This window comes from Rattus norvegicus, chromosome X (genome assembly GCF_021556685.1).
Source record: "Rattus norvegicus strain SHRSP/BbbUtx chromosome X, alternate assembly SHRSP_T2T, whole genome shotgun sequence".
Taxonomy (NCBI): domain Eukaryota; kingdom Metazoa; phylum Chordata; class Mammalia; order Rodentia; family Muridae; genus Rattus; species Rattus norvegicus.
This window is the reverse complement of record NC_141554.1, coordinates 70757592-71045949: the sequence shown is the minus strand read 5'-3', so window position 1 is coordinate 71045949 and position 288358 is coordinate 70757592. Positions and strand designations below refer to the sequence as shown.

The 288358-nt window shown below is 37.6% G+C and overlaps 2 long non-coding RNA genes across 6 annotated transcripts; one reads left to right on the top strand and one right to left on the bottom strand.

The window, feature by feature from the left end:
• Positions 1-95135: 95135 nt before the first annotated feature.
• On the bottom strand, positions 95136-272717 carry LOC147998252 (uncharacterized). Of its 5 annotated transcripts, XR_015646570.1 has the most exons (6): positions 272514-272667; positions 228580-228950; positions 224952-225211; positions 222662-222736; positions 102164-102261; positions 99476-101587 (listed from the first exon to the last, which is right to left on the bottom strand). It is a non-coding gene; the product is annotated as an uncharacterized LOC147998252 (long non-coding RNA). The 5 variants fall into 5 exon arrangements; XR_015646569.1 differs by lacking the exons at positions 99476-101587; positions 222662-222736; positions 224952-225211 and adding exons at positions 95136-95356; positions 156595-156718; XR_015646568.1 differs by lacking the exons at positions 222662-222736; positions 224952-225211 and having other exon boundaries at positions 272514-272669.
• Positions 156364-277173, top strand: LOC147998251 (uncharacterized). The gene is made up of 5 exons (XR_015646572.1): positions 156364-156437; positions 156821-156956; positions 212136-212216; positions 212771-212879; positions 275546-277173. It is a non-coding gene; the product is annotated as an uncharacterized LOC147998251 (long non-coding RNA).
• The last annotated feature ends 11185 nt before the right edge of the window (positions 277174-288358 follow it).

Genomic DNA, 288358 nt, shown 5'->3' with positions numbered 1-288358 from the left:
CAGCAAAAAAGTACAAGTTTCTTGATGTATTTTGAAAACACTTGACATGTAATTTAGGTAAAGTTTCTATAGTAAATACAAAACTGAAGTGTGGCCTCAGTGCTCTAGACAAAGATGGGTAGAAAGAATAGCACAAAGAAATTAGCATGGGGAAATGCCTCAAAGCTCTTAGAACACGATTATTTTAAGAAGCAATTGAACATGTAGAAGAATGCAGATCGATCCATCCTTATCACCCTGTACAAAGCTTAAGTCCAAGTGGATCAAGGACCTCCACATCAAACCAGACACACTCAAACTAATAGAAGAAAAACTAGGGAAGCATCTGGAACACATGGGCACTGGAAAAAATTTCCTGAACAAAACACCAATGGCTTATGCTCTAAGATCAAGAATCGACAAATGGGATCTCATAAAACTGCAAAGCTTCTGTAAGGCAAAGGACACTGTGGTTAGGACAAAACGGCAACCAACAGATTGGGAAAAGATCTTTACCAATCCTACAACAGATAGAGGCCTTATTTCCAAAATATACAAAGAACTCAAGAAGTTAGACCGCAGGGAAACAAATAACCCTATTAAAAAATGGGGTTCAGAGCTAAACAAAGAATTCACAGCTGAGGAATGCCGAATGGCTGAGAAACACCTAAAGAAATGTTCAACATCTTTAGTCATAAGGGAAATGCAAATCAAAACAACCCTGAGATTTCACCTCACACCAGTGCGATTGGCTAAGATCAAAAACTCAGGTGACAGCAGATGCTGGCGAGGATGCGGAGAAAGAGGAACACTCCTCCATTGTTGGTGGGATTGCAGACTGGTAAAACCATTCTGGAAATCAGTCTGGAGGTTCCTCAGAAAATTGGACATTGAACTGCCTGATGATCCAGCTATACCTCTCTTGGGCATATACCCAAAAGATGCCTCAACATATAAAAGAGACACGTGCTCCACTATGTTCATCGCAGCCTTATTTATAATAGCCAGAAGCTGGAAAGAACCCAGATGCCCTTCAACAGAGGAATGGATACAGAAAATGTGGTACATCTACACAATGGAATATTACTCAGCTATCAAAAACAACGAGTTTATGAAATTCGTAGGCAAATGGTTGGAACTGGAAAATATCATCCTGAGTGAGCTAACCCAATCACAGAAAGACATACATGGTATGCACTCATTGATAAGTGGCTATTAGCCCAAATGCTTGAACTACCCTAGATCCCTAGAACAAACGAAACTCACGACGGATGATCAAAATGTGAATGCTTCACTCCTTCTTTAAATGAGGAAAAAGAATACCCTTGGCAGGGAAGGGAGAGGCAAAGATTAAAACAGAGACTGAAGGAACACCCATTCAGAGCCTGCCCCACATGTGGCCCATACATATACAGCCACCCAATTAGACAAGATGGATGAAGCAAAGAAGTGCAGACCGACAGGAGCCGGATGTAGATCGCTCCTGAGAGACACAGCCAGAATACAGCAAATATAGAGGCGAATGCCAGCAGCAAACCACTGAACTGAGAATAGGTCCCCTATTGAAGGAATCAGAGAAAGAACTGGAAGAGCTTGAAGGGGCTCGAGACCCCAAAAGTACAACAATGCCAAGCAACCAGAGCTTCCAGGGACTAAGCCACTACCTAAAGACTATACATGGACTGACCCTGGACTCTGACCCCATAGGTAGCAATGAATATCCTAGTAAGAGCACCAGTGGAAGGGGAAGCCCTGGGTCCTGCTAAGACTGAACCCACAGTGAACTAGTCTATGGGGGGAGGGCGGCAATGGGGGGAGGGTTGGGAGGGGAACACCCATAAGGAAGGGGAGGGGGGAGGGGGATGTTTGCCCGGAAACCGGGAAAGGGAATAACACTCGAAATGTATATAAGAAATACTCAAGTTAATAAAAAAAAAAAAAAAAAGCAAAAAAAAAAAATTAAACTCTTTTCTAAAACCAAAAAAAAAAAAGAAGCAATTGAAATAATAATAATTTCTAAACTAAAGATTACAATAATAAAACATTTTACAAATATTAGTATTTGAGATTAGTATGATTATTTATTTTCAGTCTGTCTTTTGGATTCCTGCAACATATTTCTTTGTAGACCAGGCAACACAATTTTGTCCAGTTTTGAAAGGGAGGATGGCTGAGAATTGTTGAAGTTTTCATATCCAAATAGTTTAAAAATTTAGGTTCTGATTTAATAGCACATAAAAACCATGCATGTTTAATCCTGTGGGAGAGAGAGCTGGACTCTCAGAAGTGCGGACAACCCTGAGAGCTCAGGGAAGACCACCATTTCTGCTCACAGTCCTGGTCTACAAGGAAACCACCTAGAGCACTCTGGACACAGGAACCTAGGAGAAGTCAGGGACAGTGTCCTTCCAGTCTATCTTGGTTTCTCCATCTATGTTAATTAAGAGTTTTGCTGGATACAGTAACCTGGGCTGGTATTTGTGTTCTCTTAAGGTCTGTATGACATCTGTCCAGGGTCTTCTGGCTTTCATAGTCTCTAGTGAGAAGTCTTGTATAATTCTGATAGTTTGGCCTTTATATGTTACTTGACCTTTTTCCTTTACTGCTTTTAATATTCTTTCTTTGTTCTGTGCATGTGGTGTTTTGACTACTATGTGATGGGAGGAGTTTCTTTTCTGGTCCAATCTATTTGGAGTTCTGTAGGTTTCTTGTATGTTTATGGGCATCTCTTTAGGTTAGGGAGGTTTTTTTTTCTATTATTTTGTTGAGAATATTTACTGACCCTTTAAGTTGTGAGTTTTCTCTCTCTTCTATACCTATTATCCTTAGGTTTGATCTTCTTATTTCGTCCTGGATTTCCTGGATATTTTGGGCTAGGAGCTTTTGCATTTTACATTTTCTTTGATGGTTGTGTCAATGTTTTCTATGGTATCTTCTGTCCCTTCTATCTCTTGTATTCTGTTGGTGATACTTGTGTCTATAACTCCTGATCTCTTTCCTAGGTTTTCTATCCCCTGGGTTGTCTCACTTTGTGATTTCTTTATTGTGTATATTTCCATTTTTTAGACCCTGGATGTTTTGTTCAATTTCTTCAACTGTTTTGTTGTGTTTTCCTGTAATTCTTTAAGGGATTTTTGTGTTTCCTCTTCAAGGACTTCTACTTGCTTACCTGTGTCCTGTGTTTCTTTACAGGAATTATTATGACCTTCTTAAAGTCCTCCTCAGTCATCATCATGAGATGTGATTTTAAATCCAAATCTTGCTTTTGTAGTGTGTTGGGATATCCACTATTTGCTTTGGTGGGACAACTGTGCTCTGAGGATGTCAAGTAATCTTGGTTTCTGATGCTTAGGTTCCAGTGCTTGCCTCTTGCCATCTGGTTGTCTCTGGTGTTAGTTGGTCTTGCTGTCTCTGACGGTGGCTTGTCCCTCCTGTAACCCTGTGTGTCACCACTCCTGGAGACCAGCTTTCTCCCAGCAGGGTCTGGGTATAGAGAGCTGTGTTATAGGGTCAGCTCCAGGACCCAGGCAAAAACTGGAAGGTTCCTGTCCCAGACTGCTCCTGTGTTCCTGTGCTCTTAGGGTTCCAGGTGGGTCCCTTAGAGCAGAGGTGGTGCTATTATCTCTGTTCTCAGGTGTGTCAGAGGTCCTGGAGACTGGCTTTCAGCTCTGGGCACAGGTAGAGACTGAAAGGATCCTGTCCCTGAAGGCTCCTAGGGTCCAGAGTACTCTAGGCAGATTCCTTTTGGACCAGGAATGTGAGCAAAAATGGTGGTCTCCCCTCAGGTCTCAGGATTGTCTGCACTTCTGAGAGTCATGCTCTTTCTCCCATGGGATTTGGGTACAGAGATCTGTGGGACCCGATCAGCTCTAGGCAAAGGTAGAAACCAGAAGGATCTTGTACAAGATTGCCCCTGGGTTCTTTTGTCCTTAGGGATTCAGGTTGGTCTCTTGCATATGTTCTCAGGTATGTCAGGGCTCCTGGAGACTGGCTTTCATGTCCATGACAAAACCAAATTTATACAATATCTTTCCACAAATCCAGACCTAAAAAGCATAATAGATGGAAAACTCCAACACAAAGAGGGAAACTACGCCCTAGAAAAAACAAGAAAGTAATCTTTTTGCAGCAAAACCAAAGAAAGAAAGCTATACAACATAATTCCACTTCTAACAACAAAAATAACAGGAAACAACAATCACTATTTCTTATAATCTCTTAACATCAACAGACTCAATTCTCCAATAAAAAGACATAGACTAACAGACTGGATACATAAAGAGTACACAGCATTTTGCTGCATACATGAAATACCCCTAAGTGAAAAATACAGACACTACTTCAAAGTAAAAGGCTAGAAAACAATGTTCCAAAGAAATGGTTCCAAGAAACAAGCTGGAGTAGCCATTCTGATATCAAATAAAATCAACTCTCAACCAAAAATTATCAAAATAGGAAGAACACTTTATAACATCAAAGGAAAAATCTATCAAGATGAACTCTCAATCCTGAATATTTATGCTCCAAATGCAAGGTAACCTACATTAATAAAAGAAACCTTACTAAAGCTCAAAGCACAAGTTGCAGCTCACACAATAATAGTGGGAGACTTCAACACCACACTGTCATCAATAGACAGATCATGGAAACAGAAATTAAGCAGACCTAAATAAACTAACAGAAATTACAAACCAAATGGATTTAACAGATATTTATAGAAATATTTCATCCTAAAACAAAAGAATATACATTCTTCTCAGCACCTTCTTCAAAATTGACCATATAATTGGTCACAAAACAGGCCTCAACAAATACAAGAAGATAGAAATAATCCCATGCATCCTATCAGATCACCATCAACTAAGGCTTCAAAAACAACAAAAACAACAGAAAGTCCACATACACATAGAAGATGAACAATGCTTTACTCAATGATAACTTGGTGAAGGAAGAAGTAAAGAAAGAAATTGAAGACTTTTTAGAATTTAATGAAAATGAAGGCACAACATACAAAAACTTTGGTACACAATGAAATCAGTGCTGAGAGGAAAACTCACAGCTCTGAGTGCCTCCAAAAAGAAACTAGAGAGCATTCACTAGCAGCTAGATTGCACAATTAAAAGTTCTAGAACAAAAAGAAACAAATACACCCAAGATGAGTAGGCAACAGGAAATAACCAAAGTCAGCCTTGAAGTCAATCAACAAAACCAGGAGATGGTTCTTTGAGAAAACCAACAAGATAGATAAACCCATAGCCATACTAACCAGAGTGCACACAGAGAGAATCCAAATTAAAAAAAATCAGAAATGAAAAGGGAGACATAACAAGGATTTTACTTTCTGAGGAAATTAAAAAAAAAATCAGATCCTACTACAAAAGCCTATATTGAACAAAACAGAAAATCTGGATGAAATGGACAAGTTTCTAGACAGATACCATGTACTACAGTAAAATCAGGATCAGATAAACCACCTAAAGAGTCCCCTAACTCCTAAATAAATAGAAGCAGTTATTAAAAGTCTCCCAACCAGAACAAGCCCAACACCAGATGGGTTTAGTGCAGAATTTGATTAGACCTCCATAGAAGACCTAATACCAATACTGTCCAAACTAATCCACAAAATAGAAACAGAAGGATCACTGCCCCATTACTTCTATGAAGCCACAATTACTCTTATACCTAAACCACACAAAGACCCAATAGAGAAAGAGAACCTCAGACCAATTTCCCTTATGAATATCGACACAAAAATACCCAATAAAATTTCCGCAAACCAAATCCAAGAACACATCAAAACAATCATCCATCATGATCAAGTAGGCTTCATCCCAGGGATGCAGGGCTAGTTAAATATAGAGAAATCCATCAACATAATCCAATATTGTAAACAAACTCAAAGAAAAAAAAACACACGATCATGTCATTAGATGCTGAGAAATCATTTGACAAAATTCAACACCCCTTCATGTTAAAAGTCTTGGGAAGATCAGGAATTCAAGGCCCATACCTAAACATAGTAAAAGTAATATACAGCAAAGCAGTAGCCAACATCAAACTAAATGGAGAGAAACTTGAAGTAATTCCACTAAAATCATAGATAAACAATGCTGCCCACTTTCTCCCTACTTATTCAATATAGTACTCGAAATCCTAGCCAGAGCTATCAGACAACAAAAGGTGGTCAAAGGGATACAAAGGAAAAAGTCAAAATATCACTATTTGCAGAGATAAGATACTAAACTTAAGTGATCCCAAAAGTTCCACCAGAGAACTACTAAGCCTGATACACAACTTCTGCAATGTAGCTGGATATAAAATTAACTCAAACAAATCAGTAGCCTCCCTCTACTCAAAGGATAAACAGGCTGACAAAGAAATTAGGGAAATGACACCCTTCACATAGTCACAAATAACATAAAGTACCTCAGTTTGATTCAAACCAAGCAAGTGAAAGATCTGTATGACAAGACTATCAAGAAGAAAGAAATTGAAGAAGATCTCAGAAGACAGAAAGATCTCCCATGATCATGAACTGGCAGGATAAATATAGTAAAAATGGCCATCTTGCCAAATGCAATCTACAGATTCAGTGCAATCCCTATCAAAATTTCAACTCAATTCTTCATAGAGTTAGAAAGAACCATTTGCGAATTCATTTGGTATAACAAAAATCCCAAGATAGCTAAAACTATACTCAATAATAAAAGAACTTCTGGGGGAATCACCATCCTTTACCTTAAGCTGCATTATAGATCAATAGAGATAAAAACTGTAAGGCATTGATACAGAGACAGGCAGGTAGATTCATGGAATAGAATTGAAGACCCAGAAATGAACCCACTCACCTATGGTCACTTGGTCTTTGACAAAGAAGCTAAAATTATACAGTGGATAAAAGATAGCATTTTCAACAAATGATGCTGGTTCAACTGGAGGTCAGCAAGTGGAAAATGCACATTGGTCCATTCTTATCACCCTGTACAAAGCTCAAGTCCAAGTAGATCAAAGACTTCCACATAAAACCAGATACACTCAAACTAATAGAAGAAACAGTGGGGAAGAGCCTCGAGCACATGGGCACTGGGGAAAATTTTCTATACAGAACACCAATTGCTTATGCTTTAAGATCAAGAATCAACAAATGGGACCTCATAAAATTCCAAAGCTTCTGTAGGGCAAAGGAGACTGTCACTAGGACAAAACAGCAAACAATAGTTTGGAAAAATCTTTACCAATCCTACATTCAATAGAGAGCTAATGTATGAAAAGAACTCAATAAGTTAGACTTCAGAGGATCCAATAAGCCTATCAAAAAATGGGATACAGAGCTAAACAAAGAATTCTCAGATGAGGATTATTGAATTGCTGAGAAGTATATAAAGAAATGTTCAAAATCCTTAGTCATCAGGCAAATGCAAATCAAAACAACACTGAGATTCCACCTCACACCAGTCAGAATGGCTAAGATAGAAAAACTCAGGTGACAACAGATGCTGTCGAGGATGTGGAGAAAGAGGAACACTCCTCCCTTGTTTGTGCAATTGCAAGCTGGTACAACCACTCTGGAAATCAGTCTGGAGGTTCCTCAGCAAATTGAAAATTGATCCACCTGTACCACTCATGGGCATCTACCCAAAACATGCTCTGACCTATAACAAGGTCACATGCTCCACTGTGTTCATAGCAGCCTTAACATAGACAGAAGGTGGAAAGAATCCAAATGTCCTTCAACAGAGGAATGCACATAGAAAATATGGTACATTTACACAATGTATTGTATTGCTATTCAGCTATTTAAAACAATGACTTCATTAAATTCATAGGCAAATGGATGGAACTAGAAAATATCATCCTCAGTGAGGTAACCTAATCACAAAAAAAAAAACCACACATGGTATGCACTCATCGATGAGTAGATATTACCTAAAACACACTCCACAGATGACATGAAGCTCCAGAAGAAGGATGACCAAAGTGTGGATGCTTCAGTTCATCTTAGAAGGGGGAACAAAAATATCCATAGAAAGACATATGGAAACAAGTTTGGAGCAGAGACTGAAGGAATGTTCATTCAGAATCTGCCCCACCTGGGGCTCCAGCCAATATACATATACTACCAACCTCAGACAATATGGCTGATACCAAGAAGTGCATGCTGACAGGAGCTTGGTATAGGTGTCTCCTGAGAGGCTCAGCCAGAGTGTGAGAAATACAGAGGTCGACGCTGGCAGTCAACCATTGAGCTCAGAATGGTGTCCCTATTGCAGGAGTTAGAGAAAGGATTGAAGGAGCTAAAGGGGCTTACAACCTCACAAGAACAACAATACCAAGCAACCAGATTTTCCAGGGACTAAACCATCATCCAAAGTGTACACATGGACAGACTCAGATCTCCAGCTGCATCTGTAGCAAAGGATGGCATTGTTGGGCATCAACAGGAGGAGAAGCCCTTGGTCCTGTCAAGGACAACACCCCCAGTGTAGTGGAATGTCAGTGCCTGTAGATGGGAAAGGGTGGGTGGTTATATGGAGGAACACCCTCATAGAAGTTCGGGGAAGGTATATGTGATATGGTGTTTATGGATGGAAACAGGCAAAGGGAATAACATTTGAAATGTAAATAAGACATATCTAATAAAAAAGAAATGTAAATAAAAAATACCCAGTAAAAAAAATCATGCATGTTAAGTACTTGTCCTCATACTGGTTTTTGTCCACTTTCTCTATCTGTGTGAACCCCTTCTTCTTTCCTCCCATTTTCCTTTATATTTTCATGGTAACTTACTAAGATTAAGATTTTTTTTGCATGAACAAATGTGAGTAGTTATTTACTGGGTTTGGGCAACTTACTATTTGCTATGATACTGAGAAAAGTGACTCAGTACATGATTTTAAATACAATTATTATATAGACTTGTTTATTCATTCGTAATACTTAATAGCCTTCATATAGCCTTCGATGCATCTTTTTTTGTTTAAAACTATTTTAGCATGTACTTATGGTATATAGTTATGGGATACCATGCTTATGCGATTCATGTACATTTTATGTAATTACCAATTGAGGGTAACTGGCATATATATATCAAACATTCATTGTTTTCTTATTGGTCTCCTGGACCTGGACTTACAGGCAGTTGTAATGCTGCCATGTGGGTGCTGAGGATTGAACCCAGGTCTTCTGGAAGGGCATTCAGTACTCGTGACCCTGTTCCATCTTTCCAAAACCCTACTTTTAAGTTTTGTGGACCTCTATAATATGATCTCCAAGTCATACTAATTTATATGCCCACATACAATATGCAAATGTTCCTTTCTTTAAACCTACCTGAATAGTTATCTTTTGACTCTTTGATAAGAATTAATCAACTGATATAATGAAATATCTCATTGTGGTCTATATTTGCAATCCCATGATGCATAGTAACGTTCAGTATATTCTCTTGTACCTGTTGTCTATTTGCCTTCTTCCAAAGAAAATTTTGAAAAATTTCACCCATTTTCAACTAGATGTTTATGCCACTGAGTTGATTTTGTTCCTCCTGTATTATTAGCATAGATATGACTTGCAACACTTTTTGCCCATCTCATTCCTCAACTCTACTATTTTTTGTTGTTTATAGAAGCGTTGAGTGGTTGATTATGTGATATAATTGCTAACTAATTTTCCAGCTATTTTAGCATATAAGCTACATTTAATGAAATATGTAATACCCCTGTGAGTAAGTCTTCTTCACTCTTACTGTCTATTTTCTCTCATTATTGCAAATCTGGAACCTTAAGTTTTGGATTTTGTGACTCATCATTGTGTGAGCACAGAATTCTTTAGATACCCCTTGCCCCTGCCTTTACTGCTCTTTCTTTGGCATTTATAGTATCTATTCTGTCTATTTTCCTTCAACTAAGTCCTTTGAATTTGAACTTTACCTAAGGAGCCAACCTTTAGGAAATCACTCATGCCCTTATACTTGGACAGGAGTGCTTAATCTATTGCTTATAAGTCTTGGAGTTCTCATCTCTAGCCTGTCATTAGTAGCTTTGTATTGAAATAATCTGTTCATGCCTCTCGCTTTGTAAATAGGCTACAAGGTCCTAAAGGGCAGATCTTAGGCCTCATCACACTTTGTACCCCAGTTTGTAGTACTGGCCTGGCACAGACTACTTTACTTTGCTCAGTAAATGCATGTTGAATTGAACTAGCCAATTCAAAACGTTTGGTAGCTTATCAAGGTTGCTTGGACTCCTTGAAATTCATTCGAGTTTCTAATGCTCAGGGCCAAGAGCTAATGTCAATATAAGACCATAAGACATGCCCAAAGAGCTTCTAAAAAAAGCAAATCGTTTTATTAGTGTAAACTGGTTCCAGTGAAAGTCAGGTTGGCAGGCTGACACAGCTAAAAGATAGGAGCTGAAGAAGCACCTTCTCACCCTTGTCCTTTGCCCTCTTATTCAATTACTTGGGTGACAGCCTGTCCAGGAGGCAGGCCGTGGAGTTAGATGGATATGTTCCCAGTCACAGACTTGGGCTGAGGTTGGAATTCCAAGCCAAGCTCAAGTTGTCTTCCTTTGTTTCAGCTCCATGCTCTCACACTGCTGCTGTAAAATGGGGCCTGCATTCTTGGCAGGGTGTAGTTATACCTGGTGTGGAATTAAAACCACAGATGCTTCAATTCCTTTTAAAGGGAGAAGGTGGGATCTTTTCAGAAGTCCAACATAAAAGAATTGATGTTTTTGTTTCGCCACACTCCTCTCGCTTGGGGATTATGGCTCCAGAATAGTGGACAGAAAATTGTATCAAAATAAGTTATCTATCCTACTGAAATGAATGTTAGTGCTTCTTCATTTGTTCTTTTAAAAATTCAGTTTCATAAGTTTCTGTGCATAGATAAAATTTAAAGCTAATCCCAGATAGGGCATTGTTGGCTATGTTTCTCTTAATGCCATGAAGTGCTTCCTTGCTAAGAATTATTTCAGAGCATTTTGTGGATATGTGGCCCAGGGGATATTGAAGGCTAGAGAGATACAGTAATAATAACCCGTATTCTGAAGTAGTTCAGGCATTCTATACTGGAACTGGGAAAAATCCCGCCAGATATCATGGCCTCTTTATTTGACCTTCCTTATTTTACTCTAAGAAGGCCATGGTCACTGCAGCCACCACAATAAGTCAACGATCATATTGTTTAATATTAGCAGGAGACAAGGAAGACTAGATGTTAAAATTCTATGATCGAACTACATCTAGTGTTTTCTCTAAACAACAAAGATTTCATCTTCAAAGTATTTTTTATAAATATTAACCAGTGAAGTCTTTGAGCTAATCACGTGGTTTGAAAGCAGCAATCATGCATTGATCTGGGGAGTAAGTAAGAGGCAGCATAGAGCCTGGCTAGGTTGTTAAATTTGACTAAAAGAGAATCAGGACTTTGTCATGTGAAGTCAAAGAAGATCACAAAAATAGAATTCTTGTAAAAAATTGAAAACAGTGAAGATAATTCCTGCCCCTTGGCAGTCATAATGCAGTAAGTCCTCTAGTAGGTTTTTCTTTTTTTAGCATCACTAGTTAAATTTTCTTTCCTTTTCTGCATCACTCTAAACATGTATCCATCAGAGCAGAAATTAAACTTGTTTTCACATCAAGGGGAAGTTTGAGTTTAAAAATAAGCAATGAGCAATGAATGGTCTCTGTTTAAATAAGGAGCATGCTCTTTATACAGTTAAACTGAGCACCACTGCTAGGACCTAATCTCTATTGCATGGTCTATGCTACTCACCAAAAATGTAATAATTTTAAATCAGGACTCCCACATTGTCATTTAAAGTGGACTCCGTGCAGCAAACACAACTATTACTAGAAGATTTATATTGTCTTCAACCATTCTCAATTTTGCTTATAAAAAAAAAACCATAAGACGTCAATTTTGAGACCATCTAGAATGGAAAACCACATGAGGACATTACAAATCAGAAACAATTCTCCCAGATAATGCAACTCAGAGAGAACAGGTGTGGGTCATTTAGGTTTAGGCACAATTTTGGGAGGCCATGGCAAGGATAGGAAGTTCTGTAAAAACAAAAACAAACTAACACAATGCCTTGTTTACCCTCTTGTCATTTGAACTACTCAGAGTTCATGTTGAGACAAGATGAGATAGCTAAAAGCCAAGTTCCTGGGCACCTCTAAGCCAGTGAAAAAGTCATATGACTCTCTCCTTTGTAATGGGATTGGTGGGAACATTTCTAGAAACTTGTCCTGGCAAATCTTTGGGGTGATACAAGAGGCAGAACCCAATCCAACTCACTCTTTTCACAGCTGTCTTGGCTCCTGACAGCTGCAAAAATTTGTTTTTATGAAGTATGCAGTTCTGATTTCAGCCAGGCTTTAGGAGAAACAGCCCTGGGAAGCCAATTGCATAGTATTTAGTTCCTGACCACAGGCCTCCTTGAGGGCTCATAGTTCTTCTTCAGACAACATTCATTCTAAACTTGACAATTAGACTCATGTTGCTTGGCCTTTTCTCCAAAGTAACAAAGGAGCAGCAGGCAAGGCATAATCAGCCATTGTTGGGGTTTGAAGGCATTATTTCCTTGGAGTGGGCTATACAGGCTTTAAAGGCTTTTTATTTGTGAAGGGGAGGAGCTTTAGACAGTGTTTTCACAGCTTTCTGTTTTTAATAGCTTTAATTTGCAGTTTTTGTATTTGTATAGTTACTACAGATAATTGAGCAGCTTTTCTGTCCATAGAGCTCTGGTACTTACTAGCTGTAGAAAATAATTACCTCAAGACAGCATAACCTGGTTAGAGAGGTGTTTGAATCTACATCAGTGCTTTTACTATTTGGCCTCCAAGTAACATATCCATCATAATAGGAGATCTTATTTATGTTTGAGATTCTGAGATAGTGTTTATGTAGGATATGATGAAGAGAGAGGCTTTATGAAAGAAAAGGAAGAAACAGAAGGTCAGAGATGTATCTGGCCTATGCTATTTAATAATCATATCATTATTTCTAGACCCTCATTTTTCTTTCTGCCAAGAGGAAATTATATCTCCTGCGGTATTGTTTGTTTCTGTTTCTGTTTTTGCCTTAACAGCTATTGATGAAATTGCATATGACCCTTAATTACTTTGATAACAATTTATACCCTTCACAACATGATACTAACTTAGAAATAAGTAGCTCAATGCTTAAAGGTTATAAGCAGGAAGAATCTAAGAGTCATAGAAAATAGCACTTTCCTTCATTGGAGGCGATTCTAGAAAGTTTATGGAGCATAATAGTATAACACAGAAGTGTAGTCAAAAATTAATATCATATATTCATTAAACAGAGTTGCAGATTTCATTATGACATTTTCATACATTCCCATAATGAACTGTCATCCTATTTAGAGCATTTATCTTTGTTGATTTCTCCTTTCCACACTAGTAATTATCTTCCATTTTCCCCTCCCCCAGATCATTATTAAGCAGGCTAACTGAATTTCAATCTTATTGTTGATGGTAAAATATAAATTATAGAAAAAATGAATTTCTATTTTTTCTCATTATAGGTATGACATATATTATATACATTTTTCTTTATTTTTGAAATTATAATAGAATCACATCATTTCTACCTTGTCCTTCTTTCCTTAAAATCTCAAACATACCCCTCATTGCGCTCTTTCGAATACATGCCCTCTTTTTACATTACTTGTTACTGCATGAATATGTGTATATGTTTATACATATATATTCCCAAATACATAAGTACAACCTGCTCAGCGTGTGTAATATTACTTATATGTATATTTTCAGGACTGATAATTTAACATTGGATAACCATTTGGTGTGCTCTTCTCCAGGGAAGACTAATTCTCTCACTTTAAGCATTAATTTTCTTTTGGGAATTACATACATGAATGATTTCATAGTAATTTCCACTCTTTTATATACAGACAATAGCCAGTTACAGTGAATAATCTGAAGTAAAGTCATTCTAGCCTGCTATACCTGGGAAGAGCAAGAAGGCACATTCCAAGAGCAATTCTGTGTTCTGAAGAAACAGAGCACAAGACTCTGCTTTTCTTATAAGCACTCAGAATACTCCTCACACAACTTTACAAGATTCCACTGTTAAAAAGTGTTCTAACACTTCATTAGAGGTATTGGTTATTTTCTCAACCTAATGAGCTGTAGTTCCAAAGATAATATCCAAATATACTCAAGCTAATATAGTTGAGATCTGTGAAAAATTAGGATAATGTAAATGAAGAAATCAGGTTATGATATTAATACATATGAAATAAAGCAAACATATAACTTTGTAGAAGTAAAGGATTTAGATTGGTTTGCACAATATTATTGAGGATATGTTCTTCTTAGGATTCAGAATATTTTCATTTATTTATTTATTTACTTTTAATTGGATTTTTAATTTACATATGAAATGTTATCCAATTTAAGCCACCCTCCCACCCACCCCTTCCCACCTCCCTGCCCTGATGTTCCCCTACAATGGGGGGAGGGGTTGTCCAGACTTGGCAGGACCAAGGGCTTGTCCTCCATTTGTTGTCCTACATGGCCATCCTCTGCTACATATGCAGCTGGAGCCATGGGTCTGTCCATGTGTATTCTTTGGATGGTGGTTTAGTCCCTGGGAGCTCTGGTTGGTAGGTATTTTTCTTGTTATGGGATTGCAAGCTCCTTCAGCTCCTTCAATCCTTTCTCTAAGTCTTCCAATGGGGACCCCATTCTCAGTTCAATGGTTAGCTGCAAGCACTCACCTCTGTATTTGTCATGCTCTGGCTGAACATCACAGGAGACAGCTATATCAGTCAGGATGCACTTCTTGGCATCAGCCATATTGTCTGGGTTTGGTGGCTGTATGTATATGGGCTGGATACCAAGGTGGGGTAGGCTACAACTGGCCATTCCTTCAGTCTATGCACCAAATTTTGACTCCATATATCCTTCTATGAGTATTATATATATATATATATATATATATATATATATATATATATATATATATGTGTGTGTGTGTGTGTGTGTGTGTACACATATATAATGTTTAGGATGAAATATTCTATAGATATCTGTTAAATCCATTTGGTTCATCACTTTTGTTAGTTTCTCTGTGTCTCTGTTTAGTTTCTCTTTCCATGATCTGGCCATTGCTGAGTGTGGGGTGTTGAAATCTCCCATTATTATTGTGAGGGGCACAATGTGTGGTTTGAGCTTTAGTTAAGTTTTCTTTTATGAATATAGGTGCCCTTGCATTTGCAGCACTGTTATTCTGGATTGAGAGTTCTTCTTGGTGGATTATTCCTTTGATGAATCTGAGTGTCCCTCCTTATCATTTTTGATAAGTTTTGGTTGAACGTTTTTCTGGATATAGTAGCCTGGGCTGGCATTTTTGTTCTCTTAGGGTCTGTATGACATCTGTCCAGGATCTTCTGGCTTTCATAGTCTCTGGTGAGAAGACTGGTATAATTCTGGTAGGTCTGCCTTTATATGTTACTTGACCTTTTTTCCTTACTGCTTTTAATATTCTTTCTTTATTTTGTGCATTTGGTGTTTTGACTATTATGTGACGGGAGGATTTTCTTTTCTAGTCCAATCTATTTGGAGTTCTATAGGCTTCTTATATGTTCATGAGCATCTCTTTTTTTAGGGTAGGGAAGTTTACTTCTATAATTTTTTGAAGATACTTACTGGCCATTTTAGTTCAGAATCTTCCCTCTCTTCTATACCTATTATCCTTAGGTGTAGTCTTCTCATTGTATTCTGGATTTCCTGGCTGTTTGGGGTTAGGAGCTTTTGATGATTTACATTTTCTTTGACTGTTGTGTTAATGTTTTCTAAGGTCTCTTCTGCCCCTGATATTCTCTCTTCTTCTCTTGTAGTCTGTTGGTAATTCTTGCCTCTATGACTCCTGAGCTCTTTCCTAGGTTTTCTATCTCCTGAGTTGTCTCCCTTTGTGATTTCTTTATTTTTTTCTATTTCCCTTTTTACATCCTGGATGGTTTTGTTCAATTCCTTCACCTGTTTGGTTGTGTTTTACTGTAATTCTTTAAAGGATTTTTGTGTTTCCACTTTAAGAGTTTCTACCTGTTTACCTGTGTTGTCCTGTATTTATTTAAGGGAGTTATTTATGTCTTTCTTAACGTCTAACATTATCATGAGATGTGATTTTAAATCCAAATCTTGCTTTTCTGGTGTGTTGGGGTGTCCAGAGCTTGTTGTGCTTGGGGAACTGGATTGTGATGATGCCAAGTAAGTAGCCTTGGTTTCTGTTGCTTAGGTTCCTGCACTTGCCTCTGGCCATCAGGTTGTCTCTGGTGTTAGCTTGTCTTGCTGTCCCTGACAGTGGCTTGACCCTCCTGTAGGCCTCTGTGTCAGCACTCCTGTAGACCAGTTTTCTTTCAGCCAGATCTGCATACTGAGAACTCTGTAACAGGGTAATCTCTAGGCACAGGCAGGAACAGGAAGGATCCTGTCCCATACTGCTCCTTGTTTTGGTGTCCTGAGGGCTTCAGGCAGGTCCCTTGAAGCAGATTGGTGGCCTAACTTTTGCTTTCATGTTTATTAGCACTTTTGTAGGCGGTCCTTCTCCTGTCAGAACCTGGGTACTGGGAGCTCTGTTCCAGGGTCAACTCTGAGTGCAGGTGGAAACCAGAAGTATCCTTTCCAGGTCTGTTCCTCAGTTCCTGTATCCAGAGCATACTAGGTGGGTTCCTCTTGGGCCAGGAATGTGAACAGAAGTGGTGGTCTCATCTGTGATCTCAAGATTGTTTGCACTTCTTTGAACCCAGCTCTTTATACATGGGATCCGGATACAGAGAGTTGTGTCCCAGGATCAGCTCCGGGCACCCAGTGTCTTTAAATGAATAATGGGGTTGGGTGTTCTCATTCATGCTTAAACTTCCAATCTTAGGCAGCTGAAGAAGGAAGATTATAAGTTATGGCTGTCCTGGGCTATATAACATGACTCAATCACAAACAAATAAAAATGTAATTAAGCTGTGAAACATCAATATCTTGAACTACTACTCAAAAAGAAAATATACACCCTTTCCCCATAACTATACATATACAGCTTAAGTGAATCACAAAGGGTTTGTACTGAGTGAAAAGTCTGATGTTAGGTGAAAAATCAAGTGTTCCAGTTGGGTAACATTTTTGGAATATCACAATTATAGTAGCAAGTGTGTTTTCTAAATTCCTGGATTGGAGAAGGGAGGTGACTGTGCTTGCAATGGACAACAAGAGGGACTCTGATGGATTTTTTTCTTTAAAACATGAGCACATTTAGTTTCTTTCCATGCTCTCAGTTTGTAACTTTGTAGGCAACTAATTCATACTCTATCCTATATCAGTTAAAATGTGGAAAGTATACATAAATTTGAGAAGTTCTATGATTTATTTAAGAAATTTGATAAAATTAAACTCATATTTTCAAAGAAGATGCTGTTATTTTTTAGGTAATGTTTCCTCAGTGTCTACATGTGACAAAACGCATCAAACACTACACATTTTAAAAACAAGCACATTTTGTTGGTTTTTTCCAAGATGGCACTACTTCCAGTGATTAAAAAAGAAAATTAGCCCTGCCCGCAGCAGCTCACTGCTCCCAAACCCCGTGGGAGAGAGACCTCACCACCTGGACAGGTGGGCACTCCTGAGACTGCAGAGCGGAAGAGACCACCAACACTGCCCACCCTTGCCCACATCCCTGGCCCAAGAGGAAACTGTATATGGCCTCTGGGTTCCCTTGGATAAGGGCAGAGCAGCAGCAGGTCCCCTGCATCTGAGACACCGCCGGAACCTGAAGGGACTGACCAGAAGAACAGTTCTCTGCACCCAAATCCTGTGAGAGGGAGAGCTAAACCTTCAGAGAGGCAGACACACCTGGGAAACCAGAAGAGACTGCACTCTGCCCACATTACTGATTCCAGAGGAAAACACCAAACGCCATCTAGAACCCTGGGACACAGAAACTCCCGGAAAGGGCGGCGCAGATCTTCTTGGTTGCTGCTGCCACTGAGAGCTCATAAGCAACACCCCATGAGCAAACTTGAGCATTGGGACCACAGGTAAGACAAACCTTCCTACTCCAAGCGACCTGCCTAGTGAACTCAGGACACAGGCCCACAGGAACAGCTGAAGACCTGTAGATAGGAAAAACTACACGCCCGAAAGCAGAACACTCTGTCCCCATAACTCGCTGAAAGAAAACAGGAAAACAGGTCTACAGCACCCCTGACACACAGGCTTATAGGACAGTGTAGCCACTGACAGAAGTAGAAGAACAAAGTAACACTAGAGATAATCTGATGGCAAGAGGCAAACGCAGGAATCCAAGCAACAGAAACCAAGACTACATGGCATCATCGGAGCCCAATTCTCACACCAAAGCAAACACTGAATATCCAAACACACCAGAAAAGCAAGATCTAGTTTCAAAATCATATTTGATCATGATGCTGGAGGACTTCAAGAAAGATGTGAAGAACTCCCTTAGAGAAACACAGGAAAACATAAATAAACAAGTAGAAGCATACAGAGAGGAATCACAAAAATCCCTGAAAGAATTCCAGGAAAACACAATCAAAAAGTTGAAGGAATTAAAAATGGAAATAGAGGCAATCAAGAAAGAACACATGGAAACAACCCTGAATATAGAAAACCAAAAGAAGAGACAAGGAGCTGTAGATACAAGCTTCACCAACAGAATACAAGAGATAAAAGAGAGAATCTCAGGAGCAGAAAATTCCATAGAAATCATCGACTCAACTGTCAAAGATAATGTAAAGTGGAAAAAGCTACTGGTCCAAAACATACAGGAAATCCAGGACTCAATGAGAAGATCAAACCTAAGGATAATAGGTATAGAAGAGTGTGAAGACTCCCAACTCAAAGGACCAGTAAATATCTTCAACAAAATCATAGAAGAAAACTTCCCTAACCTAAAGAAAGAGATACCCATAAGCATACAAGAAGCCTACAGAACTCCAAATAGATTGGACCAGAAAAGAAACTCCTTCTGTCACATAATAGTCAAGACACCAAATGCACAAAATAAAGAAAGAATATTAAAAGCAGTAAGGGAAAAAGGTCAAGTAACATATAAAGGCAGACCTATCAGAATCACACCAGACTTCTCACCAGAGACTATGAAAGCCAGAAGATCCTGGACAGATGTCATATAGACCCTAAGAGAACACAAATGCCAGCCCAAGTTACTGTATCCTGCAAAACTCTCAATTAACATAGATGGAGAAACCAAGATATTCCATGACAAAACCAAATTTACACAATATCTTTCTACAAATACAGCACTACAAAGGATAATAAATGGTAAAGCCCAACATAGGAGGCAAGCTATACCCTAGAAGAAGCAAGAAACTAATCGTCTTGGCAAAAAAACAAAGAGAAGAAAAGCACACAAACATAACCTCACATCCAAATATGAATATAACAGGAAGCAATAATCACTATTCCTTAATATCTCTCAATATCAATGGCCTCAACTCCCCAATAAAAAGACATAGATTAACAAACTGGATATGCAACGAGGACCCTACATTCTGCTGCCTACAGGAAACACAACTCAGAAAAAACGACAGACACTACCTCAGAGTGAAAGGCTGGAAAACAACTTTCCAAGCAAATGGTCTGAAGAAGCAAGCTGGAGTAGCCATTCTAATATCAAATAAAATCAATTTTCAACTAAAAGTCATCAAAAAAGATAAGGAAGGACACTTCATATTCATCAAAGGAAAAATCAACCAAGATGAACTCTCAATCCTAAATATCTATGCCCCAAATACAAGGGCACCTGCAAACATAAAAGAAACCTTACTAAAGCTCAAAACACACATTGCACCTCACACAATAATAGTAGGAGATTTCAACACCCCACTCGTATCAATGAATAGATCATGGAAACAGAAATTAAACAGAGACGTAGACACACTAAGAGAAGTCATGAACCAAATGGACTTAACAGATATTTATAGAAGATCTATCCTAAAGCAAAAGGATATACCTTCTTCTCAGCTCCTCATGGTACTTTCTCCAAAATTGACCATATAATTGTTCAAAAAACGGGCCTCAACAGTTACAGAAAGATAGAAATAATCCCATGCGTGCTATCAGACCACCATGCCCTAAAGCTGGTCTTCAATAACAATAAGGAAAGAACATCCACATATATGTGGAAGTTGAACAGTGCTCTACTCAATGATAACCTGGTCAAGGAAGAAATAAAGAAGGAAATTAAAGACTTTTTAGAATTTAATGAAAATGAAGGTACAACATACCGAAAGTTATGGGACACAATGAAAGCTGTGCTAAGGGTTAAACTCATAGCTCTGAGTGCCTGCAGAAAGAAACAGGAAAGAGCATATGTCACCAGCTTGACAGCACACCTAAAAGCTCTAGAACAAAAAGAAGCAAATACACCCAGGAGGAGTAGAAGACAGGAAATAATCAAACTCAGAGCTGAAATCAACCATGTAGAAACAAAAAGGACCATAGAAAGAATCAACAGAACCAAAAGTTGGTTCTTTGAGAAAATCAACAAGATAGATAAACCCTTAGCCAGACTAAGGAGAGGACACAGAGAGTGCGTCCAAATTAACAAAATCAGAAATGAAAAGGGAGACATAACTACAGTTTCAGAGGAAATTAAAAAAATCATCAGATCTTACTATAAAAGCCTATATTCAACAAAACTTGAAAATCTGCAGGAAATGGACAATTTCCTAGACAGATACCAGGTACCGAAGTTAAATTAGGAACAGATAAACCAGTTAAACAACCCCATAACTCCTAAGGAAATAGAAGCAGTCATTAAAGGTCTCCCAACCAAAAAGAGCCCAGGTCCAGACGGGTTTAGTGCAGAATTCAATCAGACCTTCATAGAAGACCTCATACCAATATTATCCAAACTATTCTACAAAATTGAAACAGATGGAGCACTACTGAATTCCTTCTATGAAGCCACAATTACTCTTATACCTAAAACACAGAAAGACCCAACAAAGAAGGAGAACTTCAGACCAATTTCCCTTATGAATATCGATGCAAAAATACTCAATAAAATTCTGACAAACCAAATCCAAGAGCATATCAAAACAATCATCCAGCATGATCAAGTAGGCTTCATCCCAGGCATGCAGGGATGGTTTAATATATGGAAAACCATCAATGTGATCCATTATATAAACAAACTGAAAGAACAAAACCACATGATCATTTCATTAGATGCTGAGAAAGCATTTGACAAAATTCAACACTCCTTCATGATAAAAGTCCTGGAAAGAATAGGAATTTAAGGCCCCTACCTAAACATAGTAAAAGCCATATACAGCAAACCAGTTGCTAACATTAAACTAAATGGAGAGAAACTTGAAGCAATCCCACTCAAATCAGGGACTAGACAAGGCTACCCACTCTCTCCCTACTTTTTCCATATAGTTATTGAAGTTCTAGCCAGAGGATTCAGACAACAAAAGGAGGTCAAGGTGATACAGATTGGAAAGGAAGAAGTCAAAATATCACTATTTGCAGATGATATGATAGTATATTTAAGTGATCCCATAAGTTCCACTAGAGAACTTCTAAAGCTGTTAAACAACTTCAGCAAAGTGGCTGGGTATAAAATTAACTCAAATAAATCAGTAGCCTTCCTCTACACAAAAGAGAATCAAGCCGAGAAAGAAATTAGGGAAATGACACCTTTCATAATAGACCCAAATAATATAAAGTACCTAGGTGTGACTTTCACCAAGCAAGTAAAAGATCTGTACAATAAGATCTTCCAGACTCTGAAGAAAGAAATTGAAGAAGACCTCAGAAGATGGAAAGATCTCCCATGCTCATGGATTGGCAGGATTAATATAGTAAAAATTGCCATTCTACCAAAAGCGATCTACAGATTCAATGCAATCCCCATCAAAATACCAATCCAATTCTTCAAAGAGTTAGACAGAACAATTTGCAAATTCATCTGGAATAACAAAAAACCCAGGATAGCTAAAACTATCCTCAACAATAAAAGGACTTCAGGGGGAATCACTATCCCTGAACTCAAGCAGTACTACAGAGAAATAGTGATAAAAACTGCATGGTATTGGTACAGAGACAGACAGATAGACCAATGGAATAGAATTGAAGACCCAGAAGTGAACCCATACACCTATGGGCACTTGATTTTTGACAAAGGATCCAAAACCATCCAATGGAAAAAAGATAGCATTTTCAGCAAATGGTGCTGGTTCAACTGGAGGGCAACATGTAGAAGAATGCAGATCGATCCATGCTTATCACCCTCTACAAAGCTTAAGTCCAAGTGGATCAAGGACCTCCACATCAAACCAGACACTCTCAAACTAATAGAAGAAAAACTAGGGAAGCATCTGGAACACATAGGCACTGGAAAAAATTTCCTGAACAAAACACCAATGGCTTATGCTCTAAGATCAAGAATCGACAAATGGGATCTCATAAAACTGCAAAGCTTCTGTAAGGCAAAGGACACTGTGGTTAGGACAAAACGGCAACCAACAGATTGGGAAAAGATCTTTACCAATCCTACAACAGATAGAGGCCTTATATCCAAAATATAGAAAGAACCCAAGAAGTTAGACCGCAGGGAAACAAATAACCCTATTAAAAAAATGGGGTTCAGAGCTAAACAAAGAATTCACAGCTGAGGAATGCCGAATGGCTGAAAAACACCTAAAGAAATGTTCAACATCTTTAGTCATAAGGGAAATGCAAATCAAAACAACCCTGAGATTTCACCTCACACCAGTGATAATGGCTAAGATAAAAAACTCAGGTGACAGCAAATGCTGGCGAGGATGTGGAGAAAGAAGAACACTTCTCCATTGTTGGTGGGATTGCAGACTGGTACAACCATTCTGGAAATCAGTCTGGAGGTTCCTCAGAAAATTGGACATTGAACTGCCTGAGGATCCAGCTATACCTCTCTTGGGCATATACCCAAAAGATGCCTCAACATATAAAAGAGACACGTGCTCCACTATGTTCATCGCAGCCTTATTTATAATAGCCAGAAAATGGAAAGAACCCAGATGCCCTTCAACAGAGGAATGGATACAGAAAATGTGGTACATCTACACAATGGAATATTACTCAGCTATCAAAAACAACGAGTTTATGAAATTCGTAGGCAAATGGTTGGAACTGGAAAATATCATCCTGAGTGAGCTAACCCAATCACAGAAAGACATACATGGTAGGCACTCATTGATAAGTGGCTATTAGCCCAAATGCTTGAATTACCCTAGATCCCTAGAACAAACGAAACTCAAGACGGATGATCAAAATGTGAATGCTTCACTCCTTTAAATGAGGAAAAAGAATAACCTTGGCAGGGAAGGGAGAGGCACAGATTAAATGAGAGACTGAAGGAACACCCATTCAGAGCCTGCCCCACATGTGGCCCATACATATACAGCCACCCAATTAGACAAGATGGATGAAGCAAAGAAGTGCAGACCGACAGGAGCCGGATGTAGATCGCTCCTGAGAGACACAGCCAGAATACAGCAAATACAGAGGCGAATGCCAGCAGCAAACCACTGAACTGAGAATAGGTCCCCTGTTGAAGGAATCAGAGAAAGGACTGGAAGAGCTTGAAGGGGCTCGAGACCCCAAAAGTACAACAATGCCAAGCAACCAGAGCTTCCAGGGACTAAGCCACTACCTAAAGACTATACATGGACTGACCCTGGACTCTGACCCCATAGGTAGCAATGAATATCCTAGTAAGAGCACCAGTGGAAGGGGAAGCCCTGGGTCCTGCTAAGACTGAACCCCCAGTGAACTAGTCTATGGGGGGAGGGCGGCAATGGGGGGATGGTTGGGAGGGGAACACCAATAAGGAAGGGGAGGGGGGAGGGGGATGTTTGCCCGGAAACCGGGAAAGGGAATAACACTCGAAATGTATATAAGAAATACTCAAGTTAATAAAAAAAATGGGGTTCAGAGCTAAACAAAGAATTCACAGCTGAGGAATGCCGAATGGCTGAAAAACACCTAAAGAAATGTTCAACATCTTTAGTCATAAGGGAAATGCAAATCAAAACAACCCTGAGATTTCACCTCACACCAGTGATAATGGCTAAGATAAAAAACTCAGGTGACAGCAAATGCTGGCGAGGATGTGGAGAAAGAAGAACACTTCTCCATTGTTGGTGGGATTGCAGACTGGTACAACCATTCTGGAAATCAGTCTGGAGGTTCCTCAGAAAATTGGACATTGAACTGCCTGAGGATCCAGCTATACCTCTCTTGGGCATATACCCAAAAGATGCCCCAACATATAAAAAAGACACGTGCTCCACTATGTTCATCGCAGCCTTATTTATAATAGCCAGAAGCTAGAAAGAACCCAGATGCCCTTCAACAGAGGAATGCATACAGAAAACGTGGTACATCTACACAATGGAATGTTACTCAGCTATCAAAAACAATGACTTTATGAAATTCGTAGGCAAATGGTTGGAACTGGAAAATATCATCCTGAGTGAGGTAACCCATTCACAGAAAAACACACATAGTATGCACTCCTTGATAAGTTCCTATTAATAGCCCAAATGCTTGAATTACCCTAGATGCCTAGAACACATGAAACTCAAGAAGGATGACCAAAATGTGAATGCTTCACTCCTTCTTTAAAAGGGGAACAAGAATACCCTTGGCAGGGAATAGAGAGGCAAAGATTAAAACAGAGACTGAAGGAACACCCATTCAGAGCCTGCCCCACATGTTGCCCATACATATACAGCCACCCAATTAGACAAGATGGATGAAGCAAAAAGTGCAGGCAGACAGGAGCCGGATGTAGCTCTCTCCTGAGAGACACACACAAAATACAGCAAATACATAGGTGAATGCCAGCAGCAAACCACTGAACTGAGAACAGGACCCCCGTTGAAGGAATCAGAGAAACAACTGGAAAGCTTGAAGGGGCTCGAGACCCCAAAAGTACAACAATGCCAAGCAACCAGAGCTTCCAGGGAGTAAGCCACTACCTAAAGACTATACATGGACTGACCCTGGACTCTGACCTCATAGGTAGCATTGAATATGCTAGTAAGATCACCAGTGTAAGGGGAAGCCCTGGGTCCTGCTAAGACTAAACCCCCAGTGAACGTGATTGTTGGGGGGAGGGCGGCAATGGGGTGAAGATTGGGAGGGGAACACCCATAAAGAAGGGGAGGGGGAGGTGTTAGGGGGATGTTTGCCCAGAAACCAGGAAAGGGAATAACACTCGAAATGTAAAGAAATACTCAAGTTAATACAAAAAAAAAAAAAGGAAAATTACAGGGTAAAGATATTTCAAAGGGCAGTTATAATATTTTAAATTTCCCTATAGAGGGTACATCATGCTTCTTGTTTTATTGAACACATCGGAGGCCTACCAATCCATAGCCTAACTCTGCCCCCCAAATTCCTAAGTTGTAAAGGTTTTGTGCTATCAGTGCCACATTTTTTGTTTGTTTGTTTGTTTTGGGCTTCTAAAACACTATTATTTTCCTTGTGGGAGGGTGCTATTGAGTTCTTTATTTATTTGGACAGGTTTTAATGTATCCAGGATGGCCTGGAACTTGTTTGGTTCTGCCGTTTCCACTTTCCAAATGTATTTCTGGGATCTATACATGCAACCAGGTTATGCAGTGCTGTGGTTCAAACCTAGGGTTGCATGCATGCTAGGCTATGTACATATGCAGCTGCTACTGATATGATTTATTACGGTGTTTGACCATTCTGAAAGTCTTAAATTGCTTAATATAGGGTAGGGTATAAGAAACACCACTAGGAGGTAGGTGTCCTAAAAGTGACCTGCTATTTGTTGGGATGATACCGATGACCCCATATCTTTCATTCTTTAGGCTCTACAGTCCATATCCTGAAGCAGTGATCCTGCCAGAACACACATAGAAACACTCAACACTGAGGGCTGAGAAAATGGCTTGGTGGGTAAGAGCATTTGCTCTACATACAAAAGGATCCCCAGCACCCACAAGCAGCATGCCAGTAATCTAGTATTGTGGATTGGGAACAGGCAAATCCCAGAGATTGCCTGGCTGAATTGACTGGGATCTATTCATGAACAGACATGAACACATGTACATGCATGTTCACATAAGTGCAACCTCCCCACCCAAGAAATGTCCAACCCTTTTCATCCTTGGCCTGTGAGATAAAGCATCCAGAGAAAGACTGGCTTCAGTGCTCCATGCTAGCTCAGTCTTAGTCCTCCACTGTCTCCTGGACATTGGACTTCCTTGTCTGGCTCCCAGCCCTGGAGGACCCAATACTTCCTGCTTCTTGTATATCCCTGTTTCTTCCTTTTCTCTTCCCACCCTCTCCTCCTTCCCCAGGCCCCTTTTCCCTCTTATTCCTCCCTTCCTAACTCCATGAGAGATTCTCAGGGACACATAGTTTTCATATCAGATTGATTTTATTTTCACCAGTGTCAAAGCACTGTGTTGTAACTGGTCTATCTACACAGTTTGATATTGTTCAGCTGCCAGACCTTTGAATGGATTTCTAGTCTTTGGTGGCTTGCTGAGTCTATTGGCTTTCATCATCACTACTTGACACAGTGGAGCTGTCCGCACTGCTCTGTTCTGGTCCCATTTCATTGCTAGGCATCACCTCATCCATTAGACGGTGGTAGTGTCCGAATAGTTCTTCACCTTTGGTTCGTTTTGTCTTCTTTGTAGGTGGCACGGTTTTCTCTGAAGTGTTATTTTCTGGAATTCTTGGCAGGGTTCTCTTGGCCTTCTTTGTCATCTTTTCCCCCTGGAAGTTCAACAGAGTAAAGGGCATATGAGTCTCTGAAAAACTCGAATACATGAAGAGAACTGTAGGAGAAGGGCTATGGCTGAGAAGGGGGTAAATGCCAGGCCAAGAAAGTGTTAGCAGTGCTGGGGGAGGGGAAACCACCAGAGAAAGGACTATGTTTAGCTTTGGCCTTCTTACCTTCCCACTACATTGGGAACCGGACTCACGACTCTTCTCTCCAGTTCTGGTTTGGGGTTGATGGTAAGTCTTAGTTTTCTTGGATTTCGCACTTGAAGTTGATGGCTCGGCATCTGGTGTATTATTCTGTGATTTTTTCGTTGCTTTTGTCATGTTGAAGGTATGGGTGTTCTGGTCCAGAGATCTCAGAGGCACAGTCTTTTGAACCCACCCTCAATAATGGTCACACCTCTGAGTCCTGATTGGTCAGCAAGTCCCTTCTCAGCTAATAGTGGTGGAGGAGCTGTTTGACATCCGAAAGCACCTTGCTGCTGGTGGGAGCAGGCGCTGGGGTGGAGATCACTCTTGTTTGGGGGGGGATTCTTTGAAGGAAATAGTGTCTGGACACAAGCTTGAGGCATTTCTTGAACATCTCCAAGAGACTCGTGCCACCCGATTTTTGTATTCCCATCTTTAGTTGTGATAGAACATGTGGCAGAGGGTTTGTCCCCTGTGAACTCTTCCTGAAATGCCCCCCACCACACATATATTCAGTGGTTCATTCTGTCATGCCCCCTCCTTAGTTATTAAGTTAGCTAGACTTTTGGCATATTATACCTTCCAAATTTATTGAAGTGTCACTGTGTATGTGAATCATCACATAAATGAAAACAAAAAATATATTTATGAATGAATATCTTCCTACCTGGTGAATTTGACATTCAAAACTGACATTTTTGGTTATATGGTGTGATGGCTAGTTTTAAAAATTATTTTATTTATTTACATCTCAACTCTTGTGCCTCTTCCATTCCTCCTGTTCCAGAGTCCCTGACCCAATTCACCCTCCCCTTCCCCTCTGAGAGGGTGCTCTCCTCCCCCTTGGCCCATATATATATGTGAGCCAAATGTGGGGCAGGCTCTTCTGAATGGCTGTTCCTTGAGTCACTGCTCTAAACTTTGCTTCCATATCCCCTCATTTGGATATTTTCCCCCTTTTAAGAAGGAGTGGGAGCATCCACATTTTGATCTCAGAGCACAAGTTTTGTTCAGGAAAGTTTCCCCAGTGCCTATGTGTTTGAGACTCTTCCCCACTTTACCTGTTTATGGAGTTTCTTATATTGAACCAATCTTGCATCTCTGGGATGAAGCCTACTTGGGCACGGTGAATGATGGTTTTGATATGTTCTTGGATTCAGTTTGCAAGAATTTTATTGAGTATTTTTGCATCTATATACCTAAGTGAGATTGTTTTGGAAGTTTTCTTTTTTCATTGGGTCCTTGTGTAGTTTAGGTATCAGAATAATTGTGACTTCATAGAATAAATTAGGTAGTGTTCCTTCTGTTCCTATTTTATGGAATAGTTGAGGTATTGGTGTCAGGTCTTCTTTGAGGTCTGGTATATTGCTGCACTAAATCCAACTGGCTGTTAGCTTTTTTTTGGTTGGAGGTTTTTAATGACTTCTTCTATTTCCTTATGGGATATGGGCCTGTTTAGATAGTTTACCTGCTTTTGATTTAACATTAGTTTGTAGTATCTGTCTAGAAAACCATTCATTTCATTCATATTTTCAGTTTTTTTGAGTATAGTCTTTTCTAATAGGATCCGATGATATTTTAAAAATTTCTTCCATTTCTGTTGTCATGTCTCCCTTTTCCTTTCTGATTTTTTTAATTTGGATACTGCCTTTGGGTTCTTAATTAATTTGGCTAAGGGTTTATCTATATTGATGATTCTTTCAAAGAACCAGCTTTTTGTTTTGTTGACTCCTTGTATTGCTCTCTTTTTTCCTATTTGGTTTGTTTCAGCCCTGAATTTGACTATTTCCTGCCTTCTACTCCTTTTGTTTTAGTTTGCTTCTTTTTGTTCTAGAGCTCTCAGGTATGCTGTTAAGTTGCTAGTTTAAGAACTTTCCAGTATTTTTTTCCTAACCAGGGCACTTAGTGCTATGAATTTTCCTCTTTACACTGCTTTCATTGTGGTGTCCCATAAATTTGGGTATGATGTGTCAATATTTTCATTAAATTTCAGGAAGTCTTTTTAATTTCTTTCTTTATTTCTTCCTTATCATCGTGTAGAGAGTTGTTCAGTTTCCACATTTATGTGTGCTTTTTGTTGTTTTTGCTGTTATTGAAGACAAGTCTTAGCCTATTGTGGTCTGATAGGGTGCATGGGATTATTTCAATCTTCTTTATCAGTTGAACATTGTTTTATGAACAATTATATGGTCGGTTTTGAGGAAATTTTCTTATTAGTATGTATTAACATTTTAAAATAATGTAATTTATTTGGAAATGGAAGTAGAACCTATTTTGCCATTTACCTAAACCAACATAATTTCATAATTTCTAACTGTGTTCCAAACATATATTTTGTAGATAACTTCAGCTATCACTGTCCTCACTCCCATTAAACACAGAAGACAGAGACTGTTACAGAGCCACAACTTTTCAAAATACAATGAATAAGTGTCCAGGATTCCCAGTCCTAACAAATACGACACAATCCTTATACATAACATTCAGGGAAATTGCCGAATATGGAACAAAAGGATTGTAAAAGGTAAAGGTCCAGGGTTCCTGCTGCTACACACTGTTCTCTAAACTTTACAAGGAAAATACATCCATGAAATTTCATTAATAGGTTATCCTGAACACTAATGGATATATATATATATACATATGTATATATATATATTTATATTTATACAATGCTAAATAGACTTATGTTGTATATACAAGTGGGCTTATATATATATCCATGCATATATATGCATAGACATAAATAGATTCCAAAATGGATAACATATCTCAATGTGGTGACACCTGAAACTGATAGACGAAATCATAGATAGTACTTTTCCAAATACAGATGTCAGAAATAATTTTCTGTATAAGACCATGTTTGCCTAAAAACTGTGTTCAACAATTGATGAATGGAGAAGTATTGAATGAAAATCTTCTGTAGAGCGAAGGAAACAAAGTAAAAATGATACTCATGGAGTCGGAGAAAATTGTTTCCAGTTATACATTTGATAGAATATTAATATCCAAAACTTTAAAGAGCTCAAAAAATGAGGCTTAATACAAATAAAAAACAAAACCAAAGAAATTTGGCTATGGATTTGAACAAAACAATCTCAAAATATGAAATAAAAACATAAGAAATAGATCAAAATGTAATTATGGAAGTGCAAATTAAAAGTATTTTCAAGATTTCACTTTGGACTAGTCAGAATGTATAAGATCAAGAAAGCAATTGATGTGTAGTGCTTGAGAAGATATGATGAAAAGGGAACACTTATTCATTCTGGTGGTACTGTAAACCTGCATGGCAAGAAAGCCTCAAAGGTATGTTTGTGGCACTTACATATTGGGGGCAAGTAACAACTATCTCATTGCAGTTTTGGCATGCTCAACAGAAAAGTTCATGCCTGATACTGTAAATCCTGCTAACATGGCAAGTGTACCCATGGAACCTAGAGGAGAACTTACTACTGCCAATTTTCTCAATCAACATAATTCCAAATTATATTTTAAATACACATTGTTATATTCACAAACACATGAGCACAGGGGAAAATTTCCTGAACAAAACACCAATGGCTTATGCTCTAAAATCATCAACCAACAAATGGGACCTCATAAAATGGCAAAGCTTCTATAAGCCAAAGTACAGTGTCAATGGGGCAAAATTGAAACCAATAGATTGGGAAAAGATCTTTACTACCCCTATATCTGAAAGAGGACTAATATCCAAAATATACAAAGAACTCAAGAAGTTAGACTGCAGGGAGCCAAAATAACCCTATTAAAATGGGGTACAGAGCTAAACTAAGAATTCTCAGCTGAGGAATATCAAATGGCTGAGAAGCACCTAAAGAAATGTTCAACATCCTTACCATCAGGGAAATGCCAATCAAAATAATTCTGAGATTCTACCTCACACCAATCAGAATGACTAAGATCAAAAACTCGGGTGACAGCAGATGCTGGCAAGGATGTGGAGAAAGAGGAACTTTCCTTCAATTGTTGGTGGAATTTAGAGCTAGTACAACCACTCTGGAAATCAGTCTGGCAGTTCCTCAGAAAATTGGACTACCTGCGGACCCAGCTATAGCACTCCTGGGCATATATTAAAAAGATACCCCAACATATAACAAGAACACATGCTCCACTATGTTCATGAAAGCCTTATTTATAATAGCTATAAGTTGGAAAGAACTCAGATGTCCTTCAGTAGAGGAATGGATACAAAAAATGTGGTATATTTGCACAATGGAACATTACTCAGCTATTAAAAACAATGAACTCATGAAATTCTTAGGCAAATGGATGGAACTAGAAAATATCATCCTGAGTGAGGTAATCCAGTCACACAAGAACACACATGGTATGCACTCACTGTTAAGTGGATATTAGCCAAAAAACTCATAATACCTGAAACAAAATTCACAGACCACATGAAGCTCAGGAAGAAGGAAGATAAAAGTGTGGATGCTTCAGTTCTTCTTAGAAGGGGGAACAAAATACTCATGGGAGGAAATATGCAAAGTGTGGAGCAAAGACTGAACTAAAGGCCATCCAGAGACTGCCACCTGGGATCCATTCCATATACAGACACCAAACCCAGACACTACTGAGGATGCCAAGAAATGCTTGCTGACAGGATCCTGATATAGCTGTCTCCTGGGAGGCTCTGCCAAAGCCTGATAAATACAGATGAGTATGCTTGCAGCTACCCATTGGACTGAACATCGGGTCCCCTGTGGAGGAGCTAGATAAAGGTCTGTGGAGGTGATGGGGTTTGCAACCCCATAGGAAGAACAACAATATCAGCCAACCAGACCTCTCTCCAGAGCTCCCAGGGACTAAACCACTAACCAACGAGTACATATGCACAGACCCATGGCTCCAGCCTCATGTAGCAGAGAATGATGGCCTCATTGTGAATCAGTGAGAGAGGCCCTTAGTCCTGTGAAGGATCGATGCCCCATTGTAGGGAAATACCAGGGTGAAGAGGCAGAAATGGGTAGGTGTGTGGGGGAGCATCCTCATAGAAGCAGGGGTATGGGGTTAGTATAGGGTGTTTCTGGATGGGAAACCGGGAAAGAGGATAATATTTTAAATGTACAATTTAAAATTATCCAATAAAAGAAAAAAAAGACTGAAAAAAATGTGTAACTCTCATTCCTCATCAAAGAAGCCTCTCTTTTCCACAAATGAAGACAATTATAGAAATCCACTACTGGTCAAAATGCAGAGAATAACTGACTTGGGGGCTCAGCCCCAACTGATACATCTACAGCACAACCGGTAAACCCATGGTTCAGGAAACTGTAGTTCGTTTTTGCTACTTTGTGGATTCTTCTGTTTCCTACCCTTTATAATCCCCTCCCCCTTTTTCACCCCAACTAGATATGAGAGAAAAAAATAGACAGGAAAGTGATCACTGAGTCTAATTTATTTCCTTTTGTTTCTTCTTTGACCACAGGTATTTAAAATACCCAACCACCCTAAATGACCCACAACAACCCACCATGCCTCTCAGTGTCGATATAATTATGTAACCTCTGAAAAGTTCCCAGAACACCTTCTCCTCTTCTGGCCTTAGCAAGGACAAGATATGTAAGTAGCACATACACATACATGGAAAAAATAAAAATTTAAAACAGTGAGTATTTCAAAAAGTCACACAATCACAGAGATTATCCGCAGCTGGAAAAAACCAAGCTTCTGCTAGAGCATCAGGCAAATCATAGTCAGCTGCTATGAAAATTCCATAAGAGCCCCATACTCCCATACCTTGGAATAAAATGAAAGCACATTCTTATAATATTCCCATGTTTTGTAAAAAAAAAATTCCAAAATTCTCAAAATGCCACTACAGGAAATAATCACAGAAGACAAGAAATAAAGATTGTAAGGTCCAGAAGTCTAGGATGACTTCTACATGATTGTCTTCTACGTAAAACAGGCAAGCTGTTTCTATGATATTTCAACAATATGATAATGCATGTGCTGGAGAGCTCGTGATTGAGAATACTGGTCACAAGGTCAGTTGATCAGGGTTTGAATCCAAGCACCCACAAGAAAATTCACTATCATCATAAGTGAATTTCATATCATTCACTATCATAAGTGAATTTCCAGTGGATTTGATACCCTCTTCTTGCCTCAGCAACGACCAGACATGCAAGTAGCACATAGACCTACACAGAAAAAATATAGAAATTTAAAAGAGACTGTTTCAAAAACAAAACCAAGGAAGGCCAGGAAAATGATAACACCAGTTGACATGCCAGTGTGCAGGGGAAAAACTCACAATGCCCCACCCTAGGTGAAGAAGAGAAGTAGATGATCAATAACTCTCGAGAAATAGACTCTGTCTCACCTTGGATCAACCACCTCATTTGTTATCGAATTCCAAGTGATACCAAAACTCTGATATATAGATATAGATATATAGATATCAATGTTTATATAAATATATATCTATCACTATATCACTAACATGATTCAACAAGACATATATATATATACATATATTAAAGGAAAATCGATAAAACAATAGCAATAACACATGAAAATAAAGGGAGGGCTTCAAGGTAGAGGGAGAAGTACAATGTGGAAGAAATCAGGATATGATAATAGGAGATTTAAGTTGACCAAAGTATATTGCATATGCATATATGTATGAAACATTATAATTACACCATTATTTTCTGTGGCAAATAAATGCTAATAAAATCAATGAAAATTCAGCTTGAGATGAAGAAATGAATATTGTTGTATTCCAATGAAACTCTGTACTAAGACAGGTTATATCTTCAGGTGACCAGATCTAGAAATAGTTGACAATAAATTCCTATAAATAGAATCCTTTGTGGTACTTTTCAATTTTTCTGAATTCTACGGATGCCTTTAAGTTTTAAATGCTTAAAAGGGTAAACTGGAAATGTAAGTTTCATACCTCAGTATAATAATGTTTAAGTGTAAAACGTGGGGCTGGAGAGGTGGCTCAGCCGTTAAAGGCTAGGCTCACAACCAAATATATAAGTGTAAAACGTTGTCTCCACATCCTACATGAGAGTATTTTCCTCTAATATCAGGAACAAGACATGCCTGCCCAATTTTATCATTCCCATTCAATATAGTGCTTGAAATCTTGGAGGAAGAAGGGAAAATAAAGAAAAAGAAGAGACAGAGATATGAAAAGAAGCCTAATTATTCCAATTCATAGTTGCTAAAATTCTATACTTGTCAGACCTTTGAAAGTCTATGTGAAGTATTGTTATATCTGATGAACAATTTAGCAAAGTTAAAAACTACAGGATAAATACACAATAAACTTACTAACTTTTGATTTACATTTATTTATTTGTGTTTGGGGTTGGGACATGTATGCACATATGGAGATCAAAGAACAAAGTTTAGAAGTCAATTCTCTTCTTTCAGGATATGGAGAGCCTGATCAACCTCAGGCTCTCCAGCTTTGTAACAAGTACTTTCATAAAATAAGCTATCTTACTGGCCCCGAGTATGTATGTATGTAATGTTATTTTGTTTATTTACATTTCAAATGTTATCCCTCTTCTCTGTTACCGCTCCAATCTCCCCCAATTCCACTCCTTAGTCAATTCACACACAAAAAATATAATTCACAATGAAAAATTACTAGGAATAAGTCCAGCTACAAAAATTAAACTCCTGTACAATGAAACCTATGAAATACTAAAGAAAGTTAGAAAAGCAAACAAGAAACCCAGTTATATATATATTTAGGTATATACCAAAAAGTGTCACAATTGGTATTTTCTGGTCAGACAACAATTTTAATGAACAAGAAAGGTATTTATTTATTTGTATTTATTTCTTGGATATTTTTATTTACATCTCAAATGTTATTCCATTTCCCAGTTTCCCAGACATAACCCCCTTATCCCATCCCTTTCCCTTCTTCTATGAGGGTGTTCTCCCTCATCAACCATCTCTCCTTCCCACTCCTCTGACATTCCCCTGGGGCTTCCAGCCTTGGCAGGACCAAGGGTTTCTCCTCCCAGTGGTGCCCAACAAGGCCATCAAGAAAGGCTTTAATTACTGTTGACTAAAACTGCTAAGTCTTCACATACATGTTGTTGTAAAGTATCATTTCCACATCTTTTTAGGCAGAAAAGTATCTGCAACATGGCACATGATTACAAATTAATGTTCTTTTTTATTTCATATGAAGTTATTATTATAATATCTATTACTTTTATAATTTTAATTTGTAATCTCTTTATCTGTGATTTGTGTTTAGGTAGTTGTGTACTGTGTTATCTCACACCCTGAATCATTAGCATTAATTGAGCATCTATAATATACCAGGTACTCTTAACAGAGATCTTATAGGTCCAACTACAAATCTACTGTCTTTGAAGACTTTCTAGGCACTTGAGCAATATTTGAGAACCCTGTGGAGGATCAGTGAAACTGTAAATAGTAAAGTCAGTCAGTTAAATACTTAGAAAACAAAGTTTGAGGTGGTTTTGAGAATAAAAATAATAGATTCTAATTATCCTTTCAGTGAGTTTTTTCGGTATGTGTTAGCTTGCCTGTCTAATGAACATGTATTGCTAGCTATCATTCTGGCCCATGTTGGGCCATGCAAGCTAAATTGATAAATCACAGACACATATTTTATAATCCAATTTTATTTACATAATTTAAGGCACTGATAATTTATTATGAAGGTGGGCTGGCATAATATATTACCTAAGAATATATCCTTTTGGGGACTGAGTTAAAACTTTTATCTAGCTCTATCAGATACTAACTATATGACCTTGGGCAAATAATTTATCCTCTCTGAACTTAGGCTTCTGCCTCTGAAAAACAAGAATAAAAATACTGCCTACTTTGCAGGATTAAGTTCTTAAAAGATCTGCTTGAGATATAACCTGTGCTATCCAAATGTTTGTCCCAATTATAACTATAGAGTGTGTTCTAGAAGAGAATCTTGGAGTATTAGAAGTGCATAACATTGAGCAGAGTAAAGGGAATGTTTGGGAATTCATAAAAAAGCTTTCTGAGGAAATGAAAGTTAAGCTAAGAATCCCAATCAGAGAAAATTTCCCATACGGTCAAGAAAATTACCATATCTAGAAGGATGCAAGGAGTTTGTGATGCCTAGTTCCTAAGAGATGATTGAAAGACAATTATCTTTGATATAATGAAAGTGGTTCTCATAGGAGTGGGGTAATTGAACTTGAAAAGGTTAATAACAATTGCCAGGGAGGATGCCTAGTGAAGGAAGGAATAAGGACACAAACCCACCCATAAAACTTTAGTCCCCCAAATTCTCCTGTCTACAAAAATGAAGGAACAAAGATGGGGCAGAAACTGAGGCTAATCAATAACAGTTCTAACGTGAGATCCATCCCATGTGCAAGAATAAATCCCTTGCAGACAGGAGCCTAACATAACTGTCCTCTGAGAGGTTCTACCAAGGAGCCAATGGAAAGTGATGCAGAGACCCACAGCTAAACATTGGATGGAGTCTTATTGGAAGAGTTGGGATAGGAACTCCACAGGAAGACCAACAGAGTCACTGAACCTGGACCACTAATGTCCCCCAGAGATTGAACTATCAACAAGATAGTGAGCATGGCTTGGACTAGGCTCCTTGTAGCTGATGTGCAGTCTACATGTGTGTGCCCCCAAAATTAGAGTGGGATCTGTTTCCAAATCTGTTGCATGTCTGTGGAATATGTTCTTCTATCTGGGTTGTCTTGTGTGACCTCAGTGGGAGAAGATGTGCCTAACCCTGGCAGAAACTTGATGCACAAGGGTTGGGGGTGAATACCTGAGGGTCTAAACCCTCTCAGAGAAGTGGAGGGGGTATAGGAGAAGAATTGTGGAAGGGGGAAATCAGGAGGAGAGGGCTTGATTGGGATATACAGAGAATAAATAAATAAATTAACCCCCCCCAAAAAAGAAAAGTGGTACATTATTGATAAGTTTAAAACATGTGAGCAAGATAGTAAATTTTGTATAGTAGAAAAATTACTGGCTGCATATGAAATAAAAATGTACAAGGGCATAAAAGTTAGAAATGATGATAGCAATTAGGAATCTAGTAGGATCCAAGTGAAAGATGTTGGTGACTGAAACCAAAAACAATTAGTAGACATGTTGTGTGTTTGTGCTTTTGAGTGATAAAAGGGGAAAGGATGAAGAGAGGTTGTTATTTCAGGCCTATTAAGTCACTGAGCTCATAGAGAGACAAAAATTTTAATGAAAGCAACTTACCATGAAAGGAAATAGAGTGTTAAATTTGCTCAGTTCTAAATAAATTCGAGATATCACACTACATACTTTATAAAAATTATTTTATTTATTTTACTCAGTAACCGTGTGAGAAGTACATCATAGTTTCATATTTTAAAAAACTGTCCAATATCACATAGGTAAGTGAATATTATACTGAGAATGCAAACTAGGGTTCTTCTGACCCTTAAGCCCATACTTACACCACATTTCTACATAGCTTTATAGAATTACTTGGATTAGCCTACTAACTCTTGGGTACTGAACACCTGAATTTTGTATTCCTCAATATCTACTTCAGTAGCCAAAATAAGACCTTAAACATAAATTACAATCAAATATTAAATAAATATGATTTTATAATGTAGTAAAGGTGGGAAATATAAGGATTCAACACGACTTTAGACGGAGAATCTAGTACATACAGTTTTCCTTTGGTCTGTTTCTTGATGATATTACTATTTCTTTTCTCTCCTACCTATCAATGATAGCTACGTTCAAAACGTTCAAGTGCCACATATATTCTGTCAAAGAGATTTTGTGCAATGTTCAGTTGTCAAAGGAAGTCTGGTGAATATATTTTGGGTGCCAGATTTTTAGAATTTCTAGGACATTTTGGTCATTTTGATAGTGTCTGGGGACACTGTGACTAAACATTTCAAATTAGGGCCATTCTCTAGCATTCTGGCCAGTTGCTTTTCCTTTTCATACACATAATTGGTTTTCATCCTAGACCTTAGAAAATATGAAGTAGGGCAAGGTCAGGGGCTCCTTAGACAGGTCATGTCAGTATTTTGTTAAAATATTCATCACTATTTTAAGTGCCAATTCTTACTTTGTTATAGGTCATTGAAGTTTTCTCCTGTGGCATCTATCTAAAAGAATTTAATAGCAAGAGAGACCTTGCCAAAGGCCTTACTGTTTCCATATTCTACTATTCCATGTGGGTGCCTTGTTAATCATGCAAATAAGCCCAAGCTAAGATGAGTTGTCATTGTGTGCTCAATGCATTTTATCTCCAAGTTTATACATTATGTTTTTCATACTCTCCATAATTTGTATCTCTTCTCACCCTATATCAAAAGGTTCACTTGTGGCTGATGAAATATATTTCAAAACTTTTAGATAAGCCTTACTATGTTTAACAGTATTTAGCTTTCCGACTTTCATGCCATCCCCCAGGACTACTTAATAGCTAGAGATTTGACCTTTATTCATAATTTCTTGTTAAGTGATTTTTCTGGTTTAGAAGCCTTGAACTCATTTAAGGCAATTATATCCTCTTTACAGTCTGTTCATGACACAAGTTGCAAATACGTCTAATCAATGTTCATTTCACAGTTTTTAGGCTGGGTGACAATTGTCATTGTCAGAATATTTAACACTGGTCATAAGAATTAATGTCTCTGATTAGCTAGTCACCTCCCAGAAAAGAGCATTTCCCTGGGTAGGGAGATATTATAGTAAGTGCTATGAGGATTTCTTTTTTTTGGTGGGGAGAATGGCTTATCACTTGGGCAGTTTATATAACACTTTTCTCTGTATTAACCAAGCCATCTTCACACTCCCAACACTTTTATTCCTGTGTACCATAAACAGGACTATCAATGCCAGTGTTTGAGTGGTTGGCACATAGTTGATGCCTTTATATGAATTAGAAAAATGTACATCTCATTTAGAGAGATGAAGATTAAATTCAGAGCACATGCATTGAAAGGAATGGGAAGTAGATTCCAGTTGTACTTGTGCCCTTTAAAAGATGCTTGTACAGTGGATAACCTGAAATTCTATACAAAGTGGGTCCTCTCTGTAAGGGCATTAATAAATACTAACAGATCCCAAGGCAAAGTCTCCATCAAATTATTTTCTACAGCACTGTTGCTGATGTTTATATCTGTGTACAGAATTCAGTTTACATTGTAGTTTCTTAGAACTACATTTGTGCTTGTGAAGAAGTTTCTCTATGAAGGCTCATGTTACAAGATTTTACAGAGCTATTAATTACAAGAAAAATGAATGGATAAATTTTTATTTCTAAACAACAATCCAGAAAATAATCCTGAAAAATATTCTTTAATAGGAGATTATTTACTAGGAACTAGAATGTCCTCTTTACTCAAGAAATCTCCATGTGATTTTGTTGGCAAATAATTAGCTGGAAGAAATTACTCTGCTGATTTTGTGGGTATGAAATCTGTCAGTTACTGTCATGTCCTAATTATGTAACCTTGAACAACTCCATTGATCTTTTTCTTTCAGTCTTCTCAAGAGTCTGGTAAGGATATTTTTTGCACCATCTTCAAATTTGTGGTGAATGAAATATTGTATATTTACTACAGTACCTGAGATCAAATTATCATGTTAAATGTATCAGTTATTATTGTTGTTAGGAAAGATATTTATTAGAAATATATACTGTCAACTCTTGGATTTAGTTCTTTTCTCAATATTTATGGTGAATGGAATTCCATATTCTCCAAATGTCTGGACAAGAATACAAAATTGTCTAGGAAACAGTCTTACAAAGAATTTGCTTACATCAATTAAGGGTGATAGTAGATCTAAATACTTTTACTCCTATTCCAGTCTGTCTGGAATTACATGCACATCTCGGAACTAGGAGTGACAATATTGAGAGCAGACAAGATTATTTGAAAACTATAGAACAAGAACTTCTTCTTTTCTAACTCTCTTCATGTGTTTTCTTTCATTTTGCCCATCTAATTAATTACATTTTTTCAGAAGGGAATAGCAATGAAAGCATGGGGTTTGATTATCTAATTTTTTAAAAATTATGACTCTTAGAACTGATAGCTTCCAACTTTGACTTCTAGTTCTGGAATTGTTTGGCAGTTTGTGCAGGAACTTTGTGTTGCCACTTGAACAGTATTGTGTCATTGAGACAAAAAGTTTATTTGGAGTCTTAATTTTCTTGCAAGATGTGGAAAACTGAATAGAATTATACATTTGTGTATATCAAAGTGCTAACTTTTGTTGTCATATTAATGCTATTTGTTTTACAATTTTGCCTAAGATATGCTAACTTCCCTTCATGAGAGATCTGGTTTGAATTAGCTTTTCTTATCACATAAACATCTTTTTTTCTCATCTTGGAAGAGCTGTGCTTAATTTCTTCACTGCTTCTTTGTCTTTGTGCCAAAAATTTGTTTTCTGAAGTTCAGAGATCAATTCTGTTGCAAATATGTAAATGAAGAAATAACCTAAACTTGAACATCCATGTCCCACATATAATCACTTGGGACTTTAGATTTTTTTTCAGGCTAATTTTAGTTCTAATGCATACTAATATGAATATGTTTATTAGGTTTTAAAAATCAGAATGTATTATAATATTTTGTCATTTCCTTTCTTTACTTAATGAATCATAAATCCATTTTCATTGTGGTGCACAAAAATTGGTCTCATTAGCTTACAGATAGCACAGAATTCATTTTCTTTGATAACTAGGATATTTCCTTCTTGAAAACAATACTAAATCTTTTTACTACTTGATATTATTCTTTATATATCTTCACTGTATGTATGTGTATTTTTGTATCTCTGAAAATATTCAGAGTCTTTGCTAACATTGAAGTATCATGGGAAATTACATATTGCCCAACTTGCAATTTCAAACATTGGTCTATGAGATTCTGTACTCTCTTGCCAACATTAGAGTACTGTGCAGTTCTTGTACTATATATCAATTTTGAAAAACGTAATTTATGGTTCAACTTGATATTAAATATAAAAACTGAACTTTTACTCATATGTTTAATAGTGTATTGGTCACATTTCTGATGGTTGTTGCCACCTAACTGACTAAACTTAAAGAAGGAATGTTTTGGTAGGAAATTCATGATATCAGGCATGTGAGACAGCTGTCCAAATTTCATTCACGTTTAGGATAGAAAGGTAGATGAATTTTTGAATTTAGCTTGCTTTTATCACTTTTGTTCACTATACTACCCCTGTCTATGAGTCAAATCATGTATACTTAGGTAGACCTTCCCTGCTCAGTTAAACCTTTCTTGAAATACACTCACAAATTGAGAGGCGTGTTTTCGATGGGATTCTCAATCCACTCGAGTTGAAAATGAAGATTCAGAAATGGCCATTTTATATATGTAGAATTCCTACTGCTGTATTTATTCTTTTTATTTAAGTACTATTTACTCGTGTTTTCAAAATGAATAAAGCTGTTGCACATAAAAATGCACAGCAGTTATGACAGCATGCACAATACGTACACAGGCTCAAGTGAGACAGAAATCCCAGCATAATAGTGCAACTAGTTAGTAAGTTCCATACTTAGATAAACAGCCATTGGTACACATAAGCTGCTTGAAAGGGGAAAGTTAAGTTTCTTTGAGGGTGTTGTCTTTGGTAGGTCTACTATACTCTAGTGGGTGGCCATACATCTAAGAGTCTATAGGAAGAACTAATGATACTTGATGTTTTATTATTATTTTGTGAGGATACAGACTTGCATGAGTGTGAAATAAGGGGTAGATCTGGAGAAAGGTAGGAGAGGAGAATAAATATGATAAAATATAATGTGTGTAATTTTCAAAGGCTTAATATCAATTTTAAGGCTTATAACCATGCCTACATTTTGACTGCAACCTGCAGAATAGGTTATTTTTCAAGTATCTCAAAGCAAATTGAGAGGTACTCTGGCTCGTATAATCTTTCCATTGCTTCTTATGAGCCTATGCTATAGATGTGTTGATCAGTGCTGAACATTTCGTGGTCATTTTGTTCTCTGCATTCAGACTGGTTGTATTCTGTGATGGTATTCTGCTCTAAAAAAATAAGCCTCTTTCATAGGGAGTAAATTTTACATTTATCTGGGGTATGCAGATAACTATTTAAAATTAGGTTCTAAGAAAATGATGGTAGTAGGTTCTCCTCTAAGATCCATGCACTCACTAGTCTTGGACAGTTGGCTACATTTTACAATATCAGAAATAATTTCCTTTCTGTTCAATATACCTTTACTACAACTAACAACTGCTGAATATCACCACAATTATTCATTTGTGAAATTATTAAAAGAAATAAAAAAAAGAATCAAAAGAAAATAAGCAACATACTGTGAAGGATCCAACATGTCCTTTGATGGCAGTTACTCCTAATCAGAACATTTATAAACAGTGTAAGTTTCTTTGGCTTTATTAAGAAAGGTGTTTTATTTTACTCATTAAAGATACATACTAAAGAGACTAGAGTGGTGGATGACACGAGAATTCTTCTTCAAGCTGGTAGTTAGTAATTTCACTTCAAAAAATTCATGATTAATTACAAATAATAAAATATTTAACAGTTATATGATTATTCATTTATGATTCATTTTTTGTGTGTGTGTGGCAAAACAAAGTGTCAAGTAATTTTTGAAGACCTAGAATGTGCAAGGCAGTATTCATGACTAGTGGTGAATAAATGTTTCCTATAAAGTACTTTAATGTGTTTATATTATATTTTGTGGGCTATAATTTTCAATGACATTTGAGTTAACAATTCCCTGAAAGATGGTTATGAGTTTTATTGGTAAAAGAAGGCATGGGAGAATTCTGGGTTGAGAAACAAGAAACACACACCTCTTGCAGAAGCCTCTTCCCCACCACAAGCTAAACCAGAACCTGAACCCAAGACAAGATGCCCTCCATACCTGCTCAGCATAATGCCTACCGCTTCTCTACTTGCCACCATATTCCTTCCCACCCCTAGTTTAGAAACCTCTTACTAAAGGCCAGGCTAGCTCCTTGAAAACGAGATAAGCCATTTCCACTCCCTGCCCTACACACATCCATGCAACATAACGCCAACCATGCTTCCTCTCCTCATTGCCATATTCTGACCCATACCTCTACCCGAATCCTGCCACTCCACCAGAGGCCAGGACAGCATCCTGAGCCCCAGAGACCAGGCTAGCTCCCTGAAAACCAGGCAGAAGCCTGCTACCCTAACAGGAGCCAAGCCAGCATCCTGAATTCCAGAGGAACCCCACCAGATCAAAGACCGTGTACATTGCCAGATCTCTAACCTCAGCCTTGAGATGGGCAACACCTGCTAGACCAGAGACCACCCATGCTATTAGTAGGCCAGGCCCCAACTAGTGCCAGACCATCTACTCATCCACAGGCCTCCCCAGCCAGAAGTCAGAGAAGAAATAGACATGAAGGAAGAAAACACCCACCTAACATAGACAAACCGAGAAGTCAGCACCTAGACCTATAATCAGTCCAAGCAAGATGCCTAAATGTCAGTATAAAAACAAAATCAATTAACAGCGAGGGTAATACATTACCACCGAAGCCCAACCACCCTACTACAGCAAGCCCCGAATATTCCACCACAGCTGAAATACAAGAAAATTGCTGTAAAACTAACTTCATGAAGACTATAGAGTTTCTTAAAGAAGAAGTTAATAAATTCTTTAAAGAAATTAAGGAAAAAACAATAAACAGGAGAAATTAATCCCTAGGAAAGTGTCAAGAAATCTGGAGTTGTGGGGGTGAAGTGGAGATGTTCAGTTGAAGAAAATGCATAAAGCTGTTCATGGCCTAAAAATGGAAATAGAAACAGTAAAGAAAATACAAACTGAGGGAATTCTAGAAATGGGATGTCTAGGAAAGGGAAAGGTAACTACAGATATATGCATCATCAAGAGAATACAAAAGATGGGAGAAAGTCAGGCACTGAAGATAGGATAGAAGAAATAGATATAATGGTTAAAGAAAATGTTAAATCTAGAAAATTCCTGACACAAAATGTCAATGAAATCTGGGACATTATGGGTGAAGAGATCAAACCTAGGAATAATGGGAATAAAAGAAGATTACCAGTTCCCATTCCAAGAAAATAGTTTTTAACAAAATCACAAAAGTTTCCCTAACCTAAAGACGGGTGTGCTTAGAAAGATACAAGAAACTTACAGAACACCAAATAGTTTGGACGGAAAAGAAAATCCCTTCACTATAAAATAATCAAAACACTAAACACACAGAACAAAAAAGGGTATTGAAAAACTGCAAGAGAAAAAGGAGAAGTAATATATAAAGGCAGACCTATTGGAATACACCTGACTTTTCAATGGAGAGTCTAAACCCAGATGGGCCTGGATAGATGTCCTTCAAACTGTAAGAAACCATTGATGACAGCCAGAAATACTATATTCGAGAAAATTTACAATCGCCAGAAATGGTGAACATAAGACATTCCATGAAAACATCAAAGTTAAACAATATTTATCGACAAATACAACTCTACAGGAAGAGGTACTAGAAGGAAAACTGCAAATCAAGCAGATTAACTATGCCCATGAAAATACAGGCAATAAATAATCTCACACAAGTAAAACACAGAAAAAGGGATACACACACACACACACACACACACACACTCCACAATACCATCACAAAAAATAACAGGAATTAATAATAAGTTTTCATTGACAACTTTCAATATCTATGGACTCAATTCTCCAGTAAAAATCCACAGACTAAATAAAAACAATATCCATCCTTCTGCTGTATACAGGAAACACACCTCAACATTAAAGATTGACATTACCTCAGAGTAAAAGTTTGAAAAAAGATTTTCCAAGCAAATGATTCCACCAATCAAGCTTGTGCAGCTATTCTAATATCTAATGAAAATACACTTCAAACCAAAATGAATCAAAAGAGATGGGAAAGGAAATTTCATACTTTTCAAAGTAAATATCTACCAAGATTTCAATTCTTAGTAATAATATGCCCTAAATGCAAGGACTCCTATAAGTGAAACATTACTAAAGTTCAAATCACATATTGAACCTCACCTGCTAGCAGTAGGATATTTCAATACTCCACTTGCACCAATGGACACATCATCTATATATAAACTAAATAGAAAACTAATGGAGATAACAGACACTATGAACCTAAAGGACATAATAGATATCTATGGAACATTTCATCCAAACACGAAAGAATACCTCTTCTTCTCAGAAGCTCATGGAATATTCCTTAAAATTGGCCACATACTCAGTTATAAAGCAAGTCTCAATGGATAAAAGAAAACTGAAATAACCCCCTTCACCCTATTAGACTACCAAGCATTAAAGGCAGGATTTCAACAACAAATGAAACTACAGAAAGCTTATAAACATAAGAAAATAGGACAATTCTATACTGAATGACCACTGGGTCAAGGCAGGAATAAAAAAAAAAAACCTTAAAGACTTTCTAGAATTCAGTAGAAATAAATGTACAGCATACCCAAACTTATGGAACACAATAAAAGCAGTGCTAAGAGGAAAGTTCATAACACTAAGTGACTACATAAAGAAATTGGAGAGATCTCATACTAGCAACATAGCAGCACACCTGAAAGCTCTAGAATGAAATGAAGCAAAACACCCAAAAGATGGCAGGAAATACAGTGACTGATGAAATCAATAAAATTAGGAACAATGCAAAGAATCAATGAAACAAAAACTTATCCAAACTGACTAAAACATACAAAGATAGTATCCAAACCAACAAATACAGAAATGAAAATGGGGACATAACATTACAATTTGTTTTGTATTGTATACAATACAAATACAAAGAACCATTAGAGTATACATAAAAAAGATGTACTATACCAAATTGGAAAATCTAAGAGAAACAAATAAGTTTCATGATAGGTAACACTTATCAATGTTAAATGAAGTTTAAACAGTTTAAATAGACTTATGATCCCAAAGGAAACATGCAGTCTCTAAAAGTCTCCCAAGCAAGAACAACAATAATAAGCTGTGAGATAAACAGTTTTATTGTGGAATACTTGTAGGCTTTCAAAGAACTTACACTAATACTCTTCAAAGTATTCCACAAAGTAAAAACAAAAGCAGCAATCACATTGATAGCCAAATCATACAAAGATTCAAGAAAATTACAGGCCAATGTCTTTCATGAGCACAGGTGCAAAAATGCTTGATGAAATACTTGCAAATAGAATCCAAGATCATCAAAAGGATCACAATAATTTTGGACTCATCCCAGAGATGCAGGGGTATTTCATCAAACAGAATCTGCCAATGTAATTATCCATATAAACAAACTGAAAGAAAACAAATGCGATCATCTCATTGGAATCAGAAAAAGCCTTTGACAAAATCCAACACCCTTTCATGATAAGAGTTTTCTAAAAATCAAAGATACAAGGGTCATACCTATGCAAAATAATGGCAACTTACAGTAAGCCAGTGGCTAGTAATCAAATTTAATGGCAAAAAACTCAAAGCAATTCTATTACAATTGGGAACGAGAAAAGAATATCCACTCTTGTCATATCTATTCAATTTAGTAATTGAAGTTGAAGCTGGAGCAATTAAACAACTGAAGGAGATCAAGGGGATAAACATTGGAAAAGAAGAGATCAAAGTATCTTAATCTGAAGATGATATGATAATATACAAAAGTGACCTCCAAAACTCTACTAGGGAACTTTAACAGCTGAAAATAACTTTAGTGAAGTGAATAGATACCAGACTAACTTAAAAAAATCAGTATTCCTCATATACACAAATGGAAAACAGGTTAAAAAAATCAGGGAAACAACACCCTTCACAATAGCCAAAAATAACATAAAATATCTTGGGGTAATTGTATCCAAGAAAGTGAAAGTTGTATGACAAAATATTTCAAGATTTTGAAGAAAGAAATTGAAAAAAGATGTAAGAAGATAGAAAGGTCTCCCATGCACATGGATTGGTAGGATTAACATAGTGAAAATGGCTGTCCTATTAAAAGCAATCTACATATTCAAGACAATCACCATCAGAGTTCCAAAACTCATTACACAACTTGGAAGTACAACTGTACTTTACATGAAAAAAGCAAAAACAAAACTCAATATAGATAAAACAATCCTATACAATAAAAGAATATTTGGATATATCACCGTCTATGATTTCAAGCTATACTACAGAGCTATGGTAATGAAAACTAATTGGTATTGGCTTAAAATAGACATGTTGATCAATGGAATCAAATTGAAGACACAGATGTAAATCTATACACCTATGGACATGGCTTTTGATAAAGAAGCTAGAAATGCACAGTTGAAAAAAAAAGCATCTCCAACAAATGGTCTAACTGGATATAAGGATGTAGAAGAATGCATATAGAACTATATCTATCAACCTGCACAAAATTCAAGTTCAAGTGGATCATAGAGTTCAACATAAAACCGGACACACTGAATTTGATAGAAAATCAACAGTCAATAAAGGGGACCTCATGAAACTTAAAAGCTTCTGTGAGGCAATAGACACTGTCAATAGAATAAAACATCAGCTTACAGAATGGGAAAATATTTTCAATTCACCTTTGACAGGCGGTTAATGTCCAGTATATATAAAAGTCTCAAGAAATTAGACATCAACAAACCATTGAATTCAATTTAAAACAGCTGTCCTTCAAGAGGCCCAAACAAGCAGCTGACTGAGACAGATGTAGATACTTACACCCAACCTTTGTTCCCAAGTTGGGGACCTCTGCCATTGAATTATGAAAAGGCTGGAAAAAGCTGGCTGAGGAGAAGGATGACACCATAGAAGGACCAGCGGTTTCAACTAACCTGGACCCCTGAAACACTGAGCCACCTACTAGGCAGCTTACATGAGCTGGTCTGAGTCCCCTGACACATATACAGCAGAGGACTGCCTGGTCTGGCCTCAGTGGTAGAAGACCTGCTTTAACCCTCATGGAGTGGGAAGGCTTGGCGGGGCAGGTGGGTGGGAAGCGTGCTCTTGAAGACAGAAGGGAGGAGGATTGGGATAAGGAACTGTGGAAGGGCAGACCAGGAGGGGGCAATGACTGGACTGTAAAAAAGTAAAAGTAATTAAAAATATATAAATAATCCACCTTAAGACCCAACAATACCACTCTTGGGAACATACCCGAATGATGCCCCACCATACCACAGGGCAAGGTATTCCACTATGTTCATAACAGCCTTATTTGTGAAAGCCAGAATCTGGAACCAACCCAGATGTCCCACAACAGAAGAATGGATACAGAAAATTTGGTTCACTTACACAATGGAATACTACTCAGCTATTAAGAATGAGGCCATCCTGAGTTTTGCTAGCAAATGGATGGAACTAGAAAATATCACTCTGAGTGAGGTAATTCAGGCCCGAAAGGAAATGCATATGTACCCACTAATAAGTGGATATTAGTCTCCCAAAAGTACAGAATATCCAAGACACAGTCCACAGAACTCAGAAAGGTCAACAAGCTCAAGGGCCCAAGTGAGGATACCTCAGTCTTACTTGGAAGGGAGAGGAAAGCAACCATAAGGGTGGTTGGAGGGAGGGACCTGGGAGGAAATGAGCATGGGGGGATAGGGGAGCATGATCTGATATTGGGTATGGGGAGAGGACTGAAGCTCTGAGGGACAGCAGATAGAATGGAAACATGCAACCTCGGGAGGAAGGAGGTTGGGAAAACCCTCTAGAATGTACCAGAGACCTGGGAATTGAGAGACTTTCAGGACTCAAAGTGGTGGACCTTAGATGAAAGGCCCTACAATGGGGAGAGGGAACTTGTAGAGCCCACCTCTAGCAGAAAGACAGGGCATCGAGTGAACGATGGGGTTGCCATCCCACAGTCCAAACTCTGAGCCATAATTATTCCTGTGTGAAAGAACTTCAGGGATGGAAACAGAGAAGAGCCTGAGGAAAAGAAGGTCCTGCAACAGGCCCAAAGTGTGGTCAGGCTCAAGAGGAGACCTCAAGGCCTGACACCATTACTGAGGCTATAGAGCACTCACAAAAAGGGATGGACCTATCATGGCTAACCTCTGACAGACCCAACCAGCAGCTGAAAGAGTCAGATGCAGATTTTTGCACCCAACCAATGAATAAAAGCTGCTGACCCCTGTGGTTGAAATAGGGAAAAGCTGTAGGAAGCTGAGGAGGGCGACCCTGTAGGAGGACCATCAGTCTCAATTAACCTGCAACCCTGAGATCTCTCAGACACTGTATCACCAACCAAGCAGCATACACCAGCTGAGATGAGGCCACCAACATGTATACAGCAGAGGACTCCAGGATCTGGGTTCAGTCAGAGAAGATGCACCTAACCCTCAAGAGACTAGAGGCCCTACGGAGTTTAGAGGTTTGGTGGTGTGGGTGGCGTGGGGACATCCTAGTGGAGACAGGGGCAGCAGAGAGGAGGTATGGGATATGAAACAGTCGGAGGGTGGACCTGGAAGGTAATAAAATCTGGAGTGCAAAAATAAATAAATAAATAAATAAATAAATAAATAAATAAATAAATAAATAAATAGTTTAAGATATTATCAAAAGTGTTCAAAATAATTACAAAAAACAGAGGGTACAGATCTAAACAGAATTCTCAATGGCAGAAACACGAATAGCCAAGAAACAATTAAGAGATGTCAACATCTTTAGCCAGCAGTGAAACTAGTGCAAATCAAAACTACTTTGATTTTCTATCTTATCCTGTCAGAATGGCTAAGATCAAAAATACAATGGCAGCTCATGCTAGTAAAGACGTGGAGCAAAGGAAACATTCCTCCTAAATTGCTCTGGAGAGTGAAAACCTATGCAGCCACCATGGAAATCAATATGGAATTTCCTCAGAAAACTTGGGATTAGTCTACCTCAAGACCCAGTTATACCACTCTTGGGCCTATACACAAAACATGCTCCATCCTACCACATGGATACATTCTCAACCATGTTCATTGTTAATATAGTCGTAATAGCCAGAAACTGGAAACAACCTAGATGTCCCTCAACTGAAGAATGGAAAAAGAAAATGTAGTACATCTCCACTATAGAAAGCTATTCAGCTATTAGAAACCAAGAAGTCATGAAATTGGCAGGGAAATGGATGGAACTAGAGAAGAATCATCCTGAGTGATGCAATCCAGACCCAGAACGACAAATATGGAGTGTACTCATAAGTGGACATTAGCTGTTAAGTAAAGGACAATCATGCTACAATCCACAGATCCAGGGAAGCTAAGTAAAAAGGAGGGCTCAGTTTGGGGCACATGGATATTCCTGGGAAGGAGTAATAGAGTAGATTTTGCTGGTATAGTAGGGGAAGGAGGGATGTGATGAGGATAGTTGAGGCAGGGAGAGGTCAAGGGATGGGAAGAAAGAAGCCTGGGAGAGAAGACTGTAATTGGGGACATTTCAGGGCAATATAGAAACCTAGTGTAGTACAAACTCCCTGGAATCTATGCCAGTGACCCTAGGGAAGTTTCCTAGTAGTGGCAGATACATAGCTGGAACTAGCCATCTAGTATTTGAGCAAGACTCCTATCAGTGAGAGTGGGACCTCAGCCCAGTCACAAAACCTTCAACCTACAATTTGTCCGATCTTCAAGATATACCCCAGAACTTGTGGGCATTGCCAATAACTGGTTCAACTTGAGGTCCATACAATGAGAGGGAGCCCATGCATAGGTGGCCAGGAACCAGAAGCTGGGTAGGCCAGAGGCGCAGAACAGAACCAAATTTGACTGGCAAAAGAAGTTGGTAAAATATTTCCTAATGATACTTTGCTATTCTCATAAATCAGTGCCTAGCCCAATTGTCATCAGAGCTCCCATCTTCCAGTAACTAATAGGAGCAGATGGGGAGATCACAGCCAAATACTAGGTGAAACCAGGGGAACTTCACAGAAGAGCAAGGGTGGGGAGCAAGGATTCTAGGAACCAGAGGGGACACCATGAAAACATGACCCATAGAATCAACTTCGCATTGCTCATATGGGCTCATAGAGACTAAAGCCAACAGTCAGTGAGCTTGTATGGATCTGAACTAGGTTCTCTGCATGCATGTTACGGTTGTACAACTTGATGTTCTTGTGAGACTCCAAGAGTAGAAGTGGGGGGTCTCTCTGAATCTCTTTTGTCAATGCTTAGGACCCCTTTCCTCCTATTGGGTTACTTTTCTAGCCTTGATATGAGGGCAAGGGCTTAGTCCTACTGTAAGTTGCTATGCTATGTTTGGGTGATATCCCTGAAAGGGTTTCTTTTTATTTTTCTTTGAAGCATAAAGGAGGAGGAGTGGATCTAGGGGAGAGTGGTGGAGTCGGGGTGGAGTGGGGGGGAAGGGAGGAGTGGAAGTAGGGGAAACTACAGGCAGGATATAATATATGTAATGAATAAAACAGAACAAATGAAACAAACAAAAGTATAGCATCATTGATCCAATCAAGCTATAGAAAATATATACCATCAAATAAATTTATCTTCTGCCCTATTTAATCCATGAATATTCTCCTTTCTGCCATCTCCTATCATACCATTACTTACTAATTATTATTACTACATACATGTGTGCTCACATATATTTAACTCACCAGGTCTATTTGTCTTTGGTCACGAGTATAAGTGTACTGGTTGGATTTGACAACCAATGTGGGAGTGAACCCATGGAGGAGACTGATTCTCCCTCTCTCAGCAGGCATTAACCACCTATAGATTTTCTTCTATGGGTGGATCCTTGTAAGATTTCCTTCATCTACATTGGAATGTCAATAGATGATTTCAACATGCTGATCTAGTTGCTGAGAGTTCACAGGTGTACTTTGCCTACCACATATAAAAGCTATGATCTCACAGTAGTTGTGTGGTCTTTTGACTTTCACAATCTTTACATAACGGAAGTAGCATTATACATTTTTCCAGGAATTCATATATGATCCATTTTTTCATTATTGCCCACAGTTAGCACTATTCTTCTTGTATTTGTTTTTTTCTTTGATTCGATTAATATGTATTTCATAATATAACATTATGGGTTTAATTCTTATTTCTTTGGTAGATAACGATGTTGAATTGTTTTGAATGTGATTGTTTTCCATATATATATATAATTGTTTGGTAAAGTTATTACTTCTGACTTGTCTTTGAGTCTAATGGAGTCATTTGGTTTTACTACAGAGTATCTAGAGTTCTTTGTGTAGACTATGTACACATTCATTCTTGGAAACTTAGTTTGTAAATATTTTCTTTTAAGCTATAGCTTGGTGATTTCAAGGGATAAAAATTTATAATTTTGATGAGGTACAATTTATCAGGTTGTCTTCTCATTAATCCTTTATAGGGATGAATCTACATTCTCTTTGTCCAATCTTAAATTCTCAAATATTTCCTCTTATATTCTTTTAGTTTTCTTATATTTTTAAAAAATTTTTACTATTTATTAAATTAAAATATGCTTAAATCATTTACCCCTTTACTTTTGTTCCACATTTCCCATATTCTACTTCCATTTCCTTTTAAATCCATGATCTTTTTTCTTAATTGTTAGTTACATATTCATAAAATTTTAGATATTTTGAGTCTGTTTAGTGATGATACACACACACACACACACACACACACACACACACACACATATATATATATATATATATATATATATATATATATATATGATTTCAGAGTTCACCACTTGGTATTGAATTTTCAATTAGGAGGCTCTTCCCTGGAAACCCTTCCTCTCTGGAGTCCTTAGTTGCAGGTAATTCATTGCTTAGGGATGGGACCCTGTGAGATTTCTTCTATAAAAGAGTGTCTGCTGGTGTTCTCCTTGTGCATGCCTTGTTTAAGCAGTCATATTATTGAGGTATCATGGTTAAAGCTTCCCTGTCATATCGAAGAGACATAATATCCCAGCAGATTTCCTGATTCTCTGGGTCTTAACATCTTCTGTCCTCCTTTCTACAATATTCTCTGAGCCTTAGGTGCAGAAGTTTTATTGTAGATGTATCCAATCACTGTTGTCTTACTGCCACCAGCATTTGAACCAGATGCAGTTTTCCATAAAGTCTCCATCTTCTGCAAAAAAAAAAAAGAAGCTTTTTTAATCAGGTGTGGGAGCCACATTTAATTGTGGCTATACAGATACGTACTTACAATTCAGTTAGAAATTAAGCTGGTTTAGTATAATGGTGGAACTATGTTCTCCTCTAAGATCCATGACCTCACTAGCCTGGAGAAGATAGCTAGATTATGAGTACCAGGACTGATTTTTCTCTTGCTGTGCAGTCTTTAAATCCAGTTCAATAGCTGTTACTTACTATTAATATATGAGTGCCATTATTGCACCTATAGGGATAACTTTTTATGCTGGTCATTGTGTTTTAATAAGCATCACTGCTGGTTTGTATGATTAGTTGCTTCCATCCCTTGGCTGCTTGCATAGCACTTTCTAGTTTATGAAAGCTACTACTCAGGGAGGAAGCTTTCAGCTCAGTTCTAGCTTGCATCCTCTAGGTCTTGTGGTCATAGGACAGAGTGTATTCAGAAATAGGTACTGACAACCAACCTCTGGGAGGTACCCAAAGGCAACAACAATAGCCTGTATGATTTTGGAAGTTTCTTTGGGATCCTCGGAACAACAACTCAAAAGGAGTTTTTTTAATGCCCAGTACTGGATTTTTTGTTAGGTAGTCTTTTGGTCTTTGGGAGAGCAAAAGCACCATAACTTTGTTTAAACAATTGTATGTATTATATTTAATTTTTAAAAATTGGGGTTTTCAGATATCCTTAGTTTTCATTCCCTTTCTTTTTTTGTGATGCCCTTCCTCTAGTCAATCCAAGCCTTCCATTTTCCCATTCTCCTTTCATATCACTTGTATCTTGCTACTGACTTTTATCATTGAATTTTGTCAATAGTTTTTTTTTTTTTGCATTTTGTTCAGATGAACATGTGGGGGATGTTTTATCATGAAGTCCATTGATACATTAAATTTGATAAATTATAAATGTTTAAATGCCTTTACATGCCTGGAATAAAACTGACTTGGTTTTGGTGGATTTTTTTTTGATATGTGTTTGGATACATCTTGGAATTTTTATTAATGATTTTTAATCTATTTTTATCAGTTTTATAGTTTGTTGTTGTGTATTTACCTGCTCTGGGTATTAGACTACAAATGGTTTGGTAGAAGGAATTTGGAAGAGTTTCTTCCATTTTCATTTTTTAAAATTAATTTAAGAAATATTAGTTTTATGTTTTCCTTGAAAATCTTGTAAAATTCTTCTGTGAATTTCTCTGGGTTTGAGCTTTTTTAGTTGGAAGACATTATATTACTGTTTCCATGTCATTGTTTGCTATGGTACTTGATCTGTTCATGGTTTAACTTTGGTGGTTTGGATGAATCTAAAAATCATCAATTACTTTTTTTTCAACTCAATAAATTGCAGGATTTTAAAGTATTCTCTTGAAATATTCTGTTTCTTTGGTGCCTGTTGCAAAGTTTCTTTGTTGATTTTTGGTTCTATCAATTTATTAACTTGGCTTAATTCTTGTTTTTCAGTTTTGGTTATTTGGGACAATTGTCTGTGGGTATTTTTTCAAAAAAAAAAACCCAGCTCTTAGGAGCATGAATTATTTGCATTGCTTTCTTTATTACTGTTTTGATTTTCATTCTTTCTTGTCTTCTACTGTGTTTGAATTTGGTTTGTTTTTGTTTAATTCTTGAGTTGCATCTTTAATTTATTTATTTGTGCTTTATATGATCTAGTAATAGAGGAGCCTAGAAATTCCCTCATAATACTGTTTATAATATTCCCCAGAGGAAGTAGCCTGCTGTTTTCTAACTGTTGATTTATTCAAATTTTTCTTTGTTTCTTCTTTGTTCAATTCATTACTCATTAATAAGTTGTTTAATCATCTCCATTACTTCCTATATAAACTAGAGATCTCTCTGTTGCCAATTTAAAATTTTATAGCATTGTGGTCAGATAGGACTCATAAAGTTATTTCGAATTTTCTGAATTTGTTAAGATGTATTTTGTGTCCCAGAATGTTGTTTATTTTGGAGAAATTTCCATGGACTGCTGAGAAGTCTGTATATTCTTTGGTCTTTGGGTGAAATATTCTGAAAATATGTGCTAGGTACACTTGTTGTAGGATGTCATTTAATTTTCATGTTTCTATGTCTATTTTTTTTGGTCCAGGAGACAGGTATATTAGACTGAGAAAGGAGTTAAAGTCATCTATTAGGTTGGTGTTGATATATAACTTTAATTCCGGTTGTATGCTTTCTACGAAATTGGGTTCACAAGAATTTGGTTCATATAGATTTACAATTGTAAATTATTCTTGGTTAGCTGTTATCATGAAGAAAAAGAAGTGACCTTCTTTATCTCTTTTGATTAGTTTTAGTTGAAGTCTATTCTGACATACATTAGGGTTCCAAAGTCTACTTAGTTTCTGGTCACATGTTCTTGGACTACTTTTGTTTCCATCACTTCACTTTAAGGTAGCGCCCGTACTTACAGCTGAGTTTCTTTCTTTTTGAAACTTTTATTTAATCATTTTTCTTTACTCCCCAGATTTTAATCCCCTCCTGGTCCACCCTCTGACTGTTCCACATCCCATACCTCCCCACTTGAGTCTCCACAAGGATGTCCGGACCTGCTTACCCTCCATTTCATCAGACCTCCCCATTCCCTGGGGCCTCTGGTCTCTTGAGGATTAGGTGCATGAATTCTGATTGAACCCAGACCCAGGAGTCCTCTGCTGTATATGTGTAGGGGGCATCATCTCAGCTGCCTGGTAGGTGGTCTAGTGTCTAAGAGATCTCGAAGGTCCAGGTTAACTGACATTGCTGATTCAGAGAACAGGGAGAAGAGAGACTCTCATGACTCAAAAGGAGAGACCTTAGATGAAATGCCCTATAGTAGGGAGAGGGAACTTGTAGAGTCCACCGCCAGCAGAAAGACAGAGGGCATCAAGTGAGTGATAGGGTTGCCATTCCACAGTCAAAAACTCTGACCCATTCTTCCTGTTTGAAAGAACTGCAGGCTCAAAATGGAGAAGAGCCTGAGAAAAAGGTGGTCCAGTGAGAGGCCCAAAGTGGGATTCTGCTAAAGTGGAGGCCCCAAGGCCTGCTACTATTACTGAGGCTATGGAGTGGTCGCAAAAAGGGACCTATCATGACTGCTCAGGAAGACCCAACAAGTAGTTGAAAGTGTCAGATGCAGATATGTGCACCCACCAACCAATTGATAGAAGCTGTTGACCCCTGTGGTTGAATTAGGGAAAAAGTGGAAGAAGCTGAGGTGGAAGGCGACTCTGTAGGAGGAGCTGCAGTCTTAATTTACCTGGACCCAGGAGATCTCTCAGACACTGTATCACCAACCAGGCAGCATACACCAGCTGAGATGAGGCCTCTAACACATATACAGCAGAGGACTACCTTTTCTGGGTTCAGTCAGGGAAGATGCACCTAACCCTCAAGAGACTGGAGGCCCCAGGGAGTAGAGATGTCTGGTGAGGTGGGGAATCGGAGGTGGGGACATCCTTGTGGAACAGGGGGTAGGGTGGGGGACGTATGGGATTTGGACCAGTCAGTCAACGGGGATATAATCTAGAGTGTAAAAAAAGGTTAAGTAAAACAAAACAAACAAAAAAAAGTAAAGAAATTTCCACACTGATTTCTATAATGGCTGCACCAATTTATACTTCTATATTAAATAAAAATTCGTCTTTCCTACACCCTTTTCAGCATTTGTTGTCATTTGTTTTCTAAATGAAAGATGTTCTTACTTAGCATGAGCCCATGAGACCAGGAGAAAATGATCGTTAAGGCAGAGTAGTGGGGGGATGTATTAGAAAGGGAGATTCCTGGGGTAAAAGGGTTTAAGTCAGTCATTCTCAACCTCCTTAATGCTGTGACCCTTTAAAACAGTTCCTTACGTTGTGGTGACCTTCAGATATAACATTATTGAAGTTGCCACTCTGTAATTGCTATTTTACTAAAGTTATGAATTATTATATAAATATCTGTGTTTTCTGAAGGTCTTAAACAACCCTTGTGAATGGGCCCTTCAACCTCCAAAGAGAGTTAGGACACACAGCTTGACAACTACTGGTTTAAATAGAGATGGAGGCCAGGGAGAATGAGCTAGGAAAGGACCAATCAAAACTAAACATGTATTGAAATTTCATAAGAAAATATGCGGTTTTAAAGATAATTAAATATTTAAAAATTAATTCTTTTACAACAGTCCCTCTCTAGCAAGCTCACTATCCAAACTTACTCACAAAGTTTCAAATTATTTCATTCCTTTAAGCCCATTTCCTGCTACTTCTTGTGATTAATGTCTTTCTGTTCCTGAAGTTATGCATTTATTCATTAAAATATGGAAATTCTGGAAAACAATTTCTTTTGTGCCCAATGCTTGATGTTAATTGTTTAAATCCACTCCTTTAATTTTTTTTAAAACTTGTTGAAAAAGTACTCATTGTCATTTGGGAAAGTCCCCTTTCCATTAGTTTATTTTCAGGTAACTCCTTGCTACTTGAACTCCAGGAGCTGGAGGGATGTTGGGGACCAGGACTGGACTGCCAGAGTGGGCAAAGCTAGAGCCCTGCCCTGAGCAGATTCCTGAGAAGGGCTTGACCTTTTCAAAGAAAGAACATGCCCCCGGAAGACTGCTGCTTCATTGTCTAAGGAGGATATCTTGCAGTTTAATGATTCACCTTATGTCCTTGGGCACTTCCCAGTACTCCCCCAGCCCTAAGCTTCAGTCCCTGCTTCAATTCCTGCTTCAGAGCTTTAAATGCTGTACACTCCTCTCAATAAACAGACCTTGACAAGGACACTGCTTGGTCTCACTCCTCTTTCTCGCCCGTTCTCCCGCAGGTATGGGTCCCCCTCTACCCCCACGAATAACTGGGTCCCTGCTGGTGGGGGCAGGGGGAACAAACAAGTAACACAATAGGAATGAAAACCCTATTCTGATCTTAGTAAATCTGCAAACTCATAGATTTAACACTTAGTAAGATTTAAGAGGAGCTTATGAACTAGGTAAGGCCGATTTTGAAGCCCTTAACAAAATGCTCTTGGTATATATCTGGCCGGATTATTTTAACAGTTTTTCAAATTACTTTTAGATACAGCTGTTTTCTAAATCCACAGTTTCCTAAAGTTTCCCACATCCTACAATTTAGCAATCATTCAATGATTTATTATAAGCATCCAAACATAATCCATTTGTTCATGTATTTATAGATTAGCAATATATTTTGCAGCTATTAGAGACATACTTGCTACTTTTCCTACTTATATTTTGAGTTATGAAAAGCAGAGATGAACACTCTGCATTCGTTCTTTTAATGTAGCACAAAAAGAGTAAAGCGTGAACTCAGTAATTTGCAAATAAAACTAGATTGTTTCAGAGATGGGACTTTCCATAATAAAATCACTTTATTGCATTATGAAAATGGTAGGACACATGCGAATAAAAACTGCACAACTTTTTGTGCAGTTTTAAATTTTTCAAAATTTTAAGATGACTTTAAATTGTATGTTTATTTGATTAATATAACCCTTTGCTTATTTGCGCAACTATATTAATGGCAATTGTGACAACTTTAATTGTATTTTCTAATTATTATGTGAGCAAACCAAATCTGTTGCTTCCTATACAATGATACCACTTTTTTAAACTATTCCCCATATTCTACTTATTTTTATTATTTTTACTTAATACTCATATATTCATATGTGTTTGGATAAAATCTGTCCTTTAACCTCCTGTAAGTCCTCCTATATCCGCCATCACTTTTTCCTACCACTCAATGTTCTTTCTCAGTCTCTGTATCTCTGTTTCTCTCTGTCTCTCTTTCCTTGCTTATACATAGTGAATTCATTTAGTAATGCCTGTATGTGAAATAGGTGTGAAACCATATAATAGAGCATGTGTGATCTCTTAGTGCCAGACTCACTGAGGAAAACCAAATCTACCACTCCCAGAAAACTATCAATTGTCTATAGCTCCTTAGACAGAAGTAAAGTTTTTTTAGACCATTCCTTTAACTGGATTTTGTGCAAGTCTTGTGCATGTGGTCTCAGACACTATGAGTTCTGAAATGTATTTGCACTCTTGTGTCCAACAGATATTATTTTGCTATAGTTTTATTTTGTCCTTCTGTCTCTTTAATCATTAACCACCTCTTCTGTGAAGGTGCCTAAATATTAGGTGGAGAAATTGTGAGAAAATGACATAATTTTGATGTTAGCATGTAGCAGTTTCATGTTCTATGCATGTTGAGTGGTTATGGGTCTCTGTATTAATTTCCATTTTCTACACTAAGAAGCTTATTTGATGAGAGTACAGATATACACTAATCTTTGAGTATGGAGATAGGATATTAGAGTATAGCTTATTGCTATATCCATTTATCAGAATAATAGTACTAAATGAGAACCTAGGGGCTATGACATACCAGCAGTGTGGTTTCAATGCAGTTAATATCAGATGTGAGATGTATCTTGTGAATCGGGCTTTAAATCCAATCAGAAAGTGATTGGTTACTCCATAAATGTTGTAGTATTGTTGAACCACACCAATAGGAATATCTTGCCAAGCTCCCAGTGTTCAAAATTGTGTAAGATCGTTGAATACTGTTCTAACTTGGTAGTGTGCATAGTCCCTTCCAGATCCATAAAAGATAGCCAGTAGGGATAAAAATTTCAGATTAGTACCAGCTTAGTAGCTCCATGTGCTATGACTCACTTATGTGATATTTTTATCAATACAATCTTATTATAAAGTTTCTGGAGGGTAATCAGTAGCAACGTCAAGAGTGTGTAATGTTTTAGAAGACCTATAGGACAGTGATTACCAAAACATCAATAAAGGTCACCCATACCAGGCACTGAACCTTTTATTTGATAGCCCATAGTCTCTAAGAGGAGAATTATACTCTCTTTATAGAGTAACTCCAACTAAACTCCATTCATATGTATTTGTCTAAATATTATAGGATTCTAAGGTTTAAGGATTTTATAAGGAATTTTCAAAGGTCTTCACTTTTATCTTTCTCCATACATCCTCTTCTACCCTAACCTCTGATCTTCTAAATCATCTATCTCCTCTTATTCCTATATTACCCTTTAATCATTCATATAACTTGTATGCTTTCTACCTTCCCTTGGGACCCTTATCTCATTGTCCCTTATTTCCTGACTTCTATGTGTATTCCAATTTAAAAAGCACATCCAGGGCTGGAGAGATGGCTCAGCTGTTAAAGGCTAGGCTCACAACCAAATATATAAAAAGCACATCCAAAGATTCAAATGTAATATCCTTATATAGGAAAGAACATGAAAAGTTCCTAATTGGAGCACAGGGTGATGTTTTAGCTACATCCATTTAACTTCCAAGTTTAAAAATCTTAGTTTTCTTTCCAGCCGAGTAATATTCCACTATGTATATGAACCATGTTTTCAGCAGTCTTTCACCCATTGAACGATATCTTATTTGTTTCTTTCCTCAGCTATTGTGAACATGGCAGCAATTAATGGGTATAATAAGCAAGTATCTCTGTAGTAGGACACAGAGTCCTTTGAAAATATGCTCAGGAATGATGTAGCTGGATCATATGGTAGATCTATTTCTAGCTTTAAAAATACTAAGCAATTTCTTCTCAAAATTAAAATTACATAATTTCATGTCTATTTCCTCTCTTTAAACCCTCCCGTCCCCTCCACGTCTCCCTTTCTCTTTCAAATTCATGAACATTTTTCTCTGTCGTTGCATATACATTCATATATAAAAATACATGTAAATTGCATATATATATCTGTGTGTGTGTAATCACATATTAGTTATATGTATAGTGTTTTATTTGGTATTGGATAGCTAAGGGATAGAAAGATTGTAAGAGCTAGAGAAACAGAATGTTGGCTGTGAGATTGTGTCTCCTGGAAATATCAGAAGCTACACTCATTAAATCTCACCAACATAACTACCTAAACATGACCTGCACGCAGACAACACTAACAGACATGCTAACATGGAAGGGAGAAACTCGTGAGGACCCAACCTTAGACAAAAACTTAAATAAGCTTAGGAATGCTGAGACTGGGAGAAACAGTGTTCTCCAGGGAATAGTTTGCTGAGGAAACTCCACGTTAATATTCAAATTGGTTTCACCACTTTGCATTCCCAGCAAGAGGAATTATTTGCCTTTCCTCAAATCCACACTAGCATTTGTCTTATTATTCTTAGCCATTCTTACTAGGATAATGTAAAATTTCAAACTAGCTTCAGGTTGCATTTCTCTGATGGCTAAATATATTAAACAATATTTTTCTTTAACAATTATTATTTATTTTTTCATTCAATATATTTTTATAAAAATGTAAATCAAAACAAACAAGCAAGCCAATTATATAAAACATACCAAAATAAAAAGCACACAAAAATCATAGAGTCCACTGTATGCTGGTCAAGTACTGTGGGGCATGGGCCTGCTTGGAGATTGATATACCCAGTGTCACTGCATTTGGAGAAAATAGATTTTTCTCTCTTCATTCTGTAGGCTGCTCAGCCTCTTGCTCCTCGACTTCTAGGCAGTGTCATGTGTGAGCTCCCTCTCATGTGCCTCAAATTAGACCAACTATTGGTTGCTCACATTCACAATTTACATGTGATTTTTACCCTAGCATATCTATGGACAGGACAAATTGTAGGTTGAAGGTTTTGTGGTTTCTGTCCATGGAATGGGTTTTAGTATCTGCATTTGACTCTTTCAGCTGCTTGTTGGGCCCCTCAGAGGGCAGCCATACTAGGCTCCTGACTGTAAGTCCAACATAGCATCAGTAATAATGTCAGGCCTTGGGGCCTCCCCTTGAACTTGACCTCAATTTAGGCCTGTCACTGGACCTCCTTTTTTTTCAGGCCTTTCTCCATTTTTGTCCCTGCAGTTCTTTTAGACAGGAACAATTCTGGGTCTGTGGGATGACAACTCCATCCCTCCATTTGATATCCTGTCTTTCTACTGGAGATGGACTCTACAAGTTCCCTCTCCCCATTGTAGGGTATTTCATTAAGGTCCCTCCCTTTGAGTCATGAGAGTCTCTCATCTCCCAGGTCTCTGGTACTTTGTAAAGAGTCCCACCAACTCCCAACTCCTGAAGATGCCTGTTTCTATTTTTTCTTGTGGCCCTCAGAGATTCATACTGGTTTCCCCACCCCAATACCTAATCATGTTCCCCTCTTCACACCCCCACACCCACAGTCCCCTTTCCCTCTCAGATCCCTCCCTTCTCTGACCCTTATGATTGCATTCTTCTCCTCACTTGGTCCCTTTAGCTTGTTTACCTACTTGAGTTCTGTGGATTGTATCCTGGGTATTCTGTAATTTTTTTGGTTAAAATCCACTATTAGTGAGTATATACCATGCATGTCTTTTTGGGTCTGAGTTTTCTCACTCAGGATGATATTTTTTAGTTTCATCCATTTGTCTGAAAAACTCAGGATGTCCTTGTTCTTAATAGCTGAGTAGTATTCTATTGAATAAATGAACATTTTCTGTATCCATTCTTCTGTTGTAGGACATCTGGGTTGTTTCCATCTTCTGGTTATCACAAATAAGACTACTATGACGATAGTGGAACATCTGGCCTTGTGGTCTGGTGGGGCAACTTTTGGGTATATTCCCAAGAGTGGTATAGTTGGATCTTCAGTAAACCAATTTCCAATTTTTTGAAGAACCTTCAGATTGAATTCCAGAGTGGATATACCTGTTTGCAATCCTGCCAGAAATGGAAGAGTGTTCTTTTTCTCTCCACATCCTCTCAACCTGTGCTGTCATGCCACCTGAGTTTTTGGTCTTAGCCATTCTGATTGCTGTAACATGTAATCTCAGGGTTGTTTTGAGTTCCATTTCCGTGATCACTAAAAACTTTGAACATTTATTTAGGTGAATTCTCTGTTTAGTTCTAGAACTCATTTTTTAATTGGGTTGTCTGTTTGTTTGTTTGTTTTGGTGGTTAGCTTCTTGAGTTCTTTGTATATTTTGAATATTAGCCCTCTATCAGATGTGGAGTTAGTGAAGAATGTTTTCCCAATCTGTAGGTTGCCAATTTGTCCTATTGACTAAGTTCTTTGCCTTACAGAAGCTTCCTAGATTCATGAAGTGCCATTTATCAATTTTTCATCTTAGAGCCTGAGCCATTGGAGATCTGTTTTAGGAAATTTCTCCCTGTGCCAATGTGTCTGAGGCTTTTTCCCACTCTCTCTTCTATTAGATTCAGTGTATCTGGTTTTATGTTGAGGTCCTTGATCTATGTGGACTTGAGCTTTGGGCCAAGTGACAAATATGGATCTATTTAATTTTCCTAAATATTGACTACAAGTTACACCAGCACCATTTATTAAAGATACTTTCTTTTTTCATCTTCTATCTTTGGCTTCTTTGTCAAAAGTCAAGTGTCCATAAATGGTTTTATTTCTGGGTCCTCAACTCTATTCTATTGCTCAACCTGTCTGCCTCTGTACCAATTCCATGCAGATTTTACCACTGTTGCTCTGTAGTATAGCTTGAGGTTGGGAATGGTGATTCCCCCAGAAGTTCTTCTACTGTTAAGGATTGTTTTTGCTACTATGTTTTTTTCCAGATGAATTTGAGAATTGCTTTTTTCCATGTCTTTGAAGAATTGTGTTGGAACTTTGATGGGTATTGCAGTGAATCTGTAGACTGCTTTCCATTAGATGGTCACTTTTACTATATTAATTCTACCAATCCATGAGCATGGGAGACTTCTCCATTTTCTGAAGTCTTCTTGGATTTCTTTCCTGAGAGACTTAAAGTTCTTGTCATACAGATATTTCACTTGTTTGCTTAGAATTACCTGAAGATATTTTGTGGTTACTGTCAATGATTTATGTCCCTAATTTCTTTCTCAGCCTGTTTATCATTTATATAATGGAAGGCTATTGATTTATTTGAGCTAATTTTATGTCCAACCACACTTCTGAAGGTTTTTTTTTTTCATCAGTGGTAGAAGTTCTCTGATAGAATTTTGGGAGTTGCCTGTGTATACTCTCATATTATCTGCAAATAGTGATATCTTGACTTCTTTGACAATTTTTATTGGATATTTTATTTATTTATATTTCAAATGTTATCCCCTTTCAGTTTCTGTTCCAGAAACCCCCTATCCCACCTTCCCACACCCTGGTTCTATGAGCATGGTCCCCCATCCACCCATCTACTCCTGCCTCCCTGCCTTGGCATTCCCCTAAACTGGGGCATCAAGTTCCTCCCATTGATGCCAAATAAGGCCATTCTGCTACATATGTGGCTAGAGCCATGGGTCACTCCATGTGCACTCTTTGGTTGGTGTTCAGTCCCTGGGAACTCTCAGGGGTCTGTTTGTTTGATATTGTTCTCCCAGTGGTGTTGCAAACCTCTTTGCCTCCTTCAGTCCTTTGTCTAACTTCTCCATTGGTGACCCCATGCTCAGTTCAATGGTTGGCTGTGAACATCCGCCTCTGTATTTGTCAGGCTCTGGCAGAGCCTCTCAGGAGACAGCAATAGCAGGTTCCTATCAACAAGCACTTCTTGCCATTCACAATAGTGTCTGGGCTTGGTGTCTTATGTGGGATGGATCTCCAGGTGAGGCAGTCTCTGGATGGCCTTTCCTTCGATTTCTGCTCCAATATTTGTCGCTGTATTTCCTCCTGTGAGTATTTTTGTTCCCCCTCCGAAGAAGGACTGAAGCATCCACACGGTTTTCCATCTTCTTGAGATTCATGTGGCCTGTGAATTTTATCTTGGGTATTCCATACTTTTGGGCTAATATCCACTTATCAGTGAGTGCATACCTTGTGTGTCCTTTTGTGATTGGGTTACCTCACTCAGGATGATATTTTTTAGTTCCATGCATTTACCTAAGAATTTCATATTTTTAATAGCTGAGTAGTATTCCATTGTGTAAATGTATCACATTTTCTGTGTCTATTCTTCTGTTGAAAGACTTCTGGGTTCTTTGCAGCTTCTGGATATTTTAAATACGACTTCTATGAACATAGAGGAGCATGTGTCCTTGTTATATGTTGGAGCATCTTTTGGGTATATGCCCAGGAGTGGAATCGAATTACCCATGATATAATCCACAGACCACATGAAGCTCAAGAAGAAGGATGACCAAAGTGTAAATGTTTCAGTCCTTCTTAAAAGGGGGAACCAAAATAATAGAAGAAATTACTAAGACAACGTTTAGAGCAGAGACTGAAGGAAAGGCCATCTAGAGACTGCCCCAACTGGAGATCCAGCCCATACACATATAGCCACAAAACCCAGACAATATTGCTGACACCAAGAAGTGCATGCTGACAGGAGCCTGATATAGCTGTCTCCTGAGAGGCTCAGTAAGAGCATGTCAAATACAGAGCCAACCATTAAACTGAGAACAGGCTCCCCATTAGAGGAGTTAGAGAAAGAACTGAAGGAGCTGAAGGGGTTTGCAACCCCACAAGAACAACAATACTAACCAACCAGAGCTCTCAGGAACTAAATCACTACCCAAGGAGTCCACATGGACAGACCAATAACTCCAGCTATATATGTAGCAGTGGATTGCCTTGTTGGTCACCAATGAGAGGAAAAGCCCTTGGTCTTGCCAAGCCTGGACCCCCTACCCACAGTGTAGGTGAATGTCAGGTCAGGGAGGCAGGAAGGGGAGGGTGCTTGGGGAGGGGAATACCCTCATAGAAAAAAGGGGAGGGGAATGTGATAGGGGACTTATGTACTGGAAACCCTGAAAGGGAATAACATTTGAAATGTAAATAAAAAATCCAATAAAAAGAAATACAAAAAGAAAAGGAAAAGTGTAACTCAGTACAATGACATATACCTGAAATTCTAGTACTTTGAAGGGTAGGAGGCAGAGAAGTTTAAGGGTAGCCTGGCCTGTATCCAGAGATACTCTCTTTGCAAAATAAAGGAAGGAAGGAAGTGAAACATCTAGGGAGGGAGCAAGGGAGGAAGGGATGGAGGAAGAGAAGGAGTGAGAGAAGTAGGGGCATAGAAGGAAAAGTTATTTAATAATTAAGCAAATGGTATTGGGAAAACTGAACATACGTGTTTGTGAAAAGAACACGGACATAAGTGTAACACTTTATAAAAATAGGTAAGTGGACATTGGCCTACATGCAAAACATAAACTAGAAGACTATGTTTTCTAGTCCTACCATGGACTCCATAACTACCACACATGGCAGAGATCCAGGAAATCATGTACCTCTTTCCCCTTCCTCTACTGTGGTATACATAGGGTACCCCTACCCTTGCCTCCACCAGTGTCATCTCCTGTTCCCAGCTTATTGCCACTTCTTTGAAATATACTGTAGACTCCAGATCCACTTCTTACAATGGAGCCCACAGCTACAACATGTGATGAAGAACCAGAGACCCCTACTTTTTATGGTTTTGCCAGTCTCTGTCCCTACTATCATCATAAATGCATTTCTTTGGCTTTGGTCACCATCCAGAGACTACTTCCCATCAGGGATCTCATAGCCATCATACCTGGCAAAGACCCAAATGGGCTCTACCTATGCTCTCCTTCCTCTTTATTCTCGTCTCTTTAAGGTACCCTTAGGTCTGTAGCCACCACACCACCTCAGCCATGCATCTCAGCTTATCTTTGAGGCATTTAGACTCACCAATGGCCCCAAACCCACTTCCTACCAGGGACTCATAGCCACCACCCATGTTAGGGACTTATATAGTATGTTCACACTTTTTCTCCTTTCCTTGTTTAGTGTAGACTGCAATGTCATATCTTATCTCAAGCCTTTAACTCCCATATCATGTGCCCAGATAAAAGTCAGTGAGTTTTCTGAATTCTAGTCAACATGTACCTCTTCCCAATTTCCCACAACTAGCACAAGTGTATTTCTCCTTTTCAGGTTCAATCTGATCAGCTTCAACTGCTCTATTTCCTCCCGTTGGGCTTGGCGCACAATACAGTTCTTGTCTCTGATCAGTCTGTTCAGTCTTCCTGACCCTAGACCTCATTGCCATCATATCCAACCTCCAGGCCAAGCTGTGGTAATACAGCCTGTACCTGAGTCTAGTCTGCTGTGCTCCTTATGCTCCCTAAACCTGAACCTTTTTGCACCTACCTCAATCTCCAAAACTACTCCTGTATTATAAATCCTGCACACAGATCCAGTTCCATCTCTTACATCCTATGCTAAATGCACCATAAAAAACCTCTCTGCCTAGCCCAGATTGCATACCTGTCCAAAGATACTGGTAAGTTTTGAAACCTCACCTAAAAGCACCATCCTCAACCCTCAGGCCTTGCTACACTAGCCTAACCTGCGGTGTCCTAAAATCATATTCAGAGCCAAAGAAAGAATTCCACATATCCAGGAATAATCATAAAAACACAAAACGTATGAAAGACCAGGATAGTATATCTCCCTGCAAATACACCAGCACTATGAAAACATTTTCCAGTGAAGATTACCTGGAATTATCCCAGCACAGAGAACTAAAAGAAATAACTATAAACTTCATTAAGGAATTCACTGAGTTTAAAGAAGACACAAACACTTAAGTATATACTTCAGAAGAATAATAAGAAATATGTGACTTATGCCCAATAAAACACAAATTTTCAGATGGCTGAAATTAAGATCTAAGATTTGAAAACTGAATTCATTAAAGAGTTAAAAATACTGAAGCGAATGCATGTTGACATGAAGCTGAAACTGAAAAGCTCAATAATCAAAAAAAAAATCCTCAGGAAAAATCTTGCAAAATGATCAGCTCAAAAGGAAGATAGATAACAGGGCATGGCAATAAACTATAGGAACTGTAGACAAGATCATAGAAGAAAACTTCTCCAAACTAAGGACAGACAAAACAATACTAAAATAAAAATTGTACAAAGACCAAGTAGACAGGACCAGAAAGGAACTCACCACTGCATATCATAGTTGAAACACTAACTGGAACAAAGAAAGGGTATTGAAATTGCTAAAGAAAAAACTCAAGCACAGTGGAAAAGCCATCATAATAACAACATTGTTCAACAGAAACTTTCAAGGGTCTAGAAACGACAAGAGTCTAGAACAACATACACTCTGTTCTAAAAGACCATGAAAAACAAGCTACCCCATCATAACCAACAAAACTATCTGCCATCATTGAAGGAAAGAAAACCATCCCATAATGTAAACACTCTAAAATATTTTCTGTTGACCATAACTGTAAAGGTATTAGAAGAAACAATACTTTGCAGTGAAGAAAGAAGTAGCATATTAAAAAAAACTGTAGGAAAAGTTAAACAATAATAAACTGAAAAAAAAAGTATGATTAAGAAAACTCCACTCTCAGACACCGTGGGAGAGAGACCCGACCGCCTGGTCAGGTGGGCACTCCTGAGGCTGCAGAGCGGAAGAGACCACCAACACTGCCCACCCCTGCCCACATCCCTGGCCCAAGAGGAAACTGTATAAGGCCTCTGGGCTCCCGTGGGGGAGGGCCCAGGAGCAGCAGGACCCCTGCCTGAGACACCGCCGGAACCTGAAGGAAACAGACCAGATAAACAGTTCTCTGCACCCAAATCCCGTGGGAGGGAGAGCTAAACCTTCAGAGAGGCAGACAAGCCTGGGAAACCAGAAGAGACTGCTCTCTGTACATACATCTCGGATGCCAGAGGAAAACACCAAAGGCCATCTAGAATCCTGGTACACTGAAGCTCCCGGAAGGGGCGGCACAGGTCTTCCTGGTTGCTGCCACCGCCGCAGAGAGCCCGTGGGCAGCACCCCGCGAGCAAACTTGAGCCTCGGGACCACAGGTAAGACCAACATGTCCGTTGCCAGAAGGCTGCCTGGTGAAATCGGGACACACAGAGGCAGAATTCCTCTAGGACCGGGCACGTCCTGTGTTTACCGGTAGTCCCACACCCGCGGATCCCGGCCCACAGCAGCTCTCTGCTCCCAGACCCCGTGGGAAAGAGACCTCACCGCCTGGTCAGGTGGGCACTCCTGAGGCTGCATAAGCTCCCGGAAGGGGCGGCACAGGTCTTCCTGGTTGCTGCTGCCGCAAAGAGCCCGTGGGCAGCACCCCGCGAGCGAACTTGAGCCTCGGGACCACAGGTAAGACCAACTTTTCTGCTGCAAGAAAGCTGCCTGGTGAACTCAAGACACAGGCCCACAGGAACAGCTGAAGACCTGTAGAGAGGAAAAACTACACGCCCGAAAGCAGAACACTCTATCCCCATAACTGACTGAAAGAGAGGAAAACAGGTCTACAGCACTCCTGACACACAGGCTTATAGGACAGTCTAGCCACTGTCAGAAATAGCAGAACAAAGTAACACTAGAGATAATCTGATGGCAAGAGGCAAGCGCAGGAACACAAGCAACAGAAACCAAGACTACATGGCATCATCGGAGCCCACTTCTCCCACCAAAACAAACATGGAATATCCAAACACACCAGAAAAGCAAGATCTAGTTTCAAAATCATATTTGATCATGATGCTGGAGGACTTCAAGAAAGACATGAAGAACTCCCTTAGGGAAACAAAGGAAAACATTAATAAACAAGTAGAAGCCTACAGAGAGGAATCGCAGAAATCCCTGAAAGAATTCCAGGAAAACACAATCAAACAGTTGAAGGAATTAAAAATGGAAATAGAAGCAATCAAGAAAGAACACATGGAAACAACCCTGGATAGAGAAAACCAAAAGAAGAGACAAGGAGCTGTAGGTACAAGCTTCACCAACAGAATACAAGAGATGGAAGAGAGAATCTCAGGAGCAGAAGATTCCATAGAAATCATTGACTCAACTGTCAAAGATAATGTAAAGCGGAAAAAGCTACTGGTCCAAAATATACAGGAAATCCAGGACTCAATGAGAAGATCAAACCTAAGGATAAAAGGTATAGAAGAGATTGAAGACTCCCAGCTCAAAGGACCAGTAAATATCTTCAACAAAATCATAGAAGAAAACTTCCCTAACCTAAAAAAAGAGATACCCATAGGCATACAAGAAGCCTACAGAACTCCAAATAGATTGGACAAGAAAAGAAACACCTCCCGTCACATAATTGTCAAAACACCAAACGCACAAAATAAAGAAAGAATATTAAAAGCAGTAAGGGAAAAAGGTCAAGTAACATATAAAGGCAGACCTATCAGAATCACACCAGACTTCTCGCCAGAAAATATGAAGGCAAGAAGATCCTGGACTGATGTCATACAGATACTAAGAGAACGCAAATGCCAGCCCAGGTTACTGTATCCTGCAAAACTCTCAATTAACATAGATGGAGAAACCAAGATATTCCATGACAAAACCAAATTTACACAATATCTTTCTACAAATCCAGGACTACAAAGGATAATAAATGGTAAAGCCCAACATAAGGAGGCAAGCTATACCCTAGAAGAAGCAAGAAACTAATCGTCTAGGCAACAAAACAAAGAGAGTGAAAGCACACAAACATAACCTCACATCCAAATATGAATATAACGGGAAGCAATAATCACTATTCCTTAATATCTCTCAACATCAATGGCCTCAACTCCCCAATAAAAAGAAATAGATTAACAAACTGGATACGCAACGAGGACCCTGCATTCTGCTGCCTACAGGAAACACAACTCAGAGACAAAGACAGACACTACCTCAAAGTGAAAGGCTGGAAAACAACTTTCCAAGCAAATGGTCAGAAGAAGCAAGCTGGAGTAGCCATTCTAATATCAAATAAAATCAATTTTCAACTAAAAGTCATCAAAAAAGATAAGGAAGGACACTTCATATTCATCAAAGGAAAAATCCACCAAGATGAACTCTCAATCCTAAATATCTATGCCCCAAATACAAGGGCACCTACATACGTAAAAGAAACCTTACTAAAGCTCAAAACACACATTGCACCTCACACAATAATAGTGGGAGATTTCAACACCCCACTCTCATCAATGGACAGATCATGGAAACAGAAATTAAACAGTGATGTCGACAGACTAAGAGAAGTCATGAGCCAAATGGACTTAACGGATATTTATAGAACATTCTATCCTAAAGCAAAAGGATATACCTTCTTCTCAGCTCCTCATGGTACTTTCTCCAAAATTGACCATATAATTGGTCAAAAAACGGGCCTCAACAGGTACAGAAAGATAGAAATAATCCCATGCGTGCTATCAGACCACCACGGCCTAAAACTGGTCTTCAATAACAATAAGGGAAGAATGCCCACATATACGTGGAAATTGAACAATGCTCTACTCAATGATAACCCAGTCAAGGAAGAAATAAAGAAAGAAATTAAAAACTTTTTAGAATTTAATGAAAATGAAGGTACAACATACCCAAACTTATGGGACACAATGAAAGCTGTGCTAAGAGGAAAACTCATAGCGCTGAGTGCCTGCAGAAAGAAACAGGAAAGAGCATATGTCAGCAGCTTGACAGCACACCTAAAAGCTCTAGAACAAAAAGAAGGAAATACACCCAGGAGGAGTAGAAGGCAGGAAATAATCAAACTCAGAGCTGAAATCAACCAAGTAGAAACAAAAAGGACCATAGAAAGTATCAACAGAACCAAAAGTTGGTTCTTTGAGAAAATCAACAAGACAGATAAACTCTTAGCCAGACTAACGAGAGGACACAGAGAGTGCGTCCAAATTAACAAAATCAGAAACGAAAAGGGAGACATAACTACAGATTCAGAGGAAATTCAAAAAATCATCAGATCTTACTATAAAAACCTATATTAAACAAAACTTGAAAATCTTCAGGAAATGGACAATTTCCTAGACAGATACCAGGTATCAAAGTTAAATCAGGAACAGATAAACCAGTTAAACAACCCCGTAACTCCTAAGGAAATAGAAGCAGTCATTAAAGGTCTCCCAACCAAAAAGAGCCCAGGTCCAGACGGGTTTAGTGCAGAATTCTATCAAACCTTCATAGAAGACCTCATACCAATATTATCCAAACTATTCCACAAAATTGAAACAGATGGATCACTACCGAATACCTTCTATGAAGCCACAATTACTCTTATACCTAAACCACACAAAGACACAACAAAGAAAGAGAACTTCAGACCAATTTCCCTTATGAATATCGACGCAAAAATACTCAATAAAATTCTGGCAAACCGAATTCAAGAGCACATCAAAACAATCATCCACCATGATCAAGTAGGCTTCATCCCAGGCATGCAGGGATGGTTTAATATACGGAAAACCATCAACGTGATCCATTATATAAACAAACTGAAAGAACAGAACCACATGATCATTTCATTAGATGCTGAGAAAGCATTTGACAAAATTCAACACCCCTTCATGATAAAAGTCCTGGAAAGAATAGGAATTCAAGGCCCATACCTAAACATAGTAAAAGCCATATACAGCAAACCAGTTGCTAACATTAAACTAAATGGAGAGAAACTTGAAGCAATCCCACTAAAATCAGGGACTAGACAAGGCTGCCCACTCTCTCCCTACTTATTCAATATAGTTCTTGAAGTTCTAGCCAGAGCAATCAGACAACAAAAGGAGATCAAGGGGATACAGATCGGAAAGGAAGAGGTCAAAATATCACTATTTGCAGATGACATGATAGTATATTTAAGTGATCCCAAAAGTTCCACCAGAGAACTACTAAAGCTGATAAACAACTTAAGCAAAGTGGCTGGGTATAAAATTAACTCAAATTAGACCCAAATAATATAAAGTACCTCGGTGTGACTTTAACCAAGCAAGTAAAAGATCTGTACAATAAGAACTCCAAGACACTGAGAAAAGAAATTGAAGAAGACCTCAGAAGATGGAAAGAACTCCCATGCTCATGGATTGGCAGGATTAATATAGTAAAAATGGCCATTTTACCAAAAGCAATCTACAGATTCAATGCAATCCCCATCAAAATACCAATCCATTTCTTCAAAGAGTTATACAGAACAATTTGCAAATTCATCTGGAATAACAAAAAACCCAGGATAGCTAAAGCTATCCTCAACAATAAAAGGACTTCAGGGGGAATCACTATCCCTGAACTCAAGCAGTATTACAGAGAAATAGTGATAAAAACTGCATGGTATTGGTACAGAGACAGACAGATAGACCAATGGAATAGAATTGAAGACCCAGAAATCAACCCACACACCTATGGTCACTTGATTTTTGACAAAGGAGCCAAAACCATCCAATGGAAAAAAGATAGCATTTTCAGCAAATGGTGCTGGTTCAACTGGAGGGCAACATGTAGAAGAATGCAGATCGATCCATGCTTATCACCCTGTACAAAGCTTAAGTCCAAGTGGATCAAGGACCTCCACATCAAACCAGATACACTCAAACTAATAGAAGAAAAACTAGGGAAGCATCTGGAACACATGGGCACTGGAAAAAATTTCCTGAACAAAACACCAATGGCTTACGCTCTAAGATCAAGAATCGACAAATGGGATCTCATAAAACTGCAAAGCTTCTGTAAGGCAAAGGACACTGTGGTTAGGACAAAACAGCAACCAACAGATTGGGAAAAGATCTTTACCAATCCTACAACAGATAGAGGCCTTATATCCAAAATATACAAAGAACTCAAGAAGTTAGACCGCAGGGAAACAAATAACCCTATTAAAAAATGGGGTTCAGAGCTAAACAAAGAATTCACAGCTGAGGAATGCTGAATGGCTGAGAAACACCTAAAGAAATGTTCAACATCTTTAGTCATAAGGGAAATGCAAATCAAAACAACCCTGAGATTTCACCTCACACCAGTGAGAATGGCTAAGATCAAAAAGTCAGGTGACAGCAGATGCTGGCGAGGATGTGGAGAAAGAGGAACACTCCTCCATTGTTGGTGGTTTTGCAGACTGGTACAACCATTCTGGAAATCAGTCTGGAGGTTCCTCAGAAAATTGGACATTGAACTGCCTGCGGATCCAGCTATACCTCTCTTGGGCATATACCCAAAAGATGCCTCAACATATAAAAGAGACACGTGCTCCACTATGTTCATTGCAGCCTTATTTATAATAGCCAGAAACTGGAAAGAACCCAGATGCCCTTCAACTGAGGAATGGATACAGAAAATGTGGTACATCTACACAATGGAATATTACTCAGCTATCAAAAACAACGAGTTTATGAAATTCGTAGGCAAATGGTTGGAACTGGAAAATATCATCCTGAGTGAGCTAACCCAATCACAGAAAGACATACATGGTATGCACTCATTGATAAGTGGCTATTAGTCCAGATGCTTGAATTACCCTAGATCCCTAGAACAAACGAAACTCAAGATGGATGATCAAAATGTGAATGCTTCACTCCTTCTTTAAATGAGGAAAAAGAATACCCTTGGCAGGGAAGGGAGAGGCAAAGATTAAAACAGAGACTGAAAGAACACCCATTCAGAGCCTGCCCCACATGTGGCCCATACATATACAGCCACCCAATTAGACAAGATGGATGAAGCAAAGAAGTGCAGACCGACAGGAGCCAGATGTAGATCGCTCCTGAGAGACACAGCCAGAATACAGCAAATACAGAGGCGAATGCCAGCAGCAAACCACTGAACTGAGAATAGGTCCCCCGTTGAAGGAATCAGAGAAAGAACTGGAAGAGCTTGAAGGGGCTCGAGACCCCATATGTACAACAATGTCAAGCAACCAGAGCTTCCAGGGACTAAGCCACTACCTAAAGACTATACATGGACTCACCCTGGACTCTGACCTCATAGGTAGCAATGAATATCCTAGTAAGAGCACCAGTGGAAGGGGAAGCCCTGGGTCCTGCTAAGACTGAACCCCCAGTGAACTAGACTATGGGGGGGGGAGGGCGGCAATGGGGGGAGGGTTGGGAGGGGAACACCCATAAGGAAGGGGAGGGGGGAGGGGGATGTTTGCCCCGAAACCGGGAAAGGGAATAACACTCGAAATGTATATAAGAAATACTCAAGTTAATAAAAAAAATAAGAAAGACCTTTAGTTCTTTGGTAAAAATGTAATGATTGGCTTCTAAGAATCCATAGGAGGAAAAGTGCACAGGCGATTAACTATTCCAGAGTCCGGGATCTTAACTGGAACTTTCTTTTCTTTTATCCAAGCTAGCTTGTTTATGCTAACACAGTCATTTGCAAGTGTATATTAATGCACTTCTGAATAAGCAGATTCTAGCTTGGGTGGAAACATTGTTGTTTGAGGAAGGGTATAGCAACACTGATTAATCTGTGGGCTCCATTTCATGACGTTTGTATTGGACATTGCAGTACATGGAAATAAAACCATCACACATTAAAAAAAAAAGAAAACTCCACTCTTAGGTCTCTGGTACATTATGGGGTGGTCCCTCTACCTCCTACCTCCCAAGGTTGCCTGTTTCCATTCTTTCTTCTGACGCTCAGGGCTTCAGTCTTTTTTCCTTACCCAATACCTGATCATGTTTCCCTTTCCCTGTCCCTGTCACATTTTCCACCTAGGTACCTCCCTCCCCTTTCTTGTGATTGCATTTTCTCCCTCCCAAGTGGGATTGAGACATCTTCACTTGGGTCCTTTGACTTATTAAACTTTTTAAGTTCTCTGTACTGTATCTTGGATATTTTGTACTTATGAGGAGGGGATAATATCCACTTATTAGTAAGTATATACCATGCATGTCCTTTAGGGTCTGAGTAACCTCACTCGTGATGATATTTTCTAGTTCCATCCATTTGCTGGCAAAACTCAGGATGGCCTTGTTCCTAATAGCTGAGTAGTACTCCATTGTGTAAATGAACCACATTTTCTGCATTCATTCTTCTGTTATGGGACACCTGGGTTGTTTCCATTTTCTGGCTATCACAACTAAGGCCACTGTGAACACAATGGGACATGTAGCCCTATGGTCTCGTGGGGAATCTTTTGGGTATATTCTCAAGGGTGGTATACCTGGGTCTTCAGGTAGATCAGTTTCCAATTTTCTGAGGAAACTTCAGATTGATTTCCAGAGTGGATGTACCAATTTGCATTCTCACCAGCAATGGAGGAGTGTTACTCTTTCTCCACATCCTCATCAACACGTGCTGTCACCTAAGTTTTTGATCTTAGCCATTCTGATTTCAGGGTCATTTTGATTTGCATTTCCATGATCACTAAAGACACTGAACATTTTTAAGTGCTTTTCAGCCATTAAAGATTCCTCTGTTGTGAATTCTCTGTTTAGTTTTATACCCCAATATTTGATTGGATTGTTTGGCTTTTTGGTGGTTAGCTTCTTGGGTTCGTTATATATTTTGGATATTAGTCGTCTATCATATGTGAGGTTAGTCATTACTATGTAATCTATTTATATCATTCAAAGGGTTCTGTATCTTAAGGCAAGTTTTCTTGCCTGTCCTTGTTTATAAAGGTTTAGGCACACTATCAAGGAATGTATTCAGTCTAGATATTCATCAACAAATGAATGAATTATAAAAACACACAACCAATGTTGTGCTTGCAGATAGGAGCCTAGCATGTCTGTCTTCTTACCAGCAACTTACTGAGACAGATGCAGATACTTAGAGCCAACCATAGGACTGAAGTCAGGGACCAATATGGAAGAATTAATGGAAGGGTTAAAGGAGCTGAAAGGGAATGGCAATCCCATAGGAAGACCAATATCAACAAACCCAGACCCCTGGGAGCTTTAAGTGACTAAGTCACCAACCAAAGAGTATATATGGGATGGTCTATGCCTCCATATATACCCAACATATATGTAGCAGAGGACTGTCTTGTCTGACTTCAGTGGTAGAAGATGTACCTAATCCTGTAGAAACATGATGCGCCAGAGAAGTGAGGGTGTCGGGGTGGTGTTGAGGTGGGGGTGAGGGGTGGTTTGGTGGGCACATGAGGGGTATCCTTAGGTGGTTACAGGAATATCTTCTCAGAGGCAAAGAGAGGGAGGATGTGGTAAAGAACTCTGGGAGGGATGACTGGGAAGTAGGGACAACATTGGGAATGTAAATAAATAAAACAAAATAGAAAATAACAGAGAAGACTCAAATTTGTAACATGCTTAATAAAATAAAATACCTTGATCTTGTTCTGGACACTAAAACAAATCTATAGTGAAACCATTTGGCCCTGGGCTTTTCGTGGTTGGTAGACCTTGTGGTTGGCATCTATTTCCTTAGGGGTTATATATCTATTTAAATTCTTTATTTGATATTGCTTTTGTTTGGTAAGTTGTATCTATGAAGAAATTTGTAATTTCTTTTAGATTTTCCCATTTTGTGGAGAATAGGTTCTTGAAGTATGTCCTGATGATTCCTATGATTCCCTCAGTGTCTATTGTTATGTCTCTGTTTATTTTTATTTCACCATTCTTTTTCTTTTTTATTTTATTTTATTAGAGTTTTTATTGACATTTCAAATGTTATCCCTTTTCCCAGTTTCCTGTCCATAAACCCCCTATCCTATCCCCCTCCCCCTACTTCTATGAAAGTGTTCCCCCACCCATCCAACAACCCCTTCCCTCCTCCCTGCCCTGATATTCCCCTACACTGGGGGATCCAGCCTTGTCAGGCCCAAAATTGTCTTCTCCCATTGGAGTCCAACAAGGCTATCCTCTGCTACATATACAACTGGAGCTATGGGTCTGTCCATGTGCAGTCTTTGGGTAGTGTTTTAGTTCCTGTGAGCTCTGGTTGGTTGTTTTTATGGAGTTGCAAGCCCCTTACAGATCCTTCAATTATTTCTCTAACTCCTCCAATGGGGAGTTTTCAGTTCAATGGTTGGCAGTGAGTATTCGGCTCTGTATTTTCCATGCTCTGGCACAAACTCTCGGGAGACAGCTATATCAGGCTCCTGTCAGCATGCACTTCTTGGCATCAGCAATATTGTCTGGGTTTGGTGGCTGTATATGTATATGGGCTGAATCTCCAGGTGGGAGAGTCTCTGAATGGTCATTCCTTCAGTTTCTGCTCCAAACATTTTTCTCCGTATCTCCTACTATGAGTATTTTTGTTCCCCCTTCTAAGAAGGACCGAAGCATCTGCCCTTTGGTCATCCTTCTTCTTAACTTCATGTGGTCTGTGGATTGTATCTTGGATAATTTGAGCTTTTGGGCTAATATCAACTTATCAGTGAATGCATATCATGTGTGTTTTTCTGTGATTGGTTTACCTCATTCAGGATGATAGTTTCTAGTTCTATTCATTTGCCTATGAATTTCATGAAGTCATTGTTTAATAGCTGAATAGTATTCCATTGTGTAATATACCACATTTTCTGTATCCATTCCTCTGTTGAAGGACATCTAGTTTCTTTCTAGCTTCTGGCTATTATAAATAAGGCTGCTATGAACATAGTGGAACATGTTTCTTCCTTATATGTTGGAGAATATTTTGGATATATGCCCAGGAGTGGTGTAGCTGGGTTCTAGGGTAGTATTATGTCCGATTTTCTGAGGAACATCCAGACTTATTTCCAGAATGATTGTACCAGCTTGCAATCCCCCCAATAACAAAGGAGTGTTTTTATTTCTCCACATCTTTGCACCATCTGTTGTCACCTAAGTTTTTTTTTATCTTAGCAATCCTGACTGTAGTGAGGTGGAATCTCTGGGTTGTTTTGATTTGCATTTCCCTGATGACTAAGGATGCTGAATATTTCTTTATGTACTTTTCAGCCATTACATATTCCTCAGTTGAGAATTCTTTGTTTAGCTCTATACCTGGTTTTTAAATGGGATTATTTGACTCTCTAGAGTCTAACTTCTTTAGTTCTTTGTATGTATTAGATATTAGCCCTCTATCAGATGTAGGAGTGGTAAAGATCTTTTCCCAATCTGTTGGTTGTCATTTTGTCCTAATGAGAGTGTTCTTTGTCTTACAGAAGCTTTGCAATTTTATGAAGTGCCATTTGTTGATTCTTGATCTTAGAGCATAAGCCATTGGTGTTCTGTTCTCGAAAATTTCCCCAGTGCCCATGTTTTTGAGGCTCTTCCCCACTTTTTCTTCTATTTGTTTGAGTGTATCTGATTTTATGTGGAGGTCCTTGATCTACTTGTACTTGAGCTTTGTACAGGGCAGTAAGAATGGATTGACTTGCATTCTTCTACATGCTGACCTCCAGTTGAATCAGAACCATTTGTTGAAAATGCTATCATTTTTCTACTGATTGATTTTAGCGCCTTTGTCAAAGGTCAAGTGACTGTAGGTGTGTGGGTTCATTTCGGGGTTCAATTACATTCCATTGATCTCCCTGCCTGTCTCTGTACCAATACCATACATTTTTTTATCATCATTGCTCTGTAATACAGCTTAAGGTTAGGGATCCCTGCAGGATCTGGGTACAGTGAGTTGTGGCACAGGATCAGCTCAGGGCACAGGCAGAAACTGGAAGGGAAAATAATTTTATGAGGTCAACATCACTCATGATATTACATGGAAAGAATGAGACCAGTCAATATTCTTAGTGAGCCCCCACATACAAATTTCAGAGATATACTAGCAAAATATCCACCAGTATTTTAAATCAAACAAATAAGAGTATGAATTTTTATTTATTCAAACATTAATTCAGGGAAGTTTTAACACACAAAAATCAATGTAATATAATGTATTTAAAGAATGAAGTAGAAAAAAAACACATGATCATTTAATTTGACAAATGTAAGTTGATTTTTATATTAAATACTCCTAATACATGAATAAAACAAAACATTCAACATAATAAAATCACATACAGAATATCTACATCTAGTATCCTAATAGCAAAATACTGGAATTTATTTTTTAGATCAGAAGCAAGGCAAACGTGACCCTCCTTTGTCCTGTTGTACTCAATATCTTATTGGAAAACCCAGGCAGAGAACACCAACCCACTCACAGAACTTTCTACTTAAAATTTGTCTTAACTAAAAGAAATACAGGGACAAAAAATGGAGCAGAGACTGAAGAAATGGTCAACCAATTACTGGACCAAATTGAAACCCATCCATGGGCAGGCAACAATCCCTGCTATTATTAATGATACTCTGTCATGCTTGTAAGCAGGAGTCCAGCATAACTGGGCTCTGAGGGGCTCTATGCAGCAGCTGACTGAAACACATGCAGATACCCACAGCCAAATATGGGAAGGAGGTTGGGGACTCTTATGGAATAGTTGGGGGAAAGATTAAAGGGGATAGGAATGCCACAAGAGGACCAACAATGCCAACTTATCTGGACCCCTGGTATCTCTCAGAGACTGAACCACCAACCAAAAGACATACAGGGTGGAAGGAGACCCTTGTAACCTATGTCTCAGCTATGCAACTCAGTCTCCATATGGGACCCCAAGAACTGGATTGGAGGTTTTCCTTAAAGCTGTAGCCTGACTGTGGAATAATTTTCCCAACAGGGCTACCTTGTCTGGCCTCAGTGGGAGAGGATGTGCCTAATATGGCACAGACTTGATTCACCAGGATGGAGGAGTTATACAGGGTGGGGACCTACCTCTAACAGGAGAAAAGGAGGGTGGATGGGATGAGGGTTTCTGCAAGGAGTGGGGAACCATGAGGGTAGGCAGCATTTGTGATGTAAATAAATATAAAAAATAAAAAGAAAGCAAAAGAAATAGAAAAAATTACATTAAAGGGAAGAAATATAATGATCACTTTTACAAATCAATGTGAATTTATATAAAGAAAACATGAAAGATACAGAAAAGTTTGCTACTTATGAATCAATTTGGGAAGATTTTGTTATACAAAATCAAAAAGAGAATTGTCGAGTATCTGTAAAGTAATGCAAAATAAAAACTTATTAATGTTGTTAGGAAAGTGCTACTCTATCAACATTAATCTGGAGATTAATAAAATTCTGATATCACATTTTACAGATTTAGAGTAATCCACAAATTTATATGCAAAGAAAAAAGACAACAAACAAGTCAAGACAATTTTTAAGAGTAGGAACAAAACACCCAAGTTCATAGAGCTATAATGACTAAAATAGCCTGGCTCTGGCATAAAAGATGACAGATACAAAAATAGAACTGAAAAGAGGACCTGAAGTAATCTGAAAAAAAATCTCAACCAACTAATTCTTGACAAAGGCGCTAAAAACATACAGTGGGGAAAAGCCTTTTGAACAAATGTTGCAGACAAAACTGGGTACCTAGCCATAGAAACATGAAACTGGATCTATATCTTTATCTGCTTCACAAAATCAGTTTGAAATGGATTGAAACCTTTATTACAAAGTTATGTCACTGAAACTTCTAAATGAAAACATAGGTAATACTCATTAACCAGTGGACTAGACTAGTATTTTCTGAACAAAATACCAATAGCCCAGAAATTAGCTGCAAATACCAAGAGATATAACTACATGATATTATCAGCAGAACACACAGAGGACCCTAGAAAGGGACAAATATCTTTACCAGTTAGTTATACTTCAGAAAAGGGATTAATTTTCAGAATTTGCAAAGAATTGTAGGAATTAAATACCAAGGAAATAAAACTGACGATTAATAGGCTAATGAAATAGTTTTTAAAACCACAAACATCAAATAACTATTATAAAAAGTTTTTAACATCCCTTGTCAAAGTAGAACCTCCATACAACCCAGCTATTTCACTTATTGGATTATACACAGAGATCTCCATATTCTACCCCAGAGCTATTTGAATCCCCCATGCTTATTTTGGCTGTATTCATTGTGCTAAGGAAATGCAGCCAATGTACATCTTTAATCCTAGCACTCAGGAGGCAAGTGGATCTCTGTGAGTTTGAAGTCATCGTAGTCTACATAGTGAGTTCCATGCCAGCCAGAGCTACACAGTGAAGCTACAAGAAAGTAAATTCCTGTTGACATTAAAAAGTAAAACAAATAGTTATCTAAAACATGCCTGAAGACTTGGCTTAGCTAGGAGCAACGGCAGCTCTTCCAGAGGTCCAGAGTTCAATTGCCAGCGACCACAAGGTGGTTCACAACCATTTTTCATGGGATCTGATGCCCTCTTTTGTCAAGCAGGCATACATGAAGTGAGATCTTAGGAACTTGTCTTAAAAAAAGATACTTTGTGCATTTTCAAAACAATATAATTTTTGCTCTGAGAACAAGATGAATTCACAAAATTTCAGGAAAATAAATTTATTTAGACACATAATGAGGTCACCCAATCACAGAAAGACAAAACCCTGCATGTTCACACACACAGAGATCCTAGCCTATAATATATATATATATGTATATATATATGCACATAAATAAATAAAAAGACTAATAAGATGATAGTATATGTACTAATGAGTTGAAATGTATAGTGTACTTCTTGAAAGTTCATTGAATACTCTCTCAAAGTATAGCACATATTCAATGGTAAATATCCTTAAATGGGTGTGTTCTCATGTAATTCCATAAAGGCTTATTATCTTACTTGGAGAGCTGATTTTTAAATTGTTTTTCATTGTTTGAATATTCTTATAGGATTTGGTTCTTTGTAAATACTACAAAAGTTATTGTATTTTATTCTTTACACATGAAGTTTAGCCAACAAACAATAGAGTATGTATATTGTTAAATGTTTAAATTAATGATAATTTTGAAATTTCTGAGTTTTCCTGGAAATGCTAATTTATTGTCTCTGAATCTGAAAGAGAAGAAACATGCCTGGAATTTGTAAACTCTAAGAAACTTGTTTCTTTTTTCACTGTCTATTATAATTCTAAAATGTGTCACTGTTGCCGAATAAAATTACATTTTAAAAATTAAAAGATAAAAACTTACAAACTCTAATTATAGTACTATTCCAAAGAATAAATCATTTACAGAAAACATTAAGAGACTATATCAAAAATAAGAGACTATACCTAAAACTATAAAACCATTCTGGAAAGATGAGGATCACATAATTAAATAGAGGCATTCTAATGTTCATGAATTGGGGGCAATAATGTCAGCATGGCAATGCTAACTAATTCAGTGAAATATTCACTACAAGTTCAAAAATATTCTAATATTTTTCCAAAAACATTAAAAATTAATTTTAGCTTGCTATTGATTCTTTGTGAATTTCATATCATGCACCCTATTCCTGCTCATCATCCTGTCACTTCAAATCTACTTTTGCCTTTGAGACATCCCCCAAATTAAAAAAAAAAGCACACACACAAACAAACAAATCCCAAAGCATAAAAACCATCTCATTGTGGAAGCTGTAGTATGTCACATTGTACTTCATAGTATATCCCTCTGTCCACACATCTTCATTTGTAAATGTTCATTGCAGTGAGTCATTGGCTTGGTTTGAGACCTCTGGCTTCTGTGACACCATCAATATGAGATCCTCATTGGGATTCCTCATGATTATCCTGTTGTTGCCCTGTGTCATGGATTTCCTGAAGCTTTGGGACAGCACGACTGGCTCTTTCATACATCCCAATGGTTTGCAGATGATGTAGATTTTGAAGCGATTCAACTCAGAGCCCTGGGTTTTGGTGGGCCTGGGTGGAAGTTGAACTACTCAGTTCACCAGATTTCCCTTGCATTTACCACCATGGTGAGCTCTCCAGAACTGCTCTCATTAGATCACACAATGTGGCCATCAGCAGATGCAGGTTATAAGTGATTTGATAAGAGTCAATGGAAAAAAGGGGGCAAGTGCTTTATAAAGGGGGAAGGTAAAGACAGAAGGAGAGAGGACAGTAAAATAACAATAAAAGTGTTTGATAAAACTAAAATTTAAATACTATTATTTACCTATAATATACATAATTATTTGTCTTGAAGAAGCTGAAGGGGTTTGCAACACCATAGGAAGAACAATAGTATCAACCAACCAGACCACACCAGAGCTCCCAGGGACTAAACCACCAACCAAAGAGTACACATGGAGAGATCCATGGCTCCAGCTGCATATGTAGCAGAGGATGGCATTGTCCGGCATCAATAGGAGGAAAAGCCCTTGGTCCTGTGAAGGCTCAATTCCCCAATATAGGAGAATGCCATGGAGTTGAGGAGGAGTGGGTGGGATTGGGAGCATCTTCATAGAAGCAGGGGGAATGAGGAAGGGATAAAATTTGAAGTGTAATTATATAACATATCCAAGAAAATTAAAATTATATACATACATACATACATACATACATACATACATACATACATACATAATTCTGTGTATAAGTATATGTATATAGTTTCAATGAACTTTTCTCTTCTGGTTTAACATGCTACCAAAACCTAAGACCACCCAACAAAAAAAAAACAGTATCAGACTTTGGAAGCTCTCTTTGAGTCTGAAGGCATACAGCCTATTGATACTGCCCTTAGTTGCCCCCTACCAGATGTAGAAAATAAGTCCTTATTGCTGAAGACAACCTGCCCTTCAGAAAGAGACCCAGAGACCCCTGAGCTAAAACTCACTTCATGCCTCTTCTGTAAGGAGTCACCAGAAAGTGCCATGTAAGCTTCCAAAGAAGGAAGGCAACCAACAATCCTATCCAGCTATGATGCCTATAGCACATCAACAATTAAAATGACACAATAAACCCAAGGGTGTAGTAGTGGCATGCATACCTTAATGGTAACCATCAGCTCTTAATTGGGCTTTAGACCCACCTAAAAAGAATGAAGCCATCTCTAGTACTAGAAACCTAGGTAGCCAGGTACTCAGTGCCAGTGAACTCATAGTTATTGCAGGAAAACCTAACATCACTATTAAACTAAACTAGCATATTCCATAACAACAATCTAAACATTTGTCCTTATCCATATGTAGATTTAGTTTAAACCTCAGTAACTAGGAGATTTCTCTTTGCAACAGAGATCGCTACAGAATGCCACAACTAATCATAATGCAGAGTTGTGGCATATACTCACAATGAATACATATGCAAAACTCTTTTGTACCCATTGTAGAAGAGAGAATGGAAAGAGTGTGAAAAGAGTCAGAAAATCAGGAAGTTTGTTGTGAAAATTTTCACAGAGGAATGTCGGAAGCTACTCCCACATTGCAGTCAGAACATGAACTGAGCAAGAAGGACACCACCAGACTTGATAAAGTGGACAGAGGAACATTCAAAAGGTCTCAACCATATAAAAAGAATGAGAGGTAATGAAGTGATACTGAACGTGGGAGAAATAGTCTTCCTCAGGGAAAAGCATCCAATAGGAAATGATCAACCATGAAAACATACACACAAAACAGAGTGAGCAAGATATATTTAAGAATATCTACATATGTACATGCATATATGCAATAAGAATTAATAAAAAAAGAGGACATGAGTTTGAAAGGGAACAAGGAAGAGTATATGAGAATATTTGGAGGGAGAATATTTGATGAGGAAGATGTAATTATATTATAATCTCCAAATAAAATAAAAGTAATAAAAACTTTCATACAATTCTGTTGAACTTTGTGTAGATGAATAGTCCTAAAAAATCAAACCCCTCATATTTATTGCTTTTTAAAACATACAAAAGTTATAATAATTTAAACATTGAGACTGAAATGTGTTATTATGGTTGGAACAGAAAGTATCCCTATGTGTGTAATCATTGCTCCTATTTTTTCTTTTAGTGGATATGTTCTTTATTTACATTTCAAATGTTGTCCCCTTTCCTGGTTTCCCCTCCAGAAACACCCCATCCCATCCTCCCACCTCCTGCCTCTATGAGGGTGCTCCCCCACCTACTCACTACTCCCTTCTGCTTCCTCGCTCTAGTATTCTCCTGTACTGGGCCATCGAGCCTTCACAGGACCACTTAGCTCATGATATTTTTTAGCAGGTGCTAGAAACTTTTATGAGTTGGTACCACATTAAAAGGCATTGATCAGTAGAGATATGCATTTAGTAGCTATTCTAAGTCACTAGTATCTTTCTATCTGCTTCCTGTCTGCTATTCCTTATATATGTTGCCAGCACCATGATGTTCTGTGTCACTACAGTTCCAGAACAAGAGAACCTAGCATTATTAACTGAAATCTCTGGAAGCCTGAGCTATTTAATATCACCATGTATCTGTTCCCTAATGTGTCTTATCATAAGATAATTAGTTAACGCAAATCTAATATTCTCATTTATAGGCAAAAGAATTTGGTAACTATTTATGAAAGTAATTTGAAAATCTTTAATCAATAAGAAAATTGTATCTAAACCATGATTCAGTGTTGAATCCAGTCAGAATGGATACTATCAACAAGGCAAATGGTAACGATTGCTGGCATTAGTATTAAGGAATTAGAATTGTTCTAGTATTTTGGAGGGCATGTAAATTGACTTGATAAAGTCATTGTGGAAAATAGTATCACAATGACAAAATGAATTAAAAAACAAAATGTTGTGGCTGGAAAGATGACTCTGTAAGTGAAGTGCTTGCTGTGAACATATGATGACATGAGTTTTAGTCTCCAAGCACACATGAAAACATTGCTAAGTGTCGCAATGTACACTTGTAACCTTGGAAATGGTCAGAGTTAGGGGTTGGCAGGAAGATCCTAGGAACTCACAAACCAGTGAGCCTGTCTGAAACCAAAAGCCCCAGCTTTGGTAAGAGAACACATCACTAAATGAGGTGGAAAGGAATCAAATAACAGCCAAAATCAAGTTCAGCCCCACCTAAAGTTCATGCCTAGGGGCACAAACACATTGATCGTTACACATATTCAGGCCAGTCAATCATTATTAAAACTTACAATGTACACAGTTGAGTGAGACTAATGATGATTTCTGGGCATGCTCTGGTAGCCTGCATAGCGCATTCCAGCACTATGAAAGCTAGTCAGAAGGAATGAAACTTTCAATCAGTACCACCTTAACTTCTCCATGTCCCTTGACTCAAGTATCTTGGGCAATAAGATCTTACTTTGATGTTCTGCAGGGTGACTAAGAACAAAAACAATAGCGTGTAATATATGGAAAGGATCATTTATCTAATAACCATAGAGGCTGAGCATCTTTTTATGATGATGATCATTTATCCCACTAGTTTTCATTGTGCATCTTATGATTATCTTCTTTTGAGAAATACCTATTTCAATGCTACTTACATTGTTCTTTTTTGTTCATAGCACTTCCTTTGACATACATGCTTCTTAACTAATCAAGTTTTCTATTTTAACAACTATTTCTTGTTTTATTGCTACTACATCCTCTTTGCTGATCACTGGAGTTGGCTATGTGACAATTTCAAGCATGTATACAATTCATTCTGTTTACTCTCACCTTTGCCTTCTCTTTTGCCTCTCCTATGTCTGTCAACTCCTACTCTTTCCTAGAGGCTATTTTCCTAGATTTGTGTCTTTATGTTTGATTTTGTAACCCACCAATCTTAACCAAGACAGTATCTATGATATTTAATTTAGAACTATCCACTGGAGCCTGGTGAGGCCAGCAGAGGTTATGAAACTTAAAATAATGACTAGCCAGAATCTATCGAAAGCAAATAATACAGCAGTAATGGTAAGTCCTCCTAAGCCCATCCATCATCTATGCCTAAGTGTTGACTAGTTTGATTTTGTGAAGGTCATTTCCTGGACGTAGCTTCTCTGGGCTCATCATTGTAGTGCCTATGCCTTTGAAGATGTCATTTTGCAACCCCTCTGTTCTCTGTCTCTTACCTTCTACCCATTATTCTATGGCATTCTATAACTTTTAAATTAGTGCTATAAATATGCTCTTCTGGGTCATGTATTTAAAATTCACTTATTCTCAGTGTATTTAGCAAGGATAAGTTTCTATATTAATCATCGCTGAATGGAAATTCTCTTCCTTTGAAGAAGATAACCTACATGAAATACAGTTCTAGTTATACCCTATTGTTGTGGTAGAGGAGAGGGCTTATTTCAGCTTATAGATTATATTCCACTATGAAGAAATGTCAGGACAGGAACCTGGAGGAAGGAAGTGGAGTGGAGACAATAAAAGAACATTGCTTATTGCCTTGATCCTCTTGGCTTGCCTAGCTTGTTTTCTTATGCCACATAATAACACATGACCAAGGGAATCAATCACCCCTATTGAGCAGGCCCTCTAGCAAGAATAATTAATATAGAAAATATCTCACAGACTTGCCTACAGGCCAGTCTGATAGAGGTGTTTTCTCAAGTAAGGTTTCTACTTCTCAAATGACTTTAGCTTTGTCAAGATGACACAATCTAACCAGCACAAACAGGTAGCACCTATGATTTAATTTTACACATGTACTCATTGGTTAAATGTTCTCCAACACAATTATATAGGCCAATTAAAATATGTACCTGTTTTCCAGAAGAAAATCAGATTGTGTAGAAAGAAATTGTCACATAAAAACAATAGAAAGAAAAAATAATGTTCCCTTTAAAATCTTTTGGGACATTCTCTTCTTATCACATTTTCTCATGAAATAAATTGGCACCTGTCATGTATCTTAGATTATAAATACTCATCATAGTGAGTGCACCTGGCCATCACAAGTTTTTGAAATAGGCATCACAGTTTGTTATGATTTTATTGATGAAAAATCAAGTTCAGAAAAAATTGATTTGCTTTGGATCTCAAAGCAAATAATGAAGAACTATGACCAGAATGCCAAGTTTCTAGTTACTGCTATCACCTACATGCTCATATTTGCTTCTTCCCTTCCTTGCTCCTTCCTTCCTTCATTTATTCCATTTCCTTACCTTCACTACATTTTTCTTTAGTTACAGTCTAACACATTTAATTTTTGTTACATGTTGTGCAACATTTTGGGTTTCTGTACATTTACACATACATGTATAATATAACTTGCAAATATTAGCCCAAACTCCTCTCTTTCTCAATCCCCATCTCCATCCCTATTCCCCTTCCCCTCTCCATCTTTATTTCCATCTGTCCCTCTTTCCTAACCCATTCCGCTGGTCTCCTTTCTCTTTACAAATATTCTTCCTTCTAACTAGATGACTGTCTGTCTGTCTGTCTGTCTGTCTGTCTGTCTCTCACACATATTCACATACACACACACATCTTCACATATGATAGAAAAATGTAATATTTTTAAGTCAAGCATGCCATGATTTACGTGGTAATTTCTGATTTCATCCATTTCTTGAAATGACATAATTTCTTCCAGTGAAAATGATATTTATGAAGTAGATACAGATGTGGAAGGGGGGGCAAATACCTAACACTAAGGATGTTTGGGAAAATCTATAGGAACCTAATTGTTTATGTTACACACACACACACACACACACACACACACACACACACACACACACAGAGAGAGAGAGAGAGAGAGAGAGAGAGAGAGAGAGAGAGAGAGCTATGTAGTGGATTTGTTTTAATGTGTGCATTATGGGTTCCCAAAGTGCATGAGATTCCCACATATGAGATATGAGATGCAGAGGGTCTCTGCCTTCAGCTGGTTGTGATTGGCAAATAAAGTTGCCAGCAGCTAATGGCTGGGAAGGTAGACAGAGGGAGACTTGAGATTTCTGGGGCAAGGGAAGCCAGAGAAGAGAACAGATTTAGAACCAGAATGCTGGGAAGCAAAAGGATTGCATTTGAGAGCTGGAGAATGGAGAACATACAACTACGTAAGAGCTGTGGAAGAGCAGACCCAAGGGGCCTCTCCATTTAGGTCTAGGGTAGCAAAGATGGACTATAGACTTTGGTAAGTAATAATTCTGAAGGGGAGGCATTAACAATGTGGAAGATTGGGAGTGACCTAGACATTGAGCTGTTTAAGGAATATTAAAATAGAAAGCTGACTGTGCAAGGAATGCATGCTGCTGCTGACAGGGCAATGTGATTAGGTCTAAGCAGTTAATGCAGCATAGATACACAGGGGTTGGGTGGGTGGTGGGTGGGTAGGACCAGAGCAAACTTGTCTTCTGGAAATGACAGGACCACTGCAGTAGTGTAGTCATAACAGCTGTAATTGCCTTCACAGTGTCTGTACAAGAGAGATAATATCCATAGGCAAACTTTTCCTAGCCCTGCTACTGAGATTGAGACTGAAACAGAAGCAGAGGTTGGATGAATTTTCACTGAAACTGTTTGGGTTGAAGATTGATACTGGAAGAAGATTAGAATTGTAGAAAGGGGAAAACGATGTTAGAAAGTTAATACGGCTTACTCCAGATCCTTGGATCTCAAGGGAGGTTTTTGCAGAGAACTTGCCCTTAGATATAATTAAATATGGGAGGAGATGGGGGAGAAGTACAGAGGGTCAGGAATTTGAAAGTAGGTAGTGAGGGAGGGGGAACTGGGAGTAGCCACTAGAAAGACCCAGAATCCAGGGACCCAAGAGGTTCCCAGGACACAACAGGGAAAACATTAGCTGAAATACCCAACAAAGGGGAGAAAGAACCTGTAAAGACCATATCCAGTGGATAGGCATGGCTGCTGGTGAGGGATGGGGTCACCTACCCTGTTCAAAAATATTAACCCAGAATTCCTCCTGTCAAAAGGAAATGCAGGGACAAAGAGTGGAGCAGAAACTGAAGAAAAGTCCATTCAGAGACTGCCACTGCTAGGGATCTATCCCATCTGCAGATACCAAACCAAGACACTATTGTTGATACCAAGAACTGCTTACCTACAGGAACCTGGTATAGCTGTCACCTGAGAGGCTTTGCCAGAGCCTGACAAATTAAGAGGCAGATGTTTGCAGCCAACCATTGAACTGAGAACTGGGTCCCCATTGGAGGAGTAAGAGAAAGGACTGAAGGAGTTCAAGGGATTTTCAACCCCATAAGAACAACAATATCAACCAACCAGAGCTCCCAGGGACTAAATCATCATCCAAAGAGTACACATGGACAGAACCATGACTCTAGCTGCATATGTAGCAGAGGATGGCCTTGTTGGGGATATCAATGGGAGGAAAGGCCCTTGTTCCTGTGGTGGTTTGAAGACCCAGGATAGGGGAATGCTAGGGTGCTGAGGTAGGAGTGGGTAAGCAGATGGGGGAGCACCCTCATGGAAACAGGGTTGTTATAGGGGACTTGTGGAGGGGAACCTAAGGAGGATAACAATTGAAACGTAAGTAAATAAAATAAACAATAAAAATTTTAAAAAACACACAAAAACCCATCTCTCTCTGTCCTTCTGTCATTTATCCTGATTTATCAAGCATTATGTACATTTTTCAAACTAGTGTTTTATTCATAGATCAGATATACTAACAAGATATATATTAATATCTCAGAATTGCACTTTAAAAGTAGAGTTTGAACTTACCATAAAGAAGTGATGAAAGTTATCCAGAGATTTATACCTAATATCCACTTATAAGAGAGTACTTACCATGCATGCCCATTTGGGTCTGGTTTACCTCAGTCAGGAGAATATTTTCTTTTCTTTTTTTTTTCTACTTTTGAACTTTATTACCTTGACTACAATAATCTACTACTTTTACATGGTTTCAACTTTCAGAAAATCAGGCAGTTAGAAGTCAGAAGTAATTAGCAGTTGATATATATATATATATATATATATATATATATATATATATATATATATATACACACACACACATATATGCACAGAGGGCTTTTGCCAGCATTAAAAAATCTTGTCATATTTGAGAAAATGTTCCAATATGGTACATATGCTCATTCATGTGTGTAAACCTATGGTTTTAGTGCCTTGCCAATACAAATATGGTTTGCATTATAAGCTGAAATGAGGGCAAGATTGCATGTTTATCCCTCAGAATCAAAGTGCCCACCTCTTTGTTTTTGTGCTTCCTTTGTTTCTTTTCTTACTCTTGCTGTTTCACTTCTTGGAGAAAATAGTGAGGGATGTAGGGATCATGTTAGTTTCGTCAGTGAATTCATTCTGGTTCTCTCCATACTTGTTCTTCCTTTCAAGTCTACTGACACCTCTCTTTTAATCTCCATCATGGCCAGAGTTTGGAGAAGAGGCCCTATGTCTCAGTAGAGTGGAATTATGATTTCTTTTTTTTTAAATTTAGAGAATACTTTATTAGTTTTTGTAATCAAACCCACGTAGATAAGACCTTACATATTTAATACAGTGTGTTACCCCTGTACAAATGGAAAAAACTTAAGTTCAACATTTCTAGACCAATATGGCTGTTAATTTCTGTACAGTGCCAACTCAACACAGTAAACGGGGATACTTTTTTCCAAAGTTCACAGCACAGCTAAAGTTTCAAAAAATTCAAATTATATATCTGTATATATATATTTATATTTATATAAAAAGACCAATAATAGCAGTGTGTTATGCATCAACAGCAGCAACAGCTTTTCCAGGTTCTGCAGTCATCTGAACAAAACTGTAGAGACATCCAGCACACTCCATTAAAAAAAAAAGTAAAAAAACAAAACCCAAGAAAACAGCACAGTTCTGTTACTCTTGTGGTACCTGGCACCATTTTTTTTAAATTAGCTTCTCAATCATCATCTGGAAAGAAAACATTCTGAGCAACATCATTAAAAATAGCTCTGATAAAGCACGGTCACTACTACGTATCATAAAGCAGGTACAAGCTATTTTACATCCACAGAGGTATGCTACAGTACTGTCCTACATCTATAATACTAGAGGATACAATTTAAAAGGCATTATTTAGGAGAATATTTTCTAGTTCTATCTATTTACCTGGAAAATTCATGATGTCTTTGTCTTTAATAGTGGAATAGCATTCCATTGTGTAGAGGTACCACATTTTCTTTATTCATTCTTTAATTGAGGGACATTTTTGTTCTTTCTAGTTTCTGGCCATTAAATAAGGCTGCTATGAACATAGTAGAGCATGTGTCCTTGTGGGATTGTGGAGCATCTTTTGAGTATATGCCCAGGAGTGATATAGCTGGGTCTTCAGGTAGAAATATTTCCAATTTTCTGAGGAATCACCAGATTGATTTCCAGAGTGATTGTACAAGTTTGCTATTCCCCTAACAATGGAGTAGTGTTCTGTTTTCTCCACATCCTTGTCAACATGTGCTGTCACATGAGTTTTTGACCTTAGCCATTCTGATTAGTGTAAGGTGGAATGACAGGGTAATTTTGATTTCCATTTCCCTGATAACTAAGGACATTGAACATTTCTTTAGGTGTGTCTCTGTTATTTGAGATTCCTTTGTTGAGAATTCTGTTTAGCTCTGAACTCCATTTTTTAATTGGGTTAATTGGGTTGTTGGTGTTGAACTCGTTGATTTTTTAATATATTTTGAATATTAGCCCTCTGGTGTAGAGTTTGTGAAGAAGTTTTCCAATTCTACAGGTTGTTATTTTGTCCTACTAAATGTCCTTTGCCTTACAGAAGCTTTTCAGTTTCATGAAGTTCCACTTGTTAATTGTTGATCGTAGTGTTTTAGCTATGGGTATTATGTTCATGAAGTTGTCTCCTCTATCAAAGTGTTCAAAGGCTTTTCCCCACTATCTTGTTTTTATGTTGAGGTCTTATATCCACATGGACTTTGAATTTTGGAGGACCCAAGGGAGGATGCTTGATTTTTACTCAGAAGGGGAAATAAAATAGACCTTGGAGGTTAAGGGAGGAGAGAATCAGGCAGGAGAGGGGATGGAGAGGGAATGCGGCAGGGGGATTATTTGTGGGGAAAGCTGGAGAGAAATAGAAAAGAAATCAGTCCAGCCAGGTTGGAGAACACATCTCCAAGATGTGCCAGAGACCTGGAACAAGAGGAAACCTCAGTGAGTCTATGAGTGTGACTCTAGCTGAAAGTGGGGAATTTGGAGTCCTTCAGCCAGGCAGGACTCCCAATGGAGGATAAGTACACTTATCCACCCACAAAAACTTCTGTTCAAAGTTTGTCCTGTCTACAAGATGTGCAGGGACAAAGATGAAGCAGAAACAGAAGAAATGGACAATCGATGAGTAGAGCAACTTGACAGCCATCCAAAGGGCAAGAATCAACCCCTGACAGTATTATGATACTCTGTTATGCATGCAGACAGGGGTTTAGCATAACTGTCCTCTGAGAGGCTCCACCTAGGAGACAATGAAAACATGTAAAGACCACTGCCAAAGATTAGATGGAACTCTGGGTGTCTTGTGGAAGACTTGGGGGAAGTATTGAGGGGCCTGGAAATGATAGGGACTCCACAGGAAGACCAACAGTATCAACTAACATGGACACTTGGGGGCTCCCAGAGACAGAATCGGTAACCATAGAGCATACAAGGGCTGGATCTGCCTCCCCCCAAATATGTATGTTTTGTGTGTGTGTGTGTGTGTGTGTGTGTGTGTGTGTTCTTCATGAGGCTAACCCTGCCTGTGTTGCCTGCTTGTGGATCTTGTTCCCCTAACTGCCTATCTTATCTGTCCTCAGTGGTAAAGGATGTGCCTGGTCTTGCAGTGACTTGATTTGCCAGGGTGTGATGATACCCAGGAGGGCTTCTCCCTTCTTAGAAGAGGAGATGGGGGTTGTGGGAGTAGCTGTGTGAGGGGGGACTGGGAGGAGGGGAGATGGCTGTGATTGGGAAGTAAAATGAATAAATAAATTAATGGAGAAAAGGAAGTGATAAATGTTCCAAGTGGTAGTTATGTAAATAACTGAGTTAACTATTATGTCATATGTGAATGAGTCAAAACATTATATAATACCTAATAAATTTGGACAATTATTAAGTGACAATCAAAAAAAGAGAATAATATGAAATGAAATATTTGAGAGTGTGATTAATATTACTTGAGAAAAAGAAATTCTTGGCCTTATGAAGACATTTTACACAGCAATTGCTCGGCAAATTCATGACCTTTCCCTCCATAGTTTTCCATGCCAGTTTAAATAGCACTTTTCTCCTTTAACATCTGTTTCTATTTTCCTTCAAATTCTTATTCAGAATTGGCAATTTGGCCTGGTGACTTGATAAGTAATAAGAAGAGTCTGATTCCTGTTCTCAGCTGGTTAAGATTCGCTACCCCATCAATAGTCTTCTGATATCTGACTGCTTTTCTTCTGTTTCCTAACTTATTACTCATTTGAAGGCCTTGAATTCTGGGGATACTTATCCTGCTATGGTTTTGAATTCAAAACTGTGGTTTTGAATGAAGAGAACAACACTTGTGACCTCAGTTAAAGCTTCTTACATAATGAATCATAGCCATATTTGTCTCAAATATATTTTTACTTTTCACAACTTTTTTGTTCAAAATTTCAGACTTTTTCCAGCATATTATTGTAGAGATTAGATTATATTGCAGTTAAAATATATTGCAGAGGAAATTAATTCATTAACATTAATCCTTCATACTATATCAGACAGAGTGCTGGTGCAGAGAACACAAAAATAAATAATTTATAGTTCCAGGCCGCAATGAGTTCACATTCTGGTTGAAGGAGAGAGAAGGGAAAATATAAACAATTAAAATATGTTGGATTAAGGGTTATCATAGGAGTAAGCATAAGATGCTTAACCTAGCCTAGTGTGGAGTGAACAGAGTCAAGGAAGCTTAAAAGTCCTAATATACTCATCCCTAGTACTCACAGTCTCCAATATTATGTAGCAAAGCTCATCTGGATAAACACATCATAAAAGAGACAAAAGACTTACAGTTAGTCAATAAAATTATATAGGGACAAGCGCTCAAAATAGCACTGCATTTGGAGTTTTATTCTTTGTAACCATTGCCTTAAATTTCCTCATAATTTAACTGTAAGGTTGTATTTTGTAAGTATAGTCCAGTGGGGTAACAGACATTGAAACCCATCTCCTGTTTTTGTTCTGACACTCTAGGATAGATTATTGGCCTCTTTCTATCCCCTTTCTTCCCTTCTAAGTACCTACTTGAACTCTTATTTCTCTTACTTTCTACTAGGAACTTTTTCAATTTTTGCATCTAGTAGTGGTCTAGAAACATAGGTGGGGTTTCCATGTGTGTGGAACATGGTATTTCAGTTGGAAAAGGTGCTGGCATCCAGCACCATGACAATTTCACAAATCAACTGGTTTAAGACTCCTTGGTCACATGCAATTCTTGTTTCTAATGTATACTTAAGACACTGTCACCTATGTGGTTGATCCCACCTAAGTTGAAGAGAATCTGCAGGAAAAGAAGACTTTTGGCTGAACTTTCCCAGTGTCCACAGTATACAGTTCCAGTGACTAGGGTGATAAGAAAGGTAATAGACAACATTCATGAGCTAGTGTGTGTATATATATGTATATTGAAGATTTGTACTCTGCAGTCGACCTACAAATATTTCCATTAATTATATCTCTCTTCAAGATCGCTTTGTAGACCAGTAGCTTTTCTTTCTCTTTTCAACTTCTCAAGCTTGGATTATTTGTGTCTTCTGGCCAGGGGAAAGCATCCTCAATAATAATTTCTGTAATTTTGTGATTATGTACATAATCACAAAAATCCTCCGATACTTAAATTTGTACTTTGACCTGCTATTATATTAAATAGCATAACAAAAGTTAGACTGAAATCCCATTAATAGCTTTTGTTTTAACCTTGGAACATAAAACAACAAATAAAAATATGAACAGAGGAGATATATTATGGAAGAATTGAAAATTATTTATATTTTAGTATATTAAAAGCTCAATTTCTCTATTGTTTAGGCATGCGGCTTTAGGCTTTTATTCCCAAAAATGCATGTTTATGGAGCCAACTATGGGAAGAAGTAATGGTACAAAAACTCCAAAATCATATAATAAAGGTTAATGTAGCTTAATAGTATTCTTTCTCAAATCACCTTCTCTATCAAAGATCAACTTCTCTAAATTTTCTGTCATAGGACAGAGCAGTATTTACAGAGAAGTTTATATGGTAAGGAATTATAATTACTTATTATTAAGGATTCAATGAACCCAAGTATTATAACAACCATCTAAGTGAGCTTTTAAGTACATATGCTAACTCCAGATCGTGGCACTCCAGACACATTCTTGACTACATTCTTATAGGACCTGAAACCAGAATTATAACTTTATATGAGATGACAGCTAATATTTTAAGCTTCTGTATTTGTTTGTACCATTAGGTAATTAACATAAAAACATATGGGATTGTTTGGGGACTGACAAGTTAGTTGACAAATAAATATCTCTATTGTCATGGAGTTTGGGGAAAGAGCAGATGTTGTGTAGATAATATCTGTGAAGGAGAAAATTTAGTAGTAGGCATTTGTGTAGTGATCTAAACAGAGCTGGAGATTTTTCTTTTTTAGAGCTGGGGATTTTTATGTTAAGAGCTGGAATGTTAGGCAAAACTAGATAAATGATCCTTTTAATTAAACTGATGAGCAAGATAAGGATATTGAAAAAAATAGGGGAAATGATTACATGGATGAAGCTAGACATGAGGTAGATGAAATAATTAGGGGTTTTTAAAAAGAAGGTTCATTACTGCTCAATTTATGTTGTCTAATTTTGAATGATATAAACCTCTATCATTTTCTTAATACATCAGTAAAGTGTGCTACATGTTGAAATTTGATTCACTCTTTTCTGGGTGTAGAGATAAAAAGGAAATTTTGTGCCTTACAAGAAGATTGAATAATATAATAAGATACCAGAAAACTTGCAATTGCTGATCACAGGTTCCAGAAACATTCAGATTTCCAATCACACCACCAAAATCTCAAGAAGCACACTGTATTTTCTATATATCACAGACAAGTGATTCGAATACTTTTCTTAGATTTTAAGAACTAGAAATAAAGACACAAGTTCCCTTTTCGTATAACCTAGATCCCTGCTTGCTGGTATTTTTTCGTTTGTGCAGGATGCAGAATAATACCATATGTATTTTGAAAACTAATAATGTTGCTGAATATTAAATATTATATGTGATACTATTTCCCCAATATCCATTTAACCTCCCTTTTCATATTTATTTCCCCTTTGAGTAGTCATTATTTTCCCTTTAGGTAGTTTTATTTATATTTAATGTCATATATTCAAACTTTCACAGTGAATAAAGTAGGTTACCTTCACATTTGACTTATCTTAGAGGAATTATAAAAGTTGATTCTTAGATACTCCCTTATACAAACTTATTCATTTTGATTCTATTATATTAAAAGTTATTTTTATTATATGAGGCCAATGAGGCAATGAATCAAGAAGGGACAATTGATGTCCATTATTATCAAACTTGTATTCTAACCCCAGCCACTGTTGAAGGAGGAAAATAGCACTTGCATATTGTCATCTGATCTTTACACTCATGCTATGGCACATATGTGCACACACATATACACATACACATAAATAAATAAATAAATATGTAAATGTGATAATATTTTTAAAAAGAAGACATAATTATGAGTTTGTATTATTTAAGCACAAAAAATTTAAGAACAATGAAGCATTCATTTTCAATGACAGATGTGTTTCAAATATCTCTGCTAATTAGATACATAGTTCCCATTCTGACAAAATAAAATAAAACTTATTTCGATCTTGTATGAGTACATTGAATTCCAGACGAAATGTGGAAGATGTGAATTAAAAGTGGTATTAAGAATGTTTAGGGGTTGACTAATTATAAGGTAGTAATTTCATGTGTGAAGTTACTCAAATGTAAAAAGTTAAAATCTAGTATGACATTGAACTGAATTAATAAATTTTGATGTGATTAGAGTTTGAAGGGGATAAAGGATCAACTGGAGTGTGTCAATGAGGAAGTATTAATTTGTAAAAGATGCTAGTGCCCAGGTTGCAAGTGAGGAATGGTTGGTAGAGATAGAACCAGCTAGCCAGAGCAAGGATAGTCAAGGAGACAATCTCTCTGTGTGTAGATACTTGAAGGACTACTATGCATGGTCAGGGGAATGTGGGATAGAATTTGCTAAGAAAGAATGACTCTCTAATTTCTTCCATTAATTTCAAAATGTCTCAAGAATGTGTAGGGCACACAAAAGAGAATAGTTGAAAATAAAATATAAAATTATATAGAGTTATGAAATTTTCAAACAAACAAAATAATTTCTTTTAGTGATACTCTGGAAGTCTTAAAATGGCATATAAAGATTATGTATTGTAATTGTAAGGATAGTGGAATCAATTGGTAGTTTTATATCTCAGGTATAACATAACATGATTGCATATGTAGCAATAACTACAAATAACACAAACAAAATCTGTGACCTGTCTTTGACGCCCTTATTTCAGCTTTTCAATTTTATGCATATATAATATATGTATTATATATTGTTCACTGCCCAGAATGCCAAAAATTGCATATTTTATTTTCTATTATGTATTTCACAATTATTATATTTTACTTGACACATGCTGAAGATTGTGTAGGATCTGTAAATAAGAGATATCTTCTTTATCACAGATATCTTCTTTTAATATTTATATTTTGTTTTCCTGAATATACTGTAGTTTTACAACTCATAGGGATTCCATGAAGGTTCATAATATGAATGTGACATGAATGATCATGCCTAGTTTTTTTTTTTTTTTGTTTTGTTTTGGGGTTTTTTTTGGAAGTTTGCTTTAACTGGCAACACTAGAGAATTAAGAACCTGGAACAGAGAAACCAATTAAGAGGATCAATGATAGAATGTATGAGAAAGCACTTTTCCACTATAATGCACTAAATAAATCTGAGTTATTATGATTATAATTCATGTCAGAGTTAATGAGGGGCTTGAGCTCATGATTTCTGACTCCCAATCTAGGGCCTTCTTTCCACATCATGTTCTTTGGGCAACTCCACCCAGCCTTGCCATTTGGACTTGTGGTAATGCTGACAATTAAGGCTCTTATAGTGCTTTGGCATTTCTGAGGGCTTGGTACTCAGAGCTTATGGCACTTCCTAGCACCCAGTGAGGTAGACTCACCCATGATTCACAACTGGCAAAGTGACATTTAAAGCAGATATACAACATAGTGTAGCTCAGTAGGAGAGAAAAACATCAGTGTCTTGGGAAAGAGACACTATATTAACATCAGACTAGGAGAATGAGACTAGCACAGTAAAGGTGGAGGACCTGAAAGCAGAACAGAGGAAAGACAAACAAGTTTCCCATCAAAGAAACATGCCCACGTAGCTTACTATTTTGCCTCTGGCATATAACAGTTGATAAAAATGTTTGTGATTTGAACCTGAAAATCACTTTCAAAAATATGTCTTTTATCCACCCCCTCTGAAATGTGATATAAATAGAATAAAGGAAAGGGAAGAAATGGCTAGGGTCTAGCCCTTAGGCAATTGTTTATAATGTCATGTTGTAGTGTCCAAAATCTTTGCAAATAGGACCTCTTTGATCCATTCCTATGAGGCAAATATTTTACCCTTCTCTCCCTGGGAAGATTTAACCTCAAGGTGGCCTAAAGGTTCCACATTTGATATGTGGCAGAATTGGAAGTATGGCACTTGAATGTCCAATTCATAGTCTTGTGGACTTTCCATTGTACCACAATGTACCTGTATGAACCATTAAATAGTACTATCATAGGAATTAACAAAAACAGATCATTTAAGCCCCAATAGAGCCATTCAGAGAGAAAACAAGATGACAAAGCTCCAGAAAATTGCTGGGTTAAGGTGCCAGCCCTTGTTTAGAGGCCAAATTAGATAGTCTTTGAACTTTGCTTTCTGAGGAGGGATGTTTGTATATTTGTAGCTTTTCGTAGGAGGAAGCATTGGGGGAGAGATCAAATAACAGCTTTTTTAAGGTGAGAAACTCCAAAGAGACAACACTATAGAGTGTGGAGTATTTTTTTTCAAGGTGAATAATGAATGAATTGTGTGCCACATAGTAAATACTTAGTAAGTTGTTTAAAGATTTGAAAGATTTAGATTCATCTAGGGGTCAGGCAAATAGAAGCTCATTTTCCTTTGTTTTGTAGTTCCTTTTTCATTCATTCTGTAATGAGACAGTCTTTCTCAACAGGTTCTTCATTAAATTCACAACACTCCCTGATTCTGTGCTTTCCCCAAACCAATGGAATATCTAGTCCTAACATGCTCTGCCACCTTTGCTACACTGTTGAAGAACTGTGTAACTGCTTTCACCACTCTGAATGTACAGACTACATGTACATGAACTCTAGTCAGATGTAATGAAACTTCTAAACTAGTCCCCTGTATCTTTGAAGTGGTCTAGGCATCTATTACATTTGAGAAATTAAAGGCAATTGAAATAAAATCAATCTTGTCTAATTGTGCTTATACCATTCAAATAACCAAAGTAAAAATAGTCATAGGCTGTCTGTTTCTTAAGGCATAGGATCAGGTTAAATGAGAATAGAGATCTTCAGAAGCCTAGAGATATAGAATATGCTACCTGTCTTAGTTATATGATGGTAGCCAGGAGGGACACAACAACTATCAGAAGCTTCTCCTGAGGCACTGTAATAAATTTTTGTTGACTGAGCTGGTTGTTAGTCAGGCATTGTGTGAGTTAATCCCAATGAGGTAAAAAAGTACTACACCTCATGGAATTGCATAACCAGGAAATGCATAACTGAGAATCTAATTAGATTGAATCTAGAAGAAAGTGGTCAGTGACACCTTCAGGGCTTTCTACAGGAGGTCGTGTCTAGTCTCTGTCTTAAAGAAGGTGTAATGTGTAGAGACTTGAGGAAATGCCTGCAAGGAAAGATAGGAGCAAACATGTGAGAAGGATCTAGTTTTTTGGGATAAGTATACATGAAATTAACATTTTTTTTTACTAAGAACTGCTGAAACCCAGAAAACACTGAGCCTAACTTTTCTACTTTTTAGAATCATAAAGGTATACATAATTCATTTTCTAAGGTAATAAAGCTACTGTGCAGCCAACCCAACAGTAGAACACACGTGTGCTGAATCGTAGGCAAAAAGAGCTTCAGCCTTGAAGATTCTATATAGATGCAGGAAAAATAACACTATTAGATTTTATTAGGTAACCATTCAGCAGGATACTTAGGACTCATTAAGTATACAGGTGACAGGTCATGGTGGCTGGAAGCATAGGTCTTAAAATCCAACTGCTTGGATTTGCATTTTACACTTGCTGTGCCTCCGCCTCGAAGGGTCATGAAAATTAATTTAAAAATGCATAAAACTATGCAAGACATATAAAACTCCATGTAAATATTTAGTACATGAGGACAAGGGTCTAAGTTCCTTTGTTGATTGCTACTACGTGGATTTGAGTTTTGACAAGAGTCACAGAATACTTACAATAGTGAGGCTTCTTCTACTTTTGCTCCTGAATACAGGGAAAGAGGAGTACAGGAAGTTGAAGCTACAGGAGACTTTGTAAGTGTCTTCAAGTTCTTCTGGGTCAAGAGAAAGAAGTGGTATAAGAGAAAAAACAAAGATGATAGATGAACTTTCTGTTACAATATGCAAATTCCTTGCTGAATTACTCCTTATTGAGTTTTGTATGACCTCTATTTTCCTCAGGTATAAAAAAAGAGGTAAAGTTATCCTATCATAAGTTTTTCTGAAGATTAACTAATAGAATTCACATGACAAAAGTCTTAGCATATACCTGTCACAAGAGAATTACTTGGTAAACCTTAGATTATCTTATTTTCAATTGATATTTGTCTGAGTTATATAGTGACTTGGCTCTGAGCTGCCTCTGTGCTGAGGTATTTAGCCTGGGGATACCTCAGGACACATATCCACAATTCCTCTCCGGTGGCACATTGCCTGGGTGTTAGCAATGGGAGAAGCTCCTCTAAATATTCAGTTTGATAATGTGAAAAAATGACTCTGACAGGCTTTGGAAAGTATAGTTCCTTCTTTACCTAGTAAGCCTCAACTTCTAACACCAGTTTGCAAAGTGTTAGGCAGCATGCCAAGTTACTTTGTCTCCATGTCACATAGGTGTGAAAAAGCAAGCTTCAAGATGATCACAAAGAGGCACCTCACCCAGTTTTACAAATCAAACAGAAACAAAGAGAAGTTTTGCCGAAGTGCATACTGCCTGCCAGTAGCAGAGCTGCCTCTTAAACATACTTCTGTTTTTCCCCTGAGATCAGTGTTCTTTTTAAAGCACCCTTTGTTAATCTAGAGAAATAGGAGCTCAAACTTGACCCATAACATATTAGACCAGCCAACCAATCTAAATGTATATGATGTGGTAGAATTTAATAAAAAAAATTTACGTTACACTAAGATTTTGGAAGTGAAGATGGTAACACTTTGCTACTTTGTTCAAAATCCAAAGGAAAAGCTCGACTCTTTTATTATTTTAGTGAAGTGAATAGAGAACTAGAGCGAAGAGAGGGAGGCACAGCAGATGCAGTTTGTGAAAGCAGCTAACTTACAAAGCTGCACTGTAGATCCCAGCTTTGAAGGAGCTTACATGTGGGTGCTTGGGGTCTTTGATTTGGCATAGTGAAAGTCCCAACTCTTCTCAGCCACTAACATCATTGTCAGTACCCTCATAAAGTATTCAGCTGTGTACCATTCTTCCCATGTTCAGTGGAGGCTAGGTGCTCCTGGGAGGAAAGTGGATGTGACTAGATTGAATTCTCCCTGTAATTATGGTACTTAAGTACATTAAGGGCAAAAAAAGTTCCCCTGCACATCTATGAGACAGAGATTTCTCATGTGTAGTGTTTTATATAAAGAAAGAGAAGCCAGGGATATGTTTTATGGAGGTGCCATATGGTGCAGGGAAGGGGGTGCTTCTGTGGGTCCATGCTAAGGCATTCCTTCCCACTGAGGTATCAGGCACATGACAAATATAGTATAGAATAGAGTTTGTTTAGGGCACGAGAAGGGGATTTGAAGGGGTAGTAGCGAAAGGGGTGGGGGAGAGAGAGAGAGAGAGAGAGAGAGAGAGAGAGAGAGAGAGAGAGAGAGAGAGAGAGAGGGGCTGGCCATGAGAGAGAAATGTGGGGGAGAGAGTGGGTAGAGAAGGGACAGAGGTGGAAGAGGGGAAGAGAGAAGGAGACCAAGAGAGAGAGGAGGGGGAAAGCAGCCCCCTTTATAGTGAGTCAGGCATATCTGGTTGTTGTCAGATAACTGGGGCAGAGCCTAGAAGAAATGCTATCATCTAGACTTAACAAGTCATGTCATCATTCCTACGCATTCTGCTTTTCAAATGGGACCTATTTCTAACAGAATGAGAAAAATAATCAAGCACGTTGGAGGATGTTTCTTCTAGTGCAGTGTGAAACTTGACCACATACTAGGCTTCTGCTCATTAGGAAGAGGCCTCTGTACTGTGTAGAGAAGCTAGACTTGGCAGTTCAAACTGCTTCTCACCAGTAACCTGCCCCTGTAGTCCCCGAAAAACAGAAAAACTAGGAATTCTGCCATTTGCCTGAAGCTAGGCACAGGAATTGGCCAGCTCCCATTGTCTTGGCATGACCATATGCGGCAAAGTAAACATTGCAGGACACATTTGGTTGCTTCACATGAATTACTATTGGATAATAATTATACAAGAACAGAGCTTAGGTGCTTTTAATTATAGCATTGAAGTTTTGCTCCTTCTACTTCTTATGCTGCATACTCTTTTATAAGTCTAAGAATGATTTGGTGGAATCAAGGAGAACCCAACATTCCCAGATCCTCCCTGCAGTGGTGAGTCAAAGGCAGGAATGATCATTGCTCTGAAGCCAATTAGGGAGGCTTTACTTCTTTTTTTTTAATTGGATATTTTTTATTTTCATTTCAAATGTAATCCCCTTTCCACCACTCAACCACCCACCCCTTCTTGCCTCCACGTCCTGGCATTTTCATACACTGGTGGCGGGGGGCGGGGAGGGTGTCCAGCCTTGGCAGGACCAAAAGATTCTCCTCCCATTGATTCTCAATAAGGCCATCCTCTGCTACATATGCAGCTAGAGCCATGGGTCTGTCCATGTGCTCTCTTTGGATGGTGGTTTAGTCCCTGGGAGCTCTGATTGGTTGGTTTTGTTGTTCTTATGGGGTTGCAAGCCTTTCTCTAATTCCTCCAATGGGGACCCAGTTCTCAGTTCAATGGTTGGCTGCAAGCATTTGTCATGCTCTGGCAGAGCCTCTCAGAAGACATCTATATCAGGCTCCTGTCAGCATGCACTTCTTGGCATCAGCAATATTGTCTGGTTTTGGAGGCTTTACTTCTATGAAATCTTCCAAAAGGCTTTGCTGTCTTGCCAGATAGGCAAGGCTCTTTTCCATAGGTCGAATTGGCACAAATCCCTCAAGAATATTTGTTTTATTGTTTTTGTATAAGTGATGTAAAATATGTTCTGATTTGGATGCGCTTCTGACCCTAAAGCCCAGTATTCATTGATAATGCCAGAAGACATTTTATACTGCACCCCCTTTTTTTTCAGCTAAGATGCTGCTTAGTCAATACGGAAGAGAATAATTACAAAAACGTTCAAATGTCTGTGTCTTCTATTGCCTTCATCTCTTCCCCACCTGAAAATACAAAATGCATTCCAAACACTGCATTTTAGAGATCTGGCAAGTTCCTTTTAATTGTTTACTCTGTATTCATTTCAGTCTAAACATGTGAAAGTGGTATTCACCTTTTTTCCTTTTTAGAAACATACTCTTTTTTAAAATGTACATATTTGATTAATTCTTTGAGAATTTTATACACTGTGTTTTGATCATATCCACCCTCTTTCCTTCATCTTTTTCCATATCACCCTTTCTTTCTTTTTTGTATTAAGGGCAATTTGTGTTTCCCAAACTTTCTCAGATACATATCCTTCCACTGCACCATGGTCAACTTTTTAGGGGCGATATTGTTAGAGACAATTTACCCTTCCTTTAATCAGCTAACAATTGGCAATAGCTCCTTGGTTCCAGGTGGGGCTTTGTTTTCAACTTGCCTCTCCATGCTTCAGTTTGTTGTAGCTTCAGCTTGCATAGATCTTATGCATGCAGTCACAACCACTGTGAGTTCAGCTATTCTTCTATCTGTAGGTGATACTGTCTTCTTGAAATCATCTACTACCTCTGGCTCTTAGTCTTTCTGCCCACTCTTCCACAATGAACTCTGCCTTTGGAAGAAGAGATATGGTATATACATTTTATTTACTGCCAACAATTTGACACTCTCTTATTCTCTGTACCTTGGCTAGTTGTAGGTCTCTCTGTTGACAATCATCTAAATCAAGCAGAACCTACTCTGATAAGAGTTGAGAGATATCATAATCTATGGATAAAACAGCAATTCATTGGAAGTTGGCTTGATATTATGTTCATTCAGCAGAATGTTAGTATCAAATTCTCTCCTAGGGTCTATGATCTGTTTAACCATAGATTCTTGGCTCTGTAATTCATCCAGGTATGGGTTTTTTCCTGAGGAGTAGACATTAAATTGCCAGAGTGGTTGATTACTTACAGGACATACAGAGATGCCTTGCCTTACTTCTTAATTCATGTAATTCATGGGATGTACAGTTATGGAAGTTTGATGATTACTTTACATTTTGGTAGTGTGCAAAGCACCTTCAAGCAGCATGAAAACTATTCAGTAGGGATGAAGTGTCCAGGTCAGTCCCAGATCGATTTCTCTGTGTTCTATGTCTTAAGTATGTAGTGTCTCCAGCAACAGGGTCTTAGAATCACACTGTGGAGAGTAACCAAGAGCATTGGCAACAGCCTGTTATGTTTAGGGTTGTTTGCAAACTTACTATCATGACAACTCAAAAAGAAATTTTGAGTCCATTGCTGAGATTAGGATTTTGACTTGTTAGCCTCTGGTGTCAGGAAGGAGCTTTTGATGCACTGGTATAGGGTAATTTCATTTTAACTCTATTGACATAAATAAATAGGCACATAAGCTTTAGGAAGATTCTATAGTAGTAGGTTTCCATACGGCTATAAAACTCTTTAGTAATATTTATCCCTGCCAGTTTCTTTTTTCTATCCTGCCCTCCTCTCCCCATTCCAATTTAAATGGGAATTGTGAACAAGGCAAGAATAATCAGTGTTCCCTACATTGTTTACCTTGAAAGCCTATCTTCATGATCCCTCAGCAAATTTCTGACCTCTATGTGTATTCCAAATTATATATTATATATTAATATATTATTATATCATATATATATGTATATATATATAAAAATTATATATACATTCAAAGCCAATGTCTACAAATAAGAGATAGCACATGACTTTTATCCGTCTAGGTCTGTATTACATCACTCAAATTAATTTTTCCAGCTCATTAACTTATCTGAAGTTTTCATAATTTTACTTTTTAATTGATGAGTAATATTCCATTGTATAAATATACTAAACTTTATTTATATTTTGATTGATATATATTTAGATCTATGGTTTCTTTTATCATAGATATCAGGGAGATATGAGTAGTAGTAATAAAATTTTGTTAATTAGGAGAAAGGGATATGTTTTATTAAGTCATTTAAGAATAAGAAATCCCTTATATCTAAATGTGCCTAGTCTTCAACTTATGCCAAGGCTTATTGATAGCAATAGGAGGACTTCCCTTTATTAAGGAGAAGGAGAGGAAGTATAGATGGGGGGGGTGAGGTGAGAGGGAAGGAGTGAGAGGAGAGGAGGGAGGGGAAGCTGTGATCAGGATATAACATGTATTTCTCTCAAGAGTCAGAGTAATAGCTAATTCTAGCATTTTGACCATGTGAGGTACAACGTGAGTAACTCAGGACAGGGTAACAGGAATATCACAGTATTGCTTTAAATTATTCTGCATCTCGGGGCTGGGGATTTAGCTCAGTGGTAGAGAGCTTACCTAGGAGGCGCAAGGCCCTGGGTTCGGTCCCCAGCTCCGAAAAAAAGAACCAAAAAAAAAATTATTCTGCATCTCATTTATTTCTATATTTCAAATGTCACGCAGTAGGTTCTGATAAAATGTTTATTTAATAAATGTATACTTCAATAAATATGACATAGTATTCCTCTTATCAACGAAATAAGTAAGATTTTCACAGGACAGTTTTCATGTCTTGCCTTAAAGTTTGATGTTCCAAAGTTTTCTACTTTCCTAATTTCTTGTACAGAAATGGAAGATCTACTCTTGCCCTTCTTCTTCTCTGCTCTCATGCCGTCTTTGCTCCTATCCCTTCTCTCCCCATCCACCCCCTTTTCTCCATTTGCCCATGGCCAGTCTCCTTTACTTCTCACCCTTCTATTCTTCTTCTCTCATCAAACCTCTCCACCTGGGAAAAAAAGAAATGGAAGATCTAGTGGGCCAAAGTGGGCTCCAACTCAAATAATTTGTAGTATCTGATTTTTCTCATTTGCAAGAAAACCCCTATTTCTCATTTAATTTCCACCTACTTTGTCTTTAAAACACTGAATAGAAGAAAAAGACACTGATATCAAATTAGTTTTGAATGCTTGTACCAACATCTGACATTCCCTAAATTTAATGACAAAAACTGAACACATCAGCCAGATTGAAATGTACTCTACTCTAAGTAAATCATGACTACATAGATTTCTTACATAAAGACTTGATTGCATACAATTTGGTAAAGTGTTAGAGTTATAAGAAACCTTATATACAACAGAACCTGAATTGCTTCTTTTATAAATAGTCTTATCAGAACCCAGAAAATGACAGATATTGAAGCATGATTTGCTAATCTCCATCTTAGTATTCTCACCCGACCATATGATTTCCACTGTTGGTCATTTCCTCCCAAGAACTTTTTGTCAGTAGCCCTTTAAGTTTAGACAATATAATTCTCTGGATGAGAAATAAATGCCATGTGGACAGAAAAAACACAGGCAGATGTTCCATTTAAGTGCTGCATTAATGATAGATTATATGTTTATTGAGGCTGGAACTGTTTGCTGACATATTGATAGGAAGATCTGGAACCCTCAGGTTCTTCTGCCTCTGTCACCAAGCTTAGCCAGTAATATTGGGGCATGTTTGCACAGTGTCTTCCTCTATGTGTTTTGTTGTAATAGGGACCACAGGCCAAAAACATGGTAACAAAGCTATGTGGTGTATTTTAGGATTCATAGTTCTCAGACTGTGAGGAAATGAGGACAGGCTTAAAAGAAATGAGGCTGAACTAGAAGACCTGTAATTGACAGATGAGAAGAAAGCATTAAAGCAATTAAGAATAATACTGGTCTTCCAAAACTCACATTTCTTACCTTGGCTGACCCTAAACAAGTCACTTAACCTCTCTGACCTTGTTTTCCTCGTCTATAAAATGAGAATAATTAGATATGGTTCAAGCATTTTAATGGAGCTATGAAAGTAGTTTGAAAGTGATCGTAATATGAAAAGATTTTCATGAGTATATCTGGACTTATTTGTTTCTCTATTCCCTTTCCCTCCCTTTCCCTTACCTCTACTTCTGAGAAAGGGTTTGACTATAGTATTCACATTGGCTTTGATATTCTGGCCTGGTATTCTAGGTGCTCAGATTATAGGTAAGCACTACCACATCTTGTGGTGGATTTGTACTAATCCAATTTCCTATATCAAGTAAACAAAGTAGAAACTCTTACTACCTTTTTTCCCCAATAAATGTAGGAAAAGAAAGCGTGGAATGGTTAAAGTGTCATTGTGAGATTCTTTTAAATGTACAAATTCTCCAAAACACTTGTTCCTAAATGGCCAAATCACATCGGCTAATCATATTAATGGTATAGGTCAATTTTTCCTTATTGGGGTCAATCATGGACCCAAAATTCCATAATAAAAGAGAAGTAAGAATAAATGTTGTGGAAGAACATCCTTATTTTCACCAAACAACCTCAAGGTGATTGTCATTAAAGTTTACTTTTAAGTACCACTGTTCTCATAGGCTCACCATTGCAGCGAGGAACAGTAGAAAGCAAATGTGATTCCAGGACAACAAAGCACAAGTCTTCATATAGAACTAATTAGTTCTCTCCCCAAAGCTTTCATTTTGCCATCCATAAAAGAAAATTATTGAGCCTCTTTTTTTTTAACTATTAGACTCATGGGTTATGTTTGTTTATTTTACTTGATAACCAAGGCTATGGGATAAGGATACTATACTTTCAAAAACTCGGTGAGGTTCCCATTTTCATTGGATCCATCCTAAGATGACTCTAATTGATACTGGTACATTGTCAGAATCACAGGGCCTGGGAAAGAAGGAATCGCATAATATTCATTTATAATGACTAGAATCTCGGTTGTAGAAGATGAAAGAACTCTGGGATGGATAGTGTTGATGGTTGTATGGCATTGTGAATATACTTTAATCATTAAAATAATAAGACTGCAACTTTTGAGTGATGTGTATTTTGTCAAGACTTAAGATTCAAAGTTTCTTTGAAAACTAAAAAAGTGTTTTATAACTTTGAGAATTGAGAGGGCATATTTCTACACACATATATTTCCTATACTTTGGATGCAGCAACAGGTAGAGTTTGAGTAGAAATCCTTCCTTAGTTACATAGCCAAAATATCTCTAAATAAATAAACTAATGAGAAAATAAATAAAAATTTTCTCAGTAAACACCTATAGCACAGTTTTTTATATTTAGGGCACAGAAGTCCATATTACTTTTATTTTAATTTTTGTGAAAATTAAAACAGGAGTAGCAAATAGAATGTAGTTATTTAATGCATTTACCTTGATGACCTAGGTGATATATATATATATATATATATATATATATATATATATATATGGAATTATCATAAGTAATATCATAAATATATCTACTACTTTTAATAATTTTCTTATTCTCATTTGTGAAATGAATGTTTAACATAAAATCCACCTTATTTGTAAATATTTAATTATTTGATACTATTTTACCTCTTTACTATATATTATATTGTAAATATCTAAGTCTTATTCATTGTGTGTAATTGAAACTTTATATCTTTGGATAATCCAAGCCACATCCTTTTGCCCTTCCAGTACCTATTTCTGAGTTTCAATATATCATATTGCTTATATAAGGTGAATTGTCATGTTTGATTTTATATGTGTAATACATTTTACCTAGTGAAGATTTTAAAGAATTTATTCATAATGCTGAAAGTAACAACATTGTTTATTTTTAGGCTGAATAATATGTTCCATTTGGTATGTATATAAAATTGTGTGTATCCGTTCATGTGTCAATGAGCATTTAGCTTGTTTCCATGCCTTTGTTTGAACTGCAGTGAATATAGAAGAATAGATATCTCTGACATATTGCTTTCAATTATATTGTTGGCTATATTCCTAGAAGTTAAAGAATATCTATATAATTTTATATAATGGTTGTATTAATTTTAATTTCCACAAATAAGTTACGAGGGTTCCCTTCCCATCTCACTCCGGCCAGGATTTTTCCAATGAATTTCCCTAATTTCTATGATATTAATAATTTCACATACCATTTTGAAACTGATATGTCTGCTTTTTAAAATATGTCTTTGGTTTTTTGCCTATTTTTAAATCAAATTCTCTCTGTTCTTTCAGTAATGCTTTTCTTTTGTTTAAGAAGGCATAAATCCCTAAGGATAATAGGTATAGAAGAGAATGAAGACTCCCAACTCAAAGGACCAGTAAATATCTTCAACAAAATCATGAAAGAAAACTTCCCTAACCTAAAGAAACAGATGCCCATAAACATACAAGAAGCCTACAAAACAGAAAAGATTGGAACAGAAAAGAAACTCCTCCAGTCACATAATAGTCAAAACACCAAATGCACAAAACAAAGAAAGAATATTAAAAGCAGTAAAGGAAAAATGTCAATAAACATATAAAGGCAGACCTTTCTGAATTACACCAGACTTCTCACCAGATACTATGAAAGCCAGAAGATCCTGGACAGATGACATACAGACCCTAAGAGAACACAAATGCCAGCACAGGTTACTGTATCCAGCAAAACTCTCAATTAACATGGATGGAGAAACCAAGATATTCCATGACAAAACCAAATTTACACAATATGTTTCTACAAATCCAGCCCTACAAAGGATAATAAATGGTAAAGCCCAATACAAGGAGGAAAACTACACCATAGAAACAGCAAGAAACTAATTGCTTTGCAATAAAACAAAGAGAAGACAAGCACACAAACATAATCTCACCTCCAAATAAGAAGATAACAGAAAGCAACAATCACTATTCCTTAATATCTCCCAACATCAATGGACTCAATTCTCCAATAAAAAGACACAGATTAACAAACTGGATACATAATGAGGACCAGCATTTTGCCACCTACAGGAAACACACCTCAGGGACAAAGACAGACACTACCTCAGAGTAAAAGGCTGGAAAACAACTTTCCAAGCAAATGGTCTGAAGAAGCAAGCTGGAGTAGCCATTCAAATATCGAATAAAATTGATTTTCAACCAAAAGTCATCAAAAAAGATAAGGAAGAACACTTCATATTCATCAAAGGAAAAATCCACCAAGATGAACTCTCAATCCTAAATATCTATGCTCCAAATACAAGGGCACCTGCACACATAATAGAAACCTTACTAAAGCTCAAAGCACACATTGCATCACACAATAATAGTAGATTTCAACACCCCACTCTCATCAATGGACAGAACATGAAAACAGAAATTAAATAGAGACATAGGCAGACTAACAGAAGTTATGAACCAAATGGACTTAATGGATATGTATAGAACATTCTATCCTAAAACAAAAGGATATAACTTCTTCTCACCACTTTATGGTACTTTCTCTAAAATTGAACCATATAATTGGTCATAAAACAGGACTCAATAGATACTGAAAGATAGAAATAATCCCATGCATCCTATCAGACCACCATGGTCTAAAGCTGGTCTTAAATATCAGTAAGGGAAGAACGCCCACATATACGTGGAGTTGAACTATGCTCTACTCAGTGATAACCTGGTCAAGGAAGAAATAAAGAAAGAAATTAAAGACTCCTTAGAATTTAATGAAAATGAAGGTACAACATACCCAAACTTATGGGACACAATGAAAGCTATGCTATGAGGAAAACTCATAGCTCTGAGTGCCTGCAGAAAGAAACAGGAGAGAGCATATATCAGCAGTTTGACGGCACATCTAAAAGCTCTAGAACAAAAAGAAGTAAATATACCTAGGAGGAGTAGAAGGCAGGAAATAAACTCAGAGCTGAAATCAACCAAGTAGGAACAAAAATGACTATACAAAGAATCAATAGAAACAAAAGTTGGTTCTTTTAGAAAATCAACAGGATGGATAAACCCTTGACCAGACTAACCAGAGGACACAGAGAGTGTGTCCAAATTAACAAAATCAGAAATGAAAAGGGAGACATAACAACAGAATTAGAGGAAATTCAAAAAATCATCAGATCCTACTACAAAAGCCTATATTCAACAAAACTTGAAAATCTGGAGGAAATGGACATTTTCCTAGACAGATACCTGGTACCAAAGTTAAATCAGGAACAGATAAAGCATTTAAACAACCCCATAACCCCTAAAGAAATAGAAGCGGTCATTAAACATCTTCCTACCAAAAAGAGGCCAGGTCCAGATGGGTTCAGTGCAGAATTCTATCAGACCTTCACAGAAGACCTCCTACCAATACTATCCAAAGTATTCCACAAAATTGAAACAAATGGAGCACTACAGATTTCCTTCTATGAAGCCACAATTACTCTTATACCTAAACCACACAAAGACCCAACAAAGAAAGAGAACTTCAGACCATTTCCCTTATGAATATCGATGCAAATATACTCAATAAAATTCTTGCAAACTAAATCCAAGAACACATCAAAACAATCACCCATCATGATCAAGTAGGCTTCATCCCAGGAATTCAGGGATGGTTTATATACTGAAAACTATCATCGTAATCCACTATATAAACAAACTGAAAGATAAGAACCACATGATCATTTTATTAGATACTGAGAAAGCATTTGACAAAGTGTTACACCCCTTCATGACAAAAGTCCTGGAAAGAACAAGAATTCAAGGCCCCTATCTAAACATACTAAAAGCCATATAGCTTAGAAACACCTAAAGAAATGTTCAACATCTTTAGTCATAAGGGAAATGGAAATCAAAACATTCCTGAGATTCCACTTCACACCAGTCAGTATGGCTTAGATCAAAAACTCTGGTGACAGTCGATGCTGGGGAGGATGTGGAGAAAGAGGAAAACTCCTCCATTGTTGGTGGGACTGCAGACTTGTACAACCATTTTGGAAATCAGTCTGGAGGCCCCTCAGAAAATTGGAAATTGCACTACCTGAGGACCCAACCATACCTTTCTTGGGCATATACCCAAAAGATTCTCCAACATACAACAAAGACACATACTCTACTATGTTCATAGCAGCCTTATTTATAATAGCCAGAAGCTGGAAAGAACCCAGATGCCCTTTAACAGAGGAATGGATACAGAAAATGTGGTACATCTACACAATGGAATACTATTCAGCTATTAAAAACAATGACTTTTTGAAATTCATAGGGAAATGGATGGAACTGGAAAATATCATCCTGAATGAGTTAATCCAATCACAGAAAAACACACATGGTATGCAATCATTGATAAGTGGATATTAGCCCAAATGGTTGAATTACCCTAGATGTACAGAACACATGAAACTCAAGAAGGATGACCAAAATGCTGATGCTTCACTCCTTTAAAGAGGGAACAAGAATACCCTTGGCAGGGAATAGGGAGGCAAAGTTTAGAAAAGAGGCTGAAGGAACGCCCATTCAGAGCCTGCCCCACATGTGGCCCATACCTATACAGCCACCAAACTAGATAAGATGGATGAAGGAAAGAAGTGCAGGCTGACAGGAACCGGATGTAGATCTCTCCTGAGAAACACAGCTAGAATACGGCTAATACATAGGCAAATGCCAGCAGCAAACCACTGAACTGAGAACAGGACCCTCGTTGAAGGAATCAGAGAAAGGACTGAAAGAGCTGAAGGGGCTCAAGACCCCATATGAACAACAATGCCAACCATCCAGAGCTTCCAGGGACTAAGCCACTACCTAAAGACTATACATGGACTGACCCTGGATTCCAACTGCATCGTAGCAACGAATAGCCTAGTAAGGGCACCAGTGGAAGGGGAAGCGCTTGGTACTGCCAAGAGTGAACCCTCAGTGAACGGGAATCTTGGGGGGAGAGTGGTAATGGGGGGAGGATGGGTAATGGGGGGAGGATGGGGAGGGGAACACCCATATAGAAGGGGAGGGAGAGGGTTTAGGGGGATGTTGGGGTGGAAACCAGGAAAGGGAATAACATTTGAAATGTAAATAAGATATACCCAATTTAATAAAGATGGGGAAAAGGGCATCAATCAAGTATGTGTGGTTGTGCATACCTTTAATCCTAACATTTGAGATACAGAGGCATATGATTCTCTGTGAGTTCTAGGCCTGCCTGGTCTACATAGTGAAATCCTGTACAGCCAGGGATATGCAGAGAAACTCTGTCGCAAACAAAACAAAAAGAACAAAATCAAATTAAACAAAACAAAACAAATAGAACAAAATCAAATTAAACAAAACAAAACAAATAGAAAAAGAGAGACAGGTGTTAATATATTATCCGCTGTCCAATTTACAATTATTTCCTTCCATTCGATAGGAGGATCTTTTGTTTTCTTCTACACTTCCTGTACTGTGAAGAGTCCTTTACATTCAATAAACTCTTTTCATTTTTTGTTTTTTTGTTTTTTTAGTTAATGGTTTTTGTGTCACATCAAAAGAGGAACTTCTAAAGTTTTCCCTCTGAAGAGTTAGATAACAGGGGATTTCATGTTTTAATATTTAATTCCTCTATATTGATTTTTGTGTATGAAGTAAGATGGTATTCCAATTATTTTTTTCTTTGTGGATATACAAATTTTCTAGCACCATTTATTGAAGAGACTTTCAGTTTTGTTCTGTATTCCTGCTGTTCCTGCAGGAATATGAATCAAAATAATACAGAAAATAAGTATTTTCAGATGCCTTCCTCTTGCATATAGAAAGTTCCCAGTATTTAAAAGGTTCACTAAGAACTAATGAATGAGCCTGGGCATATTGTCACAAGATTTTAATACTTCTGTTTTAGGGGAAGAGGAAGGTAGAATTTGAGAACAGCCAGGACAGCCAGCACTACATAGTGGGACACTGACTCAAATAAACATACAAAAAATACTCCTGAAGTACTAAAACAACAACAAAACTAAGAAATTATTTCAGCAGTTTTAGGTGTAACCCTGAACTACCTGAAAAGAAAATAAAGAGCATTAAACTTTAAACAACACAGAAAAATTAAAATATTAAGTAACTATAACTAATGAGTTGAAAATTTTCTTTGGTGGAAAATAACAACTGATGAACAAAATAGAAAGATTCAGGAATAAATAAGATATTAAGTGTTCATAAATTATAATATTAATATTGACAAATAGTCTGTAGTACTCAAAGAAGTCTACAGATTCAGTGCAATGCATTTCAACATTCTGATAAAAGTTTCATATTAATAGAAAAAATCTTTAAACTTATGTGAAGTCATAAGCCTTCAATAGTTAGAGCAATCAGGCAAAAAACAAAGCCATAGGCAGCGCATTTCACTATTTAAATATATAGTCTAAAGCTACCATAATGGTAAACATGTAAAAAATTCAGGCAGAGAAATAGTCATTGCAACAAATGTAACAGAGAGTCTAGAAATCAATTCACTCATTTACATTTGTCATTTTACGATCAAATCTACTGAATCTTTAAGAAAAGTCTTCCTGCTTGGTACTACTATCTCCTTGCCTCCCGATTATATAATTTTATAATCCCTTCAGACAATATTAAGTGACAGAAAGAAGTATTGAACAAGAACATGAAGAACTAAGTGGTCAGCCTGAAAACAAAGGCTTGTGTTTCTATGTCTTAAAAATGCCAAAGGAAGACTATAAAGAAAATTAACCCTAATATGACTGTGACAGAGAAATAGGGTACTCTAGAGAATAAGGATGATATGATAATATTAGCAGCATTTATTTCTATGTATACCATTCTGTATTTCCTGCTTGATACATCCAAAGCGTTCTCTCTCTCTCTCTCTCTCTCTCTCTCTCTCTCTCTCTCTCTCTCTCTCTCTCTCCCCTCCCTCCCTCCCTCCCTCCCTCCCTCCCTCCCTCCTTTTATTTGGCAATTTCAAAGCCATTCTCTTCTTTTCACTTTTCACCCTGATCTGAGTCCCCCTGACACTGGCCCTCCTCTCTTTCAAGTCCCACCCTTTTAAGTCCCTTTCTCCATTGCCTCCTTCCCTTCTCCTCTGAGAAAGTATCACCTCACCCTGGGACATCAAGTCCCTGCAGCACTATGCACATCCACTCCTACTAAGGCCTAACCAGGCAGTCCAGGTAGGCAGAAGGAATCACACTGCCATGAAACATAGACCTATATAGCCCCTGCTCCACTCTTTAGGGGACCCACAATGAAGACAAAACTGCATATTTGCATGCTCTCTGGTTGATGGCCCAGGTTCTGTGAAATCCCATGGTCCCTGGTTAGTTGATTCTGGGTCTGCCTATGGTGTCTTTGACCTCTCCTACTTGCTCATTTCTTTTTCCAACTTTTCCCCAAGACTGCCTGGGTTGGGCCTGATATTTGGCTGTGGGTTTCCGTATTTGCCTCCATCTGCTCGTGGATGAAGCCTCTTAGGAGACAGTTATGCTAGGCTCCTGTCTGCAAGCATAGCAGAGTTATCATTAATAGTGTTAGGGATTGGCTTTCCCATATGTAATGGGTCTCAAGTTGGGCCAGTCATCGGCTGGCTGCTCCCTCAGTTTTTGCTCGAGCCATTTCATTTTTGACATAAGTTAACCTGGCCATTTTGGCAGGATAAAAACCTCTACTGTGGTTTTGGCCTGATTGGTCACAGAAAACAAAACAAAACAAAACAAAAACCTGGGACTGCAGTTACTCAGAGTCCACAACTTTTGTGGGTTTCAGAGTAACCTTGAAGACATGTTAAGCCAAGGATGCCTGGGCATGACTCCCAGAGTTCCTAAGTGAGTAGATTCAGGATGGAAATACAAATTTACATGTCTTGCATATTTCCAGTGCCTGCTGCTGCTGCCTGCTGCTCTTTGGAACCACATGTGTAGAAGCACTGTGCTAAAGTTAGCTGGGACATTTCTTTCAAAAACAATTGAAACTCCTTGATGCCAATCTTAGGATTCAGTGCTAAACTGAGAACTAGTATCAAATTTGATCTTAACTTTTAGAAGTGTTTTCTTGATATTTTGAAGTGTGATCATTTTCTTTGCTGACCTAGCCTCTGTCTCAATTCCCTGTTTCTTTATTGCATACCTTCACAGTTACTTTTCTGAATTCTTGTCTTATTTATGACAAACTAGAATTATTTCTCACTCCTTGCTGAATGGTGACCACATCTACCTGACTGCACGTTCAGTTATGGAAGTGTTTATAGAAAAGAAACTGGCAAATTCTAGGAATTAGGATAGCTTTGCTTCCAGAAAAGCAGCCACAGAGTCCACAGTTAAGTAGTGCACCTCCTGTTAGCACCATTGCCAGCTGACTTCCTGAAGCCTAACTTAACTATTGCCAGATGGAAATTACTTAGATGGAATTTATTTTCACTAATGTTGTAGTGTGGTAGCTGAAGGAGGTCGTTGTTTTCATTTTCTAACCACTTTCACTCTCTAGCTTTAAGATGGAATTATTGGAACAGATCAGACAGGAGCCAATGGCCACAGGCTGTTGATATTACACAGATTCTTATACTTCTAAGCACATAACCATAAACAGATCATAATTTAATAGAAGAAAGTGAATTATACAAAGTGGTAAACATTTCATATACACGGTCTGGAGTATTTCAGTCCTTTGAGGAAAGATTGCTATATTGTACTATATCTGCCTACAAAAGAGTTTTATTTCTTCTTTTCACCCTGAATACATTTATTTCCTTCATTGCCTTACTTCATTAGACAAGACATAAATATCGACTAGAACTTATAAAAGAATCATTTTGTTCCTGGTCTAAGAATGAAAATAACTAGTTTCTTTCTGTTTGATAGGCAAAGGTTTGTAGCCATTCTTTTGCTGTTGCTTGATTTATAGTGCTATGGAAGAAACTCAGGTCCTTATACATGTTTAGCAGATGTGAAAACACAGCTCCATATCTATCTTTATGTAGCTATTCATTATCAAATTGAAAAAAAACCTTCTCTATTTCCTGTTTGCTTAGCAAGTAGTGACATCCGTGCTTTTTCTACATACATTTTTTTCTTTTACAGTATGCCAATGGTGTAGATCATCTCAATCATTTTCAAATCCTGAACTTATATGTAACTGTGAATTCCGTTTAATCAAGTTATCTAATTTTGCACACTTACTGACTTGCTTATTTTGTTTGATTGCTTATTTTGTTTGATTAAAATACATCTACTATAGTATTTTACTTTTTAAAAATGTATTCTTCTCTTATATATTTCATTGATTTTTTTTTCTATTCGTGTTTGGTTCTTTGTTAGGTCTCTGAGCTCTCCAGCCACTGGGACTTGTCCCTCCACGTAGTGCCAGGTGTGACCTTCCTCTCACAGCATGAATCTCAGGTTGGACCCTTGGTGGGCTCCTCCCACAATTTCCGGGAGATCTTTATCACAGCACATCTTGCAGACAGGACAAAGTGTAGGTAGAAAGTTTGGGGGAGTGGGCAGTTTCTCTGTAAGGATGGCAGCAACATTTATTTATGGTGATAAACATAAATATTTAGACTGAAGTTTGGTACCACCATCAAGTTAGCTAAAAAGTAGTAGCAAGGTCTCCCCTAGAGTTCGTTTTGGAATTTTTAACTATCTTGATCTTGTGGATATATATTCTGTAGGCAAACACAGCTGCTGTGAATTCATGCTTGCAACAGCCAAGGCATGTCCAGAGGACAGTTTCTCACAACATTCCTTCCTATCTTCTTGTTCTTATGTAGTTCCTTTCTTTCTTTTGCAATGTTTTCTTAGCTTGGAGAAGTGTGGCTGATAATGGTCCATTTCTGTGTGAGAATTCACAGTCACTTATTCTCAATACTTTCAACATGAACACATCTGTATGCTAACCACTACACACATAGCAACAAAAAGCTATGAAATAATAATAGGCTTTCTTCTAGGGCCTATAATTACACTAGTCATGAGTTTTTGTTAACATTTACAGTACCAAGCATGAATTTCTTTCGATGGCATTGACCTCAAATTTAATCAAAATAGTAACTGATTGTACCTGTAAACAGTCTTGCCACTACTGCACTAATGGGTACACCTTGCCTGGCAGATCAGTATTATATCGTACAGTGAACAGTGATAGGGAAAACAACTAATGCATTTTCTCACAGCAGCCTCTACATAGCATCTATCAACACTATAAAGCTAACCAGTTGGGGAATTTCTTGGTCTGTTCAAGAATCATTTATGTGTCCTGCAACAAAGTTGTGTAGTGTCTTCTACTATAGGGTCCTACTGTCCCCTTAGGCTGAGCAACTATGAACAATGACAATAACCTGTATCTATTTGGATACCCCTGGAGCCTCTCTGATCTATAACTTGTAGGAAGGTAACTAATGCCTAGCGTCGAGATTTTCATTTAATATTCTATGTCTTCTAGGACCAGTATTGTTCACTAATTGTTGCATATGTGTGCTCAAACTCCTTTTTAAAAGTTATATTCTGGTGATTTGACAAAATAGTGGGTTTTCATAAGAATTCTTTGTACATCGTTAGTTTTTAGTAGCCTACCCCTTGTCTTCCTTCCTCCACCTCATGTTTTTTATTGACACTTATTTAGTTGACATACGCTTAAACTTACGCTCTTTTGCTTTATTTGCTTTATTTTCTTTATTTCCTTTTAAATACATATTTTATATATTTACATTTCAACTATCCCCTTTCCCACCATCTCCCATACCCACTTCCCCTCCTGCCTCTTTGAGGACACCCCCACTCCCACCCACCTGAGCCTTCACAGGACCAAGGACTTTTTCTCCTATTGATGTTGGACAATGCCATCCTCTGCTACATATGTGGCTGGAGTCATGGGTCCCTCCATGTGTACTCTTTGGTTGGTGGTTTAGTCCCTGGGAGCTCTGGTGGGACTGGTTGGTTAATATTGTTGTTCTTCCTATAGTGTTGCAAACCTTTGCAGCTCCTTCAGTCTTTTCTCTAACTCCTCCATTTGGGGTCCCCCTGTTCAGTCTAATGGTTAGCTGCAATGATCCTCATCTGTACTAGTAGGACTCTGGCAGAAACTTACACTTTCAGATGACAGGATTATTCCTCATTAGTTTATTTCTCATGCATTTGACTATCGTTCATTGTTATAGGTTGCATATATCACTCTGTCTCTCCACTTCCCCATCCCCATCATTCTATTACCTACTTAACTTCTTCTGTCTCTAGTTTTCCCCCTTGTTACTTCCATGTCACCTCTATTTTACTAGCCTCCTTTCTAGTTGTATCCCTTTCCCTACCTATGGATAATTTTTACTTTCCTAGAATCCATTAGGTACCTGATGTTCCACACAGGAAAAAAATTCTGAAAATAGAATCCCCACATGAAAAACAATGCAGCCTTTTGTCATTGGGGCCCTATGTGACCTCACTCAGTATAATTTCCCCTGTTTTATTCATTTACCTGCAAGCTTTTAATTCAATTTTTGCTGTTCATTAAGTTTCCATTGTATATACATGTCACATTTTCATTATCCATTTATCAGTTGATGGTTATACAGAATGATTCCATTTCCTAGCAATAAAACTTATTTCATCCACAAAACACCATTTCTATAATACTGACTCCTAATTAAGATAACTTGGTGGGTGTTACATAAAAAGAACAAAATATGAGTACATGAATGTTTCACAAGTCAGAGAAGACAAAAATTTATTACAAGAAAAGAGAATGAATGAATTAAAAGGGTACAAGATTTCAAAAAAGAACTCAATAAAAAGAGGAAATTTCTGAAGAAAATCCCAATTAATATTTTAACTAGCTTCTATTATGTTGCTTTAGAGCAAATTGTCAGTAAATACTAATTATTCCCTCATTTATATGTCAAAGCAATCTTGATTTCATTGTAGTAGACTTCCTGATTCTAGATGTTATTTTTTATTCAGTGGTAGGAAAGAAACAAAGACATTTAGCTGTACATGCTAGGGAAGTATTTTACTAGTGAGTTAGTTCCCTAGTCCTTGGTAGTTGGAGACTGGGTCTCACTATATGGTCCAGGTTGACTTTGAAGTTGTCCGCATGACTTTAACTCCTAAGTACATGCATTATAGATTGGTACCATCATGATGCCTAATTTCAATTTTTTCAAGTCTGTGAATATTGTTAAGTAGTTTCCATTTGTTATAAAGTTTCAGCAGGCAGATGTAGTTAATTTAATACCATTGCTTCCACCATCCATTAATTGAATATAGCCCCAAGCTTAAATTATCAGGATTTCAATTCTTATAAAAAAAACCTTACATTTTGGCATTTATAGTAAAAAAGAAGGGCAATAAACTAGTTCTGTTCTACAATTGAAAGATAGGCAGTTGTACATGTTAGGTCTTCTGTATGGCATAGGTGAGGAAAGGAAGTGGTAGAGGAATAAGAGTAATTTATAAATCCAGACTTTTAAAAATCATCCCAAGAGTTTTAATGGATTAAGAAATTCTCACCCTATTTATGAAGAAGGCATTTGGAGAGATATGGTGAACCTACAAAGTTGCTCCTAAATTTTGGGGAAAAAATAAAGCAAGTGTTACCCTTAGGGTTTCAAGACAATAGTATGTTTTGTTCTGTTTTTGTTTTGTTGTGATTGTTGTCATATTTAATAGATTTATTTTCTTTTTTCTCTTTAATTATTTTACGAATTTCATGTATGGGCACTTGGTTTGCATCAACTTCACCTTTCCCTCTCCCTTCTCCCTCCTGTGTTCCTTCCTCTCTCTCAAATGAATGACCTCTCCATTCTCCCGTGACTTGTATCTTTACAGCCTACTGTGACAATTTGCTGTTTCTCTTCTCTACATGTATTTATAGCTAACCACTTGGGAACAGATAATCATCAGAGTTCATTCCTGGAGAAAACTGGTTCTCCCTTTCTCAATAGTCACTGATGCCTGTAGTTCTTCATCTAAGAGCAGGGCTATGTGAAATGACAGTTGACATGCCAATGTGGATGGTTAAAAAAATCATTAATCTTGTTTTCTTGGATTCATTTTTCTAATGCTTATTGCTATATATACAGATAAAATAAGCTATAATTCATGCATCCTGAAATACAGGCTGTTTAAACATTTGTAATAGCATTCTTTAGGAGCTGTAACAAGCAAGATAGTGTAACTTTTAAATAAAATTTTAAATAAAAATTGTTTCACAAATTCAATTTCAATAATCGTGTTGATATTTTCATTTCCTAATTAATGAAAGAATAATAAATAAATAAATAAATAAATAAATAGAAATAAAAAGGAAGGATATGACTGTTTCTAGGGATGGTGGAGAAGTTTTATTGTAGATAAAAGGGAGAGCATAGCCAGAAGCAGGGACATCTATGAAAGTCCAGAGTAAACATGATACTGAGTCAAGTCATGTGGGGAGACAGAGAAGGGGAGAGCCAGGGGAGTAAGGAGTAAACAAAGGACCAGGTAACCAAAATCGTTGAGTTTTATAGGAAAGGATGACTAGGGGAAGGGCAGCCCAACTCTTGGACTGGAATAGGTTAAGGTAGGGGGTGGGGTGTGTCAGTCACTCTCTGTTTCACAGAGGGACTGAGGGATGCTGGTAGAACCTGGCATCCAGGTCTACTATGGTATGTTCAACAAACAACTTCATTAGCCATTTGACCTGGGTTTGAGACCCAGCACCAATATGTACGCTAGAGTCTATAATATAATGCCATATAACTTTATCCTTGAGTAAGCTTTCTTGTCTTTCATACAAATAGAGTATTTTGCCATTAAGTAGGATATTAAATTTGAGTTTTTTCATCAATTTATTTATTCATTTTACATCCTATCATAGCTCTCTGCTCCTAGTTCGCCCTGACAAACCCTTTCTCCATTCTTGTCCTTTCCATTGAGAAGGAGGAGCAACCCTTGGCCCCAGGTACCAACCCATCCTGGAACATCAGTGTAGGACTGGACACATCCTCTGTCACTGAGGACAGACAAAGCATCCCAGGTAGGCAAACCAAATCCACAGTCAGACAGCAGAGTCAGAGATAGCCTTTGCTCCAGTTGTTCTGGGTCCTGCATAAAAACCAATCTACACATCTAATACATATGTTCAGGGATTAGGGAGTTAGGTCCAACCAATGTATACTATTTGTTTGGTGGTTCAGATTCTTGGAGCCCCAAGAGTCCTGGTAAAGTTGACTCTGATGGTCTTCCTGTGGAGTTCCTATCTCCTTCAGACCCATTAATCCTTCCACAAACTCTTCCCAGGAAAAGGTCTTTACTAATCCTACAACTGATAGAGGACAATATCTAATGTATAAAAAGAACTCAAGAAGTTAGACTCCAGAGAACCAAATAATTCTATTAAAAATGGAGTACAGAGCTAAACACAGAATTCTCAAATGAGGAATATCAAAAGGCCAAGAAGAACCTAAAGAAATGTTCAACATCCTTAGTTATCAGGGAAATGCAAATCAAAACAACCATGAGATTCCACCTCACAAAAGACAGAATGGCTAAGATCAAAAACTCAGGTGACAGCAGATGCTGGTGAGGATGTGAAGAAAGAGGAGCACTCCTCCATTGTTGGTGGGATTATAAGCTGGTACAACCACTCTGGAAATCAGTCTGGTGGTTCCTGAGAAAATTGGACATAGTTCTATGTGAGGACCCAGCTATACCTCTCCTGGGCATATACCGAAAAGATACTCCAACATATAACGAGGGCAAATGCTCCACTATGTTCATAGCAGACTTCTTTATAATAGCCAAAAGCTGAAAGAACCCAGATGTCCTTCAGTAGAGGAATGGATACAGAAAATGTGGTACATTTAAACAATGGAGTACTACTCAGATATACAAACAATGACTTTATAAAATTCATAGGCAAATGGGTGGAACAAGAAAATATCATCCCGAGTGAGGCAACCCAATCACACAAACACACACAAACACACACACACACACATACACACACACACACACACACACACACACTACCACACATGATATGCACTGACTGATAATTGGATATTAGCCTAAAAGCTTAGATTACGCAATGATGCGATCCACAGACCACATGAAGTTCAAGAAGAAGGATGACCAAAGTGCAGATGCTTCAGTCCTTCTTAGAAGGGGGAGTAAAATATTCATAGGTGATAGAAGGTAGGAGGGACTTTGGAGGAAGAGAGGAGGGGGAAGGGAAATGAAGAGAAGGATCAAGTATGAGAGGAGACAGGGATGACTTACAGAGGGTCAGGAATTTGAACAGAGGTGTGTAGCAATGGGGAATGGGGAACTGGGAGTAGTCACCAGCAAGAACCAGATGCCAGGAAAGCAATAGGCTCCCAGGACCCAACAGGGATGAGAGTAGTTGAAATGCCGAACAAAGGGGAGGGGAACCTGTAGAAACCATATCCAGAGGTTAGACAAGGCCCCCAGTTGGGGCATGTGTCCACCTACCCTTCTCAAAATTTCAACTCAGAATTACTCCTCTCTAAAGGAAATACAGACACAAAGAGTGGAGCAGAGACTGAAGGAAAGACCCTGCTGAGACTGCCCTACCTGGGGACCCATCCCATATGCAGCCACCAAACCCAGTCACTATTGCTGATGCTAAGAAGTGCTTGCTGACAGGAGCCTGATATGGATGTCTTCTGAGAGGCTCTGACAGAGCCTTACTGATGCAGATGAGAATCCTTGCAACTAACCATCAGACTGAGCATGGGGAACCCAATGGAGGAGTTAGGGAAAGGACTGAAGGAACTGAAGGGGTTTGCAACCCCATAGGAAGAGCAACAATATCAACCAACAAGACCCCCTCCCAAGGGCTCCCAGGGACTAAACCACCAGCCAAAGAATATACAGAGTGACCCGTAACTCCAGCCGCATATGTAGCAGAGAATAACATTGTCTGGCATCAAAAGGAGGAGAGGTCCTTGGTCCTGTGAAGGCAAATTCTCCAGTGTATGGGAATGCCTGGGTAGAGAGGTGGGAGTGGGTGGGCAGGAGGAGAAGCATCCAAATAGAAGCAGCAGGAGGGGGTGGGAGAGGGGGGAACCGGGAAAGGGGATAAGATTTGAAATGTAAATACATAAAATATCCAATACAAATTGAAAAAAAAAGTCCCTGAGTGTTTGGCTGTGGATCTCTGCATCTGTTTCCATCAGCTTCTGGGTGGAGTTTCTCAGAGGACAGCTATGCCAGTCTACAAGTATAACCAAGTATCATTAACAGTGTTAGGGATTGGTTCTTGCCCATAGGGTCGGTCTCAAGTTGGACCAATCCTTAGTTGGCTATTCCCTTAGTCCATGCTCTATCTTTGTCCCTGCATTTTTTATAGGCAGGACAATTTTGGCATCAAAGGTTTTGTGGATGGGTTTCCATTCACTTTCCATGCTTTTTTCCCCCAGCTCTACACACTGGTTCCCCCATACCCCATTCCCCACCCCATCTTCTTTCCCATCCAGTTACCTTCCTCCAACCATTTCTAATGACTCTTTATTTCCCTTTCTGATTCAGATTCAAGTATTCTTCCTTGGGTCCTCCTTTTTACCCAGTTTCTTTGGGTCTGTGGCTTAGAGCATAGTTATCCTACACTTTATGGATATATCCATTTATAAATGAGTGCAACTATGCATGTTATTTTAGGACTGGGTTACTTCAATCAGGATATTTTCTAGTTCTATCTATTTGCTGCAAATTTCACGATGCCCTTGTTTTTAATAGCTGAGTTAGTATACCACTGGGTAAATAAACCACAAAATCTTTAACCATTCTTTAATTGAGAGACACCTGGGTTGTTTCCAGTTTTAGGCTATTATAAATAAAGTTACTATGAGCATAATGGAACAAATGTCCATGTGGTAATGGTGGAACATCTTTTGGATATATGCCCAGGATTGGAATAGCTGAGTCTTGAGGTAGAATTTTTCTCAATTTTCTGTTTGTGTTTTTAATTGAAATCATTTCTCAAGTTGAAGAAATTTCTGTATATATGTTCACAGTAAATTCTGAGTATGATCTAAATGTCAGAGTATATGTATTTTTAAGGCATTTGTTAGACACTGCTCTAATCCGATGAGGAATAAATCTATTAGTCTTTCAGTTATGGAAGTTACCATCAAATATTCACAATAACTTTTATGACTGAGTAAATTGTCAGGCTTTGGCATGAGATATCTCCTATACTTTTCTCCTAGAATAATGACAAAAAACCAAAAACAAACCAAAATAGAATCTTCACAATAAGTTCACTGGAGAATCATTTGCCTCTCTAGCATTATTTACAGGCTCTTTATCAAAGATGAAGTTGTTTTTATGTTGAAAATAATCATTTAATGCAGAGCTTCTTAGAAGACAGAAGCTAAAGTCTTTTCTTTTAATGGTGACATTAGCTGTGACTCACAGCATTGGGGATGTGGAACCTGAAGATGCCACCCACTGTAGTGTTTGTCTTGGAATGGATGAAATGCATTGTCTCATGTTTGACCTTATGAAAAAATTTTGACATTCAATGTATTAATCATCTAATAATTTTGATGGCAGGGGAAGTAAGAACAGTGAACTAATAATAGTTATTTCTTATTCTTTCAGGTTCAAGTTAGTGAATAAATTTGAAAGTGTCATTTTCATGAATTATAAATGAGTGTATGCATTAAGGAAACAATGCAAAGATTATCATGTACTGAAAACCTATTGTTATGCTCTATTACTTCATTCCCATTTCCTTAAGCTTTATTGTGAATTTTCAACCAAGTTGTTATTTTTATATTCGGTTTAAGTTCTTTTTGCTAACCTGGAATTCCAGTCCTGGTAACTATTATAGCCTGCTTTGTTCTCACTTCCTTATCTTCTTCCTCATCTCACTGCTTACTCAAAGGGGAATTTGAAATTAAGTCATGTACTTTCTCCATGAAATTTCTCTTGTTTCACCACTCACAGGATACATACAGTTCCCTATGCCATACAACACAATGGCTTCCACAGTCACCATTATCACTGCTGTCATCATCATAATCATATCACATTTCCCTCCCTTCAATTGCTGCTGATTTTATACTCCAATCACACTGCTCTAAGTTTCTCTAATATATTCTGGTCTTCAATACAAAAATGTAACAAGGATGTTCTTTTCATTCAGAATTTAATCCCCCTCAATTTTGAATTTAATATTCAGAAATTCTTCACAGCCACATGTTGTATCTTTGCAAATCTTATAAATAGCTTCAAAAAAATCCATGCATAACATATCACCACAACTCTTGTACAAATGGTGAAGATGAACCAGAATTTGAAAACAGAATCCAGTAAACAGATGACAAAAATCTTGACAAGACTCAAGTTGGAATGAAGGTGGAACGGAAAAGAACCTAATAACTCAAATAGAAAACTCAAGACATACTTTTTATTAGACTGAATAAAGCAGAAGATGGAATATTAGGATTTAAAGAGAATATAGAGGATTAATATGAAATAAGCAATTCTGCCAACAATGAAAGCGTCCTGGCAGCATCTGTTGACACCTGGGTTTTCTATCTTAGCCATTCTGACTGGTGTGAGGTGGAATCTCAGGGTTGTTTTTTGTTGCATTTCCCTGATGACTAAGGATGTTGAATATTTCTTTAGGTACTTCTCAGACATTTGATAATCCTCAGTTGACAATTCTTTTAGCTCTGGACCCCATTTTTCATAGGGTTATTTGGGTCTCTGGCATCTAACTTCTTGAGTTCTTTACATATATTGGCTATTAGTCCTCTATCAGATGTAAGATGGGTATAGATATTTTCCCAATCTGTTGGTTGCCATTTTGTCCTAATGACAGTGCCCTTTCCTTTAGAAAATTGGATACAGTACTACCTGAGGACCCAGCTATACAATTCCTGGGTATATACCCAAAACATACTCCAACATATAACAAGGGCACATGCTCCACTATGTTCATAGCAGCCTTATTTATAATAGCCAGAAACTGTAAAGAACCCAGATGCCCTTCAACAGAGGCATGGATACAGAAAATGTGGTACATTTACACAATGGAGTACTACACAGCTATTAAAAACAATGACTTTATGAAATTCATGGGCAAATGGATGGAACTAGAAAATATCATCCTGAATGAGCAAATACAATCAGGAAAAAAACACACATGGTATACACTCACTGATAAGTGGATATCAGCCAAAAGCTCATATTACTCAATGATAAAATCCACAGACCACATGAAGCTCAAGATGAAGGATGACCAAAGTGTGGATGCTTCAGTCCTTCTTAGAAGGGGGAACAAAAATATTAAAAGGAGGAAATACAGAGACAAGGTTTGGAGCAGAGACTGAAGGAAAGGCAATACAGAGACTGCCCTACCTGGGGATCTAGCCCATACACATACAGCCATGAACACCAGACAGTATGGCTGATGCCAAGAAGGGCATGCTGATAGGCACCTTATATAGCTGTCTCCTGAGAGGTTCAGCCAGAGCATGACAAATATAGAGGCAGGTGTTTGCCTTCAACCATTGAACCGAGAATGGGATCTCCATTGGAGGAATTAGAGAAAGGATTGAATGAACTGAGCGGTTTGTGACCCCATAAGAACAACAGTACCAACCAACCAGATCTCCTAGGGATTAAACCATCATCCAAAATGTACACCTGGACAGACAGACCTATGGCTCCAGCTGCATATGTAGCAGAGGATGGTCTTGTTGGGCACCAATGGGAAGAGAAGCCCTTGGTCCTGCCAAAACTTGACACTGCCCCCCGATGCTGTAAGGCAATGTCAGGGCAGGGAGGGAGGAAGGGGTGGGTGAATGGGTGGGGGAATACCCTCATAGAAGAATGGGGATGGAGGAAGAGAGAGGGAGTTTATGGACCTGAAACCAGGAAAGGGAATAATATTTGAAATGTAAAAAATAGTATCCAATAAAATTATGTAATAAGCCAGGAATACAAAATGTTTTGAAAAACACAGGAAAGTAATGTAGAGAAAATATCATAAACCCAAGCTCAAATATACATTGAAAGCCAAAAAGTAATAGTGGAGGACTTCAGCATACCACTCTTTCAAATGGATAGGCAATCAAAACAGAAAGTCAATAGAGAAATAATAAAACTAACAGTTGTTGTGAACCAAATGATATAACAGATATCTCCAGACCCTTTCATCCCAAAGGAAAAGAATATACATTCTTCTCAGCACTTCCCAGAACATTCTTCAAAATTGATCATGCAATCAGGCACAAAGCTGATACAAGAAGATTGAAATAATCACTTGTATTCTATCAGATCACCATGGATTAAGGCTGGTCTTCAACAACAGAATTAAAGGAAAGTCTACATATTCATGGAAATTGAACAACTCTCTTCTCAATGATCACTTGATCAGAGAATAAAGAAAAATATTAAAGACTTTCTAGAAATTAATGAAAGTGAAAGCACAATATACCCAAATGTATGGGACACAATGAAAGCAGTACTAAGAGGAAAATTTATAGCACTAAGATCCTTCATAAAAATTTTGAGACATCTCATGCTAGCAAGTTAACAGAACACCTGAAAGCTCTAGAACATAACAAAGCAAATACACCCAAGAGGAGTAGAGAGCAGGAACTAGTCAAACTCAGGGCAGAAATCAATCTATTAGAAGCAAAAAGAACAATACAAGGACTCAAAACAAAACAAAACAAAGAAAACCAAGAGCTTCTTTGGGAAAATCAAACAGACAAACCCTTAGCCAAACTAATTGAAAGGCACAAAATCATGCCAAATTAACAAAGCAGAAATGAAACAGGAGACAGAGCAACAGAAGCTGAGGAAATTTAAACAAAAAACATTAGGTCATATTTCAAAAGCCTGTACTGTGCAAAACTCAAAACACTAAATATAGTGGATGATTGCAAAGTTAAATCAAGATTGGATAAACTATCTAAACACTCCCATAACCCACAATGAAATAGAAGCAATCCTTAAGTCTCCCAACCAATAAAGACCAGGGCCAGATCATTTTAATGAAGAAATCTACCATATTTTAAAGAAGAGTTAATACCAATACTCCTCAAATTATTCCACAGAATAAAAACAGAAGGACCACTAACTAATTCTCTGAAGCCACAGTTACTCTGATACTTTAAAGGTCCAACAAAGAATGTAACTTCAGAGCAATTTCTCTTATGAACATCAATGTAAAAATACTCAATAAAATTCTAGCACATAAAAACATCATTATTGGTCCTATGAAGGCTTGATACCCAGTATAAGGGATGCTAGAGCAGTGAACCAGGAATGGGTGGCAGGGTAGGAGAACACCCTCATCGAGGCAAAGGGGAGAGGGATGGGATGGGGGATTGCAGAGGGGAAACAAAGAAGGGGGCAACATTTGAAATAAAAGTAAATAAAATAACAAAAAAACATTATTCGCCACAATCAAGTAAACTTTATCTCAGGGATGCAGGGATGGTTCAAAATATGAATATTCATCAACATAATCTGCTATATAAAATGAATTAGTAAAAAAACATAATCATTTCATTAGATACCCTAAAAGCCTTCAACCAAATTCAACACCCCTCCATGTCAAAAGGCTTGTAGGGATCAGGGATTCAAGGCATCTATCTAAATATAAAAAAAAGCCATATACAGCAAGTGAATAGCTAACTACAAATTAAATGGAGAGAAACTATAAACAGTCCCACTAAAATAAGGGACACTCTGTCCCTATCTATTCAATAGTTTTTCATTTTTTTAGCTAGAACAATCAAACGACCAAAGGAGATCAATGGGAAATAAATTGCAAAGGAAGAAGTCAACCAATCACTATTTGTTGATGATATAATAGTATACATAAGTAATCCCCAAAATTCTACCACCAAACTCCTGTAGCTGAGAAACAAATTTAGCAAAGTGGCTGGATATAAAATTAAGTCAAAGAAATCAGTAGCCTTCCTTTACACAAATGATAAATGGGCAGAGAAAGAAGTAAGGAAAACAGCACCCTTCACAATAGCCACAAATAATATAAAATTTCTTGGTGTAACTTTACTCAAGCAAGTGTAATAAGAACTTCAAGCCAATGTGAAAAGAAATTGAAGAAGATATCAGAAGATGGAAAGATCTCCTATGCTCATCATGTATAGGTAGGATTAACATAGTGAAAGTGGCCAAAAGAAATCTATAGATTTAATGCAATATCCATCAAAATTCCAACCATTTTTACAGACCTTGAAAGAACAATTCTTGACTTTATTTAGGAAAATAAAAACCCAGGATAGCCAAAACAATTCTGAACAATAAAAGTACTTCTGGAGGAATCATGATTACTGACCTCAAACTATTACAGAGAAATAGTGATAAAACTGCATGGTACTGGTGTAAAAACAGATAAATTGGTCAATGGAATCAAATTGAATACCCTGAAATAAATGCACACACCTATGGACACTTGATTTTTGACAAAGACACCAAAGCCATACAAGGGAAAAGGGGAAACCTCTTCAACAAATGGTGCTGTTTTAACTGGATGTCTGCATGTAGACGAAAGCAAATATTGATCATCCTGTACAAACCTCAATTCCAAGTTGCTCAAGGACCTCAACATATAACCAGATGCAGTGAACTTAATAGAAAAGAAAGTGGGAAATAGCCTTGAACTCATTGGTACAGGAGACAACTTCCTAAATAGAACCAGTGGCTCAGTCTTTAAGATCAACAACTGCTAACTGGGACCTTATGACACTGAAAGGCAAAGAATACTATCCATAGGACAAAACACGGCAGACTACAGATTGGGAAAAGATCTTCACTAACTCTGTATCTGGCAGAGGGCTAATATTCAAAATATATAAAGAACTCTAGAAGTTAGACTCCAAGAAGCTAATAACCCGATTAAAATGTAGTGTATTGCACTAAACAGAATTTGCGTCAGTAGGAGGAGAAGCCCTTGATCTGGTGAAGGCTAAATTTCCTCAGTGTAGGTGAATGCCAGGGTGTTAAGGGTAGGTGGGAGTGGGAGCATCTTCATAGAAGCAGGGGATGGGAAGGGGGAATGGGAGAGAGGGAAAAGGGGATAATATTTAAAGATAAATACATATAAAAAGGATAACATTCCTCTAAAGGAGATGACATGCACTAAAGTTAAAAAAGAAAGAAAGAAAGAAAGAAAGAGAGAAAGAGAGAGAGAGAGAGAAAGAAATAAAGAAAGAAAGGAAGGAAGGAAGAAAGAAAGAAAGAAAGAAGAAAGAAAGAAAGAAAGAAAGAAAGAAAGAAAGAAAGAAAGAAAGAAAGAAGTTCAACATCCTTAGTTATCAGGGGAATGCTAATCGAAACAACCCCGAGATTCCACCTACACCAACCAAGTAGAAGGGCTAAAATCAAAAACTGAAGCAACAGCACATGCTGGTGAAGATGTGGACAAAAGGTAACACTCCTTCATTGCTGGTGGGGTTGCAAACTTGTACAACCACTCTGCAAACCAATCTATGGGCTTCTCAGATAATTGGAAATAATCTTTCCTGAAGACTTTTCCTATGTGGCTCCTTGGCATATATTGACAAAATGCTCTATCATCCCACAAGGACAGTCATACTACTATGTTCATAGCAGTTGTATTATAGATGTGGATGATGGAAAATTTTCCAAAGTCAATGGCATAGACAATAACATCAACAAGGGAATAGAATAAAACTTTCCCAAACTAAGAAAAGGAATAGTTATACAGATTCAAGGGGCATACAAACCACCAAATACAAAATACCAGAAGAGAAAAACATTAATGTCAAGAAATAGTTAAACCGTTAAGTATACAGAACAAAGGAAATGCATTGCAGGGTTTTTTCTCTGTTAACAGCTCTGGCTATCCTGGAAATTAATCTATGGACCAGGCTGGGCTTCAAAGGCATGCACCACCAATACTAGGCTTGATGGAAGTTTCTTTTTTCTTTTTTTATTGGATATCTTATGTATTTACCTTTTTTACATTTATTTTTTATTTACATTTCAAATGTTATTCCCTTTCCCGGTTTCCCGTCCATAAACCCCCTATCTTATCCCCTCCCCCTACTTCTATAAGGATGTTCCCCCTTCCCAACCAACCCCCCTTTCCACCTCCCCACCATGACATTCCCCTACACTGTGGTGGTGGGGGGGTCCAACCAACAAGGGCATCCTTTTCTACAAATGCAGCTGGAGCCATGGGTCTGTCCATGTGTAGTCTTTGGATAGTGGTTTAATCTCTAGGAGCTCTAGTTGGTTGGTATTGTTCTTATGGAGTTGTAAGACCCTTCAGCTCCTTCAATCCTTTCTCTAACTCCTCCAATGGGGATCCCACTGTCAGTTCAATGGTTTGTTGCTAACATTCATCTCTGTATTTATCAAGATCTGGCAGAGCCTCTCAGGACACAGGTATATCAGGCTCCTGTCAGCATGAACTTCTTGGCATCTGCAATATTTTTTGGGTTTGGTGGCTGGATCCCCAGGTAGGGCAGGTCCTGAATGGTTATTCCTTCAGTCTCTGCTCCAAACTTTGTCTCCATATCCCCTCCTATGAATATTTTTATTTCTTATTTTAAGAAAGACTGAAACATCCACACTTTGGTCATCTTTCTCCTTGAGCTTCATGTGGTCTGTGGATTGTATCATTGGGTAATATGAGCTTTTGGGCTAATATCCACTTATCAGTGAGTGCATACCATGTGTGCTCTTTTGTGACTGGCTTACCTCACTCAGGATGAAATTTTCTAGTTTCATCCATTTGCCCAAAAATTTCATGTAGTCATTGTTTTTAATAGCTGAGTAGTACTCCATTGTGTAAATGTACCATATTTTCTGTATACATTCCTCTGTTTTGAAATCATAAAAAGAATGGAGCAATTTGTCCCATGTCCTCAAAGACCACAAAAGCCAATCCAATGTACACAAAAAACTATTTTCCACAGTTAAAGGGGGGGTTCATTTTATAAACAGCGTAAAAAAATTTTTATCCAATAAACAAAATGCAAAGACAATCAGGAAAAAATATTTTAACCCAAAATGAGCACAGACAAGAGTGAGAAATCATTGCAAGTCATAATTGCTAAAATACAGAGCACTACCAAGAACATAAACAACACAGCCAAAATAACACAAAGTAACCCTAAGTAACATGTACAATTCAATAAAGTCTTTAGGTATTATGGGCTCAGTTCTCCAGTCAAAAACACAGGATGAATAAATAGATAAAGAAACAGATCATCTATCTGTTGTCTATATGAAATAAATTATAGCTTTAAAAATAAGCACCACCTTAGAGTAAAAGAATGAACAAATATACTCCAATTAAATGGGACCAGGAAGCAAGCAGACATTACATTGCCAATGTCCTATTGAAACTAATCAGAAGAGATGTGAAGAAACACTTTATTATAATCACAGAAATAATCAAACATAATGCTAAACATACATGCACCAAGCTCTGTTTCATCCAATTTCGTTAAAATGTACTACTGAATCTAAAGACAGAATAACATATCCATTAAGCATAGGTGATATTAATACCCCCACCTTCTCCAAGGGGAAGATCATCTGAACAAGACAATAAACATACAAATATAGGAATTAAATGATAACCTCAATCACATCTACAGACTAGTTATCTTAATCGATGTTCTATAGTTGTGAAGAGACACCATGGCAGCTCTTGCAAAAGAGAGCCTTTAATTAGGGCCTGCTTATATTCAGAGCTTTAATCCATTATTGTCAGGGCAGTATTCAGGTAGCCACACTGCTGGAGAGGTGGCTATCAGTTCTACATCTGAATCAGTAGGTGGTAGGCAGAGAGAGCAAGCACTGGGACTGGCTTGAGTATTTGAAACCCTACATCCTGCAACTTGTGGTCACACTTCCTCTAAAGAGGACATACCACTCCTAAAAGGTCACACCTCATAATGGGACTCCCTCATGACCGTTTACATCTATGAGCTTGTGAGATTGAAACTACTACAATAGTCTATCCAATTACCAAGGAAGGCACAGTCTTCTCAGCAGGATATGGTCGTTTCTTTGAAATGGACACAAATATTATAATTACAACAGATTGAAATAACTATGTGTATCCTATCTGACTATAATGCAATAAAATGTAAAATTAATACCAAACAAATCTATAGTATACATAAAAAGTCATGGAGGTTAAACAAATACTGAATGATATATGAAACAAAGAAGAAATCAAGAAATGCAAATTACGGGCTGGAGAGATGGCTCAGTGGTTAAGAGCACCGACTGCTCTTCCAGAGGTCCTGAGTTCAATTCCCAGCAACCACATGGTGGCTCACAACCATCTGTAATGGGATCTGATGCCCTCCTGTGATGTGTCTGAGGACAGATACAGTGTACTTATATATAATAAATAAATAAATAAATAACTCTTTAAAAGAAATGCAAATTACCTCTTAGAAATAAAACTGAAAACACCAAGCAACAAAGTCACCAAGACACATTGAACGCAGTTCTTTAAGGAAAATCTTAACACTAAATTCTTGCATTAAAATAGAAAGAGCACAAATAAATGACTTAATGACACAACTCAAAAAGTTACAAAAAAAAAAAAGAATAAACTAAACTCTGGCCTCTTGTCCTACAAGAAACTATAACAATCAGAGCCAAAATTATGTTATAAAAGAAAACAAAACAAATAGCAAAAAGAATTAATGAGTCTAAATGCTGGTTCTTTGAGAAGATAAACCTGATTGACAAACCGTTGGCCAACTAACTATAACAGAAAGAAAGGAGTCAAATTAACACAATCAAAAATGAACAGGGAAGCCTTAAAACAAATGCCAGAAGACTGTGAGGGGATAATTAAAAAACTTGTGCTCTATTAAGCTAGAGAACCTGAAAGAAGTGGATAGATTTCTAGATTTAGCCAAACTGCCAAAATTAATGCAAGAAGAGTTCATGAAACTAAATAGACACATAATAAACAAAGAACTTAGAATTGTAATAAAAGCCTTAAAAGTAAAAATGTCAAGCGAAGTGGAGTCACAGCAGGATTCAGACCTGCAAAGAAGATCTATATACAGACCTTCTTAAAGTATTAAAAAATCTGGAACAGAAACACAAGAAGCACTCTCAAACAACTTCTACAAAGTCAATATCACTCTAAGACAGAAAATCAAATAATGCCACAACAAAACCGAAAAACTACATGCTGGTATCCATAATGCGCATAGATTTTTAAAAGCATAATAAAACAACAGTAAACAGAATACAGAGATCCATCAATAAGATTATCCATTATGGGCAAGTTTGTTTTATTTATGAAATGTAGAGTATTTGAACATACATATATGCAATAAAGCACATACGTGGACTTAAAGACAAAGATTGCATGGTTATCTTAATAAATGCAGAAAAGGTCTTTGACAACATCCAGCATACCTTGATGATAAATGTCCTAGAGAATGTAGAACAAGAAGGAACATATGTTAATCTAATGAATGTTGTATGTGAGGAAGCTACAGCTTATCTTTTCCTGCATGGTGAAAACTTGACAGAATCCTACTGAAGTCAGGAAGGAGACGGGGTGAGCATTACCTCTGTTCCTTTTCTACACTGAACTGAAAGTACTACCTGCAACATTAAGGAAAGAGAAGGAGATTAAAAGGATATAAATATGAAAGGAAGAAGCCAAAGTATCCCTATCAGCATCTTATATGATATAAGTGTAGGAAAAGACCTTTTAAGTAGTAATACATTTGTCCATGAATTAACAGAGCCATTAATTAGTGGTACAGCAAAAAAAAAAAGAAAGAAATCTTTAGCACAGTTAATGAAATACTTGAGTCATGAGGAAGCTCACATGGCAAGATGGTCTTTTAAAGGTGGTAGAAGCAAGAGTAACTTGTTAGTAACTAACAGCTTTCTGTTGACTTAAGACCTACTCAACAAAATTAATTATACATTTTTAAGAGTCAAGTGTGGTAGTTTAGACCTATAATTTGAGCACTCTGGAGATTTCAATGGGAAAGGTAATATGAGTTCAAGGCCAATGTTGGTTACGTAGAGTAAATCCCAGTATCTCTGAGGCTATAAAATGGGATTCTAGTTTAAATAGACACACACACACACACACACACACACACACACACACACACACACACACACACACACAGGACACATATAACTCCCAGAAAAAAAAAGTTGTTACAAAAGCTTTTTCAGTTTCTACCAGGAACATACATGGGTATCTTGATTGGGATCACATTAAATCTGTAAATCCCTTTTAGTAAAATGGTTATTTTCACAATATTAATTTTATTGGTCCGTGAACATGTGGTTCCGTTCCCTTTTCTAGTGTCTTTATCTTTCTTCAGAGATTTGAAGTTTTCTTTTTTAATGAATCATTTCATTCATTTACATATCAAATAATATCTGACTTTCTCTTTACCCTTCCACCAACCTCCCATCTTACATGCACCCTCCCTCCTCCTTTTTGCCAGTATGAGGTTGCTCCCCCACTCACCCACCCTCTCCTGCCCCACCACTCCAGCATCCTCCTACACTGGGCATCAAACGTCTTCATGACCGAGGGCCTCCCCTCCCACTGAGACTTTCATTGTAGAGGTCTTACCCCCCTTGGTTCAGTTTATTCCAAGATATATTATTGTTGTTGATACTATTGTAAATGGACCATGTTAAAAACCTCTCTTCAGTGTATTTTCTGTTGTACACAAAATGGCTACTGATTTTTGTAAGTTATTTTTCCCCTTCAATGTTGCTAAAATTGTTGATTGTTTCTTGAACTTTTCTGGTGAATTGTTTTGAGACCTCTCCTGTATAATATGTCATCCAAGATTTACGATCACCTGACTTCTTTCCCTCTTTTTATCACTCTAATTTCCTTTGCTTGTTGCTTTTGTTAGTTCTTCCAGCATTATACTGAAGAGTAATGGGGATAGCAGCAAGCTCTGTTTCTTGTCTGATGGAAGTGTCTTGAGTGTTCTCTCCAATTAAGATAACATTGATTGTGACTTTGTTACATAAAGCTTTTTTTTTTCTGGATGAGGTACATTGCCTCTTGTACCACTCTTCATAATACTGTTATTACAAAATCTGTATGGAGACACCTAAAGAAAAATCTATCATATGCCCCACCTTTAGCACTCCTTGATACATGGCCAAAGAATTAGAGTCTTACTTCACATATACTTTCTCATTCATGCTCACTATTTACAGTAGATAGGATATATAACCTAAATTCATCCTTCAACAGATGAGTAGATAAGGAAAATGTGGTATCTATCCACAGTGTAATACTAGTCATCCCCCCAAAAAATGTAAAAATGGAATGTGAGGTAAATGGATATACATAAAAATATTATCTTGAATGAGGTAAACCAGACCCAGAAAGTTTCTATCCTCTGTGTTTCTTAGCTCTAAATCTTCAGCTGTGAAATAATTGTCTTCTATTATGCCCTCACAGTTGATCCCACTAGGCTACAATGGATAGTCCTAAACATGTTGTCGCACAGAAAATGCCGGCTTAAACCAGTTGGTCACAAAACAAAATAAAAAGATATCAATGACGGAAAGAGATTTTTACAGAAGAGGGAACCAAAAGAGGTGTCAGACGTATAAGACAGGGTAGATGTGGGGGAAAGGTCAGAATTCTTTTTCTATATATATAGGAAATTGCCAAACAACACATTTAACAAAATAAAAAGGAATAACAAAAAATGAAATGTACTCTGACAGCAAACAAACAAACAAACAAAGCCAAAAGCAACATCTCCAAACAGTGGCAATATCAAATGTTGGCAGGGTCACACACCAACTGGAGAGCTCAGACATTGCTGATGGAGATGGAAAATGATGCAGCTACTCTGGAAAATATTTTGGCACTCATTATACTGACCCTATAATTGCAGTATGCCTCAACACTTGTATTCTTAGACACTTATCCCAGAGAGTTGAGAATTCTTATGCACATGAAATGTGAATTTTTTTCTAACAGTTTTATTTATAACTTCATGAGAATGTGAAGAACTAAAATAATTTTCATAGGTGAATGGTTAAAACGACTGTGGTACGTGCATGACAAGGAACACTACTCAGCAACATGAATGAATCAACTATTGATACATATATGAACTTGGATGATTCGAATTTTGCTTTATTTAAATAAATTCTGGAGAACATGAACAGATTTGTAGTGGCCAGTGTTAGGGATGACTGGACAGAGGCTGAGTATAAATGTGAAAGTTTCAGGGTGATGCAAAATATCTATATTTTTAATTCAGTGGTGGTTCTAAGTGAAAAATAATGGAATTCTGGGACTTAGAAGGGAGCATGAGAAAGAGAAGGGAAAATTCTTTCATTGAAAAGAATACTTTCTGAACTATGAACCCTTTTTTAAAACTACATTTTGGAAATGGGAGGCCTGTGATTCTAGTGCTCAGTAAAGTTTTCTTGCCTCTGGCACCATTTTGGAATTATAGAAGCCCTAAATCAGAATAGAACAAATGGGCTGGAACAATTTGCACTTCAGTTATAATTAATGTAGACCAAAGACCTCAGGGCTCTTCTTTGTATTGTAGCACAGCAATAAGTAGCTCAGGATGAATGTAGCATCTAAAACAAGGTCCAGTCATGACAAAGCTTGAATACCAGAACAAAAGGCTGCACAGAATTATATTTAATTTAATTTAAAGAAAAGAAAATGATACCATCAAAACCTATTTATTCCATTTTTAATTGTTTGTATTGAACCATATATGAAATCAACTAAAATATATTCCAGAGTGGTTGGGTGCCCATAATTCTGTCTCTATTTATGAGTTTTCCATAAGAGAGGGCTTCTGATACACTCTTCCCTCTGTCTTGCAGATGTATTCAAACTTCTGACACTATGATATAATGTTGCTTCCTATAAAGCTTATACATAAATAGTATACATTTGAGTTATTAATAGAAATATCATCGTGCTTTAAGGAAGTTTAGAATTTTATGTTGTGCTTCATTACTGTGTTCAGATTCATATGGCCTTTGGGTCCCAGATAGGACACACCTGGTAGTGTCTTTACCTCAGATACCCTAAGACCTTGATTAAAATATAGCCCAGGTATTCTTAAAAATTGGCAGAGCAGTAAACTAGAACTCTGGAGTTCAGTCCCTTGCCAGGGGATGAAAAAAAAAAGAACAATCTCAGGAGGGACAGCTTTCCTAGATTTCTGGCGCCCAGCCCTCTATGCACACACACAGCCTGTAAGCCCAGTAATACATTACCAGTTGATCAGTTTTTGAACTTTGAAAAGGGTTTCAGTTTTCTCATCTGTAAACTTGAGGTCACATTTTGAATTTCAGGACTGGACCTTCTGGGCCAGTCTTTGCTTATGAAGAATCCCATGTAGATTATGCATCTCTTTCTTCTTTGGGACTACTGAATGTTGGCAAGAACACACAAACACTCAAATATTTGTTCCCTGGCTAAAGAGCTTGAAAAACCATGTCCAGATGAATGCGTGGAGACTTGGAGACTATTGAGATCTTGAGAAGACTATTAGGATGGTAGGCTAGGACTAGATTTTGGGTTGTTGTTACAGCATAAAGGGATGATTGAGAGCCAGTGCTATGAGTAGAATCTAGGAAGTCATTACCTTTCCAACTCAACTTTCCAACTTGCAGAATAAACACTAAACTGGTTGGTTCGATTTTAAATTGAGTAGCACTAGATTGCAGACTAACTCTGGGATTGTATTGCCTGTCATTTCCTCTACAAACATGCTCACCATTCTACTCTCCTCAGTCTTACAGCTAGGCTTTTAGTACTTGCTCTTTCCTGAACATCTCTTTGCCTGTTTTACTTCATATAAAATGTGCAAAACTCATCATATCTGTGCTGAAAAACCTGTTCTCTTTTCAGGATCCTGAGCAATTATTTCTTTAACTGCTTGCTGAAATTACTAATATAAAGTAGCTATTTTTCTCTTTATTCCTGCGGTTCATATAAAATAATCACATTAAAATATATTACTTTTTATTTATCCCTCTATAATTACTATATTATCAATGTATTAACAAAGTTGGTCTGATGAACCTTGTGGCAGCTAGGGTAGATCTTAGTTTAAGTTTAAGTGTGGGAAAGTTAAGTTTCCCAAACTATTATAAGAGGTTCTTTCATATTAGTGGAAAAATCTTGACAAAGGCTAAATAACTATTAGATTGCAGGGATATACCTGTACCCACTGAGATATTGACACCAATGAAATTGGAAAATCCTGCAATACAGAGGAAATGTATGGCATCAAAAATGCCATCTGTATGCATCAACCCTACAACAAAGACTATATTTAGTTGTAAAAGCTTGAAAGATTTTCCTCTAAGAACAAAAACAAAACTATACTGCAATTGGAGGACAGAACTGTGACTTTCCATTTTTCCTAATAGGGATACAAATACTTTTTTTGTTTTCTTTGCTCCCTTGGCTGCCATTCCTTTATATTCAGAAGAGAGAATTTGGATTAATCAAAACAATGATTTCCAATCTGTTCTTTACCAGTGTACCCTGAAAGAGTGTTACAGAATTCTTTTTACCTGCAAGTACCATGGCATGTATCATGGTGTAGTTGTTTTGTACCTATCCTTAAAGGACATGTGAAGTTGCAGCTGTGCAGGATTTTTGTCATGCAGAAAAGTGACCTCAGTGGGCAGTGCTATCTTCTATGAGTTCTCTCTACTACATACATCTACCAGATTAATGATTACTTATGTTTCAAAACAAGAGATGATGACATTTGCAAATGGATACACTTCTACTTGATCAACCCCCAACTTTTCTGACTTTCACTTATTTTCTTGGCTTACTGCTTTACCCAGAAATCTCAATGCCATGGTAAAGAAAATTGGGAATAGGGGCAACATGGTCCTGTTTCTGATCTTGACAGAAACTTTCCATTTTTGCCATTCTATATGGTGTTTTCTGTAAGCTTGCTGCATATGGCATTTATGATGATGTCATGTAGTTATTCTATGTCTAATTTATTGCTAGTTTATTTTTATAATCAAAAGAGTTTGAATTTGTCAAGTAGTTTTCTGTGAATTTTGTGGTCATACATATTTTTACATTTATTATATGATTTTTCAATTTTGGGGGGTTTCTTAATGTTGAATGGTCCTGCCATGCCTGGGTTAAATCTCAGTTCATCATAGTGAATGAATTTTGTAATATGCTGTTGAATTTCATTTGCTGATTTTTGTTATTGTTGTTAAGAGCCTTTCTGTTTATTGGTAGTGTTGTATTCACAGGACTGATCTGGATCATGGTTATATTGTTATTTCAGGATCTGCAGTCAGAACAACCAATTTATCTATCTCTGCCTAACTGACATATTTTCCAGTAGATTCAAGGAATGAAAAGATCCCCCAGATCATATTGGAAAGGGACTAGAACCTGGATATAAACATGATTTCGGGTGACACTGAAGTTAACTGGTCTGCCTCTTGTGATACTGAAGGATATATTTCAGAGAAGAAAGAGGTTGTGACCAAGTTAAGGGGCTATTTAAAGATGTGATGCAGGGTTAACATTTGTGGACTTTCTTTGGTGTCATGGGAAGGTATGTCTCCTATAGATTGCAGTGCAGGCATGACTGTTCCAAGATAGCAAATGAGTGGTGCAAAGCCATTCATTGAGTGCTTTAGGATTTAAGGATGAAAGGTCATGACCAGGTACTCAAGACACAGGTGAATATTATTCTTGTCAGCTCCATTGGTGTATGGTGCAGGAACCAGTACAAAGAGCATAAAGCATTAACTATACATCAGTACAGGTGAGGCTAAAGTTATTTCTGAATCTGTAGCTACAACCAGGTTCAAGGATTTTACCCCTCTGTTACTTTTGTACATAAGACTATAGTCAGCAAGTCTATACAACTTTAGTGTAGGCCAGCCTTCCCAAAATGTTTCTCCTGGAGTACCCTCTCTATTGAGTTTTGACTACTTCCTATCTAGGTTCCATAGCTCCTACAAAAGCACTTATGTCTACAAATGGCTTCTAGATTACTTTTATGTTAGAGGATACAAATAGGCAATCTACTATTTGGTCAGAGTTGATGTTTTGACCAAATTTTGGGTTTAATTATTAAAGGGGTATATCCGCGGTTCAGTAATTTTAAGTAACACACTTAAATGAATATACTGGTACACATGTGTACTCATCATTTCTGGTAGATAGATTTTTCACATTTACATAAAGAATTTTTGTTTGACACAGACTTGTACAAGGTAAAAACAGAGAAATCTCTTAGGCTACTTCATAAGCCACTCCCTATGGCGATGCCATTACTGTGCACCAAAGTAGCCAGTTTTCTCTGATTGGTTTGTTTAGTTTCAGGATGTTGTCCATACATAAGACATATTTTCCCTTACACACTGCTACACACTTAAATGTAAATCTACGTATACTATTAGTATTGTCCTGAATAACTCTTATTTACTGATCATGAAAAATAATCCCTCCATGTATATTGAACTCTTTCACTCTCTAGCAGAAGAACATTTCTTCCATTTTTGTGAGTTGCAATTTAACTACCTAACAGAACCTCAGTGGCTGAATGCTTAGGTTGCTTGAAATATTATAAAGATTATATTAGAACATATCTTTAGGTGAAAGTGTAAATGTTTTCATGTTTTAGATTACAAGAGGGAAATTTAGGAATATATATTGTGAGAAAATTATATTTGGTGATTTTAGAAAAGCACTTTTATCAGTGGGTATTTTGCAACACTGGATATTCTACTTTAAAATTCTTGTCAATCAGAACCAAAAAATATATTTTTATTTAGTTTGTAATTTTTCTTAATTAGTTTATTCCAAATGTTGCTCCACTTCCCAGTTCACTGTCCCAGAATTCTTCAGCCCCCTCCCCTTTTTGTCTAAGAGGGTACTTTCCCATGGGCATTCACATTCTCTGGGGCCTCAAGTCTCTACAGTATTAGGCACATCCTTTCCCACTGAGGCCAGACAATGCACTTACATGTGTTCCTGGGGCCACTCATCAGTCCATGTAAGCTCTTTGGTTGGTAGCCTAAGCTCTGGGAGCTCCAAGAGGTCTGGGTTAGTTGATACTGATGTTCTTTTTATGGAGTTGCAATCCTCTTCAGCTTCTTTAGCCCCCCCACCCCAACTCTTCCACAGAGGTCCCTGGCCAAAATTCAATGTGTGTCTTTGAGTATCAGCATCTGTCTCAGTCAGCTGCTGGTAGAGCCTCTTAGAGGGCAGCCATGCTAGGTTCCTGTCTGAGAGCACAACATGGCATCAGTAAGAGTGTCAGGGTTTGGTGGCCGCCCATGGGATGGATCCTAAGTTGGGCCAGTCACTGGTTGGCCATTCCTTCAGTCTCTGTTCCCTTTTATGTCCATGCATTTCTTTTAAACAGAAACAGTTTTGAATTGGAAATTTTGAAGGTGAGTTGGTGTTTTCATCCCCGCACTAGGGTTCCTGTCTGATGACTGGGGGCGGTCTCTTCAGCTTCCATCTCCCCACTGTTGGGTATTTTGACTGAGGTCACCCACACTGAATCCTAGAAGCCTCCTGTACCACAGGTGGGACTTTCTAAAGGATCCCTTACTTCCTACTACCTGCTAGCTGAATATTTCCATTCATTCTCCTGGCCCTCTGGGCTTCTCTCCTGTCTTCTCCCATACCTAATCCTGTCCCCCTTTTCCCCTCCTCCCTCCCTCTCCTACCCAGGTCCCTCCCTCCATCTGCCTTCAGGTGATTATTTTGTTCCCCCTTCTAAGTGGGATTGGCCGTCTTCATTCTTAATTTTTTTTTAAAGTTTGTGGGTTGTATCTTGGCTATTCTGTATTTTTTTGGCTACTATCCACTTATCAGTGAGTACATCCCATCATGTCCTTATGTGTCTGAGTGACCTCAGTGAGCATATTTTCTAGTTCAATCTATTGGCCTGCAAAATTCATGATGCCCTCATTTTTAATAGCTGAATGGTATTCCATTGTGTAAATGAACCACATTTTCTGTATCCTTTCTTTGGTTGAGGGACATCTGAGTTGTTTCAAGTTTCTGGATATTATGAGTAAGTCTTATGAACATAGTGGAACACAAATATTGATTGTGTATTTTCTAGAGATTCTGCCCATGTTCTTACACTTTTGTGCATATTTTTATTACTCTCTCTCTCTCTCTCTCTCTCTCTACACACACACACACATATGTATATGTATATATATATATATATGTACATATATATATATATATATACTTTCTAATTGTCTTGTAGTAAAATTTATCATTAAAAAAAATTTCTTCCTGGTTTTAAGTATTCCTTAGTAAACCTCTTGCTCTAAGGTAGTAGTTATATTTTTTGTTTTTCTTTTTCTCCTAATATTTCTTACTTTATACTGTTTTATTCCTGTTTTAATTTCAATGGAATTTATTTTACTGTATATTGTGATCTAAGCGTGAAGTATTCCTCAAGTCAGTTTTCAAATAAGTGCATTCAACCTGTTTTCAAGTAGGCTTTCTTGTTAGGCTGCCTTTTGATAATGCTACAGCAAGATAATATCAAAGTAGGCCAGTGTCTCTCGTTTGGCCATTTCATTTCAGAATTATGTCATACAATCTAGACTTCTTGATAGATCTCAATTGTCTTATTTGTCCCTCTGAGAATCCTTTGATGATTCTGGAAGATACCATTTTCCTCTTTGTTGACTGTGTTTCCAGAAATATTTTTTTTTCTTTTTTCTTTTTTTCGGAGCTGGGGACCGAACCCAGGGCCTTGCGCCTGCTAGGCAAGCGCTCTACCACTGAGCTAAATCCCCAACCCTTCCAGAAGTCTTATAGTTTTAATTGTACTTTCCATGTGACAGGAAAGCTCACATCCAGGTTGCAATATGTGCTCGGGTCTATACTTCTCAGCTTTTTAATGACCTACTTTGCTAGGAGTGGCGTTGGCTCCTTCTCTGCTCCAGTTCTAAATTTTCCAAGAACTTGCTGCTGGGTGTTCCAGCTGATCCTGAGATAACCTTGAAATCTTCTATCTAGAAATGTGAGAATCCGAAGATTCCAGTAAGTCTCCTGCCTTGTACTGTAACGGAGAAGAAGATAGTGGTCATATATGCTTAAGCCATGTAGTTATGACTGAAGGATAATTGAAAAATATGATTCAAACTTTGAGTCCTTATAATAATGAATTGCAGTCTTTCTAATAACCTTAGACAAAATAGCTAGTCTCAGTTGAAAGATCAAAGATATACATAAAGATGAAATTATTTGCCTAAGCTGAGGCATAGAAAGCATTTAGAAGTACAAAGAAGAGAGTACAGTGTTCAGAGTGTATCGTGGACTTTGGAGCTAGGCATGACAAAGTTCCAGTTCTGCATCCATTGCATTCTAGAAGAGTGAGCTTGGTCAATTGATTGTCTTTACCTGTGCCTTTGATTCCTTACACCCTGATACGTTACTCAAAGATTAAATGTAGTAAGAATGATGATGATGCCAAGTATCTGGTACAGAGCATATGATTTCAAAAGTGGAGTTCTTTTCTCTTACTCTTAACCATAGCATGTGATGTTTTTTTACCCCAGCCAATCTCTATCTCTCTTTTTTAAACAATAACATTATTTTTATATTTATGTTCTTCATGCTATAATCTGCCTCCTCGTCTTGATATTTTAAGTTTTTATAACAGAAATTTTTGAGAATGTACAATATGCAAGTTAGGTATGTATGTATATATGTATGTATGTATGTATGTATTTATATTGGTTATTTTATTTACATTTCAAATATTATCTTCATTCCAAGTTTCCCCTCCACAAGCCCCCAATCCCCTCCTTCTCCTACTACCTCTAATGAGGGTGCTCCTCCTCCTGCCTACCCACTCCTGCCTCAATGACCTAGCATTCCATACCCTGAGTCATCAAGTTTTCAAAGGACCAAGGGGCTCCCCTCCCAGTGATGCCAGATAAGGCAATCCTCTGCTACATTTGCAGCTGGAACCATGAGTCCCCCCACCTCTCCAAAGTGTACTCTTTGGTTGGTAGTTCAGTTGCTGGGAGCTTTGAGGGGTCTGGTTGGTTGATATTGTTGTTCTACCTATGGGGTTACAAAACCCTTCAGCTCCTACAGTCTTTGCCCTAACTTCTCCGGGTCTGGCTCTGGCAGAGCCTCTCAGAGGACTGTAATACCAGGCTCCTGTTAGAAAGAGCTTCTTCGGGGTTGGGGATTTAGCTCAGTGGTAGAGCGCTTGCCTAGCAAGTGCAAGGCCCTGGGTTCGGTCCCCAGGTCTGAAAAGAAAAAAAAAAAAAAAAAGAAAGAGCTTCTTCGCATCAGAAATAGTGTCTCGGTTTGGTGTCTGCAGATGGGATGGATCCCTAGGTGGGAAAATTGACACATTATCTGTCTACTGGAGGTGGACTCTTCGAGTTCCCTTGCCCCAATTTTGGGCATTTTGGTTAAGGTCGTCTCCATTGAGTACTTAGAGTCTCTCCCCTCCTGGCTTTCTGGTACTTTCTAAAAGGTACTCCCACCTCACATGCCTGATTCTGCTTATCTCCTTTCATTCTCTTGGCCCTCTGTGTTTCCTTCTTGTTCCCCCACCCTAACCGGATCCTGTACCCCTTTTCCTCTTTCCTCTTCTCTCCCATTCAGGTCACTCCCTCCCTTTGCCTCCAGTGCTTAGTTCCTTCCCCCCTCTAGGTCAAATTGAAACATCCTCACTTGGGCCTTTCTGCTTGTTACATAGACTTATAGTCTATGGGTTGAATCCTAGGTATTCTATACTTTTGACTAATAGCCACTAATCAGTGAGTACATACCATTTATGTCCTTTTGGGACTGTTACCTCACTCAGGATGATATTTTCTAGGTTCATCCACTTGCCTGCAAAATTCAGGACGTCCTGGTTTTTGATAGCTGAATACTATTCCATTGTGTAAATGAATCAAATTTTCTGTATAATTTTTCAGTTGAGGGACATCTGGGTCATTTCTAGCTTGTGAATATTACACATAAGGCTGCTATGAATATGGTAGAGCATGTGCCCGTGGGGTATCGTGGGGTGTTTTTTGGATGTTTGCCAAAGAGTGGTATAGCTGGGTCTTCAGGTCAAACTATTTTCAATTATCTGAGGAACTACCAGATTCATTTCCAGAGTGGTTGTACTAGTTCTCAATCCCACCAGCAATGGAGGAGTGCTCCTCTCTCCACATCCTTGTCAGCATCTGTTGTCAAGTAAGATTTTGATCTTAGCTATTTTGATTTATGTGAGGTAGAGTCTCAGGGTCACTTTGACTTGCATTTTTCTGATGACTAAAGATGTTTAACAAGTCTTTAAGAGCTTTTCAGTCATTGGTATTCCTCTGATTTGAATTCTCTGTTTAGCTGTGTACTCAATTTTTTAAATGGGTTATTGGGTTTTTTGTAGTTAACTTCCTGAATTCTTTATACATTTTGGATATTAGCCCTCTATTGGATGTAGGGTTAGTGAAGATAATTTCCCCAATCTCTAGGTTGCCAATTTGTTCTATTGATGGTGGTTTTTTCCTTACCAAAGCTTTACAGTTTCATAAGGTCCCATTTATCAATTGTTGATCTTAGAACCTAAGCCAGTGGTGTACTGTTCAGGAAATTTCTCCCTGTGCCAACGAGTCTGAGGCTCTTTCCCACTTTCTCTTCTATTAGATTCATTGTTTGTGGTGTTATGTTGAAGTCCTTGGTGCATTTGAACTTGAGCTTTGTGTAGGGTGACAAATATTCATTCTATTTTCATTTCATACAGACTTCCATTTAGACCAGCACCATTTATTGAAGATGCTTTCATTTATCCACTGTATGTTTTTGGCTTGTTTGTCAAAGATCAAGTGTCCATAGGTATGTCAGTTTACTTCTGTTTCTTTGATTCTAGAAGTTATATTTCTAAAGTAAAATACTCCATTTCTAATTATGATAAGGGGGGATCTTTCAAGACTAGTTAAATAATTTTGTTTTTCATTCAACTTTTACCCATGAGATTTTTATTTATTGATAATATTATTTTCTTCATATTTCCTTTTTTATATGAAAGTGATTTAATCCTCCTCAGGGTTTGCTTCTTAAATATGTCTTAGCTAGTGTGTGTGTGTGTGTGTGTGTGTGTGTGTGTGTGAGTGTGTGTGTGTGTATGTGTGTGTGTGTGTTTGTTTTGTTTTTTGATGTATGTCTCCATCTTAAATAAAACAGATCAGGAGTCCCAGGAAGACAAGATATCTTAATGTAAATGTGCTGGTTATTCTATTTCTTCTCCAAGATTTACTTTCTTACTGATATATGGAGTATAACAGCTTGATTTCTAAGCGCATATCCATTTAAGTATAATGCCACTTCCTGTTCACATACACATAAAATGTTGAAATAAGTTTCTGACAGGTTGGGTGCTTCCTTTCCCACTTAGGCCAGACAAAGTAGCCCAGATAAAAGAACATATCCCACATACAAGCAACAGCTTTTGGGATATCCTCTTTTCTCATTAGGGACACATACAAAGACTAAGCCTCACATCTCCTACATTTGTTCAGGAAGGCTTAGATATAGCTTATACTATAGATATAGTGTACACTTTTTGGCCTAGTCTCTGAGAGCCCCAAGGGTCCAGAATAGTTGACTCATTTGGTTTTCCTGTGGATTTTCTATCCCCCTAGGGGCCACAATCCTTTCTTTTATTCTTCCATACAGAGTCCCCATGCTCTATCCATTGTTTTGCTGTGGGTGTCTGCATGTGTCTGAGTCAGTTGCTAGGTGGAGCTTCTTACGGGGAAGCCTGCTAGACTCCTGTCTGCAAGCATAACATAATATCCTTGTCATGAATTGGTGCTTGCCCATGGGATGTGTCTCAAGATCGGCCAGTTATTGGTTGGGTGTTCCTTCGGTCTCTGCTCCATCTCCAATCCTTACATTTCTTATAAACAAAATAATTTTTCTGGGATGAAAGTTTTGTGGGTGGGTTGCTGTCCCTATCACTTCACCTGAGCTCTTGCCTGTCCAAAGGAGGCAGTTTTTCCAGGCTCCATAACCCCAATGGTGTGAGTCATTGCTAAGGATATCTCTATTGATCTTTGGGTGCCTCCCTTAGCTCAGGTCCATGGGATGCTCTGAGAAAGATACTTTAAAGCTTGTTTTATATTCTCTACAATGTAAAGGAATGCAGTTTTAGATTTAAATGTTGCTCTTTTAAAAATAAAATATTTTGAAACAGTCAGAGAGTCGACTGGGAGGTGGATAAAGACTGGCTTATAAAAAATTAAAGAATAAGCAAACAAACCAACAAGAAAATACTTGCTTTTAGGCCCATGTAGAGCTCTTGCGTGACCTAAAAGTTCAAGCCCTGTCTGGAGGGAAGTCTATCCAGAAGGACTTCTCTTTCCCTCTTTTCTTTCTGGGATTGTTGAGGGTCACCCTCTTCATCATGGAACTTGGTGTCTCATCAATGTCAAATAATCTGTGTTTGGTTATAGATTCTCAAGCAGTGCACTGCCCTTGAGTGTTCTCACTCCCAGGACAGGACATAAAAATATAGTATAGCTGACACTCTAGGGAGAGAGATGTTAACTGGGTGGCATTACTGTGAAACCAGCACATGATAGACCTCATTTCTGGTTTAATACTGTGGAACCTGAGGAGGGGAAGGGATTTTTCCCAGGAGCATCAGAATTAGAATTAATATTCTTCACAACTATACTCCATTTTCTCTATACAACTCTGCTCTCAGGATTTTCTTAAAAATATATTTATGTGGAGGGAAAACATGGAGGTGAGGGATTGAAATGAGGTACATAACTTGAAGAATAGTATTTGAAAAGGTTAATATAAAATTTGGACAATTTTTTTTTTCTAGAGGATAAGTTTGCCAAGAAGTCAACACGCACATAGAGTTCATGGGTTAAAAGAACTTAACAAAGGTTAATTCAAGTCTTCTTCATAGAAAATATCTATATCTAAAGAATAGTTTTCATTTGTATAGTGAGAAGCTTTTGATATTATTCATGATCATTTTCCATTGTTCATTAGATAAGCATTGTATCCTTGTATCCTTGCTATATACTGCCAAATAGTTCTGTAAGTGCATTCTTTCAAAATAACTACCATACTTGGCTACTAAACCTTATTATATCCAATCTTTATTGTATATCATTGCCTACACAGATCTTTAAACAGTGCCTGACATATAAGATATAATCAGTATATATTTCTTAAATTACTTCTCTCACAGAGGTAAAACCTTGAAATAAAAGCCAAGTATTATACTTTCTTATATGTCCAGTACTTGGCAGGTTGAAACAGGAATATTTCAAGTTTGTGGCCAGCCTGTGCAGAGTGAGAGCAAGGTTACCTGGTGATCAGTTAAGATACTCTCTCAAAGCCAGGTGCAATGGCACATATTTTAATTCCAGAACTCAGGAGACAGTCAGGAGAATCACTGTGAGTCTGAGGAGAGTCTAATCTACAAAATGTGTTTCATGAGATGCAGGGATATAAGATGGTCCTTTTCTTAAAGTGGTGCCACATATCTTTACTTCCCATAGCTAGGAAGCAGAGACAGGTACATCTCTAAGTTTTAGGTCAACCCTCTACAGAGCAAGTTCCAGGACAATCAGGACTATAGGACTACAGGAGAAAGCCTATTTTGAGAAAACAAACAATAAAAACAAATACTGTCTTACAAAATAACTGAGGGCAAAAAAAGAACATGCTCATTGGCTACATGCTAACTGTAGAAACCATCAGTTCATAGTTAATCTTTATCCAACTGCTCTTTTATATCTCATTTCTCCCTATAACAGGTTCTACAAATTTTTTTCTCTTCCTAATTAATATGAAATAAAATACCTTGACTTTTTCTTGCAATATACTGCCATTATTTGTTACATTTACTTAAATAACAAAGATATTTTGATTATTTCACAAAGCATCATTTATGTCAGCAGTAAATATTTCACTTATCAACATATGAATATGATTGAATCTTAGGTTGATCTTTCTAGTTACATATTAGGAAAGGTGGCAGCAGGTTTTTTGTTTTGTTTTATTTTTGGCCTAAAGTAAGTGGTTTTGTAGTTTTGAGCTAATTGGACTGTTAGCATGCTTGTCAAGATTTCCAGTATCTTTCTCTTGTTGAACCATTTTAAAGCAGATTCCCAGTGCAGCATGCCTGGACAATGGATAGGCATTTGGATGGTTAATTAGCTTCCCAGGTGATTCTTGTGCAAGTAGTTTCTGAAACGTACTTTGAGGATCCTCAGATTAGTATTGCAATTTCTGCTACATATAAAAGTGGTTTTAAAAGCTGCTGCCATGTATCGCTAAGGAAAGGAAACACTGATAAGCTATGTTCAGTGATGTAGCTGGCAGGTGTGACTTTCAAGTGCTTTATAGATTAGATTCTACAGAATATAACAGAGCCAAAGACCTTAGTAGGCTCATAGACCTTAGCACAACTGATTCCATATTGGAAGTAACATTCAGGCCATAAAACTGGGCATGTAAATAGAATCACCTGCCAAAAATGAGAACAAAGATCAATCCATCGAAGTCCATACTCCTGCAAATGTTGCTAATAGTACTAGTCTTACTTTTTGCTTTCTGCCATTCTCCTTCTGGCTAACTGTTCTTTGTTACCTGAAGTATCTCAACCCAGGGCATGATTTTTGTGCTCAAGAGCTCTCCCTGAGAAAGACTTGGGATTACACTGGGATCCAAAACACCCAGCATAGTTGTTGGCCAGGTAATAAAAACTTTCTATTGGGCCTTAAAACCTGTGTCCAAGAGTCGTCTTCTCTGGTGAACATCCCGCAATACAGACATCTGAAAAACAGGTTTCCTTGTTTAAGAAATGTTCACAAAACAGAATATTTTTTTTGTCAATATTATTTCCTCGTTGTGATATTATGAAGTAATAAGTCTGTATTTTTCTGTAAATAAGTCTGAGTAATGACTGAGTAACCTGAGACATACCTTTTAATGTTATTTTTCTATAAGGTGCATATATTCTGCCCTTTCTGTCCAGTAACTGTCTTATGTCCATGTCTTGAAAATTAGGTGAAATAAAAAAGAGAAAAATCAAACATAGTGTCCTGCACAGAGAAGAAAGAGGTTGGGGAAATGAAAATGAACTCTATAAAACTATGTTCTCACAGGTTTAATAGTTGATCATTGAACTTCTGTGGGCCCCAATTTCTCTGTCAACTGATAAAGGAAGTTTTAAAGAGATGATTGCCAAGGTGAGTATGAGACAAATCCTTTGGTTCTAATCTCAGTTCTGTGTTATGGGCTGTGGGACAAGTTCAATGTCAGGACTGACGTAGGAATTTTGAAGTAGATCATCATCTTGTCACTGTGTAGTATTGCCAACTAGTGCTGGTTGATATATTATCCTCTCTCTTTTCTGTCTCCTTGCTCTTTAACCTTGCCCTCTATTCTGCCTGAGAATAACACATTTTTTTTAAATAGCAGAAAGAAAGAGGGAGCTCTGAAAGGCACAGGAAAACAACTAAAAGAACAAGATGTAGACAATTTCTTTAGTGTACTTGGGATAAAATTCTGAATAACATAATTTTGTAAAAGGTGGACTAGGTGACATTTCAATGATTTTCAAAAATTGTGCTGTTGTGTTTTTTCTGAAAAATTAACTTGTATATAAATTTAAGAAAATGAAAGAAGGTCAGAAAAGAGTGAATCATTCTGTTATATGGTTGTTTGCTTTATTACAGCAAAAAAGGAGTAGCTTAGAAGGCCAGTGGCAAATTGGTGGACCATAACACCATAGAAAAATACTTGTTCAAGTAGTTTCCATGAGTTCAAAAGAGCAGAAACTAAAAAGGAGTAATCATCCTTGTGCCATATGCCTCAAAAATATGGAACTGCTATATATGTTCTAGGATACTAATAATAGCTCACCTTACATTAATACATGTTTAATTTAAGCCTGGAAACATTTACAACATATATTTATATCTTAACCCTTTCAAGTTCACTACAATCACCCATATTTGCAAATAAAATAATTGAAAAATGCAGTGAGTAGCATACAATTTCACAAAGGGGCCACATATGAATGTAAGATGTCCAACTCTAGAATATGTGCAACTGTCTTTGTACAAAAGAACAGCTCAGCCTTGAATTAAAAATACTCTAAGACAGAGAGAGTTGGAATATTTCTATTTTAGGTTCGTTTCAAAATTCTTGTTTTTGTCTAGGTCTTCCTTATCATCTTTTGAGTGAAATTGCAAAACAAGGAGTTCAAGTTCTCATTGACTAGCCTTCCCTGACTCCTCCCTCATAGTTGAGGAAAACCAGTAGATCTGAAGCCTATTTCAACTGTTGCTCAATTGCTTTGACCTGGAGCCTCTAAAAACAACAGTGAATACATCTAACAAATACACAACACTGACATATGCATTCCTTTTTATGTTCAGCAGGTATTTCACTAGGTAAGTAGGAAAGTAAATATCATTTTCATATTGCAGATAGCAAAATTAAAGACCAGAGACTATAACCGACTTGCCATAGTTTCCTAATATTAACAACACAGCCGTGTTCAGTAGACTCATGTATACATATTGAACACATGTTACATATCTGCCAAATACTATTCTAGAGTTGTATAACTGCAACTCCAGTGTGCTAGACAAGTTCCTCTTTGTGCTTTCTTGGAAGTAGTGCAGAATACTTACTTAGCTTTAAGGATAAAGGAAGAGACTATTCAATCATGTATGCCTTATCCTGTACCAGGCTGGGACATTTGTTTATGTTTGCTCTATTACTGAATCAATCTGCCTATTTGGATTGATGTCAAATGAGAAATCTGAAGTGAGGCAGACTTTAGATCCACTTTGAGCTGGCTCCTTTGTTTTTCCCTTCTGTAGAGCTTCTTGTCAGGCTTTGGCTGCAGCTGGAACATCCTTCTGGCAAACTGTACTGAAAGCATTCCTAGGAATGCTGAGCCCAACATGAACACATCTTCTCATTTATGTCTTATTGCTGCCCTGAGTCTCCCAACAGAACTGTAAACAAGCAAGCAGAAGTAATCAAACTAGCAAAAGAGAAAGGAAACAAGTCCATATTCTAGGTCTTCAGCCCTGCAAACACCCAATGTGTCATTTCAGCCCAAGTCTCAGAGGAATGGAAAGGGTCCCCCACAGAACTCCCCTGAGACCTGACCTAGTTCTAATGCTCAAGGTTCTGTTGCTTGTTCCAGCTGGTGCTTTTCATTCCTCAGCCTCGCCAGCATTGCTCAGAGGAGGAGTTGAGAAAGACCAGAGGGTGTGTAAAGAAAGTTTTCTCAGAATCAGATCATGCCTCTTAAGGGCAAGGAGTTCAATTCTGTTGAGACCATTTTTCTGGTTATGAGGATCAATCTCCTGGTAAGGATTTCTCTGGCAGTAGCCAAACCTCAGAAGGCCATAGATTAGAGAGTTTAGGAAGTGGTGCTTCTCTATCGGTCCTGCTTTCTTGCCTTTACTTTCAGGCAAGGGGACTCATTGTCATTCCTTGCTTCTTGTTTTTGAGGAATTAGCTTACCCTTTGAGGAGAATTGTTGGATCATCGTGCAGTCTTGACCAGAAGGATGTAGTAGGCCCAATTGTCTATCACATATTTCTTAGAATCAACACCTGCATGTATGTTCATTGTGTTCATGAAGTTCCTGTGGGAAGGTAATCTTATGACTCACATTGATTCACCCATTAACCACTATGTTTTGAATGTGTTCCTTGCATGTGCCTTGATTCCTCTTATCTTCAATTAGTGTCATAATGTTATGGCCATAGGAAGCTGGAACTAGAAAGGGATACGACATGAATGAATTTGCAAGCCATAACATATTGAGGAGCTGCATCTGATTGCTAGAGCTTTCTTGCCCAACCTGTACATTCAAAAAGGAGGTAAGTATGGCCCTTTGGGATAAAAGGATTTGTAAAAATCAGATTATAATGGCAAGTTTTCTGAAACAATACCATATCCTTTCATTAAACTTACTGCCTCTCTTCCTTTCTTAGAATTTAGTAAAGAGTATGATGTCATTGCTTGATTTTCTTTTCCATGGAGTGAAATTGTCAGTTGGGAAGATATTGACTTATAAGCTTATAATCATCTCTGAAAATGATGTCTTTATTATTTTCATGTTGTAGTTTATTAAGACTTTATTTAACCAATGGTTTGGGGCTATACAATTCTGGGAGTGATTCAGAAGTTAACTCATGCTTAAAGGGAACATAAGTCTTTTAACTAGACATTTGTAATAGACAAATGTCTATTTTATTTTGTTTAAAACCCTGTGATGAAGCCTTTTCATTCCTCTAGACAGGATATTCTGCTATTTCTTCATTGTGGTCTGGTGCTTACTGAACTACTTGGCATAAAGTAGATATCCAATAAATATGTTTGAATATAATTTAGAGGGATTCTTATAGATTTGCATTTTAAATATAAACTTAAGCACACATTTATTATTACAATAAAATAATTGAATTTCAAATTGAGCAAATAGAAAAGTCTAAATATTTCCTATAATTCAAGTACTATATAATATTAAGACTTTTTAGAATTGGAGTATATTTTAACCTAAAATTTTATTAGAGATTTTCAAAAACATAAATAAACTTTTAACCTATTTGCTGCCATTCTTCCCCACTTAACATTATAGTCTTTTCACAATTAGTATTTTTCTATTATTATGTCCTATTCACAACATTCTTATGGCTGCATCATACTACTTATATTATTTATACTTACATCTTAGAGACAATACTATAAATTTCTTTTGTCCGTGGTCTACACCTTCACTCACTAACTTTGAAGTTCTGAACTGGAGAATACCAGACAGTCAGGACATTTTGACTGTTGGAAACTGTTCATTTCATTTTCCCCTGAATATGTTCCTAAAGTACAGTATTAGTAGAAATGCCTTTCCTCATCCTTTGTATTCTAATATGGAAAGATAGTGAGCTCCTACTGTTGGTGTGCAAAGATTATGGTATTAGATTTCAGTCCTTAAAATTAGAGTTGCTTGGGCATAAATCCCAAATGAAGAAAGTTCATGTACAGGAAAGTATTTACATCACAAAGATTAGAAGTGGTGGGTTCTACATAATAAGTGGAATACTAAGAAGATAGAACAGTTCAAGAGAAAGTGGTCAGCTCTTCTCAGTTCAAGAATGCTTCCTGGAAACGTTACCACTATCCACAATCATATATTATTTTTGGCCTCAGACATGTGAACCTGTGGTTCTCCATTGGATTGGGTAACAGTGTGTGTGAGGATGAGCTTTTCTCATATTAGATATGGTTTTGCAATATGATAAGGTAACTGAAAGGGGCCAATGTTATTTCCAGGAGTGTTCTGAGAGACACTGTGTCAGGGAATGACGTGACTTTGATGAGATGCCTCCTAGGATGTCCAAGTTAGTGCAGGGCCACCAGAGGCTCCAAATGATGAATGCACAGTGAGGGAAGTTAGGGAGAAACTGTAGACATGATTTATGAAGTGGGAAGGTCTGATTGGCATGGAAAGATTAATGGAACTATGCTTTTTGAGACACAGTTGGTAGGGAGGCACAGAGAATAGGCCACATGGTCCTCTATAAATATCTGAAAGGTATTAACACTATTAGAAGGGAAAATATTTTTCTGGAGTAGACTAGGGTGTAATAGCTAAGATACATAGATGGAGAAAAAAGAAGATATAAAATGTTTTCCAATTTTTAAAAATACTGCTAACAAATACAGAAGGGATGTTGACCAGAGAGAATAGACATAGCTTGCCCACAGCCGAGTCAAGGTCTACTTATATGTAAGGCAATCCTTGATGCTGAAGAGTAACATGGAACATATTGGAAGGAACAGGGGAGTGGGATATGAACAAGGAAGACAGGAAGTAGCAATGTACTAGGTAATTTTAATAATTTGTGTCAACATACAACAGTGACATGGGAGGAAGTTTGCTGTTAAATTGGAAGAGTTTCCACCTAGATATTTGTAAATATCTGAAAGTTTTTATTTTTATGACTGTGAAAGTGCTACTGAAATCCAGTTGGAGAGAAGATGCTTCTCAACACTATAGTGCATAGGATATTCCCATGTCTTCCACCCCAATTCCATATTGTGTAGGATTATCTGATTCTGAATATAAGGAAAACTAAAGTTATTAAACCATGGCCTTGAAAATACCCTCCTCTTTCATGTCAAAGTCAATTATTCTGTTATTATCAAGAAGACTAAATTGTTGTAAGAAATAGCTGCTCTTTTTGTCTTTCTTTGCTAATTTCTTACTCACTTCCTCTTTTCTCCCACACTTCCTTGTCACCATTATCTATCCAGAAAGCTCAATTTAAACCATTTATCCTCTAGGACTCTAAGTTTTGCTTCCTTGCTTCCATTAGTTCATTAAATACTGGAATCCAAATTCAAATTCTTTATTATGTAGCCACTTTTCTCTTTCCTCAGCCCCATTTCCATTAGCTTAAGTCAGGCTATTATCAATTTTTCTATCCATTATCATTTTCTAAAATTGTTCCATGAATTTCTGCACAGGGCCTTTTCATTCCACACTTACCCCTTGTACACTATTCTTCTTAGCATCATAATGCCTTGTGGCTAGCATAAACTACCAAGTCCAGGATAAACACTGTTTATTAAATTAAATGATGAACAAATAAAATATATCATAATTTCATCCAAAGTTTCCTCGGATTTATTGACTATCTGCAGAGTAAATAGAAAATTCTATGACATGGAATACAAAATCATGCAAAATACTATATTGACTTATTTCTAGCTTAATTTTTCCGTTTAATTCAATCCTACAACTGTATATTTTATACTCTAAAGTAATGACTGAATATACTTTCCTCAAATACATCCTTTGCAGGTTATGTTTCTCAAATATGCTGCCCACCTCACATTGTCTTGTCCTCAGTCATATTTGTCGTCGTCTCTCAATGGCTCTCAATGTAGAATGGGCATAAGGTCTTTATGAGATTATTTAAAACAAAAATGCAAAGAGCACACTCTTCATCTACTAAATCTAATCTATAGTAGGGCACAAATTTGATAATATATTTTGCCACAATAAAATTCTGTTAAAATAAATATTTTAAATTGGTGTATTTGTATCTATTCTATTCTATTTTATTCTGCATAGATTCTTTCATCATTGAATTAATCATTAAATACTTCCCCAAATTAGCTTTTTTTACATTGGTTCGTATTTTTCTTAGGCCTCTAAACATCTCTTTAGCTTTAATTCCTTCCATAATTTAAAAAGGTGATTACAGAATTTCCACTGTCATCATATTTTTTATTTCTTTTCTAAGGTGATAAATTTTCATCCTTATTGGATGTACTTATTTTTACTTCTTAGTGCTTTGACAAAATAGCATCTATAAAGTTTTGCTAATAACTATAATTCTATGTCTTTTGTGTGACTTATACTTTTAATTTTGAAGAATTTAAATTATCCTACTTCCCTTTTTCTTTGTTCATAATAATATTATACTTTTTGAAGTTATAATATAAATTATATAATTTTCTTCCTTCAATGCCATTCCTCAAAATATGCCTGCTTTGTTCTCTTTTAAACTCATTTGATGACTACTTTTCTTTAATTTCTAAACACACACACACACACACACACACACATACACACACACACACAGAGAGAGAGAGAGAGAGAGAGAGAGAGAGAGATTCCTAAACATACATTCTAAAATTTTTGTCCTTATACACACTGATAAGTCTAGTTCTCACCCCACATCAATGACACTTCTCTTTCCAACAAATAGACCTTTATTAAAAAAAAAACTAATCAAAGTACAGAGAAGAGAACTGATGCCTATTCTCAACTGATACATCTACAACACAACTATACATACCCTAATCAGTCTGTTCAATGTTATCTACATGTATATAATTTCACAGCTGACCACTTGATATTGCATAACCATCTGGAGGGAGATTATCTTTCTCTAGGAAAGAGTATTTCTGTATTCTTTAGTGTCTTCTAGACTTACATCAAAGGTTGAGGTCTTATGAGCTTCCTGTCATCCATGTTATCATGTCTGTTGGTGTTGCTATTGTTAAGGCAGCATATTAATGAGACTTCATGGGTTCAGTTTCTTAGACATTTCTAGGAGAAAATATAGTAATAACCCTCCTGTTACTGTAGACTTTACACTCTTTCTGTCCTTCTTGTGCTAGGAAACCTGAGCCTTAGGATTTGTTATATGAGTTGGAACTGAGCACTAATTCTATTCTCTTAATTCTGATTAGCTCAGGTTTTCACTAAAGGTTATATTTGTGCAAAGAGATGTTTCCTTGATGTGGGATCAGAACTAGCCTTGTTTGTAGTTGATAGTTGATAGCTGTTGTAGTTGATAGTTGTAGCCTTGTTTGTAGTTTGTAGCCTTGTTTGGTGTTGGTTGATATTGTTATTCTTCCCATGTGTTTGCAAACCCCTTCAGTTCCTTCAGTCCTTTCTCCTAACCCCTCCATTGGGAATCCCTTCACTCAGTCCAATGAGTATCTACCTCTGTTTTGGTCAGTCTCTGGCAAAGCCCTCTCAGAGAAGAGCTATACCAGACTCCTGCCAGCAAGCACTTCATGGCATCAGCAATAGTGTTCAGGTTTGGTGGCTATAGATGGGATGGATCCCCAGGTGGGGCAGTCTCTGGATGGCCTTTTTTACAGTTTTTGCTTCACTCTTTGTATTTCCTTTAGAAAGGGAAAATTCCTGAGGACCCAGCTATACCTCTCTTGGGCATATACCCAAAAGATGTCCCAACATATAACAAAGACACGTGCTCCACTATGTTCATAGCAGCCTTATTTATAGTAGCCAGAAGCTGGAAAGAACCCAGATGCCCTTCAACAGAGGAATGGATACAGAAAATGTGGTACATCTACATGATGGAAGATTACTCAGCTATCAAAAACAATGACTTTATGAAATTCGTAGGCAAATGGATGGAACTGGAAAATATCATCCTGAGTGAGGTAACCCAATCACAGAAAAACACACATGGTATGCACTCCTTGATAAGTGGATATTAGCCCAAATACTCGAATTACCCTAGATGCACAGAACACATGAAACTCAAAAAGGATGACCAAAATGCGAATACTTCACTTCTTCTTTAAAAGGCGAACAAGAATACCCTTGGCAGGGAATAGGGAGGCAAAGTTTAGAACAGAGACAGAAGGAACACCCATTCAGAGCCTGCCCCACATGTGGCCCATACATACACAGCCACCAAACTAGATAAGATGGATGAAGCAAAGAAGTGCAAGCTGACAGGAACCAGATGTAGATCTCTCCTGAGAGAGAGAACCAGAATACAGCAAATACATAGGCAAATGCCAGCAGCAAACCACTGAACTGAGAACGGGACCTCCATTGAAGGAATCTTAGAAAGGACTGAAAGAGCTTGAAGGCGCTTGAGACCCCATATGTACAACAATGCCAACCAACCAGAGCTTCCAGGGTCTAAGCCACTACCCAAAGACTATACATGGACTGATCCTAGGCACCAACCTCATAAGAAGCAATGAATAGGCTAGTAAGAGCACCAGTGGAAGGGGAAGCCCTTGGTCCTGCCAAGACTGAACCCCCAGTGAATGTGATTGTTGGGGGGAGGGCGGTAATGGGGGGGAGGATGGGGAGGGGAACACCCATAGAGAAGAGAGGGGTAGGGGTTAGGGGGATGTTGGCCCGGAAACCAGGAAAGGGAATAACAATCGAAATGTAAATAAGATATACCCAAGTTAATATTGATGAAAAAAAAGAAAAAAAATTTTTTTTGAGTTAACTGGGTAGGCCAAACCCTTAGCCAGGAGTTGTGCCTATATTGGATATAGACTCTACAGGTTCTCTCTCCCCTTGTTGGGTATTTCAGTAAATGTCACCCCCATTGGGTCCTGGGAGACTCTTACTTACCTGGCATCTGGAACTTTTTAGTGGCTAGTCCCAGTTCTCCTAGATTACCCTCTTATTAAATGGCCCAATGCCCTAATTAGAGAGTTGTTGGTTATCTCCAAGAAATACATGTTACTGTTGCACCCATGATGCTCTCCTCCCATGTTGGTCATTATTGTGGTTTATAGTTATCACATTTGTGTGGCACTGTTGGTTGCTTTCTTCCCTTGGTCACTGCTCAGATCCTCTAGGACCTGGGTCTAAAGTGCATGGTGTCAGTCAATAGCAACTTGCCTTGCACATTTGGAGGGTAATCTAGGCCAACAGCAATAGGTTGTTTATTTACAAAGTCTCTTGGATAACTTCACCCAAGTCAAAAGAGAGAGCTTCTATGGCTGCTGTGGGGAGTTCTGCTAAGTGGTCTATGCTTTTCTAAGGAAGCATTGTCAGCTCAGATAGGGAAATTCAATTTAAACTCTCTAGGTGTATGTATATTTACTCATTTATTTGTGTTATACGTAATTTATTTGATTAATAATATGATTTATTATGATCTTCTCAGATATCTTTACTATTAATTTACTATCTACCATCCTTCTGTATTTATTTCTACCTTTCAATTAAATATCTACCATTTTGCACTTGAACCCTACTAGTCTCCTTTCTACTGTCTTCCATGGTGCTCCTTTAATTTTCTGGTTTCCGTAGTCGTTTTGGTTATATACTTGAATCTGAAAACATGAGCTAGGAAACACAGATAAGAAAATACTTGTGACCTTTGCTCTTGTGGGTCTGGCTCATCTCAATAAATATAATCCTTTTAATTCCATCTATTTACCTTAAAATTTCATGAATTTCTTTATTTTTTAAATGACTAGCATTCCACACTATACATGTATCACTTATTGATTATCCATTGATCAGTTGTAGTACATTTATTTTGTGTTCTTTTCCTAGTTATTGTGATTAGAATGCAAAGAACATGCCTGAGCAAGTATCTGTGGAGTAGCATGACTAGTGTTTGAGCATATGCCAAGGAGTGGTATAGCCGGGTTGTATGGTAGAATTCTTTTTAGCTTTTGGAAAGTTCTCCATACTGAATACCAGAGCATCGGTGTTAATTTGTGGTCCCAACTAAAATGAATTAAGGTTAACATTCCCCTAAATCCTTCCCAACATTTGTTGTTTGTTTTGTTGATCTTTCCCATTGTGACTGGGACAAGAAGAAATTTCATGGTTGTTTTGATATATAATGCCATAATTGCTAGGCATGGCGTACAATTTTGAGATATTACTTTGTCATTTTTACTTTTTTTGAGAATTCTTTATTTAGATCATTAAGCCATTTTTAAATGAATCATATTTTTTGAGTCTTTGATTTTTGAATTCCTTATATATTCTGGATATTAATCCCTGTTTAGATAGATAGCCCATTTTGTTGGCCCTCTCTTCACTTAGCTGATGCAGTCTTTCACTATGCAAAGGGTTATTTTGTTTTTATAAAGAACTACTGTCAATTTTGTCATGAATTCTTGGATAAATGGTAACCTATTTATAAAGCTGTTTCCTCTGTTATATCTGTAGGGTTTTGCCAGTGTTTACTTTTAGTAGATTCAGTGTTTCAGGTTTCATATTTAGGTCTTGGTTTATATGAAATTAGTTTTAGTGCAAAGTGTAAGATATAGGTTTAAATTCATTCTCCTGCATTATGGTATCCAATTTCCTCAGCACCACTGCTATATATGCTGTCTTTTTTCCCTCTCTTGTCACTGTATTTCTTTTTGCCATTTTTTTAACTGTTGCATTTTTGTGTGCTATCATGTTAGGGTCTTCAATTTTGTTTCATTATTTTATATGTCTTTTTGTGACAGTAATGATTATTGATATTATTATTATTATTAGTCTGTAATGTATTTTGTGATCTATAGAAATAACTTCATTCTTTTCCTCAGAATTGTATTGTTTATTTTGGATATTTTGAGGTTCTCTCTTAATTTTAGGACAGTTTTATTTTTTTAATTTCTGTGAAGAATGAGATGGAGTCTTTGATTGAAATTGTATAGGATTTGTAAATAGCTTTTTGTCATAATGATCAATTTCACAAAATTAGTTTTACTAAATTATGAACATGGGATGCATTTCCATTTTTTAGTGGCTTTTCCTAAAAATTTCTTCAGACATTCAATGTTTTCATTGTAGAGTTCATTCAAAAACATTATTTCACCTTGAGGTCATTGTGTAAGAGAGTATATCCATATTTTTCTGTGTATGTTTATTATTGATATGTAGGAAACTAAAAAGTTATTCATTTTTAATATTGATTATGTACCTTGCCATGTTGTTAAAAATGTTGATTAGTGCTAAACATTTTCCTGTAGAATTTTGAGATTTATTATACCATGTCATTAGCAAAAAGAATGAATTTGACTCCTTTTCTGATTTATATCCTTTTAATTTTCTTTTCTTGCCTTATTGATATAGCTAGTGTTTAGAGCACAAGATTGAAAAGGAGTGGGGATTTCTGATTACTTTCTCATTCCCGATTTCAATGGGATTACTTTAAAATTTCCTTCCATTGATAATGGTGGTAGTTTTGGATATTGCTAGTTTTTTGTTTTAGATTTTGTTTTGTTTTCTGAGACAGGGTTTCTCTGTGTATGTCTGGCTGTCCTGGAACTTGCTCTGTAGACAAAACAAGGCTTGAATTTACAGAGAAGCTCTGCATTCTAACTTCTGATATTAAAGGCCTATACCACCATGCCTAGCTGTAGTTTTTATTATATTGAGCTATGTTCACTTTAGTCCTACTCTCTGTATGACTTTTATCAATAAATCCTGTTGGATATTTTAGAAGATTTTTTTCTGTATCTGCTTGGATGATCATGAAATTTTTAAAAAGTCTATTATTTTGTGGAATATTACATTTATTGACTCTTGCATATTGAATCATCATTATACCTCTAGATAAAGTCAAGTTGCCCAAGGTACATAATTTTTGATGTAGTTAGTTTATAGGTATTTTATTGAACATTTTTGGATCTAAGGTCATAATTCAGCAGGCTTGTAGTTTTCATTTGCTGTTGTTGCATTTATGTCTGGTATTAGTATGATAATTCGCTTCCTAGAAGAAGTTTGGGAGTGATCCCTCTGTGTCTGTCATTTTAATATTCTATGAAGTAAAGGACATAGATTTTCTCTGAATGAATGGTACGATTCTGCTGTGAAGCTCTCTTGCTCTGGATTTTTAAGTGAGATTGACTTTTATCATTACTTCAATCTCATCACCTGTAATAGCATCTGTTTATGTTGTCAATCTCTTCCTGGTTCAATTTTTGTTTTATGGCTAAATCAAGAAATCATGTTTTCAAAGAACTTGCTCATAGATTAGTTGAGTCTTTCAATTAATTCCTTTATTTCTTTAATTTTTTTCTTTTATTGTATATTTTCTATATTTTCATTTCAAATGTTATCCCCTTTCCTAGTTTTCACTCTGAAAACCCCCATCCCATCCCCCACTCCCTGCCTCCATGATGGTCTTCCCCAGCCACCAATTCCCTCCTCCCTCCCTGCACTGGCATTCCCCTACACTGGGGCACCAAGCCTTCACCGGACAAAGGGCTTCTCTCCTATTGATGCCCAACAAGGACATCCTCTGCTACATCTGCAAGTGGAGCCATGGGTCTGTCCATGTCTACTTTCTGGTTGGTGGTTTAGTCCCTGGGGGCTGAGGGATGTCTGGTTGGTAGATGTTGTTGTTCTTCCTATAGGTTTGCTAACCACCTCAGTTACATCAGTCCTTTCTCTAACTCTTCTACTCGGGACACTGTACTCAGTTCAGTGGTTAGCTGCAAGCATCCACCTCTGTATTTGTCAGGTTCTGACAGAGCATCTCAAGACAGCTATATCAGGCTCCTGTCAGCATGAACCTCTTGGCATCTCCAATAGTGACTGGGTTTGGTAACTGCATGGGGATGGATCCCCATGTATGACAGTCACTGGACGGCCTTTTCTTCAGTCTCTGCTCTATATTTTGTCTTCATATTTCCTCCTGTGATTAATTTTGATCCCCCTTCTAAGAAGTACTGAAGCATCCACATGCTTGCCTTTCTTCTTCTTGAGCTTCATGTGATCTATAATTTGTATCATGGGTATTCTGAGATTTTGTGCTAATATCCACTTATCAGTGAGTACATATTATGTGTGTTCTTTTGTGATTGGGTCAGCTCACTCATGGGGAAGTGCCTAGAACACATGGGCACAGGGAAAATTTTCCTAAACAAAAAAACCAATGACTTATGCTCTAAGATCAAGAAATGACAAATGAGACCTTATAAAATTGAAAAGCTTCTGTAAGGCAAGGATACTGTCAATAGAACAAAATGGCATCCAACAAATTGGGACAAGATCTTTACAAATCCTACATCAAATAAAGGGCTAATATCCAATATATACAAAGAACTCAAGAAGTTAGACACTAGAGAATCAAATAACACTATTAAAAATGGTGTACAGAGCTAAACAAAGAACTCTAAACTGAGGAATATTGAATGGCTGAGAAGCATGTAAAGACATGTTCAACATCGTTAGTCATCAGGGAAATGCAAATAAAAACAACCCTGAGATTCTACCTCACACCAGTCAGAATGGCTAAGATAAAAAACTCAAGTGACAGCAGATGCTGGCAAGGATGTGGAGAAAGAGGAACACTCCTCCATTGTTGGTGGGATTGCAGACTGGTATAACCACTCTGGAAATCAATCTGGAGGTTTCTCAGAAAATTGGACATTCCACTACCTGAGGATCCAGCTATACCTCTCCTTGGCATATACCCAAAAGATGCTCCAACATACAACAAAGACACATGCTCCACTATGTTCATAGCAACCTTATTTATAATAGCCAGAATCTAGAAAAACCCAGATGCCCTTCAACAGAGGAATGGATACAGAAAATGTGGTACATCTACACAGTGCAGTACTATTCTGCTATTAAAAACAATGACTTCATAAAATTCATAGGTAAATGGATGGAACTAGAAAATTCCTTCATTTCTATTTCATTAAATATGACTCTAAATTTTATTATTTTCCCATCTAGTGGGTTTATATTTTTGTTCTTTTATATTTAATTTTTATTTGGATATTTTTGTATTTATATTTCAAGTGTTATTCCCTTCCCCCCTCTCCCATACCCATTCCCCCGGCTTCCATGAAGATTCTCCCACTCCCCCCACCCACTTCTACTTCAACACCCTGGAATTCTTCTACACTGTGGAGAAGAGCAGAACCAAGGGCTTTTCCTCCTATTGATGCCAGACTATGCTGTCCTCTGGTACATAAGTGCCTGGAGCCATGGGTCTCTCCATTCTCTCCATGTGTACTCCTTGGTTGGTGGTTTAGTTCCCAAGATGTCTGGGCAGTCTGGTTGCTTGATATTACTGTTCTTACTATGGGGTTGCAAACCCTTTCAGCTTCTTCAGGCATTTTTCTAACTTTTCCATTGGGGTCCCTGTGCTCTGTACAATGGTTAGTTGCAAGCATCTTAATCTGTATCAGTAAGGTTCTGGCAGAGCTTCTCAGGAGACATCCATATCAGGCTCCTGTCAGAAAGAACTTCTTGGCCTCAGCAATAGTGACTGGGTTTGGTGACTGTATATATATATACATGATGGATCCCCAGGTGGGGCAGTCTCTGGATGGCCTTTCCTTCAGTCTCTGCTCCAAACTTTGTCCCTGTATTTCCTGCCGTGAATATTTTTCCTTTTAAGAAGGACTGAAGCATCCACATTTTAGCCTTCCTTTTTTTTTGAGCTTTTTATGGTCTGTAAATTGTTTTTTGGGTATTCCAAACTTTTGGGCTAATATCCACTTATCAGTTTGTGCATACTATGCGTTTTCTTTTGTTACTGAGTTATTTCACTCAGGATGATAGTTTCTAGATCCCTCCATTTGTGTTCTATTTCAGAGGTGATTTTGTGTGTTGCTATATACAATTTATATTCTACGATATTTTGGTGGAATAATCTGTAGACATTTGTTACATAAACTTGAAGTATTATGTCATTTATTTAATATGTCTGTTATTTTCTGCTCTGATTACCTTTGTATTGGAGACAATGAGGTATCGAAATTACCTCTTATTAAGGAGTTGCATTAATCTCTATGTTTAATTTTACCATTAGACTTTTTATGAATGTGTGTCCTTCATATTTTGGTACATATATGTTTAGTGTAGTAATGTCTACTTGAGTAATTTTTCCCTTGATTGAAATTAAGTTTCTTTATCTCCTTTGATTAGTTTTAGTTTGAAAGCTATTGGGATAATGACACCTACTTTCTTACTGGTCATTTTTGACTGAAATACTTTGTCCTTTCTTTCCAAACACAATGCCAATCTTGATGCTCATATGTGTTTCTTATTGACAACTGAAAGATAGATTTTGTTTCTTGATCTATTGAAATAGACTGTGTTTCAGTTAGAAAATTAAGGCCATTGATATTTAAAGGTATTTCTGAAAGATGTGCTTAATGTGGAATCATTGCATTGTTGATTTTTGATGTGTGTATGTGTGTGTGTGTGTGTGTGTGTGCCTATGTTTCTGTGTCTTTATAATATCATTCAGCTTTTTAATATTTTTAGATTTATTTTTCTTTCTATAATATCTTGGCTACACCTATTCCTCTCTTCTGCCCAAAATGTTGCTTCCTGAATTTCTTCTTTTTTTGCTATAGGGTCTCTCTCTATTGTCCTGGTCATCCAGGAATCTTAGACTAAGCTTGCCTGAAACTCACAGGGATCTCTCTCTGCTTCCAAATGCTGGGATTAAAGACATTTGGCATCATGACCATCTGTTTCTTGTCTTTTATTTAATTTGTTGTACCTATTTTTAATGTTTATTTATATCACGGTCAGTTTTCTTTCTCCTTTAACTATGTAATATAGTTTTCCCAGGCACATTAGTCTCTGCAGAGCTAGATACTTCTTGTTCCACTGAGGCCAGACAAGCTAGCCAAGTGAAAGGAAAGGATTTCAAAGACAGGAAAGCTTCTGCTCCAGTTTCAGACCCACTGAAGACCAAACTGCACATCTGCTACATATGTGCAGGAGGTGGGAGGCTTAGGCCCAGTCTATGTATGGTTTCTGCTTGGTGGATCAATCTCTGAGAAGCCCCAAGGGTCCAGGTTATGCCTGTTGGTGCTCTTGTAGAGTTTCTATCCCCCTCAGGATCCTCTGAAGTGGGAACTTCTGGCTTCATTGGAAAGTCAGTTATGTCAAATGATGTTTTGCTAGGGGAACATGGGTAAAAAGATGTTTTGCTAAAGCATACACATGGAACAATGTTTTGGCAAGCAGACACAGGTGAGAATATATTTTGTAATAACAAATGCATGAGAGATGCTTTATGTTTAGAGGGAATATAAATGTGACCCCACAGAGAGTAGGAGCTCAAGCTTTTGTTTGCCTTGCTTTGCCTTATTATTCTTTGCTGTTGAAAAGCATGTATTGGTTCACTTTACATTGCACTGCTGTGCTTTGCTTGTGGTGACTTAATACAGAGAACCTCACTTCATAGAAAGAATCTTGCCAAAGAACTTCGCATGAGGTTCATGTGGCTTCTTGCCTCTTCAGTGGACTTGGGCCTTGTGGTATCTTCTAGGTTGAACTGCAGTTTCTGATTTCTGTGTGGTATCTGTCAAGCAGACTGGTATTCAGTTGTTCATTCATGTTTGGTGTTTGCTAGTAGACTGGGCTGAGAACAATAATGATTAGAATTGCCCCAAAGAACTATTTCTAAACAGGTCTACTTCCTCAGTATTCTAATTACTTTTCTTTTTCACTACCTCTGGTGGTTGGTGGGCTAGAGAAGAGGTTGAACCCCCCCCCCATATATGTTTACGGTTTTCAATCCTTCCCTCAAGTCTTCCATTAGGGTTCCCCAGCTCCACCCAATGTTTGGCTCTGGGTCTCTGCATCTAGTTGAGCTAGTTGCCGAGTATATTCTGTCAGAGGACAGTCATGTTAGGCTCCTGTCTGTATGCATAACAGAATATTATTAATAGTATCAGGGATGGTGCTTGCCCATGGAATGGATCTCTAGTTGGGCCAATTTTTGCTTGGCCATTTTCTCAGTCTCTATTCCATCCTCTGTTCCTGCATTTCTTATAGGCAGGATACATTTTGGGTTGAAACTTTTGTGGATGAGTTACCTTTTCTATTGCACTATTGGGGTTCCTACTTGACTACAGGAAATAGATTTTTCATGTTCCATATTACCAATACTGTGATTCTTAGCTGTGGTCACCCATTGATTCCTGGGCATTTTCCTTATCCCATATCTCTGTCTCTTCCAGGAGATGACCCCTACCTTCCCATCCCTGTCAGTTGCAGATTTCCATGTGGACATCTTCCTGTCCCTCCGCATACCTGATCTTGAATCCCCAAGTCATCTCCCCACTCTCTTTCCCATCTAGTGCCCTCTCTCTATCTATTATGACTATTTTATTCCCCATTCTGAGTAAGATTCAACAATCTACCTTGGGCCTATGTTTAGTTTCTTTGGGTCTGTATTTTACAGCTAATATCCACATCCTTGTCAGCAAGTGTTATCACTTGACTCTTTTTATTTTAGCCATTCTGACCAGCTACTCCCTTTCTTTATCTCTCTTTAAAGAAACAGTCATCTAAGAAAATAATAATAAAAAATAAAAAGAGATAAAATAAAAACAAACCAGAATAACACAAAAGAAGCAAGCAGAAGAAAAAGCCCACCAAAAAGCTAAAGAACTACATAGACATACAAATATACACATATTTGCATATGCAGAAACCCTATAAAATACAGAACTGGAAACCATAATGTATATGCAAAGTCCTGTAAGTTTGAAAAACAATGAACAAACAAATAAGCATCATTGCTGAAAACACCAAATACAGTAGTTACAAATTTGGACAAATCAAGGTGATACTAACCTGGAATCTTCCTTGTTAATGTTCATATTCAAGAAGGCGCTATGCAGTAGTTGAAAAAGTCATCGACAGTCATATCCAGCTGTGAACTCTGCAACCCACACACTTGAATAGCCTATAAAGATGTGCCTACTGGTGCAAAAGTAGAATGAGTGCTATGATGCAGTTAACTGCTTTTTTTGTATTTGATTTTAAAACCAAGCCACAGGAGAAAAATATTCTTGGTACTGTATGTAAAGTACAAACCTATGTGTGGGAAGCTCATGTAGCCTAGGGTTAACCAATTACTATTAGTATGCTAAATGGACACAGTATTTAACTGCTTTTGAAATATGTATCTCTATACCAATAAATTAGGTTTTCTTCTAGTATTCACAAGAGAATCATCTGTGCACAGTGAATAATGTCAATATAGCAAGACTCACATCACATTAAGATGGATATTAGCTGAAAAGATCAGAATATCCAAGATAAAATTGGACATTGTACTACCTGAGGACTCAGTTCTACCACTCCTGGACATAAACCCAAACATATAACATGGTTCCAACATATAACAAAGATACATGCTCCACCATGTTTGTGGCAGCCTTATTTATAATAGCCAGAAGCTAGAAAGAACCCAGATGCCCTTCAACAGAGGAATGGGTACAGAAAATGTGGTACATCTACACAATGGAATACTACCCAGCTATCAAAAACAATGACTTCATGAAATTCATAGGCAAATTGATGGAACTAGAAAATATCATCCTGTGAAGTGACCCAGTCTCATATACACACACACACACACACACACACACACACGGTGTGCATTCACTGATAAGTGGATATTAGTCCAAAAGCTCGAATAACCCAAGATATAATCCATAGACCACATGAAGCTCAAGAAGAAGGACAAAGTGCCAAAGTGCGGATGCTGCAGTCCTTCTTAAAAGGGGAAACCAAAATATTCATAGGAGGAGATATGGAGACAAAGTTTGGAGCAGAGACTGAAGGAATGGACATTCAGAGCCTGCCCGATCTGGGGATCCAGTCCATATATCTATATCTATCTATATCTATCTATATCTATATCTATATCTATATCTATATCTATATCTATATCTATATCTATCATCTATATCTATATCTATACCTATATCTATACCTATATCTATACCTATATCTATACCTATATCTATCTATATCTATATCCACCAAACCTAGACAGTATTGATGAAGCAAAGAAGTGCATGATGACAGGAGCATGAAATACTGGTCTCCTGAGAGGCTCGGCCATAGTGTGACAAATACAGAGGTGAATGCTAACATCAACTCATTGAACTTAGAACAGGGTTCCAATTGGAAGAGGTAGAGAAAGGATTGAAGGAGCTGAAGGGGTTCTCAACCCCATAAGAAAAACAATACCAACCAAGCAGAGCTCCCAGGGGCTAAACCACTACCCAATGACTAAACAGGGACAGACCCAGGGCTCCAGCTGCATATGTAGCAGAGGATGGCCTTCTTGGGCATAAATGGGAGGAAAAGCCCTTGGTCTTGTCAAGGCTGGACCCCACAGTGTAGGGGAATGTTAGGATAGGGAAGCAGGAAGGGAGGCTGGTTGGGGAGGGGAAACATTCTTGTTGAAGAAGGCAGAGGGGAATGGGATAGGGAGCTTATGGATGGGAAACAGGGAAAGGGAATAACATTTGAAATGTAAATAAAAATTATCCAATAAAAATAGTTCTTCAAAAACAGTAATGTAAATATAAATGAAATGTCTAATAAAAAAGAGATATAAATAGCAGGTGTAAGTGAAGTGCTCAGTAATAATTGCGATTAATAGTTTTACATTGGTAGTGGTTTATTATATATTGCATACCTTTTATTCCTTGTTCTATAGTTTTAATGTCAGTTTTCAAAATTCTGGACTTTAAAATTTAATTTTTCATTAATTTGCTTAATATCCATCTCAGTGGTCACTTTCTTGCCACCCATTTCCATAATCCTTGTCTTATCCCCCCTCCTCTTCTCTAGAATTGATTTGTAATCAGTTTAACATGTAACTTGTGCAATGCTCTACTCTGTAGTTATGGTTCCTGAATTATTGTAGATTCTTACACATACATACTCAATAAAGAAGTGAACACAGGTAGTCATACATAAATTTCTTCACATACATTCTGTCAGTGATTAATCTTATCAGATATGAAAAACAACATCACTTTACATCATTTATAGCATTATTATTGCAGTGAATACCAAAGAGTGAAAGAAATAAGAGAGAGAACAACAGATCAATTTGGATGCACAGAGAAACAAACTCACATACATAGATATGAGAGCATATCTAGTATCCATTCTTTGTCCACAGTCTCATTTCTCTGGCCCAAAAGAGACTCTCTTTTCCTATGGAATTCTATGAACATTCTACAGTAGAAAGGCAAAGAAACATGGGGACATTTCCTCCTACTGTCTAGTCTTCAGTAATTTTTACTTTCTCTTTTCCAGAACAAGAAATAATTTCTTTTATAACATTTTGTCTCTGTACTTGGCATGAATTTTTCAGAAATTTATAACCTTTGAGTCCAAGTATGGGAATAACACAACAGAAAAATACAAATTCAATGATACTTATTTACAGTACTGTAGAATTTGTCTGCATGTTTTGTTTTCAAATTCTTGACTACATGTTCTTGTCAACATTTATGGTGGCATTCATCATTCCATTAGAATCATAGAAATTCTCTCTCGCGCCCTCTCTCTCCTCTCTCTCTCTCTCTCTCTCTCTCTCTCTCTCTCTCTCTCTCTCTCTCTCTCTCTCTCTCCTGAAGTTCTGCATCTATTCATTTATAGTGTATGAATTTTTCCTGTGAAAGTCTTTATGGTGTTAGAGAGCTGAAAGCAGGCACACTTCGTCTCTTGTCAGCTTCTCCACAAGAACTGAACAAGCTTTTTTACCTTTACTGTGTATGTCAATACTTTCAGGGAAACTCTTCCCTCCAGGTTTTTCAAGGAGAAATTATGCTTTTAGAGGTGACAGGAAACCAAGCTGGTTTTAATCTCTTCTAAATCTTCCTGTAACTTTCATTCATTCATAAGTGTGAAGATTGTCAATTTAAGTTCATTCGGTTTCTTTTTTAGTAAATTTTGGTTTTCTATAGTAAATTTGAGTAAGTTTTAAATTTTCTTAGCATATTTTATTTGGATATTAGGGAGTCCTTGGGATATTCTCTTTTTTATTGGATATTTTTCTTTATATTCCAAATGTTATTTCCTTTCCTGGTTTCTCGTCCATAAGCCTCCCCTCCCCCTTCCTCTATAAGGATGTTCCCCTTCCACAACCCCCCTTCCTGTCTCCCCCACATGACATTGCCCTAAACTCTGGGGTCCAGCCTTGGCAGGACCAAGGGCTTCTCCCATTGGTGCCCAACAAGGCCATCCTCTGCTACATATGCAGCTGTCCATGCTACATATGCATGGGTCTGTCCATGTTTAGTCTTTGGATAGTGATTTAATCCCTGGGAGTTCTGGTTTGTTGGTATTGTTGTTCTTATGAGGTCACAAGCCCCTTCAGCTCCTTCAATCCTTTCTCTGACTCCTCCAACAGGGACCTCGTTATCAGTTCAGTGGTTGGCTACTAGCATTCACCTCTGTATTTGTCATGCTCTGGCTGAGCCTCTCAGGAGACAGCTATTATCAGGATCCTGTCAGCATGTACTTCTTGGCTTCATCAATATTGTCTAGGTTTGGTGGCTGTATATATATATATGTGCTGAATCCCCAGATCGGGCAAGCTCTGAATGGCCATTCCTTCAGTCTCTGCTCCAAACTTTGTCTCTATATCTCCTCCTATGAATATTTTGGTTCCCTCTATTAAGAAGAATTGAAGGATCCACACTTTGGTCATCCGTCTTAGAATAACATATTTGTTACCAAATTTTAGGATAATATTTATGGTATTCTCTAATCTCTTAAACATTTACACACTGCTAATTAATCTTGACTGTTATCTTGGCTAGATCTGGAATCAATTAAGAGATAAGTATTTGCATGACTATATAAGGAAATTTCTTTTCCTTTTATTTTTGATGAACTTCATATCAGAGTACTACATCTGTATCACCATCACCTTTCTTTTCCAAATGCCCCTGTACCCTGTCCTTCCCAAATTCATCATTAAAAAAACCTTTCTATATCTCTCATCAAACACTGAATGCCTATAGCTCTTCATGTAGGAATAATACTATGTATAATCATGGACTGCTCAACAGGATGAAATGTTCACGGATACTGTAAATCTATCCACTTACCCATGGTTGAACAGGATATAGAGCTGATAGAACCAACTCTTGCCCCTTTCCTAAAACACTAATTTTCTAACTGCATTCTATGCATTTATCCTTAAACTCACAGATAATAATAGTTTTCACCCCTCATCAAATAAACTTATTTCCATTGCATAAAGAAGCGACTGTGGAGATCCCAAAGTGGTCAAAATGTAGAGAGTATCTGACTAATGCCTAACTCCAATGGATTAATCTGCAATGTAATGCTACACTTAAGGCTTGTTGAAAATTGCAGAAGAGAAAACAGACATATTGCAAGACTTACAGTCCCAGAATGCCTACAGATATATACTTTCCCCTAAACATGTATTAGTAAGTGTTCTCATAAAGACTTAAATATTTGAGGAAGTAATACCTACCTCTAGTATGGGTAGTACCTTTTAGTAGCAGAGAAAAGGAAATCCAATGGAAGAAGCTTGGTCCAGTGGAAAAAGGATGTAAGTTGCATCCCTATTATGTTGGAAAGTTTGACTCTCTTCATGTATTCCCACAAAGTTCATCTACTCTGTTACTGCGGTTGTCACTGATGATTCTTTATTTGACATGAGAACTCAATGTTTCCATCCTTCCAATATTGACTAAAGACCATTAACTCCTTTTGAATCCTTTGAAACTTTAGAACAAGATTGTGGTTTCTTCATATATTCACTGCCTAACTGATCCATAGCCTCTCCAGTGTAAAGACAGCAAACATGAATCACCATGATAGCAAATAGAATCGAATAAATTTCCTTTATGCATGAATAATTCTAACAGCTTTGTTCTTGTGTAGAACTTTGGCTAATACAGATTTTAGTACCAAAGGTTGTTCTGGAGAAATAACACTAATATTTTTGATGGCTTTGATGGTATACAGGAGTTGTCTCTTAAACTCTGTAAAACCTATAGTTACAAATGAATCCCTTGGTAGCAGTTTTTGGAGACAGTCAGAGCTATTAGCTTTCCTCTTAGCACTGTTTTCATTGTGTCCCGTAAGTTTGGGTATGTTGTACCTTCATTTTCATTAAATTCTAAGAAGTCTTTAATTTCTGTTTTTATTTCTTCCTTGACAAAGCTATCATTGAGTAGACTTCCATGTGTATGTGGGCTTTCTATTGTTTTTGTTGTTGCTGAAGATCAGCCTTAGTCCAGGGTGATCTGATAGGATACATGGGATTATTTCAATCTTCTATCTGTTGAGGCCTGTTTTGTGACCAATTATATGGTCAATTTGGAGAAGGTATCATGAGGTGCTGAGAAGAAGGTGTATTCTTTTGTTCTAGGATGAAATGTTCTATAGATATCTGTTAAAACCTTTTGGTTCATAGCTTCTGTTAGTTTGACTGTGACTCTATTTATTTCCTGTTTCCATGATCTGTCCATTGATGAGAGTAGGATGTTGAAGTCTCCCACTATTATTGTGTGTGATGCAATCAATGTGTGCTTTGAGTTTTAGTAACGTTTCTTTTATGAATGTGTGTGCCCTTGCATTTGGATCATAGATAATAGGAATTGAGAGTTCATCTTGGTATATTTTTTCCTTTGGCGAGTATGAAGTGTCCTGCCTTATCTTTTTTTTTGACAACTTTTGGCTGAAAGTTAATTTTATTCAATATTAGAACAGCTACTCCAGCTTGTTTCTTGGGATCATTTGCTTGAAACTTTTTTTCCCAGCCTTTTACTCTGAGGAAGCGTTTATCTTTGTCACTGAGGCACATTTCCTGTATGCATAAAAATGCTGGGTCCTATTTATGTATCCAGTCTGATTCTATGTCTTTCTATTGAGGAACTGAGACCATTGATGTTGAGTGATATTAGGGACCAATGATTGTTGTTTCCTGCTTTTCTTGTTGTTAGAGGTGGAATTATATTTGTGTGGCTAACTTCTTTTGTGTTTGCTGAAAGAAGATTTATTTCTTGCTTTTTCTAGGGTATAGTTTCCCTCCTTGTGTTGGAGTTTTCCTTCTATTATCCTTTGAAGGGCTGAATTTGTGGAAAGATCGTGTGTAAATTTGGTTTTGTCATGGAATATCTTGGTTTCTCCATCTATGGTAATTAAGAGTTTTGCTGGTATAGTAGCCTGGGGCGGCATTTGTGTTTTCTTAGGGTCTGTACCACATCTTCCCAACAAATTCTGGCTTTAAAATCTCTGTTGAGAAGTCTGATATAATTCTAATAGGTCTGCCTTTATATGTTAATTGATCTTTTTCCTTTACAGCTTTCAATATTCTTTCTTTGTTTTGTGCAATTGCTGTTTTGATTATTATCTGATGGGAGGAATTTCTTTTCTGGTCTACTCTATTTGGTGTTCTGTAGGCCTCTTGTGTGTCTATGGACATCTCTTTCTTGAGGTTAGGAAAATTTTCTTCTATAATTCTGTTGAAGATATTTACTGCCCTTTTGAGTTGAAAATATTTGCTCCCTTCTATTTATATTATTCTTAGGTTTTGTCTTTTTATTGTGTCCTAGATTTCTTAGATGTTTTTATCTGAGTATACTGCAGTTATCTTCAGACACGCCAGAAGAGGTCAATCAGATCTCATTACAGATGGTTGTGAGCCACCACGTTGTTTTTGGGAATTGAACTCAGGACCTCTGGAAGAGCAGTCAGTGCTCTTAACCACTGAGCCATCTCTCCAGCTTCATGGATATTTTTATTTAGGAGCTTTTTGCTTTTTGTATTTTCCTTGAGTACTGTGTCAAAGTTTTCTGTGGTATCATCTGCACCTGCAATTCTCTCATTCTTTGTATTCTGTATTGCATTTTGTTATGTTGGACTCTGATTTATTGGTTATTTTATTTATTTAGATTTCAAATATTCTCCCCCTTTCCAGTTTCCCAAAAGTCCCCTATCCTCACATCCCTCCTCTGCCTGCCTATATGAAGGTCATTCCTTAACCCGCCCAACTACTCCTACCTTAGCAGCCTAGTATTCCCTATCATTGTTCATCTAGCCTCCACAGGACAAAGGGCTCCCTTCCCAGTGATGCCAGATAAGGCAATCCTCTGCTATGTATCCAGCTGGAGTCATGGCTACCCACTGTGTACTCTTTAGTAGACACGACCCCCAGTTGACGAATGGGACCATGCATCCACCTAAAATAGTTTTGAGACCTTTGTCAAAATTGAATATCTAGGAGTAAATATAATCAAGGATGTTAAAGATTTGTACGATAGAAATGGTAAGATGGAAGACATTAGGGAAGATAAGTAAATAAAACTATAGGCAACCTACAATGCTAAGAAATATGAAATAGTCTCTCCCAGAAAAAAAATTGCTTTTTCAAAACCAAATTGTCATCCCTGAAAAGATACAAACGAATTATTTTACATAGAATGTTTCATATATATAACAGAAATTGAACTTGAAAGAGCACCAATTGATGTGTTTTAGAGGGGTAAAAAGAAAATGAGAGAGATAAAATTATGTTATAATCACAAAAAATATTTAAATGAGAGGGTACCAGAAGATGGGAAGTTTTGTTGCCATGTTCATAGTTTGGCAGGATTAATATTCTGAAAGTGGCCATTTTACAAAAGCAATCAATATCATCTTTACCTGAATTACAGTGTAGTTCTTCTTAGAAATTAAAAATAAATACTTTCTATTTCATAAGGAAACAGAAGCAAAGAAAGATACCAAAAATGATGCTAAATAGTTAAAAACCCACTGGAGCTCATCATTCCAAATTTTAAATTATACTATAGAATTATAATAATAACAGAAAAGCAATATCATAAATCATACTCATTGATCAACAGAATAAAATTGCAATAGTCACTTCATTTTTGAGAAAGAAGCCAACAATACACATTGAAGAATAGAGCATATTTATTAAATGGGATTGGGCAAACTAGATGGTTACATAGAGAAGAATGAATATTACAGCTGAATATAACTCAATTCCAAGGTGATTGAAGACCTGAATAGATGACCTGATATACTAAATTTGATAGAAAACAAAGTCAGGAATATGGCTGAATTTTTTGGTACAGAGGACACTCTGAACAAGACCATAATAGCACAGAATTTACAACCATTAAACATAACCTCATGAAACTAAAAAGGCCTGTGTACAGTAAAACACACCAAGAAGACAACCTGAAGAACGTGAATATATCTGGTCCACAGTTCCCCACTCCCAAACCCTGCGAAAGAGAAAGGAGATCACCCAGAAGTGTGGGCAATCCTGAGACTGCAGGGCAGGAGAGACCGTCACTTTTGCCCACTTTTGCCCACATCCTTGGCCCAAGAGGAAACTGTATAGTGCCTCTGGGCACGGGAAGATAGGGTCACTCAAGCTGCAGAAGCCCTGTGGTCCTGATTGCGCCTGGATCTGAAAGGACCCCGTCAAACTGCTCCCTGCACCCAAATCCCATGGGAGGGAGAACTAGACCTTCAGAGGGGCAGACACGCCTGGGAAACCAGAGGACACTACTTTCTGCCCACATTTCTGACTCTAGAGGAAAACACCTAGCACTATCTGGCCCCCTGCGCATAGGGACCTAGGAGAAGTACGGGCAGGCCCTTCTGGTTCCTGCACACAGGGACAGCTGAAAGCCAGTGGACAGAAATGACTACAAGTCTGACAGCAGAACACTCTGTTCCCATAACTGGCTGAAAGAAAACAGGAAAACAGGTCTACAGCACTTCTGACACGGAGGCCTATAGGAAGATCAAGCCACTGTCAGAAATAGCAAAACAAGTAACACCAGAGATAAACTGATGGCAAGAGGCAAGCGCAGGAACCCAAGCAACAGAAATCAAGACTACATGGCATCATCGGAGCCCAATTCTCCCACCAAAGCAAACACTGAATATCAAAACACACCAGAAAACCAAGATCTAGATTTAAAATCACATTTGATCATGATGATGAAGGACTTCAAGAAAGACATAAATAACTCGCTTAGAGAAATGCAGAAAAACACAAATAAATAAGTAGAAGCCCTTAGAAAGGAAACACAAAAATCTCTGAAAGAATCACAGGAAAACACAATCAAACAGGTGAAGGAATTGAAAATGGAAATAGAAACAATAAAGAAAGCACAAAGGGAGAAACCCCTGGATATAGAAAACCAAAGGAAGAGACAAGGAGCCGTAGATAGATACAAGCATCACCAACAGAATACAAGAGGTAGAAGAGAGAATCTCAGGGGCAGAAGATACCATGGAAAACATTGATACAACAGTCAAAGAAAAAACAAAATGCAAAAAGCTCCTAACCCAAAACATACAGGAAAACCAGGACACAATGAGAAGATGAAACCTAAGGATAATAGGTATAGAAAAGAGTGAAGACTCCCAGCTCAAAGAACCAGTAAATATCTTCAACAGAATCATAGAAGAAAACTTCCCTAACCTAAAGAAAGAGATGCCCATAAACATACAAGAAGCCTACAGAACTCCAAAAAGGTTGGACCAGAAAAGAAACTCCTCCGGTCACATAATAGTCAAAACACCAAATGCACAAAACAAAGAAAGAATATTAAAAGCAGTAAGGGAAAAAGGTCAAGTAACATATAAAGGCAGAGCTATCAGAATCACACCAGATTTCTCACCAGAGACTATGAAAGCCAGAAGATCCTGGACAGATGTCAAACAGACCCTAAGAGAACACAAATGCCAGCCCAGGTTACTGTATCCAACAAAATTCTCAATTAACATAGATGGAGAAACCAAGATATTCCATGACCAAACCAAATTTACACAATATCTTTCTACAAATCCAGCCCTACAAAGGATAATAAACGGTAAAGCCCAACACAAGGAGGCAAGCTACACCCTAGCAAAAGCAAGAAGCTAATCAATCATTTTGCAACAAAACAAAGAGAAGACAAGCACACAAACATAATCTCACCTCCAAATACGAAGATAACAGGAAGCAACAATCACTATTCCTTAATATCTGTCAAAATCAATGGACTCAATTCTCCAATAAAAAGACACAGAGTAACAGACTCGATACATAAAGAGGACCCAGCATTTTGACGTAAATAAACAAATAAATACACAAAGAAGTACATAAATATTAAATCAAACGAAAGAAGCAAAATATCTTCTATTTTCACTAGATGGTGATTAACACAAGGACCTACAGTTGATTTAAGTGCTGGGAATGAAAGCCTTCAGAAAGTCCAGTCGTGAATGTAGTATTTATGCTTGTACTCTGTCTTCTGAAGGCTTAAGTGTCTTTGTGAAATATGATGAAAAATGATGGTAAGAGCAAGTATAAGTGAAAGAATACAAGAAACAGTATTCCCCAGACATAACAGGGTAGCTGCACATGAATTGACAGAGGTTATTACACCATGCAAGCCTCATGCCAGACCAAATTTCTGCATGGAGAAGAGAAATAAATATGAAAAGTCCTATCCCTAGCTCAGGAACTATTGGCAACTGATTGTTGCTGGGAGAAGAGGGACATTTCTTTAAAAGCACTGTTCCTGATAGGTTAACTATGATCCAGTGTAAAGTCATACATCCTTGAATATAAGGAGTACCACAAATTGGACTTGATAGGTGAGGAAATAAGAGGACCTAAACTCGAGTGCATATGGAATAATGGTGGATGTGGGAAGAATGGAGGGAAGGGTGACTGTAGTCAAATCCCATTAAATGAAAAATTTCAAAGAAGGAATTAAAAATTAAGTGACTAGAATTATATAGGCTTGCATGTGGGTCCTTTATTTACTTTCTTAATCAATATGCCTGTTTGTGTGCAAACAAAGTATTAATGATATAAGTAATTTTGTTTGCTTTTTTTTTTTTTGGTTCTTTTTTTCGGAGCTGGGGACCGAACCCAGGGCCTTGTGCTTCCTAGGCAAGCGCTCTACCACTGTGCTAAATCCCCAACTTTGTTTGCTTTTTCATGACAGGGTTTCTCTGTGAAGCCCTGGTTGCCTTGGAATTCGGTCGGTAGACTAGGTTGTCCACTGACTTCTTAGTTCCAGGATGAGAGGCCTGCATTAGTACACCTGGCTCAAGTTATCTTTATTACCATGGCTTTGTATTACTTTTTAGTGTGTGGTAATACCTCCATTCTTGTTCTTTTGCTAAGGATTGCTTTGAGCATCTCTGCTAAGGATTACCTTGGAGATCTCTCTCTCTCTCTCTCTCTCTCTCTCTCTCTCTCTCTCTCTCTCTCCTTCCTTCTCACTCAATCTCTTTTATGTATTTGTATGCATTTCTGCAAAAATTGTGTTTGAGTTGTTATCAACATTGTATTGAACCTATAAATTGCTTTCGGAGAAACAGACATTTTCAAAATGTTGAGTCTCCCAATCCATGAGCATTGAATGGTTTTTTTTTTCCTTTCATTGTCTAATTTCTTTATCAATTTCTTTCTTTTTCAGTGTTTTGAAGATGGTTTTGGGACCTAACATTGATTTTTCCTGTAATTTCTCAGTAGTTTCTTCATTAGTATTTAAGAAAGCTACTGATATTCATGTTAACTGTCATGTCCTGCCACTTTCCTAAAAGGACTTATCAGGCTCAAGAGGCTTTGTTGGCAGATGCTTTAAGGTTGCTTATGTATAGAGTATGATATTATTATAGGAATTCTTTGATATTTTCTTTTTGGGTTTGTATATCTTCTATTTTCTTTTCTTGTTTTCTTGGGTTGGCAAGAATTTCAAGCACTATATTGAATAGGAGTCTGGACAGTGGACAGCCTTGTCTTACTCTTGATTTTGGTAGGAATGTTTAGAATATTCTTTATTACGGTGATCTTGGCTACAGGTTTGTCACACGCTCCTTTTCTTATGTTGATAGAGATTTTTTCTATCCTTAGTCCCTGGAGAGTTTTTTAATATAGACTGATCTTGAATTTTACCAAGGTACTTATTTAGTCCATTTATTGAGATGATCATTTCTGTATTTGAGATCATTTGTATGATTTATATATGTTCTATAATTTTGTTGATGATATTTACTGGCCCTTTAATTTGGGAGTCTTCGCTCTCTTCTATACCTATTATTCTTACATTTGATCTTTTCCTTGTGTCCTGTATTTCCTGGATGTCTTGGATTAGGAGCTTTCTGCATTTTACATTTTCTTTGAAGGTTGTTTCAATGTTTTCTATGGTATCTTCTGCCCCTGAGATTCTCTCTTCTATCTCTTGTATTCTGTTGGTGATGCTTGCATCTATGACTGATGATCTTTCTCCTAGATTTTCTATCTCCAGGGTAGTCTTTCTTTGTGATTTCTTTATTGTTTCTATTTCCATGTTTTAGATCCTGGATGGTTTTGTTCAATTCCTTCGCCTGTCTGGTTGTGTTTTCCTGTAATTCTTTAAGGGATTTTTGTGTTTCCACTTTACGATTTCCTCCCTGTTAACCTGTGTTGTCCTGTATTTCTTTAAGGGAGTCAATTACAGGGGTGGGGGAACAATGGACTGAGGATGGCGACTAGCCCCTGATAGGGGTAGGTGGGAACTCCTGCTTAGCTCATTGGTAATTGTCCTTAGCGTGGCAGTGGTTGGCTGGAGGTGCAGAGAGGCCTTCTACAGGAGATTTAGGCTGAGGTTTCGTAGGTGAAGGACTTCATCACCCTCCCCATGGTGATTTCAATGGAAGAGACAGTCCTTGGTTCAAAATTGCTTATTGATTGTTCATCATAGATAATGGATGCATACCAACTTCTCAGGGTGGACAAGAGATTAAATACTTTTTCAGGGAGGAATGTCCCAGAAGGGAAGCTTATTGGGTAAACCATCAGGGCCTTTAGTTACTTCTTTAGCATGGAGAACTCTGTGTTTCCTGAACAATATGGGGAGTGTGGCACATGTCCAGGCTAGGAATCTGTCAAGGAGAAGTCAGGTGTGTATCAGAGTTTCCTGGGTCTCAGTCCCACTCTATCTTACCAAGTTTTCTGGCATGGTCCATTGTCCCACAATGCTGGATTCTTAACACTCTGAAATCATAAGTGTAGATAGAACCTTTTGTCTATAAGTTATTTTGGTCATTATTTATCACATCAATAGACAAGCAATATTATATTTGCTGAGTTACATTGGTGGCTCTTTAAGATATATATCTTTAAAATTAAATTTACGTATTTATATATTGTACATATGTGTGTGCACACCCAAGCATTGGCAGGGTTGTAGGTACATGTAAGGACAGGTTTACACATACACACACACACACACACACACACATCACACATACACACACCATGTTTCACTCACAAAAACATCTTGTGTTGAAAAAACAAGTTGTTTTCTTCATTTTTATTATCTCTAGATTTTTAAATTAACTGGGTCAACTGAAAAGTGAAGAAAGACTGTATGTCATTGTTATCACGTTGTGGTCCAGATCCTGAACTGTATGCTTTAAAACGAATGAACTGAATGTTTTCAAGCATTTATTTTCTCTCTGCATTCGAGTATGGATATGTTATCCCTTAAATGCCTCAGGGTCCTGACTTGACTTCTTCGAAAATAATAAAATATAATGTAGAATTTTAAGCCAGAAAAGCCCCTTTCTCCCTTAAGTTGTTTTATTGTCAGTATATTTTATCACAGTAACAGAAATGAAATTGGAACACACAGTCTACGATCTATTTTAAAGTCTGCTCCATATCCTGCTGAGAAAAATGTATATTCTGTTAGTGTTCAGACTAAATGTTTTGTAAATGTCTCTGATACTATTTCTCTGTATGCTTTCGTATAACTCCATCTTTTCTTTCCTGAAGTTTTATCTGGTTGATCAGTTTCTTATTGATAGTGGTCCACTGAAATCACCTACTATTACTGTATTGGAATTAATTTGTGGCTTATCATCTAGAAGCATTTGATTTAAGAAATTATGTGTGCTCAAGTTTGATGAGCATATGTTAGAACTGCGGTGCCCTCTTCCTAGATAGTTTCCTTTAATACATCAAAGTACATGTCCTAGTTACAACTTCCACTGCTGTGAAGACTACTATGATCAAATAAATTTGGGGAGGATAGGGTTTATCTGGCTTACACTTCAAAATCATTGTTAATTAGTATACATCGTTATCTCTTCTGATCATTTTTGCCTTAAATTCTGTTTTGCTGCTAGTAGAATACCAATGCCTACTTGTTTGTTGGGCCCATTTGATTTTAATCTTTTTGTTTCTTGGGGGGAGGTGAGATGTGCTTTCTTACTAGAGTCTCTAGTGAAGGGTGGCTGAGAGGTCTGTTAAAGGTAATATTATGGATCTATTTTTTTAATTTTTAATTTTTTTATTTTTATTAACTTGAGTATTTCTTATTTACACTTCTATTGTTATTCCCTATTCCCTTTCCTGGTTTCCGGGCCAACATCCCCCTAACCCCTCCCCCTCCCCTTATATATAGGTGTTCCCCTCCCCACCTTCCCCCCATTGCTGCCCTCCCCCCAACAGTCTAGTTCACTGGGGGTTCAGTCTTAGCAGGACCCAGGGCCTCCCCTTCCACTGGTGCTCTTACTAGGATATTCATTGCTACCTATGAGGTCAGAGTCCAGGGTCAGTCCATGTATAGTCTTTGGGTAGTGGCTTAGTTCCTGGAAGCTCTGGTTGCTTGGCATTGTTGTTCATATGGGGTCTCGAGCCCCTTCAAGCTCTTCCAGTCCTTTCACTGATTCCTTCAACGGGGGTCCCGTTCTCGGTTCAGTGGTTTGCTGCTGGCATTCGCCTATATATTTGCTGTATTCTGGCTGTGTCTCTCAGGAGAGATCTACATCCGGCTCCTGTCAGCCTGCACTTCTTTGCTTCATCCCTCTTATCTAATTGGGTGGCTGTATAAGTATGGGCCACATGTGGAAGAGGCTCTGAATAATATTATTGATCTAAATAGTCTTAAATGCAGAGGTGGTAAGGAAAGGAGGCATAAGATGTATTAGCAATGTGTCAGATCTTTATATAGCATCTGGTAGACATTAGGTCAGTGGATAGAGGAACGATACATGGGAAAGTGCCAATAGGAGGAAGCATGAGGTAGTTTACTTGGTTTCTAGGTCAGTCTCTGGTGGAAGCAAGAGGGGTCCTGATAGATGGCAGGCAACGCTGTAAGAAATCCAGAGAATAAAGCATTGTATAGAAGGAAGTGATGTGATTGGTCTCAAATGGGCAGCTGGTAGGTCTCTGGCAAGTGCTGGGTGGGACTTTGATGGTGTGAATGGTAAAAATGTGAAGAAGAGGAGATCTGCATTCCCTTATCAGCATCTCCACAGAAAGGCTCCTTTCATGAGGGGTAGTAGCTACACTGATGTGTGGATATAAGGATAAAATTTCGGATGTAATAAAGAATTATGCTGGTTTATAAAACTGGCTATAATAGATTATTTTCTTAGGTTCATGGCCTCACTAGCCTCTAGAAGCTTCCTAGCCAAATCCTCAGATGTAATTTACAACATGGACTATAAACCGAAACCAGCAAAGTATAAAGGTGCAGTCACCAAGACTTGGAAGAATATCAGGATACAAGGGATACAAATTGGAAAATGAAATAATGTAGGCTTGATTTCAGCTGGGGAGGCAGAAAGGAGGTCAATACAGAAGAAGAAGGAATGAGGGACAAATAAACTTGAGGTTATTTGATAAATTCTCATTGATTCATATTATTTTATATTTACCTAAAATTATGTACTAAAGCTCTAATTAAATGTATAAAATTTTATATGCACTGAATTAGAGATAATATTTAATATGTATATAAAATATTTATATATAACACATTAAAAGTAGTTAGGCCAATGAGGTTAACCATTCTCCCCACAAGAACCACACACTAACAAAATATCAGTATTAGGCATAGAAACCTACTTTTAAATGATTGGTCAGTGTATTGCAAGTGGAAGTTTTCTACCTTCAAATCCTCAGATGTGAGTCTATAACATGGACTAAACACAGAAACAAGAAAAGTATAAAGAAACTCTAGGTGGGGAGAGGAGCAGGACATTTTATATGTAGCTCTTGGATGCCTCTTAGAGTTTGAGAGTGGGCTCCTACTGCTGAAGATACCATAACCTTAAGTAACACAACTCAGATGTCTCAAGCTGGATCTGACCCAAAAGCCTTTTTCCTGTGGTCTAACTTCCATGGTGCCAGATATTATTGTGAAAGCTACCAAGGGTAAGGCAGGACAATTAAACAACCCTATATATCTGCAACATCTATGAATCATAATTGTGACAAGTAAGGCAAGAGAATACTAATTGACACTCACATTTTCATGGCAACCAACAGCTAATTAATTGGACAAGAGGTAAATATGCCTAATATTGGATCCTGGACAGCTTCTTGTGACTAAAAGTTAAGTCTTTTTTTTTATAGGCTTACAAAATAGTAGGATTTTGTAAGGCAGTTTCATATATCCTTAGTTACCCCTTTGTCCCACCACTTCCTCTTCTCTTTCTCCCCACATTTATACCCACTTAAATGTTTCTGCATTTGGTGTTTCTCACTTTTGCTTTCCTATCACATGTGTTTGATCCACTCTTCCTTAAGACATCAGTTTTTCTTCCCCTTTTAATAGCAATTTTTTAGTTTCCTGACCTCTACAAACATTCCAACTTAAACACATTTGTCTAAGAATTTGAAGCTAAAATTTACATATGAAAAGGACAATCACCTTGTATATGGGCTTATGTTATGGCATTCTGTATATTTTTTCAATTTTGCTAATTTTCCTGAAAGTGCCACAATTTGCATTTTTATTTATATTTGAATAAGATTCTGTTGTATATGTGCTCCTGTCCTAGTTAGCTTTATGTCTCAACTTGACACAGCCTAGAGTCATCTGAGAGGAGAGCCTTAAATGAGGAACTGTCTAGATCAGATCGGCCAGTGGGCATGTCTGTGACAGATTGTCTAGAGTGTTAATTGATATAGGAGGCCCCAGACCTCTGTGGATGTTACCATTTTCCATGGTAGTCTTAGGTGGTATAAGAAAGCTACTAAACATTAGCCCATGACTAAGCTAGGAAACACATTTTCTCCTGTGATTTCTAATCTACTTTCTTGGCTATGAGTAAGTCCCTTGATCAGAGGTGATTCTATCTATAGCTTTAGGTTCCTGACTGAGTTCCTATCCTGACTTGTCTCAATGACAGACTGTAACATGTGAGGTAAAATTTATCCTTTGTTCATCGAAGTTGCTATTGGTCATGCTGTTTGTCATAGAAACAAACTAAAAGAACAAAATACCACAATTTTATTATCTACTTATATTTGATGGACATCTAGGCTGGTCCTGTTTCTGAATAGTGTAATGTACAATTGTTAAATTTTGGTGTCAAATTTACTGAATCTGAAAAAAAATAAAAATTGACCCTCTGGGTGAACCTTTAAATTTTTTTCTTTACTAGTTTAATTGAAGTCAGAATACCCACCATGAAATGAGGTGGCATCTCCAAGTGACTGACAATGATATACAAAGATCATAGGGGATTTGTTTTCTATTTTGCTTGCTTCCTTATTAACAAACGGGTGAATTCGCCTACCCCATTTGTGAATTGATTTGCCACTGATATCAGCACCCTGATTCTTTAGGTTCCAAGTGTGACTGATACCAGTCAGTCTCTAGTAAACCTCTTGTCCTTCAGTACCAGATTGTGACTGCTGAAGAATCCAGCCTTTGGACTGATCACCTAACATTTCTCAGGGTACTTAGAACTTTTCTTATAATCCAATCAAGCAAATCCACTTTTAAATTATTTTATTTATTTTTATTTTATTTATTTCTATTGTTTGATAACTTTATGCATTCAAGGACTGTGTTTTGATCAAACTAACCCCATTTAACTTCTTACTTCATTTGGTATTTTTTAAAACCCATTAACACTGCTTTATAATAATAATTTAATTTATTTTTTGAGATCTCATACATGTATTCAATGTGTTTTGATTTTATTCACCTGTACTCTCTCGTTTAGCACCTCCCAGATTCTTCTCCATGTCTCCCTCCCAACTTCAAAACACATAGACATTCATTCAGTCAAAATAGTGCTTCCAGTATGTACCTGGGTACACAGCCATCTATTGAAACATGGGCAACTTACCAGGAATCACTTCCGTGAAGAAAACTGACTCTCCCTTCTGCATTAACCATCAACTGCATTCTATTGGTTCTCTTTCTCTGGAGAATCTTACTACATGAATATGTCAATAACTAATACCTATCTCTTTAAAAGGATACAGAAGCTTTGGGGTATAAGACTATGAGTGATATGGATGGACTACCTAGAAAGTATACTTTTAATTTTTGAGAAACTTCTACACTGATATCCATATTAGCTGTATGTTCGAACTACCACCAACAGTATTTCCCTTCATTCTCATCCTCATGAGCATTCCTTGATGTTGTTTTTCTTAATAATAGCTATCCTGATTGGAGATCTCAAAGTAGTTTTAACTTTTATTACTTTGAGGTCTTAAATGGTGAATACATTAAAAACATTTATTTACCATTTATATTTTTATTTTGAGGACTCTGTTCTATAGACCATTTTCGTTCATTGTGTAGACTATATCTTCACTCAACAATTTTTTTTTCTGTTCAGAGCACAAGATCCTATTTGGTTATCGTTAGCCTTATTTCTTAAGTCACTGCGGTCCCAGCCATTGCCATATCCATACCTTAAGATACTATCTACTTTGTATTCTATTTTCACAGCTTTAGGTGCTATGTTCAGGTCTTCCATTTATCTGGAGTAGATTTTTGTGTAAGTTGAGAGATAGGATCTAGTTTCATTCCTCTACATGTATATATCACATTTTCAATATTGACTGTCTTTTCTCAAGTGCCTATTTTTTATCACCTTCTCAAAAATAAAGTGGATATAATACTGGGACTTATAACTGAATCCTCTAATTTATTTTATTTCATTGCCAGTATCAACATTTTTTTAATCACAAAGGCTCTGTGTTATAACTTAAAAAACCAGGAATGCTAATTTCATAGAGGTATGATTTTCATAAGATTAATTTGCTTATTCCTTTGTTTTATGATTTCTGTTCCCTTTAAATTGAATATTATTTTCTCTATTTATGTGAATAATGGCACTGGAATGTTGTTTGACATTACACTAAATCTGTAGTTTTCTTTTGATTGGAAGGATCCTTTCCACTTTTAGTATTTTCCTCAGTTTTTTTCAGGATTGTTTTTTTTTTTTTTTTAGTTTACATTTTGAAAGATGGCCTCTTGTGAATGGGATTGTTTTCCTAATGTATTTCTTGATGAGTTAATTATCAGTATTTGAAGGCTAAGTTTTTGTGTGTATTTCTTATACTTTCACTTGTTGTTAATACTTCAATTTATTCCACTGTCATTATGTAAAATACAGGGAATTAACTCAGTTCTCTGTCTTATCTTTGTTGAAATTTACTTAAGTATTTCAATATGTGATCAATTTTAGAGAAAATTCCCGGCTCTTAATAATAATATGCATTTTACAGTATTTGTGCTGCATGTTATGTCAGCATTTTTAGGTCAGTTTGAAGTATGATATATTTTAACTTCAGTATGTCTTTGTTTAACTTTTTCTGGATTATCTATCTAATGTTGAAAATGGAAAATTGAAATCAATCAATATGAATGTGTTTGAGTTAACCTATAGTTTCATCATTAGTAATATTTATTTTACAAAATTAGGTCTGCCTATGTTTTGTATATTGCATAAAGGTTTAGAATACTAATATTCTTTAGGTGTATTTTTCTCTTGGTCAGAATTAAGTGACCTCTATATCTCCTTGACTACATTGATTCTAAAGTCTACTTTGAAGAAATATCCTGATTCCTAATTCAATCTTCTGGCCTGTGTATTTGATAGAAAAATTGTGCCCATTAATATTCATTGTTACTTGAAAGCTTTATATTGATTTATGTCATTTCATTAAATTGTTAGTCCTTTTCATTTCTTATTACTCTTTTTCTAAACAACTGTGTGTCATTTATTTTTTCCTGTAGCTTCTTGGATTTGTTACATCTTTCTCTTTAGTCTGATGTTTTCCAAGGGATAACTTAGTGACCATAAATTCCTTTGTTTTCATCATTGGGAATTATTTTTTGTCCTTTATGAGAGATAGTTTTGTCAGATATATGAACCTTGGCTGGAGATTGTGGTCTTTTGGAACTTGAAATAGATCTTTCCAAGACCTTCTGTGCTTGAGTTTTCACTGAAAACTATAGTATACTATAACATTGGAAGTTTCTTTTCTGCTCATGTGTTTTAATTCTGTTCTCCCGGTGCCTAAATGTGTATCATTCTCCTTATTTTTTGGAAATTTCTACTATGATTTTTTGAAAATATTTTCTTTTTTTCAAATAAATGAAGGAAGCCTGTTTTATTACTTCAATTGTTAATGATAAAGAAAATTTCAGCACCGCTGTTGCATTTAAAAAAGTGAAACTAATTTCTGTGCCTTTGACATGAAATTTTCCTTTTATTCCCATAATTTATTGATTTTTTTCTTTCCATGGTATCTTAAGTATCATGCATGTTCCATTTGCATGTTCTTTAGAAATTTATCACTGATCTTGACTAAGTGACCCTGCCATCTTGGCTTCAAGCCGTGCTATCATGTCTTTTTCCAAGTATATTCTAGTGGTGAGGTTTTTCCATTACTGTTTCAGTTTGTTTTTCTGCAGTATGTCTATGTACTTTCAGAATTTTATTTTCCTATACTGAATTTACTTCCTTATCTGATAAAGGTATTAAATATAGGCTCTCTTAGAATTTGAGAGTTTAATTCCCTGTTACTTCACTTAAACAGAGATATTTCTTGTCCTTCAGCAAACTAGAGCAACCTCCTAAAATTCACAGAAAACATAAACTATTAAATAGCCAAAGTAATTCTAAACAGGAAGTGTTATTCTTAATATGTCATATTACCTGATCTCAAATTATACTTCAGAGACACACAATATTTTACAAAATTCTGTGTGCAATAAGAACAAAGACAAGGGAATCAGTGTAATAAACAGGGCCATACAAATGAAATCACCTGATTTTTGACAAACTTGTTTAAAAACATACACAGGGAGATAACAACCTCTTTAACAAATGGTACTAGAAAAAAGAATATACATATGTGGAAAAATAAACTCAGGTCTATTTCTTTTATGTCATACAAAATAAGATAAAAATTGACCTAAGTACTGAAAAATAGACAAATAAGGCCAAAGCACATTATTTTAGCTGGGTTCATTATTTTTAATCAACTCAACACAACCTACCATTACCTGGAGGGAAGGGAACCTCAGTTGAAGACTGGCCTCCACCGTATTGGCCTGTGACCCTGTCTAGAGTTGGGTGTTTTCTTGATTGTTAGTTGGTATAATAGGGCTCAGTCCACTGTGGGAATCGTGAGTGGTGTTATTACTTAATAGGTGCTCCTGGGATGTAAATGAAAGGTAAATAAGCATGACATAATACAGGCAATCCACTATATATTCAGAGAAGAAAGTGCTGAAAGCTGTGAGAGAATAAACATAAGTCACATAGAGAGAAAAACTGTCTGCTCCTCCTTGTTCTAGAAACACCTGCATCTTCTCATGCAGTGCCAGACTCATCCCTTAGACAAGATGGTGAAGGTCGATGTGAATGCATTTGGCCATATTGGGTGCCTGGTTACTGAGACTGCCTTCTGCTTTGCATTTGGCAAAGTGTTGCCATCAACAACTCCTTCATTTACCTCAACTACATGGTGTACATGTTCCAGTATGATTCTACCCACGGCAAATACAATGGAACAATCAAGGCTGGGAATGGGAAGCTTGTCATCAACAGGAAACCCATCACCATCTTCCAGGAGCAAGATCCCACTAACATCAAATGGGGTGGTGCTGGTGCTGAGTATGTCATGGAGTCTACTGGCATCTTCACCACCATGGAATAGTCCCGGGCCCACTTGAATGGTGGGGACAAAAGGGTCTTCATCTCTGCCCCTTCTGTTGATAACTCCATGTTTGTGATGGGTGTGAACCACAAGAAATATGACAACACACTCAAGATTGCCAGTAATACATCCTACACTACCAACGACTTAGACCTCCTGGCCAAGGTCATCCATGACAACTTTTGCAACATGGAAGGACTCAGGACCATGGTCCATGCCATCACGGCCACTCAGAAGACTGTGGATGGCTCCTTTGGAAAGCTATGGCATGATGTCCATGGGGCAGCCCAGAACATCATCTCCGCATCAGCTCATGCTGTCAAAGCTATGGGCAAGGTCAACCCAGAGCTGAATGGGAAGCTCACTGCCATGGCCTTTTGAGTTCCTACCCCCAATATATCCATTGTGGATCAGACATGCCACCTGGAGAAACCTGACAAGTATGATGATATCAAGAAGGTGGTGAAGTAACCATCTGAGGGCCCACTAAAGGGCTTCCTGGGCTACATTGAGGACCAGGTCATCTCCTGTGACTTCAGCAGCAACTCCCACTCTTCCACGTTTGATGCTGGGGCCAGCATTGCTCTCAATGACAACTTTGTAAAGCTCATTTCCTGGTATGACAATAAATATGGCTACAGCAACAGAGTGGTGGACCTCATGGCCTGGATGGTCTACAGGCAGTAAGAAACTCTGGACCACCCACCCTAGCAAGGACAGTGAGAGCAAGAAAGAAGCCCTTGGTTGCTGAAGTGTCCCTGTCCAAACTAAACTGAACATCTCCCTCACAATTTCCATTCCAGACCTCATAATAGGAGGGGCCTAGGGAAATCCCCTCTAATCTCTTGAATACCATTGATAAAGTTTGCTGCACCCCCTAAACACATGCACACACAAAGTAACAACTGAATCCACAATAAAAACTTTAAAATTCAGATTATTCTGGGGCAATATATGACAAATTCTAAAATGCCACAGATGACAGACTAGAATATTGTATGCAGCAAAACTATCTGCTATAGTTGCAGGGGAAAGAAAAACTTGATATGACACAAACAAACTAAAAGAACACATGCTCTGGGATCAAGTCAAGCCGCCCTGAGTAGCCTGCTGTCCCTGAGACCTCCATTCTCCCATCACCTCTCCTTCACTTTTACCAGACTCCTGAACCATATAGGTAATCTCCCTGAATGCCCCCCCCCCAGTTTTCCTGTCCTCTGAGCCCTCAGGACCAAGCCAAGCTGCCTTGAGCAGCCTACTATCCCAGGAAGACTTCCATTTTCTTGCCTCCTTCCTGCCCACCTTCATTAGACTTGAGGCTCCCAAATCGTACAAAACTGCAGAAGTGGAACCATACACCCCAAGGATATCCATCAGAGGCCTGCCATAACAGGACCATTGAGGTTCACCTTTCCCAATACTTACTACAAAAAGAACATCCAGGGACACACACACATACACACACACACACACACACACACACACACACACACACACACTAACACTAACACTATCAACATCAAAATAATGGGAAATAACAATCACTGGTCATTAATATCTCACAACATCAATGGTCTCAATTCCTCAATAAAAAGGCACAAGCTAACAGAATGGATATGAAAACAGGAGTCACCATTCGCCTCCATACAAGAAACACATTTCAACAATAAATGAAGCTGTGATTACTGCAATGCAATGTACAACTAAGAACATAAACAGAAAAACAGAACAAAAAATAAATAAAATGAGAAAAATCCATGTACATTTTCCAATAAAAATGTTTTTATAAATATGGATGGCATTTAATTGGGCCTGGCTTACAGGTTCAGAGGTTCAGTCCATTATCAACAAGGTGGGCACATGGCACCATCTTGACAAATATGGGGCTGAAGAAACCGAGAGTTCCACCTCTTGTTCTGAAGGCAGCTAGGAGAGGTCAATAAAACTTTCAATATTATTGGCATTGACCTCTAATCAAAATCCAGATGCTTGATGAATTGAATGAAAGAAAAAAATCTCATCCTTCTGTTCTTGAAAATAAATTAAAAGGTAGGCAATGTCTTAACGTGAAAGAATAGAAATAATATTTTAGAAAATGGGACCATGGAGCAAGCAGGTGCTGATATCCTAATATGTGACAAAATGTATGTCAAAATAAAATAAATCAGAAGTGGTAAAGAAGGACATTTCATTCTAATAAAGGAAACAGCTACTATTTCTAATAAAGGAAATCCTAAACATATATTCCCTAATTCTGGGGTTGATAAAATCTATGATAGTGGAATTAAAGACATAGGTTATCCAGCTCAAAAATAGAAGGTAATATTAACATTCTAATTTCATTAATAGATAGGTCATATGAGGAAAATTATCAAAAACATCAGCATTGAATAGTACACACATTAAATACACATCAAATGGGTACAGCTGATATCTATATAATATTCTATTTAAACTCTAAAGAATACACATTTTACCCAGCAAGTATATTTACTAAAATAGACCACTTAGTGGGACACAAGACAAGTCTTAATAAATTCAGACAAATCATAAATTCTATATTCTAGCTGACCACAGTTTAATAAAAACTAGAAGCACCAGTAAAGGAATCTCTAGTAATTCCAAAAAGCCCATGGAGTTTATAAAATATATTATTAAATGATGAATGGATCAATAAGTGATCAAGAAAAAATATTCCTTCCTGGAACTAAATGAAAATTTAAACACAACAGACTAAAACTTCTGGGATACATTAAAAGCAGTCCAAAGTGGGAAATTTATAGCTACAAGTGCTTACTTTAACACACCATAAAGAACACAAGTAAATGGCTTAATGGTGCAACTCATGAATTTGGAGAAACAAAACAAATCATATCTAAATCCAGATAATGGCAAGCGGTAATAAAAATAAGGAAAGAAAAAAGATGAAATAGGAAAAAAGAAAAGAATAAAAAGAATCTAAGAACTGCCGTTGTTCAGGAAGATGAACAAGATTTGCAGACCCTTTGCATAACTAACCAAGTGAAAGAGATGACCCAATATAACAATATGAGAAAAGTATAGGAAAACATTCCTTCAGCAAAGAAATCCAGAATATTATAAGGAGATACATTTAAAAAACTGTACTCCCCTAAGTTAGAACATATTAAAAATGTTTGGGTTTATATATTCTTCAAATGCAATAGTATTAAGTGAAGAGTTCAAAAATCTGAATAGAATCATAATAATTAAAGAGATTGTAAAAGTAATAAAAGTCCTTCCAGCTTACAGAAGAAAATATATTCAGGCAAAGATGAGTTTACAGCAGAATTCTTGCAGGATTTCAAAGAAGATATGCAATAACTATTTCCTATGCTATTTTAAAACGTAAACTAAGGGAGCATTCCCTAATTCCTTCAATGAAGCTGATATTACTCTAATAGTAAAACTAAGCAATGACACAAAAAAAAACACCAGCAGAGAAATATTCCTGATGAACATAGATATAAAAATCCTTAATAAAATATTACAAACCCAATGCAGAAAAATATGTGTGTATATATGCCTATATGTGTATGTAGACATATATGTATGTATATATACACATATGTCAGTCAAGTTCACATTTTCCAAGAGATACAGTGGCAATTCAACATATGCAAGTCAACACCATAATAAATCATATTAATGAACTTAAAATTTACACAACCCACTCAAAAGATTGAGCAAGACTTCATAAGTTTTAAGCTACCTCTCTAGCACTCCAAGAGAAATTAAGTCACATGGAAACATACAACAGAGAAAACCATGAAATGATATATGAAGAAAAATACATAAAATTGGAGGATTGGAAGACTACTCTGCAAGTTATAGAACCCCAAAGATTGCTGGCAAGTCTTCAGAATTGAAAAGGCAACCATAGAACATTTTTTTTACTCATTGCCAAACAGCAAGAACCAGTCTTGTTGAAAAAATTTTGATTACAGTGTGAATTCTAGCTTTTGAGACTGAGAGGTAGAACATTTCCATTATTTTAAGCTATTTTTCTAGTAATTTGTGTTTGGATCCGTTACTTAAATGTTCTAGTCTGGAGTTTTTGAGTGTTTAAGTACAGGTTTTTGTATAGATATAATTTTAGTTTTTTTTATGTTTAAATAAAACTTTAGATGCCTCTCGGCCATTCGATATTCTTCATTAAAAATTCTTTGTTTAGCTCTGTATCCCATTTTAATAGGGTTATTTGGTTCTCTGGAGTCTAACTTCTTGAGTTCTTTGTATATATTTGATATTCTCTCTCTATCAGATGTTGGATTGGTAAAGCTCTTTCCCCAATCTGTTGCTGGTCATTTTGTCCTGTTAACAGTTTCCTTTGCCTTACAGAAGCTTTACAGTTTTATGAGGTCCCATTTGTCTATTCTTGATCTTAGAACACAAGTCATTTTTGTACTGTTTAGGAAAAATTTCCCAGTGCCAATGTGTTCAGGGTTTTCCCCAGTTTCTCTTTTATTATGTTCAGTGTATCTGGTTTCGTGCGGAGATCCTTGATTCACTTGAACTTGAGCTTTGTACCAGGTGATAAGAATGGATCAATTTCCATTCTTCTACTTGCTGACTACCAGTTGAACCAGCACCATTTGTTGAAAATGTTGTGTTTTTCTCAGTGGATTGTTTTAGCTCCTTTGTCGAAGATCAAGTGACCATAGGTGTGTGGGTTCATTTCTGGGTATTCCATTGATCTACCTGCCTGTGTCTGTACCAATACCATATAGATTTTTTTTTATCACGATTGCTCTGTAATACAGCTAGAGACTGCCTAGCTGGGGATCAATCCCATATACAGTCACCAAACCCAGTCACTATTGATGATGCCAAGAAGTGCATGCTGACAGGAACCTGATATGGGTGTCTGCTGAGAGGCTCTGCCACAGCCTTACCGATACAGATGGGGATGCTTCCTGCTAACCATCAGACTGGGTGTGGAAACTCCAATGGAGAAGTTACAGAAAGGACTAAAGAGTTGAAGGGTTTGCAGCATATATAGCAGAGGACAATATTTTTTGCCATCAATAAGAGGAGAAGCCCTTGGTCTTGTGAAGGCTTGTTTCCCCAGTGTAGGGGAATGCCAGGGTTGTTGGGATGGGAGTGGGTGGATGGGAGTGGGAGCATCTTTATAGAAGCAGGGGGAGGAAGGATGGAGGATGGGAGAGGGGGAAAAGGAATAGCATTTGAAATGTAAATACATAAAATATCCAAGAAAAATAAAAAAATGGATCATTTTCTAGACAGTTACCACTTACCAAACTTAAATCACGTTTTTGTAAATCACCCACAGATTCTTATAACTCTTAAGGAAATAGGAGCGGTTATCAAAATCTCCTAACCAAAAAAGGCCAGGGCAAGATGGTTGTATAGAAATTGAAAAAAAAAAGATTTAAGAGTTTATGAAGTACTGTTTCTTCAAGATAGTATATGGCTCTGAATTAATCTGATAGAATTAAGACCTTATTGAAGAGATATCATAACTTAGTTGCAAGATACATAGAAATCAAGCAGAAATTAAGTCGGAAGCTTCCTCCTTCTGGTTGCTTACCTTTCCTAGTATTGGGAGGTTCCATACAAGTCCCTACTTCTCCCTACTGATGGATTCTAAGGAAGAGCTGATATTGTCTATAGTTGTGTTCTCACTGATGAGACCATGCTTCAAAGAATAGTTCCAGACCCATGGTCAGACAAATGGCCCTGATTAAATTCAGTGGGGCATAAAGCAAGATAAACAGAAATTACTATGGGAAATGTACTTGTAGTGTAGTGGGGCAGGAGTTGTAAGGTATTGTAGGACATGAGTGGTCATGGAATGTACTACATAAAGGTACAAAATCATCAAAAGGCAAGGTTAATAATAAAAAATTCTGATAATCTTTTTTTTAAAAATTCTGATAATCTTGAGTATATTGTCTTTTCGTAAACAGAGGAATCTTACTGAACTCCCCTGTTCCAAGAGAAGATAGACTCATTTCTCCCAGGTCTAGCAGAAGAATCATTCCTGTGGCTATGGGGTTCAGCTGTTCAATGATGGTAACAATTAATGTAATTATAAGAAATAATTTAGCTCCACATATGGGGCACTATAAAGGATGCTTATTGAATGAAGTGGCTGATTTTGTTAAAATTTTCAGTGCTCAAGCCTTCTACCATTAATTAGTGAAAAAGGGAAGCGCGGAGGAGGAAATTTGACAGGTTCCTTCTGGGGCCTATTTAGTGCATCAGTTATGTGGACCACAAGGTCGTCCTTCATAACAGGAATAAATATGGCTGTTTGCTGATTATGTTTCTGTTTGAAGAAACTTATCAGGTGTGTGGAATGAAGTCATCCTAATCCCCTGTTTCTGTTTGAAGTAAGAACCTTCTCCACACAGTAAATCTCATCTTCCCTTATCAGGTGTATGAAATGAAGTCATTCTAATCCCCAGGCTGAGCCAAAGCAGGGGTTGCCATGGAGATGAACTGTGTTGGCTAGAACACTCAGGACAAGCACAACATTATTGAGGAAGACGTGGGCATATTATTCTCACACAGACACTACACATGAACCACACTCAATTTTAAGAATACTTAAGGGGTCTGAAGCAGAGGCAAAGCTACCAGAACTTCCGGGAGCATACTGTGGTTAGAGGGGTTACACAACCTAATGCAAATTTCTCAAAGTCTTAACTGGACCTTTAGGAATAATTTAATTTGAGTTTTACTTCTGTCCCCCAAGGTGACCTATGCTATGTTCTATTACATAGATCAAAAAGAAAAGTGGTTCATGTTCTCCTTCCAAGTAGAATTTCCGAGTGGTGTTTTCAATAATGTTGAAAATAGAACATCCCTTTGGTAAAGGGCCATAGACAATAAAATTTCTTGAACGTTCTTACTTGTTTTGCTCTGCATTTAATCACCAATGCTTATGGCCTCATTATCAACTAGAACTTTTATGACTCTAGTAAGTTTCAATGTGTCAAATCATTATTCTTAGTCTTTTAGGAAGCTAAACATCAACATTTCTTCAACAGACATCAGTTTTTTGCTATTTGGTTGTAGCTAATAAGTTAGCAAGCCTCATCATTAGTATGGTTCAAAAATTGTCTATGAAGTTACAGAGCCAAAATCTAGGTATATTAAATAAAAATTAAATAACTTGTTAAAGTATGTGATCTGTTAAAGAGTCTTCAGATGATTTAGGTTTACCACAAAATTTGAGAACTATCAACTTAATTTCCAGTTTATGTAAAGAAGAAACAGGGTTGAGAGAAGAATGTGAGTCCTGAAAATTTATAAACATGGGGAAATAATTCTCATTGTCAGAAATTTGGACATCATTGTAAATTCTAAAGGGTCTGTCTATTTAAAAACATATTTTGTACTATACCAAAGTTAGACTTACAGAAACCAGCTGAATTATACTTGCAGCACTCTCAGCCCCAAATAAATCAGACCTAGTCACAATGAAATGCCATTTTGTTAGTGCTTGTACTTTAAAAATTAAAATGAAGAACATGGAGTTTGAGTTCTACCCTGGAAACCTTAAACTACTTTAACAAGGAAGGAAGGTAGGGAGTTTAGACTAATGATTTTCAATGGCCTCTGACCATTTACCATTTGCAGGTAAGCCCCAAAGCCACAGGCCAGTTAATGGCTCTGGGGGTAATAATTGAGATAAAAATAAAGCATGAATTGTGCTTGAAGTGGTTTTTCCCTTTCTATTTACACAGAGTTTGATTAAGAGTTACGTTTCATCAAGGATGAGATTAGATCTGCGTGGGATTAAGTAAAATAGACAAGAATTTTGTATTTCCCCTTTAGCTCTCAAGCTGCCCCTGAAAAATATATTATCTCCCAGGGCTTGGGCCTTGAGCTTATGTTCTTTTGAAATTTTGAGTGGGTTCAAATATTTTTTGAGATGGGCCCTTTCATCCGTATCAGAAGAACAGCTTGGTTCCTTGGTTCCTTTCCAATTTAAGGACAGGTTCTATGAGGCCATTTTAATTTTCTCATTCTGAAACTTTAATCAGTGCTGAGAGAGAGAGAGAGAGAGAGAGAGAGAGAGAGAGAGAGAGAGAGAGAGAGAGAGAGAGACAGAGAGAGACAGAGAGAGAGACAGAGAGAGAGACAGAGAGAGAGAAAGAGAGAGAGAGAGAGAGAGAGAGAGAGAGAGAGAGAGAGAAAGAGAGAGAGCACTTTCAGTCAATGAATAGCCAAACACCGAGAATGCACACATGTGCTGTCACATATGCATCCTATATTCAAGATAAAGTTTTAGATACAGTTGTACCTAAACTGTAGTAGTTTTTTCAATAACTGTAGCATGCTAACAGTAGAGGCTCAGTAAACTAGCTTCTGGGAATAGAGACACTCAAAAAAGAAGGGAATGAGGAAAAAACTATCCAGAGAGCTGAAACAAAAAGTGAGGCAATGAGCAAGAATGATTACTGGAACTTTAGAAGTGATTCAGCCACAAAGAGGCTTCCTTCATTTTTCAAATTGACATTTATTTTAAAAGCCACCAAGGTAAAATGTACTCTTATGAAAGGAGAAAATGTTCTAATTTTATGTCTTATTACAGTTGACACCACCTCTGCCCATTTGTTTAAGTCTGTGTCTCATTTTCTTAGGAAATTCCTTACTTTGTACTGAATCCATGGCATGTTAATAATAGGAACAGACAGCAAAACCCCTAATGTCTTATATATTTCTCAGTGGATGAAGTAAGGAGATAGTTCTAAGACATTCCCTTCCCAAACTTTCAGAGACAGAGAGGTGACTATTACTATTAGGATATTTTGAGGAGACTCAGCAAGGAAAAACATTTCTGTACAGAGCCAAATATTTATTATAAAGTATTGCTTGTTAATTTCTCAGAAGTAGATAAGACTGTATTGAACTGAATTTTGTTACAAAGTGGCATTGAGTGACAAAAATAGATGCTAATATCAAATTTTATCTCTTTCATTGACCAACTATACATAGCATTGACACTTTGCAACTTACTGGTCCTTTGCAAGTCACATGGTTATTTCAAAAATCAGTGTTGGGGTTTGAACCAAGGGTTCACACACATTGGGCCATTTATTTAATACTGAGCATCTCCTCTATCCTTTATATGGTCTTTCTGGGATTTCCATAGGCTTCCTCACATTATAACTGAATATTGCATATTACAGACTCATTGGAGGTAAACAACCCTTCATTACAATCATTCTATTACCTACCTAGACCAGTGGTTCTCAACCTTCTTAAGCAGTGAAACTTTAATACAATTCCCCATTCTGTGGTGACCCCAACCATAAAATTATTTTCCTTGCCACATCATAATTGCAATTTTGCTACTCTTATGTAACATAATGTAAATAACCATGTTTTTGATGGCTGTAGGCCACCCACCCTTGTGAAGGGGTCATTCAATTCTCAAAGGGGTTGAAAACCACAGGTTGTAAAACACGGACCTAGACTGTCTTAAACATTATTTCCTCATCAAGCCATCTGATTGCAACTAAACTTCTTTACTTATTGCTTTGCATGTCTTAGATCTCCTCTTCTTCCATACTTCAATTGTTCTTCCATTTTATTAACCGTTTCCTTCATTTCATCACATTCATATCCCATTTAATAATGAATGAAAGTCCTCCTTGTTCAGAATAAAACTCTTGGGTTCCTTCTTGTTCACATAACTTTTTGTATCAGCATATTTGTATCTGACTTCCTCAGTTGAGCAATAAGTTTCTAGAGTGAGAGATGAATATATTAAAAGAATTTAGTTATATCATAAAAGAATCCAGTTAATGAATGTAAAAGGCTCTTTATTGACTGTCAAGTATGGAAATTGTTTTATGTCAATTACAGATCTGAGTTATGATATTGGTTATTTGAATTATGAAGTATATAACATTGGGCATTTCACATAATTACTTTAAACTTGGTTTTCTTATTTGCAAAATTGAGTTAATGATAAGTACCATTGACAACAAATTAATATGAATATGATATTAATTCTGGAAGTAATTTGAAAATATCCTTGTGCTGTATAACACAAATAATAACTAAAATCTAAGTATATAATTAAAGAAATATGGATGCTATCCACTATAACTCACATACTGTAACCTTACAAAATGTTTTCTGATGACTATGATGCTAGCAGCAATTATTAATATCAGTATTCACTATTTTTAAGATCAGAGGTGAAAACAGACATTATACATGCTGAAAAGTCCACTTTGTTTAGTCTGCTTGATTTATAGTACATGTTTTTTGTTCGTTTTTTCATAGCATATCAGAGTAGACGGGCCCTTTAGATTGATGCAATTGAATTTCTTCATGTCACTAATATGCACAATGATGCATCATCAGATAAAAAGATTGTTCACAGCTTCACATTATATTAGACATGGGACCAAATGATAACATCAAGGATATTGGACAAAGCCTCAAGGAATATTTTATATTTAATTAAAATTATATATTATATATATGCATGCATATTCACATACATACATAATACATACCTTGCATGTAGATATACCACTTAGGCTGACAATGCTTCCCACAAGAGTCACAGACTATCTTAAACCTCCAAAACCATGTATGAGGAACCTTTTTCCCCCAGTTGTTCATCATTGTCATTGTAGTTCAAATGACTCCAAAGACTATATAGTCTATTGCTGTTGTCCTTGGCTGCTTCGTAGAGGTTTTAGGTGAAGACATAGCACATTTATGACACAAAATCTGGAGGATCTGACCCCATAGATAGCTTGAGGTCTAAGGTCTACATTTCATAGCCCCAGAAGGTGCTGATGCAAGTTGCAAAGGGAGGGAAGCAACCTATGCTCTTACCCATGTGTGATGATTGTGAACCAAAACAATAACCCTAAAGTTAAAATAGGAATATTTAAATCTTGGTCACAAGCACCTATTTAATTAGTCTTAAGGACTGATCAAATGGGAGAAAAGTCATACCTTGTATTAGAAACCTAGCTAACAATCTGGGGTTATCAAATTCATTAGTTTTAGAAGATAAGTTACTACTATCACTTTACTATACAATCATAATTCCTAACTTGATTCTAAAACTTATCCTTATTCTCAAAAGGAAAGGCAGTTCTCACCTGCCATTAAAGAAGCTTATTTTTATGCTTCCTGTGACCTAGACTACTTGCTGCCTGACCCTACTTGCCCTTTCTGCCATTCCTGCCCTTTCTGCCCTTGGGGGTTAGAGGTAAAGTGACTCTGAGTCAATGACACAGACTTTGGGAACAGGTGAGAAATGCAGAAGCAATCTTATCTGAATGCTGCTGCAAGCTCCTTTAATACTTTCTACCCATGTTCCATTGATCCCAAAGAAAGCATCTCTTCTGAACAGCAGTTCCTTATTGGCTATTATTGTCTGGATCAGTAATCCTTGGTCTCTCAGGTAGTCCTCCATTAGGTCCTCCTGCAGGAGATGCTTTTTTGGCTCCAGAGCCCCTAGTATTTACATAGAGATGGCCCCATATCCCTGCTACACCTTTGTAGCAAATCAAGTCTTGTCAAAAGAAAGAGAATATGTGATTGATACAACACAAGCCCTATACTCAAGGAGCATCAAAGAAGAGGAATCAGAAAGATTGTCAAAGCCAAGAGACCAGGAAGTCTGTTATGAGATTGTGTCTTCTAGAAATGACAGGGAAACTACACCCATGTCACTTTATTAATATGGATGCCTAAATAAAGCCCAAACAATGACAATACCGATAGACCTGACATCTTGGAAGAAAGAAATCTTACTGGATTCTCACTTTTACACCAAACACTACAGAAAAGTAAGGACTGATACAACAGGGAAAAATTATCTCCCACAGGACCCAGTCCAAGTGTCACCAGAGAGAATTCACCTAGTGACTAATGGAAACAGATACAGAGACCCACAGCCCAACATTAGGCAGAACTTGGGGAATTCTGCGGAAGAATGGGAGAATGGTTTGTAGAAGCCAGAGGGGTCAAGGACACCACAAGAAAATCCACTGAATCAATTAACTTAGGGACTCATAGAAACTGATCTCTCAACCAGTGAGCCTGAGTAGGTCTGACTTAGGCCCTGTGCATATGTTACAGTTGTGGAGCTTTGTGATCTCATGTTATTCCTAACCTTGTAAACAAGGGCTATCCCTGACTCTGATGCCTGCTTCTTGGACCCTTTGCTCCCATTGGGTTGCCTAGTTTAGTCTCAATAGGAGAGGAGGTGTCTACTCTTACTGCATCTTGATATCCCAAGGCTAATTGGTGTCAATAGATAGGCCTGCCCATTTCTGAATAGAAATGGAGGAGGAGTGGATTTGGGGTAGAGAGATGGTAGGGAAGAGGGCCTGAGAGGAGAGAAGGGATGAGATACTATGGTGGCAATGTAAAATAAATAAATAAATAATTACATAAATAAATAAAATCAAAATCTATTGTGATGGACTGTAGTATTACTTCAAGCAAAATTTTAACCAGCCAATTTTGTTATTACTTCTACTAATTCCAATTTCTATCTACATGTTTTCATTTGCATAATCATTAGAAGCTGACTAAAGATGGCTTGCTGATTGGTGTGCTGACAAATTTTGTTAAAAGGAGAATTAGCATTGTGGCTGCACATTGTAAATCAATTATTGTTGTGCCTCTCACCTTCACTATTTTAGCCAAATTTGTGCCCTACACAATCATACATATGAGGTCAACTCAGATGTGGGATATTATGTATTTGGCTAATACAAGTATTTAATATTACAAAGCAGATTGTGCTATCTACATCTTTAAATGAAAAGTGCAAATTTTTAATATCAGTCATTTTTATGTCAGTCTCATCCTTATTTGGCCCAGTCCTATATTTTGGAATAGATTTTAAACCTTTTGAATAATTAGAAGTAGTTCTGGGAAATTAAAATATTCATTTTTTCTTTGTATTTGTATAGAGAAAGAAAAACTAAAACATCAAGTTTAGTTTCATCAAAATTATGATTATTCTGCTTTTGGTTCAGAATTCCAAACATAGTTTGACACAATCCCCCTCATTGAAATATCATTATCATATTTTAATATATACTCCAATATCTAAAAAACCCAAAGTAGACATATTTTAAGCATTTGTCTAATAATTCAAAAACCATGGAACCAGGCATAAGGAAGTAAAAGAATTAGAGAGATGTGGAAATAATATAGAATATACTTTCTGTTATTCTCTCTGTCCAAGCCTTCAATTTAATTCTATAATAATAATAAATGCAGAGAAAACATCTTTGCATAACCTCATTTTTATTTTCCTTAAGTCATATATACCTTTAAATGTATTTTATTAGTTTTGTGAGTATTGTATACACCCTGTTTTTGCTCATATTCACTTCGCCAGAGATATTTCCAGATCTAATTCCCCTTCCCTTAACAAACAATTTTGTGTCCTTGTTTTTAAACAAACAAACAAACAAACAAACAAACAAAAAACAATCCATAAACTCCAAATTGGGCTTTTGTTATATTCTTGGATATGTGGACTTCCATTGGATTGTGCTCAACTTACTAAGGGTCTAGAATCTAAGGGAAAAGTGAACTTACCACTCGCAGGAACTGTTAATTGTTAAAAATCTCCTCTTCTAGGAGTAAGTCTTAGCGTTTGCCTCCATTCAACATATTGGTAATTTATTAGGCTTGAGATTCCACAGGTCTTGTGTATGGTGACATCACCACTGTGTTATATATGCAACTTCTCAGCTCTGTCCAGAAGACATCGTGTATTCATAGTCATCCACCCCCTCTAACTGTAACACTATTACTACTTCCTCTTCTTTGTTGATTGACAGGCCTTGGGTGAATATGGTCTAATATTAAAGTTCTATCTAGGATGAGAATTCTCCAGTTTTGTACTCTCTGCACCTTGGCCACATAGATAAATCCTTAGCCAGACTAACCAGAGGCACACAGAGAGTATCCAAATTAACAAAAGAAGAAATGAAACAGGAGACATAACAACAGAAACTGAGGAAATTAAAAAAACCATCAGATCTAACTACAAAAGCCTATACTCAACAAAACTTGGAAATCTGAATGAAATGGACAATTTTCTGGACAGATATCAGGTACCAAAGCTAAATCAGGATTATATAAACCATTTAAGCAATTGCATAACTCCTAAAGGAATAGAAGCAGTTATTAAAAGTCTCCCAACTAAAATCAGCCCAGGACTAGATGGGTTTGGTAAAGAATTCTATCGGACTTTCATAGAAGACTTAATAACAATACTGTTCAAACTATCCCACAAAATAGAAACAGAAAGAACACTACCCAATTCCTTCTATGAAGCCACAATTATGCTTATACATAAGTCACACAATGACCCAACAAAGAAAGAGAACTTCAGATCAATTTCCCTTATGAAGATCAATGCAAAAATACTCAATAAAATTCTCACAAACTGAATCCAAGAACACAACAAAATTATCAAAATCTCAAATTACCCAAGATACAATCTACAGACCACATGAAGCTCAAGGAAGACAACCCAAGTACAGATGTTTCAGTCCTTCTTAAAAGGGGGAATAAAAATATTCATAGGAGGAGATATGGAGACAAAATTTGGAGAAGGGACTGAAGCAATGGCCATTCAGAGTCTTCCCCATCTGGGGATCTAGCCCATATACATACAGCCACCATATCCAAACACTATTGTGATGCCAAAAAGTACATGCTGACAGAAGCCTGATATACTTGTCTCCTGAGAGGCTCAGCCAGAGCATGACAAATACAGAGGCGAATGCTGGTAGCAAACCATTGAACTGAGAAATGGGTCCCAATTGGAGGAGTTAGAAAAAGGATTGAAGGAGCTGAAGGGGATTGCAAACCCATAAGAACAATACAAACCAACCAGAGTTCCCAGAGACTAAACCACTACCCAAAGAGTACACACAAATAGGCCCATGACTCCAGCTGCATATGTAGCAGATGATGGCCTTGTTGGGCACCAATAGGAGTAGAAACCCTTGGTACTGCCAAGGCTGGACCCCCCAGCGTAGGGGAATGTCACTGCTCGAAGGTGGGAAGGTGTGGGTGGTTGGGGAGGGGGAACACCCTCATAGAAGAAGGGAGGGTTATGGAATAGGGATTTATGGATGGGAAACCTGGAAAGAGGGTGACATTTGAAATATAAATAAAAACATATCTGAATAAAGTGAAGAAATACTTCTCATAAACAGAATCCAAGAATACATCAAAATGAACATCCATCATAGTCAAGTAGGCTTCATCCTGGGAATGCAGGGATGCTTCAATATACTGAAATCCATCAACATAATTCACTATATGAACAAACTCAAAGAAAATACCACATGACTATCTCATTAGATGCTAAGAAAGCATTTTATAAAATTCAATACTCCTTCATCTTAAAAGTCTTGCAAAGATTAGGAATTGAAGGCCCATACCTAAACTTAGTTAAAGCAATATACAGCAAACCAGTTGCTAACATGAAACTAAATGGAGAGAAACTTGAAGCAATGCCACTAAAATCGGGGACTAGACAAGACTGTCCACTCTTTCCCTACCTATTCGATATAGTACTCGAATTCCTAGCAAGAACAATCAGACAACAAAAGGAGGTCAAAAGAATATGAATTGGAAAGGAAGAAGTCAAAAAAATCACTATTTGCAGATGATATGATAGTATATGCAAGTGACCCCAAAAATTTCACCAGAGAACTATTAAACCGGATAAACAATTTGAGCAAAGTGTCCAGGTATAAAATTAACTCAAACAAATCAGTAGCCTTCCTCTACTCAAAGGATAAACAGGCTGAGAAAGAATTTGGGGAAACAATACCCTTTACAATAGTCACAAATAATATAAAATACCTCAGTGTGACTCTAGCCAAGCAAGTGAAAGATCTGTATGAAAAGAACTTCAAGTCTCTGAAGAAAGAAATTGCAGAAGATCTCAGAAGGTGGAAAGTTCTCCCATGCTCACGGATTGGCAGGATTAATATAGTAAAAATGGCCATCTTGCCAAAAGCAATCTAGATTCATTGCTATCCCCATCAAAATTCCAGCTCAATTCTTCATAGAGTTAGAAAGAGCAATTTATCAATTCATTTGGAATAACAAAAAATCCAGGATAGTTAAAACTCTCCTCAACAATAAAAGAAGTTCTGGGGGAATCATCATCCCTGACCTCAAGTTGTATTACAGAACAATAGTGAAAAAACCTGTATGATATTGGTACAGAGACAGGCAGGTACATCAATGGAATAGAATTGAAGACCCAGAAATAATCCCACACACCTATGGTCACTTGATCTTTGACAAAGGAGATAAAACTCTTGAGTGGAAAAAAAGATAGCATTTTCAACAAATGATGTTGTTTCAACTGGTGGTTAGCATGTAGAAGAATGCAAATCAATCCATTGTTATTGCCCTGCACAAAGCTCAAATCCAAGTGAATGAAAGACTTCCACAGAAAATCAGATACACTGAAATTAATAGAAGAAAAAGTGGGGAAGAGCCTCAAACATATGGACACTGGGGAAAATTTCCTGAACAGAGCACCAATGGCTTATACTCTAAGGCCAAGAATCGACAAATAGGACTTCATAAAATTGCAAAGCTTTCTGTAAGGCTACAGACAAAATGACCTTAGCAACATATTGGGAAAAGAGATTTACCTATCCTACATCTAATAGAGGGCTAATATCTAATATATTAAGAAGTTAGACCCCAGAGAACCAAATAACCCTATTAAAAATTAGGCGACAGAGCTAAACAAAGAGTTATCAGCTGAAGAATATCTAATGGCAGAGACACATCTAAACAAACCACAAACCACAAACCACATGAGGCTGAGGAAGAAGGATGACCAAAGTGTTGGATGCTTCACTTCTTCTTAAAAGTGGAACAAAAATATTCATAGGAGGGGATATAGAGGCAAAGTTTGGAGAAGAGACTGAAGGAACGGCCATCCTGAGCCTGCCTCACATGTGGTATATATATATATATACATATATATATATATATATATATATATATATATATATATATATATATATATATCGCTACCAAAGCTAGATAAGATTGATGAAGCTAAGAAGTGCATGCTGACAGGAACCGGATATAGATCTCTCCTGAGAGACACAACCAGAGCATCTCAAATACAGAGGCGAATGTTAGCAGCAAACTACTGAACTGAGAACAGGACACCGTTGAAGGAATTAGAGAAAGGATTGAAAGAGCTGAAGGGGCTTGCAACCCCATAAGAACAACAATGCCAACCAACCAGAGTTCCCAGGGACTAAACCACTATCCAAAGACTATCCATGGACTGACCCAGGGCTCCAAATGCATATGTAGCAGAGGATGGCCTTGTTCGGCATCAAAAGAAGGAGAAACCCTTGGTCTTGCCAAGGTTGGACCCCCAGTGTAAGGGAATGTCGGGGAGAGGGATGGGAAGGGGGTGGATGGGGGAACACTCTTACAGATGAAAGGGAGTGAGAGGGGATAGGGGGCTTATGGACAGGAAACTGGGAAAGGGAATAACATTTGAAATGTTAATCAAAAATATTTCCCTACCCCCCCAAAAAATAAAAATAAAAACAACCCTGTGATACCACCACCACCTCACACCAATCAGAATAGCTAAGACAAAAAACTCAGGTGACAGCAGATGCTGGCGAGGATGTGGAGAAAGAGGAACACTCCTCCATTGTTGGTGGGATTGCAGACTGGTAAAACCATTCTGGAAATCAGTCTGGAGGTTCCTCAGAAAATTGGACATTGAACTACCTGAGGACCTAGCTATACCACTCCTGGGCATATACCCAAAAGATTCTCCAACATATAACAAGGTCACATGCTCCACTAAGTTCATAGTATCCTTATTTATAACAGTGAAAAGCAGGAAGTGACTTAGAGGTCCTTCAATGGAAGAATGTATACAGAAAATGTGGTATATTTACCACAATGGACTACTAGTCAGCTATTCAAAATAATAACTTCCAATTTTTTTTGCAGACAAATAGATGGCACTAGACAAATATCATCTTGAGTGATTTAACCCAGACTCAAAAGGACATACATGATATGTACTCAATGGTAAGTGGATATTAGGCCAGAAGCCAGAATACCTACGATCACTCAAAGACCACTTGAAGCTTAACATGTAGAAAGTTCAAAGTACTGATGCTTTCAACCCACTTAGAATTAATAATGGGAGGCAGAAGTTAGCAGGAATCTGTTTGGTAGAAGGGAGGGGGAGCAGAATGGGGATGGGGACAGGACTAAGTATAGGAAGAGACAGCAGAGAAGTCCAGAGGGCCAGGATAAAGAATATGAATAAGTAGCACTTCAGGGTAGGGAACTTGGGGAACCATTGGAAAGACACAGATGCTAGGGATGAAAAAGCCTCCCTGGACCCAATGGGGATGAAATTAGTCAAAATACACAGCATCATGGAGATAGAACCTGCAGAGATCACCTCCAGTAGATAGACATGGCCACAAGTATAGGGATGGGGCTACCCATCCATCTAAATTTTATTCATCCAGAATTGTCTCTGCTTAAAGGAAAAACAGGGACAAAAATGGAGCAGAGGCTGAAGTAAATGGCACCTAAAGACCTCCCCACTGTCTGATCCATTTCTTTTGCAGACACTAAACTTGAACACTATTGCTGATGCCAAGAGATGCTTGCAGACAGAAGCCTGGCATGGCTGTCCTCTGAGAGCCTCTTACCAAAAGCTGACTCAGACAGATGCAGGTACTCACAGCCAAACTTTGAATGGAGCTTGGTGCCTCTTATGGAAGAGTGAGGAGAAGGAGTGAGGGCAATGAATGGAATAGGAACTCCACAAGGAGACCAAGAGAATCAACCTAGACTCTTAAGGCTCTCAGAGACTGAACCATCAACTATAGAGCATACACTGGCTACACATAGAACCTCCTTGCACACATGTAGCATATGTGCATCTTTTTCTTCTCATGTATCTTCCCACACCTGGAGCAGGGATTATCCCTAAACCTATTGCCTGTCTATGGAATCCATTCACCTAACTTTGGTGTCCTGCCTGGCCTCAATCGGAGAAGATGCACATAGCTCTGCAGAAACTTGATGGGCCAGGGTGGAAGACACTGGGGAGTGGAATCCTCCAGTCTCTTAGAGGAGAAGGGGAGGTAGTTTGGGAGGTGGGACTATGGGAAGAGGGACAGTGATCAGGATGTATAGTGAGTAAATAAATAAATAAATAAATAAATAAATAAATAAATAAATAATAGGGTATCCAGACACAGAATGAAATGAGATCCATTTCATTTACCCAAGAAAGTAAATTTAAAAATGTTTTAAGGACCCGAATTTAAAGACTGAAATGTTGAAGCTGCTTAATACAAACATAGGAGTAATACTTGAAGATTCAAACATATGCAGGAACTTTATGAACAAGAAAGACTCTAAAAGAGAAAACAGGCTCATGAATTAACAATGGAGTTATGTGAAAGTAAAATTTTTATGCACAGCAAATAAAAATGTCAGCACAACAAACACATACCCTATAGATTAGGAGAAAACTCTTTCCCAGCTATTCTTTAGAAAGATGATTCATATCTAGAATCTATAAACATCAGTAAAATTGAAACACCAAAAAAATCCCTGCCAAATAAAAAATGGGATAATAAACTGGAGACAATTTTCAAAGAAACACAATTAGACAATAGGTATGTTTTTAATGTGTTGATCATTCTGCAGTATTAGAAAAATGCAAACTAAATCTACTTGAGATTGAGTCTCGTCGCAGTAAAAATCTACATTTATACTCATGACTACAATCCAGTCATGGAAAGTGGAGGCAGGATTACTAGAGTTCAAGGGCAACATTAGCTATAGTGCATGTTATAAATAAACTCAAGGTACATGAAACTGTCTCAGAAACAATGAACAAGCAATCAAACAAAAACCAGAAACGACAACAACACACACAAACACACTAAAACTGACAAAAATCTAGGGAAGAGGTAATGAAAATGGAACCCGTCCTTATTCAGAGTTGGAGAGAATATAAACTTATGCAGCCATTATGAAACTCAATATGCTTTGTTCTTTACAAACTAAAATTAGACCCAGCTACATCCCTTCAAGACACATATACAAATGACTCTATCCTCCCACAGCGACACCATTTCTGCTGATTGCTGCTTTATTCACAAATTAAGTGCAGCCAGCCTAGATAGCAACCAACAGATGAATGAAGTTCAGAGTGTATAATTAAAGAGATGAATGAATTTTTAAAAGTAAGGGTATAGGTGACAAAGGTCATTGAACCAAAAAGAGGACCATGATAAGGATAAAAGATGTGTTGAGTAAGGGGAGCAATGCAGCACATATGACACGACAGTAGAAGGGTAAGTGTATAAAGTGCATGTGAATGGAAGGCAAGGGAGGATCAGCACAAACGATGCTTGAAATGTCAGACTTAAATGCAATACTTTGTATTCTAAGTGAAAATTGAATGGACATTTATAGATTTCCATGTTTTATGTTATATTACAGTGTTCCATCTCTTTTCTTCTTCTTACCTATCAAATATCTAGAAGACACAGAAAATATTTACCAAGTCTAATATTTTAGGGTCTGGTATAGTTCCTTCATGTAAATTGGATTTAAGATGTGTATATCTCAGGTTGTGTCTGCCACATGTTGAGGATCAGAGCGTCAAGTAAGCAATAACAAAATATATTTGTCAGTACTTAATGATCCTTCACTGATCCTCTGCTGTCCATGGCAATATCTTCTTAACTGATCTCTTAAGTCCTGGTTCTATACTACCACTCCCAGTTGAGCTCTCTCCTTCTTTCCCATACTAATCACTATTACACCTGTCTAGTTTTCTGACAGTCTCTCTTACTCAATAAGAGACTGCAAGCAGACAGGGAATGTATGTTTTATCATATTTCTGAGGGCTGAACAGGGGTTTATAGAGGGGAAGTTCAGGGTTCATTTTTCAGACCTGAATCAAGTTCACTGTACTTTTCAACTACATCATCCCCCTATATCCATCCAATGTCTTTTGGCACTCAGAATCTTAAGCCATGAAAGGACACTTTGCATCTAGGTAAGTGAAAACAAAACTTTGTTCAATCCATCAAACTGTTAAAACCCTTGTTCTGGGGCCAAGTTGAGTATATCTTAAGGTGCCCTGGATTTAAGGCCACAATATGGGCAGGCACCACTGCTGTTAAGGGCTTATGATGGAAGGTCCTTCCTCCCAGGTGTCAATGATGATGAACAGGCACATTTTCTTCATTTGGGTTTGCATTTCTATTACTTCATCTGAGGGTCACTTTACCACTCAGCACTTTATTTATTATTTAGTTATTTGATTTTTAGAAGTATGTCCTCTGCCTTAAAAGCTCAGAGGAAAATGTCCAATGAAAATGTATCATTAATTAAAGACACTTAAAATGATTAGCAGAAATCACAACAAACAAGAAAAACAAAAATAGCAAAATTAGCTGCTTCATGTACTGTGTGCAAAATTAGTTTCACAATTACTACTCGTGAACTTTTTACAGAGCTCTTCCTGTTTTTGTAGTTCTTCAAGGCACAAAGAAATAATAACACAGTGATGTCTGGTACTTCTATGGTGGTCCTTAATGGGAACCATAGCAATGATACAGGAATTAATGTCGCACATTTCTCCATTTGCTTCATGACTAGAATATGGCTATAAGCCTCTATCAAGCATTTCCACAGTTCATGGGAGCTATCTTGACTAAGATTCTTTCTGTTCTCCAGGGTTAGAACAAAGAGAGGGGACTCCAAAGCGTGAAAATTATGAGGTTGAAGCCTCAGATCTTGGCCCAGGGCAGTTTTCTGTAAGATTGTGTCCTCTTACTAGTCCTGTTGCTTGTGTTGATCTCCTGAACACTTTTTACATACCTACTCTTTTGTTAGCCTGTTCATAGACTGTAGCCTTATGATAGCTTTCTCCAGAGTCCTTCAATTGGTTCTTCATTTCAGATGTGCCTTTCTGAAGGGATATCCCATTAGCTGAGAGTCACATATTATGTGTTCATAAATATTGTTAAATTTTATTAGCTTTAATATAGAGATAAAAGTCTGTGCTGTGATTCAGTGGAAAAGCGTTATGGTTTTTATTCTTTTTTCCATCATCTCCCTCCCACGCATACCTCAGATCTTCCTCTTTCTCCTGTCTGCCTCACTCCCTTGTTTGTTTCCACTCTTCAGTAATCCTAAAATGTAGGTGTTATGTGCAACCTTCACAAGTGTATTACTCATTTTTCTCATTGTTCTGAACAAATACCTGACAACAAGCACCTCAAGGAGGGAGGAAGGGAGGGAGGGAGGAAGGATTTTGGCTCTTGAGAGTAGAGTTCATAATGATTGGAACATCGTGATGTCAAGAGCTTAAGGAAGTGTGTCATGTATATATAGTCAGGAAACATGCAGATGAAATGCGAATACTCCATTCATTTATTTCCCTTATTTATAATGGCACCTTTTCTTCTTGGTTTAGCAAACATAGAAGGATGCTCAAAAGACTGATTCCAAGAATATAGGTCTTGTCAAGTTGACAATAAAGATTAGTCAAGTTCATGTGAAAAGGATAAAAATAAAAATATCTTTGCCTGGTCTTAAACCGTGTCTTTCACAGATCCTCACAGAAATAAATTTTCAATTCTCCCTCTCCAAATTATTGGGTACATCTCTTTTTCCATACATAGTTTTAAATGTTCATATTCTTATGGAGCAAAAAAAAAAAACAAACCACCTGCCAAATGATGAGGCTTTTAAAAATATACCAAAAATAGTACTTAAAAATAATACTTTTCTAATCCTCGTACTCTTAGTTTAGATTTTCTCTTCAGTCAACTCTCTCTTTTTCAATATATAATTTGAAGATATATCTTCTCAAGCACATTCATAGAATAAATATGAGACTTGTGTTTCACTTTAACATTCCCTAAAAATTTTAAGTAGCATTTCTTTTTAATTGGAAATAGATTAAATTAGATGAAATGCAGGGATTCTTTTGATTTTTTGTTTTGTAATTTTTCCTATTTATTTATTCAATTTCCAGCCTGATTATAGCCCATTCCATGCTCTCACTGTAGTCCCATCCTCATGCCCACTCCCTCATACTTCCATTCACCCATACCCTGTTTCTTAGAGAATGGGAGGCTCCCAATGGGTACAAACTCACACTGACTATTGAGTCACAAAAGGACTAAGTGCATCCTCTTCCACTGAGGCCAGACAAGGGAACCCAGGTAGGGGAAGGAGATTCAAGGCAGGCAACAGAGTGAGAGACAGCTCCACACTTTAATTGTTAGGGGACCCACATGAAGACAAAGCTGCATATCTGCTACATCTGTGTAGTAGGCAGAATTCCAACCCATGCATGCTCTTTTGTTGGTTGTTCAGTCTGTATGCCCCTATGAGTCCAAATCTTGTGTTGTCCTTGAATACACACACACACACACACACACACACACACACACACACACACACAATTAATTCTTAATCCTTAGTGTGTGTATATATATATATATATATAGTTAATTATGCAGCATTCAGAAAAGGAAAACGAAAATATAAGAAATAAGAATGTATATTGAAAGATCATCCAATATTTCCTGAAATCAAGAAATACTACTTACTTTGACAGCACACTTACTAAAATGGAATTATAGTTAGGGAGGACTAGTGACTGATCTTTTCCTTGGCAGCTTCCATAGCACATTCCAACACTCAGAGAGGAGACTTGCAGAATATTGCTAGATGGATTCATGAGTCTAGCATGAGTGTTGTGCACCTGCAATAGGGTCTTACCTTCAACTTCTATAATGAAAACAGGGTTAATGTCAATTGATCATATTGTTGTGGGAGTCTCATGTATTCTGCAGGCCAACAATCTGAGTGATGCCTGACACTGGGATTTTTGTTAGATATCTCATGGCTCACAGGGGAGCACACACCATGTGTCTTTCTCTTTCTCTTCTCTCTATTTTTGTCTCTCTGTCTCTGTCTGTCTCTGTCTGTCTGTCTGTCTGTCTATCTCCCTGTGTGTGTGTGTTGTGGTGTGTGTGTGTGTGTGTGTGTGTGTGTGTGTGTGTGTGTGTGTTGGCTGGTTTTGTGTCAATTTGATGTAAGGTAGAGTCATCAGAGAGGAAGGAGACTCAGTTGAGGAAATGACTCTATGAGATCTAGCTGTAAGGCATTCTCTAAATTAGTGATCAATGAGGGAGAGTCCAACTCATTGTGGGTGGTGCCATCACTGGGTTGATGCTTCAGCGTTCTGTAAGATAGTAAGCTGAACAAGCCAGGGGAAGCAAGCCAATTAGCAGCATGGCTCCTACTTCCAGTGTCAGCTCCTACTTCCAGGTTCCTGACCTTTTTCAATTCCAATACCGACTTCCTTTGGTGGTGAATAGAAGTGTGGAAGTAAAAGTTGAATAAATTTTTCCTCCCTAACTTGGTGGGTCATGTTGCTTTATTACAGCTATAGAAACCCTAATATACTCTCTCTGTGTATAAGATGTGTATACATATATATGCATAAATAAAAATACATTTGTTTTGTTTATTTTAAAGTAATCTCAACTTCTGCATGTTCAATGAGATGTGTAAATGTTGTATTCAGCAATGGGGCCCTGCTGTCATGTGTGGAGAACAACCTATAATCTTGATAACAGTCTGAGTTATTTATCGATTCCTCTTGGGACCCCTTTGGACAACATCTAGTTAGAAGTAACCCAATTCTGGCACTGGAAGCTTCTTTTGGTGAGATGAAATGACCATGTGGAGCTTTGTTTTCTTCATTATTGGCAATTGCATTTAGATCACCTTCATATTTGTTTACATTTTAGGGTTCTATACTACACTTCAAAGGACCCTTAGTTTTAGCTGTCTCTCCTAATAGTCTATCTCTCATTTAACTTTCTTTTTCCCCTCCCCACTTTATCCTCATGTTTCGCTTTACGAACCTATCCATAACTATCCTAGGTTCCTTTCTTAATAAAATATATATGCCCTCTATCCCTTACTCTATACATAAGCTCTGTAATTCTATAGATTATAGTTTGGTTATCATTGACTTTACAGCTAATATCCACTTACAAGTGAATACAAACATACTTGTCTTTCTGGGTCTCGGTTACTTCACGCAAGATTTTTTTCTAGTTCCATCCATTTACCTGAAAAGTTCATCATGTCATTTTTTAAACAACTGAGTAATACTCCATTGTGTAACTGTATAATATCATATCATATCATATATCATATCATATCATATCATGTTATATCATATCACATAATATCTATCTATCTACACACACATCACACACAGATATATATATATATATATATATATATATATATATATATTACACTATATGTATATATATATTACATTATTCTGTTTCAGGACATCTAAATGGTTTCCAATTCTGGCTGTTATGATTAGAGCACCAATGAGCATGGTTAATCAATAATACGGAGTAGTATGATTTGTCCTTTGGATATATACCCAAGAGTGGTATAGCTGGATCTCAAGATGTATCTAATTCCCAGCTTCCTGAAGAACTAAGATACTGCCTTCCACAGTGTCTGTAAAGGTTTGTATTCCCACCAGCAACAATCTCCTTAGTCCACTTCTTAAGAGCCTGAGCTGTCACTTGGTTTATTGATCATAGCAATTCAATTTTGATAGGCTTAAGATGAAATCTCAAAGTATGTTTTGAATTTCCCTGATGCTTGATCATGGTGAACATTTCTTTAAGTGTTTCTCAGCCATTTGAGTTTCTTTTTTTGAGATTTTTTTGTTTAGATTTATACCCTGTTTATTAATTGGGTTATTTGTTCTCTAGGTATCTAACTCTTTGAGATCCTTGTGTATTTTGGATTTTAGCCCGTGTAATTGGTAAAAATCTTTCTCATTTGGCAGACTTCTACTTTATCTAGATGGCAGTGTCGTTTGCTGTGCAGAAGCTTGTCAATTTCATATGTTCTAATTTATTAATGGTTTATCTTAGTGCCTGTGCTGGCGATCTTCTGTTTAGTAATACCTCTTGTACTGATGAGTTATTTCCCACATTCTCTTCTATGAGGTTCAGTATATCTGGTTTGATATTGAGGTCTATGATTCATTTAGAGTTGAATTTTATGCAGGGTGATACGTATGGACCTATTTGCATTGTTCTAAATGCAGCCAACCAGTTGGACAAGAACCATTAACTGGAGATGCTGTCTTTTTTCCAGTGCTGAAGGTGCTGTCTTTTTTTTTTTTACATATTTCTTTTTCAAAAATCAAGTGATCATAGGTGTGTGGATTTATGTGTGGAACTTCAATTAGATATCAATTATCAATGTATCTGTTTTGTGCGAATACCATTGCTATTTTTACTACTATATCTCTGTGGTACAACTTTAAATTGGGAATGGTGATATCCAGCATTAGTCCATAGGGTAATCAGACAGGAGGCAGAGTATTAATTTCAATTTTATTGTATCTGTTGAGACTTGCTTTGTCTCTGAGAATGTGCTCAATTTTAGAGAAGAATGTATATTCGTTTATGTTCTGTATGCTTCTTCTACCTTAATAGGCATCTCTTTCTTTTGATTAAGGAAGTATTCTTCTATGATTTTGTTGAAAATTTCTGTGCCTTTCAATCCGAATGAAGGCTCCAAATAATGAGGAGATGGAGTCCCAGCTGGCCATCTCCTGTCACCAAATGAAGCTCCCAGTACTGAGACTGGGTTAAATCCAATTGATTTGTTGGCCAAAGGGGTACGATGGAAATCCCAAACAGTCTAGTCTGTTGCTAAAACTATAGATTATGAGCAAGCCCCATTGCTAAAGACACACAGACATAGCTTACTTAACAAGGAGTGATCAAGTTTGTGCTTACATAGAATTTTTGATCCCCAGTTATAATATCTTTGATATGGAAAAGTACTCTTCAGGATACCAAAAGAGAAATATAAACACCCTTCCAGGCTAAAAAATAACCCACTTTTATTTATTTATGTTTTTTGTGTTCAACATGAAGTTTTATTTTTTTAAAATGGGCAACTAATTTAATTTTATTAACAATTGAAAACTAACCAAACAACCGATTAAACAAAATATCCAAACCCTAGAATTGTATGGCTGGGAACCCACCAGGATGACAAACTTAAAGTATCAGAAGAAAGTGTTCACAAGAAAACAGAGCCACTCTAAGGCTCATAGATTGCAGCAAGGAGACTTATGAGCCCCTAAGGCACAGCTCTTACTATCTAGATTAGATGTGGCAATGCTGAATTTGAAAGGGAAACCCTGTCTGGACTAACATTTGTTTTAAAGCAAACTTCGAAAAGATTATCCTTCCAAAATCCTGATCAACCTGTGCACAGCATTACTGATGCTCAACCTAGCATTTCTGGTTAATTCCTGGCTGACATCATTTCAGAAAGAAGGACTCTATCACAGCTGCAGTGGTACTTCATTACTTTCTGCTCCTGTCTTTGACTTAGATGGGCCTGGAAGCAGTCCACATGTACTTTGCTTTAGTCAAAGTCTTCAACACATACATTCGAAATTATGTCCTTAAATTTTGTCTAGCTGGTTGGGGTGAGTATTCTACCATTGGACTTGATGTCTTGTGAATTTTATCTTTAACTTGAGTATTTCTTATTTACATTTCGATTGTTATTCCCCTTCCCAGTTTCCAGGCCAACATCCCCCTAACTCTATGGGTGTTCCCCTCCACCATTACCGCCCTCCCCCCAACAATCACGTTCACTGGGGGTTCAGTCTTGGCTGGACCAAGGACTTCCCCTTCCACTGGTGCTCTTACTAGGCTATTCATTGCTACCTATGAGGTTGGAGCCCAGGGTCAGTCCATGTACAGTCTTTGGGTAGTGGCTTAGTCCCTGGAAGCTCTGGTTGCTTGGCATTGTTGTTCATATGGGGTCTCAAGCCCCTTCAAGCTCTTCCAGTCCTTTCTCTGATTCCTTCAACGGGGCTCCCATTCTCAGTTCTGGTTTGCTGCTGGCATTCGCCTATGTATTTGCTGTATTCTGGCTGTGTCTCTCAGGAGAGATCTACATCCGGCTCCTGTCGGCCTGCACTTCTTTGCTTCATCCATCTTATCTAGTTTGGTGGCTGTATATGTATGGGCCACATGTGGGGCAGGCTCTGAATGGGTGTTCCTTCTGCCTCTGTTCTAAACTTTGCCTTCCTATTCCCTGCCAAGGGTATTCTTGTTCCCCTTTTAAAGAAAGAGTGAAGCATTCATATTTTATAACCCACCTTTAATTATAATTTTTCAGTGTGAAAAATATGCTAGAACAAAGGTGCCTCAAACCTTATAAAAATAACTAACCAATGTCTTATTTGACTTATGGACCCACTCCAAGAAAAGGCACCAGTACCTGACATTTCTTTGGTGACCAGGAACCAGAGAATCAGATAACCCAGAGTCCTAGTGTAAAGTCAAATACTCTTGGACTAAAAAAAAATAATTAACAAGAAAGTGACTCACAGATTGATCAGTGCCTGCTTTAGTCATCATTAAAGAGGCTTCCTCCTGAAGCAGATGGGAACAACCTGGGATCATCTACAAATAGGAAATTCGAATTGAGAAAATTTTTCCATAAAATTGGTCTGTAGCAAAATCTATGGGGGAATTTTCTTGACTAATGTCTGATGTAAGAGCAGCCAGTCCACTGTGAGTGGTGCTGCCACTGCACAATTATTTCTAAGTTGCACTATTAAAACAAAGTAAACGAGCCATGGAAAGCAACCCAGAAAGTGGCATTCCTACATTGCCTGTGCTTCAGTTTCTCCTTCCTTCCCTGGTGGGCATTGATCATGAGGTGTAAACCACATGAAGTGTTTCTTCCATAGGCTGCTTTATCATAATGACAGAAATCAGATAAAGAAATTGGTATCAGGATCACGAGGCAACTTTGTGTCAGACCTGACTTGATGCTCTTGGGAGAACACAAAAGCATTTGGAATGTGCCCTGGGAAGCCCACCAATATCTTGGACTTTAGTGAGCTGCTTTTAGGTATTAGAAGATAGGAACAATAAGGGCTACACTGATGATGGAGACCTGGCTTGTGAAATTTCAGAGGAAAGTTTGATAATGACTTGAAGATTCAATGAGTGCTGTTCATGTGATATTTTGAATTTGTGTAGCATCTGGTCAGCAAGCTGTGAAAATTCAATTGTGATTAATGAGAGACCAGAACAACTAAGGTTAAATTTTGCTTTACTGTGAATTTGATGCTGGTTAGTCGGGAATGAAAAATTATCTCTTAATAACATCAGATAAACCTCAATGAGAAGAAATCTAGGAAGTATTTCCTCAGGATTAGCACATGGAACCTTTGGTTCAGAGGAGGATAATGCTGCATCTCAAAGTGTTAGTTGAACTTGATGAATGTGTAAGAATCTCCTATGTGTTACAATTTTGGTAGCATAAGAGATTCAGATATGAAATTATTCTGGAGAGCAGTTGACTTTGCAATACGAGATCAGGAGAGGCCATTGCAGTAGATAACACAACATTAAAAAGTTGATGAGGATATTTTCTAGTTCATTCCATTTGCCTATGAATTTCATGAAGTCATTGTTTTTGATAGCTGAGTAGTACTCCATTGTGTAGGTGTACCACATTTTTTGAATCCATCCCTCTGTTGAAGGGCATCTAGCTTCTTTCCAGCTTTTGGAATAAATAAGGCTGCTATGAACATAGTGGAGCATGTTGTATGTTGGAGCATTTTTGAGTATATGCCCAAGAGGGGTATTGCTGGGTCTTCATGTAGTGGAATGTCCAATGTCTATATATGGACTGACCCAGGGCTCCAACTGCATATGTAGCAGAGAATAGCCTTGTTGGGGCACCAAGGGAAGGGGAAGCTCTTGGTCCTGCAAGGTTGGACGGCTAGTGCAGGGGAATATGAGTGGGCAATAAGGGAGATGTGTAGGGGGAATACCTGTATGGGTGAGGGGGGGTATGGGGGCTTATGGACAGGAAACCAGGAATGGGAATAACATTTGAAATATAAGTAAAGAAATATATTTAATAAATTTTAAAAAAAGGTGATGAGGAGAATCTGAGAGTTGGCAAAATATATCAAGATTGGACTCCATGAGAAAAAGGCCATCATAGAAAGATATGGTTTCAGTTTTACTGTGGCGCTAGGATTTGAAGAGCTCAAAGAGAAAATCTGAGGTTTAGCATGATGAAGCAGAGCCACAGTCCCTGTAAAGTTCCTACATATGGATATTGGTTCAAGGTGTAGCCTTCATATTGGAAAGGCCAGGAATGTTGGACAAATTGCCAAAGACATCAGCAGGTGCAACTAACATGAGCCTAGGAAACAAAAATTAACTGGTACCGATGGAATAGCCTAAAAGATAGAGTGCCCCAAGACACAAAAAGCCCAAAGGACTGTAAGTGGATCTCTGCCTTCTGGAAATGAGCTCTTTACATGGTTGGAGATTGGTTTTCCTTTAGTGTGATTGAATTCTTTGTGCCCTGGGTCATCTGTCTTACATTTATTTTAAAGGTGTCCACATTAAGAAGACTGAGAATTTAAAGCAACTTTGAAAATTTTAAAGAAACTGAACTTTTGAAGACTTTAAGACTTACAAAGTTATAATGTAACATACATATCATTAACATAAATTCTGTAGTGAAACAAAGGAGAAATAGTTATTTCTTTTTGTCAAATTGACAAGGGGTCAATTTTGTTGATAAGTTTATATTATTTTTGTCAACTTGACATGCCAATTTGACTTGGAATCATGTAGGAAGAAGTACCTTGATTGAATAAAATAGCCACGTAGTATTTGCTCCAGTAAATTCTAGAGGGTGTTTTCTTGATAAATGGTTGATGTACACTCAGATTGGGTGGTGCAGCCCAAGGCATGAATCCCTGAGTTGTATAAAGTTAGCAAGGTGAGAAATGTCTCGAGTGCAAGCAGCTCTCTTCCATAATTTCTGCATCAGTTTCTGCCTCCAGTTTCCAGCTTTGCTTCAGTCCCTGTGTTGGCTTTTCTCAATGATGGGCTATGATGGCACTATATAGAACAAATAAATTGTTCATCTCTCAATTGCTATATGACAAAACTATATTTCAAACCAAAAGCCAAACAAGAGAGGTGGAGTAAGACATTTTGTGCTTATTAAAGGAAAAGTCCACCAGGAGGATATTAACATTTTAAACATTTATGAATCAAATACATACCATATATCAAATAGATTTAACAGACATGTACAGAGCATTCCATCTTAATATAAAAGAGCACAATTTCTTCATAGCAGCTTGTGATGTATTCTCCAAAACCAATTATATATGAGAACACAAAGCAAGTCTCAGCCAATTTAAGACAAGTTGAAATAACATACGACTGACCACAAGGTCTAAAACTTTCAACAACAGAAATGCAGAATGTACACAAATGCAAACAGGCTAAGCAAGACACTACTGATGAAATTAAGAGGGAAATATTGTAAATTCTGGAACTAAGTGAAAATGAAAACAAAACATGCCAAAATTAATGGAATACAATGAAGTCAGTCTTAATAGGAAAATTTATAGCATAAAGTGATTATATAATAAAACTGGATGATAGGATATTAATAGCCCTACATATAAATTATGTAGATATAACATAAGAACTTAATGTCTTGCTCAAAAGCTTTTAAAAAATACAAGCAAACAACACAAAAATGTGTACAAAAAGAATATAACAAATGTTAAGCCTGAAATATTATTAAATAGAAATAACAAAAGAGTACAAAGGATAATGAAGGGTTGATTCTTTGATAAGATTAAAAACATTGATAAGCCTTTAGCCAAATTAACCATAAGAGAATAGAGAAGATCCAAATTAATAACATCAGAGATAAAAAGGGAGACATTACAATAGATATTAAGGAAATTCAGAGAATCACATAGGTATACTTTAAAAATCTATGCTCCACTAAACTGGAAAACCTAAAGTAAATAAATGAATTTGTTGGAATTTTTATACATATGATCTACCAATGAGATAGAAGTAGAAATGAAACAAAAATCTCCCAATTCAAAATAGATTAGGTCTAGAAGACATATCAGCAAATTGTTATAGACCTTTAAAGAAGAACTAACATCAACAAATTACTCCAATAGAAAAGAAATACTTCATATTCTTTTGAGGAAGCTCAATTAGATTTATACTAAAACTAGACAAAGAAACAAGAAAAGTAAAAGGCTAGGTTATTTCCCTAATGATCATAGATTCAAAAATTCTTATTAAAATATTTGTACATGTGGTACATATACTCTATGGAATATTATTCAAAAAGCCATAAGGGAAACTGAAATCAAGAAATGTGCAGGTAAATGGAGGAAAATAGCAAAAATCACATTGAATGAAGTAATCCTGACTTAGAAAGACAAGCATCACATACTCTTTCTCATCAGAGGTTCCATGCACCAAATCTTCATATGTGAATACTTATCCTGTAAACAACTGCAGATTCTAGGAAAGTCAAAAGGGGCCATTTCCTGGATGGTAGGAAGGGGAACAATATGGTGGTGAATGACATGGTACATGTGATCTTAGGGAAATGTAGAAAGGGAAGTATCTATATTTGGAGGGGTATAAGTTAAAATTAGGAGAAGAGGAAGATAAAGTAATAGAAAGAGTGTTTGTAAATGTCATAATCTTACTATTACCCATATACCTAATAATTACCTGTAATACTTTTACATCTGTATTTGATATACATTATAAATAAAAATTTATTATCTGGGAAATCAATGCTCCCTCTAAGAGCCAAAGACCAACTAACAAAATCCTTGAAATCAGAAAGGAAACTCTTTAGAGTTGTTGGTTAGAGACTGCAAAAATATTGTATGGTGTTGCTATTTCTCTTAGTTACCCCTGGAGGTGGAAGGTCTGTCTTTATTGCTAAAGTCACCATGAATTTCCAAATGCAGGGCCCAGAAGTCCCTGAGCTGGAACTAAGCTGAAAGTGTCCCTCACTGACGTCTACTTTTATGGTATCAAAAGTCATGCAAGATTCTAAAGGAGAGAACCACCAACAGTCCTACCCATCTATGATGTCTATGAACCATAACAGAGACAAGCATGGCAGGATAGCACCAAAGGTGTAGTCATGACATGTACAACTCTAATTGGACTTAAAGACTGCTAGACAAAGCCTGGTACTGAAAATCCTGACAACTACTCAGAGCTACTATGTCAAGGAATTTTGAGAAAACCTATAAGTATTAATTTATAAAATCAGTATACTCCCTACTACATTATAAAATTATAACATCTTTATATCCACAGATAGATGTAGCCCTCACTAATCATCAATGAAACTTCTCTTTGTGACAGAAGGAAATCACTTCAGAAAACCACAACCAATCAAAAGAGAGTTGTAGAGCCCAGTTCCAAAGGTTTCATCTACAGTACAATGCCTGCAACTATGGTCCAGGGCATGTTATGAAAGAGGCAGTGCGGGGCTGGGGAGATGGCTCAGCGGTTAAGAGCACTGACTGCTCTTCCAGAGGTCCTGAGTTCAAATCCCAGCAACCACATGGTGGCTCACAACCATCTGTAATGGGATCCGATGCACTCTTCTGAGGACAGTTACAGTGTACTCATATGAATAAAAATAAATAAAATCTTTCAAAAAAAGAGAATCTGAAAACTGATCACATTGTATCTGGCTTTAGCATAGCTATGGCAATCTTTAAAAAAAAAGGGGGGGCTGGGGATTTAGCTCAGTGGTAGAGTGCTTACCTAGGAAGCGCAAGGCCCTGGGTTCGGTCCCCAGCTCCGAAAAAAAGAACCAAAAAAAAAAAAAAAAAGAAGAAGGAGGCAGTGCAATAACTGTAGGAGCCAGAGAATCAGAAATGATGCTGGAAGAACTGTGTCTTTGAGGAATGTCAGAAGATAGTCCCATACACTTCTCCCAATACAACTGCTTTAATATGTGGTAAACAAGGACAACAGTAATATGCATGTTACTTTACTCTAGGAAAAGCCCAACAGACCACAATCCTACAGAAAGAACTGGAAACAAATAAGGAGTGGTGAGAGTCAAAGACATAGTTCTCGACAAGGAAGGGCATTTGTGGTTAACCATACCAAATCTTCAGCACTGAAAACATACGCACAAGTAATATTATACTGACTTGAGCAGGTTGTATTTCTATATTTAGGAATATATGTATATACATATACATTTCAAATGTTAAAAGAAGTAATAAAAGTATTTGCAAATAAAATGCAAAAATACATAAAAAAGATTTTTACTGTGATCAAGTTGTATAAATCAAACTTGTCCATATGTGCATTCTATTTCTATTCTTTTTTATTTACATTCCTGTCATTGCCCAGCCAGTCCCCCTCCCACAGTACCTCATCCCAATCCTCCACTCCCTTACCTCCAAGAGAGTGCTCTCCGTCCCCAACTAGGCCTTTCCCTTCTCTGGGGCCTCAAGTTCTCCAGGATTACATGCATCTTCTTGCACTGAGACCAGACCAGGTTGACCTCTGTTACATATGCCAGGAGCTTGAGACCAACCTGCGTATGCTACTTGTTGGTAGCTCAGTCTCAGAGAGCCCCCTGGGGTCTGGGTTAGTTGAGATAGCTGGTTTTCCGATGGGATTTCTCTCTTTCAGTTTCTTCAGTCTTTCCCATAATTCAAACATAGCAGTCCCCAACTTTAGTCCAATAGTTGGGTGTAATTATCTGCTTCTGTCTCAGTCAGCTGCTGGTAGGGTTTCTCTAAGATCATCCATGCCAGGCTCCCATCTGTAAGCATATCAGAGCATAGTGCTGTCAGGCCTTGGTGCTGCTCCTCACCCCCGTCATCCTCATGAGATGGATCCCAAGTTGGACCGTCATTTAACCACCTTTCCTTTAGTCTCTTCCAATTTTGTCCCTGCAGTTCTTTGAGACATGAAAAATTCGGAGTCAGGAATTTTAACTGTGGGTTAGTAACCCTGTCTTTGAGACCCTGTGTATTTACTAGAGGTAGACTCTTTGAGTTCCCTGTCCCTGATGTTGGGCATTTTGGTTTAGGTCAGCCCCAATGAGTCCTGAGAGTGTCTCAACTCCCGCATCTCTGGTACTCTCTAGAGGATCTCCCAAACTCCCATTCCCCGAGGCTGTTTATTTCCATTTATTCTCTTGGTCCTCTGGTTGAATTCATCAATACTTGTGTTCTTTTTATTATATTTGATTTAAAGTTATATAGTGCTTTAAATTAATTATTATATTTACTTATAGTATATTTAAATTGATATTTTCTATTAAGATATAAAATTGGAAACCAACTGTCATAACTTATTCTCTAGCCCTTTCATTATTTAATTTTCAAGGACTTTCAGATGGTTAAAACGTTGTTAATAGATAACTGAGGCTAAGTATTTTTTTGTGGGCAGGCATCTGCAGTGACCATTATCTTTTACATTCATCCTTGTTCTGGTTCGATTTTTGTATTTAATTAATTCTTTCCTCCCAGGGAACTAACATTTCTGATATCTTCATTTGAAAACTTCATCTGTCCTTACATTTTTATTAAATGTTTGCTTAGATCCTAAGTTCAAAATTTCCCAGAACAAATGAAATATTTGATGCCAATCCATGCTAGCATCCAGTGTTCCTTGTGAATTTTACTGGCCAAACTATTTTTCTTTCACTTTACTTAAAAGCTGTTTTTATTTTCTTTAACCCAGAAATTCATCTTTTCATACCTCCAAAACAATTGAAGATTTAGATGCAGATAATATATTCCACAATTCTCATTCTATTATATTAATTTGTCTTTAATCTATGTGGTATAGGGAAAGAAATACTGAGAAAAGCTTTCAATGACAAATACAGAATTAAAGACTGAAAATTCAGATATTTGTGGCTTAAAACTGAACTTGGGATGGCTTTCTCATTACATTTAAAGAACAAAAAGAATATGAATACTCTATTACTCCATCAGCTGCATTTCCAGTACCCAGAATCTTCTTGATAAAGTCACAACAAAGTTCTTCTAATATCAGACTCACAAACTTTATTTACAATACGTTTTGCTTTGACTGCAACAATATTAGGCACTACCACAGGTACAGAATATGGAGGATTGTGACAAACTTTAAAGGTAGTGTCTCAAGTCTGGCACTGGAACTTTAGTTAGATATTACCTGTTATTATTTAAAGAAGCCTCATCACCTTAAGTGACTTAAGTGATCTAACTTCATTTAAATATGTATATTTTATTGTATATGTATATACACTTATATGTATTATATCTAAATATATATATTATGTATGTATGTATGGCTCAGAATTTGAGGCATGTGAGAGAGTTTGGAGAGTGTGGAGAGCTGTGATAATTAGTATAGTATTGCTTTGAAGAGACACCATATCCAAAGAAAGAGTTATAAAGAAAAAAGTTTAATTGGGAGCAGCTTACTATTTCAGACAGTTAGTTCATTATAATGGTTGGACGAAAACAGGCATTAAGCTATAGCAAGAAATCTATAAAGAGCAGGGAGAGAGAGAGAGAGAGAGAGAGAGAGAGAGAGAGAGAGAGAGAGAGAGAGAGAGAGCAGAAATTGGAACCAAACTACATGTCCCTCAACCGAAGAATTGATAAACAAAATGTGGTACACTGGGGATCCATCCCATATGCAACCACCAAACCCAGTCACTATGGCTGATGCCAAGAAGTGCTTGCTAATAGGAGCCTGATATGGATGTCACCTGAGAGGCTCTGCCATATCCTTACTGATATAGATGAGGATGCTTGCAGCTAACCATTGGACTGAACATGGGGACCACAATGGAGGAGTTAGAGAAAGGACTGAAGGAGCTGAAGTGGTTTGGAACCCCATAGGAAGAACAACAATATCAACCAACCACACCCTCCAGAGCTCCTAGGGACTAAACCACCAACCAATGAGTACATAGCAAAGGACCCATGGCTCTAGCCGCATATGTAGCAAAGGACGGCATTGTCTGCCATCAGTAGGAGGAAAAGCCCTTGTGAAGGCTCATTTTTCCAGTGTAGAGGAATGCCAGAGTGTTGAGATATTTCAAATTCTAAATGACATTATTGTTAATCTAGTCTAAAGCACCTAGCAAAACTACATGTCTTAAGTGATGATAAATGAAAATCAGTCCACAATAAAAGGTTACAGAAATTTATAACCACCAACCAACAATAAAGAAGATAATGCAAGGAGTTCTGTGCTCTGCAGAGAAAGATAGAAAATTTCAAAAGGCTAATGGAAGAAAAAAATAAATGATTCTAATATGCTTGTTATACTAAAGGTGACCTAAAAATCACCCCAAACACTTCAAAAACCAATAAAATGATGGAAAACAATGAAGACTTCAAAAATAACTATGGGAATTAACATTCTAAATTCTCTCATCAAAAGCTACACTCTAGCACATTAGAAATCGAACAGACAAAAAATTTAAAAAGAAAACACCCTAATTCTCTCAATTAGTGCCTCCAAGAATGACATTTTTCCATCAAAGATAAACATTAACTTATTGTGAAAATAGGAAAAAGTTATTTAAAGTAAATGCAGATCATCTCTGCATAAAATAATAAATGTTTGAATTACATGACATCTACAGAACATTCCACTAAAACAACATAAAAATGCACATTTATCTCTTTATCTCATAGAACTTTTCCAAATTAAATTGCATATTAGAATATAAAATAAGTCTCCAGTAATGTCCAGGAAATGAACCCATGTCTTCCCTAACCATAATGAGCTAAATCTAGTAATCAACATCAGGAGAAACTACAGAAAGTAAACAAACTCTTAGAGATAAATCAACACATTATTGAATGGTGAATATGTAATGAAGAAATCAAGAAGGAAATAGTAGAATTTCTACAATTAAATGAACACTAAAACAAACACAAAAAACCTCTAAAATACAGAAAAAAATTAGAGACCTCAAATAAATTGGCTGAAGATAACCCTTAAACTACTAGAAAATAACAAATTAATCAATAAATAGAGGAGAAACAATAATCTTCAGGGCAGGAATAAATGATATAGAAATGCAAGACAATGAAAGTATCAATGAAAGAGTTGATACTTTGAAAGAGCAAATAATATAAACAAAATCTTAGGCAAATTACACAAAAAGGAAAAGAGACAACCCAAATAAAAACAGTTATATATAAAAAGGCATTGTAGTTATCACTGAAATTCAAAAAATCATCAGAACATATTTTTAAAATGTTTGGTGGGCACAGAAGTGGGGAAGATGTGGTGAGACTGAGGGGAAAGGGATATATGACAAAATACACTGGAAAATTTTTTTTTTATTAACTTGAGTATTTCTTATATACATTTCGAGTGTTATTCCCTTTCCCGGTTTCTGGGCAAACATCCCCCTCCCCCCTCCCCTTCCTTATGGGTGTTCCCCTCCCAACCCTCCCCCCATTGCCGCCCTCCCCCCATAGACTAGTTCACTGGGGGTTCAGTCTTAGCAGGACCCAGGGCTTCCCCTTCCACTGGTGCTCTTACTAGGATATTCATTGCTACCTATGGGGTCAGAGTCCAGGGTCAGTCCATGTATAGTCTTTAGGTAGTGGCTTAGTCCCTGGAAGCTCTGGTTGCTTGGCATTGTTGTACTTTTGGGGTCTCGAGCCCCTTCAAGCTCTTCCAGTTCTTTCTCTGATTCCTTCAATAGGGGACCTATTCTCAGTTCAGTGGTTTGCTGCTGGCATTCGCCTCTGTATTTGCTGTATTCTGGCTGTGTCTCTCAGGAGCGATCTACATCCGGCTCCTGTCGGTCTGCACTTCTTTGCTTCATCCATCTTGTCTAATTGGGTGGCTGTATATGTATGGGCCACATGTGGGGCAGGCTCTGAATGGGTGTTCCTTAAGTCTCTGATTTAATCTTTGCCTCTCCCTTCCCTGCCAAGGGTATTCTTTTTCCTCATTTAAAGAAGGAGTGAAGCATTCACATTTTGATCATCCGTCTTGAGTTTCGTTTGTTCTAGGGATCTAGGGTAATTCAAGCATTTGGGCTAATAGCCACTTATCAATGAGTGCATACCATGTATGTCTTTCTGTGATTGGGTTAGCTCACTCAGGATGATATTTTCCAGTTCCAACCATTTGCCTACGAATTTCATAAACTCGTTGTTTTTGATAGCTGAGTAATATTCCATTGTGTAGATAAAAATTTAAAATATTACACAAACCAAAACATAAAATAATAGATAATTTTCTAGATGCATATATCTACCAAAGTCAAACCAAAATGAAGTAAGTAATCAAATCTATAAGCAATGAGATAGAAGCAATCTCCTAAAAAGATTTATTGCCCAGATAAGTTCAGTACGTAATTTTATCAGATATTCAAAGATCTAACAATAGTTAGTAATTTATTCCATAAAAGAGAAAATTCTTCTTCTATTGGCATTTTATAATTAAAATTTTTAATTTAAAGTGAATTGCATCACTACACTCCTCCTTTATCCCTTCCAGCTCCTCCCACTTACTGTCCCTCCAACTTTGTCCATGCTGCCCCAAGTTAAAGTTGATAGCCTTTTCTTCTTTGATTATACTTGTTTTATATGTCTGTCTCTGACTCTGTTTCTGTATCTCTCTGTGTATGTTTATGCCCAAATATATAAATAGAACATACTGAATCCATTTTTATTGCTTGTGTGTATTTGGTTAACTCCTGACCACCATTGCATTATTATCCCTGGGAGAGACTAATTTTCTTTCTTGGGACCCAGTGATTTTTTTTCTGCTTCCACATTAACATGTTCATTGACATTAGTACTGTTCCAGTCTAACTTATACATCCACTTCTAAAATAGACTTTTTCACAGTAGACTTCTTGGTATTCTGGATTGTACAATCTTTCTGCTTTTTTCTTTTATTGGATATTTTTTATTTACATTTTCTGGTTTCTCCTCCAGAAACCTGCTATCCCATCACCCTCTCACTTCTATGAGGGTGCTCTCTCAGCCACCCACTCCCTCCAACATCCCCACCCTGACATTCCCCTACACTGGGGCATCAATCCTTGACAGGACCAAGGGCCTCTCCTCCCATTGATGCCCCCAACAAAGCCATCCTCTGCTATATATGGACATGGAGCCGTAAGTCAATTCCTGTGTAATCTTGGGATGGTGATTTAGTCCCTGAGATCTTTGGGGGGTCTGGTTGGTTGATATTGTTGTTCTTCCTATGGGTTGCAAACCCCTTCATCTCCTTCAGTCCCTTCTCTACCTCCTCCATTGGGGTCCCCGATGGTTAGCTGTAAACATGCTCATCTGTATTAGTAAGGATATGGCAGAGCCTCTCAGGCAACATCCTTTCAAGTTATTGTCAGTAAGCACTTCTTGGCATCAATAATAGTGATTGGGTTTAGTGGCTGCAGATGGGAAGGATCCCTAGGCCGGGCAATCTCTAGATGGCCTTTCCTTTAGTCTCTACTCCATGCTTTGTCTCCATATTTCCTCCTACCAGTGTTTTTTCCCCCTTTTAAGAAAGTCTGAAGCAGACTTTGGTCTTCCTTCTTCTTGAGCTTCACGTGGTCTATGAATTGCTTCTTGGGTATTCCGAGCTTTTGGGCTAATATTTGCTGATCAGTGAGTGCATACCATGTGTCTTCTTTTGTGATTGTGTCACCTCACTCAGCATGATATTTTCTAGTTCCATCCATTTGCCTATGAATTTCATGAAGTCATTGTTTTTAATAGCTGAGTAGTAGTACTCCATTGTGTAAATGTACCACATTTTCTGTATCCATTCCTCTGTTGAAGGACATCTGGGTTCTTTCCAGCTTCTGGCTATTATAAATAAGGCTGCTATGAACATAGTGGATCATGTGTCCTTGTTATATGTTGGAGAAGTTTTTGGATATATGCCCAGGTTTGGTATAGCTGGGACCTCTACTAAGATGTTCTGTGATCCATAAATGAAGCAGCTGTGCTAGAGTTCTAACAAGTGGGACTGAGATTCCCCATAATACTTTGACTTCTGCATTAGTGTTTTCAGTGATGGTCATCATTTGATTTAAAAGAAGCTCTTTTGATACATAGTGGTGGCTCCACTTTTTTGTGATATAAGAATAAAATATATATTAATGGCATTATTCTAGTCTAGCTAGATGGTGTTAGTAGAGTCAGAAAGCAGGGTGGATTTCTAGCATCACACATCATTTCCCCCCTGTTGAGTCTGTCTTCAGTCTGGTTAGACAGCTAAATGATTGTTGCCACCAACATGTGATTGACACTTCTTTCACATTTATGCATATCTTTCTATATTGGAACCTGCTGTGCTTCATAGAAGTTGCAGCTGTATCAGAGTGTTAAATTATTTTGTTTCTTTGGCAGATTGCAAAGTGTTTTTAAACCACGGAATTTAGATTGTAGAAAAGAGGTGTTCAGGTCAGAGCCAGCTTGAGTCTTCAGAGTCATATGTTATAATTATGTGGCATTTGTGGTGATAAGGGCTTAAGAATACTAATAAGTAAAGCCCTTATACTAAAATCAGACAATGATTCAAGGAAAAAGAGAAGTATAGCAGTATCTTCCTGATATTGAAGATGTAAAAGTTCTCAATAATAGTGTTTGCAAACCAAATTCAAGAATACATCCAAAATATTGTGAAGTTGGCTTTATTTAAGGGATACAGGGCTGGAACCTAAATATACAAATCAGTAAACATGTTTCACTACATAAATGTACTCACGGCCAGAAATCACAATCCGACAAATGGTATTTGCTAGATTCCAATATCACTTTACCATAAAAATAATGAGAAAAATAATGAGAATAATGTTACAGAAGGAACATATCCCAACATAATAAAGAATATATATATATATATGTATATATATATATATATATATATATATATATGACAAACCTATAGTCACTATCCCACTATCATAGTGTCAACTCTAGACACGCCTATTCTATAGAGTACTTAAAATCTAGAGCTCTAGACAAGAGAATGAAATTAAATAGATAACAATAGATAATGAAATTAAAAATATCCCTACTTTTAGGTTGTAGAGTTCTGTATGAATGTGGTTTGCTTACATAGAAGCAGGGAAATCAGTCATACACATAAAATAAAAAATTAAAAAAATAAAAGGACATGAGATTTTAAAGGACACATGGGTAGGGGATTCTGGAAGAGTTGGAGATAGTTTGTAGGGTAGACATGATAAAAATACATGCATTTTGTATATGTAGGAAAATTTCAAAGAAAAGAAATTGTAACATTCAAAATAAATTAATCATTTTGCAACTTAGGAAGATTAAAAGGAGATGTCTCACATCCATGATATCTCCCATGTCAAGGATTGTCCACTGAAACTGAGGCTGGAATTTCATCAATGACCATTCCTTGCCTCTTTACAGAGACTGTAACCAGGTACACCATTTAAAACCTTAGTTGCTCTGCATTCCAACCCAGTGATATTTTATCAACAGCTTTTCTGTATACCACCAACATACAGGGAAAGATTATTGAACCACTTCTATTCACAGTAGTCTCAAAGACTATGAATTATCTGGAAATAATACTGTCCCAGGCAGTGAAAGACTTTCACAAAGAAAACTCTAAATCTATAAGATAAGAGATAAATATACTAGAAAATGAAAGAGAACCTGGTTTCATGGATTACTAGAATATATAGTGTGAAAATAAATATTTAACTCAAATTATCTCTCTATATGTGTGTTTGTATGACATATGTATATGTATTAAAGCAATCATAATCAAAATCATTAATTTTTCAAAGACATATAAAAACCTGTAAACTTCCTGTGAAAATACAAAAATCCAATTCTCAAAACTAACAGAGCAAAAATTATCATTCTTGATCTCAGCATGTATTGCAGTGCCATAGTTTTATATATATATATATATATATATATATATATATATATATGTTAAGCATCACTTATATATAAATGTTAAGTGTCATATATGACACTTAACATTTAGAACAAAGGTTCTAAAAACAAAGATTGAAAAGAAAAGAAAAGGCAAAAAAGAAAAGAAGAGGAAAAGATCTTTAAAAAACAGTGCATGATAAACTGGATGTCCATATTATTTAAAGCTGATTGTAGATCGTGCTACATTGCTGAAATTATTGGTCATTTCTAGAAGTTTTTATTTTGGAATTTTGGGGGCTTCTTATATATACTATCAAATCATCTGTAATCAACTTATCTCCAGTCTCATGGAATAGAATGTTTTGAATGTATTTGGTGTCATTTATGAGTTTGCTAACTTGTGCCTTCTTTCTGTTTATCAATTCAAATGTTTATTTCTCTTATTTAAGTTATCAAAATCCAAGTATTTTATTTGTTGATTCTTTATCCTGTTTTCTCTGTTTTACTAATTACATGATTCTGATTATTTCTCACCTTCTGCTGGGCTTCATGTTGACTTTTTCACAAATTATTGAGTTATCTCACTGTCTTCTTTATTTATGATCTTTCTGACTTTTAGAATAGGAACATAGAACTATAAATTTCTTCCTCGGACTGCTTTTAATGCAGCCTGGAGGTTTTGCTATAGCGTATTCCCATTTTCATTTAGTTACTGGAATTAAAAAAAAATGTTGATTTCCTCTTGATGCACTCATCATTCATTAATATGGTATTTAATCTCCTTGAGTTTGTGCAATTATGAGAGATCTGTTTGTGTCTGTCTTCTTACATTATGGTAAGAGATGATAAATGGAGTTACTTAAATGTTTATGAATTTGTTAATATTATTTTGTGTTCCAGTGAGCAGCGTATTTCAGAGAAGCTATCATGTGATGCTGAGTAGAGTATATAGTTTCTGGCATATGGTTATAGTATTCTACAGATATTTATTAGGTCCATTTGATGTATTATGTAATTTAATTCTGATGTCACTGTTTCTTTTATCCCAAGTGACTAAGATATTGAAGAAAGAGATATACTGAAATTACCTACTATCAAAAAGTTGGAGTCAATCTGTGTCTTTATTTCCACTAATATTTTAAAATATTCTTTTCATGAAACTGGGTGTCCCAGAGTTTAGTACATATATATAATTAGGAGAGTAATGTCTTCTTAGTTAATCATTCTGTAGATTAGAGTGAAGGGTTTTTTGTTCTTATGATTCACAATCTTTAACTTTTTCATTGTTTAAATACATGCACACACACACACACACACACACACACACAAACACATCTAAATATATAAATACAACCTGTTTATTTTGTAGTATTGGCTGTAGCACTGGTTTGATACACATGAACTTTTTAACCATGTTTATATCAGGGAAAGTTTTATTTGTTCAAAGATAGCAAGTAGTTCACTGGACACAGTAGTAGAGGTTGGCATTCGTGGTCAAGTAAAACTTTAATATAGAGTTGGTAAAGAATTTTTCCAATCTGCTGGTTGCTTTTTTGTACTAATGACAGTGTGCTTTGCCTTACAGAAGCTTTGCAATTTTATGAAGTTCCATGTGTTGATACTTGATCTTTGAGCATAAGCCATTGGTGGTCTGCTCAGGAAATTCTCCCCAGTGCCCATGTGTTTTCTTCTCTTAGTTTGAGTGTATCTGCTTTGATGTGGAGGTCCTTAATCCAGTTGGACTTGAACTTTATATAGTGCAATAAGAATGTATCAATTTGCATTCCTCTACATGTTGACTGCCAGTTGAACCAGCACCATTTGTTGAAAATGCTATATTTTTTTCCACCAGATGGTTTTAGCTCCTTTGTCAAAGATCAAGTGTCCATAAGTATGTGGGTTCATTTCTGGGTCTTCAATTCTATTCCATTTATCTCCTCACCAGTTTCTGTACTAATACCATATAGTTTTTTTAATCATCTAATGAAATGATCACGTGGTTTTTATCTTTCAGTTTGTTTATATAATGGATTACGATGATGGTTTTCTGTATATTAAACCATCCCTGCATGCCTGCCATGAAGCATATTTGATCGTGGTGGATGATTGTTTTGATGTGCTCTTGGATTTGATTTGACAGAATTATATTGAGTATTTTTGTGTCGATATTCATAAGGGAAATTGGTCTGAAGTTCTCTGTCTTTGTGTGGTTTAGGTATAAGAGTAATTGTGGCTTCATAGAAGGAATTTGGTACTTCTCCATCTGTTTCAATTTTGTGGAGTAGTTTGGATAGTATTGGTATGAGATCTTCTATGAAGGTCTGATAGAATTCTGCACTGAACCCATCTGGACCTGGGCTCTTTTTGGTTGGGAGACCTTTAATTACTGCTTCTATTTCTTTTGGAGTTATGGGGTTGTTCAAATGGTTTATCTGTTCCTGATTTAACTTCGGTACCTGGTATCTGTCTAGGAAATTGTCTCCTGGGCTGACATTTTTGTTCTCTTAGGGTCTGTATGACATCTGTCCAGGATCTTCTGGCTTTCATAGTCTGTGGTGAGTCTGGTGTGATTCTGATAGGTCTGTCTTTATAAGTTAGTTGACCTTTTCTTTTTCCCTTTCTGCTTTTAATATTCTTTCTTTGTTTTGTGCATTTGGTGTTTTGACTACTATGTTATGGGAGGAGTGTCTTTTCTGGTCCAATCTATTTGGAGTTCTATAGGCTTCTTGTATGTTTATGGGCATCTCTTTCTTTAGGTTAGGGAAGTTTTCTTCTATGATTTTGTGGAAGATACTTTCTGATCCTTTGAGCTGGGAGTCTTCACTTTCTTCTATACCTATTATCCTTAAGTTTGATCTTCTCATGAGTCCTGGATTTCCTGTATGTTTTAGACCAGTACCTTTTTCCTTTTTACCTTATCTTTGACAGTTGTGTCAATGATTTCTATGAAATCTTCTGCTCCTGAGATTCTCTCTTCTATCTCTTGTATTCTGTTGGTGATGCTTGTATCTATGTACGGCTCCTTGTCTCTTCCTTTAGTTTTCTATATCCAGGGTTGTCTCCCTTTGTGCTTTCTTTATTGCTTCTATTTGCATTTTAATTCCTTCATGTGTTTGATCGTGTTTTCCTGGAATTCTTACAGGGATTTTTGTGATTCCTCTGTATAGGCTTCTACTTGTTTATTTAGGTTTTCCTCTGTTTCTCTAAGGGACTTCTTTATGTCTTTCTTTAATTCCTCCAGCATCATGATCAAATATGATTTTGAATCTAGATCTTGATTTTCTGGTGTGTTTGGGTATTCAGTGTTTGCTTTGGTGGGAGAATTGGGCTCCGATGATGTCATGTAGTCTTGATTTCTGTTGCTTGGGTTCCTGCGCTTGCCTCTCGCCATCAGGTTGTCTCTGGTGTTACCTTGTTCTGCTATTTCTGACAGTGGCTAGACTGTCCTATAAGCCTGTGTGTCAGGAGTGCTATAGACCTGTTTTCCTGTTTTCTTTCAGCCAGTTATGGGAACAGAGTGTTCTGCTTTCGGGTGTGTAGTCTTTCCTGTCTACTGGCCTTCAGCTGTTCCTGTGGGCCTGTGTCTTGAGTCCACCAGGTAGGTCGTTTGGAGCAGAAAAGTTGGTCTTACCTGTGGTCCTGTGGCTGAAGTGGTTCCTGGGTGGCTGCTTTTGAGCTCTCTGTGATGGCAGCAACCAGGAGGGCCTGCACAGCCTTTCCCCAGGGCCCTCGTGCACCAGGGTCCCAGATGGCATTAGGTGTTTTCTTCTGGAGTTAGAAATGTGGGCACAGGAGTGTAGTCTCTTCTGGCTTCCCAGGCGTGTCTGCCCCTCTGAAGGTTTAGCTCTCCCTCTCATGGGATTTGGGTGCAGGGAGTTTTTGATCGGGTCCCTTCAGATCCTGGTAGTGTCTAGACTGCAGTGAACCTGCCGCTTGAGTGCCCCTATCTTCTGGTTCCCAGAGGCCCTATACAGTTCCCTCTTGGACCAGGGATGTGGGCAGGGGTGGGCAGTATTAGTGGTCTCTCCCGCTCTGCAGTCTCAGGAGTGCCCACCTGTCTGGGCGGTGAGCTCTCTCTCCTAAGTGGTTTGGGAACAGGGAATCTTGCTTTCTCATCTTTGTCCTCCATTAAGTATTCAGTTTTCCCTCTCACAGTTAGTCCTCTTCCTAGTTTCATGACATGAACTACACCCACACTCACATAATTATATATCTAAAAATTGAAATCTGAGATATAAACATATTAGATAACATGAAATATTTGTTTTTCTGACCTGTATAAATTCACTGAATATAAAATTTTCCATCTTCAGCCACTTCCTAATGTATATGTACCATATTTTCTTTGTGTATTTTCCTGTTAGACATCTATACTAGTGCATTTTATAGATATAATAAATGCTATAGTAATTAACATGCTTGTTCAGGTATCTTTGTTATAGACTTACAGTCACATGGTATTTACCCAGGACTGGTTCTGATATGTCATAATGTATTTCTGTTTTTAATTTGTTTCAATATTTGCTTCAATAATATACAGGAACATCAGAATTAATAAGGCCACCTCTTTTTTTGCCATCCATGCCAGGAAATGTTTTCATTTGTTTCATGATGATAGCCTTTCTAAAAAAGGTGAAATAGACTCTCAAAGTAGTTTTAATTAGCATTTCCATGGTGGATAAAGAATTTGAATACTTGTAACGATACTTAATAGCCATTTTTATTTCTTTTGATATTTCTCTGTTCATTTCATTATCACGTGTATTAACAGTTTTGTGGGCAATTATTTTTTTGCAGTTAATTTCATATTCTAGAACTCTATATTGAAAGCTCATACTGCAGGTTGTATCTTCACTTTGGTAGTAGTTGTCTTTGCTTTCCAGAAGGTTTTTGGATTCCATGCAATCCAGTTTTTTATTATGGTTGTCAATCTTGTTTGAATTTACGTTTTGCAAAATCAGAAATACACATGTAGCTATTCAGTTTTTCTCCTACCAATTATCAAATGGCTGTTTTTTCTAGTGTACGTTTTTAACACTTTAATGTAGATTCAAAGGGATTCATATTTTATAATTTATTAGTATCTACATTCTTTATGTGCAAACTTATATAAACACAAAATACATAAATGTTTATCAAAGTTCAGAGTAGGATGAACTGAAAGTAACTTCTAATTCATATACAAAAACATTTGTAGTAACTAAAACATTATAGAGATTTTCTATTGCATGATCACTGCTGTATTGTGTGTTAATTACGTTGTACAACTTCCTGGATATAATATACAGAGTTTTACTCTTAGTGGAGAATTTCATTGTAAGTCAGTTTTATATTAAAAAGTAAGTATAAAAACAATTATAATGTACTTTTATGCATAAATTGCTGTGCAGATTCTTAGACTCCTTAAGAATAAACAGGGTCTGTAGCAATGAAAATATTTACTTATTTTAATGAATTAAAGTATAAAATAAAATAACACCCATTACATTGAAATTGGACAAGACAACCCAAAAAGGAAATCATAAAACCCCCAAGAGAAGGCACAAGATCAGAGACCTACACATTAACATATTCAGGAGTCCCATAAAAGTACTAAACTGAAAGCTACAGTATGTATGCAAATGACCTGGTGCAAACCTATACAAGGTCCTGTGATTGCTGCTTACTTGTCTCTGAGTTCATATTAGATTTGCTCAGTTGTTTTAGAGAAACTTGTTGTCCTGGCACCTTCTGTCTCCTCACCCTCTTCTTCCAGTTCCAAGGGGTTCCCTAAGCTCTGAGGGGAGGGATTTGATAAAGACATCCCATTTAGGGCTCTGTGCTCCAAAGTCTCTTTCTCCCTCTCTCAGTTATAGCTGTCTCTCCCCACATTCACCCTCTTATTTCCATCCCCCACTCATCTTACATACCTGTTCTTCACTTCTTTCTCTGACTCTGTCTCTGTCTCTCTGTCTCTCAGTCTCTCGGTCTGTCTGCCTGCCTGTCTGTGTCTGTGCCTGTGTCATTGTGTCTCTGTGTCTCTCTGTGTTTCTGTTTCTCTGTCTGTGTCTCTATGTCTGTGTGTGTGTGTGTGTGTGTGTGTGTGTGTATGTGTGTGTGTGTAATGTGTGTGGGGGGGTTTGTTCCTATCTACTGCCGTGAGAAGACTCTCACGGTTAAATAAGGTATTGATTTGTGGGTATACCACAATACGATTATAAGTTGGTTTACTGTTACTGTTTTCTTTTAAAACCAGCAGTAATTGGCTTTACACTAGGTCTCTGGACTGTCTAGTCTCTAGTTCATTGTCACCAAAGCATTGTCAGATATGGGTTCCATTTCATGAATTGAACCATAGGTCAAATCAGACATTGGTTCATCCCAAAAGGTTTTGTGTTTAGGTTGGTCTTTTGGGAGCCTACAGAGTACCTTTTCATGTCAAAGACATTAGAACATGGGAGGTAAATTTTGACATAGGTACCAGATCAAACTCTCCTTTCTCAATGGATTCTGGGAGTACCGTTTTCAGTAATGGGGCCTTGCTTTCATTTTGCTATAGCCTTGGCAAGAGCATGGATTGTTTGAGAATTTTTATGGAGCTCTTTCACCCCAAATCTCAATTGGATGAAATATAATCCCTGTACTGGAAGGTTCATTTGGTGACAAAAGATAGCCTGTTGAAATTCTATCTTCCTCATTTTGTTTAAGATTGGCTTCCTATAATTCCTAGGAATTTTCCACTACACTAGGTTTCTTTTTCTTTTTTTTTAGTTTTTGGAATATTGAATTTTAATATTAAAGTGTCATAAGAGCATATTACAAGCTGAAAAATAAACTTCAGATATTTTTGTTTTTTTAATATTTTTTCCATCTTTATCAAATTGGGTATTTCTTATTTACATTTCAAATGTTATTCCCTTTCCTGGTTTCCATGCCAATATCCCACTAACCCCTCCCTCTCCCATTCTATGTTTCCTATATCACCCCTCAAATCCACTTCAATTCTGGTTGTCTCTCCCACCATTCACTATCCTATTCCCATCCCCTGTTCATCCTACACACCTGGTCTTTCTGTTCTAGTTCCTTCCCCCATAAAATTGATTCTATTTACCCCTTCCAGGGAGATCCATATGTCCCCCAACTATATCCTTCCTTTATGCTTAACATGTCTTAGTCTACAGACTGTAGCTTGGCTATCATTTATTTAATGGCTAATATCCAGACATAAGCAAATACATACAATATTTATCTATGTTACCTCACTCTGGATATTTTTTTAAAAATCTCATGATGTCATTATTTTAGGTTCTGAGTAATAATCTATTGTGTAAATTTACCATATTTTCTTTATCTATTCTTCTACTTAGGGGCATCTAGGTTCTTTCCAATTTCTGGCTATTATGAACACAGCAGCAATGAACATGGTTGAGCAACTGTCCTTGTGGTAGGATGAAACATCCTTTGAGTATATGACCAAGAGTGGAATAGCTGGGTCTTGAGGAAGATTCATTTTCAAAAATTTTAGGAACTTCTACACTGATTTCTGTAGTGGCTGTATATGTTTTCACTCCACCAGAAATGGAGGAATGTTTCCTTTGATCTAATGCTTGCAACAAGGGTGTGAGCTTCTGCTGCAATATCAAAGGAAGTAAACTACAATATAGAGTATATAAATCAACTGATCCATATAGTATAAGTTTCAATAAGATGAACCTACAAATTCCTCATAACTTATCTGAAACCAACCAAGATTGAGGAACAATAAAAACTAAAACAAGACTTTGAGACAGCATGGAAATACACATGAGATACAAGACCCATGAAAGTAGTACACATGTCTAGGTCTCCTTGGAAAAACAGCAACAACATGGAAGGCAAATACAGTATGTAATCCTTAAGACCATCATCTTATAGAAATTATTTCCAATAAAAATCCCTAGATGAATCCTCGGACACAAAACTTACAAGAACAACCACAATATTCATTAAAGAATTCAAGAAACTTAAAGAAGACATGACAAACTCTAATTAAACTTAAAGAAACGGTGACCAATGTCTAAGTGATGCCTAAGAAAACCTAGATATATAGCTAAATGAAACCATGGAGACAATATGAGATAAAAAGAAAAACTGCTAAAGAAAACTCAAACTGAGTTGAAGATAGAATTGAAAATACAACAGTACAATTGCAAAACTCTGGGATTATATTAAAGAGCAAAAATAAATCTAGTAGAAAGTAGACTCTAAGATAAAATAGAGAAACTATATATGCAAAGAGACTACGCAGAAATTATTACATACCAAGAAAGGACCAAATCTTACAATTATACATATAAAGGTGATTTCTAAATTAATGGTACAGAGTACATCCTCAACTAGGTTATAAAAGAAAGAACTCCCATATGAAAGAAAATCATACCTGTACAAAGAGCAGAAAGAAGACCAAATAAACAGGAGCTGGAAAAGAAATTCCCACAGAGCATTACAGATAACCACCAAATATATACAACAAGAAAAGAATATTAAAGCTAGAATATAAAAAACAAAAGTCCCTTACATAGGAAAATCTATTAGAATACCATATGTTTTCTCAATAGGAAAATAAAAAGCAAGTGGAATGTGGAGCAATGGATATTTTTTATTTACATCTGAAAATTATCCCCTTTCCCAGTTTCCCATCAATAAACCCCCATCCCATCTCCCTGTTGCAAACCCCTTTAGTTCCTTCAATCCTTTCTCTAACTCCTCTGTAGGAAACCCCATTCACAGTTTACTGTGAGCATCTTCCCCTGTGTTTGTCATGCTCTGTCATAACCTCTTATGAGACAGTTATATCAATATCACCATACGTTGTCTAGGTTTGGTGGCTGGATCCCCAGGTGGGACAGTCTCTGGATGGCCATTCCTTCAGTCTCTACTCCATACTTTGTCTCTGTATTTCCTCCTGTGAATATTTTTGTTCCCCCTTTTAAGAAGGACTGAAGGATCATCACTTTGGTTGTCTTTCTTGTGCTTCATGTAGTATGTGGATTGTATCTTGGGTAGTCTGAGCTTTTGGGATACTATACAAGTATCATTGAGTGGATACCATGTGTGTTCTTTCCAACTAGTTTACCTGACTCAGGATGACACTTTCTAGTCTGCAAATTTTATGTAGTCATTGTTTTTAATAGCTAAGTAGTACTGCATTGTGGAAATAGATGACATTATCTGTATGCCTTCTTCTGTTGAAGGAAATCTGGGTTCTTTCCAGCTTCTGGATATTATAAATAAGGTTGCTATGAAAATAGGGAAGAATGTGTCATTGTTGTATGTTGGAGAATCTTTTAGGTATATGCCCAGGAGTGGTATAGATGGGTTCTCAGGTAGTACTATATCCAATTTTCTGAGGAACCTCCAGACTGATTTCCAGGGTGTTGTACCAGCTTGCAATCCCACCAAGGATGGAGGAGTGTTCCTCTTTCTCCACATTTTTTCCATCATCTGTTGTCCCCTGAGATTTTATCGTAGCCATTCTGACTGATGTGAGGTGGAATCTCAGGGTTGTTTTGATTTGCATTTCTCTGATGAATAAGGATTTTGAAAATTTCTTTAGGTGCTTCTTATCCATTCAGTAATCTTTGGTTGAGAATTATTTTTTTCAGTTCTGTACTCCATTTTTAATAGTGTTACCTGATGCTCTGGAGTCTATCTTCTTGAGTTCTTTGTATTCATTGAATATTAGCCCTCTGTTGAATGTAGGGTTGGGAAAGATCATTTCCCAGGGATGCAGGAATGGTTCATTATATCAAAATACAAAAAGGTAAACCTCTATATAAAGAAACTAAAAATAAAAAAAAAAAAACACATGAGCATCTCATAAGATGCTGAGAAAGCATTTGACAAAATTCAACACCCCTTCATGAGAAAAGTCCTGGAAAGAATAGGAATTCAAGGCCCATACATAAACATACTAAGAGCCAAATACAGCAAAACAGTAGCTAATATTGAACTAAATGGAGACAAACTTGAAGCAATCCCACTAAAATCAGGGACTAGACAAGGCTGCCCACTCTCTCCCTACTTCTTCAATATAGTTCTTGAAGTTCTAGTCAGAGCAATCAGACAACAAAAAGAGATCAAACGGATACAGATTGGAAAAGAAGAAGTCAAAATATCACTATCTGCAGATGATATGATAGTATATTTAAGTGATCCCAAAAGTAGCACCAGAGAACTACTAAACCTGCTAAACACCTTCAGCAAAGTGGCTGGGTATAAAATTAACTCAAATCAGTAGCCTTCCTCTACAGAAAAGAGAAACAAGCTGAGAAAGAAATTAGGGAAATGACACCCTTCATAATTGTGCCAAATAATATAAAACACCTCGGTGTGATTTTAACCAAGCAAGTGAAAGATCTGTAGGATAAGAACGCCAAGCCTCTGAAGAAAGAAATTGAAGAAGATCTCAGAAGATGGACAGGTCTCCCATGCTCATGGATTGGCAGGATTAATATAGTAAAAATGGCCATTTTACCAAACGCCATCTACAGATTCAATGCAATCTCCATCAAAATACCAATCCAATTCTTCAGAGAGTTAGACGAAACAATTTCCAAATTCATCTGGAATAACAAAAAAACCCAGGATAGCTAAAACTATCCTCAACAATAAAAAGATTTCTGGGGGAATCACTATCCCTGAACTCAAACAGTATTACAGAGAAATAGTGATAAAAACTGCATGGTATTGGTGCAGAGACAGACAGACAGACAGACAGACCAGTGGAATAGAATTAAAGACCCAGAAATGAACCCATACACCTATGGTCACTTGATTTTTGACAAGGAGCCAAAAACAGCCAATGGAAAAAAAAGATACCATTTTCAGCAAATGGTGCTGGTTCAACTGGAGGTCAACATGTAGAAGAATGCAGGTCGATCCATGCTTATCACCCTGTACAAAGCTTAAGTCCAAGTGGATCAAGGACCTCCATATCAAACCAGATACACTCAAACTAATAGAAAAAAAGAGGGGAAGAATCTCAAACACATGGGCACTGGAGAAAATTTCCTGAACAAAACACCAATGGCTTATGCTCTAAGATCAAGAATTGACAAATGGGATCTCATAAAACTACAAAGCTTCTATAAGGCAAAGGACACTGTTGTTAGGACAAAATGACAACCAACAGATTGGGAAAAGATCTTTACCAATCCTACAACCGAAAGAGGGATTATATCCAAAATATACAAAGAACACAAGAAGTTAGACCGCAGAGAGACAAATAACACTGTTAAAAAATGGGGTTCAAAGCTAAACAAAGAATTCACAGTTGAGTAATGCCGAATGGCTGAGAAACACCTAAAGAAATGTTCAACATCTTTAGTCATAAGGGAAATGCAAATCAAAACAACCACGAGATTTCACCTCACACCAGTGAGAATGACTAAGGTCAAAAACTCAGGTGACAGCAAATGCTGGCCAGGATGTGGAGAAAAAAGAACACTCCTCCATTTTTGGTGGGATTGCAGACTGGTACAACCATTCTGGATATCAGTCTGGAGATTCCTCAGAAAATTGGACAGTCCACTACCTGAGGACCCAGCTATACCTCTCTTGGGCATATACCCAAAAGATGCCCCAACATATAACAAAGACACATGCTCCACTATGTTCATAGCAGCCTTATTTATAATAGCCAGAAGCTGGAAAGAACCCAGATGCCCTTCAACAGAGGAATGGATACAGAAAATGTGGTACATCTACACAATTGAATATTACTCAGCTATCAAAAACAATGACTTTATGAAATTCATAGGAAAATGGTGGAAGTGGAAAATATCATCCTGAGTGAGGTAACACAATCACAGAAAAACACACATGGTATGCACTCATTGATAAGTGGCTAAGAGCCCAAATGCTTGAATTACCCTAGATGCACAGAACACATGAAACTCAAGAAAGATGACCAAAATGTGAATGCTTCACTCATTCTTTAAAAGGCAAACAAGAATACCCTTGGCAGGGAATAGGGAGGCAAAGTTTAAAACAGAGGCAGAAAGAACACCCATTCAGAGCCTGCCCCACATATGGCCCATACATATACAGCCAGTAAACTAGATAAGATGGATGAAGCAAAGAAGTGCAGGCTGACAGGAACCGGATGTAGATCTCTCCTGAGAGACACACCCAGAATACAACAAATACATAGGTGAATGCCATCATTAATCCACTGATCTGAGAAGGGGGCCCTGTTGAAGGAATCTTAGAAAGGACTGAAAGAGCTTGAAGGGGCTTGAGACCCCATATGAACAACAATACCAACCAACCAGAGCTTCCAGGGACTAAGCCACTACTCAAAGACTATATACATGGAATGACCCTGGACTCTGACCTCATAGGTAGCAATGAATAGCCTAGTAAGAGCACCAGTGGAAGGGGAAGTCCTTGGTCCTGCCAAGACTGAACCCCCAGTAAACGTGATTGTTGGGGGGAGGGTTGTAATGGGGGGAGGATGAAGAGGGGAACACCCATAGAGAAGTGGAGGGGAAGGGGTTAGGAGGATGTTGACCTGGAAACCAGGAAGGGGAATAACAATTGAAATGTAAATAAGAAATACTCAAGTTAATAAAGATGGGAGAATAAGATGAGAAAGCAAACTATAATCTAAGTAACATCAAATCAGAAAAAGTACAGTATAACAGGGAGAAGGAGGATGACCTACCAGAAATCCATGATAATGTCTATAATAGAAAGCCACTCCTTTGCTCATTAAAAATAAAAAATAAGCGGATAAACAGTTCTCTGCACCCAAATCGCGTGGGAGGGTGAGCTAAACCTTCAGAGAGGCAGACACGCCTGGGAAACAAGAAGGGACTGTACTCTGCACACATTACTGATTCCAGAGGAAAACACCAAACGCCATCTGGAACCCTGGTGCACAGAAGCTCCCGGAAAGGGCGTCGCAGACCTTCCTGGTGGGTGCCGCCACGGAGAGCTCATAAGAAACACCCCATGAGCAAACTTGAGCCTCGGGACCACAGGTAAGACCAACTTTTCTGCTGCAAGTGACATGCCTGGTGAACTCAGGACACACAGAGGCAAAATTCCTCAAGGACTGGACACTTCCGGTATATAGCGAGAGTCCCAAAACTGCGGATCTCTGCCCGCAGCAGCTCTCTGCTCCCAAACACTGTGGGAGAGAGCCCCCACTGCCTGGTCAGGTGGGCACTCATGAGGCTGCAGAGTAGAAGAGACCACCAACACTGCCCACCGCTGCACACATCCCTGGCCCAAGAGGAAACTGTATATGGCCTCTGGGTTCCCATAGAGGAGGGCACAGGAGCAGCAGGTCCACTGCGTCTGAGACACCACCGGAACCTGAAGAGACCGACCAGATAAACAGTTCTCTGCACCCAAATCCCATGGGAGGGAGAGCAAAACCTTCAGAGAGGCAGACATGCCTGGGAAACCAGAAGAGACTGCACTCTGCACACATTACTGATTCCAGAGGAAAACACCAAACGCCATCTGGAACCCTGGTGCACGGAAGCTCCCGGAAAGGGCGGCACAGATCTTCCTGGTGGCTGCCACCACAGAGAGCTCATAAGCAACACTCCACGAGCAAACTTGAGCCTCGGGACCAGAGGTAAGACCAACTTTTCTGCTGCAAGTGACCTGCCTGGTGAACTCAAGACACAGGCCAACAGGAACAGCTGAAGACCTGTAGATAGGCAAAACTACATGCCCAACAGCAGAACACTCTGTCCCCATAATTGGCTGAAAGAAAACAGGAAAACAGGTCTACAGCACTCCTGACACACAGGCTTATACGACAGTCTAGCCACTGTCAGAAATAGCAGAACAAAATAACACTAGAGATAATCTGATGGCTAGAGGCAAGCGCAGGAACCCAAGCAACAGAAACCAAGATTACATGGCATCATCGGATCCCAATTCTCCCACCAAAGCAAACACGGAATATCCAAACACACCAGAAAAGCTAGATCTAGTTTCAAAATCATATTTGATCATGATGCTGGAGGACTTCAAGAAAGACATGAAGAACTCCCTTAGAGAACAAGTAGAAGCCTAGAGAGAGGAATCACAAAAATCCCTGAAAGAATTCCAGGAAAACATAAATAAACAGGTAGAAGCCCATAGAGAGGAGTCACAAAAATCCCTGAAAGAATTCCAGGAAAACACAATCAAACAGTTGAAGGAATTAAAAATGGAAATAGAAGCAATCAAGTAAGAACACATGGAAACAACCCTGGATATAGAAAACCAAAAGAAGAGACAAGGAGCTGTAGATACAAGCTTCACCAGCAGAATACAAGAGATGGAAGAGAGAATCTCAGGAGCAGAAGATTCCATAGAAATCATTGACTCAACTGTCAAAGATAATGTAAAGCGGAAAAAGCTACTGGTCCAAAACATACAGGAAATCCAGGACTCAATGAGAAGATCAAACCTAAGGATAATAGGTATATAAGAGAGTGAAGACTCCCAGCTCAAAGGACCAGTAAATATCTTCAACAAAATCATAGAAGAAAACTTCCCTAACCTAAAGAAAGAGATACCCATAAGCATACAGGAAGCCTACAGAACTCGAAATAGATTGGACCAGAAGAGAAACTCCTCCTGTCACATAATAGTCAAAACACCAAACGCACAAAATAAAGAAAGAATATTAAAAGCAGTAAGGGAAAAAGGTCAAGTAACATATAGAGGCAGACCTATCAGAATCACACCAGACTTTTCGCCAGAAACTATGAAAGCCAGAAGATCCTGGACAGATGTCATACAGACCCTAAGAGAACACAAATGCCAGCCCAGGTTACTGTATCCTGCAAAACTCTCAATTAACATAGATGGAGAAACCAAGATATTCCATGACAAAACCATATTTACACAATATCTTTCTACAAATCCAGCACTGCAAAGGATAATAAATGGTAAAGCCCAACATAAGGAAGCAAGCTATACCCTAGAAGAAGCAGGAAACTAATCATCTTGGCAACAAAACAAAGAGAATGAAAGCACACAAACATAACCTCACATCCAAATATGAATATAACAGAAAGCAATAATCACTATTCCTTAATATCTCTCAACAACAATGGCCTCAACTCCCCAATAAAAAGACATAGATTAACAAACTGGATATGCAAAGAGGACCCTGCATTCTGCTGCCTACAGGAAACACACCTCAGAGACAAAGACAGACACTACCTTATAGTGAAAGGCTGGAAAACAACTTTCCAAGCAAATGGTCAGAAGAAGCAAGCTGGAGTAGCCATTCTAATATCAAATAAAATCAATTTCCAACTAAAAGTCGTCAAAAAGGATAAGGAAGGACACTTCATATTCGTCAAAGGAAAAATCCACCAAGATGAACTCTCAATCCTAAATATCTATGCCCCAAATACAAGGGCACCTACATACGTAAAAGAAACCTTACTAAAGCTCAAAACACACATTGTACCTCACACAATAATAGTAGGAGATTTCAACACCCCACTCTCATCAAAGGACAGATCATGGAAAGAGAAATTAAACAGAGATGTAGACAGACTAAGAGAAGTCATGAGCCAAATGGACTTAACAGATATTTATAGAACATTCTATCCTAAAGCAAAAGGATATACCTTCTTCTCAGCACCTCATGGTACTTTCTCCAAAATTGACCATATAATTGGTCAAAAAACGGGCGTCATCATGTACAGAAAGATAGAAAAATAATCCCATGCGTGCTATCAGACCACCAAGGCCTAAAGCTGGTCTTCAATAACACTAAGGGAAGAATGCCAACATATACGTGGAAGTTGAACAATGCTCTACTCAACGATAACCTGGTCAAGGAAGAAATAAAGAAAGAAATTAAAGACTTTTTATAATTTAATGAAAATGAAGGTACAACATACCCAAACTTATGGGACACAATGAAAGCTGTGCTAAGAGGAAAACTCATAGTTCTGAGTGCCTGCAGAAAGAAACAGGAGAGAGCATATGTCACCAGCTTGACAGCACACCTAAAAGCTCTAGAACAAAAAGAAGGAAATACACCCAGGAGGAGTAGAAGACAGGAAATAATCAAACTCAGAGCTGAAATCAACCAAGTAGAAACAAAAATCACCATAGAAAGAATCAACAGAACCAAAAGTGGATTCTTTGAGAAAATCAACAAGATAGATAAACCCTTAGCCAGACTAACGAGAGGACACAGAGAGTGTGTCCAAATTAACAAAATCAGAAATGAAAAGGGAGACATAACTACAGATTCAGAGGAAATTCAAAAAATCATCAGATCTTACTACAAAAGCCTATATTCAACAAAACTTGAAAATCTGCAGGAAATGGACAATTTCCTAGACAGATACCAGGTACTGAAGTTAAATCAGGAACAGATAAACCAGTTAAACAACCCCATAACTCCTAAGGAAATAGAAGCAGTCATTAAAGGTCTCCCAACCAAAAGGAGCCCATGTCCGGATGGGTTTAGTGCAGAATTCTATCAGACCTTCATAGAAGACCTCATACCAATATTTTCCAAACTATTCCACAAAATTGAAACAGATGGAGCACTACCGAATTCCTTCTATGAAGCCACAATTACTCTTATACCTAAACCACACAAAGACCCAACAAAGAAAGAGAACTTCAGACCAATTTCCCTTATGAATAATGACGCAATAATACTCAATAAAATTCTGGCAAACCGAATCCAAGAGCACATGAAAACAATCATCCACCATGACCAAGAAGAATTCATCCCAGGCATGCAGGGATGGTTTAATATATGGAAAACCATCAACATGATCCATTATATAAACAAACTGAAAGAACAAAACCACATGATCATTTTATTAGATGCTGAGAAAGCATTTGACAAAATTCAACACCCCTTCATGATAAAAGTCCTAGAAAGAATAGGAATTCAAGGCCCATACCTAAACATAGTAAAAGCCATATACAGCAAACCAGTTGCTAACATTAAACTAAATGGAGAGAAACTTGAAGCAATCCCACTAAAATCAGGGACTAGACAAGGCTGCCCACTCTCTCCCTACTTATTCAATATAGTTCTTGAAGTTCTAGCCAGAGCAATCAGACAACAAAAGGAGTTCAAGGGGATACAGATCAGAAAAGAAGAAGTCAAAATATCACTATTTGCAGATGATATGATAGTATATTTAAGTGATCCCAAAAGTTCCACCAGAGAACTACTAAAGCTGATAAACAACTTCAGCAAAGTGGCTGGGTATAAAATTAACTCAAATAAATCAGTAGCCTTCCTCTACACAAAAAAGAAACAAGCCGAGAAAGAATTTAGGGAAACGACACCCTTCATTAAGATCCAAATAATATAAAGTACCTTGGTGTGACTTTAACCAAGCAAGTAAAAGATCTGTACAGTAAGAACTTCAAGACTCTGAAGAAAGAAACTGAAGAAGACCTCAGAAGATGGAAAGATCTCCCATGCTCATGGATTGGCAGGATTAATATAGTAAAAATGGCCATTTTACCAAACGCGATCGATAGATTCAATGCACTCCCCATCAAAATACCAATCCAATTCTTCAAAGAGTTAGACAGAACACTTTGCAAATTCATCTGGAATAACAAAAAACCCAGGATAGCTAAAACTATCCTCAATAATAAAAGGACTTCAGGGGGAATCACTCTCCCTGAACTCAAGCAGTATTACAGAGCAATAGTGATAAAAACTGCATGGTATTGGTACAGAGACATACAGATAGACCACTGGAACAGAATTGAAGACCCAGAAATGAACCCACACACCCATGGGCACTTGATTTTTGACAAAGGACCCAAAACCATCAAATGGAAAAAAGATAGCATTTTCAGCAAATGGTGCTGGTTCAACTGGAGGTCAGCATGTAGAAGAATGCAGATCGATCCATGCTTATCACGCTGTACAAAGCTTAAGTCCAAGGGGATGAAGGACCTCCACATCAAACCAGATACACTCAAACTAATAGAAGAAAAATTAGGGCAGCATCTCGAACAAATGGGCACTGGAATAAATTTCCTGAACAAAACACCAATGGCTTATGCTCTAAGATCAAGAATTGACAAATGGAATCTCATAAAACTTCAAAGCTTCTATAAGGCAAAGGACACTGTGGTTAGGACAAAACGGCAACCAATAGATTGGGAAAAGATCTTTACCAATCCTTCAACAGATAGAGGCCTTATATCCAAAATGTACAAAGAACTCAAGAAGTTTGACCGCAAGGAGACAACCCTATTAAAAAATGGGGTTCAGAGCTAAACAAAGAATTCACAGCTGGGGAATGCTGAATGGCTGAGGAACACCTAAAGAAATGTTCAATATCTTTAGTCATAAGGGAAATGCAAATCAAAACAACCCTGAGATTTCACCTCACACCAGTGAGAATGGCTAAGATCAAAAACTCAGGTGACAGCAAATGCTGGCAAGCATGCGGAGAAAGAGGAACATTCCTCCATTGTTGGTGGGATTGCAGACTGGTACAACCATTCTGGAAATCAGTCTGGAGGTTCCTTAGAAAATTAGACATTGAACTGCCTGAGGATCCAGGTATACCTCTCTTGGGCATATACCCAAAAGATGCCCCAACATATAAAAAAGACACGTGCTCCACTATGTTCATAGCAGCCTTATTTATAATAGCCAGAAGCTGGAAAGAACCCAGATGCCCTTCAACAGAGGAATGGATACAGAAAATGTGGTACATCTACACAATGGAATATTACTCAGCTATCAAAAACAATGACTTTATGAAATTCATAGGCAAATGGTTGGAACTGGAAAATATCATCTGAGTGAGGTAACCCAATCACAGAAAAACACACATGGTATGCACTCATTAATAAGTGGCTATTAGCCCAAATGCTTGAATTACCCTAGATGCCTAGAAGAAATGAAACTCAAGACGGATGATCAAAATGTGAATGTTTCACTCCTTCTTTAAAAGGGGAACAAGAATACCCTTTGCAGGGAATAGAGAGGCAAAGATTAAAACAGAGACAGAAGGACCACCCATTCAGAGCCTGTCCCACATGTGGCCCATACATATACAGCCATCCAATTAGACAAGATGGATGAAGCAAAGAAGTGCAGGCTGACAGGAGCCAGATGTAGATCTGTCCTGAGAGACACAGCCAGAATACAGCAAATTCAGAGGCTAATGCCAGTAGCAAACCACTGTACTGAGAACGGGACCCCAGTTGAAGGAATCAGAGAAAGAACTGGAATAGCTTGAAGGAGCTCAAGACCCCTTATGAACAACAATGCCAAGCAACCAGAACTTCCAGGGACTAAGCTACTACCTAAGGACTATACATGAACTGACCCTGGACTCTGACCTCATAGGTAGCAATGAATATTCTAGTAAGATCACCAGTGGAAGGGGAAGCCATTGGTCCTGCTAAGACTGAACCCCCAGTGAATGTGATTGTTGCGGGGAGGGCAGCAATGGGGGGAGGATGGGGAGGGGAACACCCATAAAGAAGGGGAAGGGGAGGGATTAGGGGGATGTTTGCCCGGAAACCGGGAAAGGGAATAACACTCAAAATGTAAATAAGAAACACTCAAATTAATAAAAAAATGAAAAGTAATATATTATTTAAAGGAAAAAATAAAAAATAATTATAAAATCATAGAAGACTATCGTAATTTAAAAGCAATATACAGCAAAACATTAGCCAAAAACAAACCAGTAGCCAACAACAAATTAAATGGAGAGAAACTTGAGGCAATCCTACTAAAATCAGGGACTAGGCAAGTCTACCCACAATACCTATTCAATATAGTACTCAAAATCCTACCCAGAGCAATCATACACCACAGGAGGTCAAAGTGATACAAATTAGGAAGGAAGAAGTCAAAATATCACTGTAACCATGCAAGTGCAAGATCTCTATGACAAGAATCTCAAGTCTCTTAAGAAATAATTTTAAGATCTCGGAAGTTGGAATGATGTCCCATGCTCTTGGATTGGCAGGACAAATAGTGTAAAAATGGCCATCTTGCCAAAAATATTCTACAGATTCAATGTTATCCCCATCAAAATTCCAACTCCATTCTTCATAGAGTTAGAAATATCAAGTTCAGATACATTTGGAATAACAACAACAACAACAACAAAGACAACAACAACAAGGATAGTGAAAATTATCCTCAACAATAGAACTTCTGGAGGAATCACCATCCCTGACCTCAAGCAGTATTACAGAGCAGTAGTAATAAAAATTCTATGGTATTGGTACAGAGACCAGCAAGTGAATCAATGAAATTGAATTAACGATCCAGAAATGAACCCACATACCTATTGTCCGTTATCTTTGACAAAGGCATTAAAACAATCCAGTGGGGAAAAAGCATTTGCAACAAATAGTGGTGGTTCAACTGGAGGTGAGCATGTAGAAGAATGTGAATTGATCCATTCTTATCACTCTGTACAAAGCACAATTCCAAGTGGATCAAAGTCCTTCACAGACAACCAGATACACTCAAACTTATAGAAGATAAAATGCAGAAGAGTCTCAAACACATGGGCACTGGGGAACATTTCCTGAACAGAACACCAATGGCTTATGTTCTAAGATCAAGAATGAACAAATGGGACCCCATAACATTGAAAATCTTATGTAAGGCAAAGGACATTGTCATTAGGACAAAACAGCAACCAACAGATTGGGAAAAGATCTTTACCACTTCTACATCTAATAAAGGGCTAAAATCCAATATATACAAAGAACTCAAGAAGTTAGACTCCTGAGAATCAAATAACTCTATTAAAAATAGAGATTAACAAAGAAATCTCAACTGAGTAAAACCAAATGGCTGAGAAGTACCTGATGAATGTTCAATATCCTTGATCATCAGGGAAATGCAAATCAAAACAACTCTGAGGTTCCACCTCACACCAGTCAGAATGGCTAAGATCAGAAACTCAGGTGACAACAGATCCTGGCGAGGATGTGGAGAAAGGAACACTCCTCCATTCTTGGTGGGATTGCAAGCTAGTGCAACTACTCTGAAAATCAGTCTAGAGGTTCCTCTGATAATTGGACATAGCAGTACCTGAGGACCCAGCTATACCACTCCTGGGATGCATACAGAAAATATGGTATATTTACACAATGCAGTACTACTTAGCTATTAAAAACAATGAATTCATGAAATTCATAGGCAAATGAATGGAACTAGAAAATATCATCCTGAGTGAGGTAACCAAATCTCAAAAAAACACACATGGTATGCACTCACTGATAAGTGGATATTACCCCAAAATCTCAGAATACCTAAGATACAATCCAGAGACCACATGAAGCTCAAGAAGAAGGATGACCAAAGTGTGGATTTTTTGGTCCTTCTTAGAAGGGGGAACAAAAATATATCACAGAAGGAATTAAGAAGACAAAGTTTGGAGCAGAGACTGAAGGAGAGATCATTCAGAGACTGCCCCACCTGGGGATCCAGCCCATACACATACAGCCACCAAACTCAGACAATGTTGCCCATGAGTGGTATAGCTGGGTCCTCAGGTGGATCAATTTTCAATTTGCTGAGGAACCTCCAGACTGATTTCCAGAATGGTTGTACCAGTCTGCAATCCCACCAACAATGGAGGAGTGTTCCTCTTTCTCCACATCCTCGCCAGCTTCTGCAGTCATCTGAGTTTTTGATCTTAGCCATTCTGATTGGTGTGAGGTGGAATCTCAGGGTTGTTTTGATTTGCATTTCCCTTATGACTAAAGATGTTGAACATTTCTTTAGGTGCTTCTCAGCCATTCGGCATTCCTCAGCTGTGAATTCTTTGTTTACCACTGAACCCAATTTTTAATAGGGTTATTTGGCTCCCTGCAGTCTAATTTCGTGATTCCTTTGCATATTTTGGATGTAAACCCTCTATCAGTTGTAGGATTGGTAAAGATCTTTTCCAAATCTTTTGGTTGACAAGCAAAACCAATTCTTAACAATGAAAGAATGACTGGGGTATTCATCAACCCTGACCTGAAACTCTGCTACAGAGCAATAGTGATGAAAAACTGCATGGTATTTGTACACAGAGAGTTTGATTAATGTAATAGAACTGGAGACCCAGAAATAAAACCACACACTTATGCACACTTGATTTTTGACAAAGAAGCCAAAAAAAATGGAAAAAAGAAAGCATTTTCAATAAATGGTGCTGACCTAACTGGTCCTCTGTATATAGAAAAATGAAAAAATACCCATATTTATCACCTTGCACAAAGCTCAAGTACATGTTGATCAAGAACCTCAACATAAAACCAGATACACTCAATCTAATAGAAGAGAAAATGAGAAAGAGCCTTGAACTCATTGGCACAGGGGAAATTTTCCTAAACAGAATGCCAATGGCTCAGGCTCTAAGATCAACAATTGATAAATCAGACCCCATGAAATTGGAAACCTTCTGTAAGGCAAAGGACATAGTCAATAAGACAAATCGGCAACCAACAGATTGGCAAAAAATGTTACTAACTCCACATCTGATAGAGGGCTAATATCCAATATATAAAGAACACAAGAACTAGCCACCAAAAATCAAACAACCCAACCAAAATATGGGGTATAGAACTAAACCGAGAATTCACAACAAGTGAATTTGCAATAGTTGAGAAGCACCTAGGAAATGTTCAAAGTCCTTAGTGATCAGAGAAATCCCAAACAAAACAAACCTGTGATTCCACCTTACACCAATCAGAATGACTAAGATCAAAACATGTTGGCCAGGATATGGAGAAAGAGAAAGACTCCATTGCTGATGAAGTTGCAAACTGATGCAACCACTCTGGAAATCAATTTGGAGGGTCCTCAAAAAATTAGAAATACATCTAACTCAAGACCCAGCAATACAACTGTTGGGAATGTACCCCAAAATGCCCCACCATGCCACAAGGGCAAGTGTTCCTCTATGTTAATAGAGGCCTTGTTTGTGATAGCCAGAAGCTGGAAACAACCCAGGTGTCCCATGACCTAATAGATACAGAAAATGTGGTTCATTTACACAATGCAATACTACTCAGCTATTAAGAATGATGATATCCTGAGTATTGCAGGCAAATGGATGGAACTAGAAAATATCATCCCGAGTGCGGTAACTCAGACCCAAAAGGACATGCATGTTATGTACCCAGTTATAAGTGAATATTAGTCACATAGAAGTGCAGAATATCCAAGATACAGTCCATAGAACTAAAAAAAATTCAACAAGCTGAAGGGCCCAAGTGAGGATGCCTCAGTTCCACTTGGGGGGGGGAGAAGAAAGCAACCACAACGGTGAGGGAGAGACCTTGGAGGGAAAGGGTATGGGGACAGGGGCGGGCAGAGGGGAACATGATCTGGTGCTGGGTGGGGGAAAATACTGAAGCCTTGAGGGCCAGCAGAAAGAATGAACTTGGCAACTTAAGGAGTTAGGAGGTTGGGAGGACCATCCAGTATATACCGGGGACTTGGGAGATCAGAGACTCTCAGGACTCAAAGAGAGGGATCTTAGATGAAATTCCCTACAGTGGGGAAAGGGAACTTGTAGAGCCCATCTCCAGCGGAATGACAGGGCATCAAGTGAGGAATGGGGCTGCTATCCCACAGTCAAAACTCTGACTCATAATTGTTTCACTCTGAAAGAACTTCACAGATGGAAATGGAGAGGAGCTGAGGAAAAGAAGGTCCAGTGACAGGCCCAAAGTGGGTTCCAGTTCAAGGCAAGGACCCAAGGACTTACACTGAGGCTATTATGGTATACTCACAAAAAGGGACCTACCATGACTGCTCTCCAAAAGACCCAACGAGCTGCTGAAAGAGTCAGATGCAGACATTTACACCTAACCAATGAACAAAAGCTGCTGCCCCCTGTGGTTGAAATTGAGAAAAGCTGGGAGAAGTTGAGGGGGAGGGCCACCCTGTAGTAGGCCTCCAGCAGTCACAATTAACCTGAACCCTAGATATTGGATCATCAACCAGGCAGTATACACCAGTTGATCTGAGGCCTCTGACACATATACAGCAGAAGTTTGCCAGGTCTGGGTTCAGTCAGAGAAGATACACCTAACCCTCAAGAGATTGGAGGCCCTAAGGAGTAGTTTAGAGGTCTGGTTGGGTGGGTGGGGTTGGGACATCCTCATGGAGACAGGTGAAGTGGGGTGAAGATATGGGGGGTGTAACAGTAGGAGGGTGAACCAGGAGCGTTATAAAATCTGGAGTCTAAAAGAAAAGAAAAATAAAATTAATAATAATAATAATAATAATAATCTGGTAGCATGTCATTTCATATCTTTATGAGTATGATAGTTATTATCAAATTTAAAAAATGTTAGATAGTATGATTTACTTGTCAACTTGACTGAATCAGTAATAACATTAAAAAACCATCCTCCAGAAATACTCTGTAGGGATTATGTTAACTAGGGCTCTCTATGGCTTTGCCAGTGAGTGATTTTCTTGATTAAGTTAATTAAGGTAGAAATATGTACCCTAAAAGTAGATGGTATCATGCCCGATCATGCCACAGGGGCACATGTTCCACTATGTTCATAGCAGCTTTATTTGTGATAGCCAGAAACTGGAAACAACCTGAGGTCCCATGACAGAAGAATGGATACAGAAAATCTGGTTCATTTACACAATGGAATACTACTCACAATGGAATAATACTCTTAACAACGAGGACATCCTGAGTTTAGCAGGCAAATTGATGGAGCTAGAAAATGTCATCATGAGTGAGGTTATTATTCTCACTAATAAGTGGTTATTAGCAAAAAATAAGTACAGAATACCAAAGATAAAGTCCACAGAACTCAAAAAGGTCAACAAGCAGAAGGGCTCAAGTGAGGACACCTCAGTTCTACTTGGGAGGGAGAAGAAAGCAATCACAAGGGACGAGGGTGGGAGGGACAGGGGAGGGAAAGGGGATGGGGGTCAGGAAAGAGTGAAACATGATCTGGTACTGGGTGGGGGAAAAGGACAGAAGCCCTGAGGGCCAGGAGAAAGAATGGAAACAGGCAACATCAGGAGGAAGAAGGTTGGGAAGACCCTCTAGAATGTACCAGAGACCTTGGGAGTGAGTGATTCTCAGGATTCAAAGGAGGGGACCCTAGATGAAAGGTCCTACAGTGAGGACAGAAAATTTGAATCCATCTCCAACAGAAGGATAGAGCATCAAGTGAGGGATGGAGTTGCTATCCCACAGCCAAAACTCTGATCTATAATTCTTCCTGTTTGAAAGAAATGCAGGGATGAAAATGCAGAAGAGCCCGAGGAAAAGAAGTTCCAGCAACAGGCCCAATGTGTGTTTCAGTTCAAGGGGAAGCCACAAGACCTGACACCATTACTAAAGCTGTGGGGCATTCACAAAAAGGGACCTGTCATGACTGCTCTACTTAAGACTCAACAAGAAGCTGAAAGAGTCAGATGCAGATATGTGTACCCAAACAACAAACAGAAACTCTTGACCCCTGTGGTTGAATTAGGGGAAAGCTGGAGGAAGCTGAGGAAGAGGGCAACCCTGTAGCAGGACAAGCAGTCTCAATTAACCTGGACCCCCGAGATCTCTCAGATCACCAACCAGGCAGTATACACCAGCGGATATGAGTCCCCAACACATATACAGCACAGGACTCCCAGGTCTGGGTTCAGTGAGAGAAGATGCACCTAACCCTCAAGAGACTGGAGGCCCCAGGAAGTTTAGAGGTCTGGGGTGGGCAGGGTGGGGACAGCCTTGTGGAGGAGTGGGGAATGCGAGGGAGGTGTGCGTGAGGAGGTATGGGATGTGGAACCAACAGGGGGTGGACCAGGAGGGGCATAAAATCTGGAGTGTAAAAATAAATAAATTAAAAAAATTTCCTACCCTTTAGTCTAAGTTGCATAAAAGGGAGATAGTTAACAGCATGCACAATCATTCATCTGTTTCCTTCCTAATTGTCAATGCAAATTGACTACCAGCTTTAAGCTGTTGTTGACTTCCCTACAGTGATGGGCTACAGCCTAAGGCTATGTTCCAAAATAATTATTAGCATTTAAAAACATTGTGATGTGTATGCTATCCTGGCTAGTTTTATGGCAACACAACACATGTTTTAAAGGGGCAACCTCTATTGACAAAATGCCGCCATGAGATCCAGCTGTAGGGAATTTTCTTAATTCATGATTCATGGAGAAGGTTCTGCCCCATGTGGGTGGTGCCATTCATGGGCTAGTCTTCCTAACTTCAATAAAAATATGCTGAGCAAACCATGATGAGTAATTGAGTAAGCAGCACATCTTGATGGCCCTTGCATCAGCTTCTGTCTCCAGGTTCCTGCCCTGTGTAAGTTCATTTCCTGGATTCCTTCAGTGATGGACTGCAATGTGGATGTGTAAGCCAAATAGATCCTTTCTTGCTTTTAGTTCATGGTGTTTTATCACAGTAGCAACCCTAAGACAGATTGACACAGGTGATATGAAGTACAAAAATTGGAAAAGGGGATCCTTATTTGGGAAGGAGATACTGAGGCCAGTACAGAATGAGGAGAGAGGAGTGATAAAGAAATCCAAGAATGCTTGAAACAGAAGTAGAGAATCATATTTTATATTTACATATATTTGAGTATAGTATGTCCAGGTCTCTCTCTCTCTCTCTCTCTCTCTCTCTCTCTCTCTCTCTCTCCCTCTCTCTCTCTCTCTCTCTCTCTGTGTGTGTGTGTGTGTGTGTGTGTGTGTGTGCCACTTGAGATAAGAATGCTCCATCTATAATTACTATTTATTATCCAGTGAAATCACCACTATTTAAGCATATGAAACCTACTTTTAAGTTGTTGGACAGATGAGTTCAAAAGTCTCCTAGGACAATATGAAGTATGGTTGTTGTACTTGGTGGCACTATAGAAGTTTAATGTAAGTCCCTCTTGATGAAGATGCCATAAACTTTGGGCATTGGATTCAGAAGATTCAAATTGGATTCAAACTGGAAGCCTCTTTTCTGAGGAACAGCATTCATAATACAGAAAATTGAAATGAAAGCTGTCAAGAGTGGAAAGTACTAAATTGTTTTATACAGCTGTGATGCCTTTGTGCTACAACACTAACCAACATAGCAAGGATATATTTAAATGTGTGATATTGGTACATATTTTTGCAGTAACCAATAATTGTCTAATTGGATGTAAGGATAGTTTAACAGGAGAGAAATCATATCTGGTACTAAAAATTTAGACAATTACATGTCTAGTGTCTAGTGTCAATCTTACAACTAGTAATGTTGTAGAAATTAGAGTAGGACCAACTACTGCCACTTTCCTAAAACAGAGTAATATTTAAGTGCTTTCTACATGACTATGCTTAAAATCAATTAACATATATATCTAAATATAACTTTATCTAATTCTCTGGGAACATAGTAGAAGGAATAGTGGAAAGAATGTAAGATCTAGAGGACAAGAAAATCTGCTGTACAATAATGTCTCCTATATACAAGAGGGAAGCTATACTTATAAAAATCTCAACAAGATGCCAGCCTAAACAAGATCTAAACAAATCAAACATCAGTTGACATCCCAAAATTGGATGGGGAATGGAGTCCCACACTTCATGAAGAATGACAAGTTAATTCTTCACTCCTAAAAGAGGAAGAATAAGTTTTCCCCAGGAAAAAGTTTTCTAAACATTTACTCAAAGCCAAGTGGTCAACTCTAAAAACGTGTACATAAATTTTACACTAAATGGGCTCACTGGGCTGTATAATGTATTTATTCATAAATGTGTATATGTAAAAATAATGATTAAAGAGGAAGAAATTATGTATGGATTTGAGAAGGAGGAGGGTATACATGGAAACAGTAGAAGGAGGAGTATGTGAGTGGTGATGTGACATTTTAATTAAAATAAAATAATAAAAAAGTTGGACTGTGTTTTATATTATAATTGTTATAGTAATAGTATGTTGGAGGCAAACAAGGCAGGAAAAGAAAGTTTATGGTTTAGTAATGAAGTATTTGTATGTCAAGTTGACGAAGGGTCAATGGTATAAGTATTTTGTCAAATGACACAAGTGAGAATGATCTGAGAAGTAGGGGCATAAATTGTGCCACTGCCTCCATCAGATTGGCCTTGAGGCAAGTCTGTATGACATTTCCTTTATTAATGATTAATGTGAGGGGGCCCAAGTCACTATGGGCAATACTATTCATGGGGAGGTGTTACTGGGTTGTATAAAAGGCAAGATGAGAGAGCCATGATAAACAAGGCAATAAGAAGTTTGCTTAATGGCCTCTACTTCTGTTAATACTTCCAGGTTCCTGCCATAAAATCCCTTTGTGATGGGATATCATCTGTAAGCAAAATACACAAATTCTTTCCCATTTTGCTTTTGTTACTGGTGTTTGTCTCGGGCATGGAAAACAAAAATAGGGCAGTTTCTGAGACCCAAGTACGTTGCAGTACTTGTAAGACTAGCTCTAAAAGATTATTAAATAAACATTTTGGGTGAGTTTCTATCATTGAATTTTGTATAGTGCTGGATTATACGAGTGAATACATATGTATTTTTTCAATTTATTACAGTCCCAAACCAATTTTATTGGTTACTTAATAAGTAACATTTATTAGAATGTGGGCTGAATAAATTTCCAGATACTCATGCTTTCTCCAATGGATACATATACCAATAAGATGTATAAAGTGATGCATAGGTCGAGAGTATTTACTCTTGCTTGTCTGAGCATCAACCTCAGTGTAGCTGTAGACAATTATTTATTAATAATTTATTTTGTATTTGCTATTGTGTTTTTATTTTCTATTCTATTCAAAACTCAGTGGTTTACCCACTTTAGTAAAAATCTCAAACTAGAAAACATAGAAGGTAGATGCCCCAACTGATAATGTGTCCCAAAGTGAGTATGGTAAAGAATGGGGCTGAAGGTCTGATTCAATGTATCTATCCCAGGCCATCAGCAATGAGTGATGATATGAATACAGTTGGTACCACAAATGGCATATCCTGAAATATCAGAGGAACTCCCCTTTTGAGAAACGTACAGAGAAATCAAAATCCTTGTGTGATAGCCCAGAAAGCAAGTGATCAAACCTTTCACAAAGTTGCCTAACAGATTACAGAATAAACTTTATGTTGACAAAAATTAATTTCTGTTCCTATTCTGGAGATTTATCTTTCTCTCTCAATGTGATAGCAGAAACTACTTCCTTATAATAACTTCTCTGTCCCAATTTATGCCCTTCTAGTTAAGCCAGTTTTGTCCCACTCTCTCCATATCTTTACAGTGCCCTCTGACCTTTCTTCTTTTGTTACTGCTGTGGGATACACTTCCCCAATCATATCTGTTAATGTAGTAATGCCCCCCTCACTGCCTCTTCATGTGGAACTGATTATAATGATTATATCTGGCCTTTGAAGGCAATCTAAAATTGCACATTATTGCCAAGTTTTATTCTTCCGGAAAGTTTACCAAGGGAATTTACTTAAGGTCACTCCACACAATAAAATGATCTGATGTTCTACTCCTGTCACATGCCTTTAAAGAGCCAGTTGAACAGCTTTTAAAACAGTAAGGTAAGGTGGCACTGAATCCATTTTAGAGGACTACACTATACTAGCTATCTCCTACCTTTGCTTCCCCCAATGTAGATTCATTTAGTAGTACTCCAACCAATAATTGTTGTTGGAATGCATGACCTATGTCATCCAGCATCTTCAACTTAAGTTTTGAGATGCTACATAATGCTTCTTCTTTGGAAATATTTAATTGCCTTTCAGCAGCATAAGTAAAAGAAAGTTTTGTCATAATCATTTTTTTTCTTATTCCTTTCCTTTTGATTCTAGTCTTTTAAGACAGGAAGGCAGTTTCCTATTCCTGGCAGATTAAAATATTATTGAGTTTGGTTCTGAAGGCATTTCAAAATTGAATCTTTCTGTTTTTCTATCATTTGCTGGGTCTGTTTTCACGTCTAACCCCGCAAAATGCAATACAGGATCACATTAAGCATATACTGGTAATGTTCCTGGGTCCCAGTAGCAGTAGAATAGCAAGTTAAGTTAATAACTTGAACAGTTCCTCTAAAACAGGAAAATAATCAAATAACAAGGCCAGTTCACATGGTTGCTATGCCATATGGGAGGAATAAGTGATATTAACTTAAAATTCTTCTCGAGAGGAAATTGAATCTTGGGATATATGTGACACAGACGAACTAGGGTGAAACCTCAGGATGTAAATTGGGTGTTTGGAAATAATACTCCATGTATAGTCTTTTGGTAGTGGTTTAGTCCCTGGAAGCTCTAACTGCATATGTAGCAGAATAACTTTGTTGGGGCACCAGTGGAAGGGGAAGCCCTTGGTGCAGGTTGGACCCCCAGTGCAGAGGAATGTCGGGGTGGGGAGGAAGTAAGGAGCATGGATGGGGGGAAACACCCTTATGGAGGAGGGGAGGGGAGGGGATAGGGGCTTATGGACAGGAAACTGAGAAAGGGAAGAACATTGGAAATGTAAATAAAGAAATATATCTAATAAAAATGAAAAAAGGAAATAATACTCTATTGGAAGTTAGAAGGGTTAGGTGTTAGCATAAGCTCTATAACTTTAAGTGAATATCTATTCTTCACATCAACAATGTTTCCATGCTTTACTTCTCCATCTTTATCTTGGAAGAGTCTTAGAATTTCAAAAGCAGGCTAGCATTTTCCAATGGTTTTGGTGTGGAATGTTCTAGTCTTGCCAATATAAATTGCCAAAGTATGGGCAATAACATCTAATAGTGAATAGACCTTCTTGCAAGTAAAAACACCTGGTAGAAACTTAGGATATACACCTACACATGTACACATGATCTCCCCCCTCCACACACACACACACACACACACACACACACACACACACACACACACAGAGAGAGAGAGAGAGAGAGAGAGAGAGAGAGAGAGCACAATGCTAAGTTTATAAGGTCTGATTACTAATCCATTGTTATGGGAAAAGTTGTCTTTGTGCTTAGGATATCCATAAATATGTAAATATAAGAGTCATGGTCATGTAGTTGAACTTCAATGGTAAAAGTAAAATACACATAGAGACGAAGAATAAGAAAGAAAATATAAGATAATGAAAAAGAGTAAATATTACTAAAATGTAAATATAATGTACATTATTTATTGGAATAACCAAATAACTTAAAAATAGATAAGAAACACTAGAATCGATAACAAAATGAACTTATAGATATTTACTTAGTCTCATATAAAAAGAAGATAGTAAACATCCTTAGGAAATCTAAGCAATGAGAACCAATGAAAATTGATAAAATTACTGAGTTCAAGTTTGTGGAATGTAGTATACTATATAAATTAAGGATTTGTTCCTGATCTAGAAATACAATCATAATAGCATACCAAGACAAAAACAAAACATCAAAAAGGATACAGTTGCCAAAGTATATGTTTCAAAATGAATCAAGAGCAAATGTATACAGCGCCAAAGGGGAACCAAGACCTTCCCAGACCTTTAGTGGCTGAGAGAAAAACAGAAAATTCTACTGGTCAAGCTCCTGAGAAGATGGTGGGCCTAAAGCTTAAAATATTCAATCTGGAATGACTGCTATAATTGTAAGGAGGATAGCTACTGTATAGAAAACAGACAAGTATATTCTATTTGAACTGTATCCAAAGGTGGTGCAAAGAAGGATTATATGCAAGGTTCGCTCATTCAGCCCAACGATGCACAGAAGCTATAGACTTATGTGGTGAGAAAACCTGAGCCGGATACCCAAGTAGCAGTGATAAGGAGGTTTCCCCAAGAGTAAAATGCATATAAAATGAAAGGCAATTCAGAGCCTCCCCCACCTGGGGATGCAGCCCATACACATATAGCCACCACATGGAGACACTATTGCTAATGCCAAGAAGTGCATGCTGACAGGAGCCTGATATAGCTGTCTCCTGAGAGGCTCTGCCAGAGGCTGACAAATACAGCGGCAGATGCTCACAGCCAACCATTGAACTGAGAATGGAGTCTCATTGGAGGTGTTAGAGAAAGGATTGAAGAAGCTAAAGGAGTTTGCAACCCCATAAGAACAACAATGCCAACCAACCAGAGCTCTCAGGTACTAAACCACTACTCAAAGTGTACTCACATGGACAGACCCTTGGCTCCATCTGCATATGTAGCAGAGGATGGCTTTGTTGGGCACCAATGGAAGGAGAAGTCTTAGGTCCTGCCAAGGTTGGACAACTAGCATAGCAGAATATCAGGGCATGGAGGCAGGAAGGGAGGGTGGTTGGGGAGGGGGAACACCCTCATAAAAGAAGGGGGAGGGGCTATTGGATGGGGGGTGATGGATGGGAAACCAGGAAAGGTGATAACATTTTAAATGTAAATAAAATATTCAATAAAAATCTTAAAATACAATGTGAGTTAAAGACTGGGTACACTTAAGAATACAGGCATAGAAAAAAACTAAGTCTTCAGAAGATCACATTGGTGTTTATAATACCCAAAACAAAACCCTGAATTTAAACAAGAAGCATGCTTTTAACCACAGTAGGAGCATTCATCCTCACAAAAGCAGAACAAAAGCCTAGAATGGTGCAGTGAGCATAAGTTTATTCTACCATTAGCAAATGTATAATTGTCAATGTTCTCTAGAGCAGTGGTTATCAACTGTCCTTATGCTGTGACCCCTCAATACAGTTCCTCATATGGCAACCCACAACAATATGATTACTTTGATTGCTACTTCATAACTGTAATTCTGCTACTGTTATGAATTTTAATGTAAATATCTGATATACAGGATATCTGATATGCAATGTGTATGAGAGGATCATTTGAACCCAATGGAGTTGCGACCGACCCACAATAGGTAGAGAAATGATGTTTTATATATACATATGTGTGTGTGTGTGTGTGTGTGTGTGTGTGTGTGTGTGTGTGTGTGTGTGTTTTATACCATGTCCATTTCAGGATATCAGAACAATTCTTAAAGTGAGGACCCATGCTAATCTGACATTAAAACTGACCAGAACAACAATAAGCAAGAGAAAATATTCTTACAGACTTCTCCACATCATAAATTTAAACTTGCATGCTGTGGAAATTTTTATAAAAAGCCCCATATTTCTGAAAATAGTATTCTACTTCTTTAAAGTCTATCTGGTAAACAAATAGTCTGTATTCTTCAAAGTTGCACATGGAAGGTTAAAAAAAAAAATCCGATACATGTGGGAGGAATTATCTCCTCTGTTTAAAAGTCCAGAAGGGGCTATTTGTGTTCACAGTGTAAAAGATAGATTTCAAGTCAAACAAGGGATGGCCTTGTGACTGATCTATTTAGTCACACGGCTTGGACTGGGAGACAATTACAATGGAATAAGTAGCAAACACCCAGAAGCCACATGGCGATTAGACAGATATGCTCACACAGAAACTGGATTACAAAGGATCTGCTGACAGTAAGATTGCTTTTCTCTTAGATCTGAAATGCGTACCTGACACTGATAAAGAAACACAAAGTAAGCAGATCCTAACCTGATAGGCAGGAATACATGATGGTACCTGTACATTCTACTGATCTATTCTCCTAAAAGGGGGCAACAGTTTGTTTTCCACTACAGTGTTATTTACAAAGATAGGAAAATTGATATTGTTTTTACTTTTCAAAGAACCTCTAAAATGATCCACCAAGGCTTAAAGATTTAGTTAAAGCAATCTTCTACCTATGAAGGAAATCTCTCCAGCACTATACAAATGGCAGGTGCAAATGAAAGTACGTCTCATCTGTTTGTTTCTATCATTAAGAAACAACCTGTAAAAGTTTATAAAATTCCCAACACTCCATGGAAGAAAGGAATTGGACTTGAGCTAGACTTTGCGGTCCTGATGTTACTCAGAGAAGATCTGATTGTGCTAGTTGCACTTTGTCTTTTAGGAATTTATTAGAAATAAAATAGGCCCTCTACATTTTTGTACAACCTGCTATTGATGGTTCTGAAAAGGGATTTGGAAGTGGATATTAATTGTGGGTGGAAATTGTAATGCCAAATTCTCCTACAAAAATGAGACAACCTCTCTTACATTGTCTTCTCTATAGTTCATGGTCCCTGGTCCTGGCTAAGCAGGCAACATGCAAGAGCCTTTTGTAAATATAATAAAGCTAATCTTAAGTGAAAATATCGAGAAGGTTTTGCCAACTTCCTCCCTCAAGGCAATGGGTGGTCACTTCAGAAAGTGGATAGTCACCATGACAACACTTTTAATGACTAAACCCAGCAATGGGAGCACACATAAGGTCCCCACAATGGATCCTGGGAAGAAATAGAATGGAAAATTTGAAGGAGTTTATAAGGATAGTTTTCAGATGAAAAAAGTGGCTGCCCTGGGCAACAAGCTACATGCAGGACTCAATGCCCACATCTTGAGTCCAGTTCTTGTGTTGTATAAAAGCTCCAATACTACCTATTACATATAGAGAATAGACATTTCATTGTATGAATTGGTATTTTTTCCAAAGAACACAGGGTACCCCTCCAATTATTCCTTTATCCCTATGGGGATCTCAACAAAATATGTGGCAAAAATTAAAGGACTAAAGCTCATTTCTTTGCTTTCAAGGAAGAAGTAAGATGAAAGTAATGGAAATTTAACTACAATGGTAGCTTCTCCCCTGCAATGTCCTTATTGGTTAACATAGAGAGAAAGAAGTTATATTACCTGAAAGAGGATCCTTCTCAGCCAGCCCCTTTTAGAAGAACCAAAATGTTCAAGAATATTTGGTAATTCTTCAACATCCGCATTTGCTCTAATAACTTCTCTATAGCATAATTATTCTCCTATATGTTTACCACTAGCCCCTGGCAATGCTAAAATAGCTCTATATAAACCTTCTTATACAGATTATCCCTGCATTTATCAATTATATTTTTGTTATAAGTAGGAACTTAGAAGTACAAAGGCCTACCTTCACAATTATTCTCTACCCACCTCTTATGTCATTTTCTTGTAATTTTAATTCTTTAAATCTCATTTTTAATGATGGTTTTTAAATGTTTTTATTCTTCCTTGTAACCCACCACCCAGCAGAGATAGTGGAAAAGAAAGGATATGGGGGAGGTGGACCTGTTTAGAAAGATTCTTTGGAGCAACTCCTGTCTGTGTTGTCTGGAAACCAGCAGTTTTAGTTCACAGTCTAGCAGGCAGCACCAGGTTGATCCACTCACAAAGACCTTATGGATACATCAGCAGTCAAGTTCTGTAGAGTTGTGTTAGCAACGGTGGTGACATGACCTAGCAGAGACAGCCAGACCTCAGCCTCTGCTTGAGTCAGCAGGAGAGACAAAGAGGAACTCCAGGTAAAGTTCTCAGCTATGCCTCTCTCAGAGAAGTGAAGATCAGCAAAGATGTGAGACCCACAAGTATTTCATAGCTCTGTCTCTATCAGTCTGTGGAGTCCTATTTATACCCTTCAAACATTACTTGTCCTCCATGGACCTTACCTCAGCACATACATTGCCTCAGCATAGGCCTTCCATCGGCACTTGAATCCAATCAGCCCAAGTCCTTAGAAGCAGCAAGAAACTGCAGTATACAAGAGAAGGTTTTTGGTTTCTTGCTCTCTATGGCATCCTGACAAATGTAGCTCAACTATGCAATGTAACACAGACCAATGCATGCATATCATTAACCTTTCATCATGTGTCCTTTTACATGCTTGTTTTAGCAGAACATGCTCTCTCCTGTGTCTGCTTGAGCAAAGTGTTCCTTTACATGTTTACCCCAGCAAAACACCTTCCAAATGACTTTCAAAAGAACCCTTAAGTTTCCACTTCATTTTCTATGTCATTTCTCCTATTTCCTTGAAACAGAGCTTGCCATCCCATGTATCCTGTGACTTGCTTTTTCCTTAATGTTTTTTGATAAAATAAGTATTTACCACTGGTTTTCCCTTTTCTTCACTTTCCGCCTTTCTTATATTTTGGATGTTTCAGGGTTTTTGTTGTTGTTGTTGTTGTTGTTGTTGTTGTTATTGTTGTTGCTTTTTTTTTTAAATTATTTCTGTCAAGATCCTGTTTGAGTCTCACCATTGGTTTATTTGCTCTTCTTTTTCTTACTTTTTTCATTAATAATTTTATTTGTTTACAGTTCAAATGATATCTCCCTTCTCTGTTAACTCTCCACAACCTCCATCCCATTCCCCTCGCACTACCCCTTTGCCTCTACAAGGGTGCTCTTTTACCCACTCACCCACTCTCACCTCACTGCTCTAGCATCACCTTATGCGGGGGCATCAAAACTTCACAGAATGAAGGGCCTCCCCTCCCTGTGATGTCAAAGAAGGTCATCCTCTGCTACATATGTATCTGGAGTCCTACCTCCGTCCATCTATACTTTTTGGTTGGTGGTTTAGTCTCTGGAGCTCTGGGCAGTCTGGTTAGCTGATATTGTTCTTCCTGTGGGGTTGCAATCACTTCAGCTCCTTCAGTCCTTCCCCTGGCTCTTCCATTGGAGTCCCCTGGATCAATGTGATGGTTGATTGTGAGTCACATGTCTTTTTTCTTTTTTTTAATTATTAACTTGAGTATTTCTTATATACATTTCGAGTGTTATTCCCTTTCCCGGTTTCCGGGCAAGCATCCCCCTAATCCCTCCCCCTCCCCTTCTTTATTGGTGTTCCCCTCCCCATCCTCCCCCCATTGCCGCCCTCCCTCCAACAATCTTGTTCACTGGGGGTTCAGTCTTAGCAGGACCCAGGGCTTCCCCTTCCACTGGTGATCTTACTAGAATATTCATTGCTACCTATGAGGTCAGAGTCCAGGGTCAGTCCATGTATAGTCTTTAGGTAGTGGCTTAGTCCCTGGAAGCTCTGGTTGCTTGGCATTGTTGTATATATGGGGTCTCGAGCCCCTTCAAGCTCTTCCAGTTGTTTCTCTGATTCCTTCAACGGGGGTCCTATTCTCAGTTCAGTGGTTTGCTGCTGGCATTAGCCTCTGTATTTGCTGTATTCTAGCTGTGATGGTTGACTGTGAACATCTGCATCTGTATTGGTCGGGTACTGGTAGAACCTCCCAGGGAACAGCCATACCAGGCTCAAGTGCTTCTTGGCATCAGCAATATTGTTGGGGTTTGGTGTCTGCATATGGGATGGACCCTTAGGTAGGGTGGTCCCTGGATGGCCATTCCTTCAGTTTCTGTTCCATTTTTTGCCCCTGTCTTTTCTTTGGAAGGGACAAATTGACCTGAAGTTGAACTTAAGACATCTATTGAAAAAAAATTAAACTACCAAGACAATGCTGAAATTGACTTTGTATGACTATCCTCAATTAAACCAAAATACAGCCATTATATTAATATCATTAACATCTCATATGTAACAGTGATCCTTTGGCATGTGGAAATCATGGATGAAAACTAACTTTGACATCAAAAATAAGCTGATTTTGTTGAAAAGAAAAAAAACAACCAAAGTCAAGTATATATGACCAAACCTGTAAATATTTTTGACTTCTATAAGACTTGTTTTTTCAACTTTGGAGTGTAGCTAAGTATCAATACAATACGATATGTATGTGTAGCATAAGGAGAGATTAAGGATCTATATGATTAAATCTAGACAACTTTAATGGAAGAAGTTTTACAAACCACTAGTAAATTGAAAGATAACTATAACTGAGGATTTGGAAATATTATTAAGATATAAATATTTCTCAAAGTGATGTTTGGATTCAGCATGATTACTATTAATTTCTGAGTGAGTTTTTGAAGAAGAAAAAAGCATTGATCAACTCATGGTAGCACATGCCTTTAACCTCACCACTCATGATGCAGAGGCAGGTGGATCTCTGAGTTCAAAGCCAATCTTCTCTTTAGAGTTATACCACAGCCAGGACTACACAGAAAAACCTTGTCTTGAAAACCACAGCAAAAGAAAGGAAAGAAGGAAGAACCAAAGGAAATGACATTGCTGCAAGCCCTGTATTTCTTAGTCTTACTCTGACCCCTTAAGATTCCTCTAAGCACTCTACCCTAATTATTGTCCTACTACCTCTCATTGGCATTCTAGTCTGCTAGATTAAAATCTCATACTGAAAGAAAATCTATATACTAAATCCAGATGCTCAGATCCTTTCATCAAAACACAAATAACATCATAAACTAGAGCAATATGCTGCATCTGAATTATCTATCATTTAGTAACACAAGGAGAAAAATTAAAATGAAACCCAAGGCACACATTAATGAGCAAGATTTCTCCTAAGATTTTGTAAAAAAAAAAGATTTTGTAGTAACACTAATATCTTAGTAGTAACCAACAACTATTTAATCAGATTCAAAGCCAGCTTAACAGGCAGAAAATAGAAATGTAGTAAACTACATGTGGTTAGAGAAGTAATAAATTTTAGAAAAGAGCCTACTAGTGCCACTTTCTTAGACCAATATAATTCCTAACTACATACTAAATACTTATTTTTATATGTACAAATCAATAAGTGTAGGTCTCACAGCTAACCAAAGATTATTCTTTTTGCAGCTATTATAGATAAACTACAGTTAGTAGTTTATCAAAATGCAGAGAACAACTGACTGAATTTCAAGCCCCAGTGGATACATCTACAACCCAACTTCTGCACCTGAGGTTCTAGGAATACCATGAAAAGGAGAACATATATATTTTATGATCCAAGATGTTTGTGCTAAGATTGTACCTTCTAGCTATGACAGAAAAACTATCCTTATGAAATCCCAGTAATATTGTTGCTTAAATAAGACCAGAATAATTCTGACAGCGGAAATCACAGTGTAAATGAGAGCTTAAGTCATTACCAACTGCTGAGAGGAGTTAATGTTCCCTAATAAGACTGGTCATCACTGAAATCATGTTCATATAAAAATCATTAAATTGAATCAGCAAGGTGTATTTATATATTTAGGCACGCTTGCGTGTGCGTTCGTATGTGCGTGTGTGTGCGTGCGTGTGTGTGTGTGTGTGTGTGTGTGTGTGTGTGTGTAAACAATGGTTAAAGAAGAAGAGGGTATGAGTTTTGGAAGTGGTAAAGTTTTGGGAGGGGTAAAATAGAAGGGTGAGAGAAATGATGTAGTTATATATTAATTAAACTTTAAAAAAGGCACAGAGTTAGAAAGAACAACTATAACATGTAAATGTGTACAATGATTTCAAAGACATAAAATGCAAATGAAAATAAAGGGATAAGGGATGAGTATAAAAAAATCACAGAAAATTGTAGAGTGAAATAATAAAGACAATGTAGGAAATGAAAACTAAATTCAAGAGGTACAAACATTAAGGTAAATCCAAAGTAATGAAGCAGGATTTTTTTTCCTAGCTTATTGTTTTGACTTTCCTGTGTCTACTTTAGTCATTTTCCATACTGTGGAAGTCTGGAATTATAATTTTTTAAGTTTGTCTTACTTTTTAAAAATTAATTAATTAATTAATTAATTTTCCCATTTTTTAAAAATTGGATATTTCTTATTTACATTTCAAATGTTATTCCCTTTCCCGGTTTAGTTTCCTGTCCAGCAGCACCCTAACCCCTCCGTCCTCCCCTTCCATAAGGGTGTTCCCTTCCCCATCCAACCTCCTTCCCCCCTCAAACAATCCTCTACACTAGGGATCCAATCTCGGCACGACCAAGGGCTTCCCCTTCCACTGATGCTCCAACAAGGCTATCCACTGCTACATATGCAGTTGGAGCCCAGGGTCAGTCCATGTATAGTCTTTGGATAGTGGCTTAGTCCCTGGAAGCTCTGGTTGGTTGGCATTGTTGTTCATATGGGGTCTCAAATCCTTTCAGCTCTTTCAGTCCTTTTTCTAATTCCTCCAACGTGGTTCCCATTCTCAGTTCAGTGGTTTGCTGCTGGCATTCGCCCCTGTATTGGACATGCTCTGGCTGTGTCTCACAGGAGAGATCTCTATCCAGTTCCTGTCAGCATACACTTCTTATCTTCATCCATCTTATCTAGTTTTGTGGATGTGGGGCAGGCTTTGAATGGCCATTCCTTCAATCTCTGCTTTAAACTTTGCCTCCCTATCCTTTCCTATGGATATTTTTGTTCCCCTGTGTAAAGCTTCACAAATATAATAGATGACAAAAAATTACTAGGTCCTGAAGACAATATAGAGTAACTTAATCATTCAAAAAAGAAAATAACAAATTAAAAAATATAAATATTGTATGCAAGAAGTGTGGAACACTATAGAAATCCCTTTGAATTAAGTGCAAAAATAAAGTTGAAAAAGCCCTGGCAAAATGCATAGCTAATACACCCATTTAAACCCTCTAAAGAAATTATCTAAAGAAAAACATATCTATTCAAGTATAGGATTCTGAGAAAATGACACACAGGCAGTGCCAGAAAACATACAGATAAAAAAATGGAAGAAATGGTATTGAAAAATTCAGTAGACAAATAGGTGATTATTTGATAGAAACTTAAAGGAAGAATGGATCAAAAGGTACATAGCAAGTTGTAAAAGATCCCAATGGCAAATTCAGATTATTATACCCTCTAATACTGTATAATAAAACTGAAGGAAAAAAGAAAAAACAAAGCTTTCCATGATATATATATGACCACTAAGCGAGCTTTAAAAAAGACCCTGGAAAATATATGTTAGACTGTAGAGAAGATAAACATGTCTGTGAGGCCACAGCAGGAAAATAAATAATAGTCAAAAAAGGTATGATAATAAATCACAAAGTCAACAAAATGATAATAAGTAATACAAATATTTTGATAATACCTTTGACTATTAATATTTTCTATTCAGTAACACAAAGATTAGATAAAAATCACAAATTAATGGACTAGATTATAAGATAGAATGATCTTTTGTGGACTCCAAGAATTTATCTTTACTTCGAAAATAGATACCATGTCAAAGTAAAGTGGTATAGAAAGGTATATTAAAAATACAAGAACTAGAAAACAAGAAGGTGTAGCTATCCTAATAAAACATAAAATGGACACATGTTGTATGATTAAAAAGAGGGGGAACTTTAGGTTTAGAAAAGTTAAATCAGGGATAGGTGTCGGCAAATGAGGGAAAGAACGAAGAAGTGAGGAGGATTGACCAAAAGTAGGCTATATGAAAAAAATAATAATGGAAGCTTACTAGTTTGTAAACTCATTAAATGTGTTATCACTGTAGTTTGACATCATGCTAGTCCCTTTACAGTTGTGCCGAAGATTCCTCCTTTCGTTAAAGAATTCATAAGTGTGTGGACACAGTATAAAATTGTGTGGAAACCTCTAGAGAACAGTTGCTCTTACTGAATGAACCACATCATGGCAATAGGGTATGTAACTAGTATTCATTGAATTTTAGAGTATTTCCCAGAGACTTGAGGCTTATTTGTTAAATTCAAACTGCGTGCGCACGTGCGTGTGTGTGTGTGTGTGTGTGTGTGTGTGTGTGTGTTTAAAAATGAATATTTTGAAGGCAGGTATCCTACATTTTGGGAGGCTATAGTTAATCCTGAAAGCTAAAGGTTACTATACAAAACTGCAAAGCCAGTTGTAAGTTAAGTCCTTATTATTTTTTTCTGTAGGGAAGCCCCAGAGTCTCCCTCCAAACATATTGCCACTCTACTTACTTTTGCTCAAGACTAAATGATAAAATTATATTTTCCTTCTGGTTTGCACCTGCACCCAGAGCAGACTTAGGGCTCTGGCTCCCCACCCACTCTTAAAACACTCAGAGGAAGCTTGACTCACAGGATCTTTGACACACCCAGGGTCACAGGTGAGGCCACAACATCTGAGACACCATCTTGCATAACTGAAATCCCCTGGGACCCAGGGACACAGAAACTCCCCACCCCCCATTGCCCAGTCAGAGGCACACATTCATTCATGTTTGTACCTGTGCCCACAGTAGGCACAGGGCTCTGGGTCCCCACCCAATCCTACAACACCCAAAAGCAGCTGGACTCCCAGGAACTCTGGCACACCCAGGATCTCAGGATCCCAGGATCCCAGGATCCCAGAATCACAGGATCACGGAAACAGCTGGATTCCCAAGAGTTCTAACACCCTCATAGAAGCAGGGGGCATGGGGGATGGAATGGGGATTTGGGGAGGGGAAACCTGGAAGGGGGATAAAATTTGAAATGTAAATAAATAAAAAAACAAAAACAGAATAGGGGGATAATAGAATAAATAATTAGATGGAAAATAAGCAGTATAATTTGAAGCATTTGGTTTAATTTGGGGGAAGGTAGAAGGATTCAGGAGATTAAAAGTGTGGGAGGGTGGTTAACTACAAACCAAACAAAAAAGAAAAAAACAACCAAATGCCAGGCATTATATTTACCTTTGAATTATTGATCAGGTAGGCCTCAGATGCACTCCATGCAAATAGGTCATTACTTTTTCTCTTGAATAATCATTATAACTACATGATGACAGCATAACAGTTTGGTTGCAGAACATAGATAAATCAATCTCAAGCTGATCAGGGAACTCCTCTTCTCCTAGCTAGCTTTTGCCTTGCTGTACAATGCTAGGCAGGGCAGGGGAAGAGAAAAGTCACCATTGTTTTTACCTAGCCCTGGACATTATCCTACAATATCTACCTGACATGCAAAATGGGTACACTGGTACAGTAGTGTCATGGCTGGTTGGCCAGTAATCAATCCATGATTATTTTGAGCCCAGATAGAGGCAGCAATTCATACTCGTTAATTTAATCCTGATTTGAAAGTCTAGTAATATTATAGTTCCTAAAACAACAGAATTAACTTTTTATTTATTTTTAAAATCAAGCTGCAAAATGTCAGAACAGTAATATTTTTAAGATATTAAGACAATAAGAAGTAAACAAGAAAACAATATAAACAAAAATAAGTAACACTGAAAAATGTATTTCACTAAAAGAGATATAAAAGTAGCTCTTAATAAAGCATTGCATGGCTTCCAGTTTCCATCTGCACCCTAGAGCTAAGACTGCCCTACAGCGCTCTAGAATCAAATCAAGCCTAGAGAGAGCTGGTCTCCCAGGAGTGCTCTCCCTCCTAACTGTCCAAACAAGGACCACCAGGAGTGCACAGGGCACAGGAACTGCAAAGCAACCTGAGACAGGATCCTTCCAGTCTCCATCTGCACCCAGAGCAAAGGCTGTCCCACAGCCTAACATAGCCAAATCCTTCTGGGAGAGAAGTGGTCCTTCAGGAGTGTTCTCAGTCCTGAGATCACAGGCTCACAAGCCCACAGGAAGGACAAGCTCCAATCAGAGACAGCAAGACCAAATAACATGAGAGATATCCAGATGATGAGAGGAAAATGCAAAAGACTAAGCAACAGAAACCAAGAATATTTGGTACCACCAGAAAGCAGTTCTCCCACCAAAGCAAATCCTGGATTTCCCAACACAATGGAAAAGCAAGATTTGGATTTAAAATTATGTCTCATGATGATGATAGAGGTCTTTAAGAAAATCAACAAGATAGCCAGATTAACCAGAGGGCAGAGAATCAATATCCAAAATAACAAAATCAGAACTAAAAAGGAAGACATGACAACAGAAACTGAGGAAATTAAAAATTTATCAGATCCTACTACAAAAGCCTATACTCAACAAAAATGTAAAATCTGGATGAAATGGAAAAAAAAGTTTTAGACAGATACCAGTTACCATAGTTAAATTGGAATCACATAAACCATCTAAACAGTCCCATAACCCTAAAGAAATAGAAGCAATCATGAAAAGTCTTTGAACAACAAAAAAAGCCCAGGAACAGATAGCTTTAGTGCAAAATTCTAACAGATTTTAAAGACCTAATACCAATACTCTTCAATCATTAGATTCTGAGAAAGCATTTGCAAATATTCAACGCTACTTCTTGAAAAAGTGTTGAAAAAATTAGGAATTGAAGGTCAATATATAAACTTAGTAAAAGCAATATACAGGAAACCAATAGCCAACATCAAACTAAATGGAGAGAAACTTGAAGCAATTCCAATAAAATCAGAGACAAGGCACAGCTGCCCAATCTCTCCCTACCTACTCAATATATAGTATTTGAAATCCTAGCCAGAGCAATCAGACAACAAAAAGAGGTCAAAGGGAAATGAATTTGAAAGGAAGAGGTCAAAATATCACTATTTGCAGATGATATGATAGTATACTTAAGTGACTCCAAAAGATCTAACAGAGAACTCCTAAACCTGATAAACAACTTCAGCAAAGTGGCTGGATATAAAATTAACTCAAACAATTCAGTAGCCTTCCTCTACTCAAAGTATAAACAGGCTGAGAAAGAAATTAGGGAAACAACATCCTTCACAATAGTAACAAATAACATAAAATACCACAGTATGACTCTAACCAAGCAAATGAAAGATCTGTACGAATGGAGCTTCAAGTCTCTGAAGAAAGAAATTAAAAAAGATCTCAGAAGATGAAAAGAACTCCAATGCTCAGGGATTGGCAGGTTTAATATAGTAAAAGTGCCCATCTTGCAGAAAGCAATCTAGACATTCAATGCAATCCCCATCAAAATTCCAACTCAATTCTTCATAGGCATAGAAAGAAAAATTTGCAAATTCATTTGGAATAACAAAAACCCAGGATAGCAAAAACTATTTTCAACAATAAAAGAACTTCTGGGGGAATCACCATCCCTGACCTCAAGCTGTATTACAGAACCATAATGATAAAAACTGTGTCTTATTGGTACAGAGACAGGCAGGGAGCTCAATGGAATAGAATTGAAGACCCAAAAATGAACCCACACACCTATGGTCACTTGGTCTTTGACAAAGGAGCTAAAATCATCCAGTGTAAAAAAGAAAGTCTTTCAACTAATGGTTCTGGTTCAACTGGAGGTCAGCATGTAAAAGAATGCAAATTGTTCCATTGTCATCATCTTGTACAAAGGTCAAATTCAGGTGGATAAAGAACTTCCACACAAAACCAGATACACTGAAATTAATAGAAGAGAACATGGGGAAGAGCCTTGAACACATAGGAACAGGGAAAATTTTCCTGAACAGAACACCAATGGCTTAAGCTCTAAGATCAAGAATTGACAAATGGGACCTCATAAAATTGCAAAGCTTCTGTAAGGCAAAGGACATGTTAAATAGGACAAAACAGCAACCAACAGATTGGGAAAAGATCTTTACCAAACCTACATCGGGTAGAAGGCTAGTACCTAATATATAAAAAGAACTCAAGAAGTTAGAATCCAGGGAACCAAATAATCCTATTTTAAAAATGGGGTACAGAGTTAATCAAAGAATTCTCAATTGAAGAATACTGAATGGCTAGGAAGCACCTAAAGAAATGTTGAACATTCTTAGTCATAAGGGAAATGCAAATCAAAGCAACACGGAGATTCCACCTCACACCAGCCAGAATGGCTAAGATCAAAAACTCAGGTGACAGGAGATGCTGGCAAGGATGTGGAGAAATAGTGGGACTTGCAATGTTTTGCAAATTGTTGGTTGAATTGCAACCTGGTACAACCACTCTGGAAATCAGTCTGGGGTTTCCTCAGAAAATTGGATGTAGTGCTAACTGAGCACCTAGCTATACCTCTCTTGGGCCTTTACCCAAAAGATGCTCCAACATATAACAAGGGCACATGCTTCACTATGTTCACACCAGTCTTATTTATAATAGATAGAAGCTGGAAAGAACCAAATATCCTTCAATAGTTGATTGGATACATAAAATGTGGTACCTTTACACAATGAAGTACTACTCAGCTATTGAAAACAATGCCTTCATGATATTTATAGGCAAATGGATGGAACTAGAAAATATCCACAGTGAGGTGCCAAGTCACAAGAGAAAACACATGATAGGCACTCATTGATAAGTGGATATTAGACCCAAAGCTCATAATACTCAAGAAACAATTCACAGACATGTGAAGCTGAAGAAGAAGGAAGACCAAAATACAGATGCAAAAGGCTTTCTTAGACAGGGGAACATAATACTCCAGGTGCAAATACAGGGACCAAGAGTGGAGCAGTCTGAAGCAAAGGCCGTCCAGATACTGCCCCACTTTGTATCCATCCCAAATGCAGCTGTCAAACCCAGTCACTATTTCTGATGCCAAGAAGTGCTTACTGACAAGAGCCTGATATGGATGTCACATGAGAGTCTCTGCCAGAGCCTTACTGATACAGATGAGGATGCTTGCAGCTGACCATCAGACTGAGCATGGGATCCCCAATGGAGGAGTGAAAGAAAGGACTGGAAGAGCTAAAGGGGTTTACAACCCCATGGGAAGAAGAAAAATATCAGCCATCCAGAACCCCAAATCCCCCTGGGACTAAATCACCAACCAAACTTTACACATGGGGGGACCCATGGCTCCAGCCACATATGTAGCAGACAATGGCCTTGTCTGGTATCAATACAAGAAGAAGCCCTTGGTCCTGTGAAGGCTTGATGCCCCAGTGTAGGGGGATGCCATGGCGTTGAGGTGGGAGTGGGTGGGTGAGAGGAGGAGCATCCTCATAGATGCTGGGGAGATGGTAACAGAGAAAGGGGGTAACATTTCAAATGTAAATTTATAAACTCTCCAATAATATATATATAAACATACATAAAATAAATAAAAATAAAGCATTACATGTGATAAATAGTAAAATGCAAAACAAAACTACAGTGATATGTCATGTCATATTCCTTAGCGTTGTTACTAAACCCATACATATATATTTAATCCAAAATAATGAGTTTAAAGGGTTCTAAAATGGAATACTATGCATTACACTTAGAAATGTAAAAAAGATATCTTTTATGGTAAACAGTATGATATTTACTCGAAAAGTATAACTTGTATATTTCATGGTCCTCCATATACTCTAAAGAACTACAAACAACTAAGGAATGCTGTAATCATGATGAGTATCTTTCCCTGTGGCAGAGTCCTTCAATTGGTTTTACATTACCAAGTATCAGCTGTGGAATTATATGCATACTAGTAACATTATAATGAGTGAGTAGGTGGTATTTATACATATGTGCATGTATTTGCTTTATGTTGCCTATGTAGGTTTAATGTTGCTATGATGAAAAAAAGCAACATGGTGTGGCTAAGGGTTCATTTGGTGGTCTACGCTTCCACATCATGCTCATCATCAAAGGAATTCAAGAAAGGAATTCAAATCAGTACAAGTACTTGTAGGCAAGAGGTGATGCAGAGGTGACAGAAGCATGCTGCTTAGTGGCTTGTTCTTCATGGCTCACTTTTACTTCCTTTTTTATAGAACCCAGGATCACTAGACCAAGAATGATACCGCCTAAAATGGACTGGGCCCTCCCTCATCAATCACTAATTAAAACATGACTTCCAGCCATATCTTATGGAGGCATTTTCTCAATTGAAGTTTCCACTCTTAGATATCTTTAGCTTGTGTCAAGCTGACATAAAACTATTCAGCACATCTTGGAATATAAGTGATTAAAAAAAAGAGGCAATGATTCTTAGAAAGTGCAAGGGGTACATAGGAGGGTTTGAAGGGAGGACAAAGAAGGAAATGATGTAGTTCTACTTAGATTTAAAAATGATATATTACATATAATTATATATAATATGCAATATATACATATATATGTACACACACATATATATATATATATATATATATATATATATATATATATATGAGATATCCATGATTCAATCATTGTGAAACAGAATTATTTTACTTGAGGCAGAACGTATTACTCCCTGTAGGTTTTTCTTAGTTTTTACTAACTTTTCCTTCTACTTCATGTCCATTTCCTCCCCTTTCTCTATTTTCTAATAGATGTATTTATTATAGAGAGTATCAAGGACATTCACAAAAAAAATTGTACCAATTCTTTGCAGTTAGTGAAAGCATAATTCCCAAAATAGGCACCCACATATTATGTATGTTAATTAGTATCCACCAAGCTTATGCATACAGGTATGCAGCCATTTTCACTGCACAATGATATGACTGAAAAGGCATATGTCCTATTGGGTCAACATGTTCTGGCATAATGCTAGATTCAATGTATAACTTATCTCATTAGCAACTCTCTAGAGATCAATCCCAGAATTGTATATATACACATAAGGAGTCATGAAAATCAGAGGTAAGATTTAGAGTAGTTTACAGCCACAAAAGGAGTACTACTTGAGAGATGAATTAGATTTTTAGTAGGTGAATGAAACAGAGTGCCTGAGGTAAAGCACAATCAGATCCATGTTGTATGCTGTGTGTACCAATTTAATTTGTTCTTATAGTGAGTACTGAACAAGGTAGACAAAAGCAGAGAGAACTCCCCTGATAGGAGTTTACTACATTTAGAGATGAGCTAAATCCAAAAAAGCTTGTGGATGATGCAGCTTTCCTGGAATCTAGAGTCATACAAGTGACAGAGATTACAGTCTGTTGAATCTATTATTTTCTTTCAAGAAAGTCCTATATGTTTAGACATTATATTTCAGAAATATATGCTGCATAGAATTCCATCATTGACAGTCCTAATTTCTCATTTCCACTTTCTCAGTTATTTTATGTTCTCAGAATGCAGTAGCCAGTAAGAGTGGAGTAAGTTTAACTGCTAGAAGATACAGTGGTGAATTTTATATTTTACACTGGAAAGTATGGTAAGATGCAGAGTGTCTGATCTGAAACTCTCTTTATGAAAGAATGAAGCTGAGGTCCCTAAGATCTCTGTATATGAAATTGTGCTTACATTGTTATAATATGAATTTTGGAGGAGGAGCCGAAATAAAGTTCATATCTCTCATCAGATTATTTGAAGCAAAATGCATCAGTCTCTTCTAGGATAGTGGCATAGGCATGTTCTTAAAAACACAGGGACCCAGATACTTATGATAAAATATTGGAAGAGGTTTTTAGAGTTTTGGATTTTATACTAACTATTACTAATAAGTTGCAGCACGGGATCCCCTTGGGCCTCACATTACATATCTGTAAAACAAAGAAGCTGAATTGCATAGTCTCCAAGGTCCTTTAGAGCTATAAAGATCTGAGTCCATAAGAATGAATTGGTCTGATTTGCCATACCCTTGGGATGTCTCTGTAAGTCCAATTTATATAAATGAGATCTGGTAAAACATAGCTCAGGGTTTTCTCAGTAGTAGGATTTATGGTTGTGCTTTTATTCTCCTTTATCCACTGAAGTCTCATGAAACAGAAGCAGGGTTTGGGAAGATTGACTTTTCCAACTCAGTCTTAGTCTATACAGATGACTTGATGCACTGATCAAAATGACTAGTCACAATTTTGTTTTATTTTTCTAACCTCAGACTTGTTGGAATGTGTAGCACCCTAGACAGTTAATTTCCAGTCAGCTGATTCTTTCTCTTTACAAAAGTGGTTTTTATCATTTTTTGACCTAAGGACAAAACCCTTATGAATATATGGGATATTTTCTCTTAGCATTTCATATGTATGCAACATGTGTTCTGATCGTTATAACCCCCATATCTCTAAGTGCATTTCATGTTTATTACATCCTCCTTTCCCTATAAGTTCATTTCCTACATTTATGTGAAGGCTTGCAATTTGTCTGTGTGTTTCTTTTTTTAAAAAAAAATCAGATCCAGTACATTGTACTAAGATCATCCATATAACCACGAATTTGTAATGATTGGAGCTTTTTTTTTAATAACTAATAACTTGGTATGTTGTAACTTCATTTTCATTAAATTCTAAAAAGTCTTTAATTTCTTTCTTTATTTCTTCCTTGACCAGGTTATCGTTGAGTAGAGCATTCTTCAATTTCCACGTATATGTGGGCATTCTTCCCTTATTGTTATTGAAGACCAGCTTTAGGCCTTGGTGGTCTGATAGCACGCATGGGATTATTTCTATCTTTCTGTACCTGTTGAGGCCCGTTTTTTGACCAATTATATGGTCAATTTTGGAGAAAGTACCATGAGGAGCTGAGAAGAAGTTATATCCTTTTGCTTTAGGATAGAATGTTCTATAAATATCTGTTAAGTCCATTTGGTTCATGACTTCTCTTAGTCTGTCTATGACTCTGTTTAATTTCTGTTTCCATGATCTGTCCATTGATGAGAGTGGGGTGTTGAAATCTCCTACTATTATTGTGTGAGGTGCAATGTGTGTTTTCAGCCTTAGTAAGGTTTCTTTGATGTACGTAGGTGCCCTTCTTTGGGGCATAGATATGTAGGATTGAGAGTTCATCTTGGTGGATTTTTCCTTTGATGAATATGAAGTGTCCTTCCTTATCTTTTTTGATGACTTTTAGTTGAAAATTGATTTTATTTGATATTAGAATGGCTACTCCAGCTTGGTTATTCAGACCATTTTCTTGGAAAGTTGTTTTCCAGCCTTTTACTCTGAGGTAGTGTCTGTCTTTGTCTCTGAGGTGTGTTTCCTGTAGGCAGCAGAATGCAGGGTCCACATTGTGTATCAGTTTGTTAATCTATGTCTTTTTATTGGGGAGTTGAGGCCATTGATGTTGAGAGATATTAAGAAATAGTGATTATTGCTTCCTGTTATATTCATATTTGGATGTGAGGTTATGTTTGTGTGCTTTTCTTCTCTTTGTTTTGTTGCAAAACAATTGATTAGCTTCTTGCTTTGTCTACGGTGTAGCTTGCCTCCTTATGTTGGGCTTTACCATTTATTATCCTTTGTAGTTCTGGATTTGTAGAAAGATATTGTGTAAATTTAGTTTTGTCATGGAATATCTTGGTTTCTCCATCTATGTTAATTGAGTTTTTTGCAGGATACAGTAACCTGGGCTGGTATTTGTGTTCTCTTAGGGTCTGTATGACATCTGTCCAGGATCTTCTGGCTTTCATAGTGTCTGGCGAAAAGTCTGGTGTGATTCTGTTAGGTCTGCCTTTATATGTTACTTGACCTTTTTCCCTTACTGCTTTTAATATTCTTTCTTTGTTTTGTGCATTTGGTGTTTTGACTATTATGTGTCAGGAGGTGTTTCTTTTCTGGTCCAATCTATTTGGAGTTCTGTAGGCTTCTTGTATGCCTATGGGTATCTATTTTTTAGGTCAGGGAAGTTTTCTTCTATGATTTTGTTGAAGATATTTACTGGTCCTTTGAGCTGAGAGTCTTCACTTTCTTCTATACCTATTATACTTATGTTTGATCTTCTCATTGAGTCCTGAATTTCCTGTATGTTATGGACCAGTAGCTTTTTCCGCTTTACATTATCTTTGACAGTTGTGTCAATGATTTCTATGGAATCTTCTGCTCCTGAGATTCTCTCTTCTTTCTCTTGTATTCTGTTGGTGATGCTTGTATCTACGGCTCCTTGTCTCTTCCTTTGGTTTTCTATATCCAGGGTTGTTTCCCTGTGTTCTTTCTTGAT